This window comes from Diospyros lotus, chromosome 13, assembly GCF_014633365.1.
Source record: "Diospyros lotus cultivar Yz01 chromosome 13, ASM1463336v1, whole genome shotgun sequence".
NCBI lineage: Eukaryota > Viridiplantae > Streptophyta > Magnoliopsida > Ericales > Ebenaceae > Diospyros > Diospyros lotus.
Window position 1 is genome coordinate 34,436,315 of NC_068350.1, and position 283,368 is coordinate 34,719,682.

At 37.2% G+C, this 283,368-nt stretch overlaps 11 protein-coding genes, 1 long non-coding RNA gene and 1 other non-coding gene across 21 annotated transcripts; 4 read left to right on the plus strand and 9 right to left on the minus strand.

Annotated features, from left to right (window-relative positions):
* Positions 1 to 3,565: 3,565 nt before the first annotated feature.
* On the minus strand, positions 3,566 to 13,080 carry LOC127788494 (uncharacterized). Of its 3 annotated transcripts, none has more exons than XM_052316833.1 (3): positions 5,065 to 5,813; positions 4,898 to 4,981; positions 3,566 to 4,821 (listed from the first exon to the last, which is right to left on the minus strand). In XM_052316833.1, the coding sequence occupies exons 1-3, from the start codon at positions 5,757 to 5,759 to the stop codon at positions 3,804 to 3,806; spliced, it is 1,797 nt and encodes a 598-aa protein (XP_052172793.1). In that variant the 5' UTR covers positions 5,760 to 5,813; the 3' UTR covers positions 3,566 to 3,803. The 3 variants fall into 3 exon arrangements, with proteins under 3 accessions (XP_052172793.1, XP_052172794.1, XP_052172795.1); XM_052316834.1 differs by lacking the exons at positions 4,898 to 4,981; positions 5,065 to 5,813 and adding exons at positions 12,164 to 12,247; positions 12,331 to 13,080 and having other exon boundaries at positions 3,567 to 4,821; XM_052316835.1 differs by lacking the exons at positions 3,566 to 4,821; positions 4,898 to 4,981; positions 5,065 to 5,813 and adding exons at positions 10,881 to 12,087; positions 12,164 to 12,247; positions 12,331 to 13,080.
* Positions 13,081 to 18,167: 5,087 nt separating this feature from the next.
* Positions 18,168 to 20,344, minus strand: LOC127788493 (uncharacterized). Its single transcript, XM_052316832.1, has 3 exons — positions 19,598 to 20,344; positions 19,432 to 19,515; positions 18,168 to 19,353 (listed from the first exon to the last, which is right to left on the minus strand). The coding sequence occupies exons 1-3, from the start codon at positions 20,299 to 20,301 to the stop codon at positions 18,336 to 18,338; spliced, it is 1,806 nt and encodes a 601-aa protein (XP_052172792.1). The 5' UTR covers positions 20,302 to 20,344; the 3' UTR covers positions 18,168 to 18,335.
* A 2,615-nt stretch (positions 20,345 to 22,959) lies between these two features.
* LOC127788496 (uncharacterized) lies at positions 22,960 to 26,310 on the plus strand. Its single transcript, XR_008020408.1, has 2 exons — positions 22,960 to 23,115; positions 26,178 to 26,310. It is a non-coding gene; the product is annotated as an uncharacterized LOC127788496 (long non-coding RNA).
* LOC127788492 (uncharacterized) lies at positions 25,260 to 29,294 on the minus strand. The gene is made up of 8 exons (XM_052316831.1): positions 28,232 to 29,294; positions 28,003 to 28,135; positions 27,695 to 27,910; positions 27,295 to 27,450; positions 26,842 to 27,091; positions 26,198 to 26,598; positions 25,789 to 25,905; positions 25,260 to 25,694 (listed from the first exon to the last, which is right to left on the minus strand). Exons 1-8 carry the CDS (start codon positions 29,245 to 29,247, stop codon positions 25,359 to 25,361), a joined length of 2,625 nt encoding a protein of 874 aa, XP_052172791.1. The 5' UTR covers positions 29,248 to 29,294; the 3' UTR covers positions 25,260 to 25,358.
* Positions 29,295 to 36,250: 6,956 nt separating this feature from the next.
* LOC127787854 (uncharacterized) lies at positions 36,251 to 39,637 on the plus strand. The gene is made up of 5 exons (XM_052315899.1): positions 36,251 to 36,856; positions 37,675 to 37,863; positions 37,989 to 38,099; positions 38,188 to 38,618; positions 38,730 to 39,637. The coding sequence occupies exons 1-5, from the start codon at positions 36,364 to 36,366 to the stop codon at positions 39,369 to 39,371; spliced, it is 1,866 nt and encodes a 621-aa protein (XP_052171859.1). The 5' UTR covers positions 36,251 to 36,363; the 3' UTR covers positions 39,372 to 39,637.
* Positions 39,638 to 40,892: 1,255 nt separating this feature from the next.
* On the plus strand, positions 40,893 to 163,102 carry LOC127787853 (uncharacterized). Of its 5 annotated transcripts, none has more exons than XM_052315895.1 (6): positions 40,893 to 41,440; positions 123,901 to 124,089; positions 124,211 to 124,321; positions 124,405 to 124,425; positions 124,521 to 124,930; positions 162,152 to 163,102. In XM_052315895.1, the coding sequence occupies exons 1-6, from the start codon at positions 40,927 to 40,929 to the stop codon at positions 162,791 to 162,793; spliced, it is 1,887 nt and encodes a 628-aa protein (XP_052171855.1). In that variant the 5' UTR covers positions 40,893 to 40,926; the 3' UTR covers positions 162,794 to 163,102. The 5 variants fall into 5 exon arrangements, with proteins under 5 accessions (XP_052171855.1, XP_052171854.1, XP_052171857.1 ...); XM_052315894.1 differs by lacking the exon at positions 162,152 to 163,102 and adding an exon at positions 125,035 to 125,975; XM_052315897.1 differs by lacking the exons at positions 40,893 to 41,440; positions 162,152 to 163,102 and adding exons at positions 122,567 to 123,109; positions 125,035 to 125,975.
* LOC127787856 (uncharacterized) lies at positions 86,911 to 89,925 on the plus strand. The gene is made up of 5 exons (XM_052315900.1): positions 86,911 to 87,448; positions 88,015 to 88,203; positions 88,325 to 88,435; positions 88,524 to 88,954; positions 89,066 to 89,925. The coding sequence occupies exons 1-5, from the start codon at positions 86,956 to 86,958 to the stop codon at positions 89,705 to 89,707; spliced, it is 1,866 nt and encodes a 621-aa protein (XP_052171860.1). The 5' UTR covers positions 86,911 to 86,955; the 3' UTR covers positions 89,708 to 89,925.
* Positions 163,103 to 197,409: 34,307 nt separating the features above from the next.
* On the minus strand, positions 197,410 to 197,880 carry LOC127788206 (uncharacterized). The gene has a single exon (XM_052316317.1). It carries the CDS (start codon positions 197,878 to 197,880, stop codon positions 197,410 to 197,412), a length of 471 nt encoding a protein of 156 aa, XP_052172277.1.
* Positions 197,881 to 198,039: 159 nt separating this feature from the next.
* Positions 198,040 to 200,762, minus strand: LOC127788207 (uncharacterized). Its single transcript, XM_052316318.1, has 5 exons — positions 200,553 to 200,762; positions 199,895 to 200,441; positions 198,951 to 199,448; positions 198,343 to 198,548; positions 198,040 to 198,261 (listed from the first exon to the last, which is right to left on the minus strand). Exons 1-5 carry the CDS (start codon positions 200,760 to 200,762, stop codon positions 198,040 to 198,042), a joined length of 1,683 nt encoding a protein of 560 aa, XP_052172278.1.
* Positions 200,763 to 208,025: 7,263 nt separating this feature from the next.
* Positions 208,026 to 208,129, minus strand: LOC127789401 (small nucleolar RNA R71). The gene has a single exon (XR_008020574.1). It is a non-coding gene; the product is annotated as a small nucleolar RNA R71 (small nucleolar RNA).
* Positions 208,130 to 233,081: 24,952 nt separating this feature from the next.
* LOC127787865 (uncharacterized) lies at positions 233,082 to 239,947 on the minus strand. Of its 3 annotated transcripts, none has more exons than XM_052315922.1 (5): positions 236,429 to 239,947; positions 234,423 to 236,343; positions 234,203 to 234,329; positions 233,841 to 234,119; positions 233,082 to 233,756 (listed from the first exon to the last, which is right to left on the minus strand). In XM_052315922.1, exons 2-5 carry the CDS (start codon positions 234,902 to 234,904, stop codon positions 233,625 to 233,627), a joined length of 1,020 nt encoding a protein of 339 aa, XP_052171882.1. In that variant the 5' UTR covers positions 234,905 to 236,343; positions 236,429 to 239,947; the 3' UTR covers positions 233,082 to 233,624. The 3 variants fall into 3 exon arrangements, with proteins under 3 accessions (XP_052171882.1, XP_052171884.1, XP_052171883.1); XM_052315924.1 differs by having other exon boundaries at positions 233,082 to 233,561; positions 233,684 to 233,756; positions 234,423 to 239,947; XM_052315923.1 differs by having other exon boundaries at positions 233,082 to 233,561; positions 233,674 to 233,756; positions 234,423 to 239,947.
* Positions 239,948 to 258,639: 18,692 nt separating this feature from the next.
* On the minus strand, positions 258,640 to 261,752 carry LOC127788857 (protein ACCELERATED CELL DEATH 6-like). Its single transcript, XM_052317508.1, has 6 exons — positions 261,052 to 261,752; positions 260,650 to 260,838; positions 260,456 to 260,557; positions 260,298 to 260,318; positions 259,575 to 259,996; positions 258,640 to 259,398 (listed from the first exon to the last, which is right to left on the minus strand). The coding sequence occupies exons 1-6, from the start codon at positions 261,560 to 261,562 to the stop codon at positions 258,760 to 258,762; spliced, it is 1,884 nt and encodes a 627-aa protein (XP_052173468.1). The 5' UTR covers positions 261,563 to 261,752; the 3' UTR covers positions 258,640 to 258,759.
* Positions 261,753 to 264,061: 2,309 nt separating this feature from the next.
* LOC127788910 (pentatricopeptide repeat-containing protein At1g80270, mitochondrial) lies at positions 264,062 to 281,728 on the minus strand. The gene is made up of 3 exons (XM_052317590.1): positions 281,549 to 281,728; positions 279,897 to 280,500; positions 264,062 to 265,613 (listed from the first exon to the last, which is right to left on the minus strand). Exons 1-3 carry the CDS (start codon positions 281,581 to 281,583, stop codon positions 264,366 to 264,368), a joined length of 1,887 nt encoding a protein of 628 aa, XP_052173550.1. The 5' UTR covers positions 281,584 to 281,728; the 3' UTR covers positions 264,062 to 264,365.
* Between the last annotated feature and the right edge of the window lie 1,640 nt (positions 281,729 to 283,368).

Below are 283,368 nucleotides of genomic sequence, written 5' to 3' on the forward strand. Positions count from 1 at the left end.
CTTCTACATTCTTAATTTCTGTACGTCTCGATAAAAGAAAATGTCACGTTTAAATTACGAGATAGAGTTAATATATAGTCTTAAGTGAATTACATCTAATAATATAATAATTTCTTTGAACATATTTCCTTTTTGCAAGATGTCAACTCAGTTGAGTTGTGGTCTTTAAACTTAAAAGAAGGTTTTGACAAGCTTTTGTATCTTATATTGGCAATGATCCTTACATCCAATTTCAAAGAGTAACTCAACTCATGTTAAAGAGTGGGAAGAACTTTGATTTGATATCTTATAAGCACTAAGTAGAGGCTATTTCTTGGGGCCACCGTCTAGGTGAAATCTGACCTAATTTATGTGTCAGAGAGTCAAGTATACACGGAAGATTCTTAAGAGCCAAACAACAACCCCCCCCCCCCCCCCCCCCCCCCCCCCTCCTCCACACACAAAATGACCAGAAATGTAAGGATGAGAAAAGGCAATTCAGGAGGAAGATTTTGGTCACAAATAATCATCCATTCGAACTCTACTTGAACATCTGCAAATAATGCTTTAAAGTGAGAGTTTGTTTACCATATATGAGTAGAACTAAAACACTGGCAAGAAAGGAAAAAAAAAAAAATGTGTTAAAGGGGCTGCAACTCAAAAATGTAACCTACCATAGCCGACTAGATTTGAGAGAGAGAGAGATTTAAACCCGCAAAAAAGAAAAGAATTCCAACATTAACTTTATTAAGAAAAAGAGAGAACAAAAACGCTTAAGTGTCAGGTCAACTTTACGACACATATCTGTTATGTGACACTAGGCAGAATTATTGGGTCCGTAGCTCAAATCTGAGATAATCAACATTAGGCACATATTCTGCATAAGACGAGCAACTTTGGAACTTTAGCAGCATCTTATGAGCCTTGGTATAATAGCGCCAAAGAATTCATTAAGATAGATACCAGATAAACTAAAAAACTGAAAGATAGCAAGGATATGACTCTGACTGACACCTAAACATCTTGCCACACTAAAGACTATCAAATTGATTTTCTTTTCTTTTTTTATGGAAGAGAAATGGAGTTGAACATATTCAAGAAAGCAATTTAATCAGAAGGTCCATATGACTGTTAACTTCACAAAAGCTCTCAACTCAAGTGGCCTTATTCGATAAGCCACTAGTTCTGTAATTCCATCTTTATTAGCTAAACATGTGTGGATGAAAACAGTATACAGATAATAGGATGAGTAAAGACATGAAACAGGGATTTAGGCTACTCTCTTCCATATAAACTACTAATTATACCAAAGGTGTTGCTCAAAAATCTATTGAATTCATCTTTACAGGTACTAAAAGCTAGCACTGGAGAACAATTCAACGTAAAGGGTTTATACATAATATCAACACCCCACCTGGTGGGAGTAAGGCCTGTTATTGCTGTATAAATAGACATAACATAAATGAATTACATCAAACATTTCAGCAGCAAAGTGCCAAAACAGGGCTACTTTACTTGAAACTGACATTAAATAAATGATTCACAAAAATGTAGCCAAAACTTAAGAACATTTGGTGCATACACAAAACCTGCCAAAGCAAAGAGTAACATTTTTGAACTGCAAATGCAGGTTTATTTTCCTTTAGACCATTCGTGTGTGTACATAACGGCATCTCAACAAAAAAGTCGCATGCAGGAGGACATTCCTGTTGTTTGTTTGTTAGTGAAGACCCAAAAGCAAACACACCGTGAAAGAGTTGAAATATATGCCCTCAAACACCAATTTCACAACTTTAACAATCTAACATTACCACCAAATAAACAATGTTAACACCAACTAAAATGACCATGTCTATCTGTGCGATGGTTCCATTTGGGGATGGTCTCCTATCTGTGCGATGGTTCCATTTGGGGATGGTCTCCAAGAAAGGGAGACTAGCCTCTGCTGATGCGTATCCTGTCTATAAGGGACTCTCTTTGTCAATCGGAGGGGTTGGTGGAGGCTGCCATTCAACTGCTATCTAGCTGGGCACAGGGAGGCACTATCTTATCAAGTGCCTACGAGTTTTTTCGTCCGAAAGGGGTTAAGAAGATATGGGTCGGTGACGTTTGGAATGCGTCTATTACCCCTAAGCATGCCTTTGCGCTGTGGCTTAGTGTTAAATCCAAGCTGTTAACAAAGGATAATTTGCAATTTTTGGACATCGACAGAGGTTGCGGTCTTTGTGGTTCTTGCGACAGTCGCATCAGCATGTTTTCTTCCGGTGTTCAGTGATTTGGGGGCATATTAAAGCTTGGCTTGATATCCGTAGATCTATATCTTCGATTGTTAGCACCTTAAAATGGCTTAAAAAAGAGGCTTGTGTGTCTTCTTGGCAGAGTAAGGCCAAGAAAATTGTGCTTGTTAGTGCGGTCTACTTTTTTTGACAGTTAGGAATCGTCATATTTTTTAAGGTTAAAGTCCATTCATGAATAGTTTCATTAAGAGGATTAAAACACATATATACATGGTTATTTTTGCTTTGTATCCTCGTGTTATAACTCACTATGAGACCCTTGTTATGGCTCATTAGTTTTGGTCATTTCCTTTGTATTGCCTGAGGATGCCCAATGTATTTGTATAGTTCATTTTGATTTATATATTTAATTTATTGATAAAAAAAAATGAACACAGAACCATATGTTTTACTAGAAAAGAGAAAGAAGATGAACAATAAAGGGGAGGGAGGGGAGAGAGAGGAGCATTCACCAATTTTGGTTCACATACTCAGGCATGGCGATCTTGGTTCATTTTCAGATTCTTGGTTGTAAACAAACAAAATTCTAACCTCTACGAATTTCACATATTGTCTTCATTGCAGATAGGTAAAACATAAAGTAAAAGTAAACAAAACCTGGAAGGGAAGGGGCAGTAATTCAATACTTGCCTTGGTACGCCACAGCCAGGAGATCTGCTACATCAAGAATGCAATCTACCATGGTAGATGAATAGCTAAAAGAACCACTGGGGGGGTACAAATTGCAAGCAGTTGAAAAATAGAAATAAGCAAATCAATTTAACGCCCCCCAGAATACACCCACCAAAACAAAAAATAATTCATTTAATCACATGAGCTCTCATCACACTAGCTCTTGCTTTTTTTTGCAGGGTAGAATGTCCACCCCAGCCAAGGCAAACTCAGGCTCAAATAATGCACCTGGGTCCTAGTCTAATAACACATTGTCATGAGGTTTACATCTCAAAAACAAATCTCTTTTAGATGTGCTTGATCCAAAACTTCAAATACCTTGTAATACTCCATCTCAAGTCAATATAGAAAATCAATTTCCAGATATCATTAACTCAGGATGGATATATATTGGAAATATTTTCCCATTTTGTTGGAGAAAAACATGTATCGAACAAAGAAAGATTGAGTAGTAAAAAGGAGGAAGGATGAGGAGATCCAAATAATTCTCTATCAGAAATCAACCTAAAAGCTCTTATTCTTATCAAGTTTAAAAGAGATCCTAATAAGTTGTATTTATACATCTGATTCCACTTGAAAGATACAACTGGACCGGATGCCTTCTCACAGTCTCAGGGCACGAAATTACCTCCACAAGCTGATTCTCCTGACCACGTGTAAAAGAGGGGGGGACGTAAGTCAACCTGTCAAAGTGATGCTATTTTTTCCCATGCATCAATGTTTTAAGTACAATCTAGGATTTTGTCAACAACTACTTAGAATATTGTTTCAGATGGGACTGAAGACAAAAATGATTGAATTAATGATCAATGAGACAATCTAAGCTCGGACTAAAACTGTGCCAATTACAAATGTTCAATAAAATTCCTCATTCTGCAGTGAAGGATTACACACGTGGTGGATCCAAAAATCACACGACTCACATTCAAACGCTATGTAAGAGGAGTTTGGGAAGGGTTTGCCACAGCGGCTGCAAGGAGTTTCATCCTTCCCCTTGGGCTTGTGGACACAACTGAGAAGGTGGCAGTGATCATCCACTTTGAAGCGTCGTCCAAACTTGACATTCAAATAACGTTCAATAGGATAGATGCACGTCGGATGCAAAGATTGGTCACAGTCAACACAATGATAGAACCAACACATTGAATCAATATCGTCCTCGCAGATTGCACAGTAATACTCATCTGGCTGGCCTTTGATGGGATCATAAGTAAGAGCAAATGGATGTTTGTCATATCTATGCCCAATGGTAAATGGAAGCAAAGCGCACCCAATGCACAGCTTGAAATGGCAAGCTTCACAGACAAAAGCATAGTCAGAGACAATGTCTATGAGACTTGCTTCGCATGTATCGCAGCCTTCTGAACGTGCTCTCCTCAAGGCAAGAGTGTGGTCGTGAGCTTGGTGCTTGATTACTCGAGGAAGTGAAGCACACTTGACATCAAGGTAGAATCTACAAGCAGAGCAGCCAAAGACGAACCCGTTGCTGAACAACCCACAGCAGCCACACTTGTGGAGATGAAGATCGTGAGAGTGATATGTGATCAAGAGAAGTGGGTGCTCTGGGTGAGATATGTGTTGCAGTTCATTGGGTAAATCAGCGCACCACTCGTGAAGAGAGAAGTTGCATTGAATGCAATGATAGAATGGGGATGAGATGGTCTGTCCACAGCCATTGCATACTTGGTCATCCTTAGCCTCATCAATTTGCTTGCTGAGAAAAATTAGGGGGTGGTCTTCACTACAATGGCTGATCTTGCCAGCTTCTGTGTATCTTCCATGTAATCTAATGTTCTTAATCAATTGGCTTATTACATCAGTAGATTCATCCGGCACGGGGAAGGTGATCGGATTAATCTCTTCTTTAGAATCCCTGAAACCACAATGTGAGAAGAGAATGTAAATACCATCAAATAACATAAAGAGTTCCAGAAGGGTAAAATGCTCACTTGGGCATCTCAAGTGTAGGTTTTGGCGACTCTAAATCAGCAGAATTAGGGTCAAGTTCTTCATCAGAGTCTGTTTCGCTATCCCTGGATGCACGAAAACAAGATGAAACTTTAAACACTAAAGGAAAGGAAATTTTCACGCACATATACAGGAGAAAAGGGCCTACTTCTTGGAATTTCCAGACTCCAATGGCACGCAATCTACGTGGACGAAATACTGGCATTCCGAACAACAATAAACCCAAAACACTCTGTTCAGTTCCTCACTGCAGATTTCACAGTAAGCCCCGTATTTATATGGAATAGAATAGATGAGAGTGAGGGGGTGACGGTGGCGACGGAGATTGATACTGGTTGGAACAGAAGCACAATCTTGGTTGACCCAGAAGCCACAGGTGGTGCAGAGATACGATTCGCCCTCATGGGTTCGACCACAAGCGTCGCACAAGAACCGGGTGGGCTTGTGGATGGGAATCAACTGGTGTGCGTGGCTCTCGTGCTCGACCATGCGCCGAATACGGAGCGTAATCGAGGCGCAGGGCAGGTCGAGATTAAAGTCGCAGTTGGAACAGCGATAGATGAATGCGTTGCAGAGCGATTCGCAGAGTTCGCATCTGGTGGTCCAATGGCTGGTGGGGGGATTGAGGAAGAGGGAGAGGGGGTGTTTGGGATGAGAGGGATGCGTCATTTCTCGGGGGAATTCAGAGCACCATTTGTGGAGGAAGAAGCTGCACTTGCGGCAGGAATAGGAAGGGCCGGAGATTGGTCGCCGGCAGCCGTTGCAGAGAACTTTGAGGCCGCCGTCATGGTGTTCTTGGGTGAGAATCAATGGATGATCATGGCTGAAATGGAGTAGCTCCATTTTCCTCTCTGCGTTATTTTTCAACCCATTTTCCAAGATGTTGGGGAAACAGATCAAATTTTGATAATAAATTAGTTTTGGTGGTTGAGAAATTTGCAATAAATTATATACATGGTTTTTAAATGATTTTTAAATAATTTAACAAATCATTATAAATTATCACATTACATTCTAAGATAAAATTTACATGAGCAAAACTCGCTATTAGTATTAGCAAGTTTTTAAAGCTTGGTACTTAGTCAAATTTTGAAAATATTTAACTTAGACAGTTGAGAAATTTTTTAAATATTATAAATTTTTAAAATTATTTAACCCAATACATATACTTTTCAAATAATTTAATAAATTATTATAAATTATCATATTACGTTCTAAGATAAAATTTACGCGAGCAAAACTCGCTACTAATATTAGCAAGTTTCTAGAGTTTGATACTTAGCTAAATTTTGTTCCTATACTTATTATATTATCTTTAAACAATTTCTATATTTAAAAAACTTTCAACTATTTTGAATTTATTACTCTTATAACGGAGTTCTTTATAATTTATTTGTCAAATAAAATTGTCTTAAGAATTATCTATCAGTAATAGCAAGTTATACTCGTGTAAATTTTACACTAAAACCATCTTTTTATTGTAGAGTCAAGAAAAAAAAAATAGTAATCAAGTAAAAGTATATAAATCTTGAATTGAAAATGTTAAAAGAAAGAGTTGTAGGAAAGAGGAGAGAATTTGAGGGAACATAGAAGTTGGAGAAGAATTGAATTAGCTTTGAATTGAGGTTTTTGTATTTATAAGTTGGATTTGAAGCTTTTTTTTTTTTCTTTTTTTTGTTGAGTTGGATCTTAGTTTTGATTTTAACCCGTTGAATTGAATTTTATTTTGGCTCTAACTTCATGAATCTCATCTTCATGTCAATAATATTTATATTTAAAATTTTATATTTTTTATTAAAAAATAAATTATTATACAAACTTTTATTTGTAAATATTATAGTCTAAATCATTACATTAAAAGATAATTAATTTTATTTTCAAAACAAATCATAGAATGTGCCTAAACAAGAAGGCACAAATGATAGTGGAAGTAATTTATCCCCCATTTGATGGGTAAAAATTGATCAAAATTATAAAATTATTTTTTATTAGAAAAATAAAAAATTGGTATATAATAATTTCATGTATGAAAGTGATTTTTTACTTAAAATAAAAATTATTTTAAGTAATTACTTAAAATAAAGAAATTATTTTTTCATTATTTGGTATAAAATAATTTCATGTTCAAAATTTTATTTTTTACTTAAAATAAAAATAAAATGTGTTACTTAAAAAATTGGATTATTTCCGGTCCAATGTAATTCCAATCCAAAGAGCATGTGGTGGGGGCATATCCCACTAGATATTCCGAATCAGTTCAAGAAATGGAAATCTTAAGTTGCATCAAAATTCGACCAAACCCATCAATCAAGATGTTTGATTTTCTGAAACCACCCATTTCAATTAAGGCCAACTCCATGGTAATGCTTCCAAGCTCTTGACGTGGGTAAGTCTCTCTTATAAACAAGCCTTCACAACCCATTTCAATTCTGCTTTTTCTTGTTTCGACTGGGATGAATTTCACTTGTATCCAAATACACACCAGAAGTTCAAAACCGTCAATCTACGATAACGTTTTTACCTTTTCCATCGAGTCCCAGAAATGTGGAAATGGGCACTGTTTTGGGTTGCTTCTTTCCATGCGTTTGACTACTTCAATTGATTGTGCAGAAGTAATTTTTCATGCCCATTAAATTGATACAAGAAAAGTATTCGGCAAATATATATATATATATATATGAATGTATTTTGAAGCAAATATTTGAGATCTTTGTTCATGTTTATCTTTACTGTTTATGGTATGGAATCTATGCTCAGAAATGGTCTTCTTTTGATGAACAGGCACTGTTCGATTAGGTCTAAATGGGTTTTTCTCTGTGAAAATATGAAATTGGGAGCATTCTCTTTGAGCTTGCATAGCTATTAGTTTGGATTGCAGAAGATTAGGCTGGATTTCCTAGTCAATAATAAAAATTAATGTGCATAAAATGCCAAAATACTGGAAAAAGAGTCTGTTAGAATTTGATCCAGTGGCGTTTCAGAGCTGGAAAGGGGCCTATTTCTGAATGATGAAAGAGGCCTTATCCTAAATGCTAAACACTTTAGTAACATGGTCACCTTTCTGCAAAGCTCAACTCTTTGCTGGAGAAAGAAGATTGCGTGCTCATATAAATGGGCTGCTACTGTTTAATTAGGACATTTCCTTGTTAAAGTAATCAATTTTAACTATTCAAAAGGCTTCAGATTACAATCCACATGTAAGACCTAAATAACATTACTCGATTCACAATATGGCTCGCATCCAACCTTATCTCTGTGTCATAGAAGATGGATCGCTCTGGAATATGGAATGGGAACTTGGTATGCCAAAGAATTCATTAAGATAGATACCAGATAAACTCAAAAACTGAAGGATAGCAAGGATGTGACTGTGACTGACACCTAAACATCTTTCCACACTAAAGACTATCAAATTGATTTTCTTTTCTTTTTTAATGGAAGAGAAATGGAGTTGCACACATTCATGAAAGCAATTTAATCGGAAGGTAAGGTCCATATGACTGTCAACTTCCCAAAAGCTCTAAACTCAAGTGGCCTTATTCGATAGGCTACTAGTTCTGTAATTCCATCTTTATTAGCTAAACATGTGTGGATGAAAACAGTATACAGATAATAGGATGAGTAAAGACATGAAACAGGGATATAGACTACTAATTATACCAAAGGTGTAGCTCAAAAGTCTATTGAATTCATCTTTACTGGTACTAAAAGCTAGCACTAGAGAACAATTCAACGAGAAGGGTTTACAAATAATATTAACACCCCACCCCACCCCACCTGGTGGGAGTAAGGCTTGTGATTGCTGTATCAATAGACACAACATAAATGAATTACATTAAACATTTCAGCAGCAAAGTGCCAAAACAGGGCTACTTTACTTGAAACCGACATTAAATAAATAATTCACAAAAATGAAGCCAAAACTTAAGAACATTTGGTGCATACACAAAACCTGCCAAAGCAAAGAGTAACATTTTTGAACTGCAAATGCAGGTTTATTTTCCTTTAGACCATTCGTGTGTGTACATAACGGCATCTCAACAAAAAAGTCGCATGCAGGAGGACATTCCTGTTGTTTGTTTGTTAGTGAAGACCCAAAAGCAAACACACCGTGAAAGAGTTGAAATATATGCCCACAAACACCAATTTCACAACTTTAACAATCTAACATTACCACCAAATAAACAATGTTAACACCAACTAAAATGACCATGTCTATCTGTGCGATGGTTCGATTTGGGGATGGTCTCCAAGAAAGGGAGACTAGCCTCTGCTGAAGCGTATCCTGTCTATAAGGGACTCTCTTTGTCAATCGGAGGGGTTGGTGGAGACTGCCATTCAACTGCTATCAAGCTGGGCACAGGGAGGCACTATTTTATCAAGTGCCTAAAAGTTTTTTTGTCCGAAAGGGGTTAATAAGATATGGGTCGATGACGTTTGGAATGCGTCTATTACCCCTAAGCATGCCTTTACGCTGTGGCTTAGTGTTAAATCCAAGCTGTTAACAAAGGATAATTTGCAATTTTTGGACATCGACAGAGGCTGCGGTCTTTGTGATTTCTGTGACGAGTCGCATCAGCATGTTTTCTTCCAACATTCAGTGATTTGGGGGCATATTAAAGATTGGCTTGACATCCGTAGGTCTATGTCTTCTATTGCTAGCGCCTTAAAATAGCTTAAGAAAGAGGCTGGTGGGTTTTCTTGGCAGAGTAAGGCCAAGAAAATTGTGTTTGCTAGTGTGGTCTACTTAGACAGTTAGGAATCGTTATATTTTTTAAGGCCAAAGTCCATCCGTGAATAGTTTCATTAAGAGGGTTAAAATACATATATACATGGTTATTTTTGCTTTGTATCCTCATGTTTTAACTCACTATGATAACTCACTATGAGGCCCTTGCTATAGCTCATTAGCTTTGGTCCTTTCCTTTGTATTGCCTGATGATGCCCTGTGTATTTGTATAGTTCATTTTGATCTATATATTTTATTTACTGATAAAAAAAAATGAACACAGAACCAAATGTTTTACTAGAAAAGAGAAAGAAGATGAACAATAAAGGGAAGGGAGGGGAGAGAGGAGCATTCACCAATTTTGGCTCACATACTCAGGCATGGCGATCTTGGTTCATTTTCAGATTCTTGGTTGTAAACAAACAAAATTTTAACCTCTACGAATTTCACATATTGTCTTCATTGCAGATAGGTAAAACATAAAGTAAAAGTAAACAAAACCTGGAAGGGAAGGGGCAGTAATTCAATACTTGCCTTGGTACGCCACAATCAGAAGATCTGCTACATCAAGAATGCAATCTACCATGGTAGATGAATAGCTAAAAGAACCACTGGGGGGTACAAATTGCAAGCAGTTAAAAAATAGAAATAAGCAAATCAATTTAACGCCCCCCAGAATACACCCACCAAAACAAAAAAAAAATCATTTAATCACATGAGCTCTCATCACATTAGCTCTTGCTTTTTGCAGAGTAGAATGTCCACCCCAGCCAGGTCTAACTCAGGCTCAAATAATGCGCCTGGGTCCTAGTCTAATAGCACATTGTCACAAGCTTACATATCAAAAACAAATCTCTTTTAGATGTGCTTGATCCAAAACTTCAAATACCTCGTAATACTCCATCTCAAATCAATATAGAAAATCATTTTCCAGATATCATTAACTCAGGATGGATATATATTGGAAATATTTTCCCATTTTGTTGGAGAAAAACATGTATCGAACAAAGAAAGATTTGAGTAGTAAAAAGGAGGAAGGAGGAGGAGATCCAAATAATTCTCTATCAGAAATCAACGTAATAGCTCTTATTCTTATCAAGTTTAAAAGAGATCCTAATAAATTGTATTTGTACATCTGATTCCACTTGAAAGATACAACTGGACCGGATGCCTTCTCACAGTCTCAGGGCACGAAATTACCTCCACAAGCTGATTCTCCTGACCACGTGTAAAAGAGGGGGGACGTAAGTCAACCTGTCAAAGTGATGCTATTTTTCCCATACATCAATTTTGCAAGTACAATCTAGGATTATGTCAACTACAACTTAGAATATTGTTCAGATGGGACTGAAGACAAAAATGATTGAATTAATGATCAAAGAGACAATCTAAGCTCGGACTAAAACTGTGCCAATTACAAATGTTCAATAAAATTCCTCATTCTGCAGTGAAGGATTACACACATGGTGGATCCAAAAATCACACGACTCACATTCAAACGCTATGTAAGAGGAGTTTGGGAAAGGTTTGCCACAGCGGCTGCAAGGAGTTTCATCCTTCCCCTTGGGCTTGTGGACACAACTGAGAAGGTGGCAGTGATCATCCACTTTGAAGCGTCCTCCAAACTTGACATTCAAATAACGTTCAATAGGATAGATGCACGTCGGATGCAAAGATTGGTCACAGTCAACACAATGATAGAACCAACACATTGAATCAATATCGTCCTCGCAGATTGCACAGTAATACTCATCTGGCTGGCCTTTGATGGGATCATAAGTAAGAGCAAATGGATGTTTGTCATATCTATGCCCAATGGTAAATGGAAGCAAAGCGCACCCAATGCACAGCTTGAAATGGCAAGCTTCACAGACAAAAGCATAGTCAGAGACAATGTCTATGAGACTTGCTTCGCATGTATCGCAGCCTTCTGAACGTGCTCTCCTCAAGGCAAGAGTGTGGTCGTGAGCTTGGTGCTTGATTACTCGAGGAAGTGAAGCACACTTGACATCAAGGTAGAATCTACAAGCAGAGCAGCCAAAGACGAACCCGTTGCTGAACAACCCACAGCAGCCACACTTGTGGAGATGAAGATCGTGAGAGTGATATGTGATCAAGAGAAGTGGGTGCTCTGGGTGAGATATGTGTTGCAGTTCATTGGGTAAATCAGCGCACCACTCGTGAAGAGAGAAGTTGCATTGAATGCAATGATAGAATGGGGATGAGATGGTCTGTCCACAGCCATTGCATACTTGGTCATCCTTAGCCTCATCAATTTGCTTGCTGAGAAAAATTAGGGGGTGGTCTTCACTACAATGGCTGATCTTGCCAGCTTCTGTGTATCTTCCATGTAATCTAATGTTCTTAATCAATTGGCTTATTACATCAGGAGATTCATCCGGCACGGGGAAGGTGATCGGATTAATCTCTTCTTTAGAATCCCTGAAACCACAATGTGAGAAGAGAATGTAAATACCATCAAATAACATAAAGAGTTCCAGAAGGGTAAAATGCTCACTTGGGCATCTCAAGTGTAGGTTTTGGCGACTCTAAATCAGCAGAATTAGGGTCAAGTTCTTCATCAGAGTCTGTTTCGCTATCCCTGGATGCACGAAAACAAGATGAAACTTTAAACACTAAAGGAAAGGAAATTTTCACTCACATATACAGGAGAAAAGGGCCTACTTCTTGGAATTTCCAGACTCCAATGGCACGCAATCTACGTGGACGAAATACTGGCATTCCGAACAACAATAAACCCAAAACACTCTGTTCAGTTCCTCACTGCAGATTTCACAGTAAGCCCCGTATTTATATGGAATAGAATAGATGAGAGTGAGGGGGTGACGGTGGCGACGGAGATTGATACTGGTTGGAACAGAAGCACAATCTTGGTTGACCCAGAAGCCACAGGTGGTGCAGAGATACGATTCGCCCTCATGGGTTCGACCACAAGCGTCGCACAAGAACCGGGTGGGCTTGTGGATGGGAATCAACTGGTGTGCGTGGCTCTCGTGCTCGACCATGCGCCGAATACGGAGCGTAATCGAGGCGCAGGGCAGGTCGAGATTAAAGTCGCAGTTGGAACAGCGATAGATGAATGCGTTGCAGAGCGATTCGCAGAGTTCGCATCTGGTGGTCCAATGGCTGGTGGGGGGATTGAGGAAGAGGGAGAGGGGGTGTTTGGGATGAGAGGGATGCGTCATTTCTCGGGGGAATTCAGAGCACCATTTGTGGAGGAAGAAGCTGCACTTGCGGCAGGAATAGGAAGGGCCGGAGATTGGTCGCCGGCAGCCGTTGCAGAGAACTTTGAGGCCGCCGTCATGGTGTTCTTGGGTGAGAATCAATGGATGATCATGGCTGAAATGGAGTAGCTCCATTTTCCTCTCTGCGTTATTTTTCAACCCATTTTCCAAGATGTTGGGGAAACAGATCAAATTTTGATAATAAATTAGTTTTGGTGGTTGAGAAATTTGCAATAAATTATATACATGGTTTTTAAATGATTTTTAAATAATTTAACAAATCATTATAAATTATCACATTACATTCTAAGATAAAATTTACATGAGCAAAACTCGCTATTAGTATTAGCAAGTTTTTAAAGCTTGGTACTTAGTCAAATTTTGAAAATATTTAACTTAGACAGTTGAGAAATTTTTTAAATATTATAAATTTTTAAAATTATTTAACCCAATACATATACTTTTCAAATAATTTAATAAATTATTATAAATTATCATATTACGTTCTAAGATAAAATTTACGCGAGCAAAACTCGCTACTAATATTAGCAAGTTTCTAGAGTTTGATACTTAGCTAAATTTTGTTCCTATACTTATTATATTATCTTTAAACAATTTCTATATTTAAAAAACTTTCAACTATTTTGAATTTATTACTCTTATAACGGAGTTCTTTATAATTTATTTGTCAAATAAAATTGTCTTAAGAATTATCTATCAGTAATAGCAAGTTATACTCGTGTAAATTTTACACTAAAACCATCTTTTTATTGTAGAGTCAAGAAAAAAAAAATAGTAATCAAGTAAAAGTATATAAATCTTGAATTGAAAATGTTAAAAGAAAGAGTTGTAGGAAAGAGGAGAGAATTTGAGGGAACATAGAAGTTGGAGAAGAATTGAATTAGCTTTGAATTGAGGTTTTTGTATTTATAAGTTGGATTTGAAGCTTTTTTTTTTTTCTTTTTTTTGTTGAGTTGGATCTTAGTTTTGATTTTAACCCGTTGAATTGAATTTTATTTTGGCTCTAACTTCATGAATCTCATCTTCATGTCAATAATATTTATATTTAAAATTTTATATTTTTTATTAAAAAATAAATTATTATACAAACTTTTATTTGTAAATATTATAGTCTAAATCATTACATTAAAAGATAATTAATTTTATTTTCAAAACAAATCATAGAATGTGCCTAAACAAGAAGGCACAAATGATAGTGGAAGTAATTTATCCCCCATTTGATGGGTAAAAATTGATCAAAATTATAAAATTATTTTTTATTAGAAAAATAAAAAATTGGTATATAATAATTTCATGTATGAAAGTGATTTTTTACTTAAAATAAAAATTATTTTAAGTAATTACTTAAAATAAAGAAATTATTTTTTCATTATTTGGTATAAAATAATTTCATGTTCAAAATTTTATTTTTTACTTAAAATAAAAATAAAATGTGTTACTTAAAAAATTGGATTATTTCCGGTCCAATGTAATTCCAATCCAAAGAGCATGTGGTGGGGGCATATCCCACTAGATATTCCGAATCAGTTCAAGAAATGGAAATCTTAAGTTGCATCAAAATTCGACCAAACCCATCAATCAAGATGTTTGATTTTCTGAAACCACCCATTTCAATTAAGGCCAACTCCATGGTAATGCTTCCAAGCTCTTGACGTGGGTAAGTCTCTCTTATAAACAAGCCTTCACAACCCATTTCAATTCTGCTTTTTCTTGTTTCGACTGGGATGAATTTCACTTGTATCCAAATACACACCAGAAGTTCAAAACCGTCAATCTACGATAACGTTTTTACCTTTTCCATCGAGTCCCAGAAATGTGGAAATGGGCACTGTTTTGGGTTGCTTCTTTCCATGCGTTTGACTACTTCAATTGATTGTGCAGAAGTAATTTTTCATGCCCATTAAATTGATACAAGAAAAGTATTCGGCAAATATATATATATATATATATGAATGTATTTTGAAGCAAATATTTGAGATCTTTGTTCATGTTTATCTTTACTGTTTATGGTATGGAATCTATGCTCAGAAATGGTCTTCTTTTGATGAACAGGCACTGTTCGATTAGGTCTAAATGGGTTTTTCTCTGTGAAAATATGAAATTGGGAGCATTCTCTTTGAGCTTGCATAGCTATTAGTTTGGATTGCAGAAGATTAGGCTGGATTTCCTAGTCAATAATAAAAATTAATGTGCATAAAATGCCAAAATACTGGAAAAAGAGTCTGTTAGAATTTGATCCAGTGGCGTTTCAGAGCTGGAAAGGGGCCTATTTCTGAATGATGAAAGAGGCCTTATCCTAAATGCTAAACACTTTAGTAACATGGTCACCTTTCTGCAAAGCTCAACTCTTTGCTGGAGAAAGAAGATTGCGTGCTCATATAAATGGGCTGCTACTGTTTAATTAGGACATTTCCTTGTTAAAGTAATCAATTTTAACTATTCAAAAGGCTTCAGATTACAATCCACATGTAAGACCTAAATAACATTACTCGATTCACAATATGGCTCGCATCCAACCTTATCTCTGTGTCATAGAAGATGGATCGCTCTGGAATATGGAATGGGAACTTGGTATGCCAAAGAATTCATTAAGATAGATACCAGATAAACTCAAAAACTGAAGGATAGCAAGGATGTGACTGTGACTGACACCTAAACATCTTTCCACACTAAAGACTATCAAATTGATTTTCTTTTCTTTTTTAATGGAAGAGAAATGGAGTTGCACACATTCATGAAAGCAATTTAATCGGAAGGTAAGGTCCATATGACTGTCAACTTCCCAAAAGCTCTAAACTCAAGTGGCCTTATTCGATAGGCTACTAGTTCTGTAATTCCATCTTTATTAGCTAAACATGTGTGGATGAAAACAGTATACAGATAATAGGATGAGTAAAGACATGAAACAGGGATATAGACTACTAATTATACCAAAGGTGTAGCTCAAAAGTCTATTGAATTCATCTTTACTGGTACTAAAAGCTAGCACTAGAGAACAATTCAACGAGAAGGGTTTACAAATAATATTAACACCCCACCCCACCCCACCTGGTGGGAGTAAGGCTTGTGATTGCTGTATCAATAGACACAACATAAATGAATTACATTAAACATTTCAGCAGCAAAGTGCCAAAACAGGGCTACTTTACTTGAAACCGACATTAAATAAATAATTCACAAAAATGAAGCCAAAACTTAAGAACATTTGGTGCATACACAAAACCTGCCAAAGCAAAGAGTAACATTTTTGAACTGCAAATGCAGGTTTATTTTCCTTTAGACCATTCGTGTGTGTACATAACGGCATCTCAACAAAAAAGTCGCATGCAGGAGGACATTCCTGTTGTTTGTTTGTTAGTGAAGACCCAAAAGCAAACACACCGTGAAAGAGTTGAAATATATGCCCACAAACACCAATTTCACAACTTTAACAATCTAACATTACCACCAAATAAACAATGTTAACACCAACTAAAATGACCATGTCTATCTGTGCGATGGTTCGATTTGGGGATGGTCTCCAAGAAAGGGAGACTAGCCTCTGCTGAAGCGTATCCTGTCTATAAGGGACTCTCTTTGTCAATCGGAGGGGTTGGTGGAGACTGCCATTCAACTGCTATCAAGCTGGGCACAGGGAGGCACTATTTTATCAAGTGCCTAAAAGTTTTTTTGTCCGAAAGGGGTTAATAAGATATGGGTCGATGACGTTTGGAATGCGTCTATTACCCCTAAGCATGCCTTTACGCTGTGGCTTAGTGTTAAATCCAAGCTGTTAACAAAGGATAATTTGCAATTTTTGGACATCGACAGAGGCTGCGGTCTTTGTGATTTCTGTGACGAGTCGCATCAGCATGTTTTCTTCCAACATTCAGTGATTTGGGGGCATATTAAAGATTGGCTTGACATCCGTAGGTCTATGTCTTCTATTGCTAGCGCCTTAAAATAGCTTAAGAAAGAGGCTGGTGGGTTTTCTTGGCAGAGTAAGGCCAAGAAAATTGTGTTTGCTAGTGTGGTCTACTTAGACAGTTAGGAATCGTTATATTTTTTAAGGCCAAAGTCCATCCGTGAATAGTTTCATTAAGAGGGTTAAAATACATATATACATGGTTATTTTTGCTTTGTATCCTCATGTTTTAACTCACTATGATAACTCACTATGAGGCCCTTGCTATAGCTCATTAGCTTTGGTCCTTTCCTTTGTATTGCCTGATGATGCCCTGTGTATTTGTATAGTTCATTTTGATCTATATATTTTATTTACTGATAAAAAAAAATGAACACAGAACCAAATGTTTTACTAGAAAAGAGAAAGAAGATGAACAATAAAGGGAAGGGAGGGGAGAGAGGAGCATTCACCAATTTTGGCTCACATACTCAGGCATGGCGATCTTGGTTCATTTTCAGATTCTTGGTTGTAAACAAACAAAATTTTAACCTCTACGAATTTCACATATTGTCTTCATTGCAGATAGGTAAAACATAAAGTAAAAGTAAACAAAACCTGGAAGGGAAGGGGCAGTAATTCAATACTTGCCTTCGTACGCCACAATCAGAAGATCTGCTACATCAAGAATGCAATCTACCATGGTAGATGAATAGCTAAAAGAACCACTGGGGGGTACAAATTGCAAGCAGTTGAAAAATAGAAATAAGCAAATCAATTTAACGCCCCCCAGAATACACCCACCAAAACAAAAAAAAAATCATTTAATCACATGAGCTCTCATCACATTAGCTCTTGCTTTTTGCAGAGTAGAATGTCCACCCCAGCCAGGTCTAACTCAGGCTCAAATAATGCGCCTGGGTCCTAGTCTAATAACACATTGTCACAAGCTTACATCTCAAAAACAAATCTCTTTTAGATGTGCTTGATCCAAAACTTCAAATACCTCGTAATACTCCATCTCAAATCAATATAGAAAATCATTTTCCAGATATCATTAACTCAGGATGGATATATATTGGAAATATTTTCCCATTTTGTTGGAGAAAAACATGTATCGAACAAAGAAAGATTTGAGTAGTAAAAAGGAGGAAGGAGGAGGAGATCCAAATAATTCTCTATCAGAAATCAACGTAATAGCTCTTATTCTTATCAAGTTTAAAAGAGATCCTAATAAGTTGTATTTATACATCTGATTCCACTTGAAGATACAACTGGACCGGATGCCTTCTCACAGTCTCAGGGCACGAAATTACCTCCACAAGCTGATTCTCCTGACCACGTGTAAAAGAGGGGGGGACGTAAGTCAACCTGTCAAAGTGATGCTATTTTTCCCATACATCAATTTTGTAAGTACAATCTAGGATTATGTCAACTACAACTTAGAATATTGTTCAGATGGGACTGAAGACAAAAATGATTGAATTAATGATCAAAGAGACAATCTAAGCTCGGACTAAAACTGTGCCAATTACAAATGTTCAATAAAATTCCTCATTCTGCAGTGAAGGATTACACACGTGGTGGATCCAAAAATCACACGACTCACATTCAAACGCTATGTAAGAGGAGTTTGGGAAAGGTTTGCCACAGCGGCTGCAAGGAGTTTCATCCTTCCCCTTGGGCTTGTGGACACAACTGAGAAGGTGGCAGTGATCATCCACTTTGAAGCGTCCTCCAAACTTGACATTCAAATAACGTTCAATAGGATAGATGCACGTCGGATGCAAAGATTGGTCACAGTCAACACAATGATAGAACCAATACATTGAATCAATATCGTCCTCGCAGATTGCACAGTAATACTCATCTGGCTGGCCTTTGATGGGATCATAAGTAAGAGCAAATGGATGTTTGTCATATCTATGCCCAATGGTAAATGGAAGCAAAGCGCACCCAATGCACAGCTTGAAATGGCAAGCTTCACAGACAAAAGCATAGTCAGAGACAATGTCTATGAGACTTGCTTCGCATGTATCGCAGCCTTCTGAACGTGCTCTCCTCAAGGCAAGAGTGTGGTCGTGAGCTTGGTGCTTGATTACTCGAGGAAGTGAAGCACACTTGACATCAAGGTAGAATCTACAAGCAGAGCAGCCAAAGACGAACCCGTTGCTGAACAACCCACAGCAGCCACACTTGTGGAGATGAAGATCTTGAGAGTGATATGTGATCAAGAGAAGTGGGTGCTCTGGGTGAGATATGTGTTGCAGTTCATTGGGTAAATCAGCGCACCACTCGTGAAGAGAGAAGTTGCATTGAATGCAATGATAGAATGGGGATGAGATGGTTTGTCCACAGCCATTGCATACTTGGTCATCCGTAGCCTCATCAATTTGCTTGCTGAGAAAAATTAGGGGGTGGTCTTCACTACAATGGCTGATCTTGCCAGCTTCTGTGTATCTTCCATGTAATCTAATGTTCTTAATCAGTTGGCTTATTACATCAGCAGATTCATCCGGCACGGGGAAGGTGATCAGATTAATCTCTTCTTTAGAATCCCTGAAACCACAATGTGAGAAGAGAACGTAAATACCATCAAATAACATAAAGAGTTCCAGAAGGGGAAAAAATGCTCACTTGGGCATCTCAAGTTTAGGTTTTGGCGAATCTAAAGCAGCAGAATTAGGGTCAAGTTCTTCATCAGAGTCTGTTTCGCTATCCCTGGATGAACGAAAACAAGATAAAAGTTTAAACACCAAGCAAAGGAAATTTTCACTCACATTTACAGGAGAAAAGGGCCTACTTTTTGGAATTCCCAGACTCCGATGGCACGCAATATACGTGGACGAAATACTGGCATTCCGAACAACAATAAACCCAATGCACTCTGTTCAGTTCCTCAATGCAGATTTCACAGTAAGGCCCGTAAATGTAATATTTATAGGGAATAGAATAGATGAGAGTGAGGGGGTGACGGTGGCGACGGAGATTGATACTGGTTGGAACAGAAGCACAATCTTGGTTGACCCAGAAGCCACAGGTGGTGCAGAGATACGATTCGCCCTCATGGGTTCGACCGCAAGCATCGCACAAGAACTGGGTGGGCTTGTGGATGGGAATCAACTGGTGTGCATGGCTCTCGTGCTCGACCCTGCGCCGAATACGGAGGGTAATCGAGGCGCAGGGCAGGTCGAGATTGAAGTCGCAGTTGGAACAGCGATAGATGAATGCGTTGCAGAGCGATTGGCAGAGTTCGCATCTGGTGCTCCAATGGCGGGTGGGGGGGTTGGGGAGGAGGGAGAGGGGGTGTTTGGGGTGAGAGGGATGCGTCATTTCTCGGGGGAATTCAGCGCACCATTTGTGGAGGAAGAAGCTGCACTTGCGGCAGGAATAGGAAGGGCCGGAGATTGGTCGCCGGCAGCCGTTGCAGAGAACTTTGAGGCCGCCGTCATGGTGTTCTTGAGTGAGAATCAATGGATGATCATGGCTAAAATGGAGTAGCTCCATTTTCCTCTCTTCGTTGTGTTTTGGAAGGGTAGAACATACACAAGCCCCGACCCATTTTCCAAGATGTTGGGGAAAAGGAAAAGAAGTCAAACTAAGGGTGACTTTAATTCCAAGGGTGGAATTTGCGTGTAAAGAGAAAAATTTTAAGAAATTGAATAATAGAGAATATAAATTTTTAAAAATTAGAAGTTTAAATCGTTTAATTGATATAATTTTTTATTTTTTAGTATTTGATTAATAATATTTTTTATAAAATTTGAACATTTCATTAGAATTTCGTGTTTGATAGGTATTATTTTTCATGAAAAATGATATAATTTTTATGGAATTTAATAATGAAAATATATTAAAAAATATTAAATTTTGTAAAAAAAATAAAATAATAATATATTTTAAATTAATTAAATTATTTTCTCAAAGAAATGAAACTACAAAATTTTTTTTTTGTTTTCTTAAAAAATAATTTATATATAATTTTTGGTATATTCATTTTTTATATATTTATATTTATTAATTATTAAATCTTTATCATATTCACTTTTTATAAATATATTTATATTTATTAAATAATCTGCAACCCATTCCCAGCCTGCCCTTCTCGCTCATCCCTAGTGATCGCCCATCTGCACTTTTCAATTGTCAAAAAAATTTCATCTCCTCTCCCCAAGAAATGATGATTTGAATGAAAATGCTTTCACGTGATCATTAATGGAACAATGGGTTTCTTGAAAAAAAATGACTATCAAATAATGCAAAAGTTAGAAATTAGATGAAAAATTTACCTTTTCCTTTGAAAAATATTGGCTATCAAACATGGCCTAATAGAATTATTTTAAAATTAAAAATAAAATAAACAAATAGACTACAAAATTCATTTATTACACTTTAATCTTCCTCATAACTAATAGCATAACATATCAATAATCTGAATGTTTGCCTTAACCTTCAATATAAGATTTGATTGAAAGAAATACTTGACTTAAACAGTCGAGAAATTTTTAAAAATATTATAAATTTTTTAACACAGTCCTCATACTTTTCAAATAATTTAATAAATTATCACATCAAGTTCTAAGATAAAATTTACACGGCAGAACTCGCTATTAGTGGTGGCAAGTTCTTGATACTTAGCCAAATTTTGTTCAAATGCCTCTTGTATTATCTTTAAACAATTTCTATGCTTAGAAAAATTTCAACTATTTTGAATTTGCTACTCCTAGAGTTTCTTATAATTTATTTGTTAAGTTAGTATTTGTTAACTAAGATATAGATTAAAAAAAATAAGATATAGAAAGTATTTCAGACTTTTGTTATTTTCAATATGTTTATCTGACGACCATTGAAAAAGAACAGAACGCACGTGATTTTTTATATAACATTTTTCAAATATGCTTATCTTTCCCATTCCTTAAAATAAGTATATATTGGATCTTATATATAAGAAAAAATAATATATATGTTCTCCAATATATTGTAAAAAATTTAACAAATAATTTGATAAAAATTTTAGAATGCTTTCTAAACTTATCTTGGTCATTTTATATCTTGATTCAGAAAGTATTCTAACTTTATTTTAATACAACTTTATCTTACTCATTTTAACAAATGCTATTTAAATAAAAATGCATTAGAAATCATCTACTAGTAATAGCAAGTTATGCTCGTGTGAACCCCAGAGCATAGGTTGAGCGATCGAGTAAACGATATGTCAGTGTTAGTTCAGTGGGTCGTAAGTTCGATCTTCGCCTTACACAGTGAGGTGAAACCTCATACTTGTGACTTATCTTTCCTAACGTAATCGAGGACACAAGTACCAAGAGTCGTGTAAGGACGATTATCCCTGATCATGCTCATGTGAATTTTACATAACCCTTTTTCTATTGTGGAACAGTGATTTAGATAATTTGTGATAATAATCCATATAAGTAAAAAAAAGTAGTAATGATAAAAGTAAAATTATATAAATCTTGAATTGAAAATGTCAAAGAAAAATAAGAGAATTTTAGGGAACATAGAGATTGGAGAAGAATTGAATTGGCTTTGAATTGAGTTCGATGAATTTATAACTTCCATTTGGGGCTTTTTTTATATTAAGTTGGATCCTAGTTTTGATTTGAAACCACTCAATTGAATTTTATTTTAGTTTTAATCTTATGAATCTCATCTCTATGTCGATAATATTTATATTTAAATTTTTATAATTTTTATTAAAAAATAAATTATTATACAAACTTTTAGTTATAAATATTATAATCTAAATCATTACATTAAAAATAATTAATTTATTTTTCAAACAAAGCATGGAATGTGCCCAAAAAAGAAGGCACAAATGATAGAGGAAGTAATTTGTCCCATTTGATGGGTAAAAATTTATCAAAATTATAAAATTATTTATCAAAATGATTTTTTATTAGAAAAATAAAAAATTGGTATATAATAATTTCATGTATGAAAGTGATTTTTTACTTAAAATAAAAATTATTTGAAGTAATTACTTGAAATAATGAAATTATTTTTTCATTATTTGGTATAAAATAATTTCATGTTCAAAATTTTATTTTTTACTTAAAATAAAAATAAAAATAAAAATAAAATATTTACTTAAAAAATTGGATTATTTCCGGCCCAATGTAATTCCAAAGAGCATGTGGTGTGGGCATATCCCACTAGATATTCCGAATCAGTTGAAGAAATGGAAATCTTAAGTTGCATCAAAATTTGACCAAACCCATCAATCAAGATGTTTGATTTTCTGAAACCACCCATTTCAATTAAGGCCAACTCCATGGTAATGCTTCCAAGCTCTTCACGCGGGTAAGTCTCTCTTATAAACAAGCCTTCACACCCCATTTCAATTCTGCTTTTTCTTGTTTCAACTGGGATGAATTTCACTTGTATCCAAATACACACCAGAAGTTCAAAACCGTCAATCTACGATAACGTTTTTACCTTTTCCATCGAGTCCCAGAAATGTGGAAATGGGCACTGTTTTGGGTTGCTTCTTTCCATGCGTTTGACTACTTCAATTGATTGTGCAGAAGTAATTTTTCATGCCCATTAAATTGATACAAGAAAAGTATTCGGCAAATATATATATATATATATATATGAATGTATTTTGAAGCAAATATTTGAGATCTTTGTTCATGTTTATCTTTACTGTTTATGGTATGGAATCTATGCTCAGAAATGGTCTTCTTTTGATGAACAGGCACTGTTCGATTAGGTCTAAATGGGTTTTTCTCTGTGAAAATATGAAATTGGGAGCATTCTCTTTGAGCTTGCATAGCTATTAGTTTGGATTGCAGAAGATTAGGCTGGATTTCCTAGTCAATAATAAAAATTAATGTGCATAAAATGCCAAAATACTGGAAAAAGAGTCTGTTAGAATTTGATCCAGTGGCGTTTCAGAGCTGAAAAGGGGCCTATTTCTGAATGGTGAAAGAGGCCTTATCCTAAATGCTAAACACTTTAGTAACATGGTCACCTTTCTGCAAAGCTCAACTCTTTGCTGGAGAAAGAAGATTGCGTGCTCATATAAATGGGCTGCTACTGTTTAATTAGGACATTTCCTTGTTAAAGTAATCAATTTTAACTATTCAAAAGGCTTCAGATTACAATAACATTACATGTAAGACCTAAATAACATTACTCGATTCACAATATGGCTCGTATCCAACCTTATCTCTGTGTCATAGAAGATGGATCGCTCTGGAATATGGAATGGGAACTTGGTATGCCATGTGATGCATTTGTAAGTGCTATTATTGCAATCAAGATAATTTTGAAACTATTTTGTTTTTAACAAATAAATATCTTGTAAAATAACATAACCTAGTCTACTTTTTCTCCAAATTAATTATACAAGAACATGTTTCTTGTACCATGATGATCATTTGTTTTTCCTGTCTTGACATTTCTTCAAGAGAAATGCTTATTATCCCTATGTTTTTATTTGTTATATTTGTTTTTGCCTCTTTGGAGAAGACATTGAAGTGAACAATTATGAAAAACATTGGGATTAGTAGGATTGTTAAATTCACTATATTGGAACATAAATGAACCTTGTTTTGTAACATACATACTGATTTGTAGTATGTGCCATTGAACATGCCAAATATAGAATGTAGGAAAGCAGAATAATTTCCTTCATTGATATATTACACCAAGCTTCCCAATGTAAGTACTTCGTCAAGATCCTCCTGTGTTTTAAGATAGTAATTGATCAGGATGGAAGTACGTGTAACCATTTGGCATTTACTAGCATTGAACCACAATCTCACTCGTTTGGTTTCAATCATGTCATGTGTTTTGGGTTATTTTAAGTACTCCAATATCAAGCCTTATGCTGCTGTGGTAGAAGGAACTTTTGTTTTCCTTGTTTCTTCATCAGAGACCATTCTGTAACTAATAAAATGATAGTTTTTGTTTCTGTAATGCTCCAAACCATGCATAGTGCATATGAAGTTGAAGAGGATAAGTATGCTAGTACTTAGAGAATTTATGTAGATTATACTTCACTCTTCGTAAAATTGACCAAGAACAAGATTTTATAAGAGTAACCATGGTGAGGTGGCAAGAGATTCTTATTTCATAATATATTTCTTTATTGCGAGGGTAAATTGGTGTTTATAAGGTGCTATAGAGCATTTCATATATAATATGTGAATTTTGTGCAAAGGGTATAATGAAAACCAATTACTAGACATGGGCACTTGATAATGCCAACACTATATTCTGAGATATATCCCAAACCCTTCTTTGGGTTGTTCTTTTGCATGGAGTTGTATTTTCAATGTTACTTTTAAAAGACAATTGACATTATGAATGCCATGTCACTAACCCTAACATAATTAGGACAAGGCGTAGTTGATATGATGATCCCAAACCCTTATCTGAGTTTGGAGTATTTGACATGGAAGGGTGACAATGTAACATGGAAAACAAGCACTGTCTAGTTTCGAGCTAATGTTAAAATGCTGTTTTTTATAGTTGAAAAACATTTCAAAGAATTACCAAAAAGAAAAAAAAGAAAAACATTTCAAATATGGCTAATTTTACAAGATGGCATATTCTCTTAGGTTTGTTAGAAATGTCTCTCCAATGGCTGAGTCAACCTTGACAAAAATGGCTGGATAGCCAATTGGAGCTTCTACCCAAGCTTCAGAACCTTGTTTCGCATATAGGTGGCCTGTCCAAATATGTTTCCAAGGACTTCTTTCTCCTACAGGAAAATAAACCTTCACTTTCTTTTTGCCTTTGTCAAGTACAGGAGCAACTAGTATCTCTTCGCCAACCAAAAATTGCTGATAACTCAACCTATGCACTTTTTCATCATCTGGGTAATGAAGGAATAGGTGGCGACAAACAGGCAAGCCTTTCCGAGAAGCTTCCTGCTTTAAACAACATATACATGGTCATTCTTCAGGGCAGCTGCAACATTATTCAACTTCACTGCAAAATAATATCAATGAAATTCTGTCTCACCTTAACAAGTTGAATCCTATAGAACCTCCAAGCTTTGTACACTTTTGCAAACCTTGCGAAATGTGATAAGGTCTTGTGATTTGAATAGAACTGGCTATTGCAGGATGGTTTGTTTCCCTGATTAGAAAATACTAACAAACATAAGTAACTTATAGGACCAAACAGAGACTAAGGGTAGTTTCTTCAAGAAATGCATTTGGAATTGAGATTTATTTAGTTCAATTTGTAGTTATGCACATCAAAGCTAGCTTTGGTAATACAATTTCCAAAAGAATGCTCTTCCACTAATTACCAGTTTAGTTGCGTTCAATGCTGCTACAACTACATCTATTTGTTGATATTGATGATGACGATGATGAATTAAGGATGTTACATGCTTTTGTAACCAGGTGGCACCTTTCTGACTTACCTCATGGGTCCTGAAGATAGTGGTAAATGCATTAAGTTCCATCCATCGAAGCAATAACTCCTCGCTTCTTTGATACTTGAAAAAAGGTAAGTTTACTGCACAGTAGCCACCAATGTCACTATGGTTGAAAGCATAACCTGAAAGTCCACTGCTCAACAAGCCAACTACTGCACTCTTTATCCCATCATTAGCCTGCCAGCTAACCATTTGGTCCCCTTCCCAGAATAGCATTCCCCACTTGGGGCTATTCCTGAAACCAGCCCTCATGAAGAAAACCAAGTCCTGTTCAGGATCTTCCCTCCTGTTATCCGGACGGGTGCTTTTCCATTCTTCCACAAACTCCCTGTTTATTTTGGCCCATAGCTCTGGGTATCTGTTATGGGCTGTGATGGGATCTTCACCTGAAATGGAAATGAAAATTATCTTATTTAGTTTTGATATTCTACCCATGGATAGAGATAGTTGGATGATCTCATTATTCTGACAAATTTCATTCATAAAGAGTTAAAAAATGAGAGCAGGCAAGGATGAATAGTTTTTTCATCTGTCTACTACATTGCATCTTGCAAATATAAACATAATCTTAATAAATCTTGAGTTGGCAGAATGCTTGCTTGTTGAAGAGAGAAGTTTGAATACCAAACCTGAATAGAGGGATGCATCCACGGGCAGGGCTTCACCAAAATCGGCCATCCAACCCCTGACACCATCATCCACCATTTCCTGTAAAATTTTCTTAAACCAACTTGCAGTATATGGGTGTGTCATATCCAACATTCCCACATCAAACGCTGTATTTGGAACCATGTATGTTTCTCCTTTCTTGTCTTTGACTAAGATATCCAACTTCTTAGCCTCCTCGTAGAGGTTCCTCCTGTTTGGCTTCTCATCCATCTGCCATAGGGGGTGAATTTGTCAGAAAAATCTCTACTTAGGACCAACCACAGTTTGGCATGCTTTGGCACAAAGGTGCTGGTGTATTCATTTTATTGTGAAAAGTAGATGTTGATTGGCATGCAATTCCTAGGTACTCTGATACACAATTTTGAAGAAAAATACGACTAAATTGGGGAATTAGTAAGGATGAAGATGTCCACCGGAGCTAGGCAGGGGTTGCAGTATGTCATCATCTTAATATGTGATGCACTAAGATCTCCAATTAGTTGCTGCCACCCGGAATACCTCGTTGTATCCACTTCCCAATTCCACCAAAGTTGTGATCCAATCACTGTCTTCCTCTGACCCACCCAGTCCTGCATATCGTAATTACAAGCAAAGTTCTTATCATATTCTGTTCTTTCATTTATCCTTCTTCCATATACTAGATTTTCTCAGGCTATAGAATAGGTTACTAATTTATTTTGTAATTTTTCTAGGAGTTAGTTGAGTCTAGGATATGGCTTAAAATAGACACTACGAAGGTTTGAAAAAACTTTTAAAATGGGAAAGGACAGTATCTGCCATTTAAGTGTTTCGTATCTGCACATGCTGCATTACCTGTAACCAGAATGCTGAAATAGGGACATTGTAGGCCTGCAGTTTACTCCAAACATCTCGCACGAAATCCGTGCCACCCTGCATTCCGACCACTGCACCTGATATAATCCACTCAGGAAGCTCCGGTGGTCTTCCAATGGCTTCAGTGAACCTTTCAATGAACTCCAATGGTGAATTCCCATGCAATATGCTACCTTGAACAGAGTCTCCATGTACCTACATCCTTGACCAAAACACTGAAAATGAGAAACTGCAACCATGGAAAGCTCATTAGATCTGATTAACATCCATTGATTACGAAGAATTACCTGTATTTGAACTCTGTCGTCTCTTGTCAAATCAAAAACTGAATAATTGTATCCTTCAAGGTATAGAGATTTCATCTTCGATGAAATATAAAATGGTGATGGAGCATAGGTTGTACTCCAATCTCCACCTGCCCTGCACTAGAGAATTTTTTTTTGTAAGAACTGCAGCCCTAGTGATATTAACGAATTAAATCTTATTAGTGATTGATGAGTTGGCATTTAGTCTTACCTGAAGCTAACTAAATTAGCTGCAAAAGTAATTGGTTGATCTCCTCTTCCGATCCCTTGTTCTTGAACAAAAATGGGAACCCTTTTTCCTTTGAAATCCATGTGAGAAAACTGCTCCCCAAAGCCATAGAATCTTTCATTTCTTTCACTTAAGTATGTCAAACAGACCCGGTTGAAATCAGGGCGTTCAACGCCCTTTATTATGACATTATCTTCCACTGTTGATCCAGCTGGGATAATGGCCCTTCTTTTTGGTAGACATCCATACCACCCGAGTCTGCGTCTACGGATCCGGCCCAGCTTCCGCGAGAAACCCTGGTAAGTTCCATAACTTCGTGGAGAAATTCTTTGTTGAAACTCAGAATTGGGTTTTCCAAGCTTCACTTGAAACCTTAGCTCATTGCTGCTCTTCTGATCAAATAAAATCCAATATCTTGCATAAGCAGAAACTTCTTTGCGCACAATCTTTGGGTTTTCATGAACACCAGAACTTTGGATTTTCTTCCTTTCCTTGGCACCAGAAATCACACCTGTTATTAGGACAGCAGGGAATTGGGCATCATCTAGTCCTACTTTCTGATCCAAGCCCAAAAACACGGATGAGAAATCATTATGATTATTTGCCTCTGCCCTGAAATCATCCTGACTAATCACCCTAATATCTTCAATTGTCTGGTGATTACATACCAAATGAATTCTCCTGTCCTTGATAACAAATGATCCCCTGCTTTCTTCCACCTCTGTTTCAGCCAGTGCTGCAGCAACAAAGGCCTGTCCCGGAACAGTCGACCATACAGGCCTTGTGGGCTGAGATCGGTGAGAGATTGAAAGAGATCCACCGTGCTTGGCTCGCCAACTCAACTGGAAATCCTTCCCAATGCAAAAGATTTGGTAAGGAGGCAGTTTCTGGGAATTGTATGAAAGAGTTCCTTGAATGAATGGGAGAGATCTTGGTCTGGAAGGGAAGGGGTTATTGAGATGGTTATGGTGCCTTTTGGTGATCTTGAGAGTTACCATCTTGGATTTGTGGGTTTGGAGGGACACAGATTTCTCAAGGAGACTGTGCTTTCTAAATTCTATTTATAGACAAAAAAAAAAAAAAGTTACAGATGTCAATGTCACTTGCCATTCTGGAAAAATAACAGGGATGGGCTGACTTCTTGATTTTCTCACAAGAACACGTATTCAACTATTGTTTTCCGGGGTGCATGTGCATGTGCATGCGTAATAATCTACAAATTATACGTAACGGGTAAACATACAGAAATTTATACGTGGGTTTAGTGATCTTTACCACCCACCAATAGACATAATTAATGGAGGTCGGTAGTTATTATCCTTTATGGGGGAGGAAGATGCTTTCTAAATGTCTGGATTGGAATTTGGGCTGTTAGGTGGTAAATTGAACAAGTTACCCTCATGAATTTATTCCATAAAATTTAGCATTTGCACCATGCCCCTGGATTCTTCATTTCTTTCAGGGCTACCCCATTTAATACGAAATCTTTCACAAGCTAGAAAAAGTTGCTGGGATTGAGCAAATAACCAAAAGTCCATCCAACCGTAAGCTTTGTTGCCAATATTATATATATATATATATATAATAAGTATTTTATTATATATTATTTAAGATATATTTATTATTAATTAATAAAATGTTTAAAAATGTAAATTAAAATAGAATAAATATATCTTCTCTGAGATGAGATAAGGTAGTTAAAAGGGTGGTTAGCATAATGACATTACCTATATTCTCTTTTATACCATGAAATAATAAATAATGTAACCTTCAAGACATAAGTTGAGCAGTGATATGAATAATATGTTGGTGTCAATTTGATAGGTTGTGAGTTTTATTTTTGTTTTGTGTAAGGATCAAAGGTCTAACTTATAATTTATCTTCTTTAATGTAATCGAAAATATAAGTATCGAGAGTTGTTAACGGTCGCCCCCAATTAATAAATAATGTAAATTTTAAACTTTAAGGGGTGAAACCATGTTTTTCTAGAACTTTGACGTGGCAATCTTATCTGGAAGGTCGGCCGCCACCGCCAAGTGCGGGTTAGACTTTCTTTCATTTTCTTCAATTTCTAGTTTTCCTTTTTCAACAAATTTATTATTGATTTTTATTGTGAATGAAGAAACTTGTTGGGTTGTCGGGTGCAGCCCCAAAATATTCAATGTAATCGTGGCAAATATAATTTATATTAAATAGAATTTTAAAAATAAAGTTACATTAAAATAAAAATATAATTTATCTTAAATAGAATTTTAAAAATAAAATTACATTAAAATAAAAATATAATTTATCTTGCACCTATAATGCATGAAAACTTTTCGAGAGCGTCATTTCGACGCTTTTGAAATGTTTTCATTTCTGAAATTCAAGAAACGTTTCTAAACTATTTTTATAAGTTTTCGATTTAAAAATGAATTTTCTTCCACAAATAGAGATGAAATTTTTTCGCCTCTAAATCAAAATTTTTAATATTTTTTAGAATTTATTTCTTATACATTATGAAATTTATATTTATTTTTAAATTAAATAATTATTTTTATATTAAAAATTATATTTACAAAATAGTCCCTATATTTTTTTAGTTATACATTTTTCCCATGTTTTAGTTTTTACTTTTTTAAAAAGTAATATTTATCTGTTTTTATTTTGTTTCATATCTATTTTCGTGCAAGCTAGTTTTATACTATTGAATACTATTGATAGAACGGTTACGGATATTTTGGCTTTTTCTTGAAATTCGAGTCTTCGGACTTGTTGGACTTGGCTTCCCTTATTAGAAGACTAAGTGTAAATGTCTAGTTACAAAATTATAAATAATTTTTCATATAATTAAATTTTACTTAAAATCACACGTGAATGAATGCATGAATGAATGTTTCCAATAACTTGGGAAGATTCTAAATTGCCACTCTCTAGCATGCACATAGTCCATGTTTCAGGCATGGTTCCCAGAATGAATGTTTCCAATAATTTTGGAAGAATTCTGAAGTGCTACTCTTTGGCATGCACATAGTCCATATTTCCAGCATGGTTCAGAATCGTGTTCTTATCCTCTTTTGGTGAATTTTTTAATTTTTTTAAACATTTTAATAAAATATTATATATATTTTTAAAATATTTAACAAACTACCATACTTCTTCTAATTGAACATATCACGTTGGAACGTAAGTTTTTTGCATAGTCAAACTCGTTATTAAGAATAACTAAATATAATAAAACACACCACTCCTTGTAACGAGTTTAATTTATCCTAATGACTTCCCTTGCTTATCATTTTCCTACACTTAATTGCTCAATACTTAAGCAATTTTTTTACTTTCCTCAAAATTGTTACGAGTAGCGTATTTTATTGTATATCGCTATTACTAGTAGCGAGTTTGAGAAAACTTAAAAATTTGTCTAAAATATCAAGGGATAAGTGTAGGAAGATGTTGCGGAAGAACAAAAATTATGATGAATTAAATTTTTTATTAATAGTAATGTGTTTTGCTATATCTCGCTACTTCCTAATGCTAGGTTAGACTCATCAGAAGACCTGTGTTCTAAGGTGGCATGTTAAGTCGAAAGAAATGTAATAATTTGTTAAATATTTTTAAAAATGTAATATTTTATTAAATTATTTAAAAAATATTGTCATCTCTTATTAGTTTTATGATATAAAATAATAAAAATGTGGCATGTGTACAAATTTAAAATAAAAATTTTAAAATGTGGCATGTGACACTTGGAGGTGATAAATTTTAAAAAATTTAACATTGTAGTTTACTTAAAAAATAATATTTTTTATATACATAAGTGTGATTTGTCATAAGACTAGTTGGATCTTGATTTCAAATTTAAAAAACACGTATATTGATTGAAGATAAAAAAAATTATTTTTTTATCTTAAAAAATGTATGAAATTGATGATGGAATGATAGACTAATCATCACACCTCTATCTTGAGCAAAGTACCTATAACAAAAGTGGAACTAACTCCCCTATACTTGAGTTAATATAGTAAGTAAATAGTAAAATATATTGAATGCTTATAGTTATTTGGTAGATCTATGATCATTATATAGACAATACGAGTCAAGATACTTAGAGTTATATTCAAGTTTCCTAACTTGGATATCTCAAGTTAAAAGCAAATCGGCACCAAATAAAGATTGTCCATACTCATGGGATATATCTTGGTTTACTTATGGGGACTGTGGCCCTTATATAATTAACAGTGCAGGTTAAGATATTTGAAATTATTTTTAAAATTTCTAACATGGATATCTTCAGTTGGAGACAAAATCGGACAAAAAGAAATGGTATCGTGCTCTTATAAGAAAATCGAATTAGATAGATATGGTATTATGCTCTTAAAATGTTCAAACTAGATAGAGATAGAGATAGAGATAATATATACCCCTCCCAAATTTCTCAAGTTTGAGATAAGTTAGATAAAGAAAGTGTTGATCCTTATTAATCTGAAGAGGAAATACGACAAATACAGATACAATTTCTAAATTGCTTAGAGATGCAATCAACCAAAAGTTTTAAGTTGGTAATTGTCCTTCAAATTGAGATGGAAGAAACATATATCAAATCTTGTCACTTATTGATTTGGACATGTAGCAAGACGAGCTTTGTTCTTAAAAAATAGTTTGATAATTCTAAGTCTTTTAAATATTTCCTCATTGAAATTAATTTTTTTTCCTCAAAATGTTTGAAATAGTTATCATAAGAGGTGTTTAATTGCTATATTATATTATTGTAGTGTTAGAATATCAACACTAATATATATATTGTTGTTAGAAATTTTATAATATTAATATTTTTGTAATAATCATCCATTTAATATTTGTAGCACCAATTTTTGTCAATATTATTAATAGTCAATTTTGAAATTCATAATTTTCTATTTATATTATATTAATCTAAATGCAACTAGTATTAATTTTGGTAATTAGGTTAATTAAAAACCTATTTTTCCTATTAAAATAAGAAAAAACAAAGAAGAGAAAGAGAAACAAATGAAAAAATTATATCAAATTATCAGTAGACTCCAGAGAGGACTCAAAGGAGGGAAATGGGCCGCATTAGGGCAAATAAGCAGGCCAGCCACCTTATAAGGCCCAATAGAGAAACAATGCAATGCCCCCACCCAAACCCACTGTGCTAAAGTTTTCAGTTTGTGCTAAAAGCTCAACTTTGAGGTCAAATAATCTAAAGGTAAATATACAATTACAGCTATCCAAGAACATTGTACAATTCATCATTTAGGTTAACCATAAAGTTAAATAATCCTAAAGTTAAATAATCTAAATTTAGTAAAAGACACCCAACAACACCAATTCAGTAAAAATCAAATCACAAATTGCTTATCAAAATCTAAAGGCGCTATCTTTACTGTTTTCAGATCATTTTTAGTTTTCTAAAATAGTGAAAATATGTTTATCAGATCATTTTTAGTTTTTTAAAATAGTGAAAATATGTTTATTTTATTATTTTCAAAAATAAGAAAAAAATTTGTAAAGAAATTCAAAATAACAAGAAGTTAGGGCCTGTTCTCTTTGTTGTTTTCAACCCATTTTGAGTTTTCAATTTTTCAAAACACTGAAAACGCGTTCTCTTCCCTGTTTTCAAAAACGTATTTTCAAAAACAAGAAAAAAAAATTGTAAAGGAAACCCAAAACAACAAAATGAAAACACAGCCAAATTACCAAAACACGGAAAACGCCCCCCCTCGACTCACATACCCACATCTCTATCTTTTCTCGCCTTTCCCCTCTCTTTTCACTACACACACCCAGATCTCTCATCTCTCTGTCTCTCATCTCTTTTCTTCTAACCGTCGACCGCCATTACCATCACAATCGTTAATCGCTTCCACCACCGCCATCGATCGCCCCCATCTCTTAAACCCTAAAATCGAGAAGAGCAAAAGCTGTTGGAGCTAAAGAATTAGTTGGAGAAACTAACCTCGGACGATCAATCGAGATGCGAAACGCAAACCAAGAGATGAAGTCTCAATCTGGAAATGATTTTTTATGGTTTATGTGGAGTATTATAATTTGTATAAGTTGTGATGGGATTATATGTATGTATAGGCGGGCGCAGGGGAAGAGAGTGGATTCTGGAAAGAACGGAAAAAATGGCAGAATGAGACGAGACCCGGCAAGCTACAACTATCTTCTATTTTGGTTTCGTTTTCCACTCCCCAGCATCGCCCACCACCGAACAACCCCAGCATCTGCCACTGCCCACCGCCGAACAACCGAGCATCGTCTCCCTTTCACCAATGGTTTCTTCCTGATTGTTGCAGCTACCCTCCCTTTCTGCGATTTGATTTTTTTTTGTTTTATTTTATTTGAATATTAAACTAAATATGTAATGTAATTTTTTTGTATTAATTTTGTTAAAGATATTTTTAAGATTTTGGATTATACCTATGATAAATTAAATATTCTGTTATTTCGTAATTTATAATTTATTATTTATTAATAAATATTTAAAGTTTGTTATCAGATTTTAATGTTTAAAGTATGATATTTATAAGATTTTGAATTTTTTTGTTATTGAATAAAATTTATTGAATAAATTATTATAAAATATTTTTTTTAAAAAATTTCAAAGTAAACACGTTTTCTAGTTTTCTATTTTGAGAAATGATTTTTCAAAATGACAAAAAGAACGTGTTTTTAAAAATTTCAAAACAGTAACTCAAAACACAAAATTGAAAATGAATTCAAAACTCAAAACTGAAATACAAAGAGAACACCACCTTATTTTTTGGTTGTTTTCGGTCAAAACAACCAAAACACAAAAAAGAGGGAATAATTTATTTATTTATAGGTATTTTATTTTTATAATGAAAAAATGTTGCAAGATTCACAAACTTTAAAATTTATATATTTCTTAATAATACATTAGCATTAAATAGTTCTAATTTACTAAATAATCGAATTTATTTAATAAAATATCATTAAAAAATTATTCTCAAAATTCCAAGCAGACGCATTTTCTAGTATTTTGTTTTAAAAAATAGTTTTTTAAAATGACAAATAGAACGTAATTTTTTATTTTCTTGAAACAAACTATCAAAACAAAAAATTGAAAATAAATTTAACTCAAAACTAAAAATTAAAACTCAAAACGAACGCAACCTAATATTCTATTTATTTTTAAGTAATTGATTATTACTAACTATAAATATAAAGCTAAAAAAATTTCAAATGTAAAAGTAGTGTTATTAATTATTGTGTTAAAAAAATGAAATAAAATTACAAACAAACCACATTGGGGCCACCCCTAATTAATTTAATTGCTAATCAAAGAGGCAACTCACTTGTTCTATTTAGCCAATGACTGTTAGTTTGATATTCTCTCGTGGTCTTAAAACTCTCTTAAGATTAGAACTCTTATGCAGTCAGAAGACCCATTTTTATCCCTACTCACCCTTAAAATTAGTCTACCTGCAGGTCTGAAAATGGATACATACCAAAATGGGCAATCATCCAAAGCAGAGCTTTCATTCCCAAACAGTAAGGAAAGTGTGAATTTGAGAATATTATCATCAACTTTACTACCGGAAGAGGGCTGGTATTGGGCGGATGCTTTAGACTTGGTGGAGAAGCTCTCTCTTCTCTTCACCTCATGCATCCATTGTTTATTCTTCCTTTTTCGTTAATATGCTTATGTGGATGAGTGGATATGACAAAAAGCTACCTATATATATATATATATATATATATATATGGATATGTACTTTGGGCAATATCTAGAAGAACATGTTACTAATTAAAGTAGTTTTGAGAGTGATGATGATGATGGAGCTAGCTTGTACTTGAAGGCAAAAATAGGATTTACGCTAGCTAGCTTCTAATTAATTAATGCTTGATTGGCTGGCTTGTGGCATCCGGCATCTGGACTGGATTGGATCCTCAACCATCCTCTCTTTGTCTAATTACTATTCTTTTCTTCCCAAGCTAACATCAGCTTTATTCTCATTGTTTCCTCTTTTCCATCCTTAAAACCACCCTGCAAATAACAACCTACTACGTAGTACTATGCACAGCACACCCCTTCATGCAAGCTAGCTAGCTAGCTGCAGCCAACCACGCACCCAACACAACCAAGAATGGCCAGCGCCGGCGCCGCCGTCAGCCGCTCAGCCGCTTATGCCGCGGCGGCAGATCAGACACCGGAATCAGCGGCCAAGCTCTGCGATTTTTGGAGGCGGGAGGGCGGCTCTCTTCCCTTCGACGGGAGAGGCAACACCATCCTCCATTTCCTCGCCATGCACGGGAATACGGTGGCGCTGAAGGAGCTCGACGACAAGAAACTTATCCTCCCCGACCAAGATCTCTGGAATGCCAACCACAGCGGTGACACCCCAATTCACGAGGCTGTCAGGTTCGGCAAGGATGAGTTCGTGAAGAAGATGCTGGAGCTGGACGGGAACTTGGTCTCGACGCGCAATCTCAAAGGCGAGACGCCTCTCTACGTTGCCGCCAAGTGTGGGAAGGAGACGGCCTTCAATATTCTCAAATCCAAGTCCCGTAGCGACAGAGAGCTCGTTCGGCGAGACGGCCGCACTGTTCTTCATGCCGCCGTCAACGAAGAATATTACAGTAAGTATATTTGTTTGGAATGTTATTTTCACACACACTCGTATTATTAATTTACTGTATTTTGTTTTACATCAATATAAAAAAATATATAAATGCATGAATGCCACAAGCAAGTATCAAAATGATATTTTTAATAATATTTTGATATTTATTATATCTTATTTATCAACCAACTAGCATGATCATTCAATTTTTGAGAATATTGATGAAGATTTTAGAGTTGATCACTACTATTTAATTATATAATTGTGCTCTTTTTGGGTTTTTCTCGATTTTAAGGTAATTCTCAAGTTCCGGTTTGTTTTGACCGACTCTTTTTATAAAAAAAAGAAGGTAAGATTTGGTTTCTTATTGAATCTTCTAACGTTTAAGCCAGCCACTATATTTAGAAATGATCGATGATGTAATAATATAATTAATGTAATATCTAAATTCTGAGACACCATGCATGCCTTGATATAAGTGGACTGAAAGGTTAGTATGGATCAAGATGAGTTTATGTGCATAATTGAATTTGATCTTCTGGATGGATTGATTCAGCCGACTATACGCGTGAGCTTGAGCTCGTCTTGGTGTCTCTTTGGGTAGCCTTGGGTCAGCCCTTTGGATAGGCCCAACCCTTTAGACCTTGATTCTCAAATTAAATGTGAATTGTGATGAGTTTTTCTTTTAAGAAGTGAGGAGCTCATCAGAGATCAAAATAATGCATATTCGAGAGGTATTAAAGCATATTTTATTTAATTTAAAAGTAATTAATGCAAAATAAATAAATAAATAAATACAGGTTTAATCTGAATAATTATGGGTTTGATGAACAGGTCTTGCGATTAAGATATTGACGTTAAAGCCGGAACTGGCAAGCGCAAGAGACGAGAAGGGCACGACGGCACTCTATCTACTGGCCCTAAAACCATCGTCGTTCCAAAACGGGTCCTCTTACGCCTTAAGAAATCTTGGCTGCTGGTCCTCTGTTCCTTTGCAGCTTGTTGCCATTCTCATCTACATCTGTAAAGTCATAATCATCAATAAATTTATAGTGCTTAATTAATTGATAGAATTAAAACTTCAAAATGAATTAAAAACAAATGATTTCTCTCATAATTTATATATATATATATATATATTGGAGCAGGTTTGCCTACAGTGATTGGTTACGAGAAATTTGATAGCACTGGGGAGGAACAAAGTAGAAACCAACTCCCTACCACGTTAAAGCCGTCTTTAAGATTAAAACTAATCACAGGTATGTATTTATTTTATTATTTATTAATAATTTTCTTTCCTTAATATATTAATTAGTCTTTAAGTGACGAATTTGTTTTCTACTGCAGCGTTCAGAGGCTTCATTGAAGTGTTTCCATGGCTGAGAAAGTGCGACGTAGCGAAGCAGAGGCACGCGTGTGCCATGAAGCTGGTAAAAATGCTGATGGATTTGGAGGACGACTGGAGCAACTACACCGGGCGAAGGAACCCTCTGATAGACGCCGCCAGGAACGGCATCATCGAGCTGGTGAAAGCCGTCCTGGCCAAGTTCCCCTTCGCCGCCTACACCTTGGACGGCGACGGCAAGAACATTGTCCACATCGCCGTGGAGCAGAAAGACAGGGTTCTCTACGACTACTTGACCTCCATTCCCGCCCACAAGGACATGCTCACGGACATCGACAAGCACGGCAACACTGTCCTGCATCTCGCCACCAATGTCGGCTCTAGCCCCGGAATTCTTCTCAACCAGATGACCTGGGACGTTTGTTGGTTTAAGGTGAATTGATTAATAATGCCTATATATATATATATCATGTCAATTATATATGGATTTCACAGAATCTTCCTATTCTTCTTCTTCTTCTTCTTATCCGGTGCCCGCCGGCAGCGAATATTCTACGATTCGCTGCCTCATTTCCAGCAATACAAGAACGAGGAGGGGAAGACGCCAAAGGAGATGTTCAAAGAAAATCACTCTACCCTGCAAGAATCGGCGGCGCAAGCCATCAAAGACATGAACAATGGGCTGATGCTGGTGTCGACTCTCATCGGCACCGTCAACTATGCCGCCCTCTTCACCCTCCCCGGCGGATACGGCCAGGAGAAGGGCGTCCCAGAGACCTATGGCAAGCCGGTGCTCCTCAGCAAGGAGGAGACGAAATCCGAACTCACCCACTTAATGTGGTACCTCTTGCTCTCCCTCTTCTCCTTCCTGCTGTCCATGACCAGCATGCTCTCGATCCAGTTGTCGCGCTTCCGCAGCAGCGACTTCAACATCGCTCTGCCGCTGAGGTTCATCGTCGCCATGACGGCGCTGTTCAGCTCGGCGGTGTTCACTTCCTTGGCGTCATTGGCGGCGTTTACGCTGGATCGCCTAGAGGTTAACAATAACTGGTTGTTTGGCCCGGGGATCTGCGGCATGGCGCTGTTGTATTCGGACACTATCAGCATCACTGTGATTTACATGTATTATGCCTTACGCTATTCGTTTCGAGACAAGGGGCAAGAGATCTTGGACCTGCTTATTTGATTCAAATGTTTAGGGCACCAACCAACAACATGTCGAAGGAAAATGTGCTAATCTTATCATTTTTAGGCAATTATTGATTAGAAGAGAGACTGGTGACCACTTTGTTGTAACATTCAATCCCTCCATCTTATTCGTTTTATTCTACTATTGTGTGAGTGTGTAATTTTCATGTAACCAATAAGTCTACATTGCAAAGCAAAGTTCATGTGAAAAATGTAAAGAATCAAGCATTATATATAAAGCATATATAGTAAGTGCACATGCAAACACAGGATAAATAAATAATGAATGATATATAATTGTGACTCAAAATTCTACTTCATTTGTGATTAAGTTTTTTAATTTGACTGTAATTATGATTTTAAATTTAACTATGATTATGAAGTTGTCAAATTCGATTTTATGTGAAATTTATTTTATCTAAATTTTTTTTCAGGAATCATTTTTTAATTAGGATATATAATATAATATCCATGAATAATATTCCCCGACAAAAATATAATATATAGGGACCATGCTACATGTACATACAAGCTTACACAGAGTCTTACACAAGCTTAAAATGATGAAAAAACCCCACTAATTTGCCACCTCCTTTATGCTCTCTCTCCCCTGTTTGTAGTGGATGAAGCGATCGGGCTTCATCGTGGATGAAGCCCGATTGATGCGAGGCGGAGAGGATGCAGTGGCTAGGTAACAACGATGACGAGGATGCTTCGATGAGTAGACAACGACGAGAGGCGAGGCAGCCATGGGAAAGGGAGAGATAGGAAAGGGGAGGCGGCCAAGGATAGGGGTGGTGAATTTGTAATAGATGAGGGGTATTTTTGTCATTCCAACATGTGTTTGTCAACCTATTTGTCAACTATTTTATACAAGTAGCATTTTCCTAATATATATCAACCAAAAAGTTCTTAACAATTCCCATTCGGGGACAGATACTCTTGCTATCGTGAATAGCATCCTATCTTTGCCACTTACTACAAGATACGTTCCATTATGAAGCCCACCACACTATCCATGACATCTTTTAGCCAACGATTGTTAGTCTGAAAATGGATACCACAAGGAACAGGTGTGAATTTGAGAATATTATCAGCTTTACTACCGGAAGAAGGCTGGTATTAATTAGGCGGATGCTTTAGACTCGGAGAAGCCAATATCTAGAAGAACATGTTCCTAATTAAAGTAGTTTTGAGAGTGATGATGATGGAGCTTGTACTCGAAGACAAAATAGGATTTACGCTAGCTAGCTTCTAATTAATCAATTAATGCTTGATTAATTGGCTTGTGGCTAGCTTTTGCATGATAACTCATGCAGTTGTATCGGTCGTCGTGAAACACCCTGCATCATGCATCCGACATTTGGACTGCTGGGTCTATTCTTTGTTTAACTATTCTTTTCTTCCCAAACTAACATCACCTTTATTCTCATTGTTTTCTCTTTTCCTTTCTTAAAACCACCCTATAAATAACAACCTAGCCAGTACGTACTATGCACAGCACGCCCCTAACTCCACCTTCATGCAAGTTAGCTAGCGAGCTGCAGCCAGCCATGCATCCAACACAACCAAGAATGGCCAGCGCCGACGCCGCCGTCAGCCGCTCGATCGCTTATGCCGCGGCGACAGATCTGACGCCGGAATTAGTGGCCAAGCTCTGCGATTTTTGGAGGCGGGAGGGCGGCTCTCTTCCCGTCGACGAGAGACGCAACACCATCCTCCATTTTCTCGGCATGCACGGCAATACGGCTGTGCTGAAGGAGCTCGACGACAAGAGACTTATCCTCCCCAGCCAAGATCTCTGGAAAGCCAACCACCGCGGTGACACCCCAATTCACGAGGCTGTCAGGTTCGGCAATGATGAGTTCGTGCAAAAGATGCTGGAGCTGGACATGAACTTGGTCTCGACGCGCAATCTCAAAGGCGAGACGCCTCTCTACGTTGCCGCCAAGTATGGGAAGGAGACGACCTTCAATCTTCTCAAATCCAGGTCCTGCAGTGACAGAGAGCTCGTCCGGGCAGACGGACGCACTGTTCTTCATGCCGCCGTCAACGAAGAATATTACAGTAAGTATTAATTTACTGTATTTTGTTTTAAATCGATATAATTAAATATATAAAGTCATGAATGCCACGACCAAGTATCAAAATGACATTTTTAATAATATTTTGATATTTATTATATCTTATTTATCAACCAACTAGAGTGGGTGAAACAAGTATATCCTGCGCCAAAGAAAGACAAGGTGGGTATGATCATTCAATTTTTGAGATTGATGAAGACTTTAGATTTGATCACTATTCGATTATACAATTGTACTCTTTTTGAATTTTTCTCGATTCTAGGGTAATTCTCAAGCCCAGGTTTGTTTTGACTGACTTTTTTTTATAAAAAAAAGGAGGGTAGGGTATGGTTTTTTATTGGATCTTCTAACGTTTAAGCCAGCCACTATATTTAGAAATCCACTACATTTAGAAATGATGATGTAATAATGTAATTAATGTATATTTAGACCTATGGCAAACCGGTGGCGCTCCTCAGCAAGGACGAGACGAAATCCAAACTCACCCACTTAATGTGGTACCTCTTGCTCTCCCTCTTCTCCTTCCTGCTCTCCATGACCAGCATGCTCTCCATCCAGTTGTCGTGCTTCCGCAGCAGCGACTTCAACATTGCTCTTCCGTTGAGGTACTATTGAGAAGATAAACTTATATTAGTTATATTTTAATAATCAATATTTAGTAGTTTATATTGGTATATGTAGTTTATTATTTATTATGTGGTGAATATCCAAGAGTTACTTTTGTAGTCTTATAAATATTATTCAGAATAAAATTGCAATCGTCAGAGAGTTCTGGAAATTTACAGAACTTCCTCCTCTGTTTCTTCTCTCCAAGAGTTTGGTATCAGAGCCACTTCAAGTTGATTCATGATGAACGGGATGTTTCCCTTCCAATTTCCAAAACTCACCAAGGAGAACTATGACAACTGGTGCATTAGAATGAAAGCTTTGCTGGGATCGCAAGATGTGTGGGATATTGTAGAAAATGGATGTGACCAGCTGGAGAATGAGGGAGTAATGACGGCTGCGCAAAGAGATGCTTTACAGAAGGCAAAAAAGAAAGACCAGCAAGCACTTACTCTTATCCATATGTGCTTGGATGAGAGTATGTTTGAAAAAATCTCTACTGCAACAAGTGCAAAGGATGCATGGGAGGTTCTCCAAAATTCATTTAAAGGGAAAGACAAAGTAATTGAAGTGCGTTTGCAAACTATGAGAGGTGAGTATGAAAATCTCAAGATGAAGGACTTTGAATCTATTGAAGAGTATTTTAATAGAGTTTTGACAATTATTAATCAATTAAAGAGATATGGAGAGGCGATGGCAGATGTTCGTGTGATTGAAAAAATTCTTCGTTCCTTGATTCCAAAATTTGATTATGTTGTAACTGCCATTGAAGAGTCAAAGGATTTGGGGTCAATGACAATAGATTAACTCTTGGGTTCATTACAAGCTCATGAAGAAAGATTAAAGAAAAGAGAAGAGCCTATTGCCCATGTATTACAGGCAAAATTGAATTTGAATGAAAAGGAACATATGCAACAACAATCTGTTGGAGGACGAGGTAGGGGTCGAGGAAGAGTAAGAGGTAGAGGTCGAGGTTGGACTCGTGGAAAAGGTAGAGGAGGCAGAACTTTTCCTAACATTGAAGAACCAGATTTTCAGCAACAAAAGTCAAGAGAACCAGATTTTCAGCAACAAAGGTCAAGAGGACGTGGCAGAGGTGGCTGGTTTCAAGGTGGCCGTGGTCAGAAATCTAATGTACAATGTTACAATTGTCAAGGATTTGGATATTTTGCTACAGATTATAGATTGAATTCAAGCAGAAATGAATGGGCAAATTTTGTTGAGGCCGAAGAAGATGAAGAGTCCACTTTGTTGCTGACTTGCAATGGAGATGACGAAAAGAATAAGGAGTTTTGGTATCTTGACTCAGGAGCTAGTAATCACATGACTGGTAATAAAGATTTATTTTCTAGTCTTGATGAGTCTATTAAAAGTAGTATTTCTTTTGGTGGTAAAACTAAAGTTCCAGTCATGGGCAGAAGAGATATTCTTATTAGACTAAAGAATGGAGATCACCAATTTATTTCTCATGCTTATTATGTTCCAGCCTTAAAAACAAATATTTTGAGTATGGGGTAGTTTTTGGAAAAGGGGTATGAGATAGAGATGAGTAAGAATGGGCTGGCTATGAGAGATGGAAAAGGGAGAATGATAGCAAAAGTTCCATTATCGAAAAATAAAATGTTTAAACTGAAAATCAACAATGATACTCCCAAGTGTTTAAAGGCTACTACAAATGATTCGTCATGGCTGTGGCATCTTAGGATGGGTCACTTAAATTTTGGAGGACTGGAGTTGCTGTCCAGAAAAAAGTTGGTGCATGGTTTTCCTTTCATTAGTCATCCCAATCAAATTTGTGAAGGCTGTATGTATGGTAAGCAGACCAGGAAAAGTTTTTCAAAGGAGTCTTTCTCTCGAGCCTCACAGCCACTTGGATTGGTGTATGCTGATATATGTGGTTCTCTCAAACCAAATTCCTACAGGAAGAACAGGTATTTTTTTATTGTTTATTGATGATTATACTCGCAAACTTGGGTTTACTTCTTGAAAGAAAAATCTGATGCATTCGAAGTTTTCAAGAAATTCAAAGCTCAAGTTGAAAATGAAAGTGGTTGTTCTATCAAAGTCATATGAACTGATCGATGAGAGGAGTTCACATCAAACAAGTTTAATCAATTTTGTGAAGATCTTGGTGTTCGACATTTGTTGACTGTTCCAAGGTCACCCCAACAAAATGGTGTTGTAGAGCGAAAAAATAGAACCATTCTTAACATGGCTTGCAGTATGCTTAAGAACAAGAGGATGCCAAAGGAGTTTTGGGCTGAAGCAGTGGCGTGTGCAGTTTATTTGAATAATTGAAGTCCGACAAAGAAATTAATGCAAATGACTCCATAAGAAGCATGAAGTGGAAAGAAACCAGATATTTCTCATTTGAGAGTGTTTGGTAGTATTGGTTATGTTCATGTTCCTGATGAAACAAGAAGCAAATTGGATGATAAAAGTGAGAAACTTGTATTTATTGGTTATGCAAAAAATTCGAACGGTTATAAGCTTTATAATCCTCAGAACGGAAAAACTGCCATTAGTAGAGATGTGGAGTTTGATGAAGATGGCTCTTGGGAATGGAATGTTCCTCAAGATGAAAATTATAATTTTCTTTCTTTATTTGATGATTTTTTGGCTATAGATCAGCCTCAAGATTAGGTTGTTGTTGCTGCTACACCACAAACTCCTCCTCGTACAGCTCAAACAGACCCAACAAATTTGTCTCCTCAAAGCTCCTCCCAAAGGCTACCTCGTATGCAAAGTTTAGATGACATTTATGAAGTAACAGAAGAAATCAATAATTCCACTATGTTCTGTTTATTTGCTGATACAAAACCAATGACTTTTGAGGAAGCTGCCAAAGACGAAATGTGACACCCATAACTTACTTACATGCTTAACAATAATAATAATAATATTCGAATGAACTTTAAGGTTTAGCGCAGAAAAACTGGAGAAACCAGACTTTTATAAACTTAAGTAAAGTTTCGAACATAATAAAATTCAAAACATGTTTTGTGTAAATATAAAGTTTGACATGGAAAACATGGTTTCAACAGAAGAAAGAAAGACTTCGCGAAGATGCTTTAAATATCCAGAGCTTAAAGCCAAACTCATACTTCCTTTAAATTAAATAAAAATCCAAGACATGCTTTATGGCATACATATAGGAAAAGATCAGAGTTCAACCCTGAAAGCTTTGATTCAAAAGGAAACTAAAACTTAAATTCTTAAAAATTCTTTTAAACGAGCCACCACGCTCCACGTCCACGTCCCGATCTCCTTAATCATGATCATCTGAGAGGAAAACATAAGGGGGGTGAGATTACGCAAATCTCAGTAAGTACAAGAGAACTATCAAACGTATTTAAACATAACATGAACTTGCAACATGAACATATAACATAAGGGGACAAGATAGGTTCTACCAACTTGCAGGGGTAAGAACCTCCGTGCGTAGCGCTACTAAACCCCAGTCCCATAACTTGCTTGAGAACATGAAACTTGCTTGAAACATAACATGAGGGACCACATAAACATGATTCATGAGTATACCTAAACATCGTAGATAGTTCATAGTGTACTTACCTTAACTTGGTTGGAAAGCATCCAACTTTTTCGGCGAGACTGTTTTACTCCTGTTTCTACACCAAATTTGCTCCTTCCTTTTGCAGAATTTTCCCTTTACTCTCTATCTCAAAATCCTCTCTTCTGATTCTCTCAACCTTGCCCAAATTCTACCTAAAACTTGTGAACTACCTTAAGGCCTATTTATAGACATTTTCGGCCAATCATGTTTTGCCACATGTCCTATCATCATGAGGCCTCATTATTACATTCCATGTGTGGCCAATAAATGCTTGCCACATGTTCTTAAATATAAGGTTTGGAGACTTTTGCAAACTTGGAGGCTAAGTAAGCTTTTCCCTGGCCAATCATGCGGTGCCACCTTAGGAGGGTCATTATGAGCCATCATGTGATCTTATCTTATCTTTCTAATGACCAATGGAACCTTGCCATGTGTCCTTGATATTTTGAGCCTCACATGCTTAATTACATTTTCAACACTTCCATCATTACATCTCACATGGTTTAATTCATTTTTCTACATTTCCCATCATTACTCCCACATGGTTAATTGATTTTCTACATTTCCCATCATTACACCTTTAACTAGTTAGCTATATTTGGTTACTTTAATTACTTAGTTTGAGATATTTTGATGAGATATTTTTAACGTTTCAAGAACTGCACCTTGGCCCAAACTTTTTGGATAATTTGCACTTAAGCCCTTGCAACTTGGTCCCCAGGTTATTTTTAATTGTACATTTTAGCCCCCGAAGAAAGGATAAATTACACTAATACCCTAAGATTTTAGGTAAATTACACTTTTACCTGAACTTCATTATTTACGATTTTGCCACTGGCTCAAAAACTGAATTTTTATCTCAAGACTTTCATAATTCTTTCAAATATCCTATTTCTTCAAGTATTTGAATCTAAAAATCTCAAGTGTTACATCATATTTGAGTCTAAAAATCTCGGGTGTTACAATCTATCCTTCTAAAGAATTTTCGTCCTCGAAAATTTACCTTACTTCTCATCATCAAACAGCTGGGAATATTTGGATCGCATCTCGTCCTCACGCTCCCAAGTTGCTTCTTCGATTGAATGATGTTGCCATAACACCTTGACCAATGGTATACCTTTATTGCGAAGCATTCATACCTCCCGAGTAACAATGCTTATTGGTGCCTCCTCGTATTTCAAGTCTTGCTGTATCTCTAATGGTTGATGTTTTATTACATGGGTTGGGTCGGGGACATACTTTTTGAGCATTGATACTTGAAAAACATCATGTACTGTTGAAAGCTCTGGTGGTAAAGTTAGCTGGTAAGCCACATTCCCAACCCACTTCAGGATCTTAAATGGGCTTATAAATTGAGGTCTAAGCCTTCATTTCTTCCCAAACCGTAAAACTCCTTTTACAGGTGTAACTTTTAAGAATACCTTATCACCAATCGCGAACTCCAAATCCCTTCTTCTTTTATCTACATAGTTTTTCTGTCTATCTTGAGCCTTCTTCATACTATCCTTAATCTTTTCAATGGCTTGTATAGTTTGTTCCACAATCTCTAGACCCAAAATCTTCTGCTCGCCCACTTCATTCCAATGAACATGTGATCTGCATTTCCTTCCATATAGCGCCTCATAGGGTGCCATGCCAATAGATGCATGGTGACTATTGTTGTATGCGAATTCAATTAATGGTAGATGTTTCTCCCAATGTCCACCAAATTCTAGGGTACAAATACGAAGCATATCCTCTAAAGTTTGTATTGTCCTTTCAAATTGTCCATCTGTTTGAGGATGAAAAGCTGTACTAAAACTCAATTTAGTTCCCATGGCTCTGTGTAAGCTCTTCCAAAAGTTGGATGTGAACCTCAGGTCCCTATTCGATATAATGGAAATTGGAACACCATGTAGTCTTACTATTTCCTTAACATACAGTCGTGCAAGCTGATCCGTTGTAAATGTCATCCGAACAGGTAAGAAGTGAGCTGATTTGGTAAGTCGATCCACGATCACCCAAATAGTCTATTGTCACCTGTTCCCATTTCCACTCTGGAACCTCCAATGGTTGCAGTAACCCTATTGGTCGTTGGTGCTTAGCTTTCACCTGCTGACATATCAAACACTTCTCAACAAATTTAGTTATGTCTTCTTTCATATTCCTTCACCAAAACATTGCCTTTAGGTCACGATACATCTTTGTACTTCCAGGATGTACAGAATAAGGAGTGGAGTGGGCTTCTTCTAGAATTTCTTGACCAAAACATTGCCTTTAGCTATGTTTGCTTATATGTTGATGATTTGATCTTCATTGGCAGTAATCTGAGGATGTTTGAAGAATTCAAGGAAAGGATGATTGAAAAATTTGAGATGACTGATTTGGGACTTATGTCTTATTATCTTGGAATTGAGGTGAAGCAAAGAGAAGAAGGGATTTTTCTTTCCCAAAAGACTTATGTAGAAGCAATCTTGAAAGAATTCAAGATGGATAGAATCAATTCAGTTGCTACACCTGTGGAATGTGGAGTCAAGTATTCTAAGTTTGACAATACTAAAAAGGTAAACCCAACTCTATTTAGAAGATTGGTTGGAAGGCTGCGGTTTTTAACCTGTACAAGGCCAGATATTTTGTATGGAGTTGGTGTTATTAGTCGTTATATGGAAGCTCCAACTTTGACTCACATGAAGGGAGCTAAGAGGATTCTTCGGTATGTTATAGGGACATTGGATTATGGTTTATTTTATACTGTTGCAAATGATTGCAAATTGTGTGGGTTTAGTGACAGTGATTGGGGAGGAGATGTTGATGATCGGAAAAGTACTAGTGGTTTTGTTTTCTTCATAGGCATTGCTGCATTTGCTTGGAGCTCAAAGAAACAGCCAATTGTTACTCTTTCAACCTGTGAAGCTGAATATGTTGTAGCAGCTTCTTACACTTGTCATGCTGTTTGGTTGAGGAGGCTACTAAAAATTCTGAAATTTGAGCAAGACAAAGCTACTGATATTTTTGTTGATAACAAATCAGCTATTGCTTTGGGAAAGAATCCAATTTTTCATGACAGAAGCAAGCATATAGACACCAAATACCATTTCATCAGAGAGTGCATTGGGAAAAAGGAGATTCAGCTCAAGCATGTAACATCTAAAGACCAAGTTGCTGACATATTTACTAAAGCTCTAAAGTTTGAAGATTTCTACAGGTTGAGAGCTATTCTTGGAGTTGTTAAAGGTTAAATTACAAGTTTAAGAGGAGGTGTTGAGAAGATAAACCTGTATTAGTTATATTTTAATAATCAGTATTTAGTAGTCTATATTGGTATGTTTAGTTTACTATTTATTATGTGGTGAATATCCAAGAGTCACTTTTGTAGTCTTATAAATATTATTCAGAACGAAATTGCAATCGTCAGAGAGTTTTAGAAATTTACAGAACTTCCTCATCTGTTTCTTCTCTCCAATAGGTTCATTGTCGCCATGATGGCGCTGTTTAGCTTGACCGTCTTCATTTCTTTGGCGTCGTTGGAAGGTTTACACTAGATTGCTTAAAGGTTAACAAGAATTGGTCGTTTGGCCCGGGGATCTGCGGCATGGCGCTGTTGTATTCAGACACTGTCAGCATCACTGTGATTTACATGTATTATGCTTTACGTTACTCATTTCGAAACAAGGGGCAAGAGATCTTGGACTTGCTTATTTGATTCAATGTTTAGGGCACCAACCAACAACATATGTGCAAGGAAAATGGGATAATCTTATCATTTTTAGGCAATTGTTGATTAGAAGAGAGACTGGTGAACACTTTGTTGTAACATTCAATCCCTCTATCTTATTCATTTTATTCTACTACTAGTTCTTGAGCCGTGTGATATGCACGGGTTACAATATCCAACAAAAGCATGTATAAAATAATAATTCAAAATATGGAATGCACATTACAACAAATTTAATATGCTACATGAATTAGTGATGAAATAACAATTTTATTTCATTGTGATTAAAGTAAAATTTCAAAGACTTCTTAATTTGTATACAACATTTGTGGTCGAAGTTCTTTGTTCACTCTCTTTATCACTTATTAGCATCTTCAACCCTCTTTTTTGATACATTGGAATTATTGTATTCAATAAATTGAATAATTCATTTTTTGGTGCATTGGAATCTACTGTATTTAATAAATTGAATGTAGGTAGAGTAATAGTTTGGGAAAAAAAAATTAGCACAGTCAACTTATTAAGTCCCCGCCTTCCTAGCTTTAATTGATAGTTGTACATTCAATAATATTTATCTGTTTGAAGAATTAACGTTGAAATTATCATTAACCATATTTATCTGCTATTTAATGTGTCCAAGTTATATTTTTAATTCCTAAATATTTATTTATTGTATTAATTCAATAGATTGAATAATTTATTTTTTGTTGCATTTGGAACTGCTATATTCAATAAATTAAATAATTCATTTTTTTGGTGCATTGGAACCTGTTGTATTTAATAAATTGAATAAATCATTATTGAATAATTAATTTTTTGGTGCATTGGAACATGTTGTATTTAATAAATTGAATGTAGGTACATTTGGTAATATTTATTTGCTTGAAGAATTAATGTTGAAACTATCATATTAATCATATTTATCTGTTGTTTAGTGTGTCTAAAATATATTTTTTATTTTTTATTTTCTAAATATTTATCTGTTGTATTCAATAAATTAAATATTTTTTTATTGGAACTGCTATATTCAATAAATTAAATAATTCATTTTTTGGTGCATTGGAATCTACTATATTCATTAAATTGAATGTGGGCAAAGTTATAGCTTGGGAAAAAAATAAATAAATTAGCATAGTCAACTTATTAAGTCTCCGCCTTCCTAGCTTTAATTGATAGTTATACATTCGGTAATATTCATCTGCTTGAAAAATTATCGTTGAAACCATCATTAACCATATTTATCTACTGTTTAATGTGTCTAAGATATATTTTTTTATTTTTTAATTCTTAAATATTTATCTGCTGTATTCAATAAATTGAATAAATTATTATTGAATAATTTATTTCTTGGTGCATTAGAATCTATTGTATTCAATAAATTGAATAAAGACAGAGTAATAGCTTGAAAAAAAAAATAAATAAATTAACACAGTTTAGGTGGGAAACTATGGAAATCAACTGTTAGTAATGACTATCCTACTTTTATATATATAAAAATTGTGTGAGTGTGTAATTTTCATGTAACCAATAAGTCTACATTGAAAAGCAAAGTTTATGTGAAAAATGTAATGAATCAAGCATTATATATAAAGCATTGTAAGTTTACATGCAAAAACACTATAAATAAATAATGAATGTGTGATAATTGTGAGTCAAAATTCTAATTCATTTGTGATTAGGTTTTCTAATTTGTCTGTGATTGTGATTTCAAATTTGATTCTGATTATGAAGTTGTCAAATTTTATTTTATGTGAAATTTATGTTATTTGAAAAAATATTCTCATGAATCATTTTCTAATCAGGATATATAATGTAATATTTATCCATAAATAGTATTCTCTGAAAGAACTATAATATATAGGACCGTGCTACATGTACATACAAGCTTACATACACGTAAAATGATGAAAAAACCCCACCCATTTGCCATCTTTTTTATACTTTCTGTAACACCCAAAATTTTGTAAATAAGCGTTTTGATGAAAGTATGAAAATTCGTGAAAAATAGGATATCAAAATACCTTGTATAGGTGACCGAATCAATTGCGGAGAGTACCTTAAAGCTTAGATGTCTAAAGAAAATGGTATGTCAGTGATAAGCGTCTTGAGGCAAGATTTATTACACCGAAAGAAATCAGATCAGAGATAATTTTTGGTACAACTATGATTCGATTTGAAAAACTGAATGGTAGTAAGGGACTTCCGGGAAGTCAATGAAACTCTGAGTAGGTTCATATTTAGCATAAGAAGAAACCCTTAAGTAGTTTCGGGATGAAACAAGAGGATTTGTAGTCAAAACACAATCTTACGTATGTTCGAGCCTAAGTGTAATTTATTACTTTTAACCTAGGGAGGTCGAAACAGTGGTTTTTCTGAATATTTGGGGGGTAAGATGAAGGGTTTATAACTTATAGGGCTTAGTGGAATTATTAGATAGCTCAGGGGCTTCAATTAAGGGCCAAAGTGAAATTTGGAATTAGAGGGGGTCAAACTGCAAAAGTTTAGAAAAGGTAGCCATGGCCACCGCTGACCAATGCCACTTCCACTGCCAGCCATCCCATATTTGACGTCGGGAGGGTCGTTTTAGAGGCTAGTAATGGGCCTTACATCATGGTGGTTCGATTGGGGTCGAGCATGGCCGAGAATGGCTATGATTTAATGGGGGTGTGGCTGAGCATGGTATTGGGTTGCCAAAAAGATCAAGGAAGGGGTATTCGTGATAAATCATCACAATTTGAGGTGATCTAGGGTTGTATCGTGCCATTAAGAGCTTGGATTTGACTAGGCATGGCTTGGGTTGGCTGGAAATCGAGTATAGATAAAGGGTTTGGGGTGATCGAATTCTTCAAAAATTAAATTTGAGAATCAGAGTGTTTGAGGAAAAATTGAGGGAGAAGCATAAGGGCTTTTGTTCCCCATGTGTTGAGGAGCAATTCCGGAGAGTTTAGTGAGATTTCATCAAGATTTAAGTGGGTTTTGAAGCCTCGCCGGAAAATAGGCATTTTGTAGAGTCGGATTAAAATATGCCAAATCGGTTTATTTTTCGATGGTTTTGTTAGAATGGGTAGGTTCTATGGCACACACCAAGAGAGGGGGTGAATTAGTTATTTTAAAAACTTAAATGATAGAACTTAAAATAAAAACTTTTTGATATAGATTGAGGTTTTAGAGTTTTAAAGCGTAAACCATAAAAATGACAAGTGAACAAAGATAAATATGAGAACTGAGTGAGGAATAATGAAATGTTTGGAAAGATAAATGTATCAAAGAACACAAGCATAAGAAAACACAAGGATTTATAGTGGTTCGGCTTAACCAAGCCTAATCCACTACCTTAGCTCCTCATTAAGGATTTTTCAAACCATCCACTAAAACCCCCTACTTAAACCAAGTAGGTCCTCTAGTCCAAGACTAGGAATTACAACCTCTTGCTTATACAAGCAAGCCCTCTAGCAACTAGCTAGGAATTACAGCCACTTGCTTTAACGAGCAAGTCTTCTAGCATAAAGCTAGTAAAAATAAGAGTGATACAAATGTAAACAAGATGCTAAGAGTTGGCACTTTTAGTTACAAGTTCTCTCACAAAAAAAAAAAAAAAAAACAAGGCTTGAATGAATTAATACAAGTTAAAATCAAAGTCTTGAAGAGAGAAAAAATTGAAGCACAATCACTGTAAATACAAACGAGAGTAATAATAAGCTCAAATTAATTCATTCCCGTCCATTAGCGTTCTCTTGATCTCCTTGATATGTATATATAAGCTTCCCACAAGATTGAAGAGAAATGAAGTCGTTTGTGATCGTTGGAGAATGAGAAACTAGTCGTTGGAGATTGAAAAACTAGCTGTTGTAAGTTTCTGTGAAACACATAGTCGACAGATCAAATGGGTTAGTCGACTATTTCTTCAAATAAAACTAGGCATAGTCGACAGATGAGAAAGCATAGTCGACTATTTTTCAACCAAAACTTCTCATAGTCGACAGATCAAAAATTACAAAGAAAATTTTGAATATCATGTACAAACATAGTCGACAGATGAAATAGCATAGTCGACTATCCTTTCACAATAGTCGACAGATGCAAAAATAGTCGACAGATGCAAGATATAGTCGACAGATTGAACAAGCATAGTCGACTATCCTTATGCATAGTCGACAGATTGAAGCACACAATTGACAGATGAGGAAGATTTTCAACAGAATGAATTTTGAAAACATTACAACATATTTACATTTACTTTAATACATAAATGTAAATAAAAAAGTACCCCCCATTTGGATTCAATAAAAATATCAAAAAAATCAAAATCCATAAGAATAAAAAAGTAGAATTTGGATTTTAGTAGGAACTTAGGATTTTGCGATTTTACCACCTCTAAGATATACACTTTCTATTTCTTGAAAAATTCGTTAAAAATCATTTTATCACTAATGAATGTTAACTATTGAATTACCGGGAGTTAGTTTTCTAAAACTAAAATATTTTCATATATGTCTCCTTATAAGGTGCTAGTCTTCCAGACTTAGAAAAAATATTGAAATGTTATCAAAATGAGTTTCAAGACATGATGCATGAACTAAAGGATTTTTCATACGATTAAGTTTCAAGCCAAAACCTTTCATGCACGTTTCAAAATATGAAAGCTTATTTTGAAGTATGAGATTAGCATAAATGATTTTTCATACTTAAGATTGGATATGAAAGCTTATTTTGAAGTATGAGATTAGCATAAATGATTTTTCATACTTAAGATTGGATTTTCATCAAACACATATATGTTAAAGATGGTCTTTTGCCTTAGAACAATTTTAGCTCTATATTGACCAACGACTTCAAAGCTAATTTGAAAATCATTTTAGGAGATTCTTTTAAGACTAAATACTTGACTTTGAAAATCTCCAACTAATATAGAAAATGATAAATCTTTTTGGTTTTCATTTTAGCAAAGCATTTGAAATTGATTTTTGTTGAAAACCATAGACTTGACTCATGACTTAGGGATAAAACAAGGTATTGTTTTTCATCATCAAAACTAAACACAAGGGTAGAACATCAGGTTTTTCGGGCCAAGAAGAGTGCCATTGGGATCGACTTGAGAAGGGCTTCAAGGTGGTGTAAGAAAATCGGGCATCGGAACAATCGGTTGCGGCCGAAGCCGGAGAAGACGATCATCTCGTGAGGGTGCGTGGCCAATTGGTATTTTCCAAAAAAATTGTTGAAGTTTGAGAAAATTATTTTATGAATTAAGGTGTTAGAAAATTTGGAAAAATGTTTGAGGAGATATTTATTTTGGAATTATCAAGGGAACAATAGAGAGAAAATTATGAAAAAAATTTAGGATAAATGAATTTTGATATTCTTTTGAATAAATATGATGTCTAGAGATCGTTGAGGCTCGAGGTTGAGTAAAAGTACATTTTTTTGAGGTTTGGTACAAGAATTGAGGTTGGCACGAGAATTGAGTTGGCTTGAGATATGTTCAAGGTAAGAGTTTTTACCTTGAACTTGGTTTGGTGAGTGTTCACCCTGTAACTTGGTTTATTGTGAGTGATTTTACTATCAAAGCTTGGCTTTGTAATATCCTAGTATTTTGAGAATAATAATAATTAATATTTTTATATTTAAAATATTTTTTGACATTTATTAGAGATTATAATTGAGAAAACTAATGGGTTTAGAGTTAGTGGACTAAGTTGAAAAAGAAAAGTCTAAGTAAATGGGCTTAAAATTAGTAGGTTAAGAAAGTAGGATTAAAATTAATGAACTAAATGAAAGAATAATCTAGGTGAAAAAATAATTAAAGATAGTAGGTGAAATAATTGAGAAATTTAGATGACAAACTCGGGTGTGGACAAATAATTAAAGATTATGGGTAAGATTTAGTGAAAAATAATTAAGAAATGTGACAAAATAATTAAAGATAATGGATGAAATAATTGAGAAATATGGGAGACAAAGTAGAGTGTGGACAAATAATCAAAGATAATTGGTGAAATAATTGAGAAATGTGAGAGACAAATTAGGGTGTTGACAAATAATTAAAGATTATGGGAGAGATTTAGTGAAAAATAATTAAGAAATGTGACAAAATAATTAAAGATAAGAGTTGAAATAATTGAGAAATGTGGGAGACAAAATAGGGTGTGGACAAATAATAAAAAATAATGGGTGAAATAATAGAGAAATATGGGAGACAAAATAGGGTGTTGACAAATAATTAAAGATTATGGGAGAGATTTAGTGAAAAATAATTAAGAAATGTGATAAAATAATTAAAGATAGTGGGTCACTATAATTAGGCTAAGATTAATTCAACCTTCTATAAATAGAGGAAATTTGAAAGGTTTGAGAACTTAAATTAGAATGTAATATCCCGCATCGAGCGATATGAAAGACCGGAACAACTTATCCTGATGGGCCTACGCGAACTTCCCAGGGGATCACCTATCCTTGAGCTTTCCTAGCTCAAGCTCGCTTAACCCCGGAGTTCTTTGCCTACATTCAGCCCAAAAGGTATCCAGCTGGTGTTATTTCATTCCTTACTTATTCTTGATATATACTATCCTCCTCTGGACTCCCGAGGTATTACATTCTCCTCCCCTTTGAGCACATGACGTCCTCGTCATGCGACCTTACAACTAGTCCCAGATCTCCCCCCTTACATGGCCGATGTGGGATTCGCTTAAGGTGCCTACACGGACCCCCTTAGGGACTCAGCATCCTCGCTGAGGTTTGCCCCACCACCGCGCTCAGAGGCTCGGGGGTCGGCTCTGATACCACTTGTAACATCCCGCATCGAGCAATAAGAAGGACCGAAACAACACCAAGAGATACCTTTTGGGCTGAATGAGGCAAAGAACTCCGGGGTTAAGCGTGCTTGAGCTAGGGAAGCTCAAGGATGGGTTACCCCTTGGGAAGTTCGCGTAGGCCCATCAGGATAAGTTGTTCCGGTCCTTCATATCGCTCGATGGGGGATGTTACATAGAAAGAGAAAGGTTATAAGAAAAAAGATTTGAGAGTGAGAGAGAGATTTGAAAGAAAGAAAGAAAATAGGAAAACAAATATAGAGAAAAATACAAAAAATTCCTAAAAAAATCCTATAGGCTGGGTTTAGTAGTTCGTGTGAAAGTTTTTGGTAGAAGATGTCGTTGGATACACAAATCAAGGCTTCGTCGTAGTATAGAAGAATACCGAATTGCTCCGCGGGAAGGTGAGTTATTTTCAAAAATTTCAAAAAATATGAGAATAATATTTTAGAATTTTCAATGATGAAATTGGAAGAGAAATGCATGATTGGTATTTATTATGGATTTTTGAGGCAATAGATGTTTGAAAATCAAAGAGAAAATGGAAATAAATAGGACATGGATTTTGAAAATTATGAGGAAATTTCTGGGATTTAGGAATATTGTTTTAAGAATTATTGTGAAGAGAAATTGAGAAAATTTTATGAGAAAGTATTTATTTCATAATCTTGAGGAAATAATAGAAGGAAATGGGAGAAATTAGAGAAAATTAGAAATCTGATTTTTTTAAGTAATTATGATGCCCATGGTATGTCAAAGTTCATAATTGAGTATGATTGGAAGTTTAACTCGAATTTTGAGGCAAAATTACGTTAGGGGCAAAATTATCTTTTTGCAAGGTAAGTGGTACTTCCTAACTAGATTTAGTTTTATGAAAATGCTTGGTTTGTAAGTGGTTCAACCCAAAATCTAATTTTATGTAAATGATTTTGTTATGTTGTCATGCCTTGATGTAAGTATGTCATGTAGATTGCATTTACATGTTTTGATTTATAAAATATGCATATGAGCATGATGAGATTCACGGTTATACGTTGCATGGGTTTGGGATTAGGTACTGACGCCGTTGCTTTGCCAAGAGTGCACCCATACACCCCGGTCTGGCAGGGAAACTGTAAAAATGACGGGTAATCTTAAGATATAGTCGACCCAAACATGAGAGTTATGATGTTATGTGCATTGCATACATACCTGATCATTAAATGTTTTGTTCTCTTACTTAGATGATTTATTATCTAACTTGGGCTTTGCTTCTAGAATATTCAAACATTCTAGATAGAGATTGTAGCAAAAATGAGGATGAATGAGGTATGAAATGACACTTAGTAAAGTGCATGATAAGTTGAATGTATGTTATGTAGTCCATGTATTTAAGTTCTGCTACTTTGAATTTTGAACGTTTTGAGGAATGATGATGTATAGTCTCATTTATAGTTAATGATGATGTATAACCTTATTTATGGTTAATGAGAATGTAAGAATTGATTTATGATTAATGTTAAGATGTTAGGTTCGATTCTAGCTTCCGCATTTAATGTTTGTGTTGATTCTCTTTCGAGATAAATGTATAAAAATTTTGGGATGGATAAGAGCAATGATATAGTTTAGTTTTAGTAGTATTGAAAAAAAAAATATTATCCCAGAATTGTCCTAAGTTATAGCACACTCAAAAAATGGGGCGTTACAATTGGTATTAGAGCGAATGTTTATTTAGAGATATAGGAAAAGTTTTAAGTGACTCTGATATAGTCGATATTAGAGCGGAATGTTATTTGGAGATTTAGGAGAAATCTGATTTGGAGACTTAAGAGGATCTGATTCAATTAGAGCCAATTAGTAGAAATCCCAAGTGGAGATTTAGGGTAAAAGAGACTAATGGTTCGTAAGACAAAATCCCTACTTAGAGAATGAGGATTGTCGGTTGAAGTTTTAAAGGTTACTGGATTTAAGTGTGGTATAGTGAAAGTGCATGTCTAGGAAAGTTCTAGCTAAGGAAAGACTTGATATTTTATTGTGTCTGTTTGTGACCCACCTCTCTTTCCTGGAAGCTTACCTGGTGTACTATTAATGAACAAACACTATTTCAGTATACGACTACTATTATCTGTAAATAGTGGAAGCCTGATGGAAGATGGTACAAGCGAAATGATCTAGCTATTGAAGTTAGGATCTGATGATATGATTTGGGTGTAAGGTTGACTCGGTAACCATGATTATGGATCCAAGAGATTTAGAGACTTTTGATTTGAGATCCTTAGTCAAAATCCTTACAAATGAAAGATAGGATAACTGTGATTATCGAGGATGATCGAATCATGGATAATTAGTCCGATGTGATAGGGCCTAGCTGATGAGTTAAGGATCGAAGGATAAGGATTTTCGAAGATCAATTAGTGTCTCGGAAATAAGATATGTAAATCAGGGATCCAACGGATTGGATCAAACGAGAGGCCAAAGATTGCTAAGTGATGTGTAACACCCCGCTCTCCAGGAGGGCATTACGTAACGTAAAATTTCGGGGATACATTTTTTTTTTCCAAACAATCAACAGAAATTCAACATAAACTGTTCCCCGAAGATCCCGTTACACCTTCTCAGTGTATCAACTATGAATCATCAATAAACTAAGACAGGTTCACCAACATAAATGCGGAAGCTAGATCGAAACCTTAACAGGTCATAACCAAAACCATTTTATTTATATATAAAGATGCACCAATGTTTACAATACGCTTTCAAAATAAACAACATAACAAAAAGGACATAATATAAAACATCCCCTATAGCCGTCATCCCTCGACAATTCCTTTTCCCTTTGCACCGCTGCCTTCACTTGGAACGTTTGAACATTCCAGGGACATAGTCCAAATTAGATGCTGAATCATCTAAGTGAGAGTTCAAAATCATATTTTTCACGAATAAATGCAAGACATGTAATAAACCAATACACCTGGTAAGCCCTAGCCCAAGAGAATCCCCAGCGCTTAACTCTACCACGGGGAAAGAGCAATCTCTCTAAAAGCTATGCCACCATACCGACACGACGACATGACGACACGACGCGATTCTAGCTTAAATGAGGCTGCCAACGCATCTCACCAGAATACGTTCCCACCTTAAGCATCCAGGAACCACCATGTAATCCCAACTCCAAAATTTCATATGGACCACCTAGTTATCCTAGTGAAACTTCCCTGACCAAACGGCCTGGCACGGAAACCAAAGCGGCTATCCTGACATGCACACCTGCATCAGATACCCCTATTATTCCGTCATGCCCTTAGAGAATTACTGGTATATTATCCAGACAACATCCCAGGCTAACATCCCACATGAACAACACAGTATGGACCACCTAGTCGTCCTAGTGCAACTTTTCTGACCAAACGGTCTGGCATGGAAACTAAGACGGCTATCCTGACATGCACACCAGCATCGGATACCCTATTATTCCGTCACACGCTTGGAGAATTATGGTTACAATATCCAGACAACATCCGAGGCTGACATTCCATACGTAAGCATAAAAATGCAAGATAATGCCACATTTCACAATTCAATGCATCATATAAACAACATTTATAAATGCAATGCACAAGTTCAAAACGTTTAGGGACGAACCACCCTCATAAAACCAACCATCACCGGTTACCATTTCAATGCACAAAATCATTTTGCATGAAATCACCACATGTTCAGATAGAACAAGCACAATAAATCAAGTTTTGGGGACAAACACTCACCTCGACGTATTCGAATCGTCTCGATCCTTGTGCAACGCCTCGTTATGCGTTCCCAATCATAGACACCTAAATTTATAGCCAACCTCGAACCACAACACTTCCTAAATACCATAATTAATTAAGGAAGCATTAAAATCTATTTTCCTCAATTTTTCTACAATTTCCTCTATTTTCTCCCAATTTTCACCTCGATAATTCCAAAATAATTATTTTCTCAAACATTTTCCCAAATATTTCAACATGATAAATCCTAAAATAAATATATAAAAATTCTGGAATCGAAGTTACCAAAAACCCCATGCTCACGCGCCCTCAAGCGCTAGGCGCGTGTGTGAGGGTGGAGGCTGGTGCGTGGTTGCACGCGCCACTGTCTTCTTCCTCGAACCAGTCACCGGCGGTTGCTCTGATGACCCTGAAACCGGTACCCCTTTAAAGCTCTTGAAGAATCGATCACAACCCCACAAAAATCAGGCAGAAAGGCCACCAAAAAATGCCTTGAAAGGCGAGTTGCAGGTCGGGCAAGGTGAACCGCCACCCAATTTTCGACCTTGCTCAATCAGCCCTCAAATGCTCACCAAAATGCTTCAAAACACTCCCAAAATGATCCTTGATGACCCAAGACCAAAAGCCCTATATCAAAGCTCCAAAAATCATCCAAAAACTCAGTCGATTCATGCTTTAAAAATCGAAACCCTCAGCCCCCCATTTTATAGCAAAATCCGGCCGGATCTCGACCAATCACCGGCCAAGCTTGGTCCCTAAGCATTCCCCCGGCCGTATAAGACCTCCCCAAAGCAAGCCTCGGCCATCCCATCGTCAGAAACAGCCTCCACGTGTGGTGGCAATGCGGCGGCCATTTTCCTTCATTGCGTTCACACCACCAGATTTTTATAAATTGCATTTTGACCCCTTGACTTCTTTCAATGGCATTTCTGCCCTTTCCCTTAAGTCCTTCAACATTCTAACACCATCACAAAGACCCATAAGTCTTGTATTCTTCATTTGATCCTTGAAACTTCCGATAAGTTATCGTTTTGACCTCTCTCGGGCAAAATTAGAGAATTACACTTAGGCCCGGCTGATCGTTTCGACCTTTAATCCATTCAATTCAACCCGAAATCACTTAAGGGTTGTTCTATACAATAAATATTAGTCCTTGACATGATCCGTTGACTTTCCGGACGTCTCCTACGTCGATTCGATTTTCTCAGCCCGATCGACAGTTGTACCGAAAACTATTCCCAATCCAATTTCTTTCATCACTAAAAATCATAACTTAAATCACTTGTCGATACTATACCATTTTCTTTAGCTATCTAGGGTCTGGGGTACTCCTTCTAACTAATTTGATCGTCCAAAGTTGCGTCAGTGTACCCTAAAGTGTCATCTTTCTGCAAATTCCAACTATACCCTTTATTAAATACCATTTATATCCTCATACCATTCCCGGGTATTACATGATGGCACGTGAGTTGCGTCAATTGATGAGGTGACAGTGGTGCAACCGATGTGACTCGCAGAGACGGGACAGGGAACCCTTGCAACATGACAACACTACTAGTTTAGTGTTTGTAGTGAATAGATCTGGATCTAGGGACCCACTGCAAAGGGCTAATGGATGGCTTGTGGTAAGGTACGGGAGACTCGTCAACCAAAGCGTCATAACAGATGGCATGGGAAACGATCAGATGCTGAAGATCTGGAACAAAACAATGGGGTTTATACCTTGTAAGGGGTCCAAGTTCCAATGAACTAGAGTGCGAGGTGTGCCACTAGTTGGTGATATGACTATGGATTAGCTGTGAGAAATCTTTAGGACAATCATTTATGAAAATAAGGAGGCTATTAACATGTGGTACAAGCACTTGTAGTCGGTGAAAAACCGTAAGAAAATTGAGAAATACCAGGATGTGTTCTCGGAAGATGTATTGAAATTGTTTCTTGACAAATAAAAACTACTATTAATAACTTGAGGTTATCTGATGATCAACTATGTGTGGCTTGATTGAGAACTTAAATTATCAGGTTTTTATGGGGTTAATGCACGCTTTAGAAGAACGGGGCATTACACTCTCTTTCCCTTGTCAACAGCGGATGAAGTGATCGAGCTTCATTGTGGATGAAGACTGATTGGCGTGAGGCGGCAAGGATGCAGTGGGCAGGCAACAACGATGACGAGGATGCATCAACAAGCTGACGATGGCGAGAGGCAAGACAACCATGGAAAGGGGAGAAAGAGGAGAAGGGAGGCGGCCAAGGACAGGGGTGGTGAATTTGTAATTGGGTGAGGGGCATTTTTATCATTCCAAAGTGTGTTTATCAACTATTTTGTACAAGTAGCATTTTCCTAATATATATTAACGAAAAAGTTCATAACAATTCCCATTTGGGGACAGATACTCTTGTTATTGTGTATAGTATCCTGTCTTTGCCATTTACTACAAGATACGTTCCATTATGCGACCCACCACACTATCCATGACATCTTCTAGCTACAATCTGAGATAGCTCTTAACAGATCTCAGTCATATCCATGACTAGTGTTGGTGGCAGTTTCTTTCCAAATCGAGAGAGGCTCACAACATGGGTTTCAAACCTATGCCATAAACTCACACCTCTTTTTTTACACCCTTTTTTTACCACCCACAAGTTGCAACCAAAGACTGTGCGGCTTGGGCACCATTACTCTTTCCCTCTTGGATTGGGCCCTTGCTAGATGCTTGGGACAAAGTCGCTTGTTATAATGCTTGAAATTCAGTTTACAAAAATTATGGATAGCTAATCAAGAATAGTTTTATAATTATCATGGAAGGTAATTTTAAAAATGAAATCATTGCAATGAGATAATTGGTTTATACTTACAAAAGTGTTTTTGAACATTAAGCTAACAAATTGGGGGGGGGGGGGGGAAGGGTGCCCTCCTTTGTATGGGTCCTAAGGAAGAGATTATAGTGGCAGGCTCTACACCATGCTGACCATAGTACCTAAATTGTATATCATTAATACAATTATTTTCTTATTAATTTTCAATTGGACTTTTTGCAAGACTGGAATAAAATTTGGCTATTGCTTATGGGTAACATAGAATGAGTAGTCTAGATAGATATAACTAGCCCATGTTTGTAATCCATTCTCTTAGGTTTGTACCAAAGTTAATGGATTCAAACTCTGACCAGTTTATGGTTCTATCAAGAGGAAAATCCTGAGTTAGGACTTCAGAATATAGAGATTTGTGTCAATCATTTTGAAATTTTTTGGGTCCAGGTGCAAGTAGAGGTGATAGAGTGCGTTGATTTTGTGCTCTTTTGTTTTAGCTTTAGTTTATTTAGAAGATGAGGGTTTTTGTAAGGGCTTACTCTCGGATATCCCACTAGCATAGGAAATCCAAAAAGAGGTCCCCACAAATTGATATAGATATGACTCAAAAAGATTACAATTACAATCTTGCTCACTAACCACTACAAAAAATCCAGCTTTTAGCGACAGGAAAATCCGTTGCTAAAACTAAAGTTGTGGAGTTTCGGAGTCGGGAAGAAGAAGAAGAGCACAGGAGCAAGAAGAAATCATTTCAAATGGCATGGAGAGAGGGAAAGCAGTTTTGTCTCATTTATATATAGCTTTGTCTGCCTGGCCATCGGATCATCCAACTGATGATCTGCCCTAGATCCAACGGCCGCACAAAAGTTGTGGGGCCCATGTCATGTGTAGGCGCCCCTAAACAGTAGGGACCCTTAGAAAGATACCATATATGCAAAACCCAATTAAAAGCTTCAGACATAATCCTTGTTATTAACAACGAAAGCCACACTCATACAATCTTACTCATAGACATATACATTAGGGGCACAACCTAGAACATAAACAAGCGTAACTTTATATTACACATCACAAAACACCCTCTAAGGATCTTTTGGTTGAGACGACTCTGTACACATTTCTACCCCACGGCTCCAACTTCACTTGACTCACCCACTTCTTTAGCCTTACCATTACCTGGAATGATGCAAGCAAATATGAGCCACAAGGCCCAGCAAGTATAACTGAAAAGAAAAATGAGCATAAGAGTCATGGGTATCAAGAGGCAAAAGAATCATGACATTTAACTTACTTTCACATGGTAACACAATAAAACATGCATTTGTGCTTATATGCAATCTTTTTAAAACCATAATCATGGGACCAAAGGCCAAAATCATGGGATCGAAGTCCAAAACCCTGGGACCGAAGTCCATATCATAAACCTAGGACCGAGGTCCATCTCATAAACCTGAGACCGAAGTCCATCTTTTAACACCCCGCCTTACACGGGCGCGTCACTATAAGGGAATTCATGGGAATCTTTTTTTTTTTCCAAGTTCATCATGCGCGGTGTATCAAGAACAACCTTCACATGCTTCAACATGCTCGACACATACGATGGTCGGCACACGCGGTGATTTTAAGAACAATCTTCACATGTAGATAAGTTCCCGAAAACCTCAGTCTTGCCCGTTTAACTAACGAGATCAATGGTAACGCCCTGCTTTTCCCAAGCGAGCGTTAACTCGAGATTTTGGGAATATATATATATATAAATTTTAACATCATACACACAACATAAGCCTCTCGATATACATACTCCTATCATAATCATTTCTCGACAATCCCGATTATACCTTCTCAGCATATCAAAATTTAAAATTTAATAGACTAAGACAGGTATTATCAATCACATCAGCGGAAGCAAGATCGAAACTTCAATGATATATAATCTGACAATTCCTTTTATAATAACCAGATCAATGTTTCACATGAAAATATTAAAATATTATATAACCCTTGAACATCGTAATCATAGACAAAAACCTATGAAAACTATACATATCAGCTACATCTCGATGACATTTTTTCCCTTGGCGCCACTGCTTTCACCTAGAACGTTTGAATATTCCAGAGACATAGTCCAAATTAGATGCTGAATCATCTAAGTGAGAGTTCAAAAATATTTTCATGCAGATATGCAAAATCATATATAAAACCGATAAATCCCGACATGCCCCAGCTTAAGAGAATCCCACATAGCACTTAGCCCTAACCGGAGAAAATGCAATATCTTTAAAGGTGACACGACCACGTTGACCCATTGGCAATCACAATCCTGCTTAAGAGGGACAACCTCGACATATGAGCCTGGGAATCACCCCATTGTCATTGTTAGGCATTACACTCCTACTCAAAAGCATTCCAAAACCCAACGCAACCCTAGCCCCAAGAGTGTCACATCAGCACTATCCCTGGAATCCACCACACCTCGGTATTAATGCTATTTCTCAAAGGAACCTAGGGTGGTGTCCACTCTCAGCCCCGCCACTTGAGTACTGTAAGGTGAAGTCCGTCTCAGCCCCGTCCCAAGTAGGTCACATAGTATTAATTCCTAGTGTGCATCCCAAGTGCTGTCACTCGAGGCTACGTCAGGGGTTAACAACCCACGTCCCACATGGACAACCCATAACATGCCAATGCCGAAAATCATAACATGCATATAAAATCAACATTTCAATGTATGCAATTTACCGTACGAAATTTAATACATGTGTAAATAATCGTTTGGACAAACCATCACAATAAACCAAGCCATAGAGACGAACACTCACAGTAAACCATTCATATACCAGAAACGAGTTTTTTAATAGAACTACTCACCTTGGGGCTAAGTTTAAGATTTCTCGAAATGCGTGCCTGACCTCAATTCTCGTGCCAGGCGCTCTATATTTAAAATTCGAGCCTCAACGATACCCTAGACATCATATATATTCAAAGGAAAGTCAATATCTATTTTCCCAATTTTTTCATAAATTTTCTCTAATTTTCTCTTGATAATTCCAAATAAATACCTCTTAAGTATTTTTTTCAAATTTTTCTCCACAAGAATTAATAAAACAATATTTATAAGCTTCTGGAATTTTCTGGAAAATTTTCAGATTTTCTTCTATTTTCTCAAATTTCCATAATTGCTTTTTCTTGAGAAAATTTATTTCTTCTTGATTTACTTCGAATCTCCTCCAAGAAAAATCATAAAAACTCATAAAATAAATCCCTTATCCTTCTGGAATTTTCTCAGAATTTGATAAAAATTCCTCCTATTTATTTTTCATTTACCTTTCCTTTAAAAAATCCAAAATAATTATCTCCTCAAGAAATTTCCAAGATAAAAATTCATCAAAATAAACTATTCATTTTTTTTGAATTTCTGGATATTTTTCCAGAATTTTATTTTTTTAATTCTATTTTTTCTCGAATTTTCTATATTTTTAGCATTTAAAAAATATAGAAAATACCTTCAATCATCTTCTCCGGCGACAGCACCCCGGAAAATTGAAGCGATGACACCAGGCTGCTCCTCTCCTTTAGTCAATCCCAATGGTACCCATCTTGATCGGAAAAAACCACCGGAAGCCTTCCGATTTGGCCAAAAACAGTCCACCGAAGCTACTCGCCATCGAACTCCGGCGAATCAAATTTCCCTTCGATTCGAACTCCAATTGACACGAAACTTTCCAGATTTACTACCCATAGCCTTGTGACGAAAATCCCCTTAATAGATCCTTCGATTGATCACTCTACGACCCGATTTAATACTGACGCAATATGTATATATATATATATATACGGCTGAATGTATATACATGCGAAAACACTCCTTACATTACTCCAAAAACTCTCAAAATTCCAAGAATTGCTCCTCACAACCTGGGGAACAAAATCCCCTTATCCCCGACCTCTGATTCGCTCCCAAAAGTGAGAAATCTGAAGTAAAATCATTGATACAAACCCTCACTAAAACTCGGCTATTTATAGCCAAATTCGTCCATTTTTGACCAATTAGAGGTCGTTGCTTTGCCCTTACGCGACCTTGGCCATGCCCTGTCGAAGAACAGCTGCAAATCTCCAGATTTTTCGGCCACAAATTGTGGCCAGATCTGCCATTTCTAAGCAGATTTTTCGGAAATTACAATTTGGCCCTCTTGAAATTTTCTTTTGTATTTTGGTCCTTATCCTCAAGCGGGATCTTCCCAACACTATCACTAAGACCCTCAAGATTAGTACATCTCATTTCTCCCTGAAAACTTCCAAAAAATTACCTTTTTGACCTCCCTCAGGCAAATTTAGAAAATTACACTTAGGTCCGATTGATCGTTTTGACCCTAAATCCACTCGATTCAACCTGAAATCACTTAAGGGTTGTTCTATACATAAAATATTAGTCCTAGACACACTCCGTTGAATTTTTGGATATCGTCTATAACAATTCGATATTACGACCTAATCGGCAGTTGTATTTTTGTTGTAACGAAAACTGTTCCCGATCTCATTTCTTTCGATGCCATAATTCTTTTCTCGGGACACTCATTACTGTTGTACCATTTTCTTTAGACATCTAAGTCCTGGGGTACTTCCTCCAGTTGATTCGGCGATTTATTTTACTTTTAAACCCACTTTTCAGTATTTTAGATTCATCTAAATTACGCGGTGACCTTACACAGATATGGGGTATTACATCAATAATCTTAAACTAAACGAGACATAGTATTATGCAACGGATATAGTAACATCAAATACCGTGGCCTGCCACAAGGTTCATACATAGTGTTTCCACACCAAAATATGTATTACAATGTTACAAAATGATTACACCAAAATGCGATCGTTCATACATATATCAAAATAAGTACTACCGCCTCAAAATGATACAATAGATAACATACTAAACGCTGTTGGCCCTCAACTGGTCGCGTCCTCGCCTTCGTAGTAGTCCATGGGTGGAACGTTGAGTGTTCTAGGGACATAACCCAGATTAGATAATAAAATATCTAAGTGATGGCATGATACAACTTACTAAATGCATGAAACATATACGAGCATGGCATATACAGATAACAACGACATGCAACACGTCTAACTTGAGAAATCTCCCTGGCATACTCAATCGCTCGTGGAAAATCCATTCCATACACCTTTGGGGTTGACCTTGTCGCGACATACTTAATCCACAAGTGCCCTTTCGTGTCACCCGATCACAGGGATTAACCTTGCCCCATTCTCAAGAAGACCCCCTCCTATCCCCCACGGACATAACAACGACACGAAAATTAATATCTCGATGATATGAAAAACCACACGCCATGCACTGACTCTTTTATAAGTAAAAACAGTTGATGCAAGATACCACATGTTCAATATGCATACGATACCACAAGTACATAAGTAAAATGCCTATGCATAACATCCCAAGTTCTGGAGGGTATAACTGCTAGCTGGAACTAGTTCAAACACATGTAACCTAAGCTCGGGAGGGTAAAACTGCTCACTTGAACCCACTACACATACACCAACACACTTCCAAGACAAGGATAAGACTGGAATTAAACTACTTACCTTAATTCAAAGAAAGTTGATTTTTTCCTCGAAAAGCATATAAATCCTCGATTCTCGTGCCCATCCCTATACTCCACCTTGAGCCTCAATAATCCCCCTATACTCCACCTTGAGCCTTAATGATCCCCCTATGCTTTAATAGCACGCTTGTCGAGGCTACTTTGTTGTGAAACCCAATAAACTTTAAAGGTAAACCCAAATCTTTTTACACAAACCCATTCCCCTTATTTTTCTTGATTTTTTCATAACTTTTGCAGAATTTTTTGGCCAGGGACCCACCCTCACATGCCAGCGTGTGGGCTACGCGTGTTGACCAACGCATGTAGCTCACACGCCAATCATCTTCCCCGGCGCTGGTACACCATGGTTTCTGTATTCTTCTCCCACTTTGTTCCCCTCGTCTCCTTGATCATCATGGCATATACTTTTGCCCCAAAACATCATCAGACGACCTCAATTTGGCCATTTATAGACCCAGCCTCGTCGTTCGCCTCGTTTTCCGCCCAACCTTTTAAAACCCTACCAAATGCACACGAAACCCTCCCAAAATCTCTAGATTTTCTCCCTAGCCATTAAAGATCAAAATCCACTTATTCCTAAGGCTCGATAAAAGCTAATATGCCATGAATTTCTCTCGATTTATTTTGAAACTCTCTGCCTCAATTGAGCTATTTATAGGCGAAATCCCTTCGCAAACTACCAAAACTCAAGCTTTCTTAACCCTTAAGGCCTAGATTTAGCCACTAAGTGGCTTGAATAGCCCTAAATCATGAGAAAAACCCTTCAAAAAATTAGGCCAAATCGCCAATCACCTCCGCCATAAATTCTAATCACTTCGCCGCCTATCTCGATCAATGGCCTTTCCCAACGCGACCATCATCACCTGGAGGCTATTTTGGAGCCTCCAGATGACCTTCCCGATGCCTAGAGGAGGCTAGCTAGTGGGCACAGGTGGCAATTGGTTTCACACCATAGTTTTTTTTTTTGCTATTTTTGCCCCCCAAATATTTTCTAACTACATTTCGCCCCTATCCTTGATACCCCTAGACTTTCTAATAATTCCTCTACTAGCTATAAGTTCCAAGATATTCATTTCTCTCAAGAATTTCTAAAAAACTCATCGTTTTGGCTTCCCTCGAGAAGTTTACACAATTTGCACATTTGCTCGGATGCCCCTATTGTGTGTTTTTGACCTCAAACCTTCGCGAATCTCTTGGTTTTGTCAAATACTACTTATTTGGGCAATTTTACCTTCCCTGGCTTGCTTTGACATGGACTCTTGCCTTTAGTTCATGTTTCGGATATTACACGTTGGCCTGAAACTTTGATAAATTCCATTTTTACCCTTAATTCCAAAAATACCTTTAATATTAAATACTAGGTATTGCAATCTCTAAGCCGAAGCTTTCTCTACAGATATATCCTGCGAACTCGTCCATTGCGCGCATCATGAAGCCTTTAAACATTTTAAAACCATTTTCATGCACATACTCCATGCATCATCATAACATGCAGACTCATCCACTGCATACATCATGTATGTTTCCCTACGGATATATCCTTTGGGTAATCATGTGTCAGTTATATAAGAAATGTCATATTAAACATACATGTGATGATTATGCGTGGAGCATGTGCATGAAAATAGTTTTAAAATGTGTAAAGGCTTCATGATTGGCCGGCTGTCGAACCACTCTAGAATTAGTATCTATATATATCTCTTCTCTTCTCTAGTTTGCAGCAAAGTGCACCCTAGGTCGTCTCTCACAAGGAGCCTCACCTTCTTCTACCAACAAGGAGAACCAATACAAATAACAGTTTGTTTAGGGGGGGGGGTTGACAGAAAACTAAATAACAAAATAGAAAAGACAAGGATGGATGAAAATCAGTAAGTAAAATGCAACCAGCTGTGTATTTGTCCCCTATGTGAAATCTTCCTCGTCCAACCTATAAATCTTGGTTTGTTAGGTGCTTTAATCTTCAGACATCAAACTTAAAGCATCCCCAACAACCGTCCAAGGATTAGAATGATTGGAATAACAAAATGAATACAGAAATCTCTTATAAACAAAATGCAACCATTCACTCTCTATTCAACCTATCCGGAGCTATGCAAGAACAACCATTCAAGCACATTTTATTCACTTCCGAGATGTTATACCAACCTGCTACAACATGCTGTTCTCTTAAGCATTTAACAGAAAATGAATCCATGCAAATTCACACAAACCTGTCATGAACTCCATGCATTCACAAATCTACTCAAACTAAACCAAATGGAAATGAATAAGAAACAAACAACAAACAACAAACCAGGTTTTTGTAGCTCATCCGGGACTCAGATTCCACATGGGTTCAAGATACACAACCAGTTACAATAGCTCTAGCCTTTCATTGCAGCAAGGAAAACAAAATGGAGACAAAAATTGAAGAAAAACAGAAAATCCTAACAACAATAAAAACGGCCAGAATCTCTTCTCCTTCTCTCCTCCCTCTCCCTGGAAATAAGTGCTAAGAGGCCTTAAATACATGGCTAAGAAAGGAAGAGCTAAGAAGGCTAGGGTTGGGCCTAGCTCAACAGAAAAGCAAAGAAATAAGTGAGCCCACAACAACAAAATTGAGCAGCCCAAATCTACTCCTTGAAAGTGAGCCCAAGCTCCTTTAGATGAGTCCCACAATTGCCCAAAGCCGGCCTACCCTCATGAAGTCTGAAATGAGCTACTTCAAGTCTTTTCCAGCTGCTTCTCTAGCCCATCCAATATTCCCTAAAGCTAAGCAAGCTTGGATCCATAGAAGTAAGATAGAAAATAGTGTAAGGATGATTTGAAGTATAATAAAATAGAAACAATGAAAGATCAGCAAAAATACTTCAAATGGCGTAATAAGACTGAGGTGAAATGCCAAAATATAGCATAAATATGCATGCTATCAATTCCCCCATACTTAGACTTTTGCACTCCTGGACAAAACACTAGACTCTTATGACTCAAGAATAAAAATGTGGAAAAACACAAATCAGATGCAAGGTAAGTCTTCGAGAATTCATCATTCAAAGATCATCTTTCCTCTACTTCCAAGAAAACAAGTGACATGGCAATTCATTCAATAAGACAAATCAAAAGTAGAAGCCTCTCACAGGACAAGTGTATGCTCAAAAATCTCTCAAGAGGTGGTGGTGACTGTTTAGCTCAAATTCACCCAATCACAATTCCACTACCATAAGCTTGTTTATCTTCTCAATCTTCACTATCCATGTCACATGCATGCCACAAATCAAAAGGGCTTATTCGGGGTTGTAATGTGGGGAAGAAAGAAATGGAAAGACAACAATGAAGGAAAACATGCCTTAGGTCGAGAAAACATTTCATGCAACTCCAAGATCAAGAGATAGAATTTCTAAGCATTATGAAAAACATTGCATCTTTATTCGGTTGCATCTTTATTCTTAGCCGTGGGCTCGATCCCACGACCTCTCCCTCTTCCTAGACACGCTAGACCATCTCGCCTACAACCTTCCTTGCTTATTCTTGCAAGCAACTTATATTTAAGGTGACATTCACTCCAATTTTTGAAATTACTCTTAAACCCCATTATTTTCGAATAATTACCAAAACTCTATTGATCAAAGATACATTAATTTTAATAATTTTTTTTTAAATTAATTCCTTACACCTTAATTTATTTTAATTCACAAATAAACAGGTCATTACATCATGATTGCACGACAGTTATGAGAGACGTGTGCATTAAATATGGTACAACAAAGTGTGTAGCATGAAACTACGTAGTTTGAAACGATTGGGTAGATGTCAGAAATGCGAATTGACAGCTCGCATGACCCACTTCAATCATCATACATTAGCTCTCAGTTTGTAGGTTGCACTAAGAGCTGGGAGGCTAGTGTTATGTGTATTTTTTAGACTGCATTAGATGGGCCGAAAATGACCCAAAAGGCCTACCCGATCATTCGTAGCCCGGTCAGCCCAAGGTGAATCATTTGCTGGGGCTTGGGGCAGTCCCTTGTAAAATGTCCTCTTTGCTTGTAGTTAAAACAAGTGATTCCTTCCTTGGGGCAGTTCAGATTGACATATCCTTCCTCCCCGCAATTATAGCAACCTTTCGTTCCTAGCCGGCATAGTTTCTCAGGGTGTTGTTTCTGGCATTTTGGGCACAAATTACTAGGCTTGAACTTAGGCCTCTTGAGATCCATCTTCTTTCCTGTTCTATGACTACTTTCTTGCTGACTTTCTCCCTGAATGGCTTCGATCCGGATCAGATTAGCCTCAGTGCTGACGGCTTGCAATACCACTTCTGCATAGGATTGAGTACTTATACTGCTAAAGGCTCTCTGAAGCCTTAGATTTAGTCCCCCCAAGAACTTTTGGGCTTTGATCCTTTCATCTCCTTCATAAATGGGTATGTACTTGATCAATTGATTGAAGGCATCTTCATACTGGGCTATGATCATGTCCCCAGTTTGCCTTAACTCCATAAATTCTCTCTCCTTCTTCACTCTCAAAGTTAGAGGAAAGTACTTCTCATCGAAAAGTTCTTTGAATCGCTCCCAGGTGATGTATGGTGCCCTAGCTCGTGGGGTCATTGCTCGCTTAACTCCCTTCCACCATCTGTCCGCCTCTTCTTGGAGCATGAAGGTGGCACAATTGACTTTCTCATCTTCTCCGCAGTGTAAGTGGTCTAGCAGCTTCTCCATTTGTTCAATCTAGAATTCCCCTTTGCTGGGGTCTGCGCGAAGTCTTTCTTGGAAGACAAGAGGATTCTGTCGACGATATAGTCGAGCATGATGACTGCGTGGCCGTCCCGGGATTGAGTTCCTTACATAAATCCTATCATGCTTTCCATTATTCGCTCCATTTGATTAAGCTGGTTTCTCCCATTTTCCTGATTAATGTTGCCTCCTGGGTTGTCACTTGCATTCCCCTCTACATCGTTAGTTCGCTGATTAGGTATCCTAGGACCTACGGCTAACTCCCTTCGGGTACTTACCATATGAAAAAGAATAACATTCTTGACATTCATTAAAGATTAACCTTTATTGACTTACGAAGATAACATACATCCGACTATTCACAAAACGTTCTAGTTAATACAACACCCAGTTTGTTAAAGCAAAGTTAACGCACCACTTGATTCATTAAGATAGTTAGAACATCTCCTAGCTATATCTACTTTGAATCGGACGACTTCCATATCCAGGTGTTCTTTTCGTCCTCGGACTCATAAGGTGGTCCTTTGAGGTCATCTCTAACTTCTTCTATTTCCACCTCATCCTCGGAGTCGGCGTCCTCGAACTCAGGAGGGTTATTTTTGACCCAGAGCACAGGTACATCTTCTTACTCCTCAACCTCGATCGGGTCTTCATTTTCTTCCTCAAATTCCTCGACTAATACCGGTACATATAGTTCTGCTAGTAGTTCGCAAATCCGCTCACAATAGAGATGGAATTCGGGAAATTCTTTGCCCTGCCGGACCCATTCGGCAAAGTCTTGCAGGTTGTCTTCTAAAACACCGACGAGCATATTCATTTGAAACTAAACTAAATCAGGCCAAAGACGGTAACTAGGGGGTAGGTCATCAATAATGTCTTCCATCTGGACCAAATGCTATAAAATGCCTTCATCAGGTTCTGGGTTCCTAGTGCTAAGGCGATGCGCCCAGTGATCAACTAACACCTGTTCTGAGAAATTTCCTGCCATCCTGCCATCACAATCCCTGTTAGTGCCCCTAATTAACCTCGAGCTAGTATTTCCAACCCTCCAAGGTTCTCAATATAAGCGTTAATGTTCAGCCTAAATTATTCTCACTAGGTTCTTTTCTTAGTTAAGCTCTAATATCAACTGTAACACCCCACGTACTCATAGCGTGTTATAACTTAAGAAATTTAGGACTTGATTTTTTTTTAATCATTTTCACGTGCTAAATTTAATTATTCCCAAAATTTTTGTAAACCTATCTAGTGCAAGACCTTGCAACTCATACTCTAGGTTTAAGCAGAATCTTATATAGCGGAAGTTGAAATCGAACCTGATCATAGCATCTCATACATTGATAACTGAACATAGTTCATAATACAAAATTCTTCAACTCGGTACAATACATAAGCTTTTTAGAGATGACTTAAAACATACATTCTTGTCATGACATATTACATAATACTGAAATATTTATGCTGCAACAAAACATGATACGACCTGCTCATTCCTCGACAACTCGAGTTGTTACTCATCTTCGATTTCTATATCTTCACTGCAAGTCCCAACTGGAACGTTGAATGTTCCAGGGGATAACTCGAATTAGATGATGAATCATCTAAGTAAGGCACAAAAATGCTCTATCATGCGTGTATGCAATGTCTTACTTCATCGTAGGGGTCAACTGCACCCTTCATGCTACTCATCATTTTTACGGCCACCTTTTTTGAAGCTGGGGTGTATGGGGGCACCCTTGGTAAAGTAGCGACGCTAGTTCGTACTCCCAAACGGACTCAATGCACGTGATCAATGATATCAACGTGTACATATGCATTTCATTGTCATTTCATGTATGCAGTCTACGTAATGGATACATATCAAAGTATGTCAATATGATGAAAGTATCCCCGAGGATCGGGGTTTGAAACATAAATCACTCCTATATTACCAAGTACGTACCTAAGGGTATATCACTTATAACCATACAAAACTTATAGAAGTACACTTATCTTTCACAAATTAAGCTGCATCGATAAGCGTGTTGACCTTGAGAGACGTGCCAAACGTGCTATTTCTCAATCCTTGGCCTCAAGGGTCCCTAAAATCAAATTTCCTTCAAAATATCAGTTTCCTAACCTCCTCATAATTTTTCATAATTTTCATAATTTCTCCTTATTTTTTAAGCCTTATTTCCTAAGAAAATTCACAATAAATATCTAAATCCACTTTTATCCCAATTTGTCTTCACTAATATTTTTCAAATAGCATTTATAGACTTCTAAAATTTCCTTGCTATTTTTTTGATTTAATTCCTATTTTTTTCTCTATTTTCCATAATAACGAAAGCATAAAAATAAATACTTAATTTAGCATTTTCCAGTAAATTTTCCCAAAAATAAGGCATAAATTGAATTCTAGATTTTTTGGAATTTTTCCAGATTTTTAAAAAAAATTCTTCCTATTTTATTTTATTTATTTATTTATTTCTTTTTCTTTTCTTTCTTTTTTTCTACTTGGCTCGCTTTTGGAGCTCACGCATTGTCCCCCCATACCCTGGCGGATGCTACCATGCGCTCGATCCCTCTGGGTCGTCTTCTCCAGCGAACATTTCACCACCGATAATATTTTCGAGCTCTCGAGCTTCGAAACGACCCTCTATCTCCCCTAAAACCAACCCCCCGACATCAATTATGGCATTAGAATTTTGAAAAAACATCAAAACATACCTAAAATTGGCGTTTAAAGCTTCAGCTCCAGCGAAGGCGCGGCTTTCCGGCAAGCTTCGATTCCCCACTTCCTCTGCTCCGTTGGCCACCAAATTCACCAGATTTCTTGCCCACGACTCAAAGATCAAAACCCCACTCACCAAACTCTCAAAACATTGCCCTAACACCCAATTTTCGAAGTAAAACTTTGAATGAGAAGCACCGCTCGAACTCGGCTATTTACAATCCAAAATCGACCATGACTTGTCCCATCAAGGTCTCTCCCATCACTACAAGAAAAATAGTTTTTAGCGACGAATAGAAACGAAATTTCCATCGCTAATTTCTTTAAATATTTTTTAATTTAGCGAGAAATTCCCGTTACTAAATTTAGCGACAGAATTAGCGACGGGTCCCGTCGCTAAATTTAATTTTTTTTTTATTTTTTAGCGACGGGGTTAACCTGGTCGCTAAATTTGAATTTTTTTATTTAATTTTTTTTTATTTTTTAGCGATGGGGTTGACCCTGTCTCTAAATTTTAATTTTTTTTATTTAATTTTTTTTATTTTTTAGTTACGAGGTTGACCCCGTCGCTAAATTTTAGTTTTTTATTTTTTAGTGACGAGGTTGACCCCGTCTTTAAATTTTAATTTTTTATTTAATTTTTTTATTTTTTAGCGACTAGAGTGACCCCATCGCTAAATTTGAATTATTTTTATTTAATTTTTTTTTATTTTTAGCGACGAGACTGACTCTGTCGCTAAATTTAAATTTTTTTATTTAGTTTTTATTTTTATTTTTTAGCAATGAGAGTGACCTCGTTGCTAAATTCTAATTTTTTATTTATTTATTTTTTATTTTTTAGCGATAGGAGTGACCCTATCGCTAAAAAATAAAAAAAATTAAATAAAAAGAAATAAATTTTAGCGACAGAGGCAACCCCGTCACTAAAAAATAAAAAAAAATTAGATAAAAAAATGAAAATTTAGCGAAGGGGTTGACCTCGTTGCTAAAAGATAAAAAAAATTGAATAAAAAAAATTAAAATTTAGTAACGGGGTCACTCCCGTTGCTAAAAAATAAAAAAGGTTAAATAAAAAATTTCAAATTTAGGGACGTCCTTAAAAAATAAAAAATTAAAAAAACCTAAAATTCTCTATCGCTAAAAAATAAAAAAAATTAAATAAGAAATTTTAATACTAAAAAATAAAAACTATTTAAATAAAATTAAAATTTAGCGATAGGGTACAATCCCCGTCCCTGATTTCGTCGCTAAAAAAATCTTGTCGCTAAATTTTAGCGATGCATTTTTTAGCAATGGAAAGGTACTCGTCACTAAATCTGTCGCTAAAACGTTGATTTTTTGTAGTGCATGCCGTAAGCGCTATCCCGAAGGCCATTACGACCTTAACGCACCCCTCTCCCTCTAATTTCTTGTTGTAGACACAACCAGAGCACGGCCATTGTGCCTACTCTAATTTTGATTTTTTTTAATAATATACGTATATATATACATGAATTTATACATAATAGTATATTAAAATAATATTTGCAAGAAAATTCTAATTTTTAATACATAATCTTTATATAATTTCTGGTATAACCATGCTTAAATTCATTATTTAATATATATTTTATGCGATATAGTTAATTTATACATACCTAACTCTATTAAATCTATTAGCAGACACTAAAATTTTAATAATTTTATTATGGCCCGTATACCAAAAATTACGCTTATTATTCACGACATTCTAGAGTATTACATGCGTGCCCCAGCTTCCCACGAGCTTACTCAACTCGCTCAATGCGACATTCGTGAGCTTATCAAAAACCCATCACAGCTTGGAAAAGAAGAAGTCAACCTTCCCAATTCAAAATAAGTCAAATCCCTACAAAAGCGGAATCCGTTCCTGACTATAGGAAATAAGGGAACTCAATTAATGTGATCTTATCTTCCTATTTGGTAGATTATTCAAATTGTAAACATCACAAACTATAAATAGGGGTCGAAAAACCATTGTAAAGGGAGGACGGGTAATAAGATATTGTTACTCTGCTGGAATAACTAGATAACAGTCGTGAACTAGGCATCATTCCGGCCAAATCACATAAAACTTTCCTATGTGCCGTTTGTCATTTTGTTCTATTCGTTTTTTTCCTTTGTATTTGTGTTTATTCTCTCAGTGTGGGCTGACAAACCACAATCGACCGATTTCGAACATCGACAAATCCCAAACAAGGAAGGTGTGAATTTGAGAATATTATCAGCTTTACTACCGGAAGAATGGTGGTATTGGGCGGATGCTTTATGTAATATCCTAGCATTTTGAGAATAATAATAATTAATTTTATATTTAAAATATTTTTGACATCAATTAGAAAATTATAATTGAGAAAACTAATGGGCTTAGAGTTAGTGGGCTAACTTGAAAAATGAAATATTAAGTAAATGGGCTTAGAGTTAGTAGGTTAAGTTAAAAAAAAAGAAAGAAATGTTAGGTAAATAAGCTTAGAATTAGTGGGCTAAATTAAAAAAAAAAAATGCTAAGTAAATCGGCTTATAGTTAGTGGGCTAAGTTGAGAAATGAAAAGGCTAAGTAAATTAGCTTAGAGTTAGTAGAGTGGGCTTAAATTTATGGACTAAATGAAAGAATAGTCCATTCAAAATAAGATTTAGTTGAAAAATAATTAAAGTAAAAAAATAATTAAAGATAGTGGTGAAATAATGGAGAAATATGGAGACAAAGTAGAATGTGGACAAATAATAAAAAATAATAGGTGAATTAATGGAGAATGTGAGAGACAAAATATGGTGTGAATAAATAATCAAAAATAATGGGTGAATTAATGGAGAAATGTGGGAGACAAAATATGGTGTGGACAAATAATCAAAGATAAATGATGAATTAATGGAGAAATATGAGAGACAATGTAGAGTGTGGCCAAATAATCAAAGATAATGGGTGAATTAATGAAAAAATGTGGAAGATAAAGTAGTGTATGGACAAATAATTAAAGATTATGAGTAAGATTTAGTGAAAACTAATTTAAAAAAAATGATAAAATAATAAAAGATAGTGGATCACTACAATTATACTAAACTTAATTCAACCTCTATAAATAGAGGAAACTTGAAAGGTTTGAGAACTTGAATTAGAAAGAGAAAGGTTGTAAGAAATAAGGATTTGAGAGTAAGAGAGAGATTTGAGAAAGAGAAAGAAAGAATATAGAGAAAAATACTAAAAATTTCTAAAAAATCCTATAGATTAGGTTTAATAGTTCGTGTGAAGATTTGTGGCAAAAGGCGTTGTTGGATACGTAAATCGAGACTTCATCTCAATATAGAAGAAATATCGAATCACTCCACAGGAAGGTAAGTTATCTTCAAAAAATTTATTTAAAAATTCCATAAATATTTGAATGATATTTTAGAATTTTTAATGGTGAAATTTGAAGAGAAATGCATGATTAGTATTTATTATGGATTTTTTAGGCAATAGATGCTTGAAAATCAAATAGAAAATAAGAAATAAATAGAACATGGATTTTAAAAATTATGAGAAAATTTTTGGGGCTTAGGAATATTGTTTTAGGAATTATTATGAAGAGAAATTGAGAAAATTTTATGAGAAAGTATTTATTTCATAATCTTGAGGAAATAATAAGAGGAAATTGGAAAAATTAGAAAAATTAGAAATCTGATTTTCTTAAGTAATTATGATGCCAGGGTACGTCAAAGTTCATAATCGAGTACAATTGGAAGTCCAACGCGAATTTTGAAGCAAAATTACGTTAGGGGCAAAATTATCTTTTTATAAGGTAAGTGGTACTATTCAACTGGATTTAGTTTATGAAAATGACTTGTAAGTGGTTCTACCAAAAACCTGATTTTATGTAAATAATTTTATCATGTTGTTATTCCTTGTTATGAGTATGTGATGTAGATTGCATTTTACATGTTTTGATTTATGAAATATGCATATGAGCATGATGAGATTCACGGTCATACATTGCATGGGTTTGGGATTAGGTACTGGCGCCGTTGCTTTGCCAAGGGTGCACCCATACACCTCGGTTTGGCAAGGAGACTGGAAAAATGGCGGGTAATCTTAAGGTGCAGTCGACCCAAACATGAGAGTTATGATGTTATGTGCATTGCATACATACACGAGCATTAAATGTTTTGTTTCCCTTATTTAGATAATTCATCATCTAACTTGGGATTTGCCCCTAGAATATTCAAACGTTCCAGATGGAGATTGTAGCAGAAACGAGGATGAATGAGGCATGAAATGGCACTTAGTAAAGTGCATGATGAGTTGTATGATCAGTTGAATGTATGTTATGTAGTTCATGTATTTAAATTCTGCTACTTCAAATTCTGAACATTTTGAGGAATAATGATGTAGAACCCTATTTAAGGTTAACGTTAGTTGAGAACTTATGTTATGTATTAAGACATGTTGAGAAATTTATGTTCCCGAGATGTAAGCACTGAATTATGATTAATGTTATGATGTTAGGTTCGATTCTAACTTCCGCATTTGATATTTATGATGTTTCTCCTTGGAGATAAATGAATGGTGCTTTTGGGATTTATTTAAAGAGTGATATGATTTAGCAATAGTTTTTTTAAAAAAAATTATCCCAAAATTATCCTGAGTTATAACGTGCTCGGAAAACGGGGCGTTACAATTGGTATCAGAGCGAACTATAAGAAAACTTAGGAAATATCATCAGAAATCTATGAATCCAAAGTTTAGAAAAACTTAGATTTAGAAATCTCTATTTAGAGATTTGGGGATGGATAATTGAACTCTCAAAAGTTACTAGATTTAAGTGGGATGTAGTGGAAGTGCATGTCTAGAAAAGTTCTGACTAAGGAAATACTTGGTATTTAAGTGTGTCCGTTTGTGACCCACCTTTCTTTCCTGGGAACTTACCTGGTGTACTATTCATAAACAGACACGATTCCAATATACGACCACTATTCTTAGTAAATAGTGGAAGTCTGATGGAAGCTGAGGCAAGCGAAATAATCTAGCTATTGAAATTAGGGACCGATGATGAGTTTCAGGTGTAAGGTTGACTCAATAACCATGATTATGAGAGATTTAGAGACTGTTGATTTGAGGTCATTAGTTGAAATCATTGCAATAACTAGTAGTTATCAAGAATGATTAAATCATGGATGATCAGTTTGATGTGACCTAACCTAGCTGTTGAGTTAGGATCTAATGATAAGAATTTTCGAGAATCATTTAGAGTATCGGAAATAATATGTGTAGATCAAGAACCCTAGGATTTGGGTCAAAGAAAATAGATATGATGCCAGACTTAGATACTTCTATTCTAAGAATAGGAAAATAACATTGACTAAGATGATGGGGTCTAAGTTTCAATGAACTGGAGTGCGAGGTGTGCCACTAGCTAGTAGAAAAATGTTAGAAGCATAGGGAATCGACCTAGAATAAGATGGATAGTATTTGTAAAGACACGATCTAAAGAGAAAGAAGCGTGTGATGTCTTGAATGAGGACGGTGTGTCTTATTACGTCTAGGTACAGGGTCATTTTGTGAGTTGGTAAATGAGACGAGCATTATGAGGCTCAAGAAATAGATTAATCTCAATGTCCAGGATCGGGTCATATTTGTAATTGCCATGAGGATATGGTTGGGTTGCATAGTAAGAGCTATTCGATGTGTGAAATAGACATGGTAAACTTGATGTATGTGCATTACCTATATGGTGACATGATTACCAGCATTGATGAGAGACCTAGGTGACGGAATTTGTACCTATGATTTAGTGTGCCAAGTGAGTTTGGGGATTCAAAAAAAAAAAAAAAATGGTGAGAAAGGACACACGAATAAGTTATGCCTTGCGCAAACGTATGGAAACCTGAATCATTATTTGAGATTTAAAGTATCATTTGAAAAAGAATCCTTGGAAGTTTTGAGGTCCGGTTGTTTATAGGAAATTATTGGAGCCAATTAACGTGATTTGATTTGGGATCTTCAAAGATAAATTGGTTTGGGATTTTTGAGGAATTTTTTTAAAATAATGATGTTTTAAGGACCATAGAGAATCTAAAGGGTCCTGATGAAACTTTAGAGTTTTAGGAAGAAAAAATTCAGTGAGGGTTGGGATACCGTAGGTGACGTAAGTACCTATCTGCTCAAGATGGTAGTGTGACTATATAGAGTTGTCTCGATAGCTGTAAGAACCTTTGGCGTGCTTGAGAGAGACAAGTAGCGGCAGAGGTGAGAAAGTGAGTGAGAGAAATACCAGAATGTGCTCTCGGAAGATTTATTGGACCTAATTCTTAAATGATAGGTTTGAAATTGCCATTAATAATTTGAGGTTATCTGATGACTAGCTATGTGTGCCTTGACTGAGGACGTAAATTATCAGGTTTTGAAAGAGGTAATAATTACGAGCCGATATTTAATGAATTATTAAACAGCTGCAAAAGGCTGAAATAATTATGATTGATACACGATTAAGGATACAAATATATGAATGAGACATTAGAGTACCAAAAATATATATATATAACATTCATTATATATGTTCAATACAATTACAAGAGATCAAGCCATACAAATTCTAAAAAAAAAAAGGGAGTTAAACCCCAAAATGTCGCTAATACTCAATACTGAAGACGACTGCCGAAAATGTCAGGTCCAAGCTCATCGACGTCGTCATAGAGAGGCTACTGGATACCGCTAGTCTCGCCAGGGTAAGATAGAGTCTCTGGTAAACTAGGGAGTGTGGCATGATCAGGTGTGTTGGGATATTCAGACCACTGGCTACCGCTAGTCTCGCCAGGGTAAGGTAGAGTCTCTGGAAAACTAGGGAGTATGGCATGTTCAGGTATGTTGGGATATTCAGGCCACTGGCTACCGCTAGTCTTGTCAGGATGGAATAGAGGAAAAGTCTTTGGGAAGCTAGGAAGCGAGACATCCTTTGAGATAATAGGATAACTAGAGCTCCCGAATGGATTTGAATCATCAACGGGTAGTGATCCATGCGAAATAGGACCGGAAATGTTAGCAAAGCTCGGGTCAGGTGTAGGAATAGGGTCTGGATAAGATTGTGGTTGAGACCAATTTGGAACCAATTGAAGATACGCATAATGGTTTGCAAATAATAAATTATGCAATAAAGATACATAAGCATGCAAGTCGACAACCTGTTGCTGGAGATCAACAATCTGTTGTTCGAGGAAAAAAATATGGGATACACAGCCAAAAACAGGATCTTGAAGCCGAGCTAGAGCTTCCATAATGAGTGAAAAGGCTGCCCCAAGTCGGTCACCTATCGAAAGTTGGGTCAAAATTTTGGAAGCATTACTCGCACCAAAGACTTAATGAATGGCAGAAAAATGAAAAGATGCATCCTCATGGCCAAAATAAGGGGCAAAAACATACAATGGGGTGCATCTCCTCCTTAGGATTTTGAAAGTACCACATGAAAACCTGGGTCTTGACATGGATTTGGGGTATTAGCTAGATCTAATTAGATCTGGGGACAAATCTAATGGGTCAGATCTAAATGGATGTTATGGATCTAAGTGGATCGGGTCAAATTAAAATTTAAGATCTAGATTGGAAGATTTCAAAAATAAGGCTAGGAGGGAAAAATGGCAAACCTAAAAAGAACAACAATGGACACTGGCGGGTGCAAGCCGATTGAGTGATGGCGACTGATGGCGAGAGAGATCCAGTACGCGATGATGGCGGCAAGGGGATCGGAGGGCCGATCGATGGTCGGAGAGGGATGCGAGTAGCGGCGGAGGCGACCGGAGGTGGCTTCGGCGGGGTGTTGTGCGCAGGAAATCAAGGCCGCGGGGACGCTGGCTGATGGTGATCGTGGGGCCGGTGGAGTTGGCTGGAGGCGGTCGCGGCGGCTACGGTGGTGGCCAGGGTGTGCGCGCAGCGGTGGGCGTTCGCGAAAAGAAGAAGAAGAAAAGAAGAAAATAAAAAGAAGAAAAAAAATAAATAAAAGAAAAAGAATAAAAAAAATGTAGAATTTTTTATGGAAAAAAACATGTTTTATTATTCCGAAGATGTTGGCAAGAAGAAAAAAAATATCCGAACAAACGAAAGTTGAGTTCAGGACTATTCGGATATTTATAATCTCAACCTTAAGTTTCGAAGTATGGAGCAACATAGATAGGTAATCAGGTAGGTTTTTCCCTAGTTATTCAACTAATCTTGTGCTAAATATCGAAGATGAAATTTTGAGATTTATAATATATGGCAAATTTCGAAGACAAAATTTTTTGTAAGGAGAGGAGAATGTAATATCCTAGCATTTTGAGAATAATAATAATTAATTTTATATTTAAAATATTTTTGACATCAATTAGAAAATTATAATTGAGAAAACTAATGGGCTTAGAGTTAGTGGGCTAACTTGAAAAATGAAATGTTAAGTAAATGGGTTTAGAGTTAGTATGTTAAGTTAAAAAAAAAAAAAGAAATGTTAGGTAAATAAGCTTAGAATTAGTGGGCTAAATTAAAAAAAAATGCTAAGTAAATGGGCTTATACTTAGTGGGCTAAGTTGAGAAATGAAAGGCTAAGTAAATGGGCTTAGAGTTAGTATAGTGGGCTTAAATTTATGGACTAAATGAAAGAATAGTCCATTCAAAATAAGATTTAGTTGAAAAATAATTAAAGTAAAAAAATAATTAAAGATAGTGGGTGAAATAATGGAGAAATATGAAGACAAAGTAGAATGTGGACAAATAATCAAAGATAATGGGTGAATTAATGGAGAATGTGGGAGACAAAATATGGTGTGAATAAATAATCAAAGATAATGGGTGAATTAATAGAGAAATGTGGAGACAAAATATGATGTGGACAAATAATCAAAGATAAATGATGAATTAATGGAGAAATATGAGAGACAATGTAGAGTGTGGCCAAATAATCAAAGATAATAGGTGAATTAATGGAGAAATGTGGAAGATAAAGTAGTGTATGGACAAATAATTAAAGATTATGAGTAAGATTTAGTGAAAAATAATTTTAAAAAAAATGATAAAATAATAAAAGATAGTGGATCACTATAATTATACTAAACTTAATTCAACCTCTATAAATAGAGAAAACTTGAAATGTTTGAGAACTTGAATTAGAAAGATAAAGGTTGTAAGAAAGAAGGATTTGAGAGTAAGAGAGAGATTTGAGAAGGAGAAAAAAAGAATATAGAGAAAAATATAAAAAATTTCTAAAAAATCCTATAGGTTGGGTTTAGTAGTTCGTGTGAAGATTTGTGACAAAAGGCATTGTTGGATACGTAAATTGAGACTTCATCGCAATATAGAAAAAATACCGAATCACTCCCCAAGAATGTAAGTTATCTTCAAAAAATTTCTTTAAAAATTTCATAAATATTAGAATGATATTTTAGAATTTTTGATGGTGAAATTTGAAGAGAAATGCATGATTAGTATTTATTTTGGATTTTTGAAGGAATAGATGCTTGAAAATCAAAGAGAAAATAAGAAATAAATAGAACATGGATTTTAAAAATTATGAGAAAATTTTTGGGGCTTAGGAATATTGTTTTAGGAATTATTGTGAAGAGAAATTGAGAAAATTTTATAAGAAAGTATTTATTTCATAATCTTGAGGAAATAATAGGAGGAAATTGGAGAAATTAAAAAATTAGAGAAAAATTAGAAATCTGATTTTCTTAAGTAATTATGATGCCAGGGTACGTCAAGATTCATAATCGAGTACAATTGGAAGTCCGACGCGAATTTTGAAGCAAAATTATGCTAGGGGCAAAATTATCTTTTTACAAGATAAATGATACTATTCAACTGGATTTAGTTTATGAAAATGGCTTGTAAGTGGTTTTATCAAAAATCTGATTTTATGTAAATAATTTTATCATGTTGTCATGCCTTGTTATGAGTATGTGATGTAGATTGCATTTTACATGTTTTGATTTATGAAATATGCATATGAGCATGATGAGATTCACGGTCATATGTTGCATGGGTTTGGGATTAGGTACTGGCGCCGTTGCTTTGCTAAGGGTGCACCCATACACCCCGGTCTGGCAGGGAGACTGGAAAAATGGCGGGTAATCTTAAGGTGCAGTCGACCCAAACATGAGAGTTATGATATTATATGCATTGCATACATACACGAGTATTAAATGTTTTGTTTCCCTTATTTAGATGATTTATCATCTAACTTGAGTTTTGTCCCTAGAATATTCAAACGTTCTAGATGGAGATTGTAGCAGAAACGAGGATGAATAAGGCATGAAATGGCACTTAGCAAAGTGCATGATGAGTTATATGATCAGTTGAATGTATGTTATGTAGTTCATGTATTTAAATTCTGCTACTTGAAATTCTGAACGTTTTGAGGAATAATGATGTAGAACCCTATTTAAGGTTAACGTTAGTTGAGAACTTATGTTATGTATTAAGACATGTTGAGAAATTTATGTTCCCGAGATGTAAGCACTGAATTATGATTAATGTTATGATGTTAGGTTCGATTCTAGCTTCCGCATTTAATATTTATGATGATTCTCCTTGGAGATAAATGAATGGAGCTTTTGGGATTTATTTAAAGAGTGATATGATTTAGCAATAGTTTTTTTAAAAAAAAAAATTATCCCAAAATTATCCTGAGTTATAATGTGCTCAGAAAACGGAGCATTACACTTTAGACTCGGAGAAGCCAATATCTAGAAGAACATGTTCTAAAGTAATTTTGAGAGTGATGATAATGGAGCTTGTACTCGAAGACAAAATAGGATTTACGCTAGCATCTAATTAATCAATGCTTGATTGGCTTGTGGCTAGGGGCGGATGCAGTGGGAGGTTTGGGACTGGGCATAGCTATGCTTAGGAGTTTATATATTTATATATATATTACTATTTATTATATTTATTTTTACTATTTAATTGGTGGGGCTAAAGCCCGTGCCAGCCCCCCTGCTTGTGGCTAGCTTGTGCATGATAACTCATGCAGTTGCATGGGTCGTGAAACACGCCGCATCATGCATCCGACATTTGGACTGGATTGGATCATCATCCATCCTCTCTTTGTTTAACTATTCTTTTCTTCCCAAACTAACATCACCTTTATTCTTACTGTTTTCTCTTTTCCATCCTTAAAACCGCACAACAAATAACAACCTTCTACGTAGTACTATGCACAGCACACCCCTTCATGCAAGCTAGCTGCACCCAACACAACCAAGAATGGCCAGCACCGGCGCCGTCGTCAGCCGCTCAGCCGCTTATGCCGCGGCGGCAGATCTGAGGCCCGAATCAGTGGCCAAGCTCTGCGATTTTTGGAGGCGGGAGGGCGGCTCTCTTCCCTTCGACGGGAGAGGCAACACCATCCTCCATTTCCTCGCCATGCACGGGAATACTATGGCGTTGAAGGAGCTCGACGACAAGAAACTTATCCTCCCCAGCCAAGATCTCTGGAAAGCCAATCACCGCGGTGACACCCCAATTCACGAGGCTGTCAGGTTCGGCAAGGATGAGTTCGTGAAGAAGATGCTGGATCTGGACGGGAACTTGGTCTCGACGCGCAATCTCAAAGGCGAGACGCCTCTCTACGTTGCTACCAAATGTGGGAACAAGAGGGCCTTCAATCTTCTCAATCCCAGGTCCCGCAGCGACAGAGAGCTCGTTCGGCAAGACGGCCGCACTGTTCTTCATGCCGCCGTCAACGAAGAATATTACAGTAAGTATTAATTTACTGTATTTTGTTTTACGTCAATATAAATATATAAATGCATGAATGCCACGCACGAGCAAGTATCAAAATGACATTATTTATTATATCTTATTTATCAACCAACTAGAGTGGGAGAAACAAGGTGGGCTGATCATTCAATTTTTGAGATTGATGAAGATTTTAGAGCTGATCACTATTTGATTATATTTTGATTTTAGGATACCATGCCTTTATATAAGTGGTAAGTGGGCTGAAAGGTCAGTATGGATCAAGATGAAACCTTGTGAATATTTGAATTTGATCTTCTAGATGAATTGATTTAGCCAACTATACACTTGGGCTTGAGCTCGTCTTGGTGTCTCTTTGGGTAGCCTTTAGACCTTGATTCTCAAATTAAATGTGAATTGTGATGAGTTTTTCTTTTAAGAAGTGAGGAAACTCATCAGAGATCAAAATAATGCATATTCTAGAGGTATTAAAGCATATTTTATTTAATTTAAAAGTAATTAATGCAAAATAAATAAATAAATAAGTATAGGTTTAATCTGAATAATTATGGGTGCAATGGACAGATCTTGCGATTAAGATATTGACGTTAAAGCCGGAACTGGCAAGCGCAAGAGACGAGAAGGGCACGACGGCACTCTATCTACTGGCCCTAAAACCGTCGTCGTTCCAAAACGGGTCCTCTTACGCCCTAAGAAATCTTGGCTGCTGGTCCTCTGTTCCCTTGCAGCTTGTTGCCATTCTCATCTACATCTGTAAAGTCATAATTATCAGTAAATTTATAGTGCTTAATGAATTGATAGAATTAAAACTTCAAAATGAATTAAAAATAAATGATTTCTCTCATAATTTATATATATATATATATTGGAGCAGGTTTGCCTACAGTGATTGGTTACGAGAAATTTGATGGCACTGGGGAGGAACAAAGTAGAAACCAACTCCCTACCACGTTAAAGCCGTCTTTAAGATTAAAACTAATCAAAGGTCTGTATTTATTTTATTATTTATTAATAATTTGCTTTCCTTAATATATGAATTAGTCTTTAAGTGACGAATTTGTTTTCTACTGCAGCGTTCACAGGCTTCATTAAAGTGTTTCCATGGCTGAGAAAGTGCGACGAAGCGAAGCAGAGGCACGCGTGTGCCATGAAGCTGGTAAAAATGCTGATGGATTTGGAGGACGACTGGAGCAACTACACAGGGCGGAGGAACCCTCTGATAGACGCCGCCAGGAACCGCATCATCGAGCTGGTGGAGGCCATCCTGGCCAAGTTCCCCTTCGCCGCCTACACCTTGGACGGCGACGGCAAGAACATTGTCCACATCGCCGTGGAGCAGAAAGACAGGGTTCTCTACGACTACTTGACCTCCATTCCCGCCCACAAGGACATGCTCACGGACATCGACAAGCACGGCAACACTGTCCTGCATCTCGCCACCAATGTCGGCTCTAGCCCCGGAATTCTTCTCAACCAGATGACCTGGGACGTTTGTTGGTTTAAGGTGAATTGATTAATAATGCCTATATATATATATATCGTGTCAATTATATATGGATTTCACAGAATCTTCCTATTCTTCTTCTTCTTCTTCTTATCCGGTGCCCGCCGGCAGCGAATATTCTACGATTCGCTGCCTCATTTCCAGCAATACAAGAACGAGGAGGGGAAGACGCCAAAGGAGATGTTCAAAGAAAATCACTCGACCCTGCAAGAATCGGCGGCGCAAGCCATCAAAGACATGAACAATGGGCTAATGCTGGTGTCGACTTTCATCGGCACCGTCAACTATGCCGCCCTCTTCACCCTCCCCGGCGGATACGGCCAGGAGAAGAAAGACACAAAGACCTATGGCAAGCCGGTGCTCCTCAGCAAGGAGGAGACGAAATCCGAACTCACCCACTTAATGTGGTACCTCTTGCTCTCCCTCTTCTCCTTCCTAATCTCCATGACCAGCATGCTCTCGATCCAGTTGTCGCGCTTCCGCAGCAGCGACTTCAACATCGCTCTGCCGCTGAGGTTCATCGTCGCCATGACGGCGCTGTTCAGCTCGGCGGTGTTCACTTCCTTGGCGGCGTTGGCGGCGTTTACGCTGGATCGCCTAGAGGTTAACAACCACTGGTTGTTTGGCCCGGGGATCTGCGGCATGGCGCTTTTGTATTCGGACACTATCAGCATCACTGTGATTTACATGTATTATGCCTTACGCTATTCGTTTCGAAACAAGGGGCAAGAGATCTTGGACCTGCTTATTTGATTCAAATGTTTAGGGCACCAACCAACAACATGTGGAAGGAAAATGTGCTAATCTTATCATTTTTAGGCAATTGTTGATTAGAAGAGAGACTGGTGACCACTTTGTTGTAACATTCAATCCCTCCATCTTATTCGTTTTATTCTACTATTGTGTGAGTGTGTAATTTTCATTTAACCAATAAGTCTACATTGCAATGCAAAGTTTATGTGAAAAATGTAAAGAATCAAGCTTTATATATAAAGCATATATAGTAAGTCCACATGCAAACACAGGATAAATAAATAATGAATGTGAAATAATTGTGACTCAAAATTCTACATTTATGATTTCAAATTTGACTGTGATTATGAAGTTGTCAAATTCGATTTTATGTGAAATTTATCTTATCTGAAATTTTTTTTTTCCCACGAATCATTTTCTAATTAGGATATATAATGTAATATTTATCCATGAATAATATTCCTTGAAAGAACTATAATATATAGGACCGTGCTACATATACATACAAGCTTACACACAATCACACAAGCGTAAAATGATGAAAAAACCCCACTCATTTGCCATCTCCTTTATGCTCTCTCTCCCCTGTTCGCAGCGGATGAAGCGATTGGGCTTCATCGTGGATGAAACTCGATTGACACGAGGCGAAGAGGATGCAGTGGCAAAGCGACAACGATGATATGGATGCATCGACGAGTTAGCGACGACAAGAGGCGAGGCAGCCATGGGAAGGGGAGAGAGAGGAAATGGGAGGCGGCCAAGGATAGGGGTGGTGAATTTGTAATGGGTGAGGGGTATTTTTGTTATTCCAATGTGTGTTTGTCAACCTATTTGTCAACCATTTTATACAAGTAGTATTTTCCTAATATATATCAACCAAAAAGTTCATAACAATTCCCATTCGAGGATAGATACTTTTGCTATCGTGAATGGTATCCTATCTTTGGCACTTACTACAAGATACGTTCCATTATGCGGCCCACCACGCTATCCATGACATCTTTTAGCCAACGATTGTTAGTCTGAAAATGGATACCAAAATGGGCAATATATCATCCAATATTGTAGAGCTTTCAATCCCAAGCAAGGAACAGGTGTGAATTTGAGAATATTATCAGCTTTACTACCGGAAGAAGGCTGGTATTAATTAGGTGGATGCTTTAGACTCGGAGAAGCCAATATCTAGAAGAACATGTTCCTAATTAAAGTAGTTTTGAGAGTGATGATGATGGAGCTTGTACTCGAAGACAAAATAGGATTTACGCTAGCTAGCTTCTAATTAATCAATTAATGCTTGACTAATTGGCTTGTGGATAGCTTTTGCATGATAACTCATGCAGTTGTATGGGTCGTCGTGAAACACCCTGCATCATGCATCCGACATTTGGACTGGGTCTATTCTTTGTTTAACTATTCTTTTCTTCCCAAACTAACATCACCTTTATTCTCATTGTTTTCTCTTTTCCTTCCTTAAAAACCACCCTACAAATAACAACCTAGTACGTACTATGCACAGCACGCCCCTAACTCCACCTTCATGCAAGTTAGCTAGCTAGCTGCAGCCAGCCATGCACCCAACACAACCAAGAATGGCCAGCGCCGGGAAGGATGAGTTCGTGAAGAAGATGCTGGAGCTGGACGGGAACTTGGTCTCGACGCGCAATCTCAAAGGCAAGACGGCTCTCTACGTTGCTGCCAAGTGTGGGAACGAGAGGGCCTTCAATCTTCTCAAAACCAGGTCCCGCAGCGACACAGAACTCGTTCGGCAAGACGGCCGCACTGCTCTACATGCCGCCGTCAACGAAGAATATTACAGTAAGTATTAATATACTGTATTTTGTTTTAAATCTATATAATTAAATATGTAAATTCATGAATACCACGACCAAGTATCAAAATGACATTTTTATACTTGTCTGTAAATTAAATATGTAAATTCATTTGTGATTAGGTTTTCTAATTTGTCTTTGATTGTGATTTCGAATTTGATTGTGATTATGAAGTTTTCAAATTTTATTTTATGTGAAATGTTATCTGAAAAAATATTCTCATAAATTATTTTCTAATCAGGATATATAATGTAATATTTATCCATGAATAGTATTCCCTGAAAGAACTATAATATATAAGACCGTGCTACATGTATTGTAACACTTGGCTTTTCTCTTACTGAGCGTGTCACTATCCCAAAATATATATAAATTATTTTTTTCTTTCTTTCTCTGTACATAACTTAACCTTAAGTACCGCATTCCAAACAAAACCCCCAGCAAAACATTAAAGATACGGGAGCGATAATCGAAACCTGATATAGTACATAATCAATTCACTTTATTTATAACATAAGAATCTGTACCATAGTTAATATCATATCTTTAATATTGAAATACATAAATACATGGAGATTCTATAATGTTCTAATAAGGCTAATCATCAATAAAGCATCAGCTAAAATATCTCTGAGACAACTTGTTGAATCATCGGTCACGCTATCACGTGTCGTCATATCTCAACCTGCTCATTGCCCTAACTGCAAGTCTAAAACTAGAACGTGAAATGTTCCAAGGGCATAACCCATTAGAAGATGAACCTTCTAGTAAGGGTCCAAAACATATATACCAATGTATGATGCAATAATATGAACAACATTTGCCCTTAATGTAACTTCCCTGACCCGTAAGCCTGGCTAGAAATCCTAGGCAAATCCCGAACCTCTGCAGGATAAGCCTAACGTTATTCCCTCAACTTCCTTAGGGAATTACGGCTACACTCTGCGGGCGACATCCCATTCCCATACACAAATATCAATATGACAATAATATCGTGCCATACAATTATCACGACTTTCCAAACAATATGACAAAATTAATATTGCATTCATAAATAGCATGCATATAAACAATCGTCTCATAAATATCATATAGGATAGGATAACTCACAAAACCATGTTTAGGATAAAATTACTCACATTTTGAGATAAACTTGCATTTTCTTGAAAAGCGTGCATCGTCTCGATATGCGTGCCCGACCTCAATTTTTGTGTCAACCCTCAAAAGTTGCACCAATCACATCATCTCGATCACCTCAATCATAAAATAATATTTAATCACTAAATATCCTCAATATTCCATTTACTTCATTTTTCCTTCATTTTCTTTCATTTTTCCTTTTCGAAAATTCCAATAAATACCTTGGGATTATTTTCTCAAATCTAATTTCACAACAATTCATTATAGGCTATGAACTTCAAAGGACAAATACTGAACTTACTCGGATGTTGCGTTTTCACGCAAAACGAGGCTCTTTGGTGCTAAAATCGAGATAACCAAAAGCCCAACTTGAAAACTAATTGCACACACTTCAAGATCTCGATTTATCAAGATTTTACAAAATTTTTCAGCAAGCCACGCGCCCACACACGCTGAGAGTGGGAGAGAGAGTGAAGTTCGGCGCGTGTACCTCACGCGCTGGTCGTCTTTTTTGGCGCCGGTTAGCCGGCGATGCTGGTTTTCTCCACCTCATTATTCCTCTTGATGAGTCGATCCTGATGGGCCTACTTGCTGCTCGAAATGATGGCCGGAAAGGCCTCAACCGGAGGCTCGAAGCCTCGGTCAGGCGGTCCACTCCAGATTCCGACGAAGCCTCGATCGGCCTTCAAACCTCACCCAAAACCCTCGAAATTCTCCAGAATAACACTACTACTCATGGGCAACAAAAGCCCTATGATTTGAACTCCCAATTTGTTCATTTTCACCCTCGATTTGAAGGTTTAAACTTCTAAATTTTCGGCCACTTCGTGCACTATTTATAGGCGATCATCGAGCTTCAAAATGGCTTTGGTCGCCTTGCCCATCACCTTAGGAGGATAAACCTCCCCTAGATCGACCTTGAGGCTCCCTTATCCGACCATAATCTCGATTTGCAGGTATCGACCAATATTCGGCCGAATTCTTTGGTCGATTTTTTGCTTTTTCAAGCCACTACGATGGCTTTTGTCGGGCAATCTCTTTACAAAAGATGCTCCCCCGACCAAGCCTCGTGCAACCCTATGGGCAAAATCAGCCATGGCCAACCAGCCATGTGCTGGTCATTGGCCAACTTTGAAAATTACATTTTGGCCCCTCAACCTTTGGCTATTATCACCTTAGCCCATTTCACTTAACCCCTGAACTTTCCAATATTGCCATTGAGTCCCTCAAGTCCTAAAACATTCATTTCATCTTTGAGAATTCCAAAAAAAATATTATTTTAGCATCCTTCTAGCAATTTCAAAAAACTGCACTTAGGCCCGAATATTCGTTTTGGCCTTATACCTCTTCATTTCTTCCTGAAACCACTGAAGGGTTGTTCCTTATGAAAAACCGAAGCCTTCTCAAGCTTCCGTTGACTTCCGAGAAGTCGTCTATAACAATTCGGTATTGCAGCCTAATTGGCAGCTGTTATTTTGCTGTACCGAAAACTGTTCCCGATCTGATTTCTTTCTGCACCATAAATCCTATCTCGGGGTGCTCGTTAATGTCACATCATTTTCCTTTAACATCTTGACTCCAGGGCACTCCCGACAGTCGATTTGGTCATCCATATGATAATAAATTACTGTTATATCCTCAATTTATCCTTAAATTCCATTTTTGCCCCAAGATAAATTACCCTTGAGTCCTTTATAATTTCTTGGATATTACATTCACCCCTACTTAAAGAAATTTCGTTCTCAAAATTTTCATCAGACCTTTAAGGTAACTAAGACATAACATAGCTCATTACCTGAATACCTCAAATCAAACATCTATTTGATCCTTGACAAACACCTCGGTTTGCGTTCCTTACACGTCTAATGCTTACAAGCATACCGTGTCATTCAGATAATTTCCTGTTGTGGCTCCTTTCAGACGACCACACATCTTTCAATCATTTTAGGCACGCACATTCTACCCCGAAACTTTTAAGAATACCTTTTCGCATTTCAAAAATCATAAACCTTGGGATGGCCATATCATCATTCCATAGACAAGTACACTTGTCAACCACACATGCCTTCCGTATCTCGTTCACCAGATCCAACTAAACGACCAGGCTAGCCATAAAAATAGACGATTCCCTTCGGCACTACCATCATAGTCGGCAGGCTAACAAGCCTCCAACTTCATCTGACACTCACAACTATCCACTAGGTCCTGCATTAGGCATCTCTCTACCACGCACCCGGTGATACGAAGTAGTGCAATCATAGTCTTTAAGGAACTCCATCAACCGTCGCTATCTCTCGTTCAGCTCCTTCTGTGAGAACTCATATCTCAGGCTCATTGTGTTTCGTGAGCACATTAAAATGTCCGACCATTCCATTTCGGTAGTGTCTCTATAACTTCGAGAGCACATACCACATTTGCTAACTCCAAGTCATATATCGGGTAATCCTTTCTGTGCCTTGGCGTGAGCCGCACGCCATCATTTGGTCATGTTGCACTAATTATGCAACCCGATCCTTTGAGCTATCATAAACTCTTACTGCACCCTACAGGTTATTCTTATTAGATTCTTCTTATGAGTCATATTATGGACATAACTATTCCAGAATGTCCTACCACTATCTTTTGACAATAGCTTGTCGAAATATCTTATTTTGAAGCATCTTAGTATTCTATTTCGAAACCTGATTCCCAAAAATTTCATTTCGAACCCTACATTGCTTCATGTTTTGGAACATAGGGTCGGAACTATAAATACCCGAAAAGCCCCGAACTCAACTTTCTTGTGTCCGGATAATTTTTTTTTCTTCTTGCCAAAATCTCTGGAATAATAAACACGTTTTTTCTTCATTTTTTTCTTTTTTCTTTTTTCTTCTTCTTCTTCTTCTTCTTCTTCTTCTTCTTCTTCTTCCTTCCTTCATTCCTCTGCCGACCCTGCGCGCGAACAGCCACCGGTCGCCACCACCTTCGATAGTCGCCGCTGCCCCTTCTACAACCGCATCTAACGCTTGCCCCGCCATCGGCCGCAAGCCACCGTGCGGCTTCTCCGCACCACAACCGTCGATCACCATCTCCGACGGCCCTCCGTCGACTAGATCCGGCCATCGCCACCGCTGCTAGCCACCGGCCATCGCCCGGCTTCCCTCAGCCACCACCACCGTCTTTGCCGCTGCTGCCAGATCTGGGTCGATCCGACCCGACTCGGCCCGACCCGACTCAATCTGCTTCAGGTTTGACCCATCCTTATTTCGACCCATTAGATCTGACCCATATATGTTCCTACCCATATCTGATTTGTTTAGATTTAGCCAGATCCCAGATCTATCATGCCAAGGCGCAACATGCCATGGGGCAACATACCAAGGCCCTGGTCTCGATGCGGTGCTTGTGTAGTCTTAAATAGAGGATGTAGTTCACAGTGCATCTTTGCTCCTTACTTCCATTGTGAGGATGGTATTGCTCATTTTGTCGCCATCCGCGATGTTTTTACTGTCAAGAATGTCGTCAACATCCTAGCTTCGCTTTAGGTCAGCGATCGATTTTGGGCTTTCGATACACTCCTCTTTGAAGCTCAAGCCCGGTTTCAAGATCCTATCTATAGCTGTATATCTCACATTCTTTCCCTTCAGCAGTAGGTTGGTGAGTTGCAAGCTTATCGGGCTTACTTGCAGGATTTACTATTTGCATATTATTCTTCACATCCCCAGCCTGCTCCTCAACTTGATCCAAACCCGAGCTGGAATTTCAATCTTCCTATCATTCCAGATGATGCCCCTTATCCTGGTTTCTCAGAGGCTACCTTCCACCTTACCCTGGTGAAGCCAGCAGTAGCCAGATGCCACCCCCAAATGACATCGATGAGTTGGGACCTGTCGTGTTTGGAAACCGTCGTCCTCACTGAGCATTGGCATCATCGTCAGTTTTATGGTTTGCCTTTTTCCTTTAAGTAATTGTACAGCTTGATTTCCTGTAACCGTTTGAACATATGGAATGAATATTATGCTTTTGGCACTTTTAACGTTCCATTCCCTTATTTTACCCTCGACTGCATACTGATCATCAAATACCTCAACCTCTTATATCAATCGAGATAAAAAAACATCGGCTCTTAATTATCACCTGATAATTTACATCCTTAATCAAGTCACACATAGCTAAGCATCCAATAACCTCAAGCTATCATTGGCCATTTTATCATTAAGAAATAATCCCGCTAAATCTTCCGAGAATATATCTTTCCATTTCCTAATTCTTCTTACGGCTTTTCATTGACTGTAGTGCCCATACTATATCTCGACAGGCTCCTTATTTCCATAACTTGCTGACATCACTCAGCGATACATCACCTAATTTTCCCATCAAGGCTACCTAGACTAACTGTCTAGCCATACGAGAGTTCCAATCTCCAAAATTGAAAAATCTCGGATCCTCAATCAATTTGGGTCTACAGCTTCTCCTACTGCGACCTATTATCTTGGCACATCTGTCATCATCTTGATCCATTAAAGATTCGCACAACCTTCAAGATATCAATCCATAGCTATGCTACTAGCTAGAGCAGGTAGGTACTTACATTACCCACGGTACTCCCATCCTCGTTGGATTTCTTTCTGAAACTCCAAAGTTCCATTACAAATCCCTAGATCCTCAATCGATTCTTTCAAGGAAATTCCTCCGGAATCTCAAACCGATCTATCCTCGAAGATTCCAAATCAGATCACGATATCTGGTTCCCTTTATCTTTTAAGAACTCGATTTCCTTTGCCATCACGGCTTTCTATCCATCATTCATGACGATGCTTTCAAGCTCTACTCATCGGTTTGACTATCGACCACTTTACCTAATTCTGTAGGTTCATTTGGCACGTAGTCACAGCCTCTGTTGACTAGGTCTCCTTATCATTCCTTTAGGGTCGATACTACCTATCAAGCATCTCTTTCATTTTTTTGGTACCTGAACTCTACTTTGAGTCAAGATTACCATTTCAGAACTCATCGGTCAAGCCTTTGGACCAGTCATGCTCCACTACCTGAAATCTCATATCAAGAATCCATTGACCCTCACATTTCGTTCTTCAGATCCGATTGACTATCGGCATCCGACCATTAAATTAGTTCTTCGTAGGCACTACTCTTTCCGTCAGCCAACACACAACTATTATTATCACCCCCATCATATGGTAGGCTTGCTCCTACATCATACGTCGACCCTCACATGGGTACATCCCGGCTGAAAACTGCACGGTCTTGTCGTAGTCCTCTAAGAATTATCATTCGTTGTCGTTGCCCTGAGTCTAACTCCTTCTGCAAGAACATTCTTCCTAGGCCCTCATCATGGCCTGGTGATTCCATCACCTCATAGGTAGCGCCTACACGGCTCACGAGCATGCATCTTTCCTATCCATTTCATACGTCATGTAGCTTTCCCTTTGAGCCACCCAACACTTCCATCTCATGATCCCATTGCCATACTAGACATCGAGGTATTCTATCCCTCGAGTCTTGGACCGTTCGTCATGTCACCTACTCCTAAGATGACTACGAACCCCAATGCAATCCTTAAATAGGACACACAGTCCATATTCAATCCATCCCATTTAGATTTTCGAGGCTTCCGACCTCGATTAATCATAGCTAATGGCACACCTCACATCTTAGACCATTGGGACTTAGATCTCCCCTACAAGGTACAGACCCTACTGGGCTGCCCCAGATCTTCAGCATCTTATTGTCTCCTCGGTAGTTCACTAAGCAACTTAGACCCTGGGTCCCAGACCCATACCGCGAGACAACCAACTAGCTTCCTCGGTACGTTGATCATAAGCTCATCACAAGTCTTCTGCCTTGGTCCCTAAATCCACATCTGTCACTGCTAACACCAACCAATAGTGTCGTTATGCTGCTAGGGTTTCTTTATCCCGTCTTTGCGAGTCATATCGGTTGCACCACTTTAAGCTCATCAATTGAAGTACTCACGCGCCATTATTTGGCCATCTTTGGCCTCTCATTCGTATCAATCCGTGGGATCCCATATCTTATTTTTGAGATACCAAATGATCCTCGAAAATCTTATCATTCGATCCTAATTTGTCAGCTAAGCGTTATCACATCGGACTAATCATCACTGATCTGATCATCTTTGATAACCGCAGTTACCTCATCTCTCATTGTAAGGATTTTGACTAATGACATCAAATCATCAGTCTCTAAATCTCTCGGATCCATAATCACGGTTATCGAGTCAACCTTACACTCGAATCATTTCATCGGATCCTTATTCCAATAACTAGATCTTTCCACTCGAACTAGCTTCTATAAGGAATTCTACTATTCACTGGAATGGTAGTCATCTACTGAAATAGTGTTTGTTCGTGAATAGTACACTAGGTAAGTTCCCAGGAAAGAGAGGTGGGTCACAATGGACGCACTTAAATACCAAGTCTTTCCTAGACATGCACTTCCACTACAACACACTTATCCAGTAACCGTCAATACCCAAATCTTACAATGGCTTTACTTATCTAGCCACACGCGACCTTTTCCTTAGGTTCGCTCTAATATCAACTATACTAGAGTCACTTACGGCTCAAACATTTCCTATATCCTTAACAATTCGCTCTGATACCAACTGTAACACCCCGTTTTTCTCTTACCGAGCGTGTCACTATGCTGGGGCCCAAAATATACATAAATTATTTTTTTCTTTCTTTCTCAGTACATAACTTAACCTTAAGTACCGCATTCCAAACAAAACTCCCAGCAAAAAATTAAAGATGCGGAAGCGATAATCGAAACCTGATATGGTACATAATCAATTCACTTTATTTATAACATAAGAATCTGTACCATAGTTAACCTCATATCCTTAATATTGAAATACATAAATACATGGAGATTCCGTAATGTTCTAACAAGGCTAATCATAAATAAAGCATCAGCTAAAATATCTCCGAGACAGGTTGCTGAATCATTGGCCACGCCATCATGTGCCGTCATATCTCAACCTGCTTCTTGCTCTAACTGCAAGTCTAAAACTGGAGCGTGAAATGTTCTAGGAGAATAACCCATTAGAAGATGAAACTTCTAGTGAGGGTCCAAAACATATATATGAATGCATGATACAATAACATGAACAACATTTGCCCTTAATGTAACTTCCCTAGCCCGCAAGCTTGGCTAGGAATCCTAAGCAAATCCTGAACCTCTGCAGGATAAGCCTAACGTTATTCCCTCAATGCCCTTGGGGAATTACGGCTACACTCTGGGGGTGACATCCCATTCCCATGCACAAATATCAATATGACAATAATATCGTGCCATGCAATTATCATGACTTTCCATGCAATATGACAAAATTAATATTGCATTCATAAATAGCAGGCATATAAACAATCGTCTCATAAATATCATATAGGATAGGATAACTCACAAAACCATGTTTAGGATAAAATTACTCACCTTTTGAGATAAACTTACATTTTTTTGAAAAGCGTGCATCACCTCGATATGCATGCTCGACCTCAATTTTCGTGCCAACTCTCAAAAGTTGCACCAATCACATCATCTCGATCACCTCAATCATAAAATAATATTTAATCACTAAATATCCTCAATATTCCATTTATTTCATTTTTCCTTTCCGAAAATTCCAATAAATACCTCGGGACTATTTTCTCAAATCTAATTTCACAACAATTCATTATAGGCTATGAACTTCAAAGGAAAAATACTGAACTTACTCGGATGTTGCGTTTTCACGCAAAATGAGGCTCTTTGGTGCTAAAATCGAGACAACTGAAAGCCCAACTTGAAAACTAATTGCACACACTTCAAGATCTCGATTTATCAAGATTTTACAAAAATTTTCAGCAAGCCACGCGCCCACAGGCGCTGAGAGTGGGAGAGTGAGTGAAGTCCGACATGTGTACCTCACGCGCCGGTCGTCTTCTCCGGCGCCGGCGATGCTGGTTTTCTCCACCTCTTTCTTCCTCTTGATGAGTCGATCCTGATGGGCCTACTTGCTGCTCGAAAGGATGGCCGGAAAGGCCTCAACTGGAGGCTCGAAGCCTCGGCCAGGCGGTCCACTCCAGATTCCGGTGAAGCCTCGAACGGCCTTCAAACCTCACCCAAAACCCCCAAAATTCTCCAGAATAACACTACTACTCATGGGCAACAAAAGCCCTATGATTTGAACTCCAATTTTGTTCGTTTTCACCCTCAATTTGAAGGTTTAAACTTCTAAATTTTCGGCCACTTCGTGCGTTATTTATAGGCAATCATCGAGCTTTAAAATGGCTTTGGCCGCCTTGCCCATCACCTTAGGAGGATAAACCTCCCCTAGATCGACCTTGAGGCTCCCTTATCTGACCATAATCTCGATTTGCAGGTCTCGAGGCAAGATTTATTTCACCAAAAGAAATCGAATCAGAGATAATTTTTGGTACAACTATGATTCGGTCAGAAAAACTGAATGGTAGTAAGGGACTTCCGGGAAGTCAATGAAACTCTAAGTAGGTTCATATTTAGCATAAGAAGAAACCCTTAAGTAGTTTCGGGATGAAACAAGAGGATTTGTAGTCAAAACACGATCTTACGTATGTTCGGGCCTAACTGTAATTTATTAATTTTAACCTAGGGAGGTCGAAACAGTGGTTTTTCTGAATATTCGAGGGGTAAGATGAAGGGTTTATAAGTTATAGGGCTTAGTGGAATTATTCGATAGCTTAGGGGCTTCAATTAAGGGCCAAGGTGAAATTTGGAATTAGAGGGGGTCAAAGTGCAAAAGTTTAGAAAAGATAGCCATGGCCATCGCTGACCAATGCCATTTCCATCGCTGGCCAACCCATATTTGAAGTCGGGAGGGTCATTTCTGAGGCCAGTAATGGGCCCCACATCATGGTGGTTTGATTGGGATCGAGCATGGCCGAGAATGGCCATGATTTGATGGGGGTGTGGCCGAGCATGGTATTGGATTGCCAAAAAATCAAGGAAGGGGTGTTCTTGGTAAATCATAATGATTTGAGGTGATCTAGGGTCGTATCATGCCATTAAGAGCTTGGATTTGACTAGGCATGGCTTGGGTTGGCTAGAAATCGAGTATAGATACAGGGTTTGGGGTGACCAAATTCTTCAAAAATTAAACTTCAGAATCGAAGTGTTTGAGGAAAAATTGAGGGAGAAGCATATGGGCTTTTGTTTCCCATGTGTTGATGAGCAATTCTAGAGAGTTTGGTGAGATTTCATCAAGATTTAAGTGGGTTTTGAAGCCTTGTCGGAAAACAGGCATTTTGCAGAGCCGGACTAAACTATGCCAAATCGAGGCATTTTTCGATGGTTTTTCGGGCCAAGAAGATTGCCATTGGGATCGACTTGAGAAGGGCTTCAAGGTGGCATAAGAAAATTGGGCATCAGAACATTAATTGGTTGTAGTCGAAACTGGAGAAGACGATCATCTCGTGAGGGCGCGTGGCCAATTGGTATTTTCCAAAAAAATTGTAGAAGTTTGAGAAAATTATTTTATGAATTATGGTGTTAGAAAATTTGGAAAAATGTTTGAGAAGATATTTATTTTGGAATTATCAAGGGAACAATAGAGAGAAAATTATGAAAAAAAATAGGAAAAATGGATTTTGATATTCTTTTGAATAAATATGACGTCTAGAGATCGTTGAGGCTCGAGGTTGAGTAAAAGTACATTTTTTTTGAGATTTTCTACAAGAATTGAGGTTGGCACAAGAATCGAGTTGGCTTGAGATATGTTTATGGTTAATGAGAATGTAAGAATTGATTTATGATCAATGTTAAGATGCTTGGTTCGATTCTAGTTTCTACATTTAATGTATGTGTTGATTCTCTTTCGAGATAAATGTATGAAAATTTTGGGATGAATAAGAGCAAGGTAGTTAAAATCGGGATTTTAAGTGGGATCGAAAAAGGGTCCATAAAATCGGATCGTAAAATTGAATTGTAAAATCGTAAGATTTTAGAGATAATTAAAAATACCCTTTAATTTTTGTAAATATATATTTACAATAAAATAATTTTATAGAAAATGAATTAATATCATTTAATAACCTGATTATTCCTTATTATAACTCAAAAGATAATGTTTCCAAAATATAACTCAAAAACTAGTAGGTTGGTATAGGCAATTTAGAGGCAAAACATAGGCAATTTAGAGGTAAAATATAGTTTAAAATTCTTTAGAGGATGCTTCCAATGTCTTCCATCATATTTAAGTTACAATTTTTACTTGATTTAACATTGATTAAATCAAGTAAAAACTCGATTCAGGGTTGGGTGGTCCATTAATTAATTACCTGTTTGTCTTAATTTACTTATACAATCAATGTTAAATCAAGTTTCAATTTAGAGGCAAAATATAGCAATTCGTTGCATAAGTTTCAATGTCAGATGCTATGTGACATTCAGACGTTGGAAACATCCTCTAAATTACAACTTAAATCAATGGAGGTCTCTAAATCGTAAAATCGTTTGGGGGTCTTTAAAGCGTAAAATTGTAAAATCATACACATAAAATCGAGATTTTATAGGATTTTACCTCAAATTAGATTTTACATGGGATTTGAATCGTTTGGGGGTTTTCAAAGCGTAAAATCGTAAAATCGTATACATAAAATTGGGATTTTAACAACAATGAATAAGAACAATGATATGGTTTAGTTTTAGTAGTATTGAAAGAAAAAAAAATATTATCCCAGAATTGTCCTAAGTTATAGCGCGCTCGAAAAACGGGGCGTTACAATTGGTATCAAAGCCAATATTTATTCAGAGATATAGGAAAAGTTTTAAGTGACTCTGATATAGTCCATATTAGAGCGAAATGTTATTTGGAGATTTAGGAGAAGTCTGATTTGGAGACTTAAGAGGATCTAATTCAATTAGACCCAATTAGTAGAAACCCCAAGTGAAGACTTAGGGGAAAAGAGACTAATGGTTCGTAAGACAAAATCCTTACTTAGAGATTGAGGATTGTCGGTTGAAGTTTTAAAGGTTACTAGATTTAAGTGTGGTATAGTGGAGTGCATGTCTAGGAAAGTTCTGGCTAAGGAAAGACTTGGTATTTTACTGTGTCTGTTTGTGACCCACCTTTCTTTCCTAAGAGCTTACCTGGTGTACTATTTATGAACAAACACTATTTCAGTATACGACTGCTATTATCTGTAAATAGTGAAAGCCTGATGGAAGATGGTACAAGCAAAATGATTTAGTTATTGAAGTTAGGATCTGATGATATGATTTGGGTGTAAGGTTGACTCGGTAACCATGATTATGGATCCAAGAGATTTAGAGACTTTTGATTTGAGATCCTTAGTCAAAATCCTTACAAATGAAAGATAGGATAACTGTGATTATCGAGGATGATCGAATCATGGATAATTAGTTCGATGTGACAGGGCCTAGCTGATGTGTTAAGGATCGAAGGATAAGGATTTTCGAAGATCAATTAGTGTTTAAGAAATAAGATATGTAAATTAGGGATCCAACGGATTGGATCAAACGAGAGGTCGAAGATGGCTAAGTGATGGCACGTGAGTTGCGTCAATTGATGAGGTGATAGTGGTGCAACCGATGTGACTCGTAGAGACGGGACAAGGAACCCTTGCAACGTGACAACACTACTAGTTTAGTGTTCACAGTGAATAGATCTGGATCTAGGGACCCACTGCAAAGGGTTGATGGATGGCTTGTGGTAAGGTACGAGAGACTCATCAACCAAAGCATCATAACAGATGGCATGGGAGACGATTAGACGCTGAAGATCTGGAACAAAACAATGGGGTTTATACCTTGTAAGGGGTCCAAGTTCCAATGAACTGGAGTGCGAGGTGTGCCACTAGTTGGTGATATGACTATGGATTAGTTGTGAGAAATCTTTAGGATAATCATTTATGAAAATAAGAAGGCTGTTAACATGTGGTACAAGCACTTGCGGTCGATGAAAAACGGTAAGAAAATTGAGAAATACTAGGATGTGTTATCGGAAGATGTATTGAAATTGTTTCTTAACAAATAAAAACTGCTATTAATAACTTTAGGTTATTTGATGATCAACTATGTGTGGCTTGATTAAGGACGTAAATTATCAAGTTTTTATGGGGTTAATGCACGCTTTAGAAGAACGGGGCATTACACTCTCTCTCCCTTGTCAGCAGCGGATGAAGCGATCGAGCTTCATTGTGGATGAAGACTGATTGGTGTGAGGCGGCGAGGATGTAGTGGCCAGGCGACAACAATGACGAGGATGCATCGACAAGCCAACGATGGCGAGATGCGAGACAACCATGGAAAGGGGAGAAAGAGGAGAGGGGAGGCGGCCAAGGACAGGGGGTGTTGAATTTGTAATTGGTTAAGGGGTATTTTTATCATTCCAAAGTGTGTTTGTCAACCATTTTGAACAAGTAGCATTTTCCTAATATATATTAACGAAAAAGTTCATAACAATTCCCATTTGGGGACAGATACTCTTGTTATCATGTATAGTATCCTGTCTTTGCCACTTACTACAAGATACGTTCCATTATGCGACCCACCACAATATCCATGACATCTTCTAGCTACAATCTGAGATAGCTCTTAACAGATCTCAGTCATATCCATGACTAGTGTTGGTGGCAGTTTCTTTCCAAACCGAGAGAGGCTCACAACATGGGTTTCAAACCTATGCCATAAACTCACACCTCTTTTTTTACTCCCTTTTTTTACCACCCACAAGTTGCAACCAAAGACTATGTGGGTTGGGCACCGTTACTCTTTCCCTCTTAGATTGGGCCCTTGCTAGATGCTTGGGACAAAGTCGCTTATTGTAATGCTTGAAATTCAGTTTGCAAAAATTATGGATAGCTAATCAAGAATAGTTCTATAATTATCATGGAAGGTAATTTTAGAAATGAAAGGATTGCAATGAGATAATTGGTTTATACTTATAAAAGTGTTTTCGAACATTAAGTTAACAAATTGGGGGGGGGGGTGCCCTCCTTTGTTTGGGTCTTAAGGAAGAGATTATATGTGGCAGGCTCTACACCATGCTGACCATAGTACCTAAATTGTATATCATTAATACAATTATTTTCTTATTAATTTTCAATTGGACTTTTTGCAAGATTGGAATAAAATTTGGCTATTGCTTATGGGTAACATAGAATGAGTAGTCTAGATAGATGTAACTAGCCCATGTTTGTAATCCATTCTCTTAGGTTTGTACCAAAGTTAATGGATTCAAACTCTGACCAGTTTATGGTTCTATCAAGAGAAAAATCTTGAGTTAGGACTTCAAAATATAGAGATTTGTGTCAATCATTTTGAAATTTTTCGAGTCCAGGTGCAAGTAGAGGTGATAGAGTGCATTGATTTTGTGCTCTTTTGTTCTAGCTTTAGTTTATTTAGAAGATTAGGGTTTTTGTAAGGGCTTACTCTCAGATATCCCGCTAGCATAGGAAATCCGAAAGGAGGTCCCCACAAATTGATATAGATATGACTCAAAAAGATTACAATTACAATCTTGCTCACTAACCACTACAAAAAATCCAGCTTTTAGCGACAGGAAAATCCGTTGCTAAAACTAAAGTTATGGAGGTTCAGAGTCGGGAGGAAGAAGAAGAGCACAGGAGTAAGAAGAAATCATTTCAAATGGCATAGAGAGAGGGAAAACAGTTATGTCTCATTTATATATAGATTTGTCTGCCTGGCCATCGGATCATCCTACTGATGATCTGCCCTAGATCCAACGGCCGCACAAAAGTTGTGGGGCCCACATCATGTGTAGGCGCCCCTAAACAGTAGGGACCCTTAGAAAAGATAGCATATATGCAAAACCCAATTAGAAGCTTCACACATAATCCTTGTTATTAACAACGAAAGCCACACTCATACAATCTTACTCATAGACATATACATTAGGGTCCACACCCACCATATCCCTTCAGGGGCACAACTTAGAACATAAACAAGCGTAACTTAATATTACACATCACAAAACACCCCATAAGGATCTTTTGGTTGAGATGACTTTGTACACAATTCTACCCCACGGCTCCAACTTCACTTGACTCGCCCACTTCTTTAGCTTTAACATTACCTGGAATGATGCAAGCAAATATGAGCCACAAGGCCCAGCAACTATAACTGAAAAAAAATGAGTATAAGAGTCATGGGTATCAAGAGGCAAAAGAATCATGACATTTAACTTACTTTCACATGGTAACACAATGAAACATACATTTGTGCTTATATGCAATCTTTTTAAAACCATAATCATGGGACCAAAAGCCAAAATCATGGGACCGAAGTCCATATCATAAACCTAGGACCAAAGTCCATCTTTGTAACACCCCACCTTACATAGGCGCGTCACTATAAGGGAATTCATGGGAATCTTTTTTTTTTTTTTTTAAGTTCATCACACGCAGTGTATCAAGAAAAACCTTCACATGCTTCAACATGCTCGACACATATGATGGCTGGCACACACGGTGATTTTAAGAACAATCTTCACATGCAGATAAGATCCTGAAAACCCCAGTCTTGCCCATTTAACTAACAAGATCAATAATCTTAAACTAAGCGAGACATAGTATTACGCAACGGATATAGTAACATCAAATACCGTGGACTGCCACAAGGTTCATACATAGTGTTTCCACACCAAAATACGTATTACAATGTTACAAAATGATTACAACACTATCATGCGATCGTTCATACATATATCAAAATAAGTACTACCGCGTCAAAATGATACAATAGCTAACATATTAAACACCGTTGGCCCTCAACTGGTCGCGTCCTCGCCTTCGTAGCAGTCACTGGCTGGAACGTTGAATGGTCCGGGGACATAACCCAGATAAGATAATAAAACATCTAAGTGATGGCATGATACAACTTACTGAATGCAAGAAACATATACGAGCATGGCATATACAGACAACAACGACATGAAACACTTCTAACTTGAGAAATCTCCTTGGCATACTCAATCGCCCGTGAAAAATCCATTCCACACACCTTTGGGGTTGACCTTGTCGTGACATACTTAATCCACGAGTGTCCTTTCGTGTCACCCGATCACAGGGATTAACCTTGCCCCATTCTCACGAAGACCCCATCCCATCCACCACGGACATAACAACGACACGAAAATCAATGCCTCGATGATATGAAAAACCACACGCCATGCATTGACTCTTTTACTAGTAAAAACAGTTGATGCAATATATACCACATGTTCAATATGCATACAATACCACAAGTACATAAGTAAAATGCCTATGCATAACATCCCAAGTTCTTGAAGGTATAACTGCTAGTTGGAATTAGTTCAAACACATGTAACCTAAGCTTGGGAGGGTAAAACTGCTCACCTAAACCTACTACACACATACCAACACACTTCAAAGACAAGGGTACGAATGGAATCAAACTACTCACCCTAATTCAAAGAAAGTCAATTTTTTCCTCGAAAAGCATATAAACCCTCAATTCTAGTGCCCAGCCCTATACTCCACCTTGAGCCTTAATGATCCCCTTATGCTTTAATAGCATGCTTGTCGAGGCTACTTTGTTACAAAACCCAAGAAACTTTAAAGGTAAACCCAAATCTTTTTACACAAACCCCTTCTCCTCATTTTTCTTGATTTTTTCATAATTTTTGCAGAATTTTTCGGCCAGGGACCCGCTCTCACATGCCGGCGCGTGGGCTACACGTGTTGACCAGCACTGTAGCTCACACGCCAGTCATCTTCCCTAGCGCTGGTACACCAGGGTTTCTGCATTCTTCTCCCACTTTGTTCCCCTCATCTCGTTGATCATCATGGCATATCCTTTTGCCCGAAAACATCACCGAACAGCCTCAATTTGGCCATTTATAGACCCAGCCCTGTCATCTGCCTCGTTTTTCGCCCAAACTTGTAAAACCCTACCAAATGCACACAAAACCCTCCCAAATTCTCCAGATTTTCTCCCTAGCCATCAAAGATCAAAATCCACTTATTCTTAAGGTTCGATTCAAGCTAATATGCCATGAATTTCTCTCAATTTATTTTGAAACTCTCGGCCTCAGTTGAGTTATTTATAGGTGAAATCCCTTTGTAAACTACCAAAACTCAAGCTTTCTTAACCCTTAAGGCCTAGATCTAGCCACTAAGTGGCTTGAATAGCCCTAAATCATGAGAAAAACCCTTCGAAAAATCCATCGAAATCGCCAATCACATCCGCCATAAATTCTGATCACTTCGCCGCCTATCTCGACTAATGGCCTTTCCCAACGCGACCATCATGACCTGGAGGCTATTCTGGAGCCTCCAGGTGACCTTCTCGATGCCTAGAGGCGGCTGGCCAGCGGCCACAGGCGGCATTCGATTTCACACCATAGTTTTTTTTTTTTTTTTTGCTCTTTTGCCCCCTAAATATTTTCCAACTACATTTCGCCCTTATCCTTGATACCTCTATACTTTTTAATAATTCATCTACTGGCTATAAGTTCCAAGCTATTCATTTCTCTCAAGAATTTCTGAAAAACTCATCTTTTTGGCCTCCCTTGAGAAGTTTACACAATCTGCACGTTTGCCTGGATGCCCCTATTGTGTGTTTTCGACCTTAAACTTTCGCGAATCTCTTAGTTTTGTCAAATACTACTTATTTGGGAAATTTTACCTTCCTTGGCTTGCTTTGACATGGACTCTTGCCTTTAGTTCATGTTTCGGATATTACACGTTGGTCTGAAACTTTGATAAATTCCATTTTTACCTTTAATTCCAAAAATATCTTTAATATTAAATACTAGGTATTACAATCTCTAAGCCGAAGCTTTCTCTACAGATATATCCTGCCAACTCGTCCATTGCGCGCATCATGAAGCCTTTACACATTTTAAAACCATTTTCATGCATATGCTCCATGCATCATCATAACATGTAGACTCGTCCGCTGCGTACATCATGTATGTTTCCCTGCGGATATATCCTTCAGGTAATCATGTGTCAGTTATATAAGAAATGTCATATTAAACATACATGTTATGATTATGCGTGAAGCATGTGCATGAAAATGGTTTTAAAATGTGTAAAGGCTTCATGATACGTGCAACTGCTTGGCTATGCGATAGGGCCACCTAGGGCCCTGCGTGGTGCAGCTTGGCCTCATATAGGCCCCACGAAAGCGCGCATGGACTCCACTTGGCCCCTTGAAATGACGTCATTTTGGCACCAGCTGGATTTAAAAAGACCTTGCCTTTTCCTTGCTTAGCCGTAGGCTCGATCCTGTGACCTCTCCCTTCTCCTAGACACGCTAGACCATCTCGCCTACAACCTTCCTTGCTTATTCTTGCAAGCAACTTATATTGAAGGTGACATTCACTCCAATTTTTTAAATTACTCTTAAACCCCATTATTTTCGAATAATTACCAAAACTCTATTAATCAAAGATACATTAATTTTAATAATTTTTTTTTCAATTAATTCCTTACACCTGAATTTACGTTAATTTACAAATAAACAGGTCATTACATCATGATTGCATGACAGTTATGAGAGATGTGCGCATTAAATATGGTACAACAAAGTGTGTAGCACGAAACGACTTAATTTGAAATGATTGGGTAGAAGTCAGAAAGGCAGATTGACAGCTCGCATAGCCCACTTCAATCATCATACATCAGCTCTCAGTCTATAGGTTGCACTAAGAGCTGGGAGGCTAGTGTTATGTGTATTTTTCAGACCACATTAGTTGGGATGAAAATGAGCTAAAAGGCCAGCTCGATCATTCGAAGCCCGGTTAGCCCAAGGTGAATCATTTGTCGCGGCTTGGGGCAGTCCCTTGCAAAATGCCCTCTTTGCTTATAGTTAAAACAAATGATTACTTTCTTGGGGCAGTTCAGATTGACATGTCCTTCCTCCTCGTAGTTATAGCAACCTTTCGTTCCTAGCCGGCACGGTTTCCTGGGGTGTTGCTTCTGGCATTTTGGGCACAAATTACTAGGCTTGAACTTAGGCCTTTTGAGATCCAGCTTCTTACATGTTCTATGACTCATTTCTTGCTGACTTTCTCCCTGAATGGCTTCAATTCGAATAAAATTAACCTTAGTGGTGACGGCTTGCAATACCACTTCTATATAGGACTGAGTGGCTCTTTGAAGCCTTAGATTTAGTCCCCCCAAGAACTTTTGGACTTTGATCCTTTCATCTCCTTCATAAATGGGTATGTACTTAATCAACCAGTTGAAGGCATCTTCATACTGGGCTACGGTCATGTCCCCGGTTTGCCTTAACTCCATAAATTCTCTCTCCTTCTTCACTCTCAAACTTAGAGGAAAGTACTTCTCATCGAAAAGTTCTTTGAATTGCTCCCAGGTGATGGATGGTGCCCTAGCTCGTGGGGTCATTGCTCTCTTAACTCCCTTCCACCATCTGTCTGCCTCGTCTTGGAGCATGAAGGTGGCACAATTGACTTTCTCCTCTTCTCCGCAGTGTAAATGGTCTAGCAACTTCTCCATTTGTTCAATCTAGAATTCCCCTTTGCTGGGGTCTGCACCAAGTCTTTCTTGGAAGACAGGAGGATTCTGTCGACAATATAGGTTGAACATGTTGACTGCGTGGCCGTCCCGGGATTGAATTCCTTACATAAATCCTATCATGCTTTCCATTATTCGCTCCATTTGATCAAGTCAGTTGCTCCCATTTTTCTGACTAATGTTGCCTCTCAGGTTGTCACTTGCATTCTCCTCCGCATCGTTAGTTCGCTGATTGGGTGTCCTAGGTCCTACGGCTAACTCCATTCGGGTACTTACCATATGAAAAAGAATAACATTCTTGATTAGATCACGAAGTCTTAATATTCATTCAAGCTTAACCTTCATTGACTTACAAAGATAACATACATCCGACTATTCACAAAACGTTCTAGTTAATACAACACCCAGTTTGTTAAAGCATAGTTAACGTACTACTTGATTCATTAAGATAGTTAGAACATCTCTTAGCTATATCTACTTTGAACCAGACGACTTCCATATCCAGGTGTTCTTTTCGTCCTCGGACTCATAAGGTGGTCCTTCGATGTCATCTCTAACTTCATCTATTTCCACCACATCCTTGGAGTCGGTGTCCTCGAACTCAAGAGAGTTATTTTCGACCCAGAGCACAAGTATATCTTCTTACTCCTCAACCTTGATCGGGTTTTCCTCTTCTTCTTCAGATTCCTCGACTAATACTGGTACATATAGTTCTGCCAGTAGTTCGCAAATCCGCTCACAATAGAGATGGAATTCGGAAAATTCTTTGCCCTGTCGGACCCATTTGGCAAAGTCTTACAGGTTGCCTTCTAAAACACCAATAAGCATATTCATTTGAAACTAAACTAAATCAAGCCAAAGATGGTAACTAGGGGGTAGGTCACCAATAATCTCTTCCATCTAGACCGAATGCTATATAATGCCTTCATTAAGTTCTGGGTTCCTGGTGTTAAGGCGATGCACCCAGTGATCAACTAACACCTGTTCCGAGAAATTTCTTGCCATCCTGTCATCACAATCCCTGTTAGTCCCCCTAATTGACCTCGAGCTAGTATTTCCAACCCTCCAAGGTTCTCAATATAAGCGTTAATGTTCAGCCTAAATTATTCTCACTAGGTTCTCTTCTTAGTTAAGCTCTGATACCAACTGTAACACCCCACCTACTCATAACGTGTTATAACTTAGGAAATTTGGGACTTAATTTTTTTTTTTTAATCCTTTTCACGTGCTAAATTTAATTATTTTTGAAATTCCCTTAAATTTATCTAGTGCAAGACCTTGCAACTCATACTCTAGGTTTAAGTAGAATCTTATAAAGCGGAAGTTGAAATTGAACCTAATCATAACATCTCATACATTGATAACTAAACATTGTTCATAATACAAAATTCTTCAAAACTTGGTACAATACATAATCTTTTAGATATGACTTAAAACATACATTCTTGTCATGACATATTACATAATACTGAAATATTTATGCTGCAACAAAACATGATACGACTTGCTCATTCCTCGATAACTCGAGTTGTTACTTATCTTCGATTTCTGTATCTTCACTGCAACACTACAAAAAAAATTGGCATTTAGCGGCGATTTTTTTTGCATTTAGCGGCAGTTTTCAAAACCGCCGCTAAACCAGCCGTCGTGGAGCATTTAGCGACGGTTTTAAAAACCGCCGCTAAAATTAAAAAAAATTAAAATTTTAAAAAAATAAAAAATTAAAAAAAAATTAAAATTTTAAATTTTAGCTGCGGTTTTAGAAACCGCCGCTAAAATTAAAAAAATTAAAAATTTTTAATTTTAGCGGCGATTTTTAAAACCGCAGCTAAAATTAAAATAAAATTAAAAATTTTTCTCTCTCACCCCCGCCCACGCCCACACGGTTGCCCACCCGCCCAACCACATGGCCGCATATCCACGCGCCACGTGGCGAGGCTGGAAATTAAATTTCCAGCCTCCCCCTTCCCCAGTTTCGAACCCACAACCTCCCCTATGCCATTGCATGCTTGAAACCGCCTAATCTACCAACTTCCCTTGTTATATAATTACATATATAAATTATATACCACTATTTTTCAGAATTATATTTTATATTTTTTAATATAGAAAGAAAAACATTAATTAATTTATCATTTTTTAAAAGAATAAAGGAATAAATTAAAAATAAATTAATTGAATTAAATTAACTAAATTAATTTATTAAAAATAAAAAAAATTATATATATTTTAAAATTATTAAAATTTTGTTAAATTTATTTTTATTTTTATTTTTTTAAATTAAATTTTTAGTTAACTAGTGGTGAACCCGCGTGATATATGGGAGAGTTTAATTTAAAAATAAAAAAAATAAATTTATTATTTTAAATAATTTTAACTAAATTGATAATTATAATTTTTTTAATCTTTAATCATATTGAAAAAATTTAAGTTTACTTAATTATTCACTATTCAATATGCTAATGGAGAACACTTTTAATTCAATATACTTATAAATTTTTTTTATTATATTATATTTATTTATAAATAAATATTATAAAATCTATAATATTTCCATTTAAAGACGTTCGTTATTTTCTATTTATTATATTATAATTATAAATATAAATTAAAATTCTTAAATATGAGTAAGAATAAGTTTTTTCAATAATAACAAAATTTTAAAAAAATGAATTTTGATTTCTTCCATAGTCTTAAAAATGTGATACCTTAAATATTAATTAGCATTGAAAAACTCTAATACTTGACAACCCTAATAATTGACATTTGGCAAAATACTTTATTTGACTATCATATTTTATTATTATATAAATATACATAGAATAAAGATATAAAAATAATATATTAAATAAATAGATACTTTTCTATGACTTAATTAATAGTTTAAGTTGTCTATTAATATTTCTCATAAAATTCACGCAAATTTAATAGAAAAAAATTAGCATTGAAAAACTTGTATATTTAAAATTTATTATTAATTTTACATAATTAGTATATATTATTTTGAAACAATTGAAAGATTTAAATTATTAATGCAAATTACAAAATGTAAATTATTAATGTAATAAGTATTAAATGCAAGTTTTGGGGGAAAATTTTATTACTACTAATTATTTCAAAGCAATTGAAAGATTTAAATTATTAATGCAAATTACAAAATGCAAATTATTAATTCAATCAGTATTAATTGTAAATCATTAATGCAAGTTTTGGGGGGAAATTTCTTTTTTGAAAACTATCCTTCTTTTATATATATAAAGATGCAAATTACAAAATGTAAATTATTAATACAATAAGTATTATTTGTAAATCATTAACGCAAGTTTTGGGGGGAAATTTTTTTTTGAAGACTATTCTACTTTTATATATATAAAGATGCAAATTACAAAATGTAATTATTAATGCAATAAGTACTAAATGCAAATCATTAATTTGGGAGAAAATTTTATTACTATTTATTATTTCAAAACAATTGAAAATTTTAAATTATTAATGCAAATTACAAAATACAAATTATTAATGTAATAAGTATTATTTGTAAATCATTAATGCAAGTTTTGGGGGGAAATTTTTTTTTTTGAAAACTATCATTCTTTTATATATATAAAGATGCAAATTACAAAATGTAAATTATTAATGCAATAAGTATTAAATGTAAATCATTAATGCAAATTTTGGGGAAAAATTTTATTATTACTTATTATTTCAAAACAATTGCAAATTTTAAATTATTAATGCAAATTATAAAATATAAATTATTAATACAATAAGTATTAATTGTAAATTATTAATGCAAGTTTTGGGGGGAAATTTCTTTTTTGAAAACTAAATTAAATATTTTAATGAATTTTGTGACGGTTTTGAAAAATCGCTGCAAATATTAATTTAATTTTAATTATAAATTATTTAATTATTTTTGAATTTGGCGACGGTTTTGAAAACCGTCGCAAATATTAATTTAATTTTAATTTTAAATTATTTAATAATTTTTGAATTTAGCGGCGATTTTTCAGAAACCGCCGCTAAATTAATTTTTTTAATGAATTTTGCGGCGGTTTTGAAAACCGCCGCAAATATTAATTTAATTTTAATTTTAAATTATTTAATAATTTTTGAATTTAGCGACGGTTTTTCAAAAATCGTTGCTAAATTAAATTTTATTTTTTAATTATTTAATTATTTTCTAAATTTAGCGGCGGTTTTTTTAAAATCGCTGCAAAATGTAAAAAAAAACCGCCGCTAAAATAGTATTTTGCGGCGGTTTGCAAACCGCCGCAAAATTTCATTTTTTGCGGCGGTTTTAGAAACCGCCGCTAAAAATCAATTTTTTTGTAGTGCAAGTCCCAACTGGAATGTTGAATGTTCCAGGGGATAACCCGAATTAGATGATGAATCATCTAAGTAAGGCTCAAAAATGCTCTATCATGTGTGTATGCAAGTCTTACTTCATCATAGGGGTTAACTGCACCCTTCATGGAACTTATCATTTTTACGGCCACCTCTTTTGAAGCCGGGGTGTATGGGGGCACCCTTGGTAAAGTAGCGGTGCTAGTTCGTATTCCCAAATGGACTCAATGCACGTGATCAATGATATCAACGTGTACATATGCATTTAATTGTCATTTCATGTATGCAGTCAACATGATGGATACATATCAAAGTATGTCAATATGATGAAAATATCCCCGAGGATCAGTGTTTGAAACATAAATCACTCACATATTATCAAGTACGTACCTAAGGGTATATCACTTATAACCATACAAAACTTATAGAAGTACACTTACCTTTCACAAATTAAGCTGCATCGATAAGCGTGTCAACCTTGAGAGACGTGCCAGACATGCTATTTCTCAATCCTCGGCCTCAAGGGTCCCTAAAATCAAATTTCCTTCAAATTATCAGTTTCCTAACCTTCTCATAATTTTTCATAATTTCTCCTTATTTTCTAAGCCTTATTTCTTAAGAAAATTCACAATAAATATCTAAATCCACTTTTATCTCAATTTTTCTTCACTAATATTTTTCAAATAGCATTTATAGACTTATGAAATTTCCTTGCTATTTTTTTGATTTAATTCCTATTTTTTTCTCTATTTTCTATAATAACGAAAGCACAAAAATAAATACTTAATTTACCATTTTTTAGTCAATTTTCCAAAAAATAAGGCATAAATTGAATTCTAGATTTTCTGGAATTATTCCAATTTTTTTTAAAAACAATTCTTCATATTTTATTTTATTTATTCTTTTTTTTCTACCTGGCTCGCTCGTGGAGCCCACGCGCTACCCCCCCATACCCTGGCGCATGTCGCCATGCGCTCAATCCCTCTGAGTCGTCTTCTCTGACAGCCATTTCGCCACCGACGATCTTTCTAAGCCCCCAAGCTTCGAAACGACCCCCTATCCCCCTTAAAACCAACCCCCTGACATCGATTATGGCCTTAGAATTTTGAAAAATATCAAAACATACCTCAAATTGGTGTTTAAAGCTTCAGCTCCGACGAAGGCGCGACTTTCTGGCAAGTTTCAATTCCCCACTTCCTCTGCTCCGTTGGCCACCAAATTCTCCAAATTTCTTGCCCACGACTCAAAGATCAAAACCCCACTCACCAAACTCTCAAAACATTGCAATAACACCCAATTTTTGAAGTAAAACTTTGAATGAGAAGCACCGCTCGAACTCGGCTATTTACAGCTGAAAATTGGCCATGACTTGTCCCATTAAGATCCCTCCCATCACTACAAGAAAAATAGTTTTTGGCGACGAATAGAAACAGAATTTTCGTCACTAATTTTTTTAAATATTTTTTTAATTTTGCGAGGAATACCCGTCACTAAATTTAACGACAGAATTAGCGACGGGTCCCGTCACTAAATTTCATTTTTTAATTTAATTGTTTTTATTTTTTAGCGACGGGGTTAACCCTGTCGCTAAATTTTAATTTTTTTATTTATTTTTTTTTATTTTTTAGCGAAAGGGTTGACGCTGTCGCTAAATTTTAATTTTTTTATTTTTTAGCGACGAGGTATACCGCATCGCTAAATTTTAGTTTTTTATTTAATTTTTTTATTTTTTAGTAAAGGGGTTGATCTCGTCGTTAAATTTTAATTTTTATTTAAATTTTTTTATTTTTTAGTGACAGGAGTGACCCCATCGCTAAATTTGAATTTTTTTATTTAATTTTTTTTTATTTTTTAGCGACGAGACTGACCCTGTCGCTAATTTGAATTTTTTTATTTAGTTTTTTTTTTATTTTTTAGCGACGGAAGTTACTGCCTTGCTAAATTTTAATTTTTTTATTTAATTTTTTTGTATTTTTAGCAATGGGAGTGACCCCGTCACTAAATTTGAATTTTTTTTTATTTTTTAGCAATGAGAGTGACCCCGTTGCTAAATTCTAATTTTTTATTTAATTCTTTTATTTTTTTAGCGATGGGAGTGACCCGTCACTAAAAAAATAAAAAAAATTAATAAAAAAAAAATAAAATTTAGGGACAGGGTCAACCCCATCACTAAAAAATAAAAAATTTAAATAAAAAATTAAAATTTAGCGACGGGTTGACCTCGTCGCTAAAAGATAAAAAAAATTAAATAAAAAAATTAAAATTTGGCGACGGGATCACTCCTGTAGCTAAAAAATTAAATAAAATTAAATTTCCTCATCGCTAAAAATAAAAAAAATTAAATAAAACATTTTAATACTAAAAAATAAAACCTATTTAAATAAAATTAAATAAAAAAATTAAAATTTAGCGACGGGGTACAACCCCGGTTGCTAATTTAGTCACTAAAAAAATTTGGTCGTTAAATTTCAGTGACGCTTTTTTTAGTGACGAATTTTGATGTTTTAGCGACGGAATTTTTCATCGCTAAAACATTGATTTTTTGTAGTGCGTGCCCTAAGCGCCATCCCGAAGGCCATTATGACCTTAACACACCTATAACACCCCGCCTTACAGGGGCGTGGCACTTATAAGGAAATTCCCGAGAATCTTTTTTTTTTTAAAGTTTGTCACACGCGGCGCCATGGATACAATCTTCACATGCAGATGAAAACCCCGAGAATTCCAGTCTTACTCGTTTAACTAACAAGATCAAAAGACTTAAAACTAAACAAGATATAAAACAACACAGCGGAATAAATACAACAAAATGTCGTGGCTTATCACGATTTTCATACTAGTCAAACCTACTTCGAAATACAAGTTACAATATTACAAAATGATATCAACAGTATCATATAACCGTTCATACATATATCAAAAATAACTTCTGATATCTTCAAAATGGTAATAACGACTATCGACTAAACACCGTCGGCCCCACCAGCCATTTCTTCGACCTCGCAACAATCCCTGGCTGGAACGTTGAATGTTCTAGGGGCATAACCCAGGTTAGATGATAAAATATCTAAGTGATGGCATGAAACAGTTTATACAATGCAAGAATAACATATGAGCATGGCATATACAGACAATGACAACATGCAACATGTCTAACTTGAGAAATCTCCCTGACATACTCAACCTCCTGTGGAATAAAACCATTCCACACACCGTTGGGTTGACCTTGCTGCGACATACTTAATCCCTCGAGTGCCCTACCGTGTCACTCGTTCACCAAGATTAACCTTGTCCCATTCTCAAGAAGACTCCATCCTGTCCCATGTAGACCCAACAACGACACGAAAATTGACACCCCGATGTTATGAAAATACACGCCATGCACCGACTCGTTTTAAAAGTAAAACAGTTGATGCAATATATCACATGTTAGATATGCAAAGGATGCCACAATGTACATAAGTGTAATGCCTTTGTAAAACAACCCGATGTTCAGGGTGGTATAATCACTCGTTAGAACCAGTCCGAACACGTGGATCCTAAGCTCGGGAGTGTAAAACCACTCACCAGAACCCTCTATACACACTTCAAATCACATTCAAGACAAGACAAAACTAGAGTCAAACCACTCACCTCAAATCGGAAAAGTTTGGATTTTGCCTCGAAAAATGTGCCACGCCTTGAAATTTGTGCAATCCTTTTTTCCAATACACCAATCGTCTCCTATTCATCATTAGGACCTTAGAAATCAATATTTCTATTTTTCCTTAATTTTTCCTATTTTTCAAACATTTTTCTCTTTCGAAAAATCATAATAAATACCAAACACCTAGTTTTCCCAAATATTTTTACATAAACCATCTTAAACTAATTTTATAAAAATTATAAAATTAAAATCAAGGAAAACCTGGATCTCACGTGCCCTCACACGCTGGCTCGTGGGTGCTGCTGGGGTCCGCGCGTGCAGCCACACGCGTTGTCTTCTTCGGCCTTCTTCTCCAGCTCCGGCGCTCTGCAACCACCTCCGATGTTGAATCCAATTGCAGGGCCTTTAAGCTCTTGGAGAGGCGACCTCAGTGGAACCCTTGCACGGCCGAAAGAGTTGCTGAAAAATGCCTTAAAAGGCGGTTGCAGGTCTCGGTCCGACGGCGGTCGTTTTTCCGGCCAACTCCCTAAAAACCCATCAAACGCACACGAAACCACTTGAAATTCTCCAGAAATCACCCTCACAACTCGTAGAACAAAAACCCCTTATCCTTGAGCCTCAATTCAAGCCGAAACGCCCTTAATTTCACTCGATTTTTTGAAAAACCCTCGGCCTCGAGTGTCTATTTATACCCCATCTCGACCCGATTTTCCACCACAAATCAGTTTCTCTTATCCCCTTAACCCTATATCTAGCCTCCAAACCAATTAAGAAGCACCAAATCGAGAGCTAGAACCCTCAAAAAATTCGGCCAAATCAGAAATCTTCCTCCATTATTTCTGATCACATCAAGGCCATTTTTCGGCCAATGGCAGCTCCTAATGGCCTCATGATCGCCTGGAGGCTACCCTAGAACCTCCGGGTGACCTACCCGACGCCTTAAAGGCGGCCGCTGGTGGCCATAGGCGGCCGGTCGGTTTCACACCATGCAATTTTTGAAAAATTGCATTTTAGCCCCCAGCCAACTTTCAATTGCATTTTCTCCCATTTTTAGATACCCCTAGACTATCTAACACTTTCACTACTGCCAATAAGTTCCATATTTTTCATTTCCTCAAGAAATTTTTGAAAAATTCGTCATTTTGACCTCCCTCGGATACTTTATAAAATCTGCACTATTGCCCGAATGCCCTTATTTGCATGTTTTTGACTTCAAACCTTCGAAAATCCCTTGCTTTTGTCAAATATTGCTTATTTGGACAATTTGACCTTTATTGGCTTGCTTGACATAGTCCCTCACCTTTTGTTTATGTTTTGAGTATTGCACTTTGGCCCGTAACTAATGTAAATTCCATTTTGACCCTGAAATTTTCTAAAAATTCTTATAATATTGAACATTGGATATTACAACACCCCTCTCCCTCTAATTTCTTGTTGCAGGCGCAGCCAGAGCACAGCCATTGCGCCTACTCTGATTTCGATTTTTTTTTAATAATATACATATATATACATGAATTTATATATAACAATATATTAAAATAATATTTGAATTGCAAGAAAATTCTAATTTTTAATACATAATCTTTATATAATTTATGGTATAACCATGCTTAAACTCATTATTTATTATATATTTTATACGATATAGTTAATTTATACATACCTAACTCTATTAAATCTACTGGTAGACACTAAAATTTTAATAATTTTACTATGGCCTGTATACCCAAAATTATGCTTATTATTCACAACGTTCTACGATATTACATGCGTGCCCCAGCTTCCCACGAGCTTACTCAACTCGTTCAATGCGACATTCACGACCTTATCGAAAACCTATCACAGCTTGGAAAAGAAGAAGTCAACCTTTCCAATTCAAAATAAGTCAAATCCCTACAAAAGTGGAATCCGTTCCTAACTATAGGAAATAAGGGAACTCAATAATTAACATGATCTTATCTTCCTATTTGGTAGATTATTCAAATTGTAAACACTACAAACTAGAAATAGGGGTCGAAAAACCATTGTGAAGTGGGGACGGGTAATAAGATATTGTTATTCTGCCGGAATAACTAGAGAATAGTCGTGAACTAGACATCATTCTGGTCAAATCACATAAAACTTTCCTACGTGCAACTTGTCATTTTGTTCTATTCGATTCTTTCCTTTGTATTTGTGTTTATTCTCTCAGTGCGGGCTGACGAACCACGATCGACTGATTCCGAACATCGACAAATCCCAAACAAGGAAGGTGTGAATTTGAGAATATTATCAGCTTTACTACCGGAAGAAGGCTGGAATTGGGCGGATGCTTTAGACTCGGAGAAGCCAATATCTAGAAGAACATGTTCCTAAAGTAGTTTTGAGAGTGATGATAATGGAGCTTGTACTCGAAGACAAAATAGGATTTACGCTAGCTAGCTTCTAATTAATCAATGCTTGATTGGCTTGTGGCTAGCTTTTGCATGATAACTCATGCAGTTGCACGGGTCGTGAAACACGCCGCATCATGCATCCGACATTTGGACTGGATTGGATCCTCATCCATCCTCCATTTGTTCAATTAGCTAAAAAGATTTTAGATATAAAATTAGTGTCAACTTATAATTAACATAGACGTGTTAAAAAAATAAAATAAAATTCCAAACAAACCGTATTGGGCCATCCCTAATTTGCTAACCAAGGAGGCAATACACTTGTTCCATTTAGCCAATGATTGTTAGTTTGATCTCTCGTGGTCTCGAAACTCTTATAAAATTAAGAACCTTATGCAATCAGAAGACCCATTTGTATCCCTACGTACCCTTAAAATTAGTCTATCTAGTCTGAAAATGGATACCAAAATGGGTAATCATCCAATGTAGAGCTTTCAATCCCAAGCAAGGAACAGCTGTGAATTTGAGAATATTATCAACTTTACTACCGGAAGAAGGCTGTTATTGGGCGGACGCTTTTGACTTGGTGGAGAAGCCTTCTCTTCTCTTCACCTCATGCATGTATTGTTTATTCTTTCCTTTTTCGTTAATTTGCTTTTGCGGATGAGTGGATATGACAAAAAGCTACCTATATATGGATATGTACTTTGGGCGCAATATCTAGAAGAACATGTTCCTAGCTAAAGTAGTTTTGAGAGTGATGATGATGGAGCTTGTACTCGAAGACAAAATAGGATTTACGCTAGCTACCTTCGAATTAATCATGCATCCGACATTTGGACTGGATTGGATCCTCATCCATCCTCTCTTTGTTTAACTATTCTTTTCTTCCCAAACTAACATCACCTTTATTCGAACTGTTTTCTCTTTTCCATCCTTAAAATCACCCTACAAATAACAACCTACTACGTAGTACTATGCACAGCACACCCCTTCATGCAAGCTAGCTAGCTAGCTGCAGCCAACCACGCACCCAACACAACCAAGAATGGCCAGCGCCGGCGCCGCCGTCAGCCGCTCAGCCGCTTATGCCGCGGCGGCAGATCTGAGGCCCGAATCAGTGGCCAAGCTCTGCGATTTTTGGAGACGGGAGGGCGGCTCTCTTCCCTTCGACGGGCGAGGCAACACCATCCTCCATTTCCTCGCCATGCACGGGAATACTATGGCGTTGAAGGAGCTCGACGACAAGAAACTTATCCTCCCCAGCCAAGATCTCTGGAAAGCCAACCACCGCGGTGACACCCCAATTCACGAGGCTGTCAGGTTCGGCAAGGATGAGTTCGTGAAGAAGATGCTGGAGCTGGACGGGAACTTGGTCTCGACGCGCAATCTCAAAGGCGAGACGCCTCTCTACGTTGCTGCCAAGTGTGGGAACGAGAAGGCCTTCAATCTTCTCAAACCCTGGTCCCGCAGCGACAGAGAGCTCGTTCGGCAAGACGGCCGCACTGTTCTTCATGCCGCCGTCAACGAAGAATATTACAGTAAGTATTAATTTACTGTATTTTGTTTTACATCAATATAAATATATAAATGCATGAATGCCACGCACGAGCAAGTATCAAAATGACATTTTTAATAATATTTTGGCATTTATTATATCTTATTTATCAACCAACTAGAGTGGGTGAAACAAGTATATCCTGCGCCTAAGAAAGACAAGGTGGGTATGATCATTCAATTTTTGAGATTGATGAAGATTTTAGAGTTGATCACTATTTTTGATTATATAATTGTGCTTTCTTTGGGTCTTTCTCGATTCTAAGGTAATTCTCAAGCCTGGATTTGTTTTGACTTGACTTTTTTTTTTTTAAAAAAAAGGAGGGTAGGGTTTGGTTTCCTATTGGATCTTCCAATGTTTAAGCCAGCCACTATGTTTAGAAATAATGATGTAATAATGTAATAAATGTAATATTTTGATTTTAGGATACCATGCCTTTATATAAGTGGTAAGTGGGCTGAGAGGTCAGTATGGATCAAGATGAAACCTTGTGAATATTTGAATTTGATCTTCTAGATGAATTGATTTAGCCAACTTCGGCTTGAGCTCGTCTTGGTGTCTCTTTGGATAGGCCCAACCCTTTAGACCTTGATTCTCAAATTAAATGTGAATTGTGATGAGTTTTTCTTTTAAGAAGTGAGGAGCTCATCAGAGATCAAAATAATGCATATTCGAGAGGTATTAAAGCATATTTTATTTAATTTAAAAGTAATTAATGCAAAATAAATAAATAAATATAGGTTTAATCTGAATAATTATGGGTGCAATGGACAGGTCTTGCGATTAAGATATTGACGTTAAAGCCGGAACTGGCAAGCGCAAGAGACGAGAAGGGCACGACAGCGCTCTATCTACTGGCCCTAAAACCATCGTCGTTCCGAAGCGGATCCTCTTACACCCTCAGAAATCTTGGCTGCTGGTCCTTTGTTCCCTTGCAGCTTGTTGCCATTCTCATCTACATCTGTAAAGTCATAATCATCTGTAAATTTATAGTGCTTAATTAATTGATAGAATTAAAACTTCAAAATGAATTAAAAATAAATGATTTCTCTCATAATTTATATATATATATATATTGGAGCAGGTTTGCCTACAGTGATTGGTTACGAGAAATTTGATAGCACTGGGGAGGAACAAAGTAGAAACCAACTCCCTACCACGTTAAAGCCGTCTTTAAGATTAAAACTAATCACAGGTTTGTATTTTATTAGTTATTAATAATTTGCTTTCCTTAATATATTAATTAGTCTTTAGTGACGAATTTGTTTTCTACTGCAGCGTTCAGAGGCTTCATTGCAGGTTGGTGACATTGTAAATATATTAATTATTTTCTTGTTAATTTGTTGTGGGATGATGATAATGATGATGATGATGATATTGATTTGAAATTGAAGTGTTTCCATGGCTGAGAAAGTGCGACCAGGCGAAGCAGAGGCACGCGTGTGCCATGAAGCTGGTAAAAATGCTGATGGATTTGGAGGACGACTGGAGCAACTACACCGGGCAGAGGAACCCTCTGATAGACGCCGCCAGGAACGGCATCATCGAGCTGGTGAAAGCCATCCTGGACAAGTTCCCCTTCGCCGCCTACACCTTGGACGGCGACGGCAAGAACATTGTCCACATCGCCGTGGAGCAGAAAGACAGGGTTCTCTACGACTATTTGACCTCCATTCCCGCCCACAAGGACATGCTCGCGGACATCGACAAGCACGGCAACACTGTCCTGCATCTCGCCACCAATGTCGGCTCTAGCCCCGGAATGCTTCTCAACCAGATGACCTGGGACGTTTGTTGGTTTAAGGTGAATTGATTAATAATGCCTATATATATATATATCGTGTCAATTATAAATGGATTTCACAGAATCTTCCTATTCTTCTTCTTCTTATCCGGTGCCGCCGGCAGCGAATATTCTACGATTCGCTGCCTCATTTCCTGCAATACAAGAACGCGGAGGGGAAGACCCCAAAGGAGATGTTCAAAGAAAATCACTCGACCCTGCAACAATCGGCGGCGCAAGCCATCAAAGACATGAACAACGGACTGATGCTGGTGTCGACGCTTATCTGCACCGAAAACTATGCCGCCCTCTTCACCCTCCCCGGCGGATTCGGCCAGGAGAAGAAAGACCCAAAGACCTATGGCAAGCCGGTCCTCCTCAGCAAGGAGGAGACGAAATCCGAACTCACCCACTTTATGTGGTACCTCTTGCTCTCCCTCTTCTCCTTCCTAATCTCCATGACCAGCATGCTCTCGATCCAGTTGTCGCGCTTCCGCAGCAGCGACTTCAACATCGCTCTGCCGCTGAGGTTCATCGTCGCTATGACGGCGCTGTTCAGCTCAGCGCTCTTCACTTGCCTGGCGTCGTTGCACGCGTTTAAGCTGGATCGCCTGGAGTTTAACAAGAACTGGTTGTTTGGCCCGGGGCTCTGCGGCATGGCACTGTTGTATTCGGACACTATCAGCATCACTGTGATTTACATGTATTATGCCTTACGCTATTCGTCTCGAAACAAGGGGCAAGAGATCTTGGACCTGCTTATTTGATTCAATTGTTTAGGGCACCAACCAACAACATGTGCAAGGAAAATGGGCTAATCTTGTCATTTTTAGGCAATTGTTGATTAGGAAAATGGACCACTTAGTTATAAGATTCAATCCCCCCATCTTCTTCGTTTTGTTCTATTGTGGAGTGTGTAATTTTAAATGTAACCAATAAGTCTACATTGCAAAGCAAAGTTTGTGAAAAATGTAAAGAATCAAGCATTATGTATGATTATAAAGCATGGTAAGTCTACCTGCAAACACACCATAAATAAATCATGAATGCGTCACAATCATTTCTTAAGTCATATCAAGACTTTCCAACCAAAAACTATTTTAGTTTGGGATCATGTATGTAATACCTAAGTTATTATGAATAAAATTAATACTATACTTAGTTATACTTTTATTTAGATGATGCTTATATGATATATTTAATTAGCTTAATATGATATATAATTAAGTTATTAAAATGTACTTATTATATAGGTATGTGTAAGTATTTCAATATGTAAATGAAAATAATATGATTTAAGATGATTTATGACAGAAATTATAAGTATGTAAAAATAAGTATATATATAAGTATAGATGTATGTATGTCGTGTATATATATGTAAAAAAAAAAAAAAGAAATCCGAAAAATCTGGATTTCTACAGAGCAGTGCGCGACCAAGGCATGGTCGTGCCTGCAACCGGATTTCAAGGGTGAGGGGGCCATTAAATGGCCGAAGCGACGCCGGAGTGACCTGGGGGATGCGTGGCCGTCCATGATAGGACAAGTCACGTCGGATTTGGGCTATAAATAGCCTTATTCGAGTGAAGCAAAGCACCGAAAATTTTAATTCAAAGATTGGCCGTTTGGGAGAGAGTTTGAGAGATTTAAGAGTGGGGTTCTGATCTCCAAGTCGTGGGCATCATTTCTGTTAAGTTTGGTGGCCAACGGAGCAGTGAAGAGAAAGACCCAAGCATCGCCGAAAAATCGCGCCTTCGCCGGAGCCGCGCCTTTGATAAAAAAATTAAGATACTTTTAATGTTCTTTTCTCGTTTTTAATAGCAAATTTGGATTCAGGGGTCGAAAATAGGGGGGGAGAGCTTCGTTTCGAAGCTTGGAAGCTCAGAGGGGCCGTCGCCGACGAAATGGTCGTCGGAGAAGGCGACTGCAATCGGGCGCGTGGCAGCACGCGCCCGCGAGTGGGAAGAAGGTGCGTGCTGCTCACGCGCCTGACAGAAAAAAAAATAAAATAAAAATAGAAGAAATAAAAATTTTGAAATTTTTTTATTAAATCTGGAATATTGTTTAAGATTTATTGGTGAAGAAATTTCCTGGAAATGCTAAAGTTATTAATTATTTAAGTGGATTTTTCTATTATGGAAATAAAGAAAAAATAGGATTTTAATTCAAAAATTTCAAAAAAATTTTAGAGAGTTAGAAGTATTATTTAAGAGATATTAGTGAAAAGGAATTAAATAAAATGAAAGATTAGGTAATTATTATGTAATAATCACATATTTAGCTATTTTGAAATAAGGGAAAAATAGGAATTTAAGTTAGAAAATTCCAAAAAAATTCCAGAATACTGGAAATATTACTTAAGGAATATTGGTAAAAAGAGATTAAATTTTTATGAAGCCAAGATAATTATTATGTGATTTCGAAGAGATAAAACTTAAAAACAAAAGAAAAAATGGAAGAAATTATGAAAAATAGTAAATGGTGTTCTAAAAATAAATTTATGTTGTAGGAGTCCTTGTGAGCAAGGAGATTAAGGAATAGCTGCTCGACACGTTGTTCGAGACAAATAGTAGTAATTAAGTGTACCGCATGAACTTAGTACAGTTATAAATGTTAATGCTTTTACCATATTGGCATGCTATGATGTGCAATCAACACGTAGACTGCATCAATGACATGATTATGAAATGCATACATACACATTGATACTATTGATCACACGCATATGAGGCCGTAAGGAGTACGAATTGGCACCGCTGTCTTATCAAGGGTGCACCCATACACCCCGGTTTCGAAAGAGGTGGCCGCTAAAATGGTAGGCAGCATGAGGGGTGCAGTTGACACCTACGATGAAAGACATTACATACACACATGACATGACATTATGTACCTTACTTAGATGACTCATCATCTAACTTGGGTTTTCGCTCCTGAAATATTCGACGTTCCAGTCGGGACTTACAGAGATGATTCCGAGATTGGTGATGAGTAGTGTCGCGAGATGAAAAGATACGAATATATGTACCATGATATGTTGTAATATGGATAGTTTAAAGAATTGTGTACATTGTATTTATTAGACGCTTATACCTTGTAATGAACGCCATGTCCAGTTATTATTATCGCCATGAGCATGTTCGATTCAGCTTTCGCTTTGTATTTATTCTCTAGTATAGATATCTCATCTAGCACTAGATACAGTCTTAGGGAATTTAAAAAGAAAAAAAAAATATAGACCAAATTTCCTAAGATATAACACGCCCGAGAAGGTGGGCTGTTACAATGTATATATTTTTATATGATTCATGTACCCACATAATTCATTGCATTTTATCATTTGTTGAACTGAATATAATATTATGAACTATAAGTATGTCATTTTCATTCTTCTTGATATACAATGTTGTGTCAACATTCTCTCTTTTTTAATAATTCATACCAAGTTCTAGGGGATTGTTTTAGTCCATATAACGCTTTAGTTATCTTAAATACGTAATTCTCATGAGATGGATATTCAAAATTGGAGGTTGTTTCACATACACATACATCTCCTCATTTATATATCTATTGAGGAATGCATTTTTTACATTTATTTGGTATAATTTAAAGCCTTTGCTACAATTTTTACATCTATTTGGTATCATCAGTACAGTAATTTTCTTATTTATTTTCAGTCGGACTTTTTGGAAGATTGGAATAAAATTTGGATATTTCTTCTGGATAACATAGAATGTGTAGTCTAGAGAGATATAACTAGCCCTTTGTAATCATTCTCTTAATTAGGTTTGCACCAAAGTTAATGGATTCAAACTGACCAGTTTATGGTCCTATTAGGAGGAAAACCCTGAGTTAGGACTTCAGAATATAGAGATTTGTGTCGATCATTTTGAAAATTTTCGGGTCTAGGTGCAGGTGAAAGTGATAGAGTGCATGCGTTGATTTTGTGCTCTTTTCGTTCTAACTTTAGTTTATTTGGAAGATGATGGTTTCAAAGGTAAGGCCTGGTCCTTTCATTTAGGTGCCATTTTCAAATTTGTAGTGAGGATATGAAGTGTACTGTGTTCAACCTTCTTTCTTTGTAAGTGTGAAAATCGAAAAAGGAAAACTCTAAGTGCATACATGAGAATGGGGAAATCGAAAGGAGTACTTGAGATGATTAAGATTATGATATTTTACTCTTGTATTTGGTTTTGACGATGAAAAATAAAATTAATTTTTCTCCTAAGTCATTTGTCAAGAATATGGTTTCCAAACAAACAAAAAAAAAAAAAAAAATTCAAATGGGTTAAATCAAAATGATTTACGATTTTTTAGATTAGTTGGAGATTAGCAAAAATAAATTTTAAGATTTAAAAGAATCTCCTAGATAAATTTTACAAATTAGTTTTGAATCATTAGATAAATGAAGCAAAATGTTTCAAAGGCAAAAGATCATATTGTTGAGCCCAATTGCTTCAATCAATCAATTGTGTATTTTGATATTTAACAAAACATAATTTTAGTAAAACTATTTTTGATATATTTAAATCCCCTAATGGATTTTTTAATATGACTTATGGTGGAAAATGTAATTTAAGTATTATAATATTTTATATATCAAAATAAATCAAGAAATGTTATTTTTCTAAATTTGGAAGATTAGCGCATTATAATGGGACATATAAGAAAATGTTTTTATTTTGAAAAACTATCTCCTGATATTTTGATACCTAATATTCATTGTTGTTAAAATGATTGAAAAACTATCATTTCCATTCGGTCAAGTCTCCTCTCACTAGGACCTGATTGCTCTTCTTGTCGTCTATCGCTCGTGGCACGATTCGTCGAATGACTACGGTGGTTACTCGTAGCGAAATTCGTAAATCGACTACAGCGACTGCTCGTGGCGTGACTCATAGAGCGACCCTGATGACTACTACTACTACCGTTTTACTCATCTCGTTCATTGAGATCCGTGACTCTTCGAGTTTTCACCATTTGAAAAAGGAAACACCAACACTTTCTTATAGGTAACCTCAATTTCGATATACCTATCATCTGAATCAATTTTAAAAATCCTTAAACTCTATTCTCAATAACATTAACCGAACCATCCTAGGTTTCTCATTTCCCTAGAATCCTTGGTCAATACCAAATCATTCTAATACTCGAACCTCAATGATTCATATCACCTATTTACAAACCTAACTTGATAGCTAGATTACGGCACATCAGACTAACCATTAATGACTTAGTCATTCTCAAATTCCACTAGTACCCCTGAGTCTCCAATCGAGTTTTTTGCTAATTTGCTCTGATACCAATTGTAATTCCCCACTTTCCCTAAGCGTGTATTAACTCGAGATTTAAGGAATATATATATATATATTTTTTCAACATCATACACACAACATAATTCTCTTGATATACATACCCTCATCATAATCATTTCTCGACAATCCCGATTATACCTTCTCAGCCTATCAAATTTAATAATTAATAGACTAAGACAGGTAATATCAATCACATCAGTGAAAGCAAGATCAAAACCTCAATGATATATAACTGACAAATTCATTTTACAGTCAAATAACCAAATCGATGTTTCACATGAAAATATCAAAATATAACAAAACCTTTGAACATCATAATCATAGACAAAGACCTACGAAAACTAAACATAGTGGCTACATCTCGATCGCGTATTTTCTTTTAGCGCCACTGTTTTTACCTGGAACGCTTGAATATTTCAGGGACATAGTCCAAATTAGATGTTGAATCATCTAAGTGAGTTCAAAAACATTTTCATGATATATGCAAGACCATGAACAGAACCAACATATCTCGACACACCCCAGCCCAAGAGAATCCCATACATCGCTTAACCTATACCACAGGAAAAGAGCAAATCTCTCTAGAGGCAACTAGACCACACCGACATATTGGCATAACACAACCCTAGCTTAAAAGGGGCAACATCAATGCATAAACCCGGGAATCACCCCGTCATCATTACGTTTCCACTCAAAGGCATTCCGGGTCTCATCAACACAAACCCTGGCCACCAGATGATCAACACTATCCCTGGGAATCCATGTTCACCTTGGAAACAATGCTGTCGCTCAAAGGAACCTGGGGTGGTGTCCACTCTCAGCCCCGCCACTTGAGCTGACCCGGGGTGGTGTACACTCTCAGCCCCGCCACTTTTGACTCGCAAGGGTGGTGTCCACTCTCAGCCCCCATCATAGGTGGGCATTGATCATTGGCATGTTTTCCTAGTGCTATCACTCAAGTGCCAAAACACAGGTTGACATCCCAACATCCCACATGAATAACACAAAAGATATGCCAATGCCATAACCACAACTTATATCAATGAATTACGAACCACAATGTAACACCCCAAATCCCGGGAGGGCGTTACGTAACGTAAGATTCCGGGGATATATATTTTTTTTCCAAACAATCAACAACAGAAAACCCAACACAAACCGTACGCCAAAGATCCCGTTACACCTTTTCAATATATCAACTATGAACCATCAATAAACTAAGACAGGTTCACTAACACAAATGCGGAAGCTAGATCGAAACCTTAACAGGTCATAACCAAAACCACTTTATTTTTATATAAAGTTGCACCAACGTTTACATGACATTTTCAAAAGTAAACAACATTATTGAAAGGACATAATGTTAACTATCCACTAATCGCCGTCACTTCTTGGCAATTCTCTTTCCTTTCGCACCGTTAGATGATAAATATTCAAGGGACATAGTCCAAATTAGATGATGAATCATCTAAGTGAGAGTTCAAAATCACATTTTCATGAATGAATGCAAGACATGAAATAAACCAATACATCCGATAAGCCCTAGCCCAAGAGAATCCCCAGCGCTTAACCCTACCATGGAAAAAGAGCAATATCTCTAGAAGCTATGCCACCATACCGACTCGACGACACGACGCGATTCTAGCTTAAATGGGGCTGCCAACGCATCTCATCAGAATACGTTCCCACCTTAAGCATCCAGGAACCACCATACAATCTCAACTCCAAAATTTCACATGGACCACCTAGTCATCTTAGTGCAACTTTCCTGGCCAAAAGGCCTGGCACGAAAACCAAGGCGGCTATCCTGACATGCACACCAGGATCAGATACCCCTATTATTCTGTCACGCCTTTAGAGAATTACGGCTATACTATCCAGACAACATCCTAGGCTAACATCCCACATGAACAACACTGTATGGACCACCTAGTCGTCCTAGTGCAACTTCCCTTACCAAACGGTCTGGCACAGAAACCAAGGCAGCTATCCTGACATGCACACTAACATCAGATACCCCTATTATTCCGTCATGCCCTTAGAGAATTATGGCTACACTATCCAGACAACATCTGAGGCTGACATTCCATACATACACACAAAACTCAAGACAATACCACATTTCACAATTCAATGCATCATATAAACAACAGTTTTATAAAATGCAATGCCAATTTTCAAAACATTTAGGGACGAACCTCTCTCATAAAACCAACCGTCACTGGTTACCATTTCAATGCACAAAACCATTTTGCATGAAATCACACACATGTTTAAATAAAACAAGCACAATAAATCAAGTTTTCGGGGTGAACACTCACAACTTAATACCAAGTTTTCAGGTAGAACACTTACCTCGAACGAAACTCAGAACACCTTGAATCTTGTGCCCAACCTCGACTTTTGTGCAACTTGTCAAGTATTTTGACCAAACCAGCTCCTTACACGTCCTCACGCGTTGCCTAAGTGCTCTATGCGTGTGATGCTTCGCGTATCCTTAAAAAGCCCTCTATCCACTAAACCTGAAGCACTTTTGTCTAGCACGAACTTCTCACAATTTTGAATGAGAAACCTTTGGCTATGAACCCCTATTTATAGATTTTGGAAACTTAGCCACCAAGAAACATATATTCTGCAATCATTTCAAATCTTCCAGAATATTTTATAATTATTCCAAATCTTCTAAAGATCTTCTGCAATCATTGTAAATCTTCCAAGATATTATATAATTATTATCAAATCTTCTAAGATATTCTACAATCATTCCAAATCTTCTAAGATTTTATATAATCATTACCAAATCTTCTAAGATATTCTGCAATCATTCTAAATCTTCTAAGATTTTATATAATCATTATCAAATCTTCTAAGATATTATATAATCATTGATATCCGAATCAAATCTTATTCAAATCAAATCTTTATATAAATCAAATCATATCCAACAAAATCTTATCCAAATCTTATCTTATCCAATCAAATCTTATTCAAATCTTATCCTTAAAGTCATCATGAGTCTTCATCTTATCTTTAACGTCATCATGAGCCTTTACCTTATCTCTAACGTTATTTATGAAACTTTTCCTTAATCTCCCAAATGCCCCTAGTAAAAAGGTTTCAAAAATTACACTTTGGCCCGAACTTTTGGATAATTGCACTTAGACCCTTTTCAACATCGTCACCAGACTAATTTTTATTGCATTTTAGTCCCTAAAAAATGAACTAATTACACTAATACCCCTAATTTTTAGGTAAATTACACTTTTACCCAAACCTCAAAAATTACGATTTTGCCCCTAGCTCATAAATTAAACTTTTGTCTCCAAACATCCACAATCCCTTAAAATATCCTATTTCCTCAAGTATTTGAATCTAAAAATCTCGAGTATTACATCCCTTATGATCATTCGATTTTCTTAACCTGGTTGATAGCTGTACTGGAAACTGTTCCCGATCTAACTTCTTTTGATGCCTAAAATCATAACTCGTATTACTCGTCATTACCAAACTATTTTCCTTAAAAATCTAGGGTCTAGGGTACTCCCTCTGACTAATTCAATTATCCAAAGTTGCGTTAGTGTACCCTATAGTCTCATTTTTCCGCAAATTCTATTTATGCCCTTCATCAAATATTATTTATAACCTCAAACTATTCCTGGGTATTACACACAACATTTCAATGCACATGCAAAAATATTTTGGATAAACCATCCACATGAAATCAACCTATCACGGGTCAAACATTTGTATGCAACAAAATCGAGTATAGGGTTGTACCACCCACAATAAATCAAAAGTGATAAAAAGAAATAAGAATATGCACAAGAATTGGATTGAACAACTCACAAAAAATCAAGTTTTTCAATCAGGAACTCTCACTGTTAGACGCAACTCAGATTTCCTCGAAAAGCATGCACTACCTCGATTTGTGTGTCAATCTCAAAATTCGCATAAGTTATCTTACCTTAAGTCTCAAGGCACTCTAATCATCATGTTTAATTAAATAAGCATCAGAACCTATTTTTTTTTTTCATAATTTCCTTAATTTTCTCTATTTTTCTCCCATTTTTTCTCACTAATATTCTAAAATAAATATCTCCACAATTTTTTTTTCCAAATATTTTTGCACCAAAAATCCTAGAATAATATTCTAAATTTTTTAGAAAAAAAAGGGAAAATACCTCACAGGCATGCTCCCCCACGCGTCAGGCGCGTGAACTGCGCGTGAAGGCCACACACTCTTCTTCTCCAGTGAGCTTCTCACCGGCCGACGACCGAAATCCTTCTCTGACCACACCAACTGGTAGCCCTCTCCAAGTCGATCACAAAGGTACCCTTGGGTGCTCGAAACAACCACCGAATCGAGGGCCTCCAAATCGAGTAAACTTAGACCCGGTCCGGTTACCACGCGCGACTTTTTGGCCAAGCCTGAACCACCTTCAAACGTACTCCAAAATGCTTCAAAATCTTTAGAAATGCTCCTCTACTCTTGGGGGACAAAAGCCCCTTAATCTCACCCTCAAAAACTTCCCAAAACTTGACCAAATCGAAGCTTTAAACTTGCGAAAACCCTCGGCCAAAGCTCAGCTATTTATAGCCAAATTCGACCCCCATTGTGGCCAATCACTGGCCATAGCTTATCCCACACGCCTCCTAGACCATCCTTAGCCATGCCTTGACGAGATTTGGCTGCCATTTCTCTGAATTTTCAAGCCAAGCTTGCAGCTAGATTGGCCATGCCTGTGTAAGTTTTCAGAAATTACTCTTTGGCCCTCCCTTGAAACTTTCTTTTGCATTTTAGCCCTTATCCTCAAGTCTTTGAATTATCCAACTATTCCATTAAGCCCCATAAGATTTGAACCCTTCATTCCACCCCCCAAAGACTCAGAAAAACCATCGTTTTAACCTCCATCGGCCAAAATTAATAAATTACACTTAGGCCTAATTATACGTAGGATCATATGCTGACCGAAAATCCTTATGTTTCTTCTCAAAACCTCTTAAGGGTTGTTCCTTATATTTAATATAGCCCTACTTGGGGTCCTGTTGACTTCCCGGGAATCCCTTACCGTCATTCGATTTCTCAGCCTGAATCCTAGTTATACCGAAAACCGTTTCAGATTTGATTTCTTTCTATGCCATAAATCTTATCTTGGGACACTCGTTATTAATGTACCATTTTCTTTAGGCATCTAAGCCCCGAGATACTCCCTACAGTCGATTCGACAATTTATTTTTACTATCAAGTCATTTTTCCGTATTTTGAACTTATCTAAATTACATGGTAACTTCATAAAGATATAGGGTATTACATAATCACTCACATTAGTCTACTATTATTGCTCGTTATTGGAGGAATAATAGTCCGCATCTTATTTTTTGTTCTTTAGATTAGTCGATTAATACTGTTTGCTAGTTAAGTAATACCTAGGATTACTTGAGTATAACTTATCAATAGTTATTGATTAATAAATAAATGGTATTCCAACCCTTTTTTTTCTGTAAGTAAGAATATTATAAAATAAAAATACCAATGCCGAAGCGACTACAAACGAAGGCCAAGGCATGCCCCGGACCACCAAAAGCCAGGGGAAAAACACAAATAATCACCCTCTGGACTAAAGAAAAATAGAACTATAAACAAAGGCCAGAAAGAAATTACTGAAAGCATCCAAAATAGACATGGCTAGTCAGAACACGAGCCCAAAATAACATGGCAAAAGAAAACACATAAGGCACTAGTACCAAGCATGAAACCACAAGATCACATCGACCATCCTCTAGAAGCAAAGAAAGAACAACGCATCAGTGAATAAAAAGTGAGTCCCTCGGGAGCCACCAAACATAACGAATGGCGTGACTCTGCAAAGACAATTTGAAGGCATTGGTACCAACCATTTTCTATTTTGAAGAAATAGTCAACTATAATATTTTTTGTTAGTCGAGTAATATATAGGAGTACTCGTGTATGGTATCAACGTTAGTCGAGTAATAAACAAAGTTTTCTATTCTTCTCTATTTCGAAAAATACTTGAGTGATGAGTACTTTAATTAACTGTTCCTTTCTTCGATTAATGTCTTCTCTTAGTCGATTAATTTTCAATCCTTTACTCATGTAATAGAGGTTTTAATTGAGTAAAATCATGCTTCACTCAAGTGATTTCCTTGTAACTTTAGTGTTACTTGAGTAATGTTCAATTTTACTCGATTGTCTAATATACTTCAAATTTCAACAATTCTTAACTCAATTCTAATTTTTATGAATTGATTACTCTTTAAAGGTTTCATAAATAAGTTTGCTAGTTGTTTTTCAATTGATATATATACAAAGGATATGTCTCCCTTTTATACACGATCTCTTATAAAGTGATGTCTCATCTCAACGTGCTTAGTCATAGAATGATGTACTGGATTTGTAGATATGTTTATGGCACGGGAGTTGTCACATTTGATTGGAATGTGATTAACTTCAATTCCATAATCCTCCAGTTGCTATTTAATCCATGTTGACACACATTTTTGTAACACCCCGCATCGATCGATAGGAAGTTCCGGGACAACTTACCCTGATGGGCCTACGCGAACTTCCCAGGGGGTCACCCATCCTTGGATTACCCCAGGTCAAGCACGCTTAACTTGGGAGTTTTTTGCCTACATTCAGCCCAAAAGGTATCTAGTTGGTGTTGTTTCCTTCCTTACTTATCCTCAATATATACTACTCTCATCTGGGCTCTTGGGGTATTACACACATCGTGTCATCATGGGCCCGCAATCACGGGTCAGCTCTCAGCTAACGCCCTTCAACGACCAGGAGTTTTGCCGTACTTGGGAGCCTCTCAATCACCCTCTGGGTAGTCGCCCTTTGGGCGACTAAGGTGGGACGAACCTGGTGTTAACGCACCACCGCCAAAGCAAAATGTCAACGTTCGGAATTGGTCGAGGAAGATTTGTTGGCCCGCCCTGGTGTGGTAGATCTGAGAGAGGAACAGTGAAGTATCCGGTCCGATTTGCTGAGCCGCCGGCCCGTCCTTGCCAGGTACTCTGAAGCTCAAGTTAGTGAGCAAGTAAGCAAGTATATCGGGTGTTCGTAAGTTGGCGGAAAAGAGTACATACCGCAGCAAGGCGTCGATGAGACCTTCATTAATGTGGATGGGATCCGCCATTAATGAGAATGAGATCTACCATTAATGAGGATAGGATTTGAAGTGGACACTCGAAAGCTCAAGCATGGTTGTAATGATGTTGTTGTAAGAGGGCTAGGATGAGACTAGCATGGGTCGGCCAAATGGGCCTAGAGAATGGGCCCGAATGGTCCAACCAGGGTGGCCCTTGGCCTGCCGATATGCTGCGACATACGCCCCTTCAATAATGCGAGCTAACGGGCTAAGCCAACGAGCTATAGAGATCGCTGGGAACTTGCTCAGAACATAGCTAGGGGCCTACCTGAATACGCTGACGAGTTAGAGGTGTTACCGGGAGCTCGCTTGGTCCCGACGTTTGATCTTGGGCTCCAGCATTATCCGAGCTCGCTTTGACGAGCTCAGTTCGATGTTTACTGGGACTTGAGCATTTGGGCCGAATCACTGCATTAAGTCTAGCCCACACAGAGTAGAGCGAGAAATACCCATAACATCAAGCCCCCCAACTCGTAGTGCGATCTTACATATAACCTATCATTTGGCATATGCCACCTATGCTCTTCCTATCTACCTTATATCTAGTAAAATTTGTATCAACATAGGCATGTAGTTTCAAAGAAAAATTTATTTGATACCATAACCCTAGTTTATTTGTGCCTTTAAGATATCTAAGAATCCTTTTGATTGTTGTCAAATGAGATTCCTTAGTGTTACTTAGATACCTTGCACAAAGACCTACTCTAAATAATATGCCAGGTTTAGAGGTTGTAAGTTATAACAATGAGTTTATCATGCCTCTATACATCTTTTGATCTTCATATTTTTCATTCTCATTTTGTCAATTTTGATGGATGTGCTCATAGGAGAATCTGTGATCTTCGCATCATAGGAGAACCTGTGCTCATAGGCGGTTATCCTGACATGTACACCAGCATCAGATACCCCTATTATTCTGTCACACCTTTGGAGAATTATGGCTACACTATCCAGACAACATCCGAGGCTGACATTCCATACGTACACACAAAAACGCAAGACAATTCCACATTTCACAGTTCAATGCATCATATAAACAACATTTTATAGAATGCAATGCACAAGTTCAAAACGTTTAGGGATGAACCTCCTTCATAAAATCAACCGTCACTGGTTATCATTTGCATGCAACAAAAACCATTTTGCATGAATTCTCAACACGTTCAGATAGAATAAGCATAATAAATCAAGTTTTGGGGGCGAACACTCACAACTTAAAACCAAGTTTTCAGGTAAAACACTCACCTTAAACGAAACTCAAAACACCTCGAATCTTGTGCCCAACCTCGATTTTTGTGCAACTCCTCAAGTCTTTTAACTAAACCACCTCCTTACACGCCTTCACGCGCTGCCCAAGTGCTCTGCGCATGTGATGCCTAGCGTATGCTTAAAGAGCCCTCTATCCACTAAACCCGAAGCACTCTTATCTAGCACGAACTTCTCACAATTTTGAATGAGAAATCTTTGGCCATGAACCCCTATTTATAGGTTTTGGAAACTTAGCCATCAAGAAACACATATTCTGCAATCATTTCGAATCTTCCAAAATCTTTTCCAATCATTCCAAATCTTATAAAATCTTTTGTAATCATTGTAAATCTTTCAAGATATTATATAATTATTACCAAATCTTCTAAGATATTTTGCAATCATTCTAAATCTTCTAAGATTTTATATAATTATTTACAAATCTTTTAAGATTTTATGCAATCATTGTTATCCGAAATATCAAATTTTATTCAAATCAAATCTTTATCCAAATCAAATCATATCCAACAAAATCTTATTCAATCAAATCTTATCCAAATCTTATCTTATCCAATCAAATCTTATCCTTAAACTCATCATGAGCCTTCATCTTATCTCTAACGTCATCATGCGGCTTCATCTTATCTCTAACGTCATCATGAGATTTCATCGTATCTCTAACGTCATCATGAGACTTCATCCTTATCTCTAAAGTCATTTATGAGGCTTTTCCTGAATCTCCCAAATGCCCATAGTAAAAAGGTTTCAAGAATTACACTTTGACCCAAATTTTTGGATAATTGCACTTAGACCCTTTTCAACACGGTCCCTGGACTAATTTTTAATTGCATTTTAGTCCCTGAAGAATGGATTAATTACGCTAATATCCCTGAGTTTTAGGTAAATTACACTTTTACCCGAACATCAAAAATTACGATTTTTCCCCTAACTCAAAAATTGAAGTTTTGTCTCCAAACATCCACAATCCCTTAAAACATCCTATTTCCTCGAGTATTTGAATCTAAAAATTTTGAGTATTATCCCTTACGATCATTTGGTTTTCTCAACCTGATAGATAGCTGTACCGGAAACTGTTCCCGATCTAACTTCTTTTGCTGCCTAAAATCATAACTCGTATTACTCATCATTATAATACTATTTCCCTTAAAAATCTAGGGTCCAGTGTACTCCCTTTGATCGATTCAGCAATTAGTTAACTAAACTCTCAAATTGATTTTCAGTTCCTTGAACTTACTTGACATTTTGCAATATGGGGTATTACATTCTTCCTCAAGTTACTTTAGTATTTCCCATTTTCATCAATTTTACTTGAATAAATTCTTCCACTATTAATGTTTTTTTGTTATATATCCTATAGGATTTGCTTGTTGGGATCCATAGCTTAGGAAAATTGCTTCATTACTTTTGGGATTAAACTTTCCTAAGTTACCCATTCCATCATTTAATACAAAACATTTACAACCAAAGTCTCTATTATTGGCCTAAATGAAACCCTATTTAATATGTAACAGACAATGCTCACTACTTTTGTCCAAAAATGCCTATGTAAGTTATTCTCACATAACATGGTTCTAATTAACCATTTCAAATAAAGGCTTGTTTTTTTCTTTCCACAACTTCATTTTGTTGTAGAGTTCCAAGTACAAAAAAAGTTGAAAAAGGAAACATTTTCAAATTCTTTTTCATTATCACTACTAGCGCGCGCTTGATATTATTAAACGTTTTTCACTTTGTATTTTTTTACAAAGTTCTACAAATCCTTTGAATATATCATCTTTGCTTTTTTGAAAAGCAATCCATCTATACCTAGAGTAATCATCTACTACTACAAAGATATAAAGTTTTCCTCCTAAACTATGTGTTCTCATTGGTCTAAAAAGGTCCATGTGAAATTGTTCAAGAGGTCTAGATGTGAATACTATATATTTTAACTTAAAGACGATCTTTTATATTTTCCTTTCGTACAAACGTCACAAAAATTATCTTTATCAATTTTCATCACAAAAATTATCTTTATCAATGTTAATCTTAGGAATCCCATTCACTAGATCATTTTTTTTAAGATTTTATAAATTAAATGCATTCTTGCATGTCCTAATCTCTAATGCCATAATACACTTTTATTATTATTCATAGTTACAAGACATGCTTCATTTGAGATTTCTCTTAAATTTGTTATGTACACACATTTTCATTCCTCTTACCACTAAAAGTTTCATTATTTGAAGTTTTATTTATTACATGGCATTCATATTTATTAAATATAACACTGTAAACCTTATCAGATCACTGGCTAATACTAAGTAAGTTATGTTTTAGACCATTTACATAATAAATATTAGAAATAAAAAGTTTGAGAAGATGTACCTATACCTATACCTTCAATCCTCCATTCGGAGTTGTCACCAAATGTCACATAGCCTCTTTAATGTTTCTCTAGCTAGTTAAATAATCTTCTATTGCTTGTCGTATACCTTGAGCAATCGCTGTCTATGTACCATTCGTCTCCCAAACTGGTAGGTTTTAAAGCATATAAACTGCAAGCACATAAGAAATAAAAAATGATATCCAAAACACTTGGGTCCCCAAGATTAGTACCCTAATCCCTACAAAGTTCTTGTTCTTTACAACCCAAACTTTCTTTATCTTTTGGAATCCACACCTTTTTTATTTTTGTAAGGAATTTTCATTTTAATTGGACAGAATATATCCCTATATCCATAATTAGTACAAAATTTACATTTTAAACCTGTTTTCTGTTTAACTTTGACCTTAGTCATTTTTCCAAAGTTTTTATGGCAACCTTCAGTATATACTAATATTTTGTGTGTATATAAGTGTGATTTATCATGGGAATAGTTAGATCTTAATTTCATTATGTGACTTACCAAACTTTTGAGCAAGTTATTTTTATTCAATCTTAGTATTAGAAAAACACTATTTTTCTTTTGTGAAAGAAAAATATTTACTTGCGTTGCTACCAAAACTCCGTAGAATAAATAAAATATTTTACTAAAAAATAAATATTACGTAAAAAAAAGGAAACCTTCATGTTTAATTTTTTTACTGAAAACTTGAAAAACACGTAAATTGATTGAAGATAAATAAATTGTTTTCTCATCTTAAAAAAAAATATGAAATTGACAATAAAATGAGAGATCAATCATCACACCTCTATCTTGAATTAAGTACCTATAACAAAAGGTGGGATTGATTCCCCAATACTCAAATTAATATAGTAAATAAGTAGTAAAGCGTATTGAATGTTTATAATTGCTTGGTGGGTCTATGACCCTTATATAGACGCTGCGAGTCAAGATACTCAGATTTATCTATGAGATTTCTAACTTGTATATATCAAGCTGGAGACAAATTAGGACCAAATAGAGATAGTACCATGCTCTTGGGATATAGTATTGTTTACTTGTGGGGTCTATGACCCTTAATTATATAATTAGTAGTGCGGGTTGAGATATTAAGAATTTTCTCCCAAATTTTCAACTCAAGTATATACACTACAAAAAAATGAGTTTTTGTGGCAGTTTTAAAAATCGTCACAAAACATGGTATTTTGCAGCAGTTTTTCAACCGCCACAAAATATGTTTTTTATGGCGATTTATCTAATATTTTGAAGCGGTTTCAAAAAATCGTCACAAAATTAATTAATTAAAATTATAAAATTAAATTTAGCGGTGATTTTCTCAAAACCTCGCCAAATTCATTAATAAAAAATTCAAAAAACTTAAATTAAAAAATCGCCGCAAAATTCAATAATAAAAAAAATCAAAAAAATTAAATTTAGCAGCTGTTTTGTTGAAACCGTCGCAAAATTCAATAATAAAAAATCAAAAATTAAATTTCGTGGCGGTTTTAAAAAACCACCACAAAATTCAATAATAAAAAACTAAAAAATTAAATTTCAAAAAAAAAATTAAAATAAAATTAAATTAAATTTTACAAAATAATCTAATTTTTTTTTATTTTTTAATCAATTAATTTATTTATATCAATTAATTTATTTAATTTCATTCAATTAAATTAAATAATTTATTTATTTTAAATTTATCAATTAATTAATTAATCAATTAATTTATTTAATTTAATTAATCGATTTAAAACATTTTATGTTCAATTAATTAAATTAATATGTTAACTCTTTTTCAGGTGTTTTGAGAATTCAATTAATTAATTTAATTTAATTCAATTCAATTAAAAATAAAATTATTTTTTTATTTTATTTAATTTGGGGCTAAGTGTAATTTCAAAAACTTGAGTTTGTGGGTGCAAGGTGAATTCTGAAAAATAGTAGTTTGATTACTTTATAATTAATATGCGCGAGTATATTATAAGGTGGCTTTGCAGATCAATTGGTTTCGCGCACGTACGGGCATATGGGTGGTCATGGGATCGAAACTTGGGGATTACATTCCAGCAGGCACGATAGGCAGACGGGCGCGCGCATGGCAAGGGTTCGCAGCAGTGAGTGCGCAGGGGCGAGGCCTAGCGTGCGCTTGCTTTTGGCTTGCATGCGGTAAATAGCAGCGGTTTCAAAACCGCTACAAAAAATTAAAAAATACCGCCATTAAATTATTTTTGATAATTAAATTTAGCAGCGGTTGATAAAAACTGTCGCTAAATGCTGCGCGACGGCTGTATTAGCGGTGATTTTTCAAAACCTCTGCTAAATCACTTTGCGATGGTTAAAAATCACCACTAAATGCCAAAAAAATCGCCACTAAAAATCAATTTTTTTGTTGTGATATCTTAAGCTAAAGGTAAATCTGGACTAGATAGAGATGGTGTCATGCTCTTGAGATATTCGAATTAGATAGATATGGTATTCTGCTCCAAGGATGTCCAAACTCGATAGAGATAGAGATGGCATAACCTTCCCAAATTTCTTAAGTTTGAGATGATCAATGAGGCAAAGAAAGTATTGATCCTTATGAAGGAATTCACGTATGGTAGTGTGGGTAAAATTAAATTTTTTTACGCACATCAAATGTACACAACGGAAGAAATAATACACACACCATACACAACTTAGATATTTAAGCAATATGTTATTTTATCATATGAAATACAGTAAATAAATAAATACCTGATGTCTGATTCTAGGTTGGATACATAAACTATTTTTGTATCGAGATCGAATCCATCTCACGTTGTGGTGCTTCTAATCTACCCACACCTAGGGTGCCTTCTAGTATCACTTCGTGCACCTCTTCTTATGTTAGCCTGAGGTTTTTGTACCCACTACAAAAAAATAGCACTTAACAACTGATTTTTTTGCATTTAGTAGTAGTTTTGAAAATTGCAACTAAATCAGTCGTCGTAGAGCATTTAGCGACGGTTTTCAGCAACCGCTGAAGTAACCACCACAAATTATATTTTTGCTTCGATTTTCAAACCGCCGTAAAATTAGTAATTTAGCGACGGTTTTTGAACTGCAATTAAAATTAAAAAAAATAAAATTTTTAATTTTAGCACAAAAATTTAAAAAAAATACAATTTTTAAGAACCGTTGCAAAAATTGAAAGAAATTAAAATTTTAATTTCTCCCAAGACCCACCCGTGCCCGCGCAGGCTCACGCACCCACCTAAACCTACGTGCCACGTGGCTACATGTTCTCGAGCTTCCCCTTCCTCGAATTCGAACACTGGACCTCTTCTATGCGCGTGCGCACGCATAACCATCTGATCTGCTAAGCCGCCTTATTATATATATGCCCATATAAATTATATATTAATCCAACAACTATTTTCTAAAATTATATTTTACATTTTTTAATATTAATTAATTTATTATTTTTTAAAAGAATAAAGGAATAAATTAAAAATAAATTGATTGATTTAAATTAACTAAATTAATTGATTAAAAAATAAAAAAACATTTTATATATTTTTTAAAATTATTAAAATTTTGTTAAATTACATTTTATTTTTATTTTTTTAAATTAAATTTTAAATTTCTTTTTAAGATTTTATATTTCCTTTTATTAATTTAATTTTTAATTATTTTTCCTTTAATTAAAAATAATTTAATTTTTAATTTAATTTTGAATTATTTAATTATTTTTTAATTTAACAGCAGTTACTCAAAAATCGCCGCTAAATTCAAATTTTTAATGAATTATACGGCGATTTTGAAAGACCACTATAAATGTTAATTTAATTTTAATTCTGAATTATTTAATTATTTTTGAATTTAACGACAGTTTCTCAAAAATTACCACTAAATTCAATTTTTTAATGAATTCTGGGACGGTTTCAAAACGACCGTAAATGTTAATTTAATTTTAATTTTAAATTATTTAATTATTTTTTAATTTAGCAACGATTTCTCAAAATCGCTGCTAAATTTAATTTAATTTTTTAATTATTTAATTATTTTTCAAAATTTAGAAAAATCGTCGCAAAATTAAATGTTTTAATGAATTTTGGGCGATTTTTCAAAATCGCCGCTAAATTTTAAAAAAGCCGCTAGAAAATACAATATTTTGCAGCGATTTTTAAAACTATCGCAAAGAATCAATTTTTTTGTAGTGACCACCAGTACTCTTGTGTTTCTCACACATGACAATTATGCACCAGTTAATTTACTAGAAACAGAATGGAGGAAGACAAAAGAAGCCAAGCTCAAGCTTTCTGTTATGCAATTCCTCACATCTAAAACCCTTGCTCGACCATTACTTCCTCACCCTCCAATTGCGCATGCCACATGGACCACACTAAGAATGTTGAGGCGGCACCGGGAGTTGACACCCATCCACTAGCCAGTCAACAGCCTCAGTAGTTGACTCCTGGACATAAGGAAGTTGACTCTTAATGCACCAACGAGTCAACCTTTGACTCACTGTCGTCATTAACACATAATGACATACCCGAGACACATTGGCCACATATATAGTGATGACACCAGATGCAACACTATGGTGTATAACTTCTTAGGTTCACTGTATGCTAGCTCTTAAGAAGCACCTAACAGTGGTTCAAGACAATATAAAAGACAATGAAGTCTCACTTCAAGTAAACCTATTATAGTTGACGATTACCGTTGCTATAATCTTTCCATCATCTAGCGTCTCGATTGAGCGAGCATCATAAAATGATAAACTTACAAATTCAATAACTATATGTTAAATCTTATTAAAGTGGTTAGATGACACCTCAAGAAACATCTTTTTTATGAGTAATCTGTCATGGTCAAGGACTGTCCTATCACACTAATAGTTGACCACATAGGACGTTCACCCCATTAATACAATGGGGGTGATAGATCCTATCCCTGACACTTGTTTCTATATACCAGCAATACATAATCACATTGATGAACCTCTGCATCTCGTAATTGGATGATTTAGTCCATTAGCAAATCCCGCACACCAATATCGTGCCAGTTCAAGTCTAAGGATCAACTATACTATCGCAACTAGACGTCATGACCATTATACACAATGCCATGTGGTTAGTCATCAATGTCATATTCAGTGCATTATTCTTCATCAACCACCCACAAATTTACTAGAGATATCCCCGTGTCATATGGTATGTGACTCACCACCCTATTATCAGTAACTCATATTGATCGAGGTAGAAAACTCTATGTTAGTTCATACTCAACTAATTAGAGTCTTCATCCAATTAATCTAAGGATCAAAAACCATTTAAAAAGTTCTATCATTAGAGAATCTCATCACATATTCTTAACATCTTAAGAATAACAGTCTCAAATGAAAGATTTAGGGACTCATTCATAGAGGAAACTGGAAAGTTTATGACTAAAAATAAACATATTTTTTACTAACATATACAAAGATATAACAAATGTATTTATTACAAGCTCACTAGACATAATCTAAATCTAGCATTAGGATATACTATACTAACACCTTACTAATATGGAAAGGAGATTAGCCAGATAGAGATACAACCTCTAGATTACTTAGCGATGCAATGAATCAATAGTTATGTAACGACTATAAATCGTAATTTAATTTAATTATTAGTTAGTGTGTTAATTTACTTTAAATGGGATGTTAATATATTTTGTTGATATTAGTAATAATAATAAGTATAAGAATAATTTAACCATAGTTAATATACATATTATGGGATGTAAAAGGAAATTGAGAGGTTAAATATAGTTGCGGGAGTGTATTGAAGGAGGCGTGAGGTGCTGGAGTGCCCATTTGCATAACAAGCTTAAGTTAACATTTAAGTTTAATGAGTAACACAAAATTAAATGAGGCAAGAGCTAGCTGGGAAGCCAGGCACATGCAAGGTGTGCTGGCTGGTGTGGGATCAAGCCTTTTAGGGGAGGGGGCTGCTTGCTGTTTGTTAATTTTTGGCTGGAAATTCATTTTTTCCAACACTTGAGAAGGCGCCAATGATGCCATATGGAGGAAGGTCTCCACTAAGTTTTGTTGCTCCTTTTAAATTAAGAAAAAAGTCCAACGTTTTAATAGCCCTATTAATAGCGCTCAGTACTCATTAAATGCTTAATTTTGAAGCAAAATCAGAGGAGAAATTGGGCAGAAGCAGCGACGCGCGCAATAGCAAAAAATCAAAGGAAATTGAGATTTGTTTTAGAAAATCTCACTTTTAATCACAGTCTGAGGATACCAGGAAATTCAGGGAGTCGAGTACTACATTCTGTACGGTTGAAATTTCGGTTAGAGTCCAATTTTGTTAATTTTGGCAAATTATTGGGGTGTCACAATTTGTATAATTTTTACCTCGTTGGGCCAAAACAAGCCTAAGGATATATTCGTAAAGGCAAGTTCTTTATACCCTCCACAATGCTTCTTTCATTGTCAATTTATTTAACCTCCCTTCATTTGTTATGGCCGTTTATTAATTATGAAATTTTGAATGGTTTGCTTTAAATTTAATTTATTAAACCAACCTCATGGATTTTATTTGTTGGTTGCCTACGGGGGTTTGTGCCACCCCCCATGCCTGTGGTAATGATGTCGTACTCACCCGGGGATAGGTTCTTAGTTGTTTGGGTATTATTATGGATTTTGGTTGTTCATAGTCTAGAGCGGTTGGGCAGTGGGGGCAAGGGTGGGCTGTTCGGTGACGTTGGAGTGACTATTGTACGGTCTTTTCTAGGCCATCGGCTGGTCACTCCTATTCACTGACCATTAACCGGTGCCAGACACTGCTGACTAACTTTGTCGTTACGTGATTATAGCATGATTGGTTACATTTTATTCTTGTTACATGGGTACGGGCTGCATGTTGGGGTTTTCATGATCTGGTTATGCTTGGTCACGGACATTCTAGTTTGGTTATGTTGCATCCAGCACGGGCATATGCATCGCTTGTGGTTTACTATGTGGGCAGAGCATGGCCTGATGCCTGGATGTATGGGCGCTAGTGTATCACGTTAATGCTTACTACGCCATTGCATTTTTATGTGCATTGCATGGTTACTGGTAGTTATTAGTTCTCAGACGGGAGGACCATTCTGAGGGAGCCTATGGCTCGGGTGTTAGGAGTACCGACACGGACACACGGGTGACAGGAGTACCGACTCGGGACAGCGCACGCAGGTTTGTTGGAGATTTATGTTGCCTTTCAAGGCAGCAGCAGGTTGGTATGGGACTTGGGTGTCGTGTGTGGGCCCCAAGGATCGGTATGTGTTTTCCTTATGCTATGTTATTGTGTTGTTAGTGTCTCATGACTTGTGTGTATGTGTGGGACGGTGTTTGGGGTGACCTTCTCCTCTATTTACTGTACAGCCTTCATTTTCTTATAACTTGTTGAGTCTTGCGACTCACCTTGCTTTGCATCATTCCAGGTAAGGGTAAAGCAAAAGTTAAGGGCGATGATCGCACCACCTAGCAGCCAGCCGTGTGGTAGGATATACAAATTGCTTGCCCCCGTTGTCTCTGATATTTTGTCAGGATTTTTGTCTCTCATTGTTGACTGTGCCGGGTTGTTCCTTGTATCTTTTACTTGTTGGCACAAGGTCTGTATATATTTTTATATACTCCGTGACCGCTATTCTAGCGAGGTACCTATGTGCGTGCATGTATATTGTTTTGCTTCCGCTGTTGTATTTCTTATGTATGCATGCCAGGGTATTTTTGTCTTGTGTTTCATTCCTTTTTCCCTTTTGTAAGTGCTCCCGTTCGGGTAGACCGGGTGCTGGGATATCCGGGCGGGGGTATTTATAATGTTGGTATCAAAGCGTCATTGAGTTAGTTTGGGGGACAAATAACTATACACCAAGGTTGTTAGGTAGAGTTAGAGTGTTAGGTCGTGTTTGTAATTTCGAAATATGTTCTAATTAATCTTGGTTATGTAGGACTCATGGACGCACGTCGTGGACGAGGTCGTGGCCGACCATCGGCACGAGGTAGAGGGCACCTTGTTCCTACTCATGAGGTACCGGTGACGGTGCAAGAGGTGAGAGATAGCCAGGGCCTCTGGATATGCAGGAGACATTGGCAGGCATTTTACGAGCTGTGAATGTACTAGCGGCATCACAGTTACGTCAAGAGCGCAGTCATGATGGTAAGACCACTACAGCCCAAGCGTCACACTCAGGTACACCGGGGGCAGGGGATAGCTCCGGTGCTGCATTACTTCGAGATTTAATGGCACTACGTCCACCAGAGTTTAGTGGAGGTGCCGACACGACAGAGGCCGAGGACTGGCTATTGGCAGTGGAGAAGCACCTAATATCTATAAGCTGTGCAGAGGCCCATAGGGTTCGACTGGGGACCTTTCTATTAGGAGGAGACGCCGAGCGCTTGTGGGAGACTACCAAACAGCGATTTGGTGATGAGGGCCCGACATGGGCACAGTTTGTTGCGGCGTTCAATGAGACTTATGTACCTGCTTGGGTCAGAGAGCAGAAGGTATTCGAGTTTATTGAGTTGCAGCAAGGGAGCAAGATAGTCACACAGTATGAGACTAAGTTTGTGGCATTATCTCGTTATGCTCGAGAGTTGGTGACCCTTGAGTCTTGTAGAGTCAGCAAGTTCCAGAGGGGGTTGCGACCAGAGATTCGCCACGCTATGGCTGGTATTGAGGCACCCGACTTTCCTACAACTGTCCAGCGGGCCCATGCAGTTGAGCGGGATCGATTGGAGGCTCGATCGGATAAGTTAGTCATGAAGGGCGTAGGAGGCAGCAGCAAGAAGAGGAAGTGGAATGCGGGCGATAAGAGTTCAGGGTTTCCACTGTGCCAACAGTGCGGGCAGAGACATCAGGAACCGTGCCGGGATGTGCATCGGGACGTGTGTTATCGCTGTGGTCAGCTGGGACATTTGAGGAGGGATTGTCCCCAGGGACCGAGACCAGCTACACCAGCTACAGGGCAGGATATCATTTGCTTTCGCTGTGGATAGAGGGGCCATCGGGCGAACATGTGCACCCAGCCAGCACAGATTTGAGGGCTATGGACTGGCGAAGTAAGGCCCAGACCAGCTCAGAGACAGTCTACACCTAGGGCGCAGGGTCTAGGAGCACCATTACCCCTACCAGCAGCACAACACCCAGGGCCCACAGAGAGAGCACAGATCCAGGGGAAGGCGTTTGCGGTGACAGCCGCCGAGGCGGCTGAGGGCAATGACACAATACAAGGTATAGTTTCTTTCCATGGTCACGATATACATGTCTTATTTGATACAGGTTCTACACACTCTTTCATAGCACCCCATCTCTTGCATAAGATCCCGATCCCGTGTAACCCCTTGCCATATGATTTGTCTGTCTCAACACAGGGAGGGACGGTATTATTGGGGAGTGAGATGGCCAAAGATTGCGAGATAGGGATTCACGACTAGGTATTTTTAGGGGATCTTATTGTTTTAGAGATCCAGGATTTTGATTTACTGTTGGGTATGGATTGGCTCTCACAGCACTATGCTCGAGTTGATTGTCGGCGGAAGGTGATTTCGTTCGAGTACCCGGGGAGATCAGTTGTTACATACCAAGGTGTGAAGCCAGTGGTTATTACGCCGATGATATCAATTATACACACCGAGAGGCTTATACGACGTGGGTGTGAAGCTTATTTTGCATTTGTGACCTTGATAGCTGGGGAGAAAAAAGAGTTGGCTGCCTATCCTGTGGTGCTTGACTTTCTAGATGTGTTCCCGGATGAGCTGCCAGGACTACCGCTGCACCGAGAGATTGATTTTGCAGTCGATCTGATACAAGGTACGCAACCTATTTCCAAGACTCCTTATCAAATGGCAACTAATGAACTGAAGGAACTCAAGGTGCAGTTGCAAGATCTTTTGGATAGAGGTTTTATTCGACCAAGCATATCACCATGGGGGGCCCCAGTATTATTTGTGCGTAAGAAGGACGGATCTATGCGATTATGTATCGACTACCGACAGCTTAATCAGGTAACAATTAAGAATAAGTACCCCTACCCCGTGTGGATGATTTACTATATCAGTTACGTGGTGCATCGATATTCTCCAATATAGACTTGCGGTCAGGTTATCATCAAGTGCGGGTCAGAGATGAGGATATTGTGAAGACCGCATTTCGTACACGTTATGGACATTATGAGTTTGTGGTCATGCCATTTGAGCTGACCAATGCCCCCGCAGTATTTATGGATTTAATGAACAGGGTGTTTAAGGAATATTTGGATTCCTTTGTCATAGTTTTCATTGACAACATCCTAGTCTACTCACCGAGCCCTGAGATACACGGGGTGCATCTGAGCATGGTTCTACAGAAGCTCAGGGAAGAGCAATTGTATGCGAAATTTTCTAAATGTGAGTTTTGGCAGACCCGAGTTGTATTCTTGGGACACGTGGTCTTAGGTGAGGGTATCTCAATAGATCCAGAGAAGACCAGAGCCATGATGGATTGACCGAGCCCGATGATAGTGACGGAGATTCGGAGTTTTCTTGGTCTTGCCGGGTATTATCGACGGTTCATAGAAGGCTTTGCACGGCTTGCATCACCTATGACGAAGTTGACAAGGAAAGGCATCAGATTTATTTGGGACGAGTCTTGTGAGAAATCCTTCCAAGAGTTGAAACTGCGTTTGACTTCAGCGCCAGTACTGACGATACCCAGGAGTTGTGAGTTATTTACTGTATACAGTGATGCCTCATATGCAGGGCTAGGGTGCGTTTTGATGCAAGATGGCCGAGTGAATGCTTATGCATCTAGACAGTTGAAGAAGCAAGAAGAGAATTATCCTACCCATGACCTAGAGTTGGCGGCCGTAGTGTTTGCCTTGAAGATTTGGAGGCATTATCTTTATGGTGAGAGAGTCTAGATATAAACTGATCACAAGAGCCTTAAGTAGCTCTTTTCACAGAAGGAACTCAATATGAGGCAACGTCGTTGGTTAGAGCTGCTCAAAGATTATGACTGTGAGATCCTCTATCACCCAGGTAAAGCTAATGTGGTAGCAGATGCTTTAAGTCGCCGTGGAGTGCCAGTTGCAGCTATGATGGTGCAAGAGTGGTTCTTACTGGAGCATATGAGTGATCTTACCATCTCAGTGACATCAGATAATCCTACCCTCTGTTGTGCTGCCATGAGTATCCATTCAGATCTAGAGGATCAGATTCGCGATTGTCAGCGACAGGATGTGGAGCTTGGCGAGATCATGGCTGATATGGAGAGATTTGGGCCATTGAGGTATAGCCAGAGGGACAATGGCTTGCTATTGTACTGTGGACGGATCTGTGTGCCGAGTGATAGTGATATCAAGCAGAGGATCCTAGAGGAAGCTCATCGTTCTCCTTATACTATCCATCCTGGAGCGACGAAGATGTATCAGGGCTTGCAACGTCAATATTGGTGGAGTGGCATGAAGAGGAGCGTATCAGAATTTGTATCACGATGTCTGGTGTGCCAACAAGTCAAAGCCGAGCATCAGAGGCCCGCAGGATTGTTACGACCTGTAGCTGTGCCGGAGTGGAAATGGGAACACATAGCTATGGATTTTATCTCGGGATTGACGCGATCCAGTCGAGGATTTGATTCGATATGGGTGATTATCGACCGATTGACTAAATCAGCGCACTTCCTACCCATCAAGAAAACCTATCCTATTCATCGACTAGCCAAGTTATATATTGACGAGGTGGTGAGACTACATGGAGTACCAGCCAGTATTGTGTCAGACAGGGATCCTCAGTTCACTTCGTGATTTTGGGAGGCGTTACAGAGTGCTATGGGGACCCAGTTGACTTTCAGTACAGCCTTCCACCCTCAGACCGACGGGCAGTCGGAGCGGACCATACGGACTTTCGAGGAAATTCTCTCCGCCTGTGTATTGGACTTCCATGGGAGCTGGGATGACCATCTATCGTTAGTGGAGTTTGCCTACAATAATAGCTTCCAGGCCAGTATCGGGATGGCACCTTTTGAGGCGTTGTACGGGCGACCGTGTAGATCACCGCTTTGCTGGACTAAGATTGGGGAGCGAGCATTGCTTGGACCAGAGTTGGTAGAGCAGACGACAGAGAAGATCCAGTTGATTCGAGCTAGGATGAAGGCAGCTTAAGACCGTCAGAAGAGTTATGCAGGCAGACAATGCCAGGATCTGGAGTTTGATGTGGGTGACCATGTTTTCCTTCAAGTCATGCCGATGAGGGGTGTTTGACGTTTTGGAGTATCTGGCAAGCTGAGTCCTCGCTATGTGGGACCGTTCCAGATACTGGAGCAAGTCGGACCGTTGGCTTACCGGTTAGCTTTACCCCCTCAGTTAGCCCACGTACATGATGTCTTTCATGTCTCTATGCTTCGTAGGTACGTGGCAGATCCCATGCATGTCGTTGATTATCACCCGCTCGTGGTGCAAGAGGACGCATCATACACTGAGTTGCCTACTAGTATTGTAGATCGCAAAGAGAAAGTGTTCCGCAACTGTACGATTCCCTATGTAAAGGTCCAGTGGCAACGACATACTCCTGAGGAGGCTACTTGGGAGCTAGAGGAGGACATGAGGCGACTTAACCCTCAGTTATTTGCCTAGCCAGGTACGAATTTCGGGGATGAAATTCTTTTAAGGGGGGAGGATTTGTAACGACCGTAAATCGTAATTTAATTTAATTATTAGTTAGTGTGTTAATTTACTTTAAATGGGATGTTAATATATTTTGTTGATATTAGTAATAATAATAAGTATAAGAATAATTTAACCATAGTTAATATACATATTATGGGATGTAAAAGGAAATTGAGAGGTTAAATATAGTTGTGGGAATGTATTGAAGGAGGCGTGAGGTGATGGAGTGCCCATTTGCATAGCAAGCTCAAGTTAACATTTAAGTTTAATGGGTAACACAAAATTAAATGATGCAGGAGCTGGCTGGGAAGCCAGGCGCACGCAAGGTGTGCTGGCTGGCGTGGGATCAAGCCTTTGGGGGGAGGGGGCTGCTTGTTGTTTGCTAATTTTTGGCTGGAAATTCATTTTTTTCAACACTTGAGAAGGCGCCAATGATGCCATATGGAGGAAGGTGGCGGCAGCAACGTGGCTGCCCCTCCACCAAGTTTTGTTGCTCCTTTTAAATTAAGCAAAAAAGTCCAATGTTTTAATAGCCCTATTAATAGTGCTCGGTACTCATTAAATGCTTAATTTTGAAGCAAAATCAGAGGAGAAATTGGGCAGAAGTAGCGGCGCACGCGACAGCGAAAAATTAAAGGAAAATGAGACTTTTTTTAGAAAATCTCACTTTTAATCATAGTCCGAGGATACCAGGTAATTCAGGGAGCTGAGTACTACATTCTGTAAGGTCGAAATTTCGGTTAGAGCCAAATTTTGTTAATTTTGGCAAATTATTAGGGTGTTACAGGTTGTATAATTTTTACCGCGTTAGGCCAAAACAAGCATAAGTATATCTTCATAAAGACAAGTTCTTTATACCCTCCACAACACTTCTTTCGTTGTTAATTTATTTAACCTCCCTTCATTTGTTTTGGCCGTTTATTAATTATGAAATTTTGAATGGTTTACTTTAAATTTAATTTATTAAATCGGCCTCGTGGATTTTATTTGTTGGTTGCCTACGGGGGTTTGTGCCACCCCTCATGCCTGTGGGAATGATGTCGTACTCACCTGGGAATAGGTTCTTAGTTGTTCGGGTATTATTATGGATTTTGGTTGTTCATAGTCTAGAGCGGTTGGACAGTGGGGACAAGGGTCGGCTGTTAGGTGACGTTGGAGTGACTGTTATACGGTCTTTCCTAGGCCATCGGCTGGTCACTCCTATTCACTGACCGTTGACCGGTGCCAGGCACTGCTGACTAGCTCTGTCGTTACGTGATTATAGCATGACTGGTTACATTTTATTCTTGTTGCATGGTTTGGTGTGCACATGGGTACGGGCTGCATGTTGGGGTTTTCATGATCTGGTTATGCTTGGTCACGGACATTCTATTTTGGTTATGTTGCATCCAACACGGGCATATGCATCGCGTGTGGTTTACTATGTGGGGGGAGCATGGCCTGATGCCTGGATGTATGGGCGTTAGTGTATCACGTTGATGCTCACTACGCCATTGCATTTTATGTGCATTGCATGGTTACTGGTAGTTATTAGTTCTCAGATGGGAGGACCATTCCGAGAGAGCCTATGGCTCGGGTATGGGGAGTACCAACACAGACACACGGGTGACGGGAGTACCGACTCGGGACAGCGCGATCAGGTTTGTTGAAGATTTATGTTGCCTTTCAGGGCAACGGCAGGTTGGTGTGGGACTTGGGTGCCGTGTGTCTTGTGTGGGCCCCAAGGACTAGTATGTGTTTTCCTTATGCCATGTTGTTGTGTTGTTATTGTCTCATGGCTTGTGTGTATGTGTAGGACGGTGTTTGGGGTGACCTTCTCCTCTATTTACTGTACAGCCTTCCTTTTCTTATAACTTGCTGAATCTTACTACTCACCTTGCTTTCCATCATTCCAGGCAAGGGTAAAACGAAAGTTGAGGGCGATGATCACGCCACCTAGCAACCAGTCGTGTGGTAAGATGTACAGATTGCTTGCCCCCGTTGTCTCTGATATTTTGTTAGGATTTCTGTCTCTCATTGTTGACTGTGCCAGGTTGTTCCTTGTATCTTTTACTTGTTGGCACAGTGTAATACCCAAAAATAATTTAAGGATAAAAATATATTAGATTATAGTTATTATTATTTTTATAAAAGATATTATAGTTATCCAAAAAAAAAAAAAAATCAGATTTCGGCGTGAGGCATGGCCGCTGCCGCCGTTGTTGTCAAATCAGCAACCAGGGCATGGCCGAACTGGCATGAACGTGAAGGGAAGGGTCTCTAACTTACGTTACCCCTTGTGATTGGTTGAGAGAGGCTCGGATTTAGCTATAAATAGCCAAGTTTTGGTTGAAGATTTTCATCAAAGTTCATAAACTTAGATCGAGAGTTTGGGAAGGATTTGGAGCGTTTTGATAAGGGGATTTTGATTCCTAGGTTGTGAGAAGCAATTCTGGAGATTTTGAGAGTTTTTAGAGAGGTATAGGGGTGTTTTTGCATTCGGTCGTATATATATATATACATATATCGAGTGAAGGTGAAATCGGGTTGTAGAGCGATCGATCGAGGGATCTAATAAGGGGCTTTTGATCGCGAGGCTATGGGTAGAAAATCTGAAAAGTTTCGTGTCAATCGGAGTTCGAAGTGAAGGCCAATTTGACTCGCTGGAGTTCGGTGGCGGGATAGCTTTGGTCGACTGTTTTCGGCCAAATCGAAAGGCTTCCGGTGGTTTTTTCCGAGCAAAATAGGTACCATTGGGATCGACTAAGGGAGAGGAACAACCTGGTGTCGTCGCTTCAATTTTCCGGTGTGTCGTCGCCGGAGAAGATGACTGAAGGTATTTTTTGTATTTTTTTAAATACTAAAAATATATAAAATTCGATAAAAAATAGAATTAAAGGAATTAAAATTCTGAAAAAATATCCATAAATTCAAGGAAAAGGAATAGTTTATTTTGATGAATTTTTATCTTGGAAATTTCTTGAGGAGATAATTAATTTGGATTTTTGAAAGGAAAGGTAAATAGAAAATAAATAGGATGAATTTTTATAAAATTCTGATAAAATTACAGAAGGATAAGGAATTTATTTTATGAATTTTGGTGATTTTTCTTGAAGTATATTCGAAGTAAATCAATGAGAAATAAATTTTCTCAAGGAAAAGTAATTATGGAAATTTGAGAAAATAGGAGAAAAATCTGAAAATTTTCCAGAAAATTCCATAGGCTTATAAATATTGTTTTATGAATTTTTGTGGATAAAAATTTAGAAAAAATGCTTGAAGTGGTATTTACTTGAAATTATCGAGAGAAAAATAGGAAGAAATTAGAGAAAAATAATGACAAAATTGGGAAAATAGATATTAATTTCCCTTTGAATGCATATGATGTCTAGGGTATCGTTGAGGCTCGAATTTGAACTATAGAGCGCCTGGCACAAGAATCGAGGTCGATCGGGCACGTATTTTCGAGGAATCTTGAATTTAGCCCAAGGTGAGTGGTTCTACCCGAAAAGACTTTAAGTGACATGTGAATGGTTTACTGTGAGTGTTCATCCCTGTGGCTTGGTTTATTGTGATGGATTGTCCAAACGGTTATTTACACATGCATTAAATTTCGTACGGTAAATTTCATACATCGAAATGTTGATTTTAAGCTATGCATGTTATGATTTTCGACATTGACTTGTTTTGTGTCGTCCATGTGGGATATGGGTCGGTAACCTGTGACGTAGCCCAGAGTGACAGCACTCGGGATGCGTACCTAGGATTAATGCTAGGTGACCCACTTGGGACGGGGCTAAGACGGACTTCACCCTACGGGACCCAAGTAACGGGGCTGAGAGTGGACACCACCCCGATTGTTGGCTCAAGTGGCGAGGCTGTGAGTGGACACCACCCTAGGTTCCTTTGAGCAATAGCATTAATGCCGAGGTGACGTCGATTCTAAGGATAGTGTTGATGTGACACTCTTGGGGCTAGGGTTGTGTTGGGTTTTGGAATGCTTTTGAGTAGGAGCGTAAAGCCTAACAATGACAATGGGGTGATTCCCGGGTTCATATGTCGAGGTTGTCTCTCTTAAGCAGGATTGGTTTGCCAATGGATCGGTGTGGTCGTGTCGCCTTTAGAGAGATTGCATTTTCCCCAGTTAGGGCTAAATGCTATGTAGGATTCTCTTAGGCTAGGTATGTCAGGATTTATCGGTTTTACGCATATGATTTTGCATATCTGCATGAAAATATTTTTAAACTCTCACTTAGATGATTCAGCATCTAATTTGGACTATGTCCCTGGAATATTCAAACGTTCCAAGTGAATGCAATGGCGCGAAGGGAAAGAATATCATTGAGATGTAGCGGCTATGTTTAGTTTTCGTAGGTTATGTAATATTTTGATATTTTCATGTGAAGCATCGATTTGGTTATTGTAAAAGGAATTGTCGGTTAAGGGAATTGCTGGTTAAATATTATTGAGGTTTCGATCTTGCTTCTACTGATGTGATTGATATTACTTGTCTTAGTCTATTAATTCTTAAATTTTGATATGCTAAGAAGGTACGATCGGGATTGTCGGGAAACGATTATGATAAGAGTATGTATATCGAGAGACTTATGTTGTATATAATATTAAAAAAATAATAATAATATTCCCGAAATCTCGAGGTAATGCTCACTTGGGAAAACGGGGCGTTACACACAGGGTTTGTATATATTTTTATATACTCCATGACCGCTATTCTAGCAAGGTACCTATGTCCGTGCATGTATATTGTTTTGTTTCCGCTGTTGTATTTCTTATGTATGCATGCTAGGGTATTTTTGTCTTATGTTTCATTTTTTTTTTCCTTCCGTAAGTGCTCCCGTTTGGATAGATCGAATGGTTGGGATATCTGAGCAGGGGTGCTTACAAGTTATTTGTTGGTAATTATCCTTCAAATTGAGATGGGGAGATGTACATCATCTCTTGTCACATGAGATTTATTGTTTTTCAAGAATAGCTTGGTATTCTTAAAGTTTCTAAATATTTCCTCCTCCAAATTAGTTTTTGTTTCTCTCAAAATGTTTGAAATAACATTTTGAGAATTAATTAATACTTTTGCTGCATTGTTCATAATATATATAGTGTTAGAATATCAACAACAATATTATTTATTGTTGTTATAGAATTAATACTTTTGCTGCATTATTCATAATATGCTCATATTATAATTTAGAAATATTATTACTATATTAAAACCATAAAAAATCAGATTGATAGTTATATAATTAATTTTACCAATAAAATATTTATTCATACTTTCAATATTACAGATTAATTATAAATATTAATGTTGAAATCAATTAAAACTTTTTCTTATTTCTATAACCTTATAAATTTTATAGTATTAATATTTTTGTAATTAATCATGCATTTAATATTTGCAGCACCAATATTGTCAATATTATTAATAGTCAATTTTGAAATTCCTATTTTTCTATCTATGTTATATTAATCTAAATGCAACTAGTATTAATTTTGGTAATTAGATTAATTAAAAACCTAATTTTGCTACTAAAATAAAAAACAAAGAAGAGAAAGTGAAACAAGTGAAAAAAATATATCAAACTATCAATATATAGTCTGGAGAGGACTCAAAGGAGGGAAGTGGGCGGCATTAGGGCAAATAACCAGGCCGACTACCTTATAAGGCCCAATAGAGAAACAATGCAATTCCCCCACCCAAACCCATTGGGTTAAAGTTTTCAGTTGTGATAACAGCTCAATTCTGAGCTCAAATAATCTAAAGTTAAATATACAATTACAACTATCCAAGAACATTGTACAATTCATCATTTACGTTAATCATAAAGTCAGATAATCTAAATTTAGTGAAAGGCATCTAACAATACCAATTCAATAAAAATCAAATCACAGATAGCATATCATCAGAAGACCCATTTGTATCCCTTCTCACCCTTAGAATTAGTCTATCTAATCTGAAAATGGATACCAAAATGGGCAATCATTCAATGTATAGAGCTTTCAACCCCAAGAAAGGAACAGGTGTGAATTTGAGAATATTATCAACTTTACTACCGGAAGAAGGCTGGTATTGGGTGGATGCTTTAGACTTGGTGGAGAAGCTTTCTATTCTCTTCACGTCATGCATTGTTTTAAATCTTCCTTTTTCGTTAATTTGCTTTTATGGATGAGTGTGGATATGACATAAAGCTGCCTATATATATATATATATGTATGTATATGTACTTTGGGCACAATATATCTAGACGAACACGTTCCTAAAGTAGTTTGAGAGTGACGATGATGGAGCTTGTACCTGAAGACAAAATAGGATTTACGCTAGTGGCTAGCATCATGCATCGGACATTTGGACTGGATTGGATCCTCATCCATCCTCTATTTGTTTAATTAGCTATTCTTTAATTTCCTGCCAAGCTAACATCGATGACCTTTATTCTCATTCTTTTCTCTTTTCCTTCCTTAAAATTCCACCTTCATGCAAGCAAGCTAGCTAGCTAGCTGCAGCCAGCCATGCACCCAACACAACCAACAATGGTCAGCCGCTCGGCCGCTTACGACATGGCGGCACATTTGATGACGCCGGAATCAGTGGCCAAGCTCTGCGATTTTTTGAGGGGGGAGGGCTGCTCTCTTCCCTTCGGCGAGAGAGGCAACACCATCCTCCATTTCCTTGCCATGCACGGCAATACGGTGGCGCTGAAGGAGCTCGACGACAAGAAACTTATCCTCCGCGGCCAAGATCTTTGGAAAGCCAACCACCACGGTGACACCCCAATTCACGAGGCTGTCAGGTTCGGCAAGGTTGAGTTCGTGAAGAAGATGCTGGAGCTGGACGGGAACTTGGTCTCGTCGCGCAATCTCAAAGGCGAGACGCCCCTCTACGTTGCCGCCAAGTATGGGAACGAGATGGCCTTCAATCTTCTCAAATCCAAGTCCCGTAGCGACAGAGAACTCGTCCGGCGAGACGGCCGCACTGTTCTTCATGCCGCCATCAACGAAGAATATTATAGTAAGTATATTTGTTTGGAATATTATTTTCACACACACTCGTATTAATTTACTGTATTTTGTAAATATGTAAATGCATGAATGAAGATATTGACGAATAATTATTATGGGTAAAAGATAAGACCCGCAAAGAGCCAATTATATTTTTACAATATTAATTATGGGTTTGACGGACAGATCTTGCGATTAAGATATTGACGTTGCAGCCGGAACTGGCAAATGCAAAAGACGAGAAGGGCACGACGGCGCTCTATCTTCTGGCCATAAAATCATCGTCGTTTCGAAGCGGGTCCTCTTACACACTCAGAAATCTTGGCTGCTGGTCCTTTGTTCCCTTGCAGCTTGTTGCCATTCTTATCTATATCTGTAAAGTCATAAACATTTTTAGTATTCTCTTATTTTTAGTGACAATTATTATTATTATTAGCGGTACAAATTAGATGTTTAAGAGATAAATTCTAGTTAGCTAAAACATTTGGAGCCATTTACTAACTTGTACCTCTAATATAACTAGATTTATTTGTGTTTACAGGACAAATTTATTTAGTGAATTGAACAAAATATTAAAATTATAGTGCTTAAATATTTATAGAATTAAAACTTTAAAATGAATTAAAAATAAATTAATTCTCTCATTTATATATTGGAGCAGGTTTGCCTACAGTGATTGGTCACGAGAAATTTGATAGCACTGGGGAGGAACAAAGTAGAAACCAACTCCCTACTACGGTAAAGCCGTCTTTAAGATTAAAACTAATCAAAGGTCTGTATTTATTTTATTATTTATAATAAGAATTTGCTTTCCTTAATATATTAATTAGTCTTTAGTGACGAATTTGTTTTCTACTGCAGCGTTCAGAGGCTTCATTGCAGGTTGGTGACATTGTAAATATATATTAATTATTTTCTTGTTTGTTGTGGGACGATGATAATGATGATGATGATGATGATGATGATTTTAAATTGAAGTGTTTCCATGGCTGAGAAAGTGCGACGAGGCGAAGCAGAGGCACGCGTGTGCCATGAAGCTGGTAAAAATGCTGATGGGTTTGGAGGACGACTGGAGCAACTACACCGGGCGAAGGAACCCTCTGATAGACGCCGCCAGGAACGGCATCATCGAGCTGGTGAATGCCATCCTGGACAAGTTCCCCTTCGCCGCCTACACCTTGGACGGCGACGGCAAGAACATTGTCCACATCGCCGTGGAGCAGAAAGACAGGGTTCTCTACGACTACTTGACCTCCATTCCCGCCCACAAGGACATGCTCACGGACATCGACAAGCACGGCAACACTGTCCTGCATCTCGCCACCAATGTCGGCTCTAGCCCCGGAATGCTTCTCAACCAGATGACCTGGGACGTTTGTTGGTTTAAGGTGAATTGATTAATAATGCCTATATATATATATGGTGTCTATTATATATGGACTCAACAGAATCTTCTTCTTATCCGGTGCCCGCCGTCAGCGAATATTCTACGATTCGCTGCCTCATTTCCTGCAATACAAGAACGAGGAGGGGAAGACGCCAAAGGAGATGTTCAAGGAAAATCACTCGACCCTGCAAGAATCGGCGGCGCAAGCCATCAAAGACATGAACAACGGGCTGATGCTGGTGTCGACTCTCATCGGCACCGTCAACTATGCCGCCCTCTTCACCCTCCCCGGCGGATACGGCCAGGAGAAGGACGTCCAAGAGACCTATGGCAAGCCGGTGCTCCTCAGCAAGGAGGAGACGAAATCCGACCTCACCTACTTAATGTGGTACCTCTTGCTCTCCCTCTTCTCCTTCCTGATCTCCATGACCAGCATGCTCTCGATCCAGTTGTCGCGCTTCCGCAGCAGCGACTTCAACATCGCTCTGCCGCTGAGGTTCATCGTCGCCATGACGGCGCTGTTTAGCTCGGCGATCTTCACTTCTCTGGCGTCGTTGCAGGCGTTTACGCTGGATGACCTGGAGTTTAACAAGAACTGGTTGATTTGGCCTGGGCTCAGCGCATTGGCGCTGTTGTATTCGGACACTGTCAGCATCACTGTGATTTACATGTATTATGCTTTGCGTTATTCGTCTCGAAACAAGGGGCAAGAGATCTTGGACCTGCTTATTTGATTCAAATGTAAAGGGCACCAACCAACAGCATGTGCAATGAAAATGGGCTAATCTTATCATTTTTAGGCAATTGTTGATTAGAAGAGACACTCATGACCACTCGCTTATGACATTCCATCCCTCCAACTTATTCGTTTTGTTCTATTGCGGAGTGTGTAATTTTCATGTAACCAATAAGTCTACATTACAAAGCAAAGTTTATGTGAAAAATGTAAAGAATCAAGCATTATATATATATAAAGCATATCAAGACTTCCCAACCAAAAACTATTTTATTTTGAGATCATGTATTTATATGGTTCATGTACCCACATAGTTCATTGTATTTTATCATTTGTAATATGTAGGTTATGTTATTAATTAGTACATTGAATTATTTTAGATTTATAAAATGTATTGGGGAGTCTATTTTACTTATAAAAGGCCTTGTGCTTGGGTTATTTGGATAACCAAAACCAAGAAACCAAGTATCATTTCAAGAAATCTCTTGTGTTCTTGCTCTAGCTTTTCCTCCCAAAATTATTTATTGCTAACATCACAAACATTTCTTAAGTTATATCAAGACATTCTGTTGTAGCACAACCCTTCGAGAAAACTAAAGGCCGAAGTGGGAAGGTGCCTTCCAAAGGCATCTGTTGTGCCATAAATTTGTCAGGTGTTTCCTAGACATATTTTTAAGGATAATGCTACACAGACGAACGCAACGACAAACGAATTGACAAACCCGGGTTATCACGATATATTGACATTAAAATATCGCAATAACTTGGGTTTTAATTTTGAGTTAATTTCAAAACCCGCCTCACCCAAATTGATCGTTTAGGGTTTAGCTCACTTTCTCTCTCTCTCAATTTGGGCGTTCCCTACGTCTTGCTATCGCTCGTTCTCTCTTACTATTTTCGATAGAGGCGGGCGTACTCTCCGTTCCCCCATTGCCGGTGATTGTATCCCTCTCGATCTCTCTTTCTCTCTCACTCTCTCACACCCTCTCGCTCCATCTCTTTGTATTTTTTAACCCATCCTGTTTGTTGGAAAGAAGAACCCTAGCGATGTGAGATTGAACGCCCCCACTCCGTCGGCTTCATCTCCCCCTGCCATCGGCAATGAGGTTTGAAATTTATGGCCAAAGCAAGAACCTGAGTCAGAAATTCATCGAACGCCCCTCGTTGGAGAAGTTTCAACCTCTGTATTTTTTACATTGTACTCTTTGTTCCTCTATATTTTTTATGTATTTTTGTTTTTACTATCTATCTTGCTTTGGTAGATTGTGAGCTACAACTGAAAAGGATGCCATCGTCCTGTTGTTGGTACTTTCTGTTCCTCTGTATGTATGTGGCCCTTAGTTGAGTTGCTGAAGCTTTATTACTGGGGGAATTTTGCATTAATGTTGAAGAACAAATTCCTGTGAAGCATTTCATCTCTTTAATGGATCGTTTTGCACTAGATCCACTTATTATTTGCCACTTGAAGATGATATGTTCACTTGCACCAAAATTGATGAAATACTTTAAATTTTCACATTCGTTACTTCTCTGACATGTATGGAACACCCATATGTGTATTCTTTTTAAACAAAATTTAAAGCCTTGTTGTTAGACTTGCTGGAAAAGAGGAAAAAATTCTTTACAATCATTTTTTTTCGCTGAAATGTTCTTCATGATCTTGTTAGGCAATAAGTTTGAACCACTTGTAGGAGTCTTCTGTTTTACCAAGCCCCATGTTAACATACTTTATGGGTCCAGAATAAAGCAGGAAATAAGTTAGGCATAGACGTATAATCTAGGTGGCGAATTGATGCGAGTAGTACGATTGTCTAGCTGAGTCACTTGTGTTGGATTCAATGTGGTCTGAAAAAAACTTGTTTGACTGCCTACCCCTAATCCACCATATATATGTACAACAATGAATGTAGTGTGATGATTGTGTTGGATTCAATGTAGTAAGGAATCTTGTTCTCTTCATTGTAGTATTTTATTGCTTCTAAAAATTCTTGTTCAATTGGGCTTGTTGTGTCATGCACTTGAATCTGTTCACAAGTTCAAATTCAGATTATGACGGTAGCCAAAAAAAAGCTGTGATTGATGTAAGGACATACTTTACGAGTCTTGTTGTGTCATACATGTGATTGATGTAAAAACTTAAAATCCATCTTATATGTAAGGACTTAAAATTCATCTTATATCGTAACTTGCTATGTTGTATCCTTTGAGAAGTATTTTTCTCTTGGTAAATTGCTAAATAATTATTGTTATGTTTTATTTAGTTTTGAATGTATTAGTAATTGTTTGACATACTGATAGTGTATAAATTTATATTTTTTTAGCGTATAAATGGGAGGATATTGAGAGTGATGAAACATTTCAAGTACAACTATTTAATAACTTAATCTTTTTCAAAATTAATTATTTTAGTTAAGATGACGTCGAATTTAGAAATAGGTGAAAGTTCAATCAACTCTTCAACCTCGCATCAAGGAATTATGTGTGAGTATGGTGTGCCTATTTCGTGTTATACTTCATGGATTAAATCTAATCTTGGAAGGAGATTCTTGCGATGTCAATTTTGGAAGTTAATTTTTATCTTATACATAAAATTACTGTTAATGATTTTCTTATGATTGATTGTTAGATGGTTTGGTGGACAAGATGATGATTGCAGATGGTTTCAATGAATTGATGATGAATGAACCAATCGTGAGAAAACATTATGCGGAGCTTTGTTGGATAAGTTAAAATGGAACATGGAGGTTAAAGATGAAAATGGGAGATTACTTCAAGAAAAGATATTGAAGCTTCAAGAAGACCATAGATGTATAATGGAAGAGAATTTTCAATTGAAAATGAAGTTTCAAGAGTATAGTAGAAAGAAGTGATGAAGTTTGTTAGGGTTCTAATAGTATTAGGATTTAGTTATTTTTTGGTGATTGTATGGTTAACCAAAAATGATAGTAGTAGATTTAAGTATTTGGCTTTAATGTAAAAGATAATCTATGTTAGTAAAACTTTATTTCTTACGTGCAAATTGATTGTTTAGTCTATTTTTTCTTACCGTAGAGGTACCACCATATGCACTTTAAGGTCATCCAATGGAAACCTTGCGTATTCCAATGGCAATGGAAACATTGCGTACCACCATATGTACTTCATGTAGTGCACCGATTGAAGATGAGAATGATTTAAGTATTTGCATTTTCTGTTCATTTTTCTTGTTTTGATATTTTGTTTGTGCTTGACAAGTGTGGTAATAAATGGATGCAGACTCCTCCTGTATTGCTTGCAGCCAATGATATTTTACTTTCTGCAATTATCAAGTGAGTGTAAAATTTTGCTGTGTAATGAAGAAATAGAGTGCTGCTTTTCTAGGACTTTCTTATTATAGTAGGTTATGGTGATCATTTTCAGGTCTGATGCTAAGAATGGGCATTATGTATTTGACATGTCAACTGTGGCAAATAACATTGGGATCTTAGCTGTAAAAATTCTCAAAGAACCATACAAATAATTTTATCAATCCTACACTTATCTTGTGTGGAGACCTTACAAATCCCACAAACATGACCCCAATACCTCAAAGAACCTCTCTCAAACTCTACCCTCTTCTCAGACATGAAATTAGCATATGCAAAATTAAGAGGTGTACTTCACAGTATCATGCATTTTCTTTCTATTTGCATTTTATTTCTATTTGCAATTTTTTGTTCATGGTTATGACTAGTCAATTCACGCTATCATGCAAAATATAATGACTATGGCAAAATACAAACTGTAGATGTGTACTTCAATCTCATTAAGAATTACACAACCTATCATGTGACTCCAGCAACACAAACTACAAATGCAAATGCAAATTACAAACTGCAGTGGTTTCTTCATGCTACAAATTACAAATGCAAAACCTATCTAATGTCTCCAACAACCCTAAATACACAACCACGAATTCAAATGCTACAAATTACAAATGCAAATTACAAACTCCGGCAACCCCAAACACACAACCACAAATTCAAATGCTACAAATTACAAATGCAAATTACAAACTCTGGCAACCCCAAATACACAACCACGAATTCAAAGCCATAAGCTACAAATACATTAGCATATTCAAAAGCCATTACCCGTCCAAAGCCATTACACAACCACAAATTAAAAAGCCAAATATTAAATAAGTTTAAAATAGTTTACATGAGGAACCAAACAACTACGAACTTCCTCATTGCCCTCTGGTTGATAACAGTAGCTAGAGTTGAAGTCTTGAAGACCTCAATAAAGGATAATTGTCGTACTCTTCAATCAAGTCCCTGCTTCAACAAAAACACAATGAAATGTGTCAAGGAGAATTATGATGAATTATACAAGCTAGAAATCATAAACAAAGGCCAAAGTGTCATGTATACATAAAGATGGACAAAAATAAATGCAGGTATACATTTTTAAGGACATACAATGCTCTCAAAAATCTGGTGGGTTGTCATCGGGCTGTTAGGGGGGGGGGCAAGAACATTGGCATACATGGATGACTCATGCGAGAGGTAAGCACCATAGGCATTCCAGGAGCAGCATTCCAAGATATTAACTGTAAAAAGATGCATGCATATCAACCTAAAAGACATTGCTGCAAATTTTTAAATTCAAGTTAATTATATTATTACCCAAATTTTATCTAACTACTTACCATCAATTGTTGTGAGTGGGACATTGTTCCTATCCTTCGTCTTCTCAAATCAAATTGATTGCCTTCTAAAATATGTGAACGCACTACACAATTTTAAAGACTATAAATATAAAAAAGCCTCAACAATACTAGTTCAATTAAGATAAGCTTAGCATATAAATATTTATTCTATTTCTTGTTGAAACCGAGTGATTGAAATGGTGGTTTTGCTTTAAAAGGCTAAAACCATACTCTATACTCAATGTGCTTGTTTCTTCTCCCTAGCTTTAGCCTTCTAGTTCAATCCTAAAAGATCCCATTAAGTATTTGTGCCAAAGTGTGGGCTCAGCCATGTAATTCTGACAAAGACCAGAAGCTTTAAGTTTAGAGTGCATTGCACTTAAACTTTTGTGAAAGGGATCTTTTAGGACACCATTCTCGTATAGAAGATTAGATAATCAATTTTGAAATGTTGATTGTGATGATCATCCAGCTACTAAGTTGAAGCTAATATGCCTTGTATTTGTATCTCCTTCTTTCCCAATTGAGACATAGGGCAGACGTAGTAAGAAAATAATGAAATTAAAATTTCAACTGTATAATTAAAACATCCATGATGCAACCACTCGAGCTACCAAAGTATCAAGTTGAAGTTTGAACATCATACAGGAACCACAATCATAATTCACTTGGAGCTGTAAAACCTTAACTGCCAATTTACAGTGTTGTAAAACCTTAACTTTCCAATTTATGCCTCTTTATATCTAACCACACAATAAGCTCATTTAGGATCCCATCTACTCCTGATAGGTACTCACATACTTCCTAGAAGGCATTATCATTGGATCATTGCACAAAACAATATTCCCCGGCCCCAACAACAAAACACATGATGGGAAAAAACACACAGAAACCCAGAAACTAAATGAACAAAGAAATGCATGCATTGAAGGCTGAAGGGAGATAAAGAAAACTAGCAAAGAAATGAAATGCATCTCTAAGATAAACCACACACCATTGCCTTCAAGATGGGGGCATCCAATCTCTCACACTGCTAGGGTTCTTCTTTCCAACAAAGGTGGGTGAAGTAGATGAGAAAGCGAATGGGTTCAAAAATACAGAGAGAGAGAGAGAGAGAGCTGCTAGCAATAGGGGAACAGTTGATGACGGTGAGGATGGAGAGAGTAAGAGACAATGAGCGAGAGATAAAGCGAGACTGAGAGTAACAGAGAGCGACCTAAACCCTAAACCAAATTGGGCGAGGCGGGATTCGAGGGTATCCTTGTAATTTTTAGTGAAGGTTAACTTGTAATTTAACCCGAGTTTGTCAATCCATTTGTCACTGCGTTCGTCTGTGTAGCATTATCCTATTTTTAATGAATGAATGTAAGTGGGCTTATTTTTTCAATAATAATAGCCAATAAATAGTGAAGAAATAATTAATAATATTAATTCTTCATGATAATAATTGGGCGATCATAAAATAGTCCAAAGGAAAAAAAAAAGTGACCAATCTCCCCATAAATAATACAATAAAATAAATAGTAAATGGTGGGGGACTTTTTGGAAGCACAAGGAGAAGAAGAAACAGGAAAATATAATATGTGGTTCTTGGAAGCTAGGACTTTCTTCTCGGATGCTAGGATTTTCTTCTCAGAAGGCAGCATGGCCGCATGTCTCTTCCTCCCAGAATCTGGAGTTTCTTCCTGGAAGGACAATCCTTTTGTAATACTTGGGAAATTCTTAAGGTTATAAATGGGATTTTACAAAGGGTATAAGTAGAATTTTCGAAAGAATGAGGCTATAGGGTACACTATCGCAGTTTTAGGTGACTGAATCTACTGAAAGGAGTACCCCTAGACCTTAGATGCTTAAGGAAAATGGTATAATATGAACGAGTGATTCTAGACATGATTTTAGGTGTCAAAAGAAATTGGATTGGGAACGGCTTTCGGTATAGCTGTGGATTAGGCTGAAAAATTGAATCGACGTAGGAAACCTCCAAAAAGTCAACGAAGTGCTTTGAGGACCAATATTTTATATCTAAAATAACCCTTGAGTGATTTCGGGTTGAAACGAAAGGACTTATGGTCAAAACGATCAACTGGGCCAAAGTATAATTTATTAATTTTACTGGAGATAGGTCAAAAAGATAGTTTTTCAAAAATTTTGAGGATGAAATGAGAAGTACAAAATTTGTGGGTCTTAATGGTAGCATTGGAAAGATCAAGGGTGTTATGGAAGGGGCTGAAATGGCATTTGGAAGAAATAAGGGGGCCAAAGTGTAATAAAGCAAAAAGCAATGTGAAACCTGCAAAAAATGGCTGCCACACTACCACCGCACGTGGAGCCTATTTTCGGCGATGGGACGCCTGAGGGAGGGCTAGGGAAGGTGGTATATGGCATCAAGAGGCTTGGGGGCCAAGCCTTGGCCTCTAATTGGTTGTAAAATGGCCGAATTTCATCTATAAATAGCTAGGTTTTTGGTTGAAACTTAACACACAAATTACTCACGATTGAGAGTGATTCAAAGGGAGTGGATAAAGGGCTTTTGATCCTTACATCAAGGGGAGAAATTATGGATAAATTGGTGCATTTTAAAGCACGTTTGAAGTTGTTTCGAAGCATCGTCGAAAAGAGCAACGAACACCTTGGCCAAAGCTGTAACGCCCCGTTTTCTCACAACGTGCATTATCTCGAGATTTCGGGAATATTTTATTTTTTTTTTCAACATCAAACACACAACATAAGCCTCTTGACATGCATACCTTCATCATAGTCATTTCCCGACAATCCCGATAGTACCTTCTCAGTATATCAAAATTTAATAATTAATAGAGTAAGACAAGTAATATCAATCACATTAGCGGAAGCAAGATCGAAACCTCAATGATATATAACTGACAATTTCCTTTACAGATAATAATCGAATCGATGTTTCACATGAAAATATCAAAATATTACATAACCTCTGAACATCGTATTCATAGACAAAACCTATGAAAACTAATCATAGCAGCTACATCTCGATGACATTCTTTCCCTTGGCGCCACTGCATTCACCTGGAACGTTGAATATTCCAAGGACATAGTCCAAATTAGATGTTGAATCATCTAAGTGAGAGTTCAAAACATTTTCATGCAGATATGAAAAATCATATATAAATCGACAAGTCCCGACATGCACCAGCCTAAGAGTGACAACCTCGAAAATGCAATCTCTCTAAAGGCGACACGATCCCATCGGCCCATTGGCAAACACAATCATGCTTAAGAGGGACAACCTCGACACATGAACCCGGGAATCACCCATTGTCATTGTTAGGCTTTATGCTCCAACTCGAAAGCATTCCAAAACCCAATGTAACCCTAGCCCCAAGAGTGTCACATCAGCACTATCCTCGGAATCGACGTCACCTCAGCATTAATGCTATTGCTCAAAGGAACCTGGGGTGGTGTCCACTCGCAGCCCCGCCACTTGAGCCAACAACCGGGGTGGTGTCCACTCTCAGCCCCGCCACTTGGGTCCCATAGAGTAAAGTCCGTCTAAGCCCCGTCCCAAGTGGGTCACCTAGCATTAATCCTAGGTACGCATCCCGAGTGCTGTCACTCTGGGCTACGTCACAGGTTAACAACCCACGTCCCACGTGGACCACACAATATGCCAATGCCGAAAAATCATAACATGCATAAAATCAACATCTCAATGTATGCAAATTACCGTACGAAATTCAATGCATGTGTAAATAACTGTTTGGACAACCATAATAAATCAAGCCATAGGGATGAGCATTCACAGTAAACCATTCACATGTCACTCAAAGTCTTTTTGGGTAGAACCACTCACAAGTCAAAACAAAGTTGGGGGCGAACACTCACCTCGACGTACTCGGACTGCCTCGATCCTCGTGCACAGCCTCGTTATGCGTGCTAAATCACAGACACTTGAATTTACAGTCAACCTCGAATCACAGCACCATAATTAATAAAGGAAACATTAAAATCAATTTTCCTCAATTATTTCACTATTTTCTCCCATTTTTCACCTCGATAATTCCAAAATAATTATTTTCTCAACTATTTTTCCAAATATTTCAACATCATAATTCTTAAAATAATTAATTAAAATTACTGAAGTTGAAATTACCAAAATACCCTTGCTCACGCACCCTCACCCGCTAGGCGCGTGTGTGAGGGTGAAGGCTGGCGCGTGGCAGTCATGCGCCACCGTCTTCAACCTTGAGCCGGTCGCCGGCAGTTGTTCCGATGGCCACAAAATCGGTGCCGTTTGAAATCCCTCGAATAGTCGATCACGATGCTACAAAAATCAGGCCGAAAGGCCACCGAAAAATGGCCCAAATGGCCAGTTGCGGCGGTGGACGGTGATCCGCCTCTAACCCTCGGCCGAGCTCGATCGGCCACCAAACCCACTCCAAAATACCTCAAAACGATCCCAAAATGATCCTTGACTCCTAGAGATCAAAAGCCCTCTATCCAAGCTTCAAAAATCATTCAAAATCGAGATCGATTTGTGCTTCAAACTTGACCGAAAGCCTTCGGTATTTATAGGCAAAAATGACCCCCCACGTGGCCGATTTTCGGCCAAAACTTCCTCCCCACGCCTCCTAGACCACCCTAGGCCACTCCTTGACGGTCCTTGGCTGTCAAATGGCTGGATTTTCCGGCCACAAATCGCGGCCAAATCTACCATCTCTTAGCAATTTTTCCAAAAATTGTAGTTTGGCCCCTTGAAATTTTTCTTTTGCATTTTGGCCCTTAACCTCAAGCCCCTGATCTTTCTAGCACCATCACTAGAGCCCTCAAGATTAGTACTTCTCATTTCTCCCTTGAAATTTCTAAAAATTTACCGTTTTGACCTCCCTCGGGCATTTTTAGAAAATTATACTTAGGCCCGATTGATTTATTTGACCTCAAATCCACTCAATTCAACCTGAAACCACTTAAGGGTTGTTCTATACATCGAATACTAGTCCTTGATACCCTCCATTGACTTTTTGGACATCGTTTATAACAATTCAATAATACGACCTAATTGGCAGCTGTATTTTCGCTGTACCGAAAACTGTTCCTGATCTTATTTCTTTTATCACTAAAAATCATAATTTAAATCACTTTTCGATACTATACAATTTTCCTTGGCCATCTAGGATTCGGGGTACTCCCTCTGACTAATTCGGTCGTCCAAAGCTGTGTTAGTGTGCCTTATAGTCTTATTTTTTCGCAAATTTCATTTATGCCCTTCATTAAATACCATTTATATCCTCAAACCATTCCCAGAAAGCTTTGGCCGATCTAATGGGGGTTTTTCGAGGTTTGTTTCAAGCCATTCTTGGTGCCATGTTGATCGACTGAAGGTATAGAAGAAGATGGCATCGGAATCCAGCATCGCTGGTGTACCAATGCCAGAGAAGACGACCGACGTGTAAAGCTCACGCGTCATTCTTACTCTCTCTTTCACGGGAGGTGCATGCGAGCGCGTGAGGGGCTGGAAAATTCTTGAAAAATCGAGAAAAATAAGATCTAGGTATTTGTGTAAAAAGTTTAAGTATTAGCCTTTCTAGTTTCTCGATTTTTGGAATAACCAGCCTCATTTTACGAGCAAACAAAGCATCAGGGTAAGTTCAAAAATTTTCTTTTGAAGTACCTAGCATATTATGAATTGTTGTGGAGAAAGATTTGAGAAGTTAGTTTAAGGAAGTATTTATTTGGAATTATCGAGGTTAAAACTAGGAGAAAAATAGAGGAAATTAAGGAAAAATGGATTTTGATGTTCCTTTAAATAAATATGATGTTTAGGAAGTGTTGTGGCTTGAGGTTGAGTATAAAGTACGAGTGTTTGAAGTTTACCACGCAAATCAAGGTTGTGCACAAGAATCGATGCATTCTGAATACGTTCGAGGTGAGTGTTCTCCCCCAAAACTTAATTTATTTTGAGTAGTTCTATCCTAAAAACTTGGTTTTGTTCTACCTAAATGTGTTATGATTTCATGCAAAATGGTTTTGTTGCATGTGAACGGTTATCGGTGACGGTTGGTTTCATGAGGGAGGTTCGTCCCTAAATGTTTTGTACATGTGCATTATATTTTATAAAATGCTGTTTATATGATACATTGAGTTGTGAAATGTGGCATAGTCATGCATTTTGTGTTGTTCATATGAAATGTCAACCTGAAATGTTGTCTGGATAGTGTAGCAGTAATTCTTCAAGGGTATTGTTGAAATAATATATAGGGGTATCTTGTGCTGGTGTGCATGCCGGGACAGCTGCCTAGGTTTTCATGTCTGGCTGTATAGCCAAGGAAGTTGCACTAAGATGACTGGTGTCCATATGGGATTTGAGTTGGGATTGTGTAATGGTTCCTGAATGTTTTTAAGTGGGAGCGTAATCCCTGACGTAATTGTGGTGAGCTAGGTTCCTGCGTTGATGTGACCTTCTTGAGCCAGGAGTGGTAATGAGCTTTCCTAGTTGCTTGAGTACGCTAGAAGAGGGGATCCAATCCCTCATGTATAGTGGTTCGATTCTTTGGCTTACATTCATAAGTGGAATGATGCCACAATGTGTCTGGTGTTCCCCTAATCCCTGATAGAGTATGCCAATTCTCGGTTCAACGAGCTTCCACATGGGTGCATAACTTTACATGAACAACTGCGCAGGGAGTTTATTGCTACTTTTGTCATTAATTCCCCCTGAAAGAAGGACTCTAACTCTCTGCTCAGTGTTCGGCAGAAGACTAAAGAAACACTATGACAGTATATTGACTGCTTCCAAAATGCCACTCTAGAGGTACAGGATTTACAAGTTGGTGTGGAAGTTGTAGCTTTTCTTCATAGCACCACCCTCACACCACTTCGAGAAGCTTTTCCCTTGACTAACCAGCCACACTAACAGAACTGTTCGCTCGAGCCAACAAGTATGTGGTGTAGTTGAAGATCCTACGCACCTGTAATTCCCAACTAGGAAAAGGTGGTAAAAAGAGAAAGCGTCAGATCGGTGAGTTGCCAAGGCGACATGAGATAGAGACTCCAAGGTTTGATGATCTCGGCCAACCTGGAATCCAGGCATACATTCCCCTCTCAAATTCCTATACTGCCATCATATCTGTTGTAGGGTATATTAGACTAATCAATTTTTCTCCACCTTCTACCAAGCTAAAAGGTAGAGGTATGAACTCATTTTGCAAGTTCCACCAGTGCCTAAGTCATTTGATAGAAGAATGTCATGCTTTTCGGGATCCAATTAAACAGTTGATTAAGGAAGGCAAATTGGATTGGTCATTCTTGGTGGCCTGAGGTGGCCCCAAGAACAATAAAGAAGGTCGCAACTTGGCAACCATCAGCAACCGAATAGACCTCCCAAACCAAATCGGGGCCCATGGAGGAAGAGACCCAACAGTGACAGTTGTCAGCAACAGAGGCCTCAAGGGGAAGAGGTGCCCACACCCCCTTATAGATAATGAGTCAACACAAGAGCATATTCCTCCTCAATAAGAAAGGCATATGCGCATCATGCCCTTTATGTGGATGTAGTGGCTCAGGCTTACTCTGACCAATCAAGGGAATGTTCTCATGCCTCATGACGATCCGTTGGTTATTTCCGCTATTGTTACCAAGCATCCGGTTAATTGAATTCTCGTGGACAACAATAGGTCCATTAACCTAATCTACTGGAATTGTTTTGAGAAAATGCGTATCACTCATGATCGGCTCAAGCCTGTCTCCTTTCCTTTGTACAGTTACGGTACTTGTTACAGGGTCTATACAACTGCCAATAACTTTGGGCGTGCATCACCAAAGAGTGACCTTCCAAGTAAGTTTTATGATAATAAAAACACTGTCCATCACATATAATATTATTTTGGGAAGATCGTTAATTAGTAAAATGAGGGTGATAATTCATCTGGGTTATCTCTTAATGAAGTTTTTGACCCCTAATAGTGTGGGGTAGGTTTAGGGTGACAAAAAATAAGGGTCAGATCTGCTATGTTTCATCAATCAAGAGCCTAAAGGGTAAAGAGATTCCAAATTCAGTGGCTGAGACTTTGTCCATCTCTGAGTAGGGAAAGGTGAAATCGCATCTCATTTAAGCCTTAGAGCCTATGAGATTATATGAGCGTAATTAGGGGAAGTTGGTTTATGTTGGAAGCCAATTGTCACCTCAAGAGAAGTAGACAATACCCATTCTTTTAGAGTGTCGCAGGCGATTAGTCATATTCATATTCCTTGGGCTCTATTACCATATTAATTGGGTGTAATCATACTGGGGAATAGGGTGATGGTGAGTGCTGAATTATATAGGGGTTGCAAAGTATGGTTTATGAACAAGAATTGCTCAGTAATAAAGATTTTGACTTGACCCTAGGTTTGGATTGGCTATCCCGACACTATGCCAACGTTTGTAAGACCCCGTTTTGGCATAAGGGTGCCACGTCATTTAAGTGAGATTTAAATACTGAAAATGAGTATAATAGTGAAAATAAGCCACTGAATCAATTGAAATGGAGTACCCTGAAGCTTAGATATCAAAGGAAAAGCATGTAGTATTAATGAGTAATTCGAGAAGTGATTTTTAGCATCGAAAAAAATTGCATTTGGAACAATTTTCAATACAACTAAAATGCAGGTAGGAGTTAGGTTGAAAAATTGAATAATCATAGGGGGCTTTTGGGAAGTCAACGGAACCCCAAGGAGGATCATATTTGGTATATAAAACAACCCTTCAGTGGTTTTTGGAAGAAACAAAAGGATTTAAGGCCAAATAAAAATTCAGGCCAAAGTGTAATTTCTTAAAATTGCCCGAAGGAAGTCAAAATGATGATTTTTCAGGATCTTGGGGATGAAATGAGGATTCTGGAACTTGAGGGTCCATTTGGAAATAATAAAAAGATCAGGGGCTTGAGAAAATGGGGTAAAGTGCAATAAGTCAAAGTTGGAGGGTAAAAGTGGAATTTTCAAAAATGGGAGCTTCCATGGCCTACCAACAGCTTGCAGGTGGCCGATCAAGGCATCTGACCAAAGGGATCTCAAGGGAATGGTCGGGGGAGGCTCGAGGATCAAGCAAGGACCATCGGTGAGCTCGAGGTGGCCAAAAAATCGAAGAAATCAGCTGCAGTTTGGTCAACCATCCCGTGCCTATAATCGGCCATTCGAGGCCGTTTGTCACCATTTTTGGGTCGTCCAAGGGGTGGGTTAGGCGCTCGAGGCTTCGGGTAAGGCACCCATGCCCGATTGGAGGGCCAATTTTGGTTATAAATAGCAGAGTTTCATGAGAGGGTTTGGTCGAGGGTTTAGCAACTTTAAAGCTAAAATTGAGAGCGTTAGCGAATGAATTGATGGATGAAATCATAGAGCTTTTGTTTCCCATGACCTTAGGAAGCTATCTGGAAACTTTAGTGCATTTTGGTGGCGATTTGAAGGGGTTTCGAGATCGCCGGAGTTGGGAGGCGATGGTCTCGACCAAGGCTTTAGCCGGCCAGTTGAGGCACCTTTGGTGCTCCTTTCAGGCATCAAGCTACGCCATTAGGATCGACTGGAAGATGGCATCATCAAGATATGGAGAAATCCCGTCGTTGGTGTGCCGAAGCCGGGGAAGATGACCGATGCATGAAGCACACGCGTCGGATTTCACGCGCAACAGACGCGTCAAGCGCGTGGCGATGCGTGCAGCAGGGGTAAGTATTGGAATTTTTTTAAAAATTCTTAGAATTTTATTTTAAGAATTATTATGTTAAAATACTGGAGAAAATAGTTGTGTAGATATTTCTTTTGGAATATTAGTGAAGAAAAATGGGAGAAAAAAGAGGAAAATGAGAGGAAATTAAGGAAAATGGATTTTTAATGGATGATATGATAAATAGGATGCCTTGCAGGTTAAGGTGAAGTAACTTGTGGGAAGTTTAAAGTTGGCACGCAAATCGAGGCGGTGCACGCTTTTCAAGAGAATTTGAGTTACGTCTAAAGGTGAGAGTTCTCGATCGAAAACTTGATTTCTTGTGAATGGTTTACTGTGAGTGGTTCTAACTTGAAAAATGGTTTTGTTGCATGTGAATGGTTTACTGTGAGTGTTCTAAACCCAAAAACCTTGTTTATGAGGCTCTTACCCTAAACTTGATGTGATTACAAGCAAAAGATGTTTTGATGCATGTGAACGGTTTTAACTTATGATGGTTGATTTCATATGGGTTTGTCCCTAATTGTTTTCCTCATGTGCATTGAATTTTGTGCGATAAATTATATACATGAAATGATGTTTAAATGATGCATGGTTGATGATGTTGGCATTGGCATATGTGTCGGACATGGGTAGTGTCTCTGGGATGCTTTTGAGTGGGAACATAATCTCAGACGTAATTGTGGTGAGCCAGGTTCCTGCATTGACGTTGACCCTCCCGGGTAGGGAGTGGTAACGATTGTTTTCGAGATATCGAGAGATCTGTTGATGTTACCCCTCTTAAGTTAGTATTGTGCTATGCCAGTGTGTCGGTTGTCCATGTGGGATTTGTGTTGTCAACATGTGTGAGGTACTTAAGTGATAACACTAGGGAAGTGTGCCAAGGGAAAAAGCCCATTAGGATGGGGCTGAGACGGACTTCACCCTACGGGACCCAAGTGGCGGGGCTGCGAGTGGACACCACCCCGGATTGGCTCAAGTGGTAGGGCTACGAGTGGACACCACCCCAGGAGGCCTTTGAGCGGTAACATTGTTTCTGAGGTGGACATGGATTCCCAGGGATAGTGTTGATCATCTTGTGGCCAGGGTTGTGTTGAGATCCGGATGCTTTGGAGTGTGAGCGTAATGCCTTGACATGATATGGGGGTGATACCCAGGGTTATGTGCTGAGGTTGTCCCTTTTAAGCAAGATTGCGTTGTGCCAATGTGTCGATGTGGATGTGTTGCCTTTAGAGAGATTGCATTTTTCCCGGTTAGGGTTAAGTGCTATGTGGGATTCTCTTGGGCTGAGGAATGTCAGGATATGTCGATGTTATTCATGTTTACATATACTCATGAAAATGTTTTTAACTCTCACTTAGATGATTCAGCATCTAATTTGGACTATGTCCCCAGAATATTCAAATGTTCCAGGTGAAGGCAGTGGCTCTAAAGGAAAGGGGGTTATCGAGATGTAGCCGTTGATTTCGTTGGTAATCGTTAGCATATATTTTGTTTATGCTCGAGGTGTTAGTAGTTATTGTTGAGAGATGAGACTCAATGTATTTTATTTTGAAACATCTTGTTAAACGATTTCTACATTATGAATAAAGTGAATTCGGTTATGTATATTCAATGTTTCGATTCTGCTTCCGCTGATGTGATGATGTTACTAGTCTTAGCTTATTCTTAAGTTAATATGCTGAGATAGTGGATCGGGATTGTCGGGATTTTGATTTATGTTGAATGATGTTGAGTATATGCTGAAAAAAAATGTATCCCCAAAATTCAGAGATTAATGCCGCTTTAGGAAAATAGGGCGTTACAATGTTGACTGTCGCCGGGAGGTGACTCAGTTAGAACTTCTCCAAAAGCTGGCGATTATATATCGAGGAGTTTAGCTGGTGAGCTCTACGTCTATGATATTTGATGAAGCAAAGAAGTTAATATGCCATGGTTGTGTGGTGGACAGATGTGGTATATGGGGATAAGGGACGGGTCGGTGAGGTTTGGGGTTATGTATAGAATGCAAGTAGCGAAACCAAGTGGGCCTGAAAAATAATGAGTGTTCTTTTCCATGGGTGAATAACCTATTGGATTAGCTCTGGAAAGGCATTGTTTTTTTTTTTTTTTAGGATGAATTTGAAGTCCAGTTATCATTGGGTGTGAGTACGAGAAAAAGATATACCAAATATAACTTTTCGCACTTGATATAGGCATTCTAAAATGTGGTGTTGCTGTTTGGGTTTATTAGTGCCCAATGGTATTCATGGATTGATGAATCAAGCTTACCGAGAGAATCTTAGCTATTCCATAATAGTGCTTGTTGAAGATGTCCTAATCTATTCCTCGAATTTTAAGGAGAATGAGACTCACCTTAAGATGGTATATTGTGAAGACTCGGGGAAGGTGATTGTATGCCAAGCCGAGTAATTGTGAGTTCTAGTAGAAACACGTAGGTTGTCTTGAACATGAAGTCACAAGCGAAGATATTACCGTAGTGTAACGCCCAAGATTTTTAAACTGAAATATAATGTAATACTTGGGATTTTTAGCTTCTAATACTTGAGCAAATATGTCCTTTCAAGGGATTATAGAAGCCTTGAGACAAAGGTTCAGTTTTTGAGCCAGTGGCAAAATCGTAAATATTGAGATTCGGGTAAAAGTGTAATTTACCTAAAAACTAGGGGTATTAGCGTAATTAGTCCTTTCTTCGGGGACTAAAATGCAATTAAAAATTGGCCTAAGGACCAAGTTGAAAAGGGTCTAAGTGCAATTACCTGAAAAGTTTGGGCCAAAGTGTAATTCTTGAAATATTTTTCCTAAGGGCATTTGGGAGATTCAAGAAAAGCCTTATAAATGATTTTAGCGATAAGGATGAAGCCTCATGATGATATTAGAGATAAGGATGAAGCCTCATGATGACCTTAGAGATAAGATAAGTATTCATGATGACTTTAGAGATAAAGATTAAGCCTCATGATGACTTTAAGGATAAGATTTGATATGATTTGGATAAGATTTGATAAGATCTTATTTGGATAAGATTTGATAAGAATGATTGCAGAATATCTTAGAAGATATGGAATGATTAGAGAATATTTTATAAGATTTGAAATGATTGGAATATCTTGAAAGATTTAGAAAAGATTTGAAATGATTGTGACTTACTTGGTGACCAAGTTTCCAAGCCTATAAATAGGGCTCATGGCCAAGAGTTTCCTCATTCTAAGTTGGGATAAATTCGTGCTAGACGGGAATGCTTCGAGCTTTTTGTAAAGGTGAAGCCTTCAGCATTCAAATCTCATCAAACCAAGTTAAGGTAAGTACATTATGAACTATTTATGATGTTTAAGCATGACTATGAACTATGTTATGTGGTCCCTCATGTTATGTTATGTTCACGCAAGTTTCGGGACTGGAGCTCGGTAGCGCTACGCACGAGGGTTCTTACCCCTGCAAGTTGGTGGAACCTCTCGTGTCTCCATACGATATGTTATGTTATGTCATGACTTGTTTAAATACATATGATGGTTCTCTTGTACTTACTGAGATTTGCGTAATCTCACCCCCCTTATGTTTCCCCCTCTCCCAGGTGAGCATGAATGAGGAGACCAGGACATGGACGTGGAGCGCGATGGCTTGTTTAAAAAGGATTTTCAAGAACTTAAGTTTAGTTTTCTTTTGAAAACAATGTTTTTAGGGTTGAACTCTGATCTTTTCCTATATGTATGCCATAAAGCATGTCTTGGAATTTTATTTGATTTAAAGGAAGTATGATTTTTGGTTTTAAGCTCCGAATATTTTTATATGAATATTATTATCATTAAGCATGTAAGTAAGTTACGGGTGTCACATTGTGGTATCAGAGCAAAGTTTACTTTCCTGTAGACTCAAATTGTTTTTAAAGAAAATTTTTGTGCTTTTAGTAAATTTTTTTAAGGAAACATGAAAATCCACCTCGTCCCGTTCAAGCTTCTGATCTCCGGGTAAGTTATAAGAATTGCTATGCTTATTTTTTTTACGGATACTATGCTCATGCAAGTCATATCCCCCTTAACTATGCAGTTATTCTCCCAAGCTATATTTATGAGCATATGTTGTTATATGTATGCACACGTATGAAGCTCATGTTAGAATAAGTATGTGAGAGATATGATTCTTATTTGTCATTAATTAGTATGCGTTTTTCGCTAGTGATATTGCTCCAAACTCAAGAGTTCATGATTATAGCGAAAATACTTGTTTAGGAAGGGCTTATTAGAATGAAAGCAATTAGAAATCAAGTCCATCAAGAAGAGCTTGCAAAATGAATCGTAATTAAGCACGAATCATGTAGTAAGAACAGCTAAGGTGGAGGTCAAGGGAAAGTTTTTAGAAACGACCTTATATGTCTTATATATGCGAGAATTCGATGTGATTTTAGGAATGGACTGGCTTTCCAAGCACCATGCGACCATTCTATGCTTTGAAAAGGAAATAGTTTGTAAGTATCCTGAAGGGATAGAACTTTGCCTTTCAGTGGCTGAGACAAAATACCTTCCCCGTGTCATTTCAGCATTAAAAGCCAAGAAACTATTACAGTCGGAAGGATGTATTGGATTCTTAATGTCAGTGGTGGTTAAGGGAGGAAAAGAATTAACAGTGAATGACGTTAAAGTAGTAAAGGACTTTCCAGAGGTTTTCCCTGATGACTTGATTGAAATGCCACCAGAACGAGAAGTAGAGTTCACTATTGATCTGGTGCCCGGTTCCGCACCTATTTCTAAAGCTCCTTACAGGATGGCACCAAAGGAGCTACACGAGTTGAAAACCCAGTTAGAGGAACTATTGGGGAAAGGATTTATTCGACCAAGTGTATCCCCCTGGGGAGCACCGGTATTATTCGTCAAGAAGAAAGACGGATCAATGAGGATGTGCATCGATTATCGAGAATTGAATAAGATTACTATTAAGAACAAGTATCCTCTTCCCAGGATCGAGGACTTGTTTGATCAGTTACAAGGTGCACGAGTATTCTCAAAGATTGATCTAAGGTCAGGATATCACCAGTTGAGGATCAAATCTAGTGACATCTCGAAGACAGCTTTCAGAACTCGGTATGGTCATTATGAGTTTTTAGTCATGCCCTTTGGCTTGACTAATGCGCCTGGAGTTTTTATGGACCTAATGAATCGAGTTTTCTATGAGTACTTGGATAAATTTGTCATTATCTTTATTGATGATATATTGGTGTATTCTCGAAGTGAAGAAGAGCATGAAAAACATTTGAGGGTTGTTTTAGGGATCTTGAAGGAAAAGAAGCTATTTGCAAAATTCAAGAAGTGCGAGTTTTGGTTGGAGCGAGTGGTATTCCTTGGATATGTTGTCGCAGCTCAAGGAATAGAAGCGGACCCCAGCAAGGTAGAAGCGGTATTAAATTGGTCAAGACCAACCAATGTAAATGAGGTTCGCAGCTTTTTGGGTTTAGCTGGATACTATAGGAGGTTCATCGAAGGGTTCTCCAAATTAGCGGGGCCTTTGACGCAGTTGACTCGCAAAGGTACTAAGTTTGAATGGATAGAGAAATGTGAAACTAGTTTTGAAGAATTAAAGAAGAGGCTGGTCAATGCGCCAGTATTAACTATTCCTCAAGGGTCAGAAGGTTTTGTTATTTATAGTGATGCGTCCAAACAAGGAATTGGATGCGTATTGATGCAAAAAGGTAAGGTAGTTGCATATGCATCAAGGCAGTTGAAGCCTTATGAGCAAAACTATCCTACACATGACCTAGAACTTGCTGCAGTAGTGCATGCCTTGAAAATCTGGAGACACTATCTATACGGAGGTAAATGCGATATCTATACCGATCATAAGAGCCTTAAGTACATCTTCACACAAAAAGAGTTAAATATGAGGCAAAGGAGATGGCTGGAATTAGTGAAGGATTATGATTGTGAAATCCACTACCACCCCGGCAAAGAAAACGTGGTGGCGGACGCCTTGAGTAGAAAGAAAATGAGCCAAGTAGCAGCTTTGACAGCACAAAAGCCTTTGTGGAAGGAGTTTGAGAGGTTAAGCCTCGAGTTTGTTGCTACGCCATCTAATTCTAATGCTCGTATGGCAACACTCTCTGTTCGACCGACTCTCCATGATCGGATTAAGAGCCATCAGAAGGGAGACCAATTCTTTGAATACATCAAAGCTGAGGTTAACACTGAGAAGCGGAAGGACTTCACGATAGCTAGTGATGACACACTCTACTACCAAGGGAGACTGTGTGTGCCAAACTTTGAGGAACTAAGGCAAGAAATTCTAGAAGAAGCCCACTCCACTCCTTATTCTGTACATCCTGGAAGTACAAAGATGTATCGTGACCTAAAGGCAGTGTTTTGGTGGAGGAATATGAAAGAAGACATAGCTAAATTTGTCGAGAAGTGTTTGATATGTCAGCAGGTGAAAGCTGAGCACCAACGACCAACAGGGTTACTGCAACCATTGGAGGTCCCAGAGTGGAAATGGGAACATGTGACGATGGACTTTGTTGTAGGATTTCCAAAATCAGTAACAGGACATGAGGCTATTTGGGTGATCGTGGATCGACTTACCAAATCAGCTCACTTCTTACCTATTCGGATGACATTTACAATGGATCAGCTTGCACGACTGTATGTTAAGGAAATAGTAAGACTACATGGTGTTCCAGTTTCCATTGTATCGGATAGGGACCCGAGGTTCACATCCAACTTTTGGAAGAGCTTACACAGAGCCATGGGAACCAAATTGAGTTTTAGTACAGCTTTTCATCCTCAGACAGATGGACAATCTGAAAGGACAATACAAACTTTAGAGGATATGCTTCGTATTTGTACCCTAGAATTTGGTGGACATTGGGAGAAACATCTACCATTAATTGAATTCGCATACAACAACAGTCACCATGCATCTATTGGCATGGCACCCTATGAGGCGCTATATGGAAGGAAATGCAGATCACCTGTTCATTGGAATGAAGTAGGCGAGCGGAAGATTTTGGGTCCAGAGATTGTGGAACAAACTGTACAAGCCATTGAAAAGATCAAAGATAGTATGAAGAAGGCTCAAGATAGACAGAAAAACTATGTAGATAAAAGAAGAAGGGATTTGGAGTTTTCCATTGGTGATAAGGTATTCTTAAAAGTTACACCCATAAAAGGAGTTTTACGATTTGGGAAGAAAGGAAAGCTTAGACCTCGGTTTATAGGCCCATTTGAGATCTTAAAGCGGGTTGGGAACGTTGCTTATCAGCTAGCCTTACCACCAGAACTCTCAGCAGTACATGACGTTTTCCACATATCAATGCTCAGAAAGTATGTCCCCGACCCAACCCATGTAATAAAGCATCAACCATTAGAGATACAGCAAGACCTGAAATATGAGGAGGCACCAATAAGCATTGTTACTCGGGAGGTAAGAAGGCTTCGCAATAAAGATATACCATTGGTCAAGGTGTTATGGAAACATCATTCAGTCGAAGAAGCAACATGGGAGCGCGAGGACGATATACGATCCAAATATCCCCAGCTGTTTGATGACGAGAAGTAAGGTAAATTTTCGAGGACAAAAATTGTTTTAGGAGGGTAGATTGTAACGCCCAAGATTTTTAAACTGAAATATAATGTAATACTTGGGATTTTTAGCTTCTAATACTTGAGCAAATATGTCCTTTCAAGGGATTATAGAAGCCTTGAGACAAAGGTTCAGTTTTTGAGCCAGTGGCAAAATCGTAAATATTGAGGTTCGGGTAAAAGTGTAATTTACCTAAAAACTAGGGGTATTAGCGTAATTAGTCCTTTCTTCGGGGACTAAAATGCAATTAAAAATTGGCCTAGGGACCAAGTTGAAAAGGGTCTAAGTGTAATTACCTGAAAAGTTTGGGCCAAAGTGTAATTCTTGAAATATTTTTCCTAAGGGCATTTGAGAGATTCAAGAAAAGCCTTATAAATGATTTTAGCGATAAGGATGAAGCCTCATGATGATATTAGAGATAAGGATGAAGCCTCATGATGATATTAGAGATAAGATGAAGGCTCATGATGACTTTAGAGATAAGATAAGTATTCATGATGACTTTAGAGATAAAGATTAAGCCTCATGATGACTTTAAGGATAAGATTTGATATGATTTGGATAAGATTTGATAAGATCTTATTTGGATAAGATTTGATAAGAATGATTGCAGAATATCTTAGAAGATATGGAATGATTAGAGAATATTTTATAAGATTTGAAATGATTGGAATATCTTGAAAGATTTAGAAAAGATTTGAAATGATTGTGACTTACTTGGTGACCAAGTTTCCAAGCCTATAAATAGGGCTCATGGCCAAGAGTTTCCTCATTCTAAGTTGGGATAAATTCGTGCTAGACGGGAATGCTTCGAGCTTTTTGTAAAAGTGAAGCCTTCAGCATTCAAATCTCATCAAACCAAGTTAAGGTAAGTACATTATGAACTATTTATGATGTTTAAGCATGACTATGAACTATGTTATGTGGTCCCTCATGTTATGTTATGTTCACGCAAGTTTCGGGACCGGAGCTCGGTAGCGCTACGCACGAGGGTTCTTACCCCTGCAAGTTGGTGGAACCTCTCGTGTCTCCATACGATATGTTATGTTATGTCATGACTTGTTTAAATACATATGATGGTTCTCTTGTACTTACTGAGATTTGCGTAATCTCACCCCCCTTATGTTTCCCCCTCTCCCAGGTGAGCATGAATGAGGAGACCAGGACATGGACGTGGAGCGCGGTGGCTTGTTTAAAAAGGATTTTCAAGAACTTAAGTTTAGTTTTCTTTTGAAAACAATGTTTTTAGGGTTGAACTCTGATCTTTTCCTATATGTATGCCATAAAGCATGTCTTGGAATTTTATTTGATTTAAAGGAAGTATGATTTTTGGTTTTAAGCTCCGAATATTTTTATATGAATATTATTATCATTAAGCATGTAAGTAAGTTACGGGTGTCACACGTAGACCCTGTGAAGATTAAGATAATGGAAGACTGTCCGAAGCCTACCACAGAGATCGGGATCTGTAGTTCCTAAATTTGGTTGGATACTATCAAAAATTTATTGAAAGATGACTCATTTATTCTTACCTACAACTGGAATAATAGGGAAAGAAGTTACTTTTGACTAAAGTAAAACTTATGAGAAAAATTCTAGGGAATTAACGAGGTTAACTACAACTCTGATATTAGTTGTTTCAAGGAGTAGGAAAAAGTTTACAATCAATAGTGATGTTCCACGTACAGGGCTAGAATGCGCACTGAGGTAAGATGGGCATGTCAATGCCTATGCCTCAAGGTAGCTGAAAAAGCATGAATTAAGCTATTTTACACATAAACTTGGAGTTGGTAGTTGCAATATTTATCCTAAAGATTGGAGGCCTTGTTTATGTGGTGAAATAGTGGGAATTTACACAAACCAATGTCTCATTTCCTAGAAAAAATTATATGTGAGAAAACGATGCTAGGTGAAATGATTTAAAGATTATGATTGTGAACTTCTTTGCCACCTTGAGAAGGCCAATGTGGTGGCAGATGCAAAGTCGACGAGAGGAACATTTATAACAGCCATGGTAGTACAAGAGTGGGGGCTATTGGAGTAGACATGGGAGAATTTGAGTACTAGACTCTCAACACATAACTGATTATCAGACTATTAAGTCGGGGAAAATGCATCCTATGAGGAGTAGCTAGTTAGAATTGGGAAGTGGAAAGAGAAAGTGTTGCGGAACAAAACAATTTCGTTTATAAAGGTAAAGGGGCAACGTCGGTCGCTGGACGGGGCTGCATGGGAGCGTGAGGAAAAAAAGGGGCACTTATCCTCCCTGTCATTTGATTGACCAAATACGAATTTAGAGGACCAAATTCCTTTAAGGGGGGAGAAACTATAACAACCCGATAATAGGGTCTAGAATATCTTGGTCATGGTTGGTGTGTGTTACACTTTAGTATGATTGATTTGGAAGATTAAATATTTCAAGTGTTGTGAAAAATGAAAACTAAATGAGAACCATTTGCGTGTTGAAAATTCAAAGTCAAAGAAAATGGAATTGGGAAGAAAGTCAAATGCAAAGGATGTGGAAAAGTCAAAATTGGGCCTTAAGATTGGAGAGGTAATGGGATTGCTGGTTGTGTTGTGTGAGTATATGTATGTATATATAAGCCTTTTTTGTTTAATTTAGTGGAGGAGAAAAGGGAGTGGCAACCTTGTAAATACTTGCAAGTGTAAAGGTAAAATAGGAAGATAAGGAAGTATAAAAGGAGGCCTTGTGCAAATCTTCTTCAATTTCTTCCTTCTTCTCTCGATTTTTCTTCTCCACTTGTTCCATTTACTCTTCTACTTCATCTTTTTCTTGTTGATGCCAAAGAGGAGATCAGTTATTGAAGGGGCTATTTGCTGGTTTCGGAAGCTTGGTTCGTGGCTTGCCTTCTCCTTTGGATTCATCCATCCATTAAGGCAAGTTCCTATTCTACCTCTTTTCCTTGACAAGTTCTCTTTTTGAATTCTTGTTGGTGTATGCCTTGATCTTCTTTTTCCCTCATGAATCCTAAGCCATCTATTTTTGGGTAAAGATTCCATAAAACCCTTCATTGGAAGGGGGTTTTGTATAAACCTGATTGTTTGTAACTCGTGTCATTTTTCTTGTATTTTTAATAAATCATGCCTATCATCTGAACGAAGACTTGGTTCACCCCGTATTTCTAAAAGGAATTGTCTGTTTGATGCTAGGGTGTAGTTGCATGCAAGGGTTTGGTGTTGCTTGCATGAGGTTTTGGTTTTTCATGAGTTGATTTCTGAGTTAGAGAGGTTATCTATCAACTAAATAGGGTGGATCGATTGACAGATGGAAAAATGGTATTCTATTAATCGGCATTTGTAGACAAATTGGGTTTTGGCTTTCTGTCGATCGATAGATGCAAGCGAGGCTTCTGGTAGTTAATAGCTTCGTTCCATCTATTGACAGTTTGCTTCCCAAGGCTACTTGATTCTTCATTTTATGCTTCCAATATACCCCCAATTCATTATCCAACCTTCTAGCAAGCCCTTCCATAAGCTCTAACCTTGGTTTTCATCTTTGGAGGGTGGGGAAATGATTGTTCAACTACGTGTGCACTTGTGCAAATACTCTACATAAGGGAGCGCTGGGCGCTATGGTCATAGGAAGGTATAAAAGAGGGTAATGTTTACATGAAGCACTTCCTAATGTGATAATGGGAAGAAATTCAAAAGCGTTTATGGTGACGTGTAACGAGTTGGGTGTGATGCTTATCGTGTTGGGGGTGTGTGTATACACCCATTATTTTATATGGCAGTGTATTTGCGTGTTTCATATGGTGGCATAGCTATAAAGGTGGTGTGTCCACAAATCCTATAAAGGCGGTGTGTTAGGGTACCTAAAAGGACGGTGTGTCCGTGCATTCCTAGGGTGGTATGTTCGTGTATCCTAAAAGGGCGGTGTGTTCGCGTATCCTAAAAGGTGGTGTGTCCGTGCATTCCTAGGGCGGTGAGTCAATGTATCCTATAAGGGCAATGTGTCCGTGTAATTTTGCATTATGGTGTGTCCATGAATCTCGCATGGCGGTGCAACTACGTAAATTTGTAAGGCAATGGGTCCGCGTGGAATTAGAAGGAATCTCATAGGGCTGGATGGCTTATGTCCAACCATGGGGATTCGACTCATAATGCCACATAGTGTGGATTGGGTGGTGGGTGTATGCGAGTCTGCAATTATATATGATGTGTGTTCATTGTGAAAATATTCTTAGTTGATCTCGTATATGTTGTTGGCCACTGTGGTTTCCTTCTCGATGAGATGGATGTTATGTACTCGTGGTTGTTAAATAATGCTCATTTTGTTATGATCCGTACTTGTCTTATAGACTTGCTAAGTCTTGTGGCTCATATTTCTTATTGCGTCATTCTACGTAAAGACAAAGGGAAAGCTAAAGAAGGTGACAGATCTAGCCGCTAGTGAGTCTGGTGTTAAATATGTGTACAGATATCTTCCTGTTGTAGCCCAGAAACTACGATAATAGAATTTGTACTGTAGGAAAGCTGGAGCCGAGGCAGAGCAAGGTGGATAGTTGGTAGGAATTTGATGCTGAAGATAGGCATTGGGTAGCTCCGGTGTAATACCCAGGAATGATTTGAGGTCATAAATAATATTTAATGAAGGGCATAAATGGAATTTTTGAAAGAATAAGGCTATAGGATACACTATCACAGTCTTAAGGCAACCGAATCAATCGGAGGGAGTACCCTGGACCCTAGATAGTCAAAGAAAATGGTATAGTATCGATGAGTGATTTAAATTATGATTTTTAGTGATGAAAGAAATTAGATCGGGAACAGTTTTCGGTACATCTATCGACCGGGCTAAGAAAATCGAATCAATATAGGAGACGTCCGGAAGGTCAACGGAGCACGTCAAGGATTAGTATTTAATGTGTAGAACAACCCTTAAGTGATTTTGGGTTGAATTAAATGGATTTAAGGTCAATTTGACCAATCGAGCCTAAGTGTAATTTTCTAAATTTGCTCGAGGGAGGTCAAAACGGTAATTTTTCAAGAATTTTGGGGATCAAATAAGTAATGTAGGTCTTGTGGACCTTAATGGTGGTATTGGATAGTTCAGGGGTGCATGGGAAAGGCCTAAATGGGATTAGAAGAAACTATGGGGGTTAAAGTGCAAAAACAAAAAAATTACAATGTGAACGCAGCAGCCAAAAACGGCCGCCGCAAATCCACCGCACGTGGAGGCTATCTCTGGCAATGGGACGGCCGAGGGTGGTTCGGGGAAGGTAATATACGGCGCAAGGAGGCTTGGGGGCCAAGCCTTGGCCTCTGATTGGATGAAAAATGGTCGAAAAATCGTTTATAAATACCTAGGTTTTGGCCGAAACTTGACACTCAAAATGCTCACGATTGAGGATGAATCGAAGAGAGTGGATAGAGGGCTTTTGATCCTTGTGAGAAGGGGAGAAAATATGGAGAATTTGGTGTGGTTTGGCATTCATTTGAAGTGGATTCAAGGGTGGCCGGAAAAGCCTAGGTGGACCGCTTTTCGCCGCCTGTAGCTACCCGTTTGGGGTGTTTTCTGATGACTTTTCGGCATGAAAATTATGCCACTAGGATCGATTTTCCAAGGGCTTCAAGGGGGTACCTTTTGTTTGGGCATCGGAGACGTCGTCGGTGGCCGGGAAATTGGGGAAGAAGGTGGCGTGTGGCTGCACGCACCACACACCACGCGCTAGGCGCGTGAGAACGCGTGAGCAAGGCTATTTTGGTAATTCTTTTTTCCAGTATTTTTCTCAATTTATTTTAGAAATTATCATGTGGAAAAATTGGGAAAAATATTTGAGGAAATAATTATTTTGGAATTATCGAGGTAAAAAATGGGAGAAAATAGAGGAAATTATGAAAAAATTGAGGAAAATGAATTTTAATGTTTCCTTAATTGAATATGGTGTTTAGGGAATATTGTGGCTCGAGGTTGAGTATAAGTTCAAAGGTTTGTGATTTGGCACGCAAATCGAGGTAGTGCACGAGGATCGAGGTGATCCGAATATGTTCAAGGTGAGTGGTTTGACTCTAGTTTTACCTTTGTTTTGGATATGTCTTGGTGTGAGTGTAGTGAGTTCAGGTGAACGAGTGACACGGTAAGGCACTCGAGACCAAAACTCGGGATGCTATGCTTATGCATTTTATTCATGTATATATGGCATCATTTGCATATTGATCATGTGGTATATTGCATCAACTGTTTTTACTTCAAAAGAGTCGGTGCATGGCGTGTGATTTTCATATCATCGGGGTAATGATTTTCGTGTCGTTATTGGGTCCATATGGGACGGGATGGGGTCTTCTTGAGAATGGAACAAGGTTAATCCTGGTGAACGAGTGACACGGTAGGGCACTCGAGAGATTAAGTATGTCGCAGCAAGGTCAACCCTAACGGTGTGTGGAATAGATTTTCCACGGGAGGTTGAGTATGTTAGGGAGATTTCTCAAGATAGACGTGTTACATGTCGTTTTGTCTGTATATGCCATGCTCGTATGTTTGTTCATGCATTATGTAAACTGTTTCATTGCCGTCACTTAGATGTTTTGTCATCTAACCTGGGTTATGCCCCTGGAACGTTCAATGTTCCAGCCAGGGACTGCTGCGAGGGCAAGGATATAACCGATTGAAGGTCAACGGTGCTTAGATTGATAGTCGTTGTAACCTTTTGGGGTTTTAGTATGTATTTCAGCTCATGTGTGCGTAGTTGTACGATAACGTTGTTATCATTGGGTTATCTGTATTACTTATTTTATTATGGAAATACTATGTAAAAACCACGATGTTTGTTGTAAATGTATCCACTGCGTTATGATATGTCTCGTTTGGTTGTTAAGATATTTGATCTTGTTAAGTTAAACGGGCAAGACTGAGGTTTTCGGGATCCTATATATGCATGTGAAGGTTGTTCATGGAGCACCGCGCATGATGAAGTTATTTTAAAAAAAAAAAGATTCCTAAAAATACCCTTATAGTGACACGTCTGGCGAGGCGGGGTGTTACAATTGGTATCAGAGCCCTAGGTTAAAACCCTAGGATGGTTAAGCTAGGTTGTTGAACTTAGCATGGTTAAAACTACTGAATGAGAACTTAGAACAGGGTTATGGATTCTAAGAGATATTCAGAACCTAGATGAAATGAGTATGGGAACTCTAGGAAAGTGAGACTTGAGGAGTTTAACTTGAATATACTTTCAGCGACAAGAGGAGACGAACAAGTTCTATTCACATTTTTTTGGAAATTAGAAAGCCAGTAATGGGGGTTATCGAAATGATATAAACATATGGTTAAAAAAACGTTAGAAGAATGAATACTTTGGTGATTCTGGTACAACTTGAAGTATAGTATAAATCTCTTTGGAAGAATTTTAGTAAATCGTTTTAGTACTTCCCGAATGGGACATGTTAGCCTGACGAGATAAGTGAAACGACTGAGGTTATTAGGAGAATTTATCAAATAACTTGGGAGAGTAAGAATGGCTTGAAGCCAATGAAAACCTGAAGGTTGAGTTAGATACCCCAAGTGGAGATTTAAGAGGAAACGAATTCAAACAGTGCCAATTAGTGGAAATCCTGAATAGAGATTTAGGGAAAAAGAAATTGGTAAATCATAAAGACAAAATCCCTACCTGGAGACTTGGGGATCTTTGATTGAAATCTTTGAGGTTATTAATTGGAGAATACTAGACCTTGCTAAGTGATAGAACGTTGGATTGGGAGTTAGCATCCAACAATGTGATTCGAATGTAAGGTTGGTACGGTAGCCTTAACTAAGGATCCCTGAGATTAGGAAACTGTAGATTGGAGATCATTAGTCAAAATCCTTTTTTTGGCTAAATGATTGGGTTATCTGGTGGTTATTAGGAGTAAGAGAGTTGGGGATGTTTAGTCTGATATGATATAATCTAATGATAAGTTAGGATTGCAAATGGATGATATGAAGAATCGAGGGTAAGAATGACTTGATATAGATCCCGAGAAACAATCTGCAGTAAGCAACCCAGGATGATTCGATAAAAGCTTTTGAAAATAGAATTTGAGGATTTTAGGAATCCAAAATTGTTGATGGGAATATTGAGATAGAGAAATCAGAATTAATGACAGAAGAAATGAGGAAAGATTATTTTAAGAAAATGGCTCGTAAGATCGAGTCATAAGTGTTTGGTTACATATGTTATTCAAGGACAAAGAGAGTCAAGGTGTAGATTTGAGTCTTATGGAAGTTTTAGTAAAAGAATAGTTGTAACAAAGACGTTAACCCAGGATCAGACGAGGAAATCCAATCAGGACTAATTAAGGATCGAATTCTTGTTTGAGGTGTTTAGAAGTTTTTCTCGGTAGTAATTAGCTTGAATAAAATGCTCTAGGTTATAGTGAGAATTTTTCCCTTGGAAATTTGAAAGAATCTTTTGGCTTATAGAGAATTTGCAAAATGAAACCTTACTTGATGATCTTGAGATTGTAAGGATCAACGCTAGATTGGAGATTCGTGATTTAGGACGAACCTTGGAGATTAGAACGATTTTGGATAAGACAATTTCAAGTTTGACTTTGATGTTTCTAAAGAAAATTTACGCATACTGTATACACTTGAAGATAAAAAGAAATTTCAACTTATGGAGACGATGCTATTTTAAGCCTGAAATGACCCTAGCTGATTTAGGAAGGTTTAAACTCGAATGGTAGCAGGGTATGTGAAATTATGCACACAAAAGTGTCAAATGGATAATAAGTCTTGTTAAGGACCAAGGGGTAGTCATGAAAGTCTTGGCTTGAGTCTTAAGACACCAAGCAATGAGATAGGACTTGCTAAAGCTAGATAAAGGTTGTAAAGATATTTTAAGACATGATTAGGTCTTAACAAAGTTGAGATTGATCCTAAAAGATTCAAGGAGAGAAATAGGATTGATGATTCATAAAGCGAGGTGCCAAGTTGGAGATTGATCGCAAAATAAGATGTCGGAAGGGCAGAGCTTCTAAAAACTAGAATTGTGATAGACAGAACCTATGATTATAATGTGAGTCTATAGAAAGCACGGTTACGCAACCTATTATATTTTTCGAATACGATAGTTATGCTGGATGGGTTTCAAATAATTTTGGAGAAATGATTATAACACCTGTAATGGTAGCAATAAGAAAGAGAGGTTCCATGATAAGTTGGAAACAAAAGGAAATTAGATACGAGGTACTAGGAATGGTAAGGACAAGGGTGCACCACTCAATTGAGTGATAATTTTGGAAAAGAAAAATTAAGGAAACCAAGAAATCAGGGATTTGGACTAGTATTGATAAAAACTTCTATATATAGCTCTCAGAGATGGAACGAGGAGTTCTAACGTAGCGATAACACCATCGGTGTTTGGTCTGTAACAATGGATCTGAGCCTAGGGACCAAGGCAGAGGACTGGTGGTTGGCTCGCGGTTTGGGGTGTGATACCTACGAGTCGGAGCAACACAGCGAACTGTGGAGACGGTCAGGTGCCAAAGTTTGGGAAAACACTGAAGATGCTATGTATGGTTTAGAGTCCAAGTTCCAAGAGACTGGAGCAAGTTAGAACGCATAGGGGGATTCCTCAGTAAATTTAGGAAAACTCTGCAATAAGTAAGGGGATAGTACTATCATTGAACATAACCTAGTCATACCTTACTTGGTCGGAGAGGATTGATCATGGTACTGTTACAGGGTGCCGGGGATAGACCTGCACATTAATAGCATTAGGATAGGCTTAAGAAGAATCCCCCCCAGAGGACCAGACTACCTAGGCGGTCTTCTGAGATAAGGTGACTCACGGCGGGCTGCTGAAGCAGGGTCTCGGCTCCTAAGGGACCTGCCCGAGCGTAGCTCCGAGCTTAGTGAGAGGTGCCTCGAGGTAATACTTACTTGACCATTGTTCCCTTAAGGACACATTGCACTCCATGGACACAAACATATCATATTACATCCTATAGGCATGCCACGTGTGAGATAATATAAACATTATATACAATATGTACAACGCTTTGCAATCAAAACGTAAAGAGGCTAGCTATCCAAGAACCACTTTCTTTCCTTTCCTCTGACTTGATTCCAGGGCACCTGTCAGGACTAACCCACCTGGAACGTTGAATGTTCCAGGGGTATGAGACACCCAAGTTAGATAGTTATATCTAAGTGAGTCCAACAAGAAGAGATAGCATGAATGTAAATGAAATATGCAAGATGATATGAAACCACCTGTGTGGTAGTGACGCCGAGGTGTTGCAATCACCCCCGCTGATCAATCATGTTCTCACATCTCCATGACTTTTCACCAGTCTAACATGAGATTCTGACTTCAGTTAGCCACACACACGAAGTGATGCATGACAAAGAAAGAGAAAATGCTTGGTTTAAAGGAAAGTCATGCTTATGCAAGTAATCACCCTTACCCATGTGAAGACAAAATGTTCGGTATGTATCATAAAGATGTAAGAAGCACTCACCTTGATGGTTCAGAAGCTCTAAGGTACTATTCACAGGGTTTGGGAAAGCTTTTCTGCAAAAATAACATAACTTCGAAACTCAAACCTAAAATATTTTTATATGGGGACCTAGGGAAAAATTTAAGGACCAAGTATACAAAATTTGGAGCCAAGGGGGCCCCTCATGCGCCCTCACACACTGGGGGAAGGAGCCCCACGCGCTCCACTCGCGGCAGTTAGGTGGCGCGTGAACTGCACGCGCCGCCCCTCTAGCTTTGACATCTTAAGGTTTTTCAGCCCGTTCTCCCTCGTCCGGACTCCGATTTGACTTCCGTTTGAACTCACGCGACCCTTATTCAATTATCTATCGAACTATAAAAATAAATTAGAATTAACTTACTAGATTAATGCTATTTAACTCCTTTTACGGTGGCAGTCCAACTTTTCCGACGAAGTGTTTTACCACTCTATTTTCAGGAAAAGTTTCTCCTCTCAACTCACTTTCTCTTTTCCTCTTGATTAATGGTGAGAAATTCCCTTCCAAGGCCTTGGTATTTATATGAATTTATGGTCAATCCAAGAGTGCCATGTGTCACTTGCCATGTGACACTTAGATAAGGTTGTAATCATTACTTTCGTAGGATTGCGCCAAGTGTCCCTTGAGATTTGAGCCATTTCTTCCCCTTGCGACATGTGTCCTTTTAAACATGTGCCACCACATGTTAATTTGATTTTTCAAGATTCCTCATGATTATGTCTCTTAACTAAGTTAGCTTACTTGGTTCCTTTAACTAACTAGTCACAAGATATTTTAACTTCTTACAAACAACTCTTTAACCCAAAAACTTCTTTGCACTTATATCCCTTGACCCCTATAACTCCTTAAACTTCTCCAAAATACTTTAGATGATGCCCCTTGCGATAGTTTCCATGATTTTTCAAAAAACCCTTCATTCGTTCCTCAGCGATTACCTCGGAACTTCACATGTATCCTTCGATTTCCAAGGGAATGTTTTATTTCTTTAAGAACAATGCCTAGGAAAACTTCGGGTATTACATCCTCCCCCCCTTAAAAAAATAGATTTCGTCCCCGAAATACACTTCTAGGTTTCCATATGGTTGAAGAGGTGTGAGAACTTCTGTTGCATTTCTTCTTCTCTCTCCCAGGTGGCTTCCTCAATGTTATGGTGTTTCCACAACACTTTCACCAGTGGTATCACCTTGTTTCTCAATACTTTCTCCATCTGGTCCAAGATCTCAATAGGTTCTTCGGGGTAGGTCAAATTCTCTTATAGCTCAATCATTTCTTCTGGAATCTTCTAAGAAGGATCGGGTTCGCACTTTCGTAGACGAGACACATGGAACACATCGTGTACCCCAAACATTGATAGGGGTAGTGCTAATCGATATGCTACTGGCCCAATGCGTTCCAAAACCTCATATGGCCCAACGTAGCGTGGGTTTAACTTTCCTCGTTTCCTCCCCTGGTGCAAGATCTTCAAGTATACCTTGTCTCTAGTTTGAAATTCCAAACCCCTCCTTCAATTATTGGCATATGACCTCTGTCGACTTTGGGTTGCCTTAATCTTCTCCTGAATCAGCTTAATCTTTTCGTTAGTTTGTTGCACCATTTCAGGTCCTAAAAGCTGTCTTTCTCCTACCTCGGTCCAACATAGAGGTGTTCTACACCTTCGACCATAGAGAGCTTCGTATGGAGCCATATCAATACTACTGTGATAACCATTATTATATGCAAACTCAATTAAGGGTATGTGCTCCTCCCATCCCTTTGAAAACTCAATCACACAGGCTCACAACATGTCTTCCATGGTCTGAATTATCCGTTCTGATTGTCTATCTGTTTGGGGACGATATGCCGTACTTAGTAGCAATTGGGTTCCCAAACATTTTTGCAAACTCTCCCAAAAAGGAGAAGTGAATCTCGGATCCCTATCGGATACTATACTTACTGGAGTTCCATGCAATCTAATTATCTATTTTATATACAATTGTGCTAACTTGCTGACTGGTTGCCCTACTTTCATGGGCAGAAAATGAGCAGACTTTGTTAGCCTATCCACTATTACCCATATTGCATCATTTCCCATAGGTCCTCTTGGCAATCCCGTAACAAAATCCATAGCGATATGCTCCCACTTCCATTCGGGAATATCTAGGGGTTGCAGCTTCCCAGCAGGCTTTTGATGTTCGATCTTTATCCTTTGACAGGTGTCACATCGACTCACGTGACGAGCTATGTCTTTCTTCATTCCGGCCACCAGTACAAATTTCTCAAGTCCCTGTACATTTTGGTAGCACCAGGGTGGATAGCATATTTGGCTCGGTGCGCCTCTCCCAGAATGGTTTGCCTCAATTCCTTGACCCTGGGCACATATATTCGGTCCATGAACCGTAATATACCATTAGAAAAACTGAAGTTAGGGTTTTTGACCCTTCCCCGGTCATCTACGCACAACTTCACCCTCGTGTCTTCCAGAGTAGCTTGTCGGATTTGTTCCACCAGATGGGAATGAACCACTAGGCCAGCGACGTAGACGGACGTTCTTTTAGGAATCGTGCCCACTGACAAATGGCTAAAAGCCTCCACCAGTCCCCACTCCCGGGCCATCAAATTAGCGATCAGAGCAGGCCTTTTCCTGCTTAATGCATCAGCCACAACATTTGCCTTCCCGGGGTGGTACTGGATCGTACAATCGTAATCCTTCAAGAATTCCATCCATCGCCTTTGCCTCATATTCAAATCCCTCTGTGAAAATAAATACTGCAAGCTCTTATGATCTGTGAAGATCTCAAACTTTTCCCCATACAAATAGTGTCGCCAAAGTTTCAAGGCAAACACGACTGCAGCCAACTCCAAATCATGGGTAGGATAGTGCTACTCGTGATTTTTCAATTGCCGAGACCCATATGCCACCACCCTTTCGTTCTGCATGAGTACACACCCCAAGCCAGTTTTTGAGGCATCAGTATAAACCACGAATCCTCTTGTCCCATATGGCATGGCTAAAACAGGTGCAGAGGTTAGTCTCTTTTTGAGTTCATTAAAACTATGCTCGCACACCATATTCCATTCAAACTTGACTCCTTTTCTCATTAACTGGTTAAGTGGTAAAGCAATATGAGAAAATCCCTCAACATATTTTCTATAATAACCCGCCAGCCCCAAAAAACTACGTACCTCAGTTACGGTCTTAGGTTGCTCCCAATTTCTTATTGTCTCAACTTTTGAAGGATCCACCGCTATTCCTTCCTCTGATATGACATGGCCCAGAAAAGCTATTTGGGTTAGCCAAAACTCACATTTAGAAAATTTGGCATATAGTCGATGCTCCCGCAACGTCTTTAGGACTGTTTCCAGGTGTTGCTCATGTTCCTCCCTGCTAGCTGAATATATTAGAATATCATCAATAAACACAATCACAAACTGGTCTAGGTATGGCCTAAATATCCTATTCATCAAGTCCATAAAGGTTGCTGGTATGTTAGTTAACCCAAATGGCATCACCAAATACTCATAGTGTCCATAATGAGATCTAAAGGCAGTTTTCAATACATCCTCCTTCTTGATCCGCAACTAGTAGTAGCCCGACCTCAAATCTATCTTCGAGAATACCCTAGCACCTTATAACTGGTCAAACAACTCATCAATTCTAGGGAATGGATACTTGTTTTTTATAGTAACCTTATTCAGTTGACGGTAATCTATGCACATCCTTAGACTCCCGTCTTTTTTCTTTACAAACAATATAGGTGCTCCCCAATGTGACATGCTAGGTTGGATAAAACCCTTGTCCAAAAGATCCTGCAGCTGACTTTTCAATTCTCTTAATTCAGCTGGCGCCATCCTATAAGGAGGTATTGATATAGGGTCTGTCCCTGGTAGGACATCTATGGCAAGCTCAATTTCTCGATAAGGGGGTAGTCCAGGTAAGTCTTCAGGAAACACATCAAGGAAGTCTCTTACTATGGCCACTTCCCCAAGCTCAACTTTTTTGTTATCCTCCTGTACACAAGCTAGGTAGCCATATGCTCCTTTCCCTAACATCTTAACAGCTTTAAGGGCTGTTATCCATTTGATTCTCCCACTCCCATCTTGCCCTCGAAACTTCTCCCAAGTTCCATCATCTGCTTGTAACTCAACTGTCTTTTCTTGACAGTTAATTTTTGCATTATATTTAGTCAAGAAATCCATTCCCAAGATTATGTCAAAATCCTGAATATCTAGGGACGTAAGTTCGACTGGAAACTCATTATTCCCCAATATGATCCGTCCATCCCCATAGCCTGTATATGTTTCTGCTTGTCTTCCAAAAGGGGTAGATACTATCATGGGACACCCTAGTTCTCCCAATTCCAATTTTAAACAACGTGCCAATGCATGCGATACAAATGAATGAGTAGACACTAGGTCTATCAATACTTACACCGGCGTATCAAGAAAGATCATTGTACCTTGTATTATTGACGGGTTGGCACTGGCATCTTCTCTCGTCAAATTGAACACGCGTCCCCGCTATGGCTCCATGCATCCTTTATTCGCCTCGAATTGAACAATACCTTTCTTTTGAGGGCAGTCGCGAGAGATATGACCAGGCTTCTGGCAAGTGAAACACCCGATCCCCTTTGGACAATCCTGAGCCACGTGGTCGGTTCCCCACAAGAATAACATCCCTGGGCTCCTGTCCTACAGGGCTTCCCTGGATGATATTTCTAACATTTCGGGCACGAACCTTTGGTCTTGAACTTCCTCCCTCGAGTCCCCAAGTCATGCTTTCTTCCTAACCTTCTGTCCTCGGGCCCACGAAATTCCGTTCCCAAAGTCTCCATTTGTCGAAAGTTGCTTTCTACCGTCAAAGCTTGCAGCACCACTTCTGCATAGGTGCGTGTCCCCAAGGAGCTTAAGGCTAGTTGAATTTTCCACTTCAGTCCTCCAAGGAACTTCTGCGCTTTGGCTTCCTCGTCCAGGTTGTATATAGGCATATACTTGATCAGCCTTGTGAAGTGATCCTCGTATTGGGCAACGGACATGTCCCCAGTTTGTTTTAGATTCATGAACTCCCGGCCTTTCTCAATTTTCTTACACAAAGGAAAGTATTTCGTATTAAAAAGTTCCTTAAACTGCACCCACGTAGTAACTGGCGTACCTTGACCTTCAGGACCTTGCAGGGTTCTCTGCATCATTTTCCACCACTGGTCAACTTCATCACGAAGCATGAATGTTGCACAACCAATCTTGTCCTCCACCTCACAGCCAATGAAGTCAAAGATCTTTTCGATCTACTCCAGCCAAAACTCACTTTCACAGGGATTAGTCCCTGCCTTTCCTCGAAAAACAGGCGGGTTCAACCGCTGGAACCTGTCGCTAACATTAGGATTTCGGGGAATAACCTGACCAGCTGGTTGTGTTCCTCGCATAAGGGTGACCATACTTTCCAAGACCCGTTCCATTTGATCCATCCGAATTCCTCCTCCTTGGTTCCCTTCTGGCAGTGGGTTACCTTGGGGCATCTCTGTCCCTTCCTCATGGTGGTCCTGCATCTCTTCCTCTCGAACGTTGTTTCCACGCCTAGGGTTCCTGGTTCGGTGAGTGTTTACCATCTGAAACCATTTATAATAAATTTCAAGGACAATTTATAAACATATTCTCCCAAAGATGTACACCCAGTTAATAGAATAAAGCATGCAACCAATCGTCCTAACCTTCTATATGACAATCACCCACCTATCCATACCCATATGAGGGGTCTTATAAAGCCATTGTCAAGCATGCAAATCCCTAAGTCTCAAATTCCATATTGTAACAACCTCTTAGGGATCTTGCTACATGCTCAGGGTCCTTAGATTTTCAATACATCCCCAAAATTCCTACAACATCAACAATTTACCAAGTCTGTTTGTCCAAAATCCTCAAGGCTCCTAATCCTTCACCTACAATCACTTGTTCACTTCACAAACCATTACTCAAGGCATCCTTATCAACATAATTCAGTTGGTCCTAGTTCATCAAATTCCTAAAGCAGCAATCAACAAATCTCCAAATGATAATGACCATCACATAACCATCACTTCTTCTTCTCTCTTTTTTTTGGAAAGTAACAATCACCAACTTCTAGGTACAATAACCACCAATTTCTAGGAAATAATAACCATCAAGTTCCATGAAGCAATAATTAGAACTTTATATGTTAAACCAAAATTGCCTCCCAAAATCCAATATGCTTCTTAGTTACGGCAATAAAGTGATTTAACCTACCGAACGACCAACTTACTCTTTCCTGCCTTAATCCACTTACTCATCGGGTTTAGGTGTCACTCCTTCGGGTTCCTTCTTCCTTATGTTTTACATGACCTGTCACCACAAACCATCAAGATTAGTACTACTATAACATCTTGTATATTACATCACCGCCTTTTATTTATACATACATAGTGGTTCATTCCCTTACCACGACCTACCTACCCTGCTATTCTAAGTATACATACATATGAGCCATATCCGCCACTATCGCTATTCTATGTGTATAAGCCATATCCGTCACTATTCTACTTCTCTTATATACATATCCAAAATTTACGTGAACCAAAAATTATCTTCCTACACCTCCAACTATCATCACTCCTCATCCTCGGACCTAGATGGGGGTGTCAGGGCACGTTCCTCGGGCTCTTGCATGGGTACCTCCACAAGCGCAGGCATAACCTGATCAGCTGCAGGCATGACGTGATTAGCCACGAGAGCCTCGACCTCACATAAGCAGTCCATGAAAGCTATGAAATCGGGGTGAACCTCATGGATGATGAGATGATTTCCAGCATCCTTCCACTCGGGGGTGAGTAGGGAAACTAAGTAGGCTACTTGGAGTCCTGCCAGATGTGGCACCACTATGCCCGGTGGAAGCTCCATGATGGTAGGTGACACAGCATCAAGAAAATCTCCTAAGGCATCTCCAAGGATCATATACACTCCCCCTAACTGCATGGTCCACCACCCCATGATAATGCGCTGGTTTTGATGTTCAACTACGTTGGGGTCCATTTCCTGTATTTAACCAAAAACATCCTCAAAGTCAACCATGTAAGAAAACTAAATCAAGTTATGTAAATCCAGCTCTGATACTAACTGTAACGCCCCACTTTTCTTTTTCCAAGGTACACATACAAAGATACATGATGACGCTAGCAACCACATGGTAATCAAAGGGCGTTTATGGAAGCCTTTGCCAATGGAAGCAAAGGATCGAACCTGAAAAAGCTTTATAAAAAACATAAGCTAGATATTTAAGGCTTCCACTATATGCTTTTAATACAAAAACCACCTGAAAAGCCATAATACAACTTGGAAATCTAGGGATCATTTAGGCTCCCTTTTACAACAAGTAAAACTCATACTAAGGTCACAGTACAACGCTTTGCAATCAAAACGTAAAGAGGCTAGCTATCTAAGAACCACTTTCTTTCCTTTCCTCTGACTTGATTCCAAGGCACCTGTCAGGACTAACCCACCTGGAACGTTGAATGTTCCAGGGGTATGAGACACCCAAGTTAGATAGTTATATCTAAGTGAGTGCAACAAGAAGAGATAGCATGAATGTAAATGAAATATGCAAGATGATATGAAACTGTATGTGTGGTAGTGACGCCGAGGTGTTGCAATCACCCCCGCTGATCAATCATGTTCTCACATCTCCATGACTTTTCACCAGTCTAACATGAGATCTTGACTTCAGCTAGCCACACACACCAAGTGATGCATGACAAAGAAAGAGAAAATGCTTGGTTTAAAGGAAAGTCATGCTTATGCAAGTAATCACCCTTATCCATGTGAAGACAAAATGTTCGGTATGTATTATAAAGATGTAAGAAGCACTCACCTTGCTGGTTCGGAAGCTCTAAGGTACTATTCACAGGGTTCGGAAAAGCTTTTATGCAAAAATAACATAACTTCAAAACTCAAACCTAAAATATTTTTATATGGGGACCTAGGGAAAAATTTAAGGACCAAGTATACAAAATTTGGAGCCAAGGGGGCCCCTCATGCGCCCTCACACACTGGGGGAAGGAGCCCCACGTGCTCCACTCGCGGCAGTCAGGTGGCGCGTGAACTGCACGCGCCGCCCCTCCAGCTTTGACGTCTTGAGGTTTTTCGGCCCGTTCTCCCTCGTCCAGACTCCGATTTGACTTCCATTTGAACTCACGCGACCCTTATTCAATTATCTATCGAACTATAGAAAGAAATTAGAATTGCCTTGCTAGCTTGATGCTGTTTAACTCCTTTTACGGTGGCGGTCCAACTTTTCCAACGAAGTGTTTTACCACTCTATTTTCGGGCAAAGTTTGTCCTCTCAACTCACCTCCTCTATTCCTCTTGATTAATGGTGAGAATTTCCCTTCCAAGGCCTTGGTATTTATAGGCATTTATGGTCAATCCAAGAGTGCCATGTGACACTTAGATAAGGTTGTAATCATCACTTTCGTAGGATTGCGCCAAGTGTCCCTTGAGATTTGAGCCATTTCTCCCCCTTGCGACATGTGTCCTTTTAAACATGTGCCACCACATGTTAATTTGATTTTTCAAGATTCCTCATGATTATGTCTCTTAACTAAGTTAGCTTACTTGGTTCCTTTAACTAACTAGTCACAAGATATTTTAACTTCTTACAAACAACTCTTTAACCCAAAAACTTCTTTGCACTTATATCCCTTGACCCCTATAACTCCTTAAACTTCTCCAAAATACTTTAGATGATGCCCCTTGTGATAGTTTCCATGATTTTTCAGAAAACCCTTCATTCGTTCCTCAGCTATTACCTCGGAACTTCACATGTATCCTTCGATTTCCAAGGGAATGTTTTATTTCTTTAACAATAATGCCTAGGAAAACTTTGGGTATTACAGTGATATACATTAAGAGATATGGGGGTCTGAGGGTTCATCATAGTAGCATGGCGCACCATTGCACCATATCACAGCTATGGGACAATCTATCTGGCTGCCACGTTCATACATAAGCCTACATACTATACATATAGATATATATATGTATATGCCTTGCATAGCCACCATGCTCATACATGTCGCCTATATACATACATACATATATATATATATACTTTTACACATAGAAAAAGAAACAGAGGGAGAGAGACAGAGAGCTCTCAATGAGGGCCATCTCTTCGAGAGAAGCCGGAGAGGAGCCTTTCGGGAAGAAGCCTTCTCGAGATAAGGCTTCGAGCCTCTTTGAGAGAAAACTGGCGGAGAGAGGCCCACGCCGAGGGGAGCTCAGCCCTTGTTGAGAGAGAGAGAGAGATGCCGACAGAAAGGCTACGAAAGGACCAGTAGCCATGAGTAGCCATGGTCGCCAAGAGGGAGGATGAACAGAGCTGCCCTTGTCGAGAAGAAGCGCGGCCACATGTCGGGGGGCTTACACCCCTTGCCGAGAGAACTTAGCTCTCTCCGAGAGAGCTACTACGATTTTCGAGAGAATCGCAACTCTCTCTGAGAGAGCTTCTGCCATTGCCGAGAGACACCACCACCTCCGGGAGATATGTTACCGCTGCCGAGAGGGACACCAGCTTCCCAAGTGAGATCGCCGAGAAAATCGTGCCTTTCCAAGAGATGCAAGTTCTCTTGGAGAAGGCCATTACGCTGCCCTGTTCTTTCCAAGAGAGAGAGAGAGAGAATACGCACGGGAGGGAGGAAGGCGATGAAGAGTTTCCTCCTCCCCTCTTCACTAGCCTTTGACTCCTTTTTTATAGGATCCTCTAACCTTGCTTAATGATGGTTTTGCCCCCTTAAATTCTATATTATTCATTTATTCTACAATTTAAACAATTTCTTTGCCATTCGACCACAGTTTTTCCTGGAGAAACGTGTCTCGACTTGAGACCACTTTTGGGATTCGTCCGCCTAAGCCTAATAACCAAAATACCCCTAGGCGCCTAATTATCGAAATACCCCTAGGTGGACGCTCGGGAATTCTATGGCACAACAATACTTCCCAACCTGAAGATCCTTGGGGGTTGTCTTGAGGGCGTGGTGATAAATTTTATTTTGTAATTCTCCATAGCCCTTTTTGTATCTTGTAATGTATGGGTGAATAAGCCCAAGGGAGATATTGTAATGGCATGGTGATGTGTATACATATGTTCGGAGTTTTTTGATTGCGGTATTGTCCTTGTGTTTGGCTTAAGGTTGGATTGTGTTTTTGTACCTTATCTTTGACGATCTCATGGATCTCCTATACTAGCGGGAGCTCTAGGAGACGGGTCGTTACATAGCAAGCATAATAAAAATAAATGGGGCGCAATGATAAGAGGTGGAGATAAAATGAAATACACGTATATCAATATAGCCATAACAAGGCTCCCAACCTACGTCCCCACGCCATGTTACACATTATCATACACATAACCTTTATGCTTTACATCAAATGCCCATGTTATGCTCCATATCATGTAAAACACATGTTCATGCTCAACAATATACAAATGGCCCTTAGGTATCATGAATACGACCCTTAAGGCTCACAATATCATAAACAGCATCAAGGCCCCCAAATACATATGTAACACCCCAATTCTCGAAGCATTAGGTAATATAAGATTCCGGGGATATAAATTTTTTCTAAATAAAAACCCATCACAAAAATCATTCCCCGAAGATCCCGTTACACCTTCTCAGTATATCAACTATGAACCATTAATAAACTAAGACAGATACATCATCTCAAATGCGAAAGCTAGATCAAAACCTCAATAGACACAATCGAAACCACTTTATTCATAATATAAAGTCGAACCAACATTTACATGATGTCATCAAAAATTAACAACATAATTGAAAACGACATAAAGTAAACTATCCACCAATCGCCGTCACTCCTTGGCAATCCCTTTTCCCTTCGCACTGCTGCCTTCACCTGTATCATTTGAATATTCTATGGACAAAGTCCATATTAGATGATGAATCATCTAAGTGAGAGTTCAAAAACACATTTTTCATGAATAAATGCAAGACATGAATAAACCAATACACCCGATAAGCCCTAGCCCAAGAGAATCTCAAGCGCTTAACCCTACCACAGGAGAAGAGCAATCTCTCTAAAAGCTATACCACCATACCGACACATTGACATGACGCTATTCTAGCTTAAGAGGGGCAAGTTAACACATCTCTCCAACATCTTAGGAACAATCGTTACCAACTCCTGGCCCAAGAAGGTCACATCAACGCAGGAACCCGGCTCACTACATTTATGTTAGAGATTATGTTCCCACTCTAAGCATTTAGGAACCACCACACAATCCCAACTCCAAAATTTCACATGAACCACCTAGTTATCCTAGTGTGACTTTCCTGACCAAACTGCCTGGCACAGAAACCAAGGCGGCTATCCCAGAATACTCACCAGCACAAGATACCCCTATTATTTCGTCACGCCTTTGGAGAATTATGACTACACTATCCAAACAACATTCTAGGCTGACATCTCACATGAACAACACAATATGGACCACCTAGTCATCCTAGTGCAACTTCCTTGACCAAACGGCCCGGCACGAAAACCAAGAGGCTCGTTGGGAGACGACTTTGGGTTGCACCCTTATTGCAAATCCGAATCTATATTTCATCTAATCTATCGTTGTTCGACAGCACCGATCAGATTTTGGCGCCGTTGCCGGGGAACCGTCAATCTTTTCTGCCATAACAAGATTTGTTTTCTGTCTTTCTTTTTCTTTTTAATTCTCTTTCATTCTTTGTTGCTTCTTTGTGTCTTACTCGTTGGTTTCTCTTTCCTTTTGTTTCTTTGTTGATTCTTCCTGTTTTTCTTTTCGGTTCTCTTCTTTTCTATTTCCTGTTTTCTTTGTTTTTTGTTTTCTGTCTTTTTCGTTCTGTTCTTTGTGTTTGCTGTTCTGTTTCCGATTTTCTTTCTGTTCTTTGTGTTTGCTTCTTTTGTTTCTCTGTTCTTTTATATCTTTGTTCATCCTTTTTGGTTTTCTTTGTTCTTCTCTTCTTTTCTATTTTTGGTTTTTTTGTTTTCTGTTTTCAGCCACAACCAGCATTGTTCACTGCCGACGACTATCTCAGAATGCCCTGATTTTTGGTGTCCAAAGGAATGGGGGTGTGGGAAGAAATAGTCACTGCTATGCAGTGTGGAGGGCTTTTTTGGCCAAATTCCAACGTTTAGACCACTTTTTGGGCTATTTTGTGTTTTCTTGGTGTGTTTATGTGATTTTTCCTTGTGTGTTTTGTTTTGTTTTTGTTCTTGTTGATATTTAATGCATGACCAGATCATCTAAGGGTGGCCTAATTGATTTAGATCCAGAAATTGATAGAACCCTTAGGCGACAAGCAAGAGAACTTAGATCCTAAGATAGGGCAGTGACTAATAGTGTCTTTCCCATTGTTTCTGATACTGTGTTTGAGTTCCAACCTAAACTGATCAATATGGCCGCCAATGAAAACAATGGCAATGAGAATAGGAATAATGGGAATAATGCTAACAGAAGTATTAGAGAATTGGCTGCCCCTGATGTGCATTATCAACCTTTGTGTATTCAGTATCCTCAATTGGAGGCAAACTTTGAACTGAAATCTGGACTGATACATTTGCTTCCTAAGTTTCATGGTCTTGCAGGTGAAGATCCACACAAGCATCTGAAGGAGTTTCATGTGGTATGCTCCACCATGAGGCCGCAAGGGGTTGATGAAGAACAAATCAAACTAAGGGCATTCCCTTTCTCTCTTGATGGAGCCGCTAAAGACTGGCTGTATTACTTGCCACCTGCTGCCATTACCAATTGGGATGGCCTGAGGAGAATATTTCTGGAGAAGTTCTTCCCTGCTTCCAGAAGAGCAGCCATCCGGAAGGATATTTGTGGCATTCGACAGATTGATGGAGAAAGCTTGCATGAGTATTGGGAGAGATTCAAGAAGTTGTGTGCTAGTTGTCCTCATCATCAGATAAGTGACCAGCTCCTCATTCAATATTTTTATGAAGGCTTGCTCCCCATGGATAGGTACTTAGTGGATGCTGCATCTGGAGGAGCCTTAGTGGAAAAGACACCAGCTGCAGCCCGGGACTTAATTTCAAAGATGGCTCAAAATGCACAACAATTTGGTACCAGGTTGAACACTCCCATGAAGACTATCAATGAGGTTGGTTTTGCTGCACCTATGGACCAAAGGAGAATAGAAAATAGGCTGGAGGAACTCACTTCAATGGTTTTCCAGTTAGCCCTTAATCGAAACCAGCCCCAACAGGTATGTGGCATTTGTTCATTATCTTCACATGTAACTGATCAGTGCCCACAATTGCAGGATAACACAGAATCATGCAATGGAATCTTCCCTGGAAGACCGTTTTAGCACCAGCCACAACATAAGTATGATCCATACTCAGCCACATATAATCCTGGATGGAGGTATCACCCAAATTTCAGATATGGAGGGTCTTCAAACCAGTCATTCCAGCAGCATCCATACCAGAATCACAACTTGCAGCAGCAACAATTTCAGCAGCCACAAAGATTAAATCATTCTCAAGGTCCAAGTTCCAGCAACCATGCCCCACCAAGGCCCAAGTCAGAACCTAGCTTGGATGATCTTGTTAAGCAACTAGCAGCCAATACACTCCAATTCCAGCAAAAAATAGAAACCACAATTCAAAATTTGGAGACCCAAATAGGCCAGCTAGCAACAAAGATCAATGAGTTAAGAAGTCAAGGTTCGGGGCAGCTTCCTTCACAACCAGTTGCCAATCCGAGGGGTAATGTTAGTGCCATCATGCTTCGAAGTGGGAAAGAAGTGATCGTCCCAACCCCTCCACCATCATCAAATATGAAGCAGCATGTAAAGGGTAGCAATGAGCAGCAGCCCTTCTCAATCCAAGAAGCCAAGCAGCCCAACTCCAGCTATCAAGAACAAGGAGAGTCTTCCAACAACCAGCCCCTGCCATTCCCACATCGAGCAACACAAAACAAGAAAAGAGCAAAGGCCGAATTAGATAAAGAGATTCTGGAGACATTCCAGAAAGTGGAAGTCAATATACCCCTCCTTGAAGCCATCAGACAGATCCCCAAGTATGCAAAATTTCTCAAAGATTTGTGTACGCACAAGAGGAGATTAAGAGGGAATGAACAAGTCAACCTTGGGAGGAATGTTTCAGCTCTCATACAACCTGCCATGCCAAGGAAGTGCAAAGATCCAGGGACGTTTTCCATTCCTTGTACTATAGGAGACATGCAATTTAGTAATGCTTTGCTAGATTTAGGTGCATCCATTAATGTTATGCCTAACTCTATCTATGCTTCTTTGTAGTGTGGTCCTTTGAAGCCAACAAGAGTGGTTGTCCAGCTAGCTAATAGAAGCACAGCCTACCCCTCTGGAGTCTTGGAGGATGTCCTGGTTAAGGTTAAGGATTGTATCTTCCCTGCTGATTTTTATGTTTTAAATATGGAAGATGACAATTTGCATGAGCATGCACCTCTTATATTAGGTAGGCCATTTTTAAAAACTACAAGGACTATCATCAATGTGCATGAGGGTACACTTTCCATGGAATTTGCTGGTACCACCATTCATTTTAACATACTTGATGCCATGAAATGTCCCCCTAAAGATCATTCCACTTTGCAAGTTAACTTGATTCAATTGTTGGTTGATGAAGCATGCACTAAGTCTTGTGATTTGATTGATGCATTCCCCACTATTCATGACCTTCCAAATTCCTTCATCTGTCCTGATTGTAGTAATGAGAGTGATCCATGTGATGCATGTTCTGAGATTGCTGCATTTCTACATAATCATGATTCTGATATTCAAATTGAGCATGCACAATCTGATTCCTATACTTCTCATGGGGAGGATAGTGTTTCTGCTAACCATGTTGAACAGGTAGACAGTACCCTTGAGATAAAGGCAAGCAGGTTAGTCCCTTCATTGCAGCACCACCATCCCTTGAGTGCAAGCCTTTGCCCAAGCATCTCAAGTATGCCTTCTTGGAGGATGGCGAGAAGCTGCCAGTCATCATCGCCAATAACTTGCAGCCTGACCAAGAGAAAAGGTTATTGGATGTGCTGAAGAGGAACAAGCAGGCCATAGGTTGGACATTGGCAGACATACCTGAGATTAGCCCTTCCATATGCATGCATAGGATTCATCTAGAGGAAGGAGCTAAACCTATGAGACAGCCCCAAAGGAGACTCAACCCCACCATCCTGGATGTGGTAAAGAAAGAGGTAAGTAAACTACTCTCAGTTGGTATCATTTATCCTATCTCTGATAGCCAGTGGGTGAGTCCAGTGTAAGTAGTTCCCAAGAAGACGGGCATCACAGTGGTGCCTAATGAGAGGAATGAGCTTGTTCCGATGCGAGTACAAAATAGTTGGAGAGTGTGCATTGATTACAGGAGACTCAACCTCGCCACGAAGAAGGATCACTTCCCTCTCCCATTTATTGACCAAATGTTGGAGCGACTGGCAGGTAAGTCACACTATTGTTTTCTTGATGGTTTCTCTGGATATTTTCAGATTTGCATAGCACCGGAGGATCAGGAAAAGACCACCTTCACCTACCCCTTCGGCACATTTGCCTATAGGAGGATGCCATTTGGTCTTTGTAATGCTCCAGGTACCTTTCAGCGATGCATGGTAAGTATATTTTCAGATTTTCTAGAGGATTGCATGGAAGTGTTCATGGATGATTTTTCAGTTTATGGCTCATCTTTTGATGATTGCTTGGTTAGCTTGGGTAGAGTCCTAGAGAGGTGCATTGAAAAGAACCTTGTTTTAAATTTTGAAAAATGTCATTTCATGGTAGAACAAGGAATTGTTTTAGGGCATGTTCTGTCTAAGAAGGGTATAGAAGTGGATCGGTCTAAGGTTGATATTATTGCTTCTTTGCCTTACCCCACCTCTGTACGAGAGGTGCGTTCCTTCCTCGGACATGCAGGATTCTACCGAAGGTTCATCAAGGATTTCAGCAAGGTTGCACTTCCACTTTCCCACCTACTCCAGAAGGATGTGAATTTCCACTTCGATGAGCCCTACAAGCGGGCATTTGAGGAACTGAAGAGCCGATTGATTTCTCCACCCATCATACAGCCACCCGACTGGGAGTTACCCTTTGAGTTGATGTGCGACGCCTCCAACTTTGCAGTGGGTGCCGTCCTTTCCTAGCGTGTAGAGAAGAAATCCCATGTCATAGCCTACGCTTCGCGTACATTGGATGCGGCACAGGCTAATTATACCACTACGAAAAAAGAGCTCTTGTCTATTGTTTTTGCATTAGATAAATTTAGATCCTATTTACTTGGTTCTAAAGTTATTGTCTTTTCTGACCATGCAGCTCTTAGGTACCTTTTGAAGAAGCCTGATGCCAAACCTCGTTTGATAAGGTGGATGCTTTTGCTCCAAGAATTTGACATTGAGATCAAGGATAGAAGTGGAGTAGAGAACTTGGTAGCAGATCACCTCAGTCGCATCCCTTCTTCAGATTCCACAGTCATGGACTCCCAACCCATCAGAGATGATTTTCCAGATGAGTTACTCTACCACATTCATGGTGCTGAGCCTTGGTATGCTGATTTGGTAAACTATTTAGTTGCTTCTGAATTACCTACATATCTTAAGAAAGAACAACTAAATAAATTTAAGACTCAGGCTAGGTACTATGTGTGGGATGATCCATATCTGTGGCGCATGTGTAGTGACCAGGTCATCAGGAGATGTGTGCCTAACCATAAGTTTGCTTCTGTCTTAAAATTTTGTCACACACTTGCATGTGGTTGTCACTTTGGTGCCCAACGTACAGCTAGGAAAGTCCTAGATTCTGGATTATATTGGCCTTCACTCTTTAAGGATTCATATGAGTTCTGTAAGAATTGTACACGTTGCCAACACACAGGCACTATATCACGTAGGAATGAAATGCCTCAACAACCCTTATTGTTTGTGAAATCTTTGATGTTTGGGGCATTGACTTCATGGGTCCATTTCCTGTGTCATTTGGTTATGTGTACATTCTATTAGCTGTGGATTATGTTTCTAAGTGGGTGGAAGCTAAAGCCACGAGGACTGATGATTCTTCTGTGGTTGCAGATTTTGTTAGATCTCATATTTTTTGCAGGTTTGGCATGCCCAGGGCCATCATCAGCGACCAAGGATCCCACTTTTGCAATAGAAAGATGAACACCCTACTTCGTAAGTATGGGGTAATACACAAAGTGGCGACTCCTTATCATCCACAGACTAATGGGCAAGCTGAAGTGTCCAACAGAGATGTAACACCCCAATTCCCGGGAGCGTTAACGTAACGTAAGATTCCGGGGATAAATTTTTTTCAAACAAAAATCCAACACAAAAACCATTCCCCGAAGATCCCGTTACACCTTCTCAGTATATCAACTATGAACCATTAATAAACCAAGACAGATTCACCAACACAAATGCGGAAGCTAGATCGAAACCTCAACAGGTCATAACCAAAACCACTTTATTTATATATAAAGTTGCACCAACGTTTACATGACGTTTTCAAAAGTAAATAACATAACTGAAAAGACATAATGTAAACTATCCACTAATCGCCGTCACTCCTCGACGATTCCTTTCCCTTTTGCACCGCTGCCTTCACCTGGAACGTTTGAATATTCCAGGGACAAAGTCCAAATTAGATGATGAATCATCTAAGTGAGAGTTCAAAACACATTTTTCATGAATAATGCAAGACATGAAATAAACCAATATACCCGGTAAGCCCTAGCTCAAGAGAATTCCCACGCGCTTAACCCTACCATGGGGAAAGAGCAATCTCTCTAAAAGCTATGCCACCACACCGACTCGACGACACGACGACGCGACGCGATTCTAGCTTAAATGGGGCTGCCAACGCATCTCACCAGAATACGTTCCCACCTTAAGCATCCAGGAACCACCATACAATCCCAACTCCAAAATTTCACATGGACCACCTAGTCGTCCTAGTGCAACTTCCCTGGCCAAACGGCCTGGCACGGAAATCAAGGCGGCTATCCTGACATGCACACCCAGCATTAGATGCCCCTATTATTCCGTCACGCCCTTGGAGAATTACGGCTACACTATCCAGACAACATCCTAGGCTGACATCCCACATGAACAACACAGTATGGATCACCTAGTCGTCCTAGTGCAACTTCCCTGACCAAACGGTCTGGCACGGAAACCAAGGCGGCTATCCTGACATGCACACTAGCATCAGATACCCCTATTATTCCGTCACGCCCTTGGAGAATTATGGCTACACTATCCAGACAACATCCGAGGCTGACATTCCATACGTACACATAAAACTCAAGACAATGCCACAATTCACAATTCAATGCATCGTATAAACAACATTTATAAAATGCAATGCACAGTTCAAAACGTTTAGGGACAAACCTCCCTCATAAATCCAACCGTCACTGGTTACCATTTTAATGCACAAAACCATTTTGCATGAAATCACCATATGTTCAGATAGAACAAGCACAATAAATCAAGTTTTGGAGGAGAACCACTCACAAGAAAGCCAAATTTTGGTAGCGAACAACTCACCTTGAACGAAACTCAGAACACCTCGAATCTTGTGCCCAACCTCAATTTTCGTGCAACTCCTCAAGTCTTTTAACCAAACCACCTCCTTACAGGTCCTCACGCGCTGCCTAAGTGCTCTACGCGTGTGATGCCTCGCGTATGCTTTAAAAACCCTCTATCTACTAAACCCGAAGCACTCTCGTCTAGCACAAATGTATCACAACTTCGAATGAGAGAATCCTTAGCCTTGAGCCCCTATTTATATGTTTATGAAACTTAGCCACCAAGAAATATATATTCTGCAATCATTTCAAATATTTCAAAATCTTTTCCAATCATTCCAAATCTTCTAATATTTTCTATAATCATTCCAAATCTTTTGATATCTTTTGCAAATCATTCCAAAATCTTCTAAGATTCTCTACAATCATTGTAAATCTTCTATAATCATTCCAAATCTTCTAATATCTTTTGTAATCATTCCAAAATCTTCTAAGATTCTCTGCAATCATTGTAAATCTTCTATAATCATTCCAAATCTTCTAATATCTTTTGTAATCATTCCAAAATCTTCTAAGATTCTCTGCAATCATTGTAAATCTTCTATAATCATTCCAAATCTTCTAATATCTTTTGTAATCATTGTTATCTAAATCAAATATTTTCTTATCCAATCAAATCTTATACAAATCTTATCCTTAAAGTCATCATGAGCCTTCATCTTATCTCTAACGTCATCATGAGATTTCATCCTTATCTCTAAAGTCATTTATGAAGTTTTTTCCTGAATCTCCCAAATGCCCCTAGTAAAAAGATTTCAAGAATTACACTTTGGCCCGAACTTTTGGATAATTGCACTTAGACCCTTTTCAACATGGTCCCCGGGCTAATTTTTAATTGCATTTTAGTCCCTGAAAAATGGACTAATTGCGCTAATGCCCCTAATTTTTCAGTAAATTACACTTTTACCCCAACCTCAAAAATTACGATTTTGCCCCCGGCTCAAAAACTGAACTTCTCTTTAAAGACCTTTATAACCCTTTGAAATATCCCAAAACACTCTCTTTAAAATTCTGAAAAAATATCGTTTCGATCTCCCTCCGTCAATTTCAAAAAAACTGCACTTAGGCCCGAATCTTCGTTTTAGCTACAAACCCTTTTGTTTCTTCCAAAAACTACTGAAGGGTTACTCTATATGCCAAATATGAACTTCCTTGGGGTTCCATTGACTTCCCGGACGCCCCGTACGATAATTCGGTATTTCAGCCTAAATCACAATTGCCTTTTTTTAGCTGTACCGGGAACCGTTCCCGATCCAACTTCTTTTGATGCCTAAAATCATAACTCGTATTACTTGTCGATACTATACCATTTTCCTTGGCTATCTAGGGTCCAGGGTATTCCCTCTGACTAATTCGATCGTCCAAAGTTGCGTTAGTGTATATTTTCCACAAAGTCCATTTATGCCCTTCATCAAATATTATTTATGACCTCAAATCATTCTCGGGTATTACAAGAGAGATCAAACACATCTTGGAGAAGACAGTCCAGCCCAATAGGAAAGATTGGTCCAAGAGATTGGAGGATGCATTATGGGCTTACCGTACCGCATTCAAGACTCCCATTGGCATCTCCCCCTACAGGTTGGTTTTTGGAAAAGCTTGTCACTTGCCGGTGGAAGTGGAGCATAAGGCATATTGGGCGGTGAAGCAATGCAATATGGACATCAGTCAAGCGAGGTCCCAAAGGAAGCTCCAACTCCAGGAACTTGAAGAGATTCGACTGGAAGCATATGAGAACTCAAGGATCTACAAGGCGAAAACAAAGGTTGCACATGACAAGCTGATCATGAGGAAGGAGTTTCAAGTCGGTCAGAAAGTTCTGCTATACAATTCCCGTCTTAAGTTGATGCCAGGTAAGTTACGTTCCCATTGGACTAGTCCTTTCATAGTTACTCATGTTTTTCCCTTTGGTGCAGTTGAAATCAAGGATGCGTCCAATGCGAAGCAATTCACAGTGAATGGGCATCGCCTTAATCCATTCCATGAGGACTTTCAGGAGCACATTGTGGAGGAGCTGCATCTCCTCAACGCCACCTCCATTTGATACATCAGGCTGTTTCTCTCTCCCTAATCTTTTACACTTACTTGTCCTATTCTTAATTGAAATTGCATGTTTACATTGAGGGCAATGTAAAGTCTAAGTGGGGGGGGGGGGGGCAGCAATTTCTTATTTTAGCAGCATTTTCTTTATCTTTTCATATTTCTTTTTCTTTGGGTCTAGTTGAGTCTGTTTTGCGTGGAAATGCAAGTTAAGCAATTAAGTCTAAAAGAACCCAGCATGATTAGAACTTCAATCTTATCTTCCTTGATTTCAAGTGACTTGGCAATGAGTTTGATTTGATAGATTGATTGGGTAGTCTACAGCCGTGAGGATTTTGAGCCTATTGTCTTTCTTGTGTGTGCATTCACCTGTCATGATCTCCACTCTAGAACTTGTTTTGATTCTTGGTTGAGGCTATATTTGTTCATGCATGACCCAAATATGATTAAGGCATTCTTTTCTTTCAAACCCAATCGGCCATTTGGTTAACCCAATTGAATCCAAAAAAAAAAAAAAAAACCAGTGTTTTCCCTTTGCTTGCCCCTTTGAGCCATTCTTTTTACCCATCATATTTTTTTTCTTTTCCCTTTTGAGCCTTCCAATCTTAGGAAAAAGACATTAAATGCATTCTAGAGAGAGAGATTGAATTTATCAAGCAAGTCATAAGGCAAAAGGCCATTTGCATCTGCGAAAAAAAAAAAAAAAAAGAGAAAAAGAAAAGCAAGCAAAAGGATAAAATGGTGAGAAGGAGCGTAAAAAGCACTCACCTCTTTGTTTCTTTGCTTCAAAAAATATGATGAGAAAAAGAAGAAAGCAAAGTTGAGACGGAGCGTAAAACGCACTCAACCAAATAAAGATGCAAAGTTTTTCATAATGTTTATGCTTGGAAATTCTATCTCTTGATCTTGGAGCTGCATGAAGTGTTTTCTCAACCTAAGGCATGTTTTCCTTCATTGTTGTCTTTCCATTTCTTTCTTCCCCACATTACAACCCTTGAATAAAGTCCTTTTGATTTGTGGTATGCATGTGACATGGATAATGGAGATTGAGAAGATAAACAAGCTTATGGTAGTGGAATTGTGATTGGGTGAATTTGAGCAAAATAGTTACCACCACCTCTTGAGAGATTTGAGAGCATACACTTGTCCTGTGAGAGACTGCTTCTTTTGATTTGTCCTATTGAATGAATTGCCATACTACTTGTTTTCTTGGAAGTTTAGGAGAGATGATATTCGAATGCTGAATTCTTGAAGACTTGCCTCGCATGTAACTTTGAACCATTCCACATCTTTTTGTTATTGAGTGTTAGGGTCTAGTGTTTTGCCCAGGAGTGCAAAAGTCTAAGTGTGGGGGAATCTGATAGAGCACATATTTTCATATTATTTAGCCCTCATATTTAGTCCTTTTGCACGTTAGTTGTGTCATTTTATTCATCTTGATTTTATTTTATTTTATTTTATAGGAATTGGGCTTCACACTATTTTTTATTATTTTGAACAGATTAGGGCTTCCTGGGTCATGAGGAATTTTGATGGCAAGAAGGGAAACAAGGAGATTGGAGACAAAGAAGCAAAAGTGTGCTGACAGATTTGACCTTCTATGCTTCTTTCAAGTTTTTGGCCAAGTTACAATCCAAGAACGTGAATGATGTCTTCAGAGATATTGTAGAGGACTTCTTGGGATTTCTGTAATGGTATGTTTTGTCCAAATCCAAGTTCGTTTGGGCCTCCAAACATCGCTTCAAAGTCGGGACCAGAAAGTTGGGTCAAATTAGGAAAGCTGCACAGATGCTGAATCTTTAAAAGGCCATAACTTGGGCGTCCGATATCCAAATCAAGTGATTTAAAAGCAAAAATTCATCTAATCTTCCTGATCTAAAATTTTTATGAAGGATCCGAAGCCCAGAACGCACTTTATCCTATTCGAAATCGGATGTGAAGTTGCGGTAACCTAGGGTTTCCTCCCTAAGCTCTATTTAAGCACATTAAGTGGCCGATTTTGGGGGAATTCTCATGATTTCAACCAAGAAGATGGAAGGCTAATTCATTTTTGATTTGCTACATTCTCGTACCCCTTGCCCGATTTGAGTCTCGGTCATATTGTTGAATCCGGTTTGGAACTCGATTTTCATGTTTTAATTGATGATTTTGTTTCTTTCCTTCTCTAAGTTTATGTATGTTTCTTTTATGCGATTGTGTGAATGCATGCATGATCTTTGGATGGTTTTAATTGACATACTCGGTTGAGGCTTTGATTAGAAAGAAACGGTATATTTGTATGAGCGATTGCTCGATTGGATTTAATCTTTTACGGTTGTAGAAGAGTTTTTCAAATCAAAAGAAAATCAAACCAAAACAGATTGTTTTCATAAATGAGATGAGGATTACCGTGGTAAGGAGGTAAAGTTTGTAGCGGGTTACGTTTTACTTCATCGTTGTTTCATTCTTGAACATTTATATTTCAGTTTTCATCACAACCCCCCTCGTTTAGTCTTGTTTTGACAGATCCGTTTGAGGTTCGTTGGGAGACGACTTTGGGTTGCACCCTTATTGCAAATCCAAATCTATATTTCATCTAATCTATCGTTGTTCGACAGCACTGATCAATTTTGCATATCAAACACAATTATTAAGCATATTTTTGCAATCAATATCACACATTTTTCAAGAATATCAAGACACAATCCTTAGTTACTTCTAAAGTATTCAAATATTTCCCTATCCAGGGGTATTGTGAATATATCCACCACTTGATGATTTGTGTCTTTAAATTTCAAATATATATCTCCCTTTTGAGCATGATCCCTTATGAATAGATGTTTATTTTTTTCAATGTGTAGAGCATGAAACACTAAAATTTTGTTATGGCTATAGAACTTTTATTGACACATTTGATTGGAATATTGTGGGGTTTTATGCCATAGTCTTGATGTTCCATCCGTAGGATTTGAGCAACTACATATTCACCTTTAGTGAAAGAGAATGGAATGCAATTTTACTTCCTTCAAGACAATGACACTAGGAAATTTCTTATAAATTTGCATGAGCCACTAGTGTTCTTTCTAGTTATTTTGCCTCCAATGTGGGATTTCTTAGGATTGGATTGAAATTTGGCATATAGGCAAACACTAAATACAATGTTCATCCTATTAACTATAAAATATAGCAATGGTTCAATCATATTTCTATATAGCTTATTTTCCACCATTTGGCATTTCCCATATTTGTCTAGGCTTGATGTACTATTCTTTTGAGATGCAGCTTTTCAACAATATTAAATTTCTTAAGAAGATGTAATTTTTGCTTAGACATAAAGATCCCTTCATCTTCTTTATATTGTACTTATCTCAAGTTCCCTTTGCATTAGATTGGCAAATTTGATTCCATAGGGATTTATAGATGCTACATAAATCACTTGGAGATTCATAAGATATCCTTGTTATGAGGTTTAGAGACAATGATATATCTTTTTGACCTCTTTTAAATTTTCCCTCCAGCCTAAACTTGCTAAGACTTTCATACCATGACTTAGGGGCTTGTTTTAAATCACATACTTCCTTTGTAAATTTGAACATATGATCCTCTCATCGAGAATTCTCAAAACCAAGAGAATTTATCTACATATACTTCCTCATTTATAACCATTCAAAAATGCACTTTCAATATTCATTTGAAATAGCTTAAACTTCTTGTGACATGCAAATGTCAATAATATTCAATATGCTTCTAACTTAGCTATGAGGGCATAAGTCTCATTATAATCGATTCATTTTTCTTGATTGTACCCTTGAGCTACTAATCTGGATTTAATTCTAATTTTGTTTATATGTACCCTTTTGGTTACTATGATTGGGTGATTCTTAGGTCTTGGAACCAATTGCATACATCACTTCTTTCAAATTTATTTAGCCCTTCTTGCATAGCCATAAACCAATTTTTTATCCATTAGAGCTTTCTTAATATTTTTGGGTTCTATTTGAGAAAGGACAAGCTACATATTTTCTCTCTTGAAAATGATGATTTTCTCTTTTCATGAGCTACATTTTCTTCATTAAACATTTAAACATAATATTATTTGATATATTTGATTCTTTTGATCTAATGAGAATTTTCCAAATCTTTATCCTAATTCTTTATCACCACCTTCCTTAGGTTTTGGAACTTCAACCCTCACATAATTAATTATAACTAGAATAGATTCTTCTACTGTTAGAGTCCTATTTTAAATACTCTATATGCTTTACTTTGAGTAGAATATCTTAAGAAAATTCTTTCATCACTCTAAACATCAAATCTTTCCTAAAGAGTTTTTGCCACTGTTAAGGATAAAACATGTACTACCAAAAATATGAAAATATGGAATATTTGATTTATAACTCATAGGAGTTTTCTTTAAGATAGGCTTTATAGAAATCCTATTCAACATATAGCATGAGGTGTTAATGGCCTAGACCAAAAAGAAAATTTGTCACATAGCACAATTTTAGCCATTTTTTGTAAAGATCTATTTTTCTTTTCAACTACCTCATTTTGTTCTAACACTAGAAAAATTATGAACAATATGATTTTTCTCACAATAGTGCTTGAATTATTCATTTCAAAATCTCCCCATGATCACTTTCTAATTTTTGAAATACATATACTTTTATCTTTTAAAAATATTTCAAATGGGCTAAATGTTTCACTTTTAGATGCAAGAAATATCATCAAGTGAACCTAGAGTAATCATTCATAATAACTAGCACATATTATTTTTCACCTAAGTTTAGTGTTCTCATAGGACCAAAAATATCGAAATAAAGTGAAGTTAGAGACCTAGGGGTTATTACTTAATTTTTAGGCTTAAATAATATATCTATTTATTTGCCTTTCACTCATACACCACAACTGTGGTCTTTTCCATATTTAAGCTTAGGCAATCCTTCAACAATATCACGTTGGATAGATAGTCAACAACATTCATATTCACATGACCTAGTCTCTAATGATATAGCCAAGTGTTTGAGAAATGGAGGATGCTAGGGATTTTTCTATACTAGATAACTCTAAGTACAATTTCTATCCTATTTCATATAATCTCTATTTCCTTTGTTTTGAGACAAGATATTTCACATAAATTGGCATTAAAGCATACTCTATGTCTCATAATTAACTTATGCTAATTAGGTTGACCTTAAGAACATCTAGCAACACAACATTTTCTAGCACGCATAATCAAATTTTATTCTCCCCCTTATTCAATGCATATATCACAACACTATAATTCTCCCTTATTAATTAAGATCTTCAACAAAATCATAGAGGCAAACTTATAACTCAAGATCATCAAAACTTATAAACACAGAGAGTTTAGGAAAAGAAAGATACCACCAAGATTTTAATTAATAAAATCTTTCTTACACTTGGTTAGCAATACATCATTTGGGGTTGAATTTCTTTTTCATCCCCTTTTCTTTCATGCTTGATTCATCCACAAAGATTTCACTTTAAGTTTCATTTGGATGTCAAGCAACCTGCAAAAATAATTCATCCACAAGCTTTTAGTGCCCAAACCACTTTGGGTTCACCATTGTTAGCATAGAGCTCCTCCTTAGGAACCCAAATTTGTTTAAGCTTATGTGGGTTATTTCTTACAAAACCGTTGTTTCTAAAATGATACCCATAGCTAGGATGTGAAGCAAAAGATTTTTGTTTCCTTTTTATGAAAATTATTTGCTTCTTATCCTTATGCACATTCCTCCTAAAATGAGAATTTTTAGGTATCAAAACATGCTTGGATCCTTGGGGTTTAATATTGGAAACAGTAGACACCTTAGTTCCCTTAGGAATCCATTTCAAATTAGGACCACTAGATGATTTCCTTTTAAAAGGACAACAAAATGCAATGTGGCATTTCTTACAATAGTAAAAACATTTAACATCATGAGAGGTCTGTGAAGGTGAGCTTTTGACATTAGCTCTTTGACTATTAAAATTTTGAACACCTAGTTCATGATCACATGAATTTGTAATCTCCTCTTTTAAAATGGATCTCTCATTTAATGCACTGTTTAAGGATTTTAATTCAAAGTCTTCCAAAACTTTTTCCTTTGAAAATTCTTTGTTGGAAGCAAGCAAATATTCATTCTTTGATCTCAAAACTTTCAATTCATTTGACAATAAATCTAATTGCTTTTTTATGAGATTTGTTCTTTGAGCAAAGTTTTTCAAAATTAACATATAATTCATTTAAAGCATTCAACAACTCTTTATTTGTAAAAGGATCATGACCATTATTTTTAGCATTCAAAGAACTAGACTCATGATCATTTTCAATATCATTACAATCATCAAAATCGACAGTAGAAGTAGAGGTTACCTCCTCTTCTTCATTTACCATGAGGCACATGTTTGAGTTTTCTTCACTAGAGGTATGGGAACTTTCTTTCTCCTCTATTTGTTAATGATTCAATGGATTTTTAACCTATAAATTTTCATCAACATTCTCACAAGATTTGTCAGAGAGATATAATGAATCAAGAGTACTCAATATCTCTTTAGCACTAGAGCACTTAGAAACTTTAACATAAATATCATCACTTAGGGCATGCTGTAAAATATGCATAGCTCTAATATTTAAAGAAAAATTCATTTTATCACAATCATCCCATTCCATTTTTGGTTTTAAAACAAAACCCTTTTCCACTATATTCCACAAATAACAGTCAATGGATAACATGAATACACAAATTCTTTTTCTCCAAAAATCGTAGAATGAGCCATCAAAGTACGGTGCCACATTTGTAGGATAACCTTCCTTAAGAGCCATGGATCTCTCCTTAGGTTGTTAAACCTTGAAACAAGGAGTTAGGCTCTGATACCAATTGTTGAACCGAGAGGTGCTATGGCACACACCAAGAGGGGGGGTGAATTGGCTATTTTAAAAACTTGATAGAACATTGAAATCCTTTTGATGGAAATGCTAGCAATAATAAACAAACTAAATAACACAAGCACAAGAGAAGAACACAAAGGATTTATAGTGGTTCGGCTTAATCCAAGCCTAATCCACTACCTTAGCTCCTCATTAAGGATTTTTCAAACCATCCACTAAAACCCCCTACTTAAACCAAGTAGGTCCTCTAGTCCGAGACTAGGAATTACAACCTCCCACTCAAATGGGACCTCTAGCTACACAAGCTAGGAAAATAACAACGATACAAATGAAAGAGAAGCTAAGAGTTAACACTCTTAGTTATAAGTTCTCTCACAATGAAAACTAGGCTTAAGAATAGATTTACAATGATAGAACGAAGCCTTGCATAGAAAAATATAACAATGAAAGCACAGACTCTTGTAAATCTCGAATAAACTGATTTGTAATCTCTGTATCAACTTGTTTCCATCAATTAGCCTCCTCAAGTTCATCCATGACTTGTATAAATAGGCATCCCAAAAGCTTTGCCCAAAATTAGCCGGGATTTGAAAAATTAGTCGTTGGAGCTTTCTGCGAAAAAAGATAGTTGTCAGAAGAAAATGCATAGTTGACAGACAAGAAAGCATAGTTGATTATATTTTCAAATAAAACAAAGGCATAGTCGACAGACAAGAAAGCATAGTCGACTATCACATTCACATAGTCGAAAGATACAAAAATATAAAGAAGATTTTGAAAATCATATATAAACATAGTCGACAGAAGAAAAACCATAGTTGACTATCCTTACATGATAGTGGACAGAATGAGAAATAGTCGACAGAAGCCATATATAGTCGATAGAATATACAAGCATAGTAGACTATCCTTAGGCATAGTTGACTATCTTTAATAACATAGTTGACTATTGAAAGGCATAATCGACAACACTAAATCACATAATCGACTATCCATTTTAAAAAAAATGAAAACTTAACTGATAACATGTAGAAGCACACTTGATTGATACAAAACATCACAACATATTTACATTAATGTCTTCATTTTGTTTAATTTATATTTTATCTTCTATTTACTTTAATACATAAATGTAAATAAGAAAGTACCCCCTCCATTTGGATTCAATAAAAATATCTAGAAAATCAAAATCCATAAGAATAAGAAAGTAGAATTTGGATTTTAGTACAAACTTATCATTTTGCGATTTTACCACCTCCAAGATATACACTTTCTATTTTTTGAAAAATTCATTAAAAATTATTTTATCACTAATGAATGTTAGCTATTGAAATACCAGGAGTTAGTTTTCTAAAAAGAAAACATTTTCATATATGTCTCCTTATAAGGTGCTAATCTTCCAGACTTAGAAAAATATGACTTTGAAATCTCGATACTTGAAATTCATTTGGTTTTCATTCTCACAAAGTAATACTTGATATTGAAATTGATTTATGTTGAAAACCACAACTTTGATTTATGACCTAGGGATTAAATAAAATATTATTTTTCATCATCAAAACTAAATATGCAAAAGTAAAACAACAAACTATCCACAATAGTTAGTACAAACCCCAATTCCTAACTAAAATATTTAGCAGTGGGTTAGCAAATATCGTCAACAAACAACCTTAGGAATCGACAGTCAAAGCCTAAGACTCAATATCAGTTGACAGATTTGTCACAATGGTCGACAGCTAGCTCCCATACATCCAATTATCGATAGCTATGACACCAACGTCCAACAGATAAGGCCAAAAGCCAAAGATAGTCAATAGATAGGGACAAACGGTCGATAGCCAATGCATTCCCATCACTTACCTCATATACAAGAAACCCAAAACACAACTCAAAGCCATCCTATGCATATGATATTAATCCCAAAAAGGGTTTAACATCATTCCATGGAGACTTTAGGGTGATTCAAGACCCTAATAGGCATTTAGATGGAATAGGATTTACAAGAATCCATAAAATCAACCACGTGCAATCCAAAGAATTAGATATGGCCAAATTATTCGAAACTAAGGGGATTCGAGATCAAACCACAAACCAACAAGAAATCAATTGGCTGAACATAGTAGAGGGTGCCAAACCCACTCCACATAATCAAAAGAAGTTTATATCTTGTAGCTTAGAGAGACCTACAAGTTATAAAAAAAAAATAATAGGTGTTTGCATCAAAGTATCAAGGAAATGAGAACTTACCTTTTACTAATGGTACCCGAAGCTGGAACTAGTTTCACCAGAAGTTAATTCACTAACTTAATAGCTTGCAGCTAAGAAAAGATAACAAGAATAGAAGCTTCCAACTGCAACGAGATACTCACCCAAGCAGCAAGGAAGATGAAGAAATCAAGAATACATGCAGCTTGAATTTGTTGCTATGAAAAATCTCCATGAAAACTCATCCGCGAAGCATAAAAGAAGGAGGAACGAAAGAAGCTACCCGGACCCCTCAAAGTTCTCTCAAATTTTAAATATTCCAGAAGCTCTCCAAGCGGTGCCACAACCTCCAACAACTTTTTCACCTTTTATACAGTGGGCATGTAACACCCCACTTCTCCGGAGCGCTAGGTAACGTAAAATTCTTGGGATATTTTTTTTTTTTCCAATCAATGGAAACTCAACACAAAACCATTCCCCGAAGATCCTGTTACACCTTCTCAGTATATCAACTATGAACCATCAATAAACTTAGATAGGCATATCATCTCAAATTCGGAAGCTAGATCGAAACCTCAATAGACACAATCAAACCAACTTTATTCATAATATAAAGTCGAACCAATGTTTACATGACGTCATCAAAATTAACAACATAATTGATAATGACATAAAGTAAACTATCCACTAATCGCTGTCACTCCTTAGCGATCTCTTTCCCTTTCGCACCGCTTCCTTCACCTGGAATGTTTGAATATTCTATGGACATAGTCCATATTAGATGATGAATCATCTAAGTGAAAGTTCAAAAACATTTTTTTCATGAATGAATGCAGGACATGAAATAAACCAATACGCCTGGTAAGCCCTAGCCTAAGAGAATCCCAAGCGCTTAACATTACCACGAGAAAAGAACAATCTCTCTAAAAGTTATGCCACCATACTGACACATCGACATAATGCGATTTTAGCTTAAGAGGGGCAAGTCAACGCATCTTTCCAACATCTCGGGAACAATTGTTACCAACTCCTAGCCCAAGAGGGTCACATCAACGCAGGAACCTGACTCACTACATTTACGTTGGAGATTACGTTCCCACTCTAAGCATCCAGGAACCACCACACAATCCCAACTCTAAAATTTCACATGGACCACCTAGTCATCCTAGTGCAACTTCCCTGACCAAATGGCCTGGAACAAAAACCAAGGCGACTATCCCGGCATACTCACCAGCACAAGATACCCCTATTATTCTATCACGCCCTTGGAGAATAATGGCTACACTATCCAGACAAAATCCTAAGCTGACATCCCACATGAACAATACAATATGGACCACCTAGTCATCCTAATGCAACTTCTCTGACCAAACGGCCTGGCACGAAAACCAAGCCGACTATCCCAGCATGAATAACAGCACAAGATACCCCTATTATTCTGTCACGTCCTTGGAGAATTATAGCTACACTATCCAGACAACATCCTAGGCTGACATTCCATATGAACAACAAAACGCAAGATAATGGCACATTTCACAATTCAAAGCATCATATAAACAACAGTTTTATAAAATGCAATGCACAAGTTCGAAACATTTAGAGACGAACCTCCCTTATAAAATCAACTATCACCGGTTACCGTTTGCATGCAACAAAACCATTTGCATGAACAAGTCAAGTTTGGTAGTGAACAACTCACAAGTTAAAATCAAGTTTCCATATAAAACACTCACCTCGAAAGTATTCGGATCACCTCGATCCTCGTGCACTACCTCGATTTGCGTGCCAAATCACAAATACTTGTACTGATATTTAACCTCAAGCCACAATACTCCCTAAACATCATATTTAATTAACGAAGCATCAAAATCCATTTTCCTCAATTTTTTCAATAATTTCCTCTATTTTTCTCCAAATTTTCACCTTAATAATTCCAAAATAATTATCTCCTCAAACATTTTTTCAAATTTTTCAACACAATAATTCCTAAAATAAATATAGAAAAATACTGAAAGAAAAATACCAAAAATACCCTTGCTCACGCGCCTGGCGCATGGCTGCGTGTGGAGTGTGGTGCGTGCAGCTCACATGCCACCTTCTTCTCTGATTTTCAACCACTGGTGACGGCTCTGATTCCAGATCTGAGGGTACCTTCTTGTAACCCTTGCTTAGTCGATCCTATGGGTACCACTTTCAGGCCGAAAGGACATCGGAATGTGCCCCAAATGGAAAGTTGCAGGCGTCGGTAGGCGGTCTACCTCAGCTTTTCCGATGATGCTCGAAACTACTTCAAACGAACACCAATCGATCCTAAATGCTCCAGAAATGAAGCCCACACACCAAGGAGCAAAAGCCCTCTATCCCTTACCTTCAATTCATCCTCAAACTCAACGAATTTGATGCCAAGATCTTAAAGTTTTTGGCCCCCTTTTATAGTCAAAAACTGGCCACCTCACGGCCAATCAACGGTCAAGCCTTGGCCACCAAGCTTCCTACCGCCATATAGCACCTCCCCCAGCTCTCCCTCGCCCATCCCATCGCCGGAATCGGCCTCCACATGCGGTGAAAGGCGGCGGTCGACTTTTGTGTTCACACTGCAGGTTTGTTTTATTGCACTTTCACCCCCTAATTTCTTTCAATCTCAATTTTGCCCTTTTCCTTGAGTCCCTGATCTTTCTAACTATACTACTAAGGCCCATAAGTTTAGAACACTTCATTTCATCCTCGAATTTCTCGAAAAACTATCGTTTTGACCTCCCTCGGGCAAATTTAAAAAATTACACTTAGGCCCTGCTGGTCGATTTGACCTTATATCCATTTGTTTCAACCTGAAATCGCTCAAGGGTTATTTCATATACAAAATCTAAGTCCTCAAGACACTCTGTTGACTTTTCAGATATTCTCCACGTCGATTCGATTTTCTGAGCCCGGTCGACAACTATACCAAAAACTGTTCCCGATCCCACTTCTTTTGATGTCTAAAATCATAACTCGTATTACTCGTAAATACCATTACATATTCCTTAATCATCTAGGGTCTAGGGTACTCCCTTCGGTTGGTTCAGTCACTTTAAAGCTACATAAGTGTACCCTAAAGTCTCATTCTTTTGATAATTTCAGTTATACCCTTCATTAAATATCATTTATAACCTCAAAATTTTTTTCGGGTATTACAGGGCAAGTCAAAAAATTGGGCAGTTGCCAAGCCCAAAGGAAATCGGTCGACAGCCCTCATATGCCAGTCGATAGCCCCTACGTTTTCTTGCTGCTATCGTTGCATCTCCTTGTTGCTATTTTTATAATTCCATTCTAATCCTTAGCACATAATATCATATCATATTTTTTTTACATAATATACTCATATCTAAGCAGTAGCACAACCTTGGAACGAAAGTAGAAGAATGGAGCCCCCAGGACATAGTTTCGTTGGCAAATGAAGTACACTCCAGGGTGTTACTCTTTGGGCCCTCAGGTTCAATGTGGGGGAAAACTCAACAGTCAAAGCCATTCTAAAAGTTGAAAACCGCTTGTCGCCCTCACGTTTGCGGCGAGACTAAAGATCGAACTAGTCATTAAGTCCTCTGATTTACATCGATTCCTGATATCGTGGGGTCGCTATGGGGGCACTCATAATGGTGCGTTAACCAAAAAAAGAAAAAAAAGTAAAAGAATGGAGAAAAAGAAAGAAGAAGAAGAAATCGGACACCCAAGGAGACCCATGCTGTTGCAGCTGCTTTTCTTTTTCCTGTTAATAATAAGCTATTTCTCATATTATCAGAGCCAGGCCAACAAATTTGGGGCCTTAGATGAAAAAATTTGTCGAAACATTTTCAAGAGTATTAATTTTTTTATAAAAAATAAATAATACATATTTTTATACTAACATTTCATCATTTTATTAAATAAAAAAAGTTAAAATTAAATCAACTATAAAATATAATAATCTCTTAACGAAAATAAATTTTTAACTAAAATATAATGTCTCATAGATAAAAAAAAAAAAAAAAAAAAAAAAAAAGCCAAACAACCTACTACAATAAACAAAGAAAAACAAAACTAATTTTTCTTGAAACTCTAAGAAGTTCAATGCGAGCAAAAAATTATACATTCCTGATTCTCCTATAGAAGGAAACAAAATAAAATATTAAATTGATAATATTAAAAAGATAAAATTCACCAATAAAGAGCAACTTTTCATTTTACAAACATGTGTTGAATTATGTTCACCTTATGTAAAATCAATTTTAATTTTATTGCTTTTTGGATGCAAAATTGTTGATTAAATCTCCATAATTAAGTTTATCTAATAAATCATGTTTAATAGATAATATAGGTAATTCATTCAATCTTTCTTGTGATATAATTGACCTCAAAAGATATGAAAAATTGGAAAGGGAAAGTGGGGGGAAGAGGGAAAATTTGAGAAGGGAAAGTGGGTTTTATGGGATTATGAGAATTAGGATTTGGAAACTGTTGTGCCATAGATTTTTCAAAAATAACGTCTATCTAGGGGTTTTTATTAATAAATCCAAGTGGGAGTATTTTTAAAGAGTAATTCCAAGTAAGAGTATTTTTTTTAAAGAATAAATCATAATTAAATGGCAAAGAAATAATTAATAATATTTATAATATAAATATTCATGATTTTGGGGTAAAATGGTCTAAGGGAAATTAAATGTGTCACTGCTCCCTATAAATTGCATAGTAAATGAGCAATAAAGGACTTCTTTTTTGGCACGATTCCCAAAGCTCCTCTTTGTCTCCTTCCCGTAGCATCCTTGCAGCACAATGGTGCCTTGCGACGTTCCTTCTTTCCGCATTTCCTTGCAGCACAATGGTGCCTTGCGGCATTTCCTTGCAACACAACAGTGCCTTGCGGCATTCCTCCTTGTGGCAGCCTGCTACAATGCTTCTTCTTCCCGCAACCACCTTGCGGTGTAATGGGGGGCTTACGGCATTTCCTTGCGGGCTTGCGGCAGTCTGCTGGTGGTTTGTGGCATTTTCTTGCGGGCTTGCGGCAGTCCGTTGGTGGCTTACGGCATATCCCTGCGGCACCCCAATTCTTCTTGCGGCAACAACGTATCCTTATCTTGTATCTTCTTTTGCGGCAGTCTGCCAGTAGACTCCTTGAGGCACAATGGTGCCTTGCAGTAACACACATTTCTTGCGACAGCTAATTAATCTTCTTGCGGCAGTTCATCCTCGCGGCACTTCATCCTTGCATCACACTAATTCTTCTCGCGGCATTTTGTGGCACCCTGAGTCTTCTCTAGCCAATTCATCCTTGCAACAGTGTGATGGGCAGCACCAAAGTATTATTTTCCAAAAACAAAACAACAAAGCAGAAAGCAGAAGGATGTGATTATCCTTTCCGAAATGTGGTGCGCTGTAAATTCTTCCCGGAATAGCAGCCTCTTCCCAGACTCTCCTTCTTCTCAGCTGGGATCTCATCCCAACGCAGCAAGCGGAACAGCAAGCTTCGCTGGCTGAATGTTCTCCTTCCCAACTATTTTCTTCTTCCCGGCAGATTCTGGCTAGACGCGTGGCCGCCTGATCTTTCCCTTGGGTTGCTTCAGCCACCCAGTTTTCCTCCCATATAGCCACGTGTGCTCCATGCCACCATTTCCTTCCACATACAAGCAATACACATGCTGCCACCATCTAATTGCTATACTTCTATAATATACAAATAAAATAATATACATGATTTAAGTTCCAATTCCTCAAGTCATGATGTCCCGCGGGCTCTGTAATAAATCTCTTTGCCTATGATGTACATATAATATGCATATATATATTCATATAATGTGCATGCAAGCCACTACCTCCCTCAAGCAAGTGCCCATGGGGCCCCACCTTTGTGGCTTGTCCCCCATAATCTCCCGTTGCAATTCACCCATGATGAACATCCAACATACACCCACGTATGTCATGGACTCAAGTAATTACCCAATGGGCCCCTACCATTTCCTAATGGAATTATATAATATATATATATGAATATTACATGAATATAATTGAATAATTATATAAGGTGTATGCAATTGAATAATTATATATGAAGAGAGTAATTAATTAAGTTAAGTGGAGAAGAGTTAATTAATCATATTGCGACTCCACTTGAAGGAATTTATCCTTACCTTGTATAATTGGGATCTCATCTTGAAGATATATCAAATTTAGAGTAATAGACAATATCTAGAAGTATCATGTCAACCTAGAGCTTCATCCGACTAGGCCCCTTAGAGGCCAAGAATTTGATCTAGCAGTTTGCCGTAAGGCCCACCTTTTCCTGGAGGACTCCCTAAGCAGTTCAACCCTCTATGGGGGATTCCTCTTAAGCCCACCCGAGTGCTCGTGACATGATTAGACCATTTCTTGTCAGGAAAGGTACACATTAATATTTGTTGACCATCTCTTTTATTTATCACATTATTTTCCTTCCCGTACTGACTTAAGCATCGGAAGGCATACACGGGTGAGGAATCCCCGCGTACCTTCTAACTTGTTCATGTGAGTGTAATGATGTCCTGAACAGACCGAAGGTTACTCCTAAATGGATCAACCTGCTACTGAAAATGCCCCCGAGGGCTTATTTGAGACCCCACCTAGATAATCGGAAACTGGAGCTACCCAACGTACATTTCCACAAACAGACACCTGTCAGCTGCCCGCCGACTCCAGCATTCCCACTTCATAAATTTTAATTATTGTATTTTGACAACAACAGAAACAGTAGTAACCATAAAAAATTGTGAAATGGAGAGGGGAAGATAAAAAGGTTTATTATATTTTGTATTTAATTTTTTTAATAAAATATTTATTATTAAATATATATATTACAAATTTTTAAAATCAGGAGCCTTTTAATTTTGAGGGCCTTATGCCCTCACGTATTTGGCTTCCCTATTGGGCCGATACTACATATTATACATTAATCTTTATTTATCTATGTACCACTTAATACGTTATAATATAGTATATAATATATATACACTTACAGCATTGCAATTTTTTTGGTAGCTTTGAAGCTTGGAGACTAAGTCTTCCAATTTAATTCCCCCAGGCATAATTATAATAAAAAATGTTATTTGCACAATTAATTGAGTTATTAAAAAGATGATCGAATGTGCCAAAATTTAAAAAATGAAGACATTTTTGCCACATTCGAACTTCATCATCACACTACAAGAAAAGCAAGTTTTAGCGATGGAAAAATCCATCGCTAAAACGTAAAATTCCATGGCTAAACTAATTTGCAATAGAATTAGTGACAAACAAAAATCCATCACTAAAAGTGGCGTCGCTGAAATTTAGCAGCAGAAAATAATGACGGGTAATTTAGCGACGGAACTTTCCGTCGCTAAATCAGTAACGGAAAAGTCCGTTGCTAAAATCAGCGACAGACAATTCCGTCGCTAAATCAGTTAAAATTAAAATAAAAAAAAAAAAAAGAAATCAGCGACGGCCACTTTGCCCGTCGCTGATTTTCAAAAAATAATTAAAAAAATTAAAAAATAAAAAATAATTTAAAAATAATTAAAAAATAAAAATTAATTTAGCAACGGAACAGCCCTCGTAGCTAATTATTTAGAAAATAAAAATAAAAATTATTATTTAAAATTATTATTTATTAATTTATAAAAAAATTATATATATAAAAATTTTTATTTTAAAAATTTATAAAATAAATTATAATTCATATAAATTAATTATTAAATAAATTTAAAATTTTTGTTTATTTTATTAAATTAAATTATTAATTTATATATTTTAAACATTGATTAATTAAATAAATAGAAAATATAAATATAAATTATTAATTAATTAACAAAAATTACATACAAATAAATTTTTTAATAATTAACAATTTTTTTATTGAATGAACGGTATTGAAAATTGACTAAATTAATTAATTTGTATATTTTAAAATTAGTGTATTTTAATTAATAATTTATATATTTGTATTTATTCTAATTAATTTATTTATAATTAAAATTTTATTTTTTCTCAAAATTTATTAACTAATTTACAGATAAAAATAAAATTAAAATATTTTAAATTTAAATTCATATAAATATGTAAGAAAAGAATATGAAATTCAAGTAAAGAAAATGAAATTCACATAAAATACATAAATATTCGATTACACTTAACTATCATTATCCTCATCATCCTCATTACCCTCATCATCTTCATTATCATCAATTGGGTCTCCACTCGATGGGCCTGTCGATGGTCCAGTAGCAAATGTAGATTGATTAAATACTGTCGCCATCATTTGATTCATTTGGTCCTTCCACGCCACCATCTCTTACTGCCATTACCGTAACTCCGCATTCTCCGCAGTCATATGGGTGATTGTCTGTCTCATTTCTTGATTTTGGTTGCGCAGCTCCTCATTTATCTGGGTGACCCTCAAATTCATTTGTTCAAAATCATGTGACATGAACCCACCACATGAACTACTGGAGGTGCTACGAGATCCACCCGGGTAAGACTTTTTACCTTGAGACCCGAGGCCGTAAATACGACCCTTTTTGTTCCTACCAGATACAGCCTGATAGAAGAGGTGGTGCTAGTCGACTACAGGTGAAGAGGGCGAATCACTGTCGACAGATGCTGAAGATGTCTCTATATTTAATCTCTCAAACACCTCCTACATAAATTAAAACATCAACAATTTTAAGTAATAATTTTTTCATTAAATTTAGTTAATAATTTATATAAATTCAATTACTGCAACGCCTTTTGATCTGTTATCAACCCACACTTCTTGACCTTGATCATCCTTCCGAGTGTGGGTTTTTCTGAAATGTTCAAATTCAGTAGGCTCGCGATTTAATTCCCTTGCCTACAAGACAAATGTATAAAATAAATAAGATAAAATAAAAACCACCATATAAGTTCTTAAAATTACATTTAAGTAAGAAATTACCATCCTTCTTCGACTCTCAGTGAAAGGAATGGATCCGCCCGTGTGAATTGACCCACCAATCATAGAGGCGCGATTTTTTTTATTTTGTTCAGCCATTTTCTTGTACTGCTCATCATTCCACTTTTCTTGCAATGCCCTATGCACGTCCGGATCCATCCAAGCACCTGTATTAGCACCACTTTTAATCTTGTTCAAACTGTTTTTGAAACTTTTTCGACCTGACGCATTCCAAGTGATCCATATACGATCACTCTCCTCCGGTTGCCACTTGTACTTTTTCTACAACATGTTAAAAAAGAATGAATATGTATAAAATTATAAATTTAAACTTTTATATAATTAAGAATTGCAATTATACTTACGTTAAATTCTTCCAACCACATCTGTCGCGTTATTTCTGGCACTTCATCCCAATGAAGCCAAGGTTCAGTATATCGTCTCTTCCAAATCTTTGTTTGATCAACTGGTAGGCCAACAGCAGGAATAAAACTGTAAAACCAGGCATATTAATAAAAAAAACCATGCATTTATGTGTATAACAATTGCAAACATTCAATTTAAAACAATATATAAAATACTCACTAATCACAACTCTGATTATAGGATAAATTTGTTCGTCCATCAACTTGGTCGGTCTCTATTGGCTTAGATGGAGTCGCCTCAACATTCTGTCCAGGAGAGGAGGACGAATGATGTGCTTGAGGTGTTGGTATAAATGGGAATGGATATGATCCTCCAAAGGGATGAAAAGTAGGCATAGGCAAAGGGGCAGATTGTGGTTCAGTCTGGGATGGGTGGGATGTGGGTAGAACTGTAGGAAAACCCATAGGAAATGGCATTGCGCCATATGGCTGTTGAAACTGAGTCATGGGTACGAAACCCTGTGGATGCGATGGCTGAGGGTATAAAGGAGTAGACGGAACAGCATGTGTGGACACAGAAGGAGAAAAGTGTGAACCAGCACTACTGGAATTCGGAGAAGGCGTGCTCCTATAGGATCGATTGGTACCTCTAGCTCTACTACCCCTACCCCTACGTGATCCGGGAGAAGAATGGCCTGACATTTGTTTCGAGAATCACATGAAAAATACAAAATTGACAAAACATACAATCACAAACATTAAAAAAGATAAAATATTATATCATAACATATACAAGTTAATTTACAAGTTGAAAAATAAATTAATCATCTTCTTCAACATATTCATCCATGATTTCAGCATCACTATCTATGTCATCAGACAATAACTCTTCTTCATCGTCTTCTGATATAGATTCATCATCTGCATCATCTTCTTCTTGCTGAGCGACATCTGAAACATCTATTTCCTCAACTATACCATCTAAATCTTGTAAAGTACTTGTAAAGTCATAATTTTGATCTATTTGAGATGATTCTAGTATCTCATATTCTTGAAAAGGTTCTTCCATGTTGGCTTCGGGAGCAATTATTGTACCTCGTGGCTTTATTTTAATAACAATCATCCAATCATGTTTAGCATGGCAAGTGTCGGGATACGACGCGTAATAAACTTATTCAGCTTATTGGGCAAATATGAATGGATCATATTTCTTATACTTTCTTGACGATTGAACCTCCACAATACCATACTTATCGTGAATTTTGGTTCCCCGAGGACTTGGATCGTACCATTCACATTTAAATAGAACTACCCTTTTGATTGGTAAGCCTGCATATTCAAATTCAATAATATCTATGATTTTTCCATAGTAATATGTTTTTGAAGATCCAACTCCTATCCCAGGCACGCAAACACCATAATTTTCGGTAGACTTGCTATTACTCCATTCGACGGTATGAAATTTATATCCATTCACAAAATACATTGGCCAATGTCGCACATGTGGAGTCGGTCCCCATCCTATGTTCTGAATTAATGGATCCGTAACTTGCGTGCTAAAATTCACCTGATACAACATTTGAATCACTTAATATTGTATACTCAAATTCAATTTAGAAAATAACCTAACTAACATTGAATTAACGTACATGCAAATGGAACCACGTAGGAAAATGTTCCTCGATTTGAACATCTATTTCTTTGTCGGTGATATTTGAAGATAGCTCGCGCAATAAATTGGTATACATGCTAAAAAATTAAAGTTATGTATCAACTAAATAATATGAATTCAATATAAATTTATAAATATATTCATTTAAATTTTAATTCTTACTCGATATAAGGTTCGACCTCTGGAGTATTCAGCAAGACATAATTTGGCAGCTTGAAACTCTTTTCCATCCATCCACCTATTTTTCATTGGACCAGTAGCACGGCTTGGATAATTGAAAATGGAAATTTGTGGATATGAAGAATCTCCCCCATCATCATTTCGAGGAACTCTCATTCTTCTTGATTGAACATTTGATTCAAAATAATATGAACCAAACGTAGACGTCTCCTCAATCAAATATGCCTCGCATATAGATCCTTCTACACGAGCTATATTGCGGACTTTCTTCTTTAAAGTGTTGAGAAACCTAAATAATTCCAAGATCTTGTCAACATATAAAAAATTAAGTTATTTTAAAATAAACATGGTACAACATTATCAAATGTTATTACCTTTCAAAGGGATACATCCATCTGTATTGTACTGGTCCCCCCACTTTTGCTTCGTAAACTAAGTGTATTGGCAGATGCTCCATTGGGTTAAACCATCCCGGAAGGAATACACGCTCTAATTTGCATAAAATTATGGGTATATTTTGTTCCAAGGCATCAAGGTGTTCAATCCTCAATACTGTTGAACAAATGTCTTTAAAAAAACTGACATAACTCAGTAATCGGATTCCAAATTCAATCTGGTAATGCTGCAAATGCCGTTGGAAGTAATCTCTCCATGAGAACATGACAATCGTGACTTTTCAACCCAAATAACTTTGCATTTCTCATATCAACGCATCTACCCAATCTGGAAGCATATCCATCAGGGAGCTTAAGTTCTTTTACCCACTTCAAAACACTTAACTTCTGCTCTCTTGTGAACGTGTATTACGCCTTAAGTTTCCAATACTTACCCCCACCACGGTCTATTAGCTCAAGCTCTTTCCGTCTACAATATTCTTTCAAGTTCATTCTGGCCTTTGTATTGTCTTTACTTTTACCCTTCACATCCATTATTGTATTAAAAAGATTGTCAAAAACATTTTTTTCAATGTGCATTACATCTTAGTTGTGCCAGATCATATTATCTTTCCAATATGGTAATTCCCAAAAAATGCTCCGTTTGGTCCAATTATGTTCTGCACCATACCCAGGCATACCACAGTCTTGTAACTCCAATATAGATGAAAAATTACAGACTCTTTGAAAACATTATCTCCATTTAACCGAGATGGTGGAGAAGAATTCTCAACTTTGTTTTTTTGAAAAGCATTGGTATTTCTCCGAAATACATGATCCATTGGCAAGAATTGTCTGTGACAATCAAAAAATGACGTCTTTCCACCATACTTTAGAACGAAAACTTTAGTTTTTTCCATACAATACGGACATGCTAATCTACCAGCTGTCATCCAGCCAGATAACATTCCATATGTAGGAAAATCATTGATGGTCCATAATAAAGCAGCCTTCATCATAAAATTTGTCTTTGTTGAAACATCATAAGTCAAAACTCCTTATTACCACAACAACTTCAATTCATCAATTAAAGGTTGTAAAAACACATCTATCTTATTTTTCGGATTTGATGGACCTGGAATAATAGCAGTCAAAAAAAGGAACTCTCTTTTCAAACACAATCCAAGAGGCAAGTTATATGGAGTCACAATGACTGGCCAACAAGAATATAGGCGACCCGATTGACTATACGAGGTGAACCCATCTGCACAAAGACCAAGCCTAACATTTTTAGGATCGGCAGAGAAATTTAGATATTTCTGATCAAAATGTTTCCATGCTTTCCCATCAGACGGGTGAGACAGTACACTGGGCTCTCTTCGACTTTCATGATGCCATCTCATGCTCGCAGCTGTAATTGTAGAAGCATATATTCTTTGCAATCTTGGTATGAGAGGCAAATACCATATTTTTTTATAAGAAATTTGTTTAAATTTTCCCTTCCCACTTCTTGCTGGTTTGAAACGAGGATGACCACAAAACTTACAACTCATTTCGGATTCGTCATCTTTATAATACAACATACACCCATTTAAACAAGCAATCTTCTTACAACCAAGACCAAGTTGGGAAACCAACTTCTTAGTATGATAAAGATCAATGGGTACACGATTACCAGTTGGCATTGTTTGATGCATAAACTGCATGATTTCATTATAACAACCTTCAGACATGTTATAATCAGACTTAATACTCAACATCCTAACTGCAGCAGAAAGTTCACTTTCTACTTCGCAATTCGGAATACAAGGGAGCTTGTGCAGCAGACAACATGTCATAAAATGCTTGTGCATTTTCATTCGGTGTTTCATCTACATTGTAAGTCTGATAACTAATTCCACTTCCAGTATCATGCATTGTATATGGCATATTGGATGGTCATGCCGCATCCATTACCATCTGTTCATACGAATTAAACTGATCCCTAAAACTGTCTTCTCTATAATATTCATTTTCAACAGCCGATGGAGCCACAACGGGCACTTCTTCCCCATGATGTATCCAATAATAATAACCCTTCATGAATCCATACTTGCAAATATCCTTTTTCACCTCATCGACTGATTTGAACCTCAAACATTCACATTTTGTACAATGACACTTTAATTTTCCTCCTAATCTTATGAAACTCTCTTGGGTAGATGCAAATTGAATAAACTCATCAACACCTTTGTAAAATTCTCGGGTGATGTCACTCCTTCGTAGATTGCATCTATTATCAATTCACTTACGATACGCCGGTATTTTCATTTTAAATTCTATACTATATAACCCAAAAATACAAACTTAAAAACAAAGTCATCTTCAGTACTACAATAATATTTGCAACCTATTAGTATATTTGTCGATAATTGACAATCTAGCTAAATATAATTCATTTTTTATTCATCGTAACAAAAATATATTTAATTTAATTTTAAATATAATTTCTTATTTATTGATATATTATTTCTTATTTATTTATAAGTATAATTTATTATTAAATATTATTTTCTACATACAACATTTTATTTATTTATCAAATATTATATTTTATTTATTTATTGATATTATTTATTGTGAAATCTTATTTTATAAAAATATCTTTTATTTATTTATAAATTATATTTTGGTATTTATTTATTAATATTATTAATTTTTAAATGTTATTTTATAAACTTGTATTAAATAAATAACTATTTAAACCAACAATATTTGTTTAAAAATAAATTAACCCACCAACAATATTTATAAAAATCAATTACTATATTTGTACTTTTAATCTAAAAATATAAATAAAATACTCAAAATATAATTATTAAGTTTTTATTTAAATTCGTTATAATATATTTAATAAATAACTATTTAAAATATCTTTATATATTTATAATATTTATTTACAAAAAACAAAATTAACATAATAAATTTTTTATCTTAAATTTACATATTTTTTAATGCTTTCTCATTTAAATCATTAATAATATTATCATAATACACAATAATATATATACAACAGTTATCATTATAAACGAGAAACCTATCAAGATTACACATTAACAAGTTATCATAATAATATTCACAATCATACTATCACAATACACATTAATAATATATTCAAGTAACATGTTATCATTATAAATAAAAAGTAAAAAGTATTATTTTACTGTTTATTTGATCTTATAAAAACAAATATAATGCACTCATAAAAACAAATATAATGCACTCATATTAATCAAGTAGCAAGTTATCAACTATTTTCTTTTTTTTTTTAAGTTTCCAAAATTTGAAACCCAACAAGACTACCTACACTATAATATAAAGATTACCCTAACAAATACTGTAAATATGTCCTCTACAACTAGGATTCAAATTTTTTGAGACTAACTCGTTATAATTTTTATATGTTTTATCTAATGCACATAGTTTTTAGGTAACTACCAAATTATTTTTAAATAATATTTCTATATATTATTTTTTATTAATTTATAAGAAAATATTTTATAAATTAATTATTTTTAGCCAATTAATGGGGGAAGAGAGTTTGGTTGAGTTTAGCCAATTAATTATTTTCAAAGTTGGGAGGGAAGATAGATTTTGACATCATAAGGGGTGGAGTAATGGCCTTTGGAGAGCTATTTTTTTGGTCTTTTTGGAGTACGTTCTAATGATGAGGGACTATGCTGCCTGATTGTTTTGCTGTAACTGCTTGTGGAATAGTATAGTCCTCAAAAAATTTCTACTCTCTCTCTCCCTCTATATAATAATAATAATAATAATAATAATAAGATGAATAATGATGTTTTAAGTACTTTGCTTTTAAGTTACTTGCATTTTTTCTATTTTCATTATTGTTCGTTCTAGCTTTCTATTTTGCTTGAATACATGCTTGGGGATTCATTTTTAGATAATATTTTTTATTTATAAAATATTCTATTTTATTTATTTGACCAAAATTTATCTTTTAAACGTGGACATCTAATAGTGTTTCCTTATGAATTAAAAGATTTTGATTCTTTTTGAATATTAGATTTAAATTTTATTTTATATTTTTTAATTTTAAATATTATTTTTACTTTTAAATATTAATTATATTATATCATTTATTTCTTTATACACTTTCAGACATAATATAATATAAATAATTTTAAATTTATATTATATTATATTACTTATTTATTTTTAAATATTATTTATTTCTTTTTACACTTTTAGAAAAGAAAATATTCTTTTTACAAATAAATCATATATTCATTTTATTTTTATATGTAAATAATATTTTATATAAATAACAGAAATAACATTATTATTTTTTAATTATATATACAAAGTTATTACAATTAACAATTAACGTGTAAGGTGTAACAGTTAATTTATCCTATATTTTACAATTACCAGTTATTTTATAACGTGTAACATTATTATTTTTTTTTCATTACAGTTAACAGTTATTATTATTATTATTATTATTATTATAAACAGTTATTATTATTTTTTCTCATTACTAACGTGTAACAGTTTTTTCTTATTATTATTCTTTTTAACAATTAACGTGTAACAAATAACTAACAAAAATATTTAATCAAGTAACACTTAATCAGTCTAAATTAACAGTTCTAAATATATAAAAGAAATCAAATAATCTACACTAAGATCTATAATTTTATCTCAAAATATTTAAAGATGCATTTAACAATTAAAATGATAAAATATTAAAAATATAATGTATAAATAAAGAAAGAAAAATAACTTCTAAATATTGATGATATTATACTTGTGGATGAGCACGAAACCACAATGAAGGTTGAAATCACAATGAAAAATCTGAAATCTCTTGCCAAGCGAAAATCGAAATCACAACCGAGAGAGAGAGAGGGGTAGACATGGCCACGGTTCATGAACCGCCGGTTCCGGTTCATGAACCGCCAGTTCCGGTTCAAGAAATCTTTGAACCTGAACCGAACCGCCCAAGGGTGGTTTGGGACGGTTCGGTTCCGGTTCCGGTTCGTGCCGGTTCGGTCAACGGTTTGGATCGGTTCGGTCAACGGTTTGAGCCGGTTCGGTCAACGGTTCCGGTTCCGGTTCAAACCGAATTTTTTAAATTTTTTTTAAATATTGTTGTATTCAATTTTGGTCCTTGTTCCGTTGTTCGGTTCGGTTTGGTTTCGATTTTTAATTGTTAAATGTAATTGTAAATATAAATATTCTCAACCATATTTTTAATAAAAAAACACTACTAAAAATTGAAGAAATATAAGTAATAATTTCATTAAAAATAATTAAAACAACTAAACAAGTATGTAATACAAGTAATTAATTTTTACAAATGTGAAAAATAAAAAATAAAAAATAGAATTAGACTTAATTTCATTAAAAAATAATTACAACAAAAATGTAATACAAGTAATTAATTTTTACAAATGTGAAAAAAAATAAAATATGAACTTGGATGAGTTGGATCCTACGCATCTTCATTGGAGTCGGAAGTCGCCGTTGTTGAACCATCATTAACCCATTCGTCAGATAATGATGAATGGATAAGTTCTTCTTGACGTCGCATGTTAGCTCTTTCCCAATCATCGAGGCAAACTTGAGCTTCCAATGATTCTGGAGCCAATCTTGATCTTCTTTCGTCCAAAATGTTGCCTCCACTATTGAATGTTTGTTCAACGGCTACAGTTGAAGCTGGAACTGCAAGAAGTTGACTTGCAATAATTGCAAGAGTTGGAAATGTCTCCTTGTGCCTTTTCCACCACTCCAAAATTTCAAAATTTAAACCTGTATCATCACCAAACTCAAAAACTGTGGTTAGATAAGTTTCGAGCTCCGAATGTGAGCTCGATCTAGATTTTTTCCTCCTTTGATCTAAAAATTTATGACCCCATTTCATTGGTTGGGAGGAAGAGGAATGCGAAGCCATGGATGGAAATGATTCTTCACTACTAGGAGCAATAACATATGCTTCATATAATTAATTGCATAAAGTTCTAACCTTAGAAATTATAATATTCACATCAATTTCTTCATTATTTTCTAATCCTAACAACGAATAATAGTTAGACAAACACTCAATTAAACCATCAAATTTACACCTAGGATCAAATACCATAGTAACAAGAGAAATTTCAGGAATAAATTGATAATAACGTAACCATTTTTCTCTCATTTCTACAACAGCATGACAAATTTCTTCAACATTAATTCCTTCCATTAATACACCGGCCACTACTAAGTGTATGAGTAGCATCATTAAAAATTCGTAAAATATTCAAAATTGAACTACAAACATTCCACATAGTTGGAAAAATAGGATATTGTGGAATATAATTTGCTGCAAAAGAACACAATAAATCTTTATATTCAAAAGATTGATTAAGTAATTTAAAAGTTGAGTTCCAACGAGTAGGGACATCTTTTGAAAAACGTTTTGGGGTTTGACCATTGGAGGTGCAAAAATGTGCCCATGCTTTTGCAGTTCGAGGGTGTACCCAAATATAAGAAATAACATTTCTAATTGGATCTAAATAAGAATTAAGTAACTTAATGCCATCTTGAACACATAAATTTAAAACATGGCATGCACATCTAACATGAAAAAATCTTCCACCAAAATTTGGTTGGCAAATTCTTTTCAATTCATTAATAGAAGCAGTATTAGCCGATGCATTATCAAAAGAAATTGAAAAAATTCTATTAACTAATCTATATTCTTGTAAAATTTGTTGAATTAATCTACAAATATTTTCAGCATTATGACTTTCATCAAAACATCGATACGCAAGAATTCTTTTTTGTAAAACATAATTTTCATCAACCCAATGACAAGTAATACCCATATATGAATGAGTTTGCCAATGATCACTCCAAATATCACTACAAATAGAAACATTAATATTATTGTTTTGAAAATATGTTATCAATTCAATTTTTGAGTTTTTAAACAATTTTAACAAATTCCTTTTCAAAGTATTTCTAGGAATTGATTTAAAACTAGGATTAACAAAGTTTTGACAAAATCGAGTAAAACCTAATTTTTCACCAAAACTAAAAGATAAATGATCAATTGCTACCATTTCAGCTAAACCAGACCTACAATTAGCTTCATTATAATGAAATAATTGAGGAGAGTTTGAAGAGGTAGCAAACCCGGATATTTGTGTTTGATCGCGGCTCAATCCAACCTTGAGCGGGTGCTTTGTTCGCAAATGTCGGGCGAAAGTACCATATCCACCTCCTTGCTTGAATTTGTATACCTGATTACAATAATTACAAGATACATCAAATTTACCATCTCCTTTTGGTGTTTTCTTGAAATGAATATTAAAAATATCAGAAGTAGAAATTTTTCCACCTCCCTTTTGTTGAGTTTCACTCTCTTGTGTTTGAAAATTTTGAGCTTCAAACTCAACATTTTCAAAATTTCTACCTTCACTTACCATTTTTTTGAAAAAAGTATGATAATAAAAAAATATAATAATGTTAAAATAATATAGTAACAAGTAATAAATAATTAACAATATAATTGAATAAATTGATAAATAACAAAATGAGAAGATTGAAGAAATTGAAATTGAAATATTAAATGAGAGACAAAATTGAGAGAATAATAGCTTGAGACTTGAGAGAGAGGGAGAGAGAAAGTGTGAAAAATGAGTGGGGGAGGGAGGGGTATATATAGATAGGAATTATAAAATTAAAAAAAAAATTAATAAAATTGGCAGCCAACGGTCCAATTTTGGACCGTTGGGGGGGGGGCACGGGGGGGTTTGGACCGTTGGGGGGGGGGGGAGGGGGGGGCATGGGGGGGTTGTTCCGGTTCCGCGGAACCGGAACCTTGAACCGGAACCGAACCGAATTTCGCCGGTTCAGTCCGGTTCCGGTTCCGGTTCGGCCGGTTCCGGGTCCGGTTCCAGCCGGTCCGGTTTCGGTTCAAACCGCCGGTCCGGTTCAATTTTGGCCATGTCTAGAGGTGGGAATGCGTGAGATACATATAGAAAAAAGGGTAGTAAAATTAGGTGTGGGCGGGCGATTTTTAAAAAGGGCGCTGGGAGAGGGCGGGAATTCAAATTAATTTTTTTTTTTGGAGGGGGGGCGTGGCAGAAGAGGTGGGCACGTGCGCTTTGGAGGGGGTCGGGAAAGGAAGGGGGTGGGGCGCTGCGTGGCACATCCGGGGAGGGGGATATTTGGGGGGGGGCGACCGCGTGGCGCGTTGGGGAAGGGGCATGGGGGTTGTCCAGAAATAGGCCGCCACATGGCGCCCAGAGGGGAGGGGGGAGTGGTCCAAGGGGGGCGGTTGATTTAGGGAAGGTGGGTTGATTTATGGGGAAGGGAAATGTCAGGGCTTTATGGGGAAGGGAAATTGGTGGGGGGGGCGCTGCTTGTCGTGGGAAATAAATGGCAGAGAAAAGGAGAGAGGGGGGAGTTGAGGGCTTTTTTTTTAATATGTTTTGTTTATATTTTTTATTTATTAAACTAAATTTAATTTATTTCAAAATTATTATAACAAAATAATTTTTAATTTATTTTTATCTAGTAAAGTAAAATAAATATAATTTTTTATTATATTTTACACATACACTTCTTCACATTTTTACTCAAAAAATAAAATTTTTAACCAAATAATATAACATTATATTTATATTTCTAATTTTATAATTATATTTAATAAATAATTAACTGGATAACAATATCTATAACATTATATTTGTACTTCTCATTTTAACATAACATGAAAATTTTAATTTCTCTATAAATAATTACAAAAGTCAAATAATCTATAATGTAAAATTTAATTAATTCTTAAATCATCATAAAAAAATAATTTCTAATTTACTTTTTAACTATTGAAGTTTATAACTATTGAAGTGTAATAAATATAATTTTTTATTACACTTTAAACATATACTTTTTTATATTTTTATCAAAAAAATAAACTTTTTAATTAAATAATATAATATTATATTTATATTTTTAATTTTTTAATTATATTTAATAAATAATAGATTTATGAGGAAGAGAAATGGGGGGGTTGGTTATGGGCAAGAGAAATGTCAGAGAGGCAGTGGGTGGGTTTATGGGGAAGGGAAAAAAGGGGAGGGGATGTAGGTGCAGAGGCATTAATTGTACTACAGGAAGGAAATGATCAACGACAAATGAGGGAGATTAGATCTCCATTTGCGGTCGATTTCATATATATTATATATAATATATATAATTATTAAAAAGAAAAAAGTCGATAGCCCGATTAATTCTTCCAATTGCGCACAGTGCGTGCGTCCTCTTCCAATTTCCAGCATCCCCTATTCCGTATTCTTTCTCCTTGCATTGTGTACGTTCGTGGGATTAATCCACCGCAATACATATATATGTGGTATATCTATATAATTCTAAATAATATGATACAATAATTTTTGTAGAGCATTTAATACCAGCAAAAACTCAAAATGACACACACGCACGCACGCACACACACACATACGTATTATTTTATAAATATTTATTAGGATATCAAATTAATCTTAATATTATTTACACCGTGTCTTTAGACATGGACATACGCTAGTATATACACAATAATATATACAGAATTTGTTGACACTATATAAATATAAAATAAATAATAATATACATGCAATAAATATAAATAACAAAGATATTAAAATATACCCGTTAATCATTGAAAAGTAAATAAAAGAGATATTAATCAAATAACAGTTAATTATTATAAATTAACAGTTAAAAATGATATGGTACGAGCATTTTATTTGTTTAACATATCAGTTAAAACGAAATAATCTATAACTAATATAGATATTTTTCATCTAAAAACATTCAAAGATACATTTAAAAGTTAAAATAACAAAATACTAAAAATATAATAAACAGAGAAATGGAAAAAAAAATACCTTACAGTAAGTAATGATGCTCGTATCTTCCAAATGAAAATTAAACTACAACAAAAAAAAAATAAACAAGAAGTTTTTTTTTTTTTTTTTATTGAAAGTGAGGCAAGGAGAGAGGGAGGGCAGAGGAGGAGAGGTAGAGGACAAGACTTAAATAGGCGCCAGGGAGGGGGGGAATTTGAAATTACTTGATTGATTCAAATTCCATCCCTATTTTGTAATGACCCGCCTCCCGGAGCCTCCATGCACCAAGAGGATCCGTGAGAGGGTCATTACTAAAATGATACCGAACAATAATATAACTACAACCCATACACGGCCCTTATTAAAATCATAATATTTCTTTTATATTGCATCTCGTAATCATTTTTACATAACCAATCACCACTTGGGCCCACCTGGACTTACATAACATAGGTTAATTTCAAAAACATAACCATTAATCTTAATATAAGCACAACAACACCTAGGATCTAGTTTCGGGAGAGCTCTGCACTTGCTACCATGACATGACGGCCTGAACCCAAACCTTGCTGGACGCACCTGCGATCTCGGGACACTCTCTTACCTGGAATGATGTAAAACAACATGAGTCGCGAGATTCAGCAAGCTCTAGAAAGAAAGGCTGAGGGTTTAGGATAGAACTCTTCCCATGACATCCATGCAATTCATGCCAATCCAGTCACACCATGTCATGATCCATACGTGTCTTACTTCTACATGCATAACATAAAATTAACTACACATAAGGAATCAGGGGCCCACATAAGTCACACATTGGCACCCGGGTCCCACATACAAACCTGTTGTAGCCTAACATAGGCTACCATTTCATTATCCATAAAGACCCGCCTTTTCCTGACATGGTCGGCTTTTCCTGACATTCAACATTTGACTTTTCCTGATACTTGTTACATCCTGACATGAGTCGGTATTCCCGACACCTAGCACGGTACTCCCATCCAGAATAACAATAACAATAAAATCATGCAATGCAACACATAAGAAATGCAATGGCCGTTGTAGCATAAACATGATGACAAGGCCCCCATAAATTGTACTACAGGAAGGAAATGATCAAGGGTAGAGGAGGGAGATTAGATCTCCCCTTGCGGTCGATTTCATATATATTATATATAATATATATAATTATTAAAAAGAAAAAAGCCGACAGCCCGATTAATTCTTCCAATTGCGCACAGTGCGTGCGTCCTCTTCCAATTTTCAACGTCCCCTATTCCGTATTCTTCCTCCTTGCGTTGTGTATGTCCGTGGGATTAATCCACCGCAATACATATATATGTGGTATATCTATATAATTCTAAATAATATGACACAATAATTTTTGTAGAGCATTTAATACCAGCAAAAACTCAAATTGACACACGCACGCACACACACACACATATGTATTATTTTATAAATATTCATTAGGATATCAAATTAATCTTAATATTATTTACACCGTGCCTTTAGACACGGACATACGCTAGTATATACACAATAATATATACAGAATTTGTTGACACTATATAAATATAAGATAAATAATAATATACATGCAATAAATATAAATAACAAAGATATTAAAATATACTCGTTAATCATTGAAAAGTAAATAAAAGAGATATTAATCAAATAACAGCTAATTATTATAAATTAACAGTTCAAATTAACAGTTAAAAATGATATGGTACGAGCATTTTATTTGTTTAACATATCAGTTAAAACGAAATAATCTATAACTAATATAGATATTTTTCATCTAAAAACATTCAAAGATACATTTAAAAGTTAAAATAAAAAAATACTAAAAATATAATAAACAGAGAAATGGAAAAAAAAATACCTTACAGTAAGTAATGATGCTCGTATCTTCCAAATGAAAATTAAACTACAACAAAAAAACTTAAACAAGAAGTTTTTTTTTTTTTTTTATTGAAAGTGAGGCAAGGAGAGAGGGAGGGCAGAGAAGGGGAGGTAGGGGACGAGACTTAAATAGGCGCCGGGGAGGGGGGGCAATTTGAAATTACTTGATTGATTCAAATCCCATCCCTATTTTGTAACGGCCCGCCTCCCAGAGCCTCCGTGCACCAAGAGGATCCGTGAGAGGGTCATTACTAAAATGATACCGAACAATAATATAACTACAACCCATACACGACCCTTATTAAAATCATAATATTTCTTTTATATTGCATCTTGTAATCGTTTTTACATAACCAATCACCACTTGGGCCCACCTGGGCTTACATAACATAGGTTAATTTCAAAAACATAACTATTAATCTTAATATAAGCACAACAACACCCAAGATCTAGTTTCGGGAGAGCTCTGCACTTGCTACCATGACATGACGGCCTAGACCCAAACCTTGCTGGACGCACCTGCGATCTCGGGACACTCTCTTACCTGGAATGATGTAAAACAACATGAGTCGCGAGACTCAGCAAGCTCTAGAAAAAAAGGCTGAGGGTTTAGGATAGAACTCTTCCCATGACAACCCATGTAATTCATGCCAATCCAGTCACACCATGTCATGATCCATACATGCCTTACTTCTACATGCATAACATAAAATTAACTGCACATAAGGAACCAGGGACCCACATAAGTCACACATTGGCACCCGGGTCCCACGTACAAACTTGTTGTAGCCTAACATAGGCTACCATTTCATTATCCATAAAGACCCGCCTTTTCCTGACATGGTCGGCTTTTCCTGACATTCAACATTTGACTTTTCCTGATACTTGTTACATCCTGACATGAGTCGGTATTCCCGACACCTGGCACGGTACTCCCGTCCAGAATAACAATAACAATAAAATCATGCAATGCAACACATAAGAAATGCAATGGCCGTTGTAGCATAAACATGATGACAAGGCCCCCATAAACCAAGCATCAGGCTCTGCTACGCCTCACATAGGAATACACACATGCAGCATGCTCTAAATGCATATGCTCACCTAGGATACCCAAATTGGCTCTTAGACTAACCAGATCATGTAAATGCTCATACATCCCATCACACAAAACATGTCCCCACATGAATGTAACCCAGTCCCTTGTAGCACACACATCATGAAATGCTCAAACCAAGGCGGGAATCTGGAGTACCAGTTCTTCTGGCCGTCTAGCGCTTATCGTAACAACCGATGACTGGCGCCCATACATCCAGCCATCAATTGCCACGACCCACGGTCAACAGTCAGTGGCTTTATACCCATACCCTTAGACACACTTACTGACACTATTAACTTTATATCCTCTAAACTTAACATTACACAACATTTCTCCATAACTTTTCATGTACATATCCACATAGCATCATGATACCATTTTCATTTCCTTCTCATTCGCAGAAAAATCATCTCAACTTACATAATAGACTTTTAACATATTTCCATAATATCATATCATTTTCTAAGAACCTAGTCCCAATCGGTTCGGCATCATTCCCAAAGAAAATAGAGCGATACAAAGCTCCGTAACGGTCAAAATGAAAGACACCAAGATAACTTTGCTTAACTTATTCCATCAACAATAACCTCATTAATAAAATATAAATCATAAGGTGGTTGCCACACAGATTATTATTATTAAAGCGTGGAACCGAGTCAAGGTGAGGGAGAGTTTAAAATACAAGAAATCTCGAAGACTTTCACAGGAAATAAATAACACGAGGAGAGGGTTATGAACTTGCCTTTATTTGGCTTATTCTTGCCCTTTTTGCCCTCTCGATGCGAAGTAAAATATTTCCTAGCAGTTAACACAACTATGGCTTAAATTAATTAATTCTAATCGTGTAAACTATATAATTTAACCGTATAAAATCCATAATTTAAACATATAACACTTATATTAATTTTACTCACTTACCTGAATATTTTAAACACCAATTAATCACCAAAATCCCTTGATTTTCCTCACTTTTTCTTCCATTTCCATGGCTGCTCGCGCCCTTCTTCTTCTCCCATTATTTCCTCTCAATTCCTTCTCTGTTTTGGCAGCAAAAGTGGCCAAATTGGCCTTATAAATGACACAGCCAGAGCTTGGAGGCCAAGGCAATTTCGACGGCCCTCAGCGCGCCACGCGTCCACACACCATATCACACACACACATATATATATATATATATAATAATTGGGCTCCCTTTCTCTTTCCTCTGATTTTACAAATTGATGCCCCTGCGCACCTATGCATATACATATATATTTATATATTAATTCATTCATTTAAATTAAATTAATATAATTTACACATTTATTATTATTCTAACTATTATTATTATTATTATTTTTACTATATTTTATTTAATTATTTTTATAAATACTCCCAATTAATTTAATTAATCACCTTAATTTCTTATTTCTTCAAAATATCATAAATAAATATTTTCTTAAAAATCTCCAAATACCCAAATAAATTAATATTTCTTTTTTAACCAGCAAATATTCAATAATTACCACAAATACGATAATTAATAATGATTAACCATTCCTCAATAATTTAATTGATTACCCTTAATTTCCTATTGCCTCAAACAACATTAATTATTATTTTCTCTTAATTCCTCAAATATTTCTTAATGACTTCAAACACCAAAAATAATAATCAATATTTATCTCCATATTTCGAGATAATACATATTTGAATTTAAATTTCTAATTTCATGTTTTATTAATTTTGTAACTTAATTAAATATTTATTATAAACTAATATAGAGTTATTGTTTTAATTAAATAATATAAAATAGTAATTCTTAAAAATTTAATGATATAAGTATAGAGTCGTTATTTTTAATCTATAGTTACTGAACTAATGTACCATTTAACTGATTAACTATCTAGTTATTCAATCAATAAATCAAGTAATTCCTTAAATGTTTATTGACTACTATCTATAACTATCAATAGTTTTTTTAATTTATACTTGAGTAATGCAATCTAATGCTCAATTGAATTTTTAACCTTTTTGGTTTCCTAATCAAATAATCAAATAATATATTTAAATACTCAAACAAGAATTGTTTGTATAAAATTTATCTAAAATAGTTAAGTGTTATAATTTGTTTTCATATGATTTTCATTTTCAAACCTGCAACCAAATTATTCCGTCGTTGACACATTTAAATTTTAATTTAATTTAAATAATAGTAGAAAAAATTATAATATTTTACTATTATTTGATATTTTTTAATTAATTAAAAAAATTAATTAAAAGTGATTAAGCAATCAAACATGAAAGTATGAAATTTTTTTTATTAATGTGATATTTTTTATGGAAAACAATTCCAATCAAACATACCATTAGTCTCTTATTGCCATCGAACAATAACTAATTTTAAAAAATTGTCATTGAATATTATTTTAAAAAGTGATTAAAGAGAATTTATGTCTCATATTTGCATTTTTTTTATGAAAAATTAGCTAAAACATGGTTCAATGTATTATACCATGAAAATTTTCTATGAAAAATGTTAAGTAATCAAACATGCAAACATAGAAATTTTTTCATTTATGTGGCATTTTTCATGGAAAATATAATCAATCAAACACACCATAAGTATAATTGAAAATGCATTTTGGAGAAATTCAAAAAAGAATCACTTAACTTAAATGATGAAATCAAAATTCCTTATAGGTTTCCAATAATTTTTTTATATATTTTTTTTATTTTCAAAGTAAATTCATTGGAGTTAAATTCCACATACTCTATGTAAAATACTTTGCATTACGCATTTTACTTTTAAAAACACTAATTATATATAATATTCTTATTAAATATAGTTATTATTTTAAATGTCTAATCATATGAAAAACGAGATATATAAAAGAGCGTTATTTTTTATTAGGAAAAATTGTAGGTTATAATCCTAAGATTTAGGATTGTCACAAAAATTTTCTTTAAAATAAAAAAAATACAATAAGGTTTAATGTTATTTTATTATATAATCAAGAATTACATATAAAACTTTTTTAACTTATATTATCATGTTAAAATTATCATTAACTATTAAGAATAATTTTAAAAATTATTAACTCTTGGTAATAATTTAATCAACAATTATCATTAATTATTAATAAAATTATCATTAACTATTAATAATAATTATTAACTCTTAGTAAATTGATACACTTGACATGTTTTTGTATATCACAGAAGTTATATTTATAAAATATTTCAAATTTAAATTTTTAATTTTTTTCAAAATTTAATTTTAATTAAATTTTAAATTTATTTTTTATTTATTTAGCGACGGAATTTCGTCGCTAAATAATTTTAAAATTAATTTTATTTTTGAAATAATTCAGCGACAGAATAATTCCGTCGCTGAATAATTCAAATTTTAAATTTATTTCATTATTTATTTAGCGACGGAATTGTTCCGTCACTAAATAAATTAATTTTTAATTTAATTTTTTATTATGTAGCGACGGAAATACTCCATCGCTAATTTATTTTAATTTTAATTTTTTAAATTATTTAGCGACGGAGATGTTCCGTCGCTAAATAATTCTTATTTAATTTTTTTATTATTTAGTGACAAAAATATTCGTTGCTAAATAATTGTAATTTAATTTAATTTTATTAATTATTTAGTGACGGAATAGTTTCGTCGCTAAATTATTATAATTTTAATTTATTTATTTAAATTATTTAGCGACAGAAATAGTTCGTCGCTAAATAATTATAATTTAATTTAATTTTATTAATTATTTAGCGACGGAATATTTCCATCGCTAAATTATTATAATTTTAATTTGTTTATTTAAATTATTTAGCGACGGAAATAGTCTGTCGCTAAATAATTATAATTTTTTTTGTTTTTTTGTAATTATTTAGCAATGGAAATATGCGTCGCTAAATAATTCTATTTATTTTAATTTTAATTTTTTTTATTTAAATTATTTAGCGACTGATTCCTTCCATCGCTAAATAATTATAGTTTTTTTTTAATTTTTTTAATTATTTAGCGATGGATTATTTTCGTCGCTAAATAATTTTAATTTATTTAATATTTTTATTTTAGCGACGGATTATTTTTGTCGCTAAATAATTTTAATTTATTTAATATTTTTATTTTAGCGACGGATTATTTTTGTTGCTAAATAATTTTAATTTATTTAATATTTTTATTTTAGCGACGGAATTGTCCGTCGCTAAATTAAAAATTTAATAAAAATTAATAAGAATTATTCAATGACGGAATCCATCGCTGAATTTAGCGACAGAATTTTTCTGTCGCTAATTCAGTCTCTAAATTTAGCGACGGAATTTTTCCATTGCCAATTCCGTCTCTAAATTTAGCGACGAATTTTTCGTCTCTAATTCCGTCGCTAATTTTAGCAACGAACATTTCCGTCACTATTCCGTCGCTAATTAGCGACAGAATCATTTCGTCACTAAAATACGTCACTAACACATGTTTTTTTTGTAGTGTCAATTAATTGAGTTATCAAAAAGATGATCGAGTGTGCCTCGGGCTTCATCTTGGATCAAACCCGATTGGGCTTCACGATTGATGATGAAGTTCGATGTATGAAGTTCGATTCAATCATCGATCTTATACATCTTGTCAATACGTATAGTACAGTCTAATTATAATAAGCCCTGACATCTGTCTTCCATTTTATCTCCTCTTCTTAATCAAATTCTAGCAGTAATTTTTGACTTTAAATCACATATATAGATATATATATATCTAATATTGCATAGTTTAAGAAATTAATATAAAGTATTCGATAACATGAGTATTAGGGGCATGTAAGGGTGATTATTCTAAAAAATTAATATAATATTACATATTATACATAATTTACATAAGAGAAGTGGAGGAGGAGACCTTCACGCATGTAATCTGCTGGAAGGTTCTACCAGCTGCCATAATCTTCTAATTTCCCTCCTTAGTATTATATAATGTATAATATATTCATTTACATAGTATAACATATACTATTAATATATTTTTATGTTAACACTATACATATATTTTATATATGTGAACATACTTATGCCCAGCTGCCACTTCAAATTTTTCAATTGCTTTATTATTATTTTAGTTATTTTATTTTTTAATATATAGTACATGTTACACGACGAGTGTTATAATAATTTTTTTTTTTATAGTCACTCTCAACAGAAGAGACTTAGTCCTTTTTGCTTAAAAACCTCAATATAATCACTCATCAGATAAAATACAATAAGACTTCGTCAAAATGACTTAAGCACATGGGTCGTTATAGGCCTCTAGCAATTTTGCTAAGAAAATCAAGAATGATACAAAAAAAGGAGGATTTAAAAGTAAGCACTCTTAATTGCAAGATCTCTAAAAATAAACACAAAGTTTGAACAAAATAATATAAATGACAGTCAAAACTTTTAAAGAGAAAAATGAAGAACAATCGAGTATTTGAAAGATGGAGCACTTGAAATTAAAGCTTATAATTAATTTTCTTGATTAGTTTGAATCATCCATTTGCCCTCTACTTATAGAGCTTCACGGTATCTTTCAAGAATATAGTCGTTGGTAGTGAAAATAATACCTTGGATGAGTTGAGAAATTAGTTGTTGGAGGTTCCTACAACATAATCATCCATTTTCCCTCTACTTATAGAGCTTCACAATATCTTTCAAGAATATAATCATTGATAGTGAAAAGAACACCTTGGATGAGTTAAGAAACTAGCTGTTGGAGGTTCCTATGACAGAAACGGTCGACAGATAAAGAGTATTGGTTGACTGGTTAGCTAGAATTTGAAAATCAATCGACAAATTAGTAAAAACAATTGATAATTTCATTGCAAAGGTTATGCTGATTGACAGATTGAAGCAAATGGTCGATAGATGTAAAAATGCATTTTGTCAATCGATAGATGAGAGCAAACCGATCGATAGATACAAGGAAACTGGGATTCAATTACTATATAATTAATTTGTGCGCATGCATAAGTGAGAAATGTTGCAACTCAAGTGGTTGTGCGCGTGCACATAGGAACTTGGGCGCATTTGGTGTTGGGGTTCGAGCCTAGGGGGCAATGGTGGTGGTTTTATTTTCAAGCTCTTTGAAAATAGTTTTTACAACATTTTTAATCAAATAAAAACATAATTTTTTAAATGTCATCAAGAAATTTATCACAAGATTTTTGGCACATTTTTAATCAAATAAAAACATAATATTCCAAATGTCATCAAGAAATTTATTACAAGATTTTTGACATTGGAATATATGATGAAATTGATTTTAATTTTAGTGCTTAATAAATTATATAAAAATAATTTGAAACACTAAGTTAATAACCATTAATAAAATAATTTCATCATCAAAATAAATATAAATTGTTGCAAATCTCCATTTAAAATATATATATGAATATAGTTCTATTTTAACTAAGTATATGAAATTAATTTTTGTTTAAAGACCATGTATTTAACTTATGACTTAAGGCGTAAATAATTTTTTTTTTCATTTTCAAAACTAAACACTTGAGTAAAATATCAAACTTTAGAGATGAAAATTGTTTTCCTCTCTAAAATTAGCCTTCGGAGATGGAACTTTTTTGCATATCTGATTCTCAGATTTGCTGAAAATGCCCAAAAATGACCTAAAATTGACTATTTCAAAACCTATTAATAAGTAATATCCACAATTCCTACACCAATCACACCAATAATCTATAACATAATAATTAACAAATTACTCAAAATAAACAAAGTTATTAATTAAATAAAATTTCATTTAAAGTATTCAAAATACATAACAAATATCTAACAAAATTTATCAAAAGTCATCATCAAACTCATATCATACCCATGAGTGTCATCTGTTGGGTGATGATGAGTATTTGTGGCTAGATCGATTGGGTTAGATGGAGCAACTGATTGAGGTGAAAACTCTAGAGAGGTGGGAGTTAGAGAGTGATGACTTTAGGGCATCTAGGTGATTCCCAAGTATTGGAAAAGTGTGTATATAATCTCTTGTTATGACTGCACCTCCATTGTCAAGCTAGAGATCTTCTGTCGCTAGCATCTATCTCAATTAGAGACACATCTATATTGGATGAAGGCACCATATACTTCGGATATGTTGTCTTGAGGCTGAATACGCATCCCTTCTTATTCCATCCTCCAACTCCATTCATATAAATGTTATTGTCAGAGGTACTTGACAACTGACCTCCAAAATTCCTTTCTATAGATACTTGTGATAAGTCTCTCTCCCTTCATTGCCTATTAAACTCATCATAAAAGAAAAAATTTATATGCAAGTAAATTATGTAAAACAAAATTGAATTTCATATTACAATGTCTATATAAATATTAAATCGGGTTAGAAAATTAGTACTTACAACAATATATGCTGCTTTTGAAGATACCTAATTATCTTTGGTTTTATAGTGTTTGATTTGTGTAAATAGTTCAAAGTTGGTTGGTTTCCTATTCAACTCAATTTTCTATAAAAGACAAGAGATGCACATTATTTTAATTGAGTTAAATATAAAATTTTACCATGGGGTGTAACTAAACCTAATACAATAATTTACTTATTAATAATATGTAAATAGAATTTATCAATCTTTTATTGTACTCAGCCGCATATATGCTACCACCTATGTGGATTGAGAAATCTTCTCTGAAGCGTCTATTTTGGATATTCTTTAAACTCTTCTCCAATCACTTAGGTTGTGTTCTCTTTACTTTTTAATTTTCAATTTTCAGTTTTGAATTCATTTTCAGTTTTCTATTTTGGTAGTCTATTTTTAGAAAATTGAAAATGCCTTCTCTTTGTTATTTTGAAAAACTATTTCTCAAAACAGAAAATTAGAAAATATGTTCTCTTTGAAATTTTAAAAATAATTTTGTAATGATATTTTATTTAATAAATTTGATTATTTAGTAAATTAAAAATATTTAATGTTAATGTATTATTAAAAAAATATATACATTTTAAAGTTAATGAATTTTGTAATATTTTTTCCCATTACAATAATAAAATATAAATAAATAAATACGTTTTGAATTTAAAGTTTGTTTTGAATGAAAACACTCAAAACAACTTTTTGTTGTTTTTAGTTTTCTTTATAATTTTTTTTTTTTTGTTTTCAAAAATACATTTTTAAATACAACAAAGAAAACGTGTTTTCATTATTTTAAAAAATCGAAAACTAAAAATGACTTAAAAACAATAAAGAGAATGCAATCTTAGGGTCTTGCCATTTTTCCTCCAACCCTCTTGATATCAGCATTCTTACTTAAAAAAAAAAAAAAAATTACTACACAAGTCTCTTGAAAAAATATATAATATACATATATATAATATAAATACACATACATTATGTTCAAATATGTATAAATACATATATACATACAATATACCTACGATATACACATATAATCAGGGCCGGCTCAAGGGGTAGGCCGGTGAGGCATGTGCTTAGGGCCCCAAAAGGATGAAAGCTATTGAAATAAAATAATTATTTTAATTTTATTATTAGAATAAAATTAATAAATTTTTTATTTTTTTATTTTTATTAAGGGGTTAGAGGCGCTAAATTAATAATGGCCTAGCCCCCCCCCCCCCCCCCCCAAGCCATCCTGCATATAATATACACATACAAATACATACCATATACACATACACACATACATACACAATATATGGGTCGCAACTTCCGACAGTGGATATAATTTAGAGATTAAAAATTTCATTTCTAAATTTCTGTCTCTATTCAAATTAGAGATAGAATTATCCGTCTCTAATTCTATCCTGATAGAAAAATATCAAAGACGGAAAAATTTTCTCTAACGAAAAAAAATTGCAAAGATGAAAATTTTTTATCTTTGATTGTCTTTGACTCAGAGATCGAAAATTTTCGTTTTTAATTTAGAAACCAAAAAAAAAAATGTCTTTAAATTCATTTCTTTTAGTGATCTTGTGTAAGTCCATACATCCTTTACTAGACGTGGCTATTACAAAATAATAAAAAACTATACCCCCTTAAGTTGGGCCAATAACCAGTCTTATCACGAACCCCTTTGGTGAAATAAGAAAGAGAAAATAGAGATAAAAGACCTTGCAAGCTTGGCCCGCTTGCAACAAGAAGCTCACAAGTTAACAAGAAGCCATGGAAGTAATGTAATGGCTGCAAAAATCGCTTTTGAGATAGCGAAGAATCCAGCAGGTAGGTAGAAATATTGAAACAAACGTTGATCTGAATTCAAATCCAAATCATCAAAGGAAAGCAATAAGAACCATTAATCAAACAATTATTACAGATTATTTATTTTTATATAGCACTGTAAAGATGGAAAGGATGAACAAGACAAAGCTCTCAGACAAAATATAAAATTAAAGTAGCTAGCTAGCTAGCTAGGTTTGCAATCAATCAAATAAGATCTAAGATTTCCTGGCCTTTCTTGTAGAAGGAATAACGCAAGGCACAATACATGTAAACCACGGTCATGCAGATGGTGTCTGTATAAAGCAGTGCGATGGCAATGACGCTAAGCCACAAGAACAACAGGCTGTCGTGCTTCAAAGTGTCAAGTGTAAAGGCCAGCAAGCAAGACAAGATGGTGTATAATGCTGCCCAGAATAGGGAGGTCATGGCGACCAGGAATCTGAATGGCAAGGCCGTGTGGAAATCGCTGCTTCGGAAGGGCGACAATTGAATGGAAAGCATGCTTATCAAGGCCATAAGAGACCCGAAAAGAGCCAAGCAGATGTACCATAAGAAATAGGTCAGTTTTTCTTTAGTCTCTCCTTTCTCGTAAAGAACTGGCAATCCGTAGGTTTCAGTTTTTTTGCTGTCCTGATCATAGCCTCCCGGGATAGTGAAGAGGGCCGCGTAGTTGACGGCGCCAATCAGAGCAGCCACCAGCATCAGCCCATTGTTCATGTCTTTGAGAGTTTTCTCACATGTTTTCTCGAGGGGTCCGTGGCTTTCTTTGAATAGTTCTTTTGGTGTTTTCCCCTTCTTGTTCTTCATGTTCAAGAAATGGGGCATTGAGTCGTAGAACACTCGCTACAAAAAATTCTCAGATAATCTTAATCAAATACTCAGATGATGATTCGTTATAACTAAAATTTGCTAAATTAAGAATATATCATCATTTTCTTAATTTGACAATATAAATGACGCCTAGTAATTATATATATTTCAAGTTCCAATCGATGGAAAAGGTTGACAAGAAGACGTACCTTAAACCAACAGACGTCCCATGTCATCTGGTTGAGGTTTCCAAGAAGAACTCTAGGACTGGTTCCAAGCTTGGTTGCAAGATGCAAAACTGTGTTGCCATCGTTATCCACATCTGCTCGCATATCCTTGAAGGCAATGTTATGACTCAAGTAGTCATACAGTGTCTGATCTTTCTGCTCCACTGCTATGTGCAGTAAGTTCTTCCCAAATTCATCGAAGGAATATGCCACGTAGGGGAATTTGTCAAGGATTTCCCTCACAATCTCGATGATGCCATTCCTCGATGCTTCAATGAGGGGGTTCTTCGAGCTCACGCTGCTGATCCAATCTTCCTCTTGTTGCACTACCAGGAGCTTCACTAATGCCACTGCCAAGGTGTGCTTTTGCTTTGCGTTGTCAATTCTTCCAACCCGTGGAAAGGCTTCAAGAAGATACAAGATCGATATGGCAAGAAGAAGAAGAAACAAAAACAACAACAAACATGTTCGTATTAGCATGTTTGGTTCCAAAGCATATATAGTGAAACAGTATAATTAGCAGACTCTAGTTAAGCTTTTCTTTTGAATCCATATATATATATATATATATATTATGGAAATGTTCACAGATCCTTTTGCAAAGTCTCATCTGTGTAGCCATAATTAATTAATTAAACTTAATCCTGTTTGATGATAATGTATATATCAGGGGTCTTATATATGATCCACGAGCAGAGCGCAAACCTCTCAAGATAGCTCCGAAAACTGCAACAAACATAGAAATTGAAAGGCTTCTGATCAGTAAGGACTGATGATCTTCATAGAATTAGGTGAAATATATAGCTAGCTAGCTAAATAATAATTAAACAGAAAATGGGAAAACTTAACAAAAGAATGCAAACCTGACACTAGTTTTGATTGTTGGGAGATATGTGATTCAATTTGGTGGTCCTGATTCTCCTCGTCGTCTCTACTTCCCTCATAGGTTTTCCGCGTCGGCAAGCCTACTCAAAAACGACTAATATATTAGCTGACGAGTACAAGAATATATTACGATGCCACAAAATGTAGGGCATTGCAACTAATAATTACTTACACATATAGAAAAGGATTCCAAGAATCTGAAGGGGAATAAAAGGCCAGCTGCCAAGGTTTTTGCGGTAATAGGAAGAGCCACTGAAGAAGGAAGATGGCTTTCTGGCGAGCAGATGCAAGGCTGTGGTTCCCTGTTCATCTGCTTTGTTAGCAAGGCCTGGGAAGCAGTGCACGATGCGAATGGCAATCGCTGCAAAGCATGCAACATTCATCAATTAATAGATCTACTGCAGCATCAACACAAATTTAGTTAAGTTTCCTTGCATATATATATATATATATATATATATATGGTTTGCATGTGGAGAAATATTGTAATGATATTGCTTTAGCTCGGCACCGCTTTCAGCCACTACTACACTAAGAGTGGGGTGATATTAATATAAATAGCGACCGGACTTACGATAGTATTCCTCGGTGACGGCAGCGTGAAGAACAGTGCGGCCGTCGAACCTGGTTATGGCGCTCTCGCTCCTCAACTTCTCGTAGAAGAGACAGAAAACCTCCCCATGCCCCCACTTGACCGCCACATAAATGGGCGTCTCCCCCTTGTGGTTGCGCGCCAGAACCAGATCTTCATCCTTATCGCGCAAGATCCGGGCGAACTTCGTCCAGCCCAGCCGCGCCGCATCGTGCAGCGGCGTGTTGCCCTTTTGGTTGGCTTTCCAGAGGTCCTGACTCGTCAGAAGCCCCTTCTCCAGCAGCCGTTCTAGCGCCACCGTGTTGTCGTAAATGGCCAGGAAATGCAGCAGCGTGTTGCCCCTCTCGTCGATCGCCCCGCCGCGTTGCTGCGGCCAGAAGTCGCAAATCCTCCGGAGCGATTCTTCCGAGTGTTTTCTGTCCAACACGGCGGAGTAGGCGTCGGCGCTGCTGATGTCGGTGAAGACTACTGTCTCTGCGGACGGGTATTCCATTTGATTGAGTGATTGATTTCTTCTAGGGCAACGGATGATTAAGCTTTCATATATTCTCCGATCGAGCAAGCAACTAGCGATTGGGCGCCATTGGCATAAATTGATGAATTGATCGTATTGGTGACGCGACGTGAATTTATTCAGATAAAGGGGACCCAAAAAAAGAGAGGGAATATATAAAGGTTTGGATCAGTGTTGGAAGGAAAGAATTTGTTGAAGAAAAGTGGAAGTACTTGGCTTGTCTGTTTAACGGCTGCCAACCGCCATACATACATACTAATAATTGTCGAGTATAATTCACTCAAAATTATATTATTTAAGTATATAATTAAAATAATAAAAAAAATTCCTAATTAAAAAAAATAAAATACATATTTGACCATATATATATATAATGAAGTAAATTTTGGTTAGAAAAATTTTATTTATTTGTAAACAATAAGTGCAAAATACATGTGACCGTAATGTTACTCTCAACGTGTAATTATATAAATTAAAAAATAATTATTCATAAATTGAAAAAGGAGTTTTAACAAAAGAAATGGAACCCATAAAAATTGTTGAAGATGATGGATGATGCGTTACGATGATGATACATGGTAGACAGATATAATTGATAATTAAAATCTACATGGACTTGAATGAGATTGAAATTTAGTATTTTATTATTATTATTATTATTATTATTATTATTATTTAGTTTAGGGACATCATGCGTTATAACAGCCTGCAAGCTTGGCATGGGCCTACAGATACAGAATCAATTCTGTTTTGTAACTTTGGATTTGACGATGGATTCTAGCTTCAAGCTACCAACATTCTCTCTTTGACAAAGTTTCTGTAATTCTAAAGCCTCATTGAACACAAAGCAACAGTTTTGTTGGGCCGCAAATTCACGTTTCTGGACATTAGGAAGGCCAAAATTCGAAACTAAACCCAATAAACTATCGCACTTTGCATGTGTCACATCAACAGTTTGTTGGGCCGCACCACACCCACCGTCTCCAACAATAGCTATCGCTACCATCCTACCCACCGCCACTGCCACCATCTATCTAGCAGCATCTGCGGCCATCCCATCGCCGCCGGCCACTTATTCTTCTTCATGGTCTTGTTGCCCCATTCACTGGCCGCGAGTAGTAATACAACTGCCGCAACTACCACCGCCGGCCCCTTCCTCTGGATCACAATGTCCGGTGCATCAAGCGGCAATTTACGAGTGCTATGGTTTCCAAATCCTCCCCCTACCGCCACCCATTTCCACCGCCGTCGATTCCTACCTATTTCTCGTGCATCAAGCGACCGATCTCAACTTTCGATCTTAGTTTTGCCTATTTTCATTTTAATTTCAATTTTTTAATTTATATATTGAAAAATATGAACCCAAGTTTATATATTTAAATATGTATTTTTAATTAATATATAAACATTAGTAAATATATCCTTCATGATTTAATAATAGGTTAAAGGCATACTCAACCCCTTCACCTTTCACTATTTTGTCTTCTGAAGTTAAACAAGGACCTATTAGCCCCTCAACTTTTAATTTTGAATCTTATGAACACCTGGATCAACACGTATATTACACACGCGATTGAGCAATTGAGGTGCGTGCAGCACATCATCTCCTTCTTCCCAGACTTCCTTGTCTCTGACAATCTCTTGCTCGTTGCCTCTCTCTCACTCTCACTCTCGCTCTCTCTGTCAATGGCCGCTAGCAGCATGGGAGGCATCGACCAAGGTTGGGGACTGTCAATAGCAACCACTAGGTGTGGGCGGGCAAATCTGGGCCAGCGACATGAGAGGTTAGTCGCGAGCAGATCTGGGCGATGGTGTCATTTGGGGTCGAGGGGCAATGTGGGAGGTGGGTCGCGAGCAAATCTGGGCAATGGGCATCGATTGGGGTCAGGGGGCCTGCGATGGCATCGATTGGGGTTGAGGGCCGACGATGGCATTGATTGGGCTGAGCAAATAATAGTGCAACGGCGTAGGAGGTCGGTCAGGCAATTGCGCAGCGACATAGGCGATGTCGTCTTCCTCCTCAATCGTTTGCGACGATGGTCCGTCATATCGTCTGCCTTCGACCAGTCACCGGCCTCTTCCTCTCTTGTAGCTGCCAATGACCTCTTCCTCCCATTGGCCTAATCAATGTGGGTCCATATTACCTCTTCCTCTCTTGTAGCTGCCAATGACCTCTTCCTCCCATTGGCCTAATCAATGTGGGTCCATATTAGACCGCATTTGTAACTCATGCTTAATGCTTGTTGCACTAAACTTTGTAATTGTTACAAAATTTATAATTGAGGTACATAATGTATTCAAAATTAAAAATTGATGGGTTAATAGGTTCTTGTTTAAGTTAAGGGAGCAAAATGATTAAATGGTGAATGGTAAAGGAACTGGGTATGCCTTTAGCCTTTAAAAATATATACTTTTTGATATGAAATTGACTTTTTCAAACATACTTCTATAATCAATGGACAAATTGATCATTGGTCATTTGATGGCAACTAATACCTCATTTATATTTTCACGCACAATAAACATAAAACAAATTACGTACCATCTAAGGTAAGCCCTGAAAATGTCAAATGTGACAAATATTTATATAGTCCCTCACTACTACACTACCACTATATGGACGATGAACCAAACGGCCCAGTTAGAAACCAGTAGTAACAAGACTAAGCATAGAAGCAGAGCATGAACCAAAATGTTGTTGGAAGCAGTAAGGACAAATTAACTAATATACCTCATTTGGGACTTCGTCGAAAGTGTTGGGACAGCCAGCCAGCCATCTGCCTCAATCGAGCAGATCCGACACAGCCGTTCTCCTAAAAGCATCGACCAGAACCAACTGCGAAGCCAGCGACTTGCTGGGGAAAATATTATCCGCCTTCATCCTTTCTCGGATGCCATAAGCCGGAGCCTTGGCAGTAATGTAACACTGGACAAGAATGTGGTACTGCCGGAGGCGACCCGTATACCCAACTTGTCTCATTCTATGAAACATCTTTTCACAGTTATGTACGTCGCCTCTCCGGGCATACTGCTCCATAATGTTCACGTAAGAACTGAACATTGGCTTCACCTGATTCTGCTGGGCAGCCTTCTGCAGAACCGAGTCCGCCTTTTCTACCTCCCCTGCTTCCACGTAAAGCTTAATGAGCGCATCCCACGTCAGCGGGCAAATTCGGCAGCCATTTTCCGCCATTCGCTTCACCAGATCCTTTCCCTTGGCCAACATCTTGTTGTCTGCATAAACTCTCAGGAGCGCAGAATAATGCTTTGAATTTAGCTTTTTCCATGTTTTTAACATCCTGTCAAAGACCGCCTCTGCTTCTTCAATTCTCTTTAATTTCCCCCAAGCTTCTACGGCAGCCATGCACTCCTGGAGTCTGGGATTAGACTCGCAAACCTTCCAAATTCTGCCCACGTCCTCATCCTTCCCAAGGGCAGCATACAGAGGAAGCAAAGCATGGCAGGCCCAGCGGTTCTCTTTTGCGTTGCCTTGTTCCATCTCTTTCAGAACAGCCTCGCCCTTTTCTCTGAGCCCACCAGAGACATAGTGCTTAGCCATTAGGGCTTGCGTGCTAAGGTCAGGTTCAATCCCTTCAGCTTTCATTGTCTCAACAATCTGATCCATTCCCACTATGTCATTCGATTGGCCTTTGGCATCTATCAGGACCTTATAAGTGAAGGCAGATGGTTTCAGGTTCTCTTTCTCCATTAGTAACAACACATCTGCTATTTTCTTCTTGTCATTTCTCTTATATAGGAGGAGTAACTGATTGCATGCAAAGCTTGTGAGTGGGAAGTTAAGGTCCCTCATTTTGTTAAACACTTCCTCGGCTTTCTTTACATTGCTGGCACTAACACAACTGGCCAAAAGAGTTCGGTAGATTACTTCTCCCCTGAACGATTCTGGGATCTTCTTAATGTAGGCCTCAGCCTTGTGGAGACCATGTACCTTACTGATCAAACTAAGGTGAGAAGCATAGTCTCTCTCAACAAAATCAACCCGTTTGGTTGATATCAGCCACTCAGAGATCTGCAATACCCAAAGAACCATGATTTTGGAAAAGAAAAAAAAAAAAAAAAAGGAAATAAAAAAAATAAAGCGTAGAGAGTTGTGATTTTGCTAGACTTGTAGTCGTACAATTTTAAAAAATAGAAGATAAGTGACTGTCTCAAATTTATATCCTTCAGTAAACTAAATGTAGAAAATGAATCAAATAAGTGCATAGGCAATTAGGCACCTAAATCCAGGTCACGCAAACATCCAAATAAAAAATGGCTATAGAAGATGTTTGTGTACTTCCGATGTAGCTTCAGTTCTCTAGTGCCTTCTACCATAATTTAAGTTTTAGGACTCCAAAAAGGGTGTCCCAGTGCAAGGGAGGGTCATTTTTTGTTCACTGCCTTGCCCTTTACAAAGAGGAAGTTTCAGGACTCCAACTAAACCAAGACAAGTGATAAATAACAATTTCTAATTAAACAGAACAAGAAATCATAGATTTGCACAAGTTTGTGAGTTGGGATACTCACCCTCTATCCAGAATCAATATTTCTGAATTTAATAAAGCAATATGCTCTATTGGCAAAGAAGTACCATGTCAGACCAATGCACACAAGGATTAAGCAGGAAAAATAAAAACTGTTGTTTTAAGTTTCTAATACATGAAAACGAGCTAAGCCACTAAGAGAGAAACAAACCATGAAGTTTGGAACATGCTCCCCCTTAAAGAGTCATGAAACTTGAGATTCACAAAGTGAATCACAACCACCACAGGCCTCAATCCCAGTACTGTGGATCAGCTACAAGAATTCTTGACCTCCATCCATCTCTACCCATGGCAGATTCACTAAGTTCACTACAGCATAGCAAGCCTTAATCCCACTTGATGGGATTAGGTACATGAATCCTAGCTCGCCAATCATTTATCCTTATAACTCATATCATAGTTAAGAGTCTCCCACCAAATTTTTCTTGGTTTTCTTCGACCTCATTTTGTTAAAAACTTGTTCATTCCATATTCACTAACTTTTTTTTTTTTTTTTTTTTTGGGGGGGGGGGGGGGGGGGAGCAAAAGGAACCCGATTGTACTATAGTAAGCATCACAGGGAACACACAGATGAGACACATTAGAAGCATGTAGAAAATGACTACCATCTAGTATGGTATCAAACTTGGAAATCAGATGGAAACTTCTGTTGTGCTTACCATATCTGAACTTCTCTCAACAAATCGTCAAGGTTATTTTTGAAAACATTCATATCTCATTTATTTTCCTCAAATACTTCTAAAATTTTTAATTTAATATATTATCAGGATTTTCATGTGTTTTATGTATTTGTGTTTGTTACTTTGTTATATATAAGTTATTGTGTTTGTATCACAATTGAAATTATTTAACCAACATTAAATGAAATTAAATATGTTTAATCACAATATATTACAAATAAGATAGATGTTACCAAATTTATTATCCTCTAGTCGCATTTAATTTAATAACACTTAAAACACATGTTATCTAAAATCATTCTCATTTTCTGACACAAAATGAAAGTGAAGCTAGAACATGAAAACTAAACATAAAAAGAAAAAAAAAAAGTGACATAAAACAAAAACATGGAAAACAACAATTTCAAAGTAATTGAACAAACAGAACTTTAATGGTGTTGTGGCTTAAACACAACAATAAATTTATAAGGCGGAAACGTCATCATCAAGCAGTCCAAGTTTGCAAGAAAGAAAACAAACAAAAGACACAAGGAGGCCCTCACACAAATATTTTGATACTTATATCAGACACTGAAGATGTTGAAGGCCCGAGAACAATATTCACACTAGTATCAGAAATGTACTTTTTCTGGAATGAAAGTCTGTTTATTTATAATAAAACATGGAGTAATCCTAAGTCTACTAGGATTAGGACTCTTACAAATAATGTTATCTCTTAAAGATGATGGTTATCCTCTCGGAAAAATTTTTGAATGTCGGAGTTATCTTGGTTTATACATTGCATGGGACCCCCTATAGGGAAATGGTTTGGCAATCTTCAATTAGCAGTCTAAAGTGCGTAGTTTTGTGTCAATGGCCTCGGCCGCAATAGTCTCGATCTTTCACCTTGTTTAATTAAGGTCTCCCACCTCGTTTAATTTTCAAGAAACCTTGCAAGGTCTCCCGCCCCCTTGCACATTGCTATGCTTCCTAAGCCTTGCGCCTCTATTTGCTTGCTTCATGTTTTGCATGCTTTTCCCAACTTCTTCTCTTTGTTTATTATATAAATATATATATATGCAATTTGTCGCCCATGCCTCCCTCTTTACTTTAATTTATATATTATTATACTTATATAATATATATATATATATTAGTGGAATGGGAGGGTAGCAAGCCGTTGCTGCACACGCTATTATATTATATAATATAATAGATATATATATATGTCGGTGTAAGGGAGAAGGCCTCCACTTGTTGCCGCACATTCTCTCGCCCAGCCCTACCTTGCTACTGGTGGAAAAAATTGCCTTCGTTGGAGGGGGTGGTACCTCCCGCCTGTCATGACCTTAGAAGCAATAAAAGGGCATTATTGTAATAGGGTATAATAGTTAGTTGGGGATATTTTACAAGTTGTTAGAAGCACATGGGTGATGTTAGGATACTGTTAGAAATTAGTTAAGCATCTAACTATGCCTATAAAAAAGCCAATTGTAAGTTGAGAGAATTTATGCTTGAATTGATATTGAATCTCTCATTTTCCGCTCTACATTTCTCTCCAAATCTCCCTCTCATTTCTCTCTGATACTCTCCCTCTTTCTACTGATTTCTTCCCCCATTTCTGCACCATTTCCCTCTCCAATCATTTTGTTCTCAGTTCTATTTCAATTCTTATTTCTTTCCCAATTCAATTCCTCCCCAATTACTTCTTAAACTTGTTATGAACCCTAGGTTCATGACACCGCCCACACTTTCGACACTAAAAGGGGCAGGAGACCACTCCCCCACCAGCTACCGCACATGCTCTCGCCCAGCCTCTGCATTGCTGCTAGTGGGGCAAGAGACCGAATGTCTCCCACCAAAATTGCCTTTGTCAAAAGGGGCATGAGGCCTTCAACCTACCGCCCACACTTCCAATGCCGATCTCCTGCCTGACCTGTTTCCATTGAAAGGAGGCAAGAGAAAGAGTGTTGTTGCCGAAGCAAGGTGAGTCCCATAGCAGAGCTAGTCATTGACTACAAGGCGACCGACCTACCGGACTGGAGGTGGTCGAGAATGTTATGCCAAAAGGACCAACGACAATGAAAGAGGAGTAGTAGGATGGAATCGAATCCCGCCCCTTTCAGCGACCAAAGCGTGGGCCTCCCACCCCCTCCAACGAAGGCAATTTCGACAAAAGATCACAAGGCAGAGGCTAGGCGAGAAAATGTGCAGTAGCAGGTGGAGGCCTTCTCCCTTCCACCAACATATATATATATTATATTATATTATATTATAGTATGGGCGACAAGTTACATATAGTTATAATAAACAAGGGGGAGAAGCTGGGGAAGACATGCAAAACACGAAGCAAACAAAAAGTGGCGCAAGGCATAGGAAGTGTCGCAAGGGCAGGAGACTATGAAAATTAAACAAGGCAAGAGACCTTAATTAAACAAGGTGGAAGACCGAGATTGTCGTGCCCGAGACCATCAACATGAGACTACCGCGCCTAAGACCGCTAACCAAAGACTACCAAACCATTTCCCCGTACGGGGCATCCCATAAAACACGCAAAACAGGATAACTCTGACAATCAAAAATTCCTCTGAAAGGATAAATATCTGTCATGACCCAAGAAGCAATAAAAGGGTAATATGGTAATAGGCTTATGATAGTTGTTAGGAGATATTTTACTAGTAGTTAGGAGCACATGAATGCTATTAGGAAATTAGTTAGTAGCCAGATATGTCTATATAAAGGCCTACTATAAATGGAGAGACATTACGCTTGAATGAAAAATGAATATTCTCATTTTTCTCTAGAATTCTCTCCCAATCTCCCTCACGTTTTTCTCATGTTTCTTCCCCCCCCCCCCCCCCCTTTCTCTCAATATCTCTCCCTCAATTCTATATGTTATCTTCCCCCATTTCTGTCCAAATTCCCCTCTAAACATTATGTTCTTAATCCTAAACCTCTCAGATCCTTCTGAATTCCAATATAATCCTAGTTAAACCCTAGGTTCATGACAAATGGCATCAGAGCGATCCTTCTTCGACTGTGGTTCATGTAATTTTGGTAGTTGATTCCAACAACTCTTGTTGGAATTGATTGAGCAGAGATTTATGGACTCCCGCGAATTCGACGTAAATGGTGATTCTAGTGGTGAATTGTGGCGTGAGCAAGATCCAAATTCGAAGCAAAGCGGGTAGATCGCGACGGAGGTAGTCGGTTATAGAAGTGATCTTTGTGTCTAAATCCAGGTGACTTGGAAGTTGCGAAATCAATAGCGCGCCAACTAATTTCCACAAACCGCAACAGTGAGTTGCAAAGTATATCCAAGTTTTGAAGACGAAGCGGTTGTTGATTATCGATTGCAAAATTCAGCCAGCGAGGGTTGCACTAGAGTCGATTAATGTATTAGAGTGGCGCCGATTGAATAACAGAACCGATCAAGGAAGGCAAGCAACCCAAGCGTTCGTGAATAGGCAGAAGTCCGTCAAAGGGCTACAAGAACAAGGAAGGTGTTACGGCCATTATCAAACGCAACCAGTGAGTAAGCAGAACCAAAGGAGGAAGACGCGGATCTCTCAATTTTGATTAGAGCAAGGCCCAAAGTTAGGCCAGGAAGTTGGTCGAATAGCGATTTAGACGAAGCTTAAGGCATCGAAGAGAATTAGATTGGAGCGGTTGAAGCCTACTGCGATCGTAATTCGATTCTGAGGACTTGTCGATCAAGGCAAACTCAAGGAGTGTGATGGTCCTCCAACCCGTGGTCAGTGATTGGGTGAGAAAAAAGAGTCGATGGGAGGCGATCGCTGAATCCGCAGCAATCCCGAGCAAGGTCGATCTAGACCATCCAAGCGAGTTTAGGGTGCGACAGCAGAAATGGTGGTGTTGGACGGTGATTGGGTAGTAGCTTCATGGTTGTGGTTTCAATACAAGTTGAAGGTAGGGAAATCTGTTTCAATGATTAGGTCCAGATGGAGAAGGCTTGAAGGCGACTTGGCTGGGCGATATTTCCAGCGACTACGGACATAGGGAAGTGTGGGAATTAGGATGGAAAGAGCTACGATTTATTAGCCTATTGCTTTTCCAGCCCGTGAGATTTCATCCAAAAGAAGTAGCGCACGAATGAGACCAATGGAGTCTCAATTGCAGCAGAGGGATGTTGCATTTTCAATAGGGTGTCCTACTTGTGAAGCCAAGGGAGGCAATGCACCCATGATGCAATTAGAGCCTCAATGGTAGCAGGAGAAGGCTGCATTTTCAGTTGGAAACAACAGGAACTATGAGCAAAAGTTGGATAATGAATTTAGCCGAATTGACAAGATAACTAGCAATAGGATACATGGAACGTGCAAGGAATTCAGTCGTATGTTACATAAACAACTGCAGAAGTTTGCGATGATACTAACTAAGAAGTATCATTACAACTTTCCTGCGAAATTTTTCAAGAATTATTGCGGAAGTTTTAATAAAGAGCACTTCCTTAAAATAGAGCAGCCGAAAGAGAAATCAAGATTATGGAAGAGCGATTCATTGCTTACTTTAGATTTAGGCAGAAAAAGAAGTATTCTAATTTCAGCAGCAATGACAAAAACGATGACTACAATATCGAAAATGATATTGATGGTGAATGGCATTATCCAAAGGGAATCAGTGGCAATCAAGTGGATAGGACAGCAGATGCAAAGGGACCATCGAATATTTTTGAAAAAGTTCATATAGAGCAAAATTCCAGCAAACACAAAGTAGAAGATGTTGCCGGACTGCCAACATGGAAACAGGAAATTATGACAGAAAAAGTAGTTAAGGTTGTTTTGCAGCCAAGGGAAGAGTTAATAAATTTGGATGTGCCTAATAAGGGTTGGTAGGTCACATTCGCAAAAAAGAGAGATGTTGATTTCTCTTTCATTCAAGGGAAAACTTTTACGAATTATGACTCTAAAAATAGTTCTCCCCACCTGTAGCAAATTCAAAGTGGTGAAGAATTTTGGTAGCTAATGGTAGATGGGGAAAAGCTAAAGGAGGTAGCTGAAGAAGTCAAAGGTGTTATCGAAGAGAACAAGACTCCCGCTGCTGTGTTGGTTCTTCCTCCAGTTGGCAAATTCGAATGCGTGTCTATTGAGCTGAAGGATGAACAAATGGCTGGAGAACTAGTTAGTCAACCATCTGGGTTCAAAATAGCCAACATTGAAGATGATGAGAAGAGGGAAACACATGTGGTAACCCGTCGACTGGGTGAATTTTAGAATGAACATCATTTGACGGCTTTAGGGTTGCAGGTTTCAGCTACCACCTGCAACAGGGAGCAACTAAAGTCATTGAAGGCATTTGATGTGGATATATTGACAGGTTTTGACATCATATTGGATCCTCAGACTATGGGTACTAGCAATCTTAATTTGGTAACTATTGCAAACCCAAGGGAAATGGTATGTTATTCCTTAGAGGTAGATGGAGCCTTGACTGAACTGATCATCATTTTTGTTCCAGTTGATGAGAACCTAAGGAACTCCGCCTGGGGATGTTATCCACTGCTGGTCCCAAGCCCGGATAAAGGAGGAGGGTTGTGTTAAGTAGCCGACAGCCAACGTAAAACTTAGTCGGATCCAAACATGAACTCTAGACAAATTATGAAAAAACGTTTGGGCGTGGGCGTAACCCTTCATAGCAACGCGCTACACTGCCCGCGTGTAGTGTCAAGTGAGCTAGGGCCGCTGCATCGACGCCCGGATGTAGTGACAAATGAGCAAGGGTTCCCGCATTTGCTTGGACGGATGTGGGTAAAGAAGTTAGCCCAACATCAAAATCAAAACCAAAATCAAAATCAAAACCAAAATCAAAATCAAAATCAAAAACAAAAGCAAATTCAAAGTCAAAGCCAAAAACAAAATCATAGATTAAGGATTGGGTCATGGAACATAGGAACATTAACAGGCAAAGCTATGGAAGTGGTAGATGTGATGATTAGGAGAAAGATTAATATTATGTGCCTTCAAGAGACGAGATGGGTAGGGAAAAAAGCAAAAACTTTGTCAGAAAATGGATATAAAAGATGGTACACAGGAAATGATCGAGCAAAAAATGGAGTGGGGATCATTATGGATAAAAGCTTAGTAGATGAGGTAGTGGATGTAAAGAGAATAGGGGATAGGATTATTATGGTGAAGGTTATTCTAGGAAGAATGACTATGAATATCTTTAGTACATATACACCACAAGCGAGGTTAGGTGAGGAGATAAAAGCAAAATTCTAGGAGGATCTAGAGGGACTCATACAAATGATACCAAGAGGAGAGAGTGATTATAGGAGGTGACTTAAATGGTCACATGGGTAGAGACGGAAACGGCTATAGAGAGGTACATGGAGGGTATGGATTCGGGGAAATTAATAATGAGGGTAAGTCTATTCTAGATTTTGCAATGACATATGGGCTCATCATAACCAATACTAGATTCAAAAAACGGGACGAACACTTAATCACATATAAAAATGTCACATCAAGCACCCAAATAGATTACTTCCTCATGAGACAAGAGGACCGGGTATGTTGTAGGGATTGTAAGGTGATACCGGGAGAGTATTTGACTACTCAACATAGACTTTTAGTACTTGACATCCAAGTAAGAAATTGGAAGAGAAAAAATCACATAAAACAAAATCCAAGAATCAGGTGGTGGGATTTAAAAGGGGAGAAACAACTAATCTTCAAAGAAAAATTAAGGAGTAGAAGAGAATGGAATGGAGAAGAACAAACAAACCAAATGTGGAGAGAAATGGCTAATGCCCTGAGAAACACAGCAAAGGTAGTGCTTGGAGAGACAAATGGTAGAGCCCCTAACCTTAAGGAGTCTTGGTGGTGGAACGAAGAAGTGCAATTGAAAATTAAAAATAAGAAAAATTGCTATAAGGCTGTATATCAATGCAACAATGAAGAAAATCAAAAAAATTATAAAGAATCAAAAAAAGCAGCAAAAAAAGCTGTTAGTAAAGCAAGGTCAAAAGCATACGAGAATCTATATAAACGACTTGATACAAAAGATGGAGAAAGAGATATATATAAATTAGCTAAAGCAAGAGAAAGAAAAACAAGGGATTTAAATCAAGTGAAATGCATAAAAGATGAAAATCAAAATGTATTAGTGAATGAGGGAGCGATTAAGGAGAGATGGAAGGAGTATTTTACAAAATTATTCAATGATGATGGTGACACAAGAGTTAGGTTGGGACATCTTAGTAACTCCGAAGGGAACGTGAGCTATACATTTTATCGACGCATAAGTCCAAATGAAATAAGGCAAGCATTAAAAAAGATGAAAAATTATAAAACGGTGGGACCGGATAATATACCAATAGAAGCATGGAAATGCATGGGAGAAGAGGGTATCTCCTGGCTAACGAAATTATTTAACGCGATTCTTAAATCAAAAAAGATGCCAGATGAGTGGAGGAAGAGTACTTTGGTCCCTATATATAAGAACAAATGAGATGTTCAAAACTGTGAAAATTACAAATGAATTAAGTTAATGAGCCATACCATGAAACTCTGGGAGAGAGTAATAGAGCAAAGGCTCAGAAAAGAAACAAAAGTCTCAGAAAATCAGTTTGGTTTCATGCCCGGTAAGTCAACAATGGAAGCTATATACCTACTGAGGCGCCTAATGAAAAGGTATCGGGATCATCAGAAGGACCTACATATGGTGTTTATAGATTTAGAAAAGGCCTATGATAGGGTCCCTAGAGAAGTATTATGGAGGGTTTTAGAGAAGAAAGGAGTCCGAATAGCCTATATACAAACCCTTAAGGACATGTATCATGGTGCAGAGACAAGGGTTAGAACATGCGGAGGGGATACTGAACCGTTTAAAATTACAATAGGATTGCATCAAGGTTCTGCACTAAGTCCATACTTATTTGCTTTAGTAATTGATGAACTCACTAAAGATATTCAAACAGAGATGCCATGGTGTATGCTATTTGCAGACGACATAGTGTTGGTGGATGAAACAAAAGAAGGAGTGAACACTAAGCTTAAGTTATGGAGAAACAATTTAGAATCTAAGGGATTTAAATTAAGCAGAAAGAAAACAGAATATATGGAATGTAAATTTAGTAAGAATGCAAGAGTGGAGGATATTATAATAAAATTGAAAGACCAAATCTTACAAAGAAAAGACCATTTTCGATATTTGGGATCAGTGATTCAAAAAGATGGAGAAATTCACGAGGATGTCACACATAGAATTAAGGCAGGTTGGCTAAAATGGAGAAATGCATCGGGGGTGTTATGTGATGGTAAAATCCCATTAAAATTGAAAGAAAAATTCTATAGGACAGCTATAAGACCAGTTTTGTTGTACGACTCAGAATGTTGGGCAGTCAAATACCAACATGAGCAAAAGACGAGTGTAGCAGAGATGAAGATGTTAAGATGGATGTGCGGCCATACAAGAAAAGATAAAATTAGAAATGAAGTTATTCGTAATAAGATAGGAGTAGTGCCAATAGAGGAGAAGATGAGAGAGACTAGACTAAGATGGTTTGGTCATGTGAGAAGGAGACCAAGAGACGCTCCTGTGAGGAGAGTTGATAAAATGGAACAATTAATCAAAAAAAGAGGTAGAGGCAGACCTAAGAAGACTTTGGGGGAGACATTAAAGTTTGATATGAAGTGTATGGATCTCAATGAAGATATGATAAAAGATAGAAATACATGGAAGTCTAGAATTCATGTAGCCAACCCCACATAGTGGGATAAAGGCTGGATATGTTGTTGTTGTTGATGAGAACCTAAGGATGAAGAAGAAGAGACCTAGAAGGAGAAAGAAAGAAAAAATTATGAACCAAATAGAGAAAGTTGGAATTGGATGAAGAGCCATGCCTACTTACTGCAAGCTCTTGAGGACAAGAACTCTCTCAAGGAAAGGAAAATTGTCATGACCCAAAGAGCAATAAAGGGGTAATATAGTAATAAGCTAACGATAGTTGTTAGGAGATATTTTACTAGTTGTTAGAAGCACATGGATGCTGTTAGGAAATTAGTTAGTAGCCAAATATACCTATATAAAGAGCTATTGTAAACGGAGGGACATTATGCTTGAATGAAAAATGAATATTCTCATTTCTCTCTAGAATTCTCTCCCAATCTCCCTCACATTTCTCTCTTGTTTCTTCCCTCCTCTCTCAATATCTCTCCCTTAATTCTATATGTTATCTTCCCCCATTTCTATTGAAATTCCCCTCTAAACATTCTGTTCTTAATCCTAAGCCTCTTGAATCCTTCTAAATTCCAATCTAATCCTATCTAAACCCTAGGTTCATGACAATATCATCTTTAAGAGATGATCATTATTTATAAGAGTCCTAATCCTAGTGGAGTTAGGATTACTCCATGCTCTACTATAAATAAGCAAGCCCTCATTCTAAAAAAAATACTTCTTTAATACTGATGTGAATACTGCTCTTGGGCCTTTAGCATCCTTAGTGTCTGACTTAAAAAAGTGTTTACGCGAGGACCTCCCCATGCCTTCTGATTGTTTTCTTCTTTGCAAACTTGGACGGTTTCACGACAACGTTTCCACCTTATAAATTCATTGTTGTGTTTCAGTGACAACAAATAATTTACCTCATAAGCTTTGTTCTTCCCACCAATTACATCTCAAAAATTAGGAAGAGATTAGGAGATTCAAGTTTCCCCAATCTCCACCTCATTTTGATCAATCTTCTAATCTATTAGCAACTTCGTATGTAAATAAGGATCTCACTATTATAAGGTTGGTGCAAATATATTTCTCAATACCACACAAAATCCTCGAGAATCGAGGGAAAGTGAAAAATGGGGAGGTTAAAGTTGCACCAATGAAGTACATATACAACTATCTAGTGCTATAACTTAGCTAAATAAATAAATGATACCCATTTTTATTCTTTTCCAGTACTTCTCAAATCAACAAAAGGCTAAAATCCAAGACCTCAAAATCTAATAGATGAATCAAAAGGTTCGACTCTAAATCCACAGAGATAGTGGATATACAAGCTGTATGGATGCCTAAAAATGCACAATCATCCAACCACCCATGCTTCTAGCCACCAACCAGGATAATGATCTCAAGTAGCTTATAAGTTTGAATTATTGGAAGTATTGATGAAACCAAAAAAAACAAGAAGAATAAAAAACCATTGTATGACTTTTAATGATTGAGCTACAAAATATTTTCTCAAATTAAACAAAAATAAACAAATTGTGAAGAAAGAAAGAATGAATTACTATATCAAACCATGCTTTATATCTTTGATACAGCCCCTATTTATAGGGTTAGAGATTTACACAAATAGGAAAGATTTCATATGTACAATAATAGGAAAGATTATATGTACAAGAAATAGGAAATAAATCAAAGTAATCAGGCTGGTAATTTATCCCTAAAATCAGCCTACAAATCAGGAATGATTTCAATGAATCATTCCTTATACTTTGGATGGGAATCAACACAAATACATGAGGGCGAGCCTGAGTAGCAGCAATAAAGTTTCTCTTTTGTGACTGAAAGGTGACACTCTTTGCAAAAAAGTAAGGTGAAGGTTGAACATGAATACAGCTCTCCATCAATTCTAATAATTTTTCAAACATTAAAATGGCTATACTTTCCAAAAATTATCTTCCTTTCAGTGATCCTCAACCTAATAAAATAGCCCCAACTGAATGCGTGTAGATATCATGCCTCACATTCCAGTTCAGTTTATTTTACATTACCCCTTTTCCATTTACAAAATCTCAACCTGTCAAATCCTTGAATCTGACAGGAAATTCTCACTGAATTGGTGAGAATCCAGTTAAGAAATTAGAAAGAAATGAGAAGAATTCCAGAGGGACAAGGAAGACAAAAAGATAGGAGGGAAATCGAGAGAGAGAGAGAAGTCAGAAGTTTTTGATTAATTTCTTTTCTTCCCTTTACACTGAATGCAATCAGTAATTATATACTGATTGTAGCTAGCTTTTGGCGCCAAAAGGTCCGCCACTTTCAAAGTTACAGCTTTTCACTTTACAAAGTTACAGCTTTCAAAGTATTGCAACTATCTAACTTCCTTCTAGAAGAATGACCTTTCATCTGCCCATTCCATCTACCCAAGAATGTATCCCCTTAGTTATTAGGTACAAGACACAACCCTTTGGAATCTCCTATCCTTCAAAGGCCTATTTTGACAAATCCAAACAGAAATTTTTTATGGACTAACTTATTGCCCAAGGGGGTAAAAGCAAAAGAAAAAGAAAAAAGAATATAACCAGCTCCTAGTTACTCTTCATACTATTTAAACCCCAATAGTGATTGTCCTTCTAGAGTTTAGTAAGACCCCCAACTCTAGCCCTTTGTTATTGTCATACAACCCAAGATCTCCATAGAGTTTGTAGTTTTTTTACCACATAAAATGAGTATAATTAGCCCAACAAAAGCCTTTTTGTCATCACAATAGAGTTCTACATTGTTCTGGAATTATGGCTAATGTGAAGACATTCCCCCGAGCTAGCCATGCATGACACTTTTGTAACATCCCGCATCGAGCAATAAGAAGAACCGAAACAACTTACCCTGATGGGCCTACGCGAACTTTCCAGGGATCACCCATCCTTAAACTTCCCCATCTCAAGCACGCTTAATCCAGAATTCTTTGCCTACATTCAACGCAAAAGGTATCCAGCTGATGTTGTTTCCTTCCTTACTTATTCTCGATATATACTACCCTTCTCTAAGCTCTTGGAGTATTACATTCTCCCTCCCTTGAGCACATGACGTTCTCATCATACGACCTTACAACTGGTCCTAGACCTTATCCTCTTTGAGGGTTGCCATCCTAGAAGCCTGCTAGGAGCCGCTCCTTGTTCAAGCCCTCGCGCACCGACGCCACTCCCCGCCCTCATCGAACCGCCTTCTCCAATTGTCAGTTCTGATACCACCTGTAACATCCCGCATCGAAAGATAGGAAAGACAAGAACAACTTACTCTAATGGGCCTACACGAACTTCCCAAGGATCACCCATCCTTAAGCTTCCCCAGCTCAAACACGCTTAATCCGGAAATTCTTTGCCTACATTCAACGCAAAAGATATCCAACTGGTGTTGTTTCTTTCCTTACTTATCCTCGATATATACTACCCTTCTCTAGGCTCTTGGGGTATTACAACTTCATTTGACCAAAAGCCTAGAGATAGAAAATGTACAAACACAATATACAAATGCCAACATATTATGTGAAGATGCAATCAAGCACATACATTGAATTCCAAGTTTACCACAAGGACAGGCCTTGGAATCTACAAATAATTTCACAAGAGCTTGTAATTGGAAAAAAATGAAATCAGTAATGAGCTTAAGTAAGATTTTGAAGCAAACAATTCAGAAACCACCTTGGAGTTCAACACCTTGTTAAAATGTACAGACCAGCAAGGAAAACAGGAGCACGGCCATAAAGACTTAGAGGTAGAATCTCAAGATCCAGGCATGCAAGAAATAAGTTCCATTGTGCTTTGGGACACTCCTAGTTCAGTTATTGAGACCACAAACTTACAATGTCAAAAGAAAAAACAATTCAAAAAAAGGCATAAAGTTGAGGAATTTATTCCCCAAAGTTAGTCAACTATAACCAGTTAACAGTATGTAAAAAGATTAATGTCTAGAAAATGCAATAATATGCATTTTCTAGACATTCACATTCTGTCATGACCAAAGTCCAACTGGGAGAAGAAACATGAAAACCATAGGACTCAACATTAAGGCACTATTGAGCCAAAGTTAGCCTGTACACAACCCCTTAGGAGGGTACGTTTAGTGTAGCATTGAAACATAGAATCTTGGTAAAATATACTAAGAGATGTATGGTAATTTTCTAGATAGAAAATCTTTCAGGATCTTTGATCTTTTAAAAGGTTTTGCTGTCCTTGTTTCATGACATAGGGCCAAACTACATTCCAAAGACAAATTAATAAACAATCAATGTAAAGGCTGAAAAAACATCTGTATGCCTAACCACTAGAGAAATCTGTATACAAACTACTAGAACTGGAAAGAACATAAAGATTTGAATATGAGCTCAGACTAATCACATGCAAGAAAATAATCAAGTCAGACCTGTAAGGCCTTTCCAAACATCCGCCACTTCCGAAGGTTGAGCATGATAGACCATATCACTTCCTTTGTCAAGTCATTCCCCTCCTCAACCCATTTAATCAAAGCACTCTGAACAGAGGAAGGTGGAGCTTCAATGATAGCCTTCACCAATCGTGAAGAAGCTCTCTTTCCTGGAGTTTTTTTCTCATCTACATTTGCCTCACTATCAGATAGTTTTAGTTCATCTTGAGGTTCTCCAGCATCATGACCATCATCTTCTTCTTCGGAGAGCTCTGGTTCAGAAATCAGCTCATCTTCATTTGTTTCATCTAGATTTTTGTTTTTAAACACATTAGCACTAGCAGGATCTTCAAGCTCAGAAAACCCATCCTCCAAGTCGTCATCTTGTGCACTGTCTTTTGTGTCAGCCTGTGACGAGAAACTGCAGTGCCACATAAGCAATTTCGGAGAAGCATGGACCCCATAAAATCTCTTCAGTGACATGCATCTGTCAGCTATTACAAAGTTGGAGTCACTATTACTTGCATTTCCATCTAAGTAAGAGTTTGCTACTTCTGCTTTAGCAACACAGGCTTGAGAAGTTCTAAAAATGAATCCTTGATTCCTGAATAACAAAGAAGATAATCAGAAATTCAAAGTTTTAAAAAGACAAAATACCAGACAAGGATAACAAACCATTATTTTGGAGAAAGTATTCCTAAATTAGTTGAAGAAATATTATGTATGACCAAACAAGATACACACCTAGCAGCATAAACAGATAGTGATGCAGAGAATCTAGTAGGACACAATGTTTGCATTCTCAAAGAACTTCACAAAGTAGTCTAATGCTCAGGCCACCATAACAAGAAGAACACTTGGTTTATTGTTCACTATCATATCAAATTACCACTCATTATTCGTTCCAAGAAATCAATATTTTACAATCACATTAGAAACTAATGCACCATAGTATTGCTGTCATAATTAAAGACACAGAAAATAGCAGCATTGCTGTACTCTTGGGAAAATAAATGTTGAACTAACCATAATCATCATTATCTTCCAATGTCAACAACAACAAATTATGAAACCAAGGCATGAAACCAGTATTATCACCGAAATGCAAACCAACACAGTAGATATACAACAAAATGATATTCAAAACCGCATTAGCTCTTGTTTCTGCAAAGTTGTTGAAGAGTTGGCGATATCTGAAATCTCTGCCTCCGCAATTTGCCCACTTAAGATTTAGTTTTCCTACCTAAAAATATATATTAAATTGAAAACGGCCCTATTTTCCCCTTTTAGGTGAGCTTAGGATTAAAAATTAGCAAGATAAACAATTTAATACTTCTCCTGGAGAGCAGTTATCATCGCCTATAGCTATCGCTCTTCTTGGGTTAAACCCAGTAAGGCTATACACATAAATACATGTATATATAAAGAAAATGCTTTTGATGCATGTGCATCTCTAAGAGTAGTAACTATTACATACATATGCGCAAAACCATACTAGGAGATATAACAGGAAGCAGAAATGACAGTATCCTGAGTATGTATACCCCTGAAAAAAATCCGTATATGCATATATATATATATATGTGTGTGTGTGTGTGTGTGTGTGTGTGTGTGGAGAGAGAGAGAGAGAGAGAGAGAGAGGTTGGAGTTACTTGAGAGGATTCGAGGCTCGACGAAGCGCCCACATGGTGAAGCTGGACTCGCACAGAGGAAATGGAGAAGCTCCAGAAAGCAGAAATGAGAGAGAGAGAGAGAGACAGAGACCCTAACAGTTAGAGGGAGAACTCAGTAAAACCCCAACCCGCCACTCTTGAACCCTAAAAGCCCCTTCTGTTGTCGCGGCAGCAAAGAGATGCAGGGTCCTGGACTTTCTCATATTTCACTACCTCCCCCATCAGTTTCCAGTATTTCAGTATACAACCACTGAAATAGACAATTACACCTTACCCCGTCGCCAAATTATGATTCATGCCAATACAGCCTTCACCTCAAATTTATCACATTGTTCGCAAAATGCCGTTTAAGCAATATTATTTAAGCTCTCAGAGTTGAGCAATCAAATAAGTGATATATCAATATTAGTTTAGTGGATTGTGAATTCAATTTTTGTTTTGTACAGTGAGGCAAAACTTTATACCTACAATTTACCTCTCTTGGTGTAATCAAGTAGTAGCACCCCACTCTCACCCAACCCAACTTTATTTTCTCTCTCTCACCTATTCTACTTGGACAGTCAGTCCGTCGAATACCCCCATTACAACCGGTCACTAGCATCTCTTCTACCTCACTCACTCGGCTACTCTCTCTATCTCTCTCCAACGTCGTTCTCTCTCTCTTTATTTATCTCTCTCTCGCACCGCACTGAAGCAATAACAAGAACCCACCCTAATTTGACCACAAATTGATGCCTGATCTTTGATCTAATCGTATTTTCACCGTCAAAGTACTCTAATCTACAAGGAGGTAAGTCTTTTCATCACAAATCCATGATATATATATGTATATATATATATGGGTGTTGGATTTGGCCAGAAATTTATGCTTAGATTTACGAAGATTCGGCAGTTAGATTTTGTTGATTTTTGAGTATATTGGTCAATGGGAATAAGGGTGTCGGGTGGTTACCTTTAATCGCCGGAAACCACCGGCTAAGGTGGCCGACGGCTATTGCTAGTGCGTTGGGTTTGGCCAGATGGAGCTGAGATCTTTCTTTTATACATTATAACATTTTAATTTAATTATAACATAATAAATAAAATTTGTGGGAAAACTTTACACATTAAATTCTTAATCTATGAAGCTATGACTGTATGACAGTGAGATTTTGTTTTGTTTGCATATGTGATTCAATGCTGATTCAATCCATATGTGATTATCGTAGAAATCTTTGACTTTAAGTTTCTTGTCCGAACATTAGTGTTTATATATATATATATATATTCTGTTGTTTGTTTCTCATTTTGCTTTGTATTGTTAATTCTTTTGTTTTCTGTTTTTATTTTCTTCTTCTTTTTTCAAATTCAATAGTTTATAATCTCCAGAATTTTTTATTTCTAATGCTGCTAGCGAATATGTTGCTTTGTTTTAATGAGTTTTTTTAGCAAAAAATTAAGAGATCGAAATATGTAGAAATCAAATTAGCGGGAATTTATGTATGCATGAAATTGCTAGGTTAGTTATTGGAGGCCACTTCTCACTTATTAGAATAAACAAAAATAATAAGAATTAAATTTAATATCACTGTTAACAGCTTGGATAATGCTTCCATAATAGCCTCACAGTTAACATAACAGCTTGTTGTCTTCAAATGATTAGTTTTTCAATTACATATTTGAAACAGTGCTTACTTAAAGATTGTATTTTTATGTTAGTCCTTCAATTACATATTTGAAATTATGTTGATTTTTTGTTATTTATTTAAATTTAAAGTCAACAATTATGGAGAGATTTTTCGAAAGAACAACCCCATTTT

Bases quoted from the DNA above. Each gene is read 5' to 3' on its own strand.
- LOC127788494 (XM_052316833.1), bottom strand. From the start codon at position 5,759: ATGGAGCTACTCCATTTCAGCCATGATCATCCATTGATTCTCACCCAA. The intron at 4,982-5,064 runs GTAGGCCCTTTT...TCGTGCATCCAG, and splicing joins GAGTCTGGAAATTCCAAGAA to GGATAGCGAAACAGACTCTG. The intron at 4,822-4,897 runs GTGAGCATTTTA...TTGTGGTTTCAG, and splicing joins CCTACACTTGAGATGCCCAA to GGATTCTAAAGAAGAGATTA.
- LOC127788493 (XM_052316832.1), bottom strand. From the start codon at position 20,301: ATGGAGCTACTCCATTTTAGCCATGATCATCCATTGATTCTCACTCAA. The intron at 19,516-19,597 runs GTAGGCCCTTTT...TCGTTCATCCAG, and splicing joins GAGTCTGGGAATTCCAAAAA to GGATAGCGAAACAGACTCTG. The intron at 19,354-19,431 runs GTGAGCATTTTT...TTGTGGTTTCAG, and splicing joins CCTAAACTTGAGATGCCCAA to GGATTCTAAAGAAGAGATTA.
- LOC127788492 (XM_052316831.1), bottom strand. From the start codon at position 29,247: ATGGTAACTCTCAAGATCACCAAAAGGCACCATAACCATCTCAATAAC. The intron at 27,451-27,694 runs GTAATGCAGCAT...TACGATATGCAG, and splicing joins TTTCAGCATTCTGGTTACAG to GACTGGGTGGGTCAGAGGAA. The intron at 27,092-27,294 runs GTGGACATCTTC...CCCCTATGGCAG, and splicing joins GCAACCCCTGCCTAGCTCCG to ATGGATGAGAAGCCAAACAG.
- LOC127787854 (XM_052315899.1), top strand. From the start codon at position 36,364: ATGGCCAGCGCCGGCGCCGCCGTCAGCCGCTCAGCCGCTTATGCCGCG. The intron at 37,864-37,988 runs GTAAAGTCATAA...ATATTGGAGCAG, and splicing joins TGCCATTCTCATCTACATCT to GTTTGCCTACAGTGATTGGT. The intron at 38,619-38,729 runs GTGAATTGATTA...GCCCGCCGGCAG, and splicing joins GGGACGTTTGTTGGTTTAAG to CGAATATTCTACGATTCGCT.
- LOC127787853 (XM_052315895.1), top strand. From the start codon at position 40,927: ATGCATCCAACACAACCAAGAATGGCCAGCGCCGACGCCGCCGTCAGC. The intron at 124,090-124,210 runs GTAAAGTCATAA...ATATTGGAGCAG, and splicing joins TGCCATTCTCATCTACATCT to GTTTGCCTACAGTGATTGGT. The intron at 124,322-124,404 runs GTTTGTATTTTA...TTTCTACTGCAG, and splicing joins AAGATTAAAACTAATCACAG to CGTTCAGAGGCTTCATTGCA.
- LOC127787856 (XM_052315900.1), top strand. From the start codon at position 86,956: ATGGCCAGCACCGGCGCCGTCGTCAGCCGCTCAGCCGCTTATGCCGCG. The intron at 88,204-88,324 runs GTAAAGTCATAA...ATATTGGAGCAG, and splicing joins TGCCATTCTCATCTACATCT to GTTTGCCTACAGTGATTGGT. The intron at 88,436-88,523 runs GTCTGTATTTAT...TTTCTACTGCAG, and splicing joins AAGATTAAAACTAATCAAAG to CGTTCACAGGCTTCATTAAA.
- LOC127788206 (XM_052316317.1), bottom strand. From the start codon at position 197,880: ATGGAATTCTTGAAGGATTACGATTGTACGATCCAGTACCACCCCGGG.
- LOC127788207 (XM_052316318.1), bottom strand. From the start codon at position 200,762: ATGGTAAACACTCACCGAACCAGGAACCCTAGGCGTGGAAACAACGTT. The intron at 199,449-199,894 runs GTTCGTGCCCGA...AAACATATACAG, and splicing joins GAGGAAGTTCAAGACCAAAG to GCTATGGGGATGGACGGATC. The intron at 198,549-198,950 runs GTTTTATCCAAC...TAATATATTCAG, and splicing joins GCAGGATCTTTTGGACAAGG to CTAGCAGGGAGGAACATGAG.
- LOC127787865 (XM_052315922.1), bottom strand. From the start codon at position 234,904: ATGTCAGGCCATTCTTCTCCCGGATCACGTAGGGGTAGGGGTAGTAGA. The intron at 234,330-234,422 runs GTGAGTATTTTA...CTGGTTTTACAG, and splicing joins TATAATCAGAGTTGTGATTA to TTTTATTCCTGCTGTTGGCC. The intron at 234,120-234,202 runs GTAAGTATAATT...AACATGTTGTAG, and splicing joins TGTGGTTGGAAGAATTTAAC to AAAAAGTACAAGTGGCAACC.
- LOC127788857 (XM_052317508.1), bottom strand. From the start codon at position 261,562: ATGGAATACCCGTCCGCAGAGACAGTAGTCTTCACCGACATCAGCAGC. The intron at 260,319-260,455 runs GTTTGCATTCTT...TGTTTGTTGCAG, and splicing joins ACAATCAAAACTAGTGTCAG to TTTTCGGAGCTATCTTGAGA. The intron at 259,399-259,574 runs GTACGTCTTCTT...AATTTTTTGTAG, and splicing joins GGGACGTCTGTTGGTTTAAG to CGAGTGTTCTACGACTCAAT.
- LOC127788910 (XM_052317590.1), bottom strand. From the start codon at position 281,583: ATGTGGGCGCTTCGTCGAGCCTCGAATCCTCTCAA. The intron at 280,501-281,548 runs GTAACTCCAACC...TTTGTTATTCAG, and splicing joins CGAGCCTCGAATCCTCTCAA to GAATCAAGGATTCATTTTTA. The intron at 265,614-279,896 runs GTCTGACTTGAT...TGGGTATTGCAG, and splicing joins TGTTTGGAAAGGCCTTACAG to ATCTCTGAGTGGCTGATATC.